Source organism: Aotus nancymaae, unplaced genomic scaffold (genome assembly GCF_030222135.1).
Source record: "Aotus nancymaae isolate 86718 unplaced genomic scaffold, 86718_ANA_hifiasm-v0.15.2.pri h1tg000057l, whole genome shotgun sequence".
NCBI classification, from domain to species: Eukaryota; Metazoa; Chordata; class Mammalia; order Primates; family Aotidae; genus Aotus; species Aotus nancymaae.
Window position 1 is genome coordinate 27,746,793 of NW_026988471.1, and position 222,490 is coordinate 27,969,282.

General features: G+C 40.3%; 5 protein-coding genes, 3 non-coding genes and 1 pseudogene across 8 annotated transcripts; 7 read left to right on the forward strand and 2 right to left on the reverse strand.

Moving 5' to 3' along the window:
• The first annotated feature begins 255 nt into the window (after positions 1–255).
• Positions 256–49,039, forward strand: PPP1CB (protein phosphatase 1 catalytic subunit beta). Its single transcript, XM_012475436.2, has 9 exons — positions 256–479; positions 694–832; positions 24,981–25,112; positions 26,612–26,842; positions 28,997–29,101; positions 30,898–30,969; positions 34,779–34,930; positions 38,444–38,578; positions 47,194–49,039. The coding sequence occupies exons 2-9, from the start codon at positions 781–783 to the stop codon at positions 47,296–47,298; spliced, it is 984 nt and encodes a 327-aa protein (XP_012330859.1). The 5' UTR covers positions 256–479; positions 694–780; the 3' UTR covers positions 47,299–49,039.
• A 14,671-nt stretch (positions 49,040–63,710) lies between these two features.
• SPDYA (speedy/RINGO cell cycle regulator family member A) lies at positions 63,711–98,097 on the forward strand. The gene is made up of 6 exons (XM_012475440.3): positions 63,711–64,349; positions 66,854–66,912; positions 69,812–69,897; positions 76,966–77,137; positions 88,248–88,545; positions 97,413–98,097. Exons 1-6 carry the CDS (start codon positions 64,115–64,117, stop codon positions 97,502–97,504), a joined length of 942 nt encoding a protein of 313 aa, XP_012330863.1. The 5' UTR covers positions 63,711–64,114; the 3' UTR covers positions 97,505–98,097.
• On the reverse strand, positions 96,352–111,215 carry TRMT61B (tRNA methyltransferase 61B). Its single transcript, XM_012475438.2, is given in 8 exon segments — positions 96,352–97,863; positions 97,949–98,026; positions 99,029–99,255; positions 100,364–100,455; positions 103,654–103,844; positions 105,728–105,830; positions 110,512–110,631; positions 110,633–111,215. Coding segments are annotated over 8 exon segments (1,434 nt in total). The 5' UTR covers positions 111,212–111,215; the 3' UTR covers positions 96,352–97,819.
• Positions 111,216–119,287: 8,072 nt separating this feature from the next.
• On the reverse strand, positions 119,288–119,590 carry LOC110569039 (small ribosomal subunit protein eS27-like). The gene has a single exon (XM_021674439.2). It carries the CDS (start codon positions 119,588–119,590, stop codon positions 119,336–119,338), a length of 255 nt encoding a protein of 84 aa, XP_021530114.2. The 3' UTR covers positions 119,288–119,335.
• Positions 119,591–122,949: 3,359 nt separating this feature from the next.
• Positions 122,950–123,694, forward strand: LOC105733200 (small ribosomal subunit protein eS6-like; annotated as a pseudogene).
• A 7,536-nt stretch (positions 123,695–131,230) lies between these two features.
• Positions 131,231–190,228, forward strand: WDR43 (WD repeat domain 43). The gene is made up of 18 exons (XM_021674438.2): positions 131,231–131,487; positions 137,389–137,526; positions 141,970–142,091; positions 147,166–147,286; positions 148,365–148,504; positions 152,114–152,216; positions 157,193–157,257; positions 159,570–159,741; positions 161,048–161,134; positions 162,315–162,446; positions 164,320–164,451; positions 172,148–172,234; positions 173,513–173,544; positions 174,487–174,550; positions 177,507–177,620; positions 178,360–178,429; positions 188,458–188,507; positions 188,611–190,228. Exons 1-18 carry the CDS (start codon positions 131,263–131,265, stop codon positions 188,791–188,793), a joined length of 2,037 nt encoding a protein of 678 aa, XP_021530113.1. The 5' UTR covers positions 131,231–131,262; the 3' UTR covers positions 188,794–190,228.
• On the forward strand, positions 147,964–148,048 carry LOC135269817 (small nucleolar RNA SNORD53/SNORD92). The gene has a single exon (XR_010338068.1). It is a non-coding gene; the product is annotated as a small nucleolar RNA SNORD53/SNORD92 (small nucleolar RNA).
• Positions 161,648–161,725, forward strand: LOC135269815 (small nucleolar RNA SNORD53/SNORD92). Its single transcript, XR_010338066.1, has one exon. It is a non-coding gene; the product is annotated as a small nucleolar RNA SNORD53/SNORD92 (small nucleolar RNA).
• Positions 162,736–162,813, forward strand: LOC135269816 (small nucleolar RNA SNORD53/SNORD92). The gene has a single exon (XR_010338067.1). It is a non-coding gene; the product is annotated as a small nucleolar RNA SNORD53/SNORD92 (small nucleolar RNA).
• Positions 190,229–222,490: the final 32,262 nt, after the last annotated feature.

A 222,490-nucleotide genomic window follows, 5' to 3' on the forward strand; every position in this document is an offset into this window, starting at 1 on the left:
CCGGGTTCTAAACCCTGCAGTTCGCGTTTCTCGGCTAACGAAAGAAACACGAGGAACTGCTTGCAGGTCCAGGGGATGAAGCCAAGAAAAGAAAAGCGAGGCCGAAAGGGCACAACCACCAAGTCTGCGGAGAAGCCAGGGCCGGTGGACCAGAGAAATGGGAAGGTCAGCCCTGCCCCAGCGTGCCCTGCGTAACCCGGGTTTCCTCAGCGATGCAAAGCCGGGGAACCTCCCTGGCGCCTGCGCCGCCGCGGCGAGACTCGGCGCCGTGGACATGGAGAAAGAGAAGGCGACGCACCTGCGCGAAGACCGCGACAACAGGCGAAGCCGCTCCAGTGCGGCTGCGCGGCGGCCCTGGCGTCGAGGGAAACCTCGGCGAGGAGCGCGCCGCGCGCCTGCGCGGAGAACTGCGTGGCGCGGCGGCGGGCAAGGGCCGTGCGGAGTGAGTGGCGCTGCGGGTGGGGCCGTCGGCGGCGCTGGTGAGCTTTGCGGAGTTGGGCGGTGCCGAGGAGGAGGTGGCGGCCTGGGTCTGACGCGGCCCTGTTCGTGGGGGCCCCTCTTGTTTATTTATTTATTTTCCGTGGGTGCCTCCGAGTGTGCGCGCGCTCTTGCTACCCGGCGGGGAGGGGGTGGGGGGAGGGCCCGGGAAAAGAGGGAGTTGGAGCCGGGGTCGAAACGCCGCGTGACTTGTAGGTGAGAGAACGCCGAGCCGTCGCCGAAGCCTCCGCCGCCGAGAAGCCCTTGTTCCCGCTGCCAGGAAGGAGAGTCTGTGCCGACAAGATGGCGGACGGGGAGTTGAACGTGGACAGCCTCATCACCCGGCTGCTGGAGGGTGAGTGCGCGCCGGGCCGCGACACGGAGGGAGGCTGGGCGTCGCCGCCGACCCCTAGTGTCCCACTCCGCCGCCGAAACGCGAGGGGACCCCTTTCCCTCCCCGAGACGAGTCTTTGAGAGCGCGGCGCGGCTGGCGGGGCGAGAAGGCTGCTGGACGCGGGGGAGCGGCCTCCGGGAGTGCGGTCAGGAGAGATCGGTGGAGAGGGGGCCGTCCCTGCGTACCCTTGGGGGCCAGGTGCACCGGCTGGAGGCTGTGCGGAGCGGGTCTGCGGGAGAGCCTTTCGGAAAGGCCGCCCGGCTCCGCGCGCCGTTGTTCTCGCCTCCGGTGACCCCTCCGAGGTGGGAGAGAGGATGCCTGCCGCCGGGCTTTGTGTCGGTGGAATCTGTTTCTTCTGTGTTCTCTTTGTGCGTTGCCCTTGGCTGCCTCCGTTTGTCGTTTCGGGAGTGAATTTTATATATATATATATGCCTGTCATTAATAGGACTGCTTCGTCTGCTCTGCGTTTTTACACGATACTGCAGAATGGATTCTTCTTAAAGAGAGGATAAAATTAGCGGGAATTTTTTCCGCCATTTGTTACTTGGCCTAAAAAAAATTTGTAAGGCAAAATATGTGATCAGGTTGAAGAGGCACGTAAGACATGAGAAGTATGGAGATGCGTTTGCTGAAGGCTTTTGCGTTTGATTTTAGCAGAGCTTAATTTCTGCACAAACTTAGTGAAGACCTATTTTTAAAACCTGCTTTATGTTCAAAAGGTATTTGCAAGTCTACGCAGCATTTGAACTTTCCGGGCCCTAGTGTTTTGATTGAATAGTTTTATGCTGGTGGGAAGGTAAGGGGGGAAAACGAAGAGGTGGACTAGCCAGGAGTTAAATGTTATTGATTCATTGCAGGATATTATTCAAAGTTAAATGCAGTCTTCTGCCAAACAGTTCCTCTACCCTAAAATTTGCGTCATCACTAATTGTTTTGTGAGTGTGTAGAAAAGCCTTTAAACATTTTTCAGCAATTTGGAGGCCTCTGTTAGCTGCCGTCCAAGGATTGTATATGTACTGTTTGCTTTCAGATTAACTGAAGATAATTGTTTGCTACCGTGAAGCAAAATATACTTATAATTGGAAAATCATCAAAGAAGATTGTGATGGGGAAGGGGTATTTCCTTTTTTTCAACGAATGTGTTGTTATCCAAAACACAAGTTTTTTGAGTACTGGTTGTGTAACTAGGGTATATTTGCTCCAGATGTGAAGGCCATCCAGCAGTCTTAAGACTGAAGCAAAAGTTTTACCAGGAACTCTTACTTTCCTTTTCCTTTACTATCAAGTTATTCCTGGGAGGCCCCCTGGTGCCTGCAGTCAGTGTTGACTACCTAAGACTTTGTGAACAGATGTGAACATCTTGCTGGTTCTTCGAGAAATTTGCTTTGAAAAAATTTGTATTTTGTAACTGTTCTATGAGGGAAATACAGTTAATTTAAAAATGTGTATGTCTTATTTACATTTGGGGAAGAATAGGCCTACTTTTTTTTTTTTTTTTTGAGACAGAGTCTCCCTCTGTGGCCCACGCTGGAGTGCTCTGTCGCCTAGGCTGGAGTGCAGTGGCACGATGTCGGCTCACTGCAACCTCTGCCTCCTGGGTTCGAGCGCTTCTTCCACCTCAGCCTCGTAGCTGGGATTACAGGTACCCCGCCATCATGCCCGGATAAATTTTTTTGTAATTTTGTAGAGACAGGGTTTCACCATTTTGGCCAGGCTGGTCTTGAACTCCTGACCTCGTGAGCCACCGTACCCTTCCCGTTTTTGTATGTTTTAAAACTTTGTTCGTAAATATAAATATTTTAAAAATGTATCTCAACTTCTTTATATTTTATTTAATTTTCCGTATATTTTATAGGCATAAAACAGATTTTTGTTTTAAAATGTTTGTATCCTCTTAAGTTAGATGCACCTTTTATGATTATAGGTATTTCAGAAACTTCATGAGTGGGTTGTGCAAGGTAACTGGAAAAAAAGACACTGGGAAAAATAGCCTAAGGGATTCCATTTGTTTTTGTGAATTCAAATTGAATAATTGATTTTGTACAATCTTTTTTCCATTTTGGGGGGTAAGAATTGTAGTCCAGACACATTTCTCTCTTAATTTAGCAAGCGTTAACATGTTGACCTCCTCCTTACCAGGCACCAGGAATCCAAAGATAAGACACAATCTCTTCACTCGAGGAGCTCCCAGTCTAAACAAGTGACTTTCAGGTTTTTTCAGCCTCCTCTCTGTCCTTTGCTCATCATAGGACAGAGAGTAGTATTCTATCAGTAGATTTTCATTATTTCTACATCCTACGGAAGCATATTTAGTTTGACAGTGCCCCCCCAGGGATTCTTAAATATTCTAGGTTTTTCACCTCCTTCCCAAATCTAGACCTGTTGAAAGACTTGTCCAAAGCAGACTTGAATTTTCTAGTAAATAATTATTTTTATTGATTTGCAGTAGCTTTGAAGGTAAAATAATAATTTTTAATCTTTAAAAAAAAATTGTCTCCCTGGATTTTCAATAATGTTACATTCGAGTTAATGGTATTTGGTAAAGCTGCCTAGCAAGAATAACTATGGTTAGTGTTTTGTTTTTTAGTGTCAAATGAAAGTATAAGTAAAAATTTGGCAGGAATTTCTTCTGCATTAGGGGAAAACATTCAGCAGGGCCTGATCTCATTAATGCTGATTGTAGCCCCACAACATATTCCTGATTGTTTTTTCTTTTTTACTATATTAAATCACCAATCAGCTATACACACTTTTGGTGACTACATTTTATGAGTTGCTTTTTGTTTTTCTTTTTTAGGTGGGCATATTATTGATAGAACTATTTTTTTTTTTTGAGATGGAATTTCACTCTTGTCACCCAGGCTGGAGTGCAGTGGGGTGATCTTGGCTTACTGCAGCCTCTGCCTGCCAGGTCCAAGCAATTCTCCTGCCTCAGCCTCCCAAGTAGCTGGGACTACAGTTGCACACCACCACACCTGGCTAGTTTTCTATTTTTAGTAGAGATGGGGTTTCACCATGCTGGCCAGTCTGGTCTTGAACTCCTGACCTCAAGTGATCCACCCACCTCGGCCTCCAAAATTACTGGAATTACAGGCATGAGCCACCTCGCCCAACCTTGATATTTTCAAAGAGCCTTTAGGACATATTAATACATGTCTGACACTTAATGTAAAACAGAAATATTGATTGTATTATTTGGATGCTGCATATTGTTTTGATATATTTTCTTGGATTAAGTTTTGCTTAGAACTAAAAACCAAAGACTTCTGCTTTATCCCCTGTAGTGACCCTGTTGGCCACATTCTTGTGCTTATCATAGTGTTTTGATCATTTAAATCGAAACTAGTTGTATGAGTATCCTGGAAAATCCAGTAAAAGCTTCTAGATGAGTGGTTCTCAAAGGAGTTAAGGGGGTGGAATGGGAATATAGCAGAATCACCTGGGGAACTTCAAACTGTAAGTGCTTAAGTTTATTTTGGAGGAAGTGAAGTGGAATGAGTAGAATCTAATGGGTTGGGGAGGTTAGTATGGAAAACTGCTGCAGGGTGAATAAGATAGTGCCAGCTCTGTTCCCAGCCACAGTCTTGATCCAGGTATTTAAAAACTGGGATGTACCAGTTGATTCATATCTATTGTTATGTATCATATATGTGGTAATATGAAACTATGTTTAGAATTTGCTTTCTGATTATGAAAGGACAGCATTCTTATTGTAGGAAACTTGTAAAATAGAGTTTAAAAGAAAAAAAAAGTCCCTTGTAATTCCACAATCCAGAGATAACCCTTGTTGAAATTTTGCTATATTTTTGTTTAAAGTATACTTAACATACTTTAGTGTAAAATTCACATAGTTTACATCATTAGAATATTATTTACATAGCTTTATGAGTTAGTTTTTTCATGTAGTATTACATCATGAACATTTTCCCTTGTCATTGAAATGTCTGCAAAAATACCCAAAAGCGATTTGCTGTGTGATAGAAAAGTTTTTCTTGAAGTATTTTTTAACATATTACCACAAAGCTGAACTAGACTATTACAGTATGAGTTGTGGAATATTAGCACTGTGTAAAGTTCCATAGCAAAATGTGATTGTGTTAAATTTTTGGCCCACTTACAGTTTTATGAAAATCTTGAGATGTGTTTGTACCTGTTTTTTTTTTTAAATTCATTTTTCACTTAACTTTGACCTGTCAGATGTCTGAATTTGTGACACTGCTGTGATCTTTTAGTGTCGATATTTCCCTTTTCTTTCTTGTGAAACATGTATAGTACTCATAAGATTTAGTTAGGCTGATAGACTGCACTTTTTTAAGTTTTCCTTTTCAAGGTAGGCTGAAACGCAGTGGCTTGATCATGGCTCACTGCAGTCTTGACCTCCTGGTCTCAAGCGATACTCCTGCCTCAGCCTCCCCAGTAGTTGGGACAACAGGCATGTGCCACCTCGCCTGGATAATTTTTTTTTATTTTGGTAGAGGTGGGGTTTCCCTATGTTGGTTGCCTAGGCTTGTCTTGAACTTCTGTGCTCAAGCAGTCCTTCAGCCTTGGCCTCCCAAAGTGTTGAGATTACAGGTGCAAGCTGCCGCGCCCAACTTTTAGTGTCCTTTTGAAGGTTGAAAAATAAATGAATGGATTTGAGAAGTGAAATAGGTTAATGAAAGCACATTAAAGCCCTCCGTTTTAAAATGACAGCTTTATCCAGATGTGATTCACATACCATACAGTTTGCCTGTTTATATGATTTTTAGTATATCACAGAGTTGTGCAGCCATCACGAAAGTGAACTTTATAACGTTTTCACACACACACACACCCCCCAAAAAACCCTCTTCCCAGTAACAGACACTTCTCATTTCTCTCCACTCTTTCCTGGCCCCCACCTATCTACTTTTTTTTTTTGGTCTCTTAGATTTACCTATTCTGTACATTTCATACAAATGAAATCATACAATATATTGTCTTTTGTGACTGGTTTCTTTTAATGTTTGTAATATTCATCTTTGTTGTAGTATATATCAGTACTTTATTCCTTTTATGGCTGAATAATATTCTATTGTATGTATATGCCACATTTTTAATCCATTCATCAGTTGATGGACATTTGAATTGTTTTCTTCTTTTGCTATTGTAAATACCTGTAGTGCTGCTGTCAACATTTGTGTACAAGTTTTTTTTGTGGGTATATGCTTTCAGTTTCCCTTGGGTATATAGCTGGGAGTGAAATTTCTAGGTTATGTAGTAACTCTATGTTTAACTTTTTGAGGAACTACCAGATTGTTTAAGGCCTCTTTACTATTGTTTAATTCTGACCGAGCAGTCTAAAGGCTAGGCAGTTTGAAGGAAGTGCCAGTTGTTCCTGACAACCTTGAGTTGTAGAGGAAGTGTTTTGTGTGGCTGCACAGCTAGACTTGATAGAAAAAAAAGCATGTTGGGGAATGGGGGAGATCACTCAAGGAATATTTTATCTCTCCTCTTGATTCTTCTGGATGACGTAGTAGAAGAGACATAAAGGTTGTGACATATTTTTGAACTGATTCAGAGATTAGGAATTTGTTTTCTCTGAATTAGTTCAGCAAGTAAGGGAGACTGACATTTTGAAGTAGTCCAGAGGTGTTTTTATTTTGCTATCTAAATGCAGACCTGGAGGTTTTCTGGTAAATATCTAAATCCAAGATAAAGACTCATTGGGATTTATACATTATTTAAATTGTGTCTAGAGATAAAGTTATGTTAAGATTCAGGATTAGTGGGGAAGATAGTTGCATCTAGTGGGTCTTTTTCTTTCTTATTCTCCACATTTCTTATTTTTAAAAGAGTATACATTCCAATGGCATGCATTTTTAACCTGTTTTTTAATTTTGGAGTCAGGGTCTGGCTCTGTCACCAGGTTGTAGTGCAGTGTCATGAACACGGCTCACTTGCAGCCTCAACCTTCTGGGCTCAAGTGATCCTCCTACCTCATCCTCCCAAGTAGCTGGGACCACAGGCATGTACCACTAACTAAAAAAAAAAAAAAAAAAATTGATAGACACAGAATCTCATTTTGTTGCCCAGGCTGATCTCAAACTCCTGGACTCAAGCAGTCCTTCCACCTTGGCTCCCACAGTTCTGGAATTACAGGTGCCTAGCTCCATTTTCAAACATTTCTAACAGAGGTAAAATAATACAGATATGAAGGAATGTTAAGATATTTAGAATTATTTACTAAAATTGTTACTTATTTCTAAAAGGTTATTCTGAAATCTTGGTAGCATATAGGGAGGCAAGGGCAAGAAATGGTTTGCAAATGTCAATAGATGTAGCAGTGGTGTGGTAGATGGGGATTCCCAGGCGAGTCTTCTAGGATTTGTGATTGGATGCAAATTTATGCCCTTAGGTAGCAGCCACTGCTTCTAGCAGCTTTAAATAGCCATATCAAGGCTTATTCAAGTATGAACAACCAGTAGCCAGTTTTTTCCTGATTTAATACAGGAAATCAGTCCTTGGTATTTGTCATACAGTAGGAAAAAGGGAAGGGATGGTTGTCCTTTATTCTGCCTCTGCACTCTTCACATATAGAGCACAGTGATTTATGAGAGTATATATAACCTTCAGGAAAATCACTGGCCTCAGAACCCTCCCTTCCCAAATTTACCTGCATCTGTGCAAAGACAAGTGGAGATACTGATGCTATATGCACATCTTTGGTTTTTTATGCATGCCCACACTTGCATAATTAGAAGGTTTTAACGTAGCATATTTCACCATAAAGGAATTTTATTCCAAGAATGTTAATCAGAATATCCCTGAGCAACAGAAGTTCCTGTCTAGTCACTTACAAGGTGACCAAAACACTTTCTTGCTTTGAGTATAGTCATATGCTGCATCAAATGATGTTTGGGTCAACAGTGGACTTCATGTAAGATAGTGGTCCTGTAAAATTGGAATGGAGCTGAAAAATTCCTGTCACTTAGTGACATCATAGTCATAATGTCACAGTGCAACACATTACTCACGTGTTGGTAATGCTGGTGTAAACCTACTGCACTGCCAGTTGGGTAAAAGTATAACACAGGCCAGGCACAGGGGCTCATGCCTGTAATCCCAGCATTTTGGGAAGCCAAGCCAGGCGGATCACTTGAGGTCAGCAGTTCGAGACCAGCCTGGCCAACATGGTAAAACCCTGTTCTCTACTAAAAATACAAAAATTAGCTGGCCTTGATGGCATGTGTCTGTAATCCCAGCTACTTAGGAGGCTGAGGCAGAAGAATCACTTGAACCTGGGAGGTTGCAGTGAGCTGAGATTGCACCACTGCTCTCTAGTCTGGGTGACAGAGCAAGACTCCATCTCAAAAAAAAAAAAAGTGTAACACACAATTATATAGAGTACATAATACTTGATACTGGTAATAAACAGCTATGTTGTGTATTTACTATGTATTTTTTAAATCATTGGAATGTATTCTTGTTTTTAAAAACTGGTTAACTTAAAACTGCTTCAGGCAGGTCCTTCAGGTGGCATTCCAAAAAAAAAAGTGTTGGTATACTGGGAGATGATGGATCCATGCATGTTACTGCCCCTGAAGACCTTCCAGTGAAGATGTGGAGGTAAAAGATAGTCATATTGATGATTCTGACTGTGTAGGCCTAGGCTAATGTGTATGTATATGTCTTTTTTTTTTTCTAACAGAAAAAAGTTTAAAAGTAAAAAATATTTTTAAAAATAGGAAAAGGCTTATTGGGTAAGGACAGAAAGAAACTTTTTTTTTGTACGGCTTTATGTCTTTGTTTTTTAAGCTAATTGTTACTATAAAAGTCAAAACATTTGGCCGGGCGCGGTGGCTCACGCCTGTAATCCCAGCACTTTGGGAGGCCGAGGCGGGTGGATCACAAGGTCAAGAGATCGAGACCATTCTGGTCAACATGGTGAAACCCCGTCTCTACTAATACAAAAAATTAGCTGGGCATGGTGGCGCGTGCCTGTAATCCCAGCTACTCAGGAGGCTGAGGCGGGAGAATTGCCTGAACCCAGGAGGCGGAGGTTGCAGTGAGCCGAGATCGCGCCATTGCACTCCAGCCTGGGGAACAAGAGCGAAACTCCGTCTCAAAAAAAAAAAAAAGTCAAAACATTTAAAAAAATTTTAAGTTTATAAAGTAAAAGTTAGCAGTAAGCAAAGGTTGATTTACTATTGAAGAAAGAAAAATTTTATCTTCATTACTGTATGTATACTGTACCTTTTCTATGTTTAGACATACAAGCACCCATTGTGTTACAGTAGCCTACAGTATTCAGTACAGTAACATACCGTGCAGCATGCTTTTAGCCTAAGAGCAATAGACCATACCATCTGAGTTTGTATAAGTCCAGTCTATGATGTTTGCACAATAGCAAAATCACCTAACCCTGCATCTCTCAGGAAGTATCCCTTTGGTGCGTGACTGTACTTGGTCTGACACCATTTTAACCTTCCCCCTAATCCTACCTCTCATTCCCCAGATTTGGAGAAATCAAAAGCTAACTTAGGTTAGGGATATCGGATATTACATAGCTTTCACTAATGTCATATCTAACAGTTGTAATAGCTTATTTTAAAACTTTTCACAGTAAATCAAGAAGGAATCTTTATAGGTACTTGTATGTTTCATCTATATGGTTTGAATTGAGCCTTTTATTTGAATTAAAGACCAGACTTTTTTTTTGGAGACAGAGTCTCGCAGTGACACAATCTTGGCTCACTCAGCCTCTGCCCCTCAAGTTCCAGCAATTCTCCTGCCTCAGCCTTGAGTAGCTGGGATTACAGGTGCACACCACCATGCCTGGCTAATTTTTGTATTTTTAGTAAAGACAGGGTTTCACCATGTTGGCCAGGCTGGTCTCAAACTCCTGACCTCAGGTCATCCATCTGTAGAGACGGGGTTTCACCATGTTGGCGAGAATGGTCCACACTGTTGACCTCTGCCTCAGCCTCCCAGAGTGCTGGGATTATATGTGTGAGCCACCACCCCCGGCCAAGACTGGACTTCTGAGGGAGAAACCTGCAAACCTGTCAGTGAGAAAAAGTGAGGTCTAATTTTAGATAATATCAGAAAGGGATAGCTTTGTGAATTTCAGACCCCCAACTACTAGAATTATGTGAATCCTGAATGATAATCAGATGTTTACTCAGTTAAGTGTTTACTCAAGAAATACTAGTAAGTATTGCTACATTGGGATGCCATCTTATATAATGATTAAGGACACAGATTCTGGGTATATTTCAGCTTTGCCCCAGTTTCTTCTTCATATGTGATAGTAAGTGCCTTCAAACAATTCTTGGCACATTAAAGGTCAGAAAATGTTAGCCGTCATTGTTGCTTAGTACAAACCTGAGCTAGGAAATATGTAACAGAGAGCTCTTTGTGCCACTTAGCCCTGGAACTTCCCCATACTAATTTTGAGAAGGCTTGTGAGTATATAAGTATGTATAACAGTCTCTTTATTCCCATTATCCAGAGTTTATAATCTGGTTTGACATACCAGTGCTGAGAGGGAAAGGTACTTCTAGGTAGGATAAAATGGTGAAAAGTGATTTTAGTGCTGTTGTATCTTACTTTTGGCTAGGAACTATAGGGCAGTGTATCTTACACTTTTGAGTCTTGAAACCCGCTTCCACTCAGATTCTCTCTATATATAAAGAATTGAAAATGAGCTTTTATTTATGTGAGGTATTTAACAATATTGCATTAGAAGTTAAAACTGAGCATTTTAAAATTTCTGTTTTCAGCTGGGCGTGGTGGCTCACAGCTGTAATCCCAGCACTTTAGCAGGCTGAGGCAGGTGGATTACTTGAGGCCAGGAGTTCGAGACCAGCCTGGGCAACATGGTGAAACCCCATCTCTACTAAAAATATAAAAACAGTTATCTGGGCATGGTGTTACATGCCTCTATTCCCAGCTGCTCTGGAGGCCGAGGCACAAGAATTGCTTGAACCCAGGAGGCAGAGGTTGCATTGAGCAGCGAGTGCACCACTACACTCCAGGCAACAGAGTGAGACTCCGTCTCAAAATAAATAAATAAATAATAAAATTTCTGTTCTTTATTTAAAGTAGCAACCTACTACATTTTAGCATAAATGTTTTTTTGTGAAAATAACTTTTCTGAAGCAAAAATATGAGAAGAGTGCCACCATTTTACATAAATCTGATGTCTTTTTAACAGAGGACAAGTGAATTCGCATCTCTGTTTTGTTTCAGTCTGTTTTGATACATTGCTTTGGTTGAATATGAAGAAAACCTGTATTTATACAGATATGTATTTAGAAAAGAGGAGTATTTTAATAGTTCTTTTAGATAATTGTGTGTTTTCTCTGATGTTTACACTAAAAATCAGCAAGTGGTGGTTTTTTAAAGGTTAATTTTAAAAGAGATGTGGAATCTGAAATTATATCCATGAATTTTTTTTTGGTCTCACATTAAAATCCATTGATCTTTCTTGTACTTTAAATGGCTCTTACATGTGACTTTATAATATATGTTGTTCATTTGGATACTACTGATTCAGCTGAATTACACAGCTGTCCAGATGTTGAAACAGCTTATTATGTAATACAGTATCCAGAAATGACATTTGTTAATGTTACAAGATCTCATCAGAAGAGTCCTTAATTATGGAGAAGCTGTCAGATTCATGGTGCTGATTACAAGGTTTCTAGAATTTTAGTTTGTAGCTTGAAAGCTTGAATTCTGTCATTGGTAACAAGTACTGTCAGTTGTTTTCCTTGAAATGACAGGCACACTTTGTTCATTTTCAGGAGTATCTGTTAAATACCTAAGTCTGAATAATCATAGTTTGCCAGTTGTACTTCCCAGTAGAAGTGTTTAATGAAAAAAAGTGTCTAGGTCAGCTTGGAACTAAAACAGTCACGGGAGTGCTTTCCTTTGCGACAACCATTGTACTTTGGGATACAGCAGGAGTGCTTTATGGGCATTTTCCATTTTATCATATAGATTATTAAAGAGATGTATTCAAAGATTGAAGTTTCATAAAATTGATCATTTTTACTGCTTTGCCAAAGGGCATAAATGAAGCTGCCTTTTTTGTGTTTCACTGCATGTATGTTTCAGTGAACAACACGGTGACCACCAGTGGGGTTTGGTACCACTGACTTGATATGTACGACACTAAGTTTCACCCATCCTTGCTTTTGTACTATCAAAGTAGATGTCAGTGCAGTGAAAAAAAGTCCTTTATTCCTGAAATGTCTAGCTCTCACCTATTTATGTTGCTTTTCTTCTTCACTCTTTTTTCATTACACTTGCTATTTGTTTACCAGTGTACCTGAAATGAATTTTTACTTATGCTTTGTGAATTCATTAAAGCCATGGACCTTCTAAGAAAAATATTTTTATATATACACAATATTACAGACAATTTCTGGTATTATACAGAGCCGCTAAAGGCCATTTTGGGCTCTTGAGTCCACATTAATTATTATTATTTTTTTTTTTTGAGATGGAGTCTCACTCTGTCACCCAGGCTGGAGTGCAGTGGCATGATCTCAGCTCACTGCAACCTTCACCTCCTGGGTTTAAGCGATTCTCCTGCCTCAGCGTCCTGAGTAGCTGGGATTACAAGTGTGCACCACCACACATGGCTAATTTTTGTATTTTTAGTAGAGATGGGGTCTCACCATGTTGGTCAGGCTGGACTTGAACTCCCGACCTCGAGATCCGCTGACTTCAGCCTCCCAAAGTGCTGGGATTATAGGCATGAACCACCATGTCCAGCTCACATTAATTACTCTTAACAGTCAGGCCTAAGATGAGAGGCAAGTATTGGCAGCTGCCTAATTCACTTAAAACCAAAACTCCATATTTTAGCCAATTGTAGAATTTTAATATTTCTGCCTTTTTGTTGCTTAAAAGCAGGCTTTTGTGCTCAATGTGGAGAAAATGCAAGGGAAAAATTAGGATGTCGAGATTTAACTGCCATTAATTAGTATGTAATCTTGTGGGTGGGGGTTGAGTGAGAGTTAGAATACCAGTGGTCAGTGAAGATTACTAAGATTTTATGAGGCCGAGGCAGATGGATCCCTTGAGCTTAGGAGTTTGAGACCAGCCTGGGCAGCATGGCAAAACCGTGTCTCTAATAAAAATACAAAAAAAATAGCTGGGCATGGTGGTGCACACCTGTAATCCCACCTACCTAATAGGTTGAGGCAGGAGACTCACTTGAAGCCAGAAGGTGGAGGTTTCCGTGAGCCAAGATTGTGCCATTGCATTTCAGCCTGGCCGACAGAGTGAGACCCTGTCTCAAAAAAAAAAAAAAAAATTCATGAGACACCATGCATAGGTGTTGGAATTAGTGCATTTTTCTTGCCATCCTGTTTTAGAGAAGGCAGTTATAAGTAAGAACTTTCCGGAGAAAGTAGCAGAAGTTTAGTGAAAAATAAAATTTAGTATACACGCAACACACGGATAGACACGTGTATCACATCCCTTGGTTATGTGCATAGAAAAGACAAACCTGCATTGGAAAAATTTTTACACTGATGCAAAATGTGAAATATAATGGTTGAGTAAAGAACAGAATTCTTTTGGGAGAGGATTCACATTTTACTTAATTGAAATTCAAAGTTAGTGTTCTTTGTCATCAAAATTGATTGCAAGTGTTCATCTCTTGATGCTGATCTGTAGTGAGATTCTATGTATTTCATCTTAGAAGATGTCTTTTTAAAAACACAGATAGGGATATACTGTATATTCATTGCTTGGAAAGCATTTATAGAATTCTCCTGATATTTGCCTTTTAGCATGTCATTACACTGCAGATTAATCACTTCCAATAGAGGGTTAGATGGAAGCTCCTCAGCTGCACAGTTAAATGGATTTTGATACATGGAAATTTTTTTTGCACTTGAGTCAAGGTTTGAAGAATGCTAGTTTGAGTTTGAAAAATATGTCTGCTTCAAAATTGTGTGGGAAAGAAGATCTCACTTGTTTTAACTTGACAGCACGAGTTATGTATAAAGCAGCTTGCTGAGGTACAGTGGCTCGTGCCTTTAATCCCAGCACTTTGGGAGGCCGAGGCTCCCAAAGGAGGAGCATCACTTGAGCTCAGGAGTTTCAGACCTGCCTGGGCAACATAGTGAGACCTTGTCTTTACAAACAAATTAAATTAGCCAGGCATGGTAGCACATTCCTATAGTCCCAGCTACTTGGGAGGCTGACATGGGAGGATGTCTTGAGCCAGTAGGCTGCAGTGAGTCTGATTACACCACTGCACTCCAGCCTGGGCAGTAGAGCAAGACCTCATCTCAAAAAGTAAAAAATAAAGCAGTTTGCTTTAATTCAAACAGTATTAGTTGTCAGAATAACTTACCATAATGTGTTTCTCATATATATATATTTTTTGCCTTATAATTTTAGGTTGAATTTGTTAGAAAACATTCAGGGAGCTTTCATTCTGTTTTATAGAATGGAGGCTACCTCGAATTAAAAGGGAAAAAAATTACTTAGATTTGCAGCAAAATCTTAATTTCTAAAACACTTCTGTGTTTAGTGATAGTGATTGAGGGTGGTGGTTCTTGTTTAGAAAAAATTCAGTTATCAGCCCTGAACACAAATAAATTACAATAAAGTTGTCACTGCTAAGCCATCAACATCCTGTGTGGTTGGCCAAATTAGGATATTCAGCTTTTATTACTAACAAATATTCATGAAACTTATAGTGGTTAAGTTCATGAGAGCAAATGAAGTTGAGCGTTGATGCTTCTGGTTCTGTAATACCTGATTAAGATATTTTTCCACACAGAACTGCACCAGACTTCAAACACCATACATTTTCACAGATTTTGTAAAATAGTCCAGCTAAGTATTTTTCTACTTTACCATAATCAGTTGTGACATATCTTAGCAGATTCCACTTTAGGTTTTACTAAAATTCTCAGCTGCTTTGGAAATAAATTCTTGTCTGTAGTTGTTCCACATAGATTTTTTACAGAGGGTAACTTTTAAGTCACTTCAAATCAGGATTGGCTCCCCAAATAACAAGTATTGGTAACACCTGTCTTCAAGAGCCAAGGAAAAACCACTCAAAACCATTTGTGTGTGTGTGTGTGTCTGTGTGTGTGTGTGTGTGTATACACACAAATATATATATATTTGTCCCTGAGTGCAGTGACACAGTCTCAGCTCACTGCAGCCTCCGCCTCCGGGGTTCAAGCAATTCTTCTGCCTCAGTCTCCCAAATAGCTGGGACTACAGGTGTACACCACCACACCCAGCTGATTTTTGTATTTTTAGTAGAGATGGGGTTTCACCATGTTAGCCAGGATGGTCTCAATCTCTTGACTTTGTGATCAACCCACTTCTGCCTCCCAAAGTGCTGAGATTACAGGCGTCAGCCACCACACCTAGCCTGTCTTGTTTTTTAATTGCTTACTAATTTTGCTCCCAATGTCCTCAACTCTTCAAGCACTGTTTTTACAGTAAGGCTAATTGCCTTTAAAAGCTTATTGTCTCAAGACATGGTTCTTCAGCTTTTCCAGTCAGATACAATTTAATTAACCCACCATTGATAAATGGCTTAACTTGGTTAACTAATGGGCCACTTGGAAACTTCAATTGCAGACTCATTTTTATTTTTGTAAAGAAATTCTGCTGTGATGAGATTTTATTTTAATTTTTTAAAAACTTTCCTCACCATTGCTTTACTATGAATTGGGATTGCTGTGATGAGTGCTTAATCTGGTGACATCAGTATATATTGTGGGTTTTTTTTAGCACAGCTACATAATGACCACAGTGCCTTAGCACGCAATTAAATAAAAATAATCCACACTTTATTGTGTCTTAAAAACATAACATTCAAAGTCCACTTTTCTTGCTTTTGACATGATGAGAATGCACTGGTAATAAAAGTAAATAAAATGTTGCAGTACAGCAGTAATCATGATGCTGCCAGGTTGTAACTGCATCTCTGTAATTTGTGACGCACCAAAAAGCAGTGTGAAGTGATGAGAGTACCGTATGTGGTCTATCACAACTGCTCAGCTCTGCCATTGTAGCATGAGTGTCCAGTGATAAATAAGTGACTATGCTCCAGTAAAACTTTATGGCCACTAAAATTTGAGTTTCATGTTATTTTTATATGTCACAAAGGATTCTTTTGTTTTGCTTTTTTTCAATCATTTAAAAAAATGTAAAAAATTATTCTTAGTGGCATTGGACTAGATTTGACCCTTTGGCCTTACTCTGCTGAATACTGATGTAATTTTTCTGCCTTTCTTAATGTAAACATGATTGTAGAAAGATTACCTTACTGGTAGTCAGGAAACCTTGGTGCTCCCACCAAATTTGGTTCTGTGACTGATTAAGTCACGTGAAATAAATTGGGGTTAGGAGCCATGGTGTCTAGTCCTTGACAAATCATTCCTCAAATTTTTTAATGCGATCTGAATTTCTAGTGTATGCACAGTCACATTTTGTGTGCCTCTCAGCAGCCATTGATTGCATTGTCAAAGAGGCAACCAACACAGAAAATTGTTGAGGAGGTTTCACCTTTGACAGAAGGGAAGCATATAGTTTGAGTCACCCTGGCTTTTTCCTTGAAGGCATTACCTAGTTGTGTCATAAGGGAAGTAGATCCCAAACAAAAAGTCATTGACAGACTTCAGAGGTACACATATGCAAAAGAAGAAACAGCAGAAAACAGTAGCTAAGAAGCTAAAGATCTGAGCAGACATTTCAGTATCTATCTAGTACCAGAGAGGCAAAAATGGAAGTTCAAATCCTTCCTGCCAAGTTAGAGGAGCCTTATTCCACCCTGAGTTTTCCATTGTGACGCCATCATGACCACTCCTAAGACTGAAGACAGAACTAAAACAGACCAGATCTCAGGAAAATGTGTTAACTGTTGTGCTGCTGCTAAAAGGAAAGAACCTTCTTTGGAGGAAGGTGTTATCTAAAACTTTAGAGTTTTTTGTCCATAATTCAGGATTTCATTCGCCAAAATAGGATATGCTGTTTTGGACAAGTTAATGAAACTGAATTGACCAAAAACCAAATAGAAATGAGTTCAGTAGAAGTTATCTAGTGCTGACAGAAAAAAAAAAGGAAAATACAGAAGATAGCATGAGAGACTAACGTATTGCTGATTGACAGTGGAAAGTTCTATCATGTATAAGAATCTCAGAAAGAGAGGAGATAGATAATACAATGGGATAGAAATATTGACTAATAATTATCCAAAACAGAGAAAGATACCAAAGCACAGATTGAAGAAGCTGTGTGATTCCAAGCAGAATAAATACAAAGAAAACCATATTGAATATAATTGCTAAAAATCCAAGAGAAAGAGAAAATCTTAAATTCTGCCAGAAGAAGAAAGTCATTAGCTTCAGGGAACAATAATAAGAATGATGGCTGATCTATCACCTGAAACTTTGGAAGACAGAAGAAAATAGAATGGCATTCTCTTCAAAGCACTGAAAGAAAAAAAATGACAACCTAGAATCCCTCCCTCCCTTCCGTTCTTTCGTCCTCCCGTCCCTCCATCTTTCTGTCCTTCCTTTCACGGAGTTTTACTCTTGTTGTCCACTCTGGAGTATAATGGCGCAATCTCAGCTCACTCCAACCTCCACCTCCCAGATTCAAGCGATTCTCCTGCCTCAGCCTCCCGAGTAGCTGGGATTACAGGCATGCACCACCATGCCCCACAAATTTTTTGTATTTTTAGTAGAGACGGGGTTTCTCCATGTTGGTCAGGCTGGTGTAGAGTTCTAAATCTGGTGAGCATATCGTTCAATAGTAAAGTAAAATAAAGACAAACTAAAGCTGAGAAAATATATTGCTGATAAGCTGGCACTAGAAAATATTAAAACAAGATCTTCATGTTGAAAGAAAAGAACAGATAAAAGCAAAGAACTGCAGAAAAAAATGAACAATAGCAAAGCTAAATGTTAATAAATACAAATTAACTGTTTAGTAATTGTGGCTTGTGGGATTTAAAATATGTGAAAACAAAAATATGACAACTGTAGAATAAAAGGCTGGAGGATAATAATCAGTCAAAAGTGTGTTTGTAATCTCTAGAGCAACCTCGAAATGAAAAAAGAATATATAACTAAAAGCTAATAGAGGAGAAAATAGAATAGTAAAAAAATAATTGATTACTCCAAAGAAATTCAGGGAAAGAGAAAGGAATGAAGAACAAATGGGACAAACAGAACAAATGGCAGAATGGTAGACTTAAACCCAACTTAATCAATGATTATATTAAATGTGAAAGGAGCAAACATTGAAATTAATGCAAAGCTCAGAAGACCTAACTATTATAGATACTGTTTACAAGGGATGTATTTTAAATCTAAGGACACAAATGAGGAAATTTTAAAAAGGGGGTTAGGGGGAGAAATTATCATTGACACATTCAGCAAATGAAGTCCAACGTGGCTGTATTTACGTTGGAAAAAGCTCTACAACCAGAAATAACACTAGAGGTAAAGAAGGGCATTGTATAAGGCTAAAAGGATAGATTTAACGGGAAAATATCTTATATTTGTATATATCTAATAATCTAGGTCTAAAACAAAAAGGAAGGGTTGACAGGTATTATAAAAAGTTTAAAAATAGACAAAACCACAACCATAGTAGATCAATGTCCCTCTCTCAGTAACTAGCGGAACAAACAGGGAAAAAAAATCAGCAAGAATAAAGATTTGAACCATACAGCCACCCTGGCAGACATAGAACACTTCACTCAATAATTGCAAGATATATATGCTTTTCAAATACGTATGAAACATTTACTGAAATATATCATGTACTATACCATAAAGCAGAGCTCAGTAAATTTGAAAGAAATGAAATCACAGATGTCAACCAAAATCAACTTAGTGAAAAATGTGAAAGACTGCCATACTAAAGATTGTAGGACATTGCTGAGAGAAATAAAAGGAGAGATACCATATTCATGGATTGGAAGACTTGAAATTGTTAATATGTCAATTCTCTCTAGACTTACCTACTTATTCTCCACCTCCTCCCCCTGCTTTTTTTCCCCTCTCTTCCTTGAGATGGAGTTTCACTCCTGTTGCCCAGGCTGCAGTGCAATGGCATGATCTCGGCTCACTGCAACCTCTGCCTCCTGGGTTCACGTGATTCTCCTGCCTCAGCCTCCCAAGTAGGTGGGATTACAGGTGCCCGCCATCACACCCAGCTAATTTTTGTATTTTTAGCAGAGATGGGTTTTCACCATGTTTCCAGGCTGGTCTCAAAACTCCTGACCTCTGGTGATCGATCCACCTGCCTCAGCCTCTCAAAGTGCTGGAATTACAGGTGTGAGCTACCATACTTGGTCTTATTCCCAATTTAAAACCTCACAAGTTTGGGGACGGAGGGGATAGATACAAGCCAATTTTAAAACATTCTTGAAAAAGGAAAATCTAAAGAACAAAATTGGGATATTTATATTACCAGATACTGAGACTTTATAAAAATCTACAATAATTAAGATACTGTGGTATTGATGCCAAAATAGACAAATGGGTAATTGGCTGTATAGTGGCTAGAAACAGACCTGTTCCTGTATGGTCACCTGATTTTTCTACAAAGCTGCCATTGCAGTTCAGTGGGGAAGAGGATAATCTTTATGAAAAATGATGCTAAATCAATTGGATGTCTGCTTGGATAAAAACCTTGACCTTTACATCAAACCATACACAAAATTAATTTGAGATGGGTTATAGAATCAAGTGAGCTAAAACAGTAAAACATCTGGAAGGAAATATAAAAAAATAGCTTTAGAGAAGACAAAGATTGCTTAAATAAGATGCGAAAAGCCCTAAACCAAAAAATTGACTAAGTTAAGGTTTTTTTTCGGATTTAAATTCATTAAAGCACTTCTGTTTATCAAAAAGTTGCATTAGGAGATGGAAAAAGACAGTCCAGTTTTAAAGAATGAACAAAAGACTTAAAATGAACTTTACGAAAAAAATTAAAAAGATACATAAATGGTCTCTTAAGCACATGAAAAAGATACTCAATGACCAGGCGCAGTGGCTCACTCCTGTAATCCCAGCACTTTGGGAGGCCAAGGCGGGTGGATTACTTGAGGTTAGGAGTTTGAGATCAGCCTGAGCAACATGGTGAAACCTGTCTCTACAAAAATACAAAAATTAGCTGGGTGTGGCGGTGTGTGCCTGTAATCCTGGCTACTCAAGAGGCAGAAGAATTGCTTGAACCTGGGAGGTGGAGGTAGCAGTGAGCCATGATCGTGCCACTGTACTCTACCCTGGGCAACACAGCGAGACTGCATCACAAAAAAAAAAAGCTACTCAACAACCTTAGTCCTCACGGAAATCAAATTAAACCCAGTGAATACCACTATACACCCAACAAAATGACTAAAAGTAAGAATACTGATAATTTGCAGTTTTAGTAAAGAGGTAGAGCAACAGTGTTAGGAGGATTATGAATTGGTATAGACATTTTGGGTAACTGATGGTATCTACTTCTTAATAAAATAAGCCTTCTCTGTGACCCAAGCAGTTCTGCTTTGTTATATACCTAAGATAAATATGTGCATGGATATACATAGCATTTGTAATAACCCCAAACTGAAATAATCCAAATAGAGTAGTAAAGATATTGTCATATATTCATACAGTGGAATACAGGTTGAATATTTCTTATGCAAAATGCTTGGGACCCCAAGTGTTTGGATTTGGGATTATTTATTTATTTATTTTTTAAGTGCTACTGCAGCTCAGATGGATTTGGGATTTTTTCAGATCTTTGAATGTGCGTTATACTTACCAGTTAAGCATCGCTAATCCTATAATCCGAAATGTTCCAATGAGTATTTTCTTTGAGCATCATATTAGCACTAAAAAAGTTTTGGATTTTGGAGCATTTTGGATTTCAGATTAGGGATATTCAACCTGTATTTCAAATGACTGTTAAACACTATAAATGGACTTATCTCACAGATGCAATAATGAGCAAAAGAGCATTACTCTGTTTCTTTTTATCTAAAAGTCAAATTAAAAAACACATCAATATATACTGATAGCAGTAAGAATAGTAACCTCAGGCATTACTGTCATTGGTTAGGACACAGGGAATCTTCAGGATTGCAGGAAGCATTCTGTATCTTGATCTGGATGATGGTTACTCAGGTATATATAGATAGTTAAAAATGCATTGAGTTACACCCATAAAGTTAGTATACTATATGTATGTAATGTGTTAAAATATTTTCTAAACAGTAATAAGTATGGTAGATATTTGCTATAATGGGATTTTATCTGGTCTGAAATTACTACATGCAGAAAATTTCTAGGAAATTTTTGATCAAGAAATTTTACATGGTGAAAAGGAAAAAGTACTGGCCTTTGAGTTAGAAGACTGGTTCTGAATCCATCTCTGCTGCTTCTCACTCCCTCCAGTCTTATCAAACCTGGGCACTGTGATCTTGTGTGAGTTATTTAATCTCTGTCATTGTACAGTGGAGATAATAACTTCCCTTTTCAGTTCCTGAAGTGTGAAAAGAATTAAATGAAATGATTGATGTGAAGGTGCTTTGCACCTAATGAAGTATGCTGATTTATAGTATCTTTATAATCCAGCAAGGTTCATATATCCAAACACTGGAAACCCTCCTGGATGTTGGGATAGCAGTCTAGTCGCCCTGTGTAACAGGTTGCCTGGATGATTTCTTCCTTTTTTCAGATGATTGAGAAATTTGAAGTGCTCTTAGAAATCTTAAGAGTACATAAAGGAGCAGGACTTTTTTGGTTTTTTTCGAGACAGAGTCTCACTCTCTTGCCAGGCACCAGGCTGGAGTGCAGTGGCACAATCTTGGCTCACTGCAACCTCTGCCTCCCAGGTTCAAGCAATTCTCCTGCCTCAGCCTCCCGAGTAGCTGGGACTACAGGCGCACACCACCACGCCCAGCTAATTTTTGTATTTTTAGTAGAGACGGAGTTTCACCATGTTGGCCAGGATAGTCTCGATCTCTTGAATTCGTGATCCGCCCTCCTTGGCTTCCCAAAGTGCTGGGATTACAGGTTTGAGCCACCGCGCCTGGCCAGGAGCAGGACTTTTGAATTGGAAGACACCGGCAGTTGGCCTGAGACATCTGCCTTATTCTGTCAAACCTTTGGCTAATTTATTTCTAATTTCTAAAACCCTTGTCAGAGTTGTAACCATTGGGCGAGCCTTTAGCTTCTGTAACTGCATTCATCAACTCTTAAGATGTGACTGATGATTAAATGCACTTTTTTTTTTAATTTTATTATTATTTTTTTTGAGACTCTTGTTAACCAGGCTGGAGTGCAATGGCGCGATCTCGGCTCACCGCAACCTCCGCCTCCTGGGTTCAGGCAATTCTCCTGCCTCAGCCTCCCAAGTAGCTGGGATTACAGGCACGCGCCACCATGCCCAGCTAATTTTTTGTATTTTTAGTAGAGACAGGGTTTCACCATGTTGACCAGGATGGTCTCGATCTCTTGACCTCGTGATCCACTCGCCTCGGCCTCCCAAAGTGCTGGGATTACAGGCGTGAGCCACCGCGCCCGGCCTAAATGCACTTTTATGTGCCACTAAGTTGGGGGACTGCCAATTATAATTGTAAGAAGCTTTTAATTGCAAGAGTCTCACAACTTCAGAGATATTAATTAAGGGAGAAATGTGCATCCTACAGTCAGTGAAATATAAAGTTTCTGTGCAGTGTGTTTTTGTTTTGGTAAATTTTTAGTTTCTGTGGATTTGCATGACTTACAAGTTGAAACATTTTATAGCTCTGTAAAAATGTTCGAGTTACACAGTTACTCACTTGGGAAGTCAAAATTATACAGAGGAAGCAAAATAAATACTAGGCAAAATATTCATCACTTTCATTTGGCTATTTTAAATGGACACGCTGAAGTGACTCACATTAGTCTTTTGACTTGGTAATGATTGCCATCAAATTACAACTAAGTTTTGTTAATTCACTGTTTTTCTTGTCCATTGCTATTATTCCTAAACAAATAATACACAGTAACCTCACAAGCATTTGTTGAATGATTTAATACCGTTTGTAAGTAATTACTTTTAGCTGTGTGTTTGTTGTCCGAAGCCAGTATGAGACCTTTAATTCTTCCAAGGTGAATACTTTTTTTGTTTTTTTGAGGCAGTTTTGCTCTTGTCTCCCAGGCTGGAGTGCAGTGGCACGATCTCGGCTCACTGCAACCTCCACTCCTGGGTTCAAGCAATCCTCCTGACTTAGCCTCCCAAGTAGCTGGGATTACAGGCACCCACCACCATGCCCGGGTAGATATGTTGGCTAGGCTGGCCTCGAACTCCAGACCTCAGGTGATCTGCCCACCTCGGCCTTCCAAAGTGTTGGGATTACGGGTGTGAGCCCCAAGACCAGCCACATTTTTTTTTCCTTAACTAAAAAAAATATTTAAAACTAAAGCTGAGATGTCTTTTTGGTGTTACAAAAAGCCAAATGTACCTCAGAAGTAGGTAATTGATGTTTGAGAGCTAACACTAACGAAGCTATATTCCCATAATAAAAGCAGTTCTGCTGATCATTGTTTTGATTTTCAGGGGTAGTCTTATAAACTAGCATATTTGCTGAAGTACATTTGAATATTATCTGTGTTTCCTCTTTATTGCCTCCTTTTTACTTTTATATTAATGGAATATATAGCTTTTGCATGTGGAGGCCTTTTTTTTTTTTTTAAAGCCTCTTATTGACCTGACAAAGGAGTCAGCAATTTTTAGCAAGAAATATTTGGACTTTTATTTTATGGTTGAGATGAGGTCTCAGTCTCACGCAGGCTGGAGTGCAGTGGCATGATCTCAACTCACTGCAGCCTCTGCCTCCTGGGGTCAAGTGAACCTTCCACCTCAGCCTCTGAGTAGCTGGGACCACAAGCATGCACTGCCATGCCCAGCTAATTTTTTGTATTTTTAGTAGAGATAGGGTTTCATCATGTTGCCCAGGGTGACCTAGAATTCCTGAGCTCAAGCAATCAGCCTCCCAAAGTGCTGGGACTGTAGGTGTGAGCCTCCATGCCCAGCCTTTATTTTTATTTTTTTAGAGACGGGGTCTTGCTCTGTCACCAAGGCTGGAATGCCCTAGTGCCACCACAGCTCACTGAAGCGTCAACCTCCTGGCCTCAAGCAGTCCTGCTACTATGCTAGGCTAATTTTGTTTTTTGTTTTTTTTTAATCTTTTGTAGACACAGGGTCTTGCTTTGTTGCCCACGCTGGTCCCGAACTCCTAGCTTCAAGCAGTCCTCCCACTTTGGCCTCTCAAAGTGCTGGGATTACAGGTGCAAGCCACTGCTCCCAGCCTATTTTCTTAAATGCCATTTCAAGATCAAATGAGAGCTCAGCAGTAAATTTAAGGTTAAAGGGAGACAGGGGAGATGTTGGTGAATGGAGATGATTACAAGTTGAGTCCAGTAGAGCAAATAAGAAACTGTTCTCTCTATGCACCATTCTACTTCACCTCATCCCACAAGTTACTGGAAACCATATTATCTTATTGTTCAGTAATGTAAAAATATCTCATTCCATCTGAACAGCCTTTAGAGGTTTTAATATGATACTCTATTGGGACTATAACAATATGTTAAAATTTAATACATAGTTGATATCTTTTTTGTATTTGTTTTGATCAGAAAGTGGAGATAATGGTTGCTAAAGTTTAGGGGACTCGTAATAACATTCCAAGAAAGTGTGTGAAGCTAAATCACCTACTGACAATTACTATTTAATCTCCCTTTCTTCATAGCACGTTGTGCTAAGTGATGCTATTCTGGCATCCTACTACATGCAAGATGAGAAGGCAGGCCAAACCTTAAAGGATGCTGGCTCTGAAGTCTTTTAGGTCTCTTCAGCTACTAGGCCCCAAGCTGGCCATTTCATCAGCAGCAGACTTGAGGCACATCATGAGGAACCATTAACAATGGAAATAGAAGTCAAAGATCATAGAATTTCTAACATTATTTTAAACCATGGAATCAAATAGGGTAGTTTGCTGTCTGTGTGACTTTTCTGATTTTTAAAATATGGGCATGACTCTTTTTAAAAGATTGTTATTATATGAGTAAATTTTAGAAAACTGACTGTTGTATTTATTGTTTGTCAGTACGAGGATGTCGACCAGGAAAGATTGTGCAGATGACTGAAGCAGAAGTTCGGGGTTTATGTATCAAGTCTCGGGAGATCTTTCTCAGCCAGCCTATTCTTTTGGAATTGGAAGCACCACTGAAAATTTGTGGTATGTAAATGGGTAAAGTTGCAAAAAACTCTTTTGAATCCTGTTTTTCCTCCCATGTTTTCATTAAAGATGATCTAGAGAAAACATTTTCTGAAAATTTTGTATAAAACAGAACAGTAGGCTTTACTAAATAAAAGTGTATAAAAATTGAAATCTTTATACTAATGACAAGTTACAGACAAGAAGAAAATACTTGGTATATTTACAACAGATAAAAGGAGTTCTGTTTGTAATGTATAAAGAGTTCTTAGAAATAAATAAGAGAAAGACATTCCAATATAAAAATAGCAAAGGAAGAGGAAGATCTTAGAAGAAATTCAAATGGCCAATAAACAACGCAGGTTCCTCAGCCTCTCTAGTAATCAGTGATGTGCAATTTAAAACAAGTCTCCAAATCTAGTCAGATTACAAAAAAATACCAAAGATTAATGTTTAATGTTGTCAAGGATGTCAAGAAAAGGGCATTTTAGTACACTGGTTAGGAAAAAATAGGTATATAATGTAGGGGGTCTATCTGGCAATATCTGTGGTCTTCTAACTTTGATGTTAAATTTATTTTGAAGATTATACTACTTTATAACTTGTATTCTTTTAAGTTTTACAAGTAGCTTTTTAACAGTCCATTGTACAGTGCCCAGCACATAAGAGATACTAGCTAAGTAAATGTTTGTTGAATGGATCAATTAGTGTAGAATTTCACACCTTCAAAGTAAGAGGTAGTAGTTCAGGGGGAATAATCAGTCCCCCGTTTAAACTTAAATGAAGCAAATGTAATTACTTAGAGGTGATCTCAAAATGATTAGAATTATTTTTTGAAGGTGTTCTTTAAAATATAGAAATAACTTTGAAGGTAATAGAAGTTATTTGTACTACATATTTCTAAAATTTTACTATTTGTCTCCATATTTGGCATTAAAAAGTGACCTAAGTTAAACTGCCAGATAATGATTGTTTTAGTTATCTATTGTTGTATATTAAATCATTCCAAAACTTTGCGGCTTACAGCAACATTAATTTACCATCTCGTAATTTCTGTGGGTCAGGAATTCAGGATCAGCTTAGTGGGTCCTCTGGCTCTGGGTCTCTCACAAGGCTCCAATTAAGGTGTGATCGTGGGCTGCAGTCATCTGAAGGTTGAACTGTGAAAGGATTCAGTTCCTTATAGGCTGATGGACTAAGAGCCTCAGTTTCAAATGAGCTGTTGGCCAGAGGCCTCCCTCAGTTCTTTGCTACGTGGGATGCTTCATTAGACAGCTGGTTTCATCAGCAAGCGTGGAAGAAGGTGAGAGTGCAAGCAAGATGAAAGTCACAGTCTTTTGTAACTTAATCTGGGAAGTGACAGCCCATCTCACTTTTGCTTGTTAGAAGTAAGTTACTAAATATAGCCCATACTCAAGGGCAGGGGAGGATTACACAGGATGTGAACATTGGGAATCATTTCATAGAAACTGCTTATAACAGTAACCAATTTTTGTAAAACTGACTTTTTCTCTTTTTAGGAGATATTCATGGACAGTATACAGATTTACTGAGATTATTTGAATATGGAGGTTTCCCACCAGAAGCCAACTACCTTTTCTTAGGAGATTATGTGGACAGAGGAAAGCAGTCTTTGGAAACCATTTGTTTGCTATTGGCTTATAAAATAAAATATCCAGAGAACTTCTTTCTCTTAAGAGGAAACCATGAGTGTGCTAGCATCAATCGCATTTATGGATTCTATGATGAATGTAAGTGAAAATAAAGACATAGAAAAGTAATTCATGGAAAGATTGCCAAATAATTTTCTGGTTCAGAAGAGTTCCTTTGATTCAGAGTTTTTTCAAAATAAGATTTATCAGGCATAGGCCAGGAAGAGGAACCTGAAACTGGGAAACATTACTAATTAAATTGGTTCCTTCAGATCTCCTTGGTCATGTTTCAGATTGACTGCAGCTTACTTGGCTGAAGAGGCTCTTTTAAAATTAGTTTATCTAGTAAACCATCCAGGTGAAACAGAAGTCTGTGGCTTCTGGTTTTCTAGTGTCCATTAAGGTTTTAACTCTCAGCATTCTTGTGGTATGACAGAAGCTCTTATTAGTCCTGTGTCACAAGAATTATTGAGAACTTCTATGAAACTATTTAAAAGTCAAAGTTTAATATTACTAGAATTTAAATCTGTGTCTATAAATCTTGAAAGACAAAGATACTGAATACTTTGGGATATCCTTATTTTTATTCTCTTTTTCATTAGTAGGAAATCACTGATTTGGTTTTGTGTAGTAGTGTTTCCAAGTATTATTAAAATACCCTACTAGATTCAAATGTGGTCTTTTGGTTTTATTAGATAAGAGTACAAAAGTATATGTTTGGTTAATTACAACTTAGAATCAATTATAATGATTTTCAAATTGAATTCTTTTTATTGCTGTTTTCCCTATTAGAATCAACTTTTGCTTTTTTTTTTCATCCTTAATTATGTTAGAGACCTATTCAAACTCCTGTCTTCTCAATTTATATAATGATTTAACAAAGTTTGAGGGTATATGTGCCAGGCACTATTGTGAACACTGTGCATGAAGCAGTACACAATACAGATGATATCTGTTCTCATGGAGCTTACATTCTAATAGGAATGATTCTGTATTTGATTTTATATTGTATTTTTATTTCTGAGATGTGATGTGTGGTTTGAATTCTTAAATCAGACTAGAAGAGAGAAAGTGGGTTTGAGTACATCAAACTACAACATTCTTCCTAAAGCTACATCAGAGATGGAGGCAAGAATGTCATTGGGGATAGAAATGACATCAAATAAAATAATGTATGGGAGAGCAACTTGTAAACAGTACTTTGAGTTATATACTTAATAAAGGAGCAGGCTGTGGCATAAAAGCACAGGAAGTTAGTACTTATGTCTTTCATCTCTTCCCTAGGTTAGTAGTTGTACCTTATTACCAAATTCAGGAAAATCTAATGACTCTAAAAAGGTGAACATACGCTTGAGGTTGTCTTTGTTGTAGCTTTTTATGCTAGGCTACAGGAAAATTATAGCCTTTGTGCCTCTATTTATACTTGCTATGGTGCCAAGTTGTAATTCACACAAAAGAGAATACCAGTTAAACACTTGGAAATTTTCCTTCCTTGGCAGTAAGTTTATACTGTGTTTCTCAATGCACTGTTAAATGGACAGTTTCCAGAGGCACCTTTTCACTTTTGCCTGCTCGTTTGGCTAGTTCGCACATAGGAGAGGAAAAAATGAACTAACAGCCTATTAGACTGTTTAAAAATTGCTATATTATAATGATCTTAAAAGACAGGTTGTTTGATGCATTTCATAAAACCCTTAGCACAATCTTTGGGTTTTTTAAAGTGTTAGATTTGATTAGGTTTATTTAAGTTGTCAGAAATTGTATTTGTGATGTACTACATGATGTTTTGAACATCATGAGAGGATCTTATCTTCCTACCTATAACCATTGCAGAATGGTTTTAAATCTAGCTGATTTAACATATGCACTCAAAATGTTAACACTTACAATTTAGCATTTTGCAAAGATACAATATAGTGTTTTGACTATAGTCACTATGTCATACAATAGATCTTCTGTATTTATTCCTCCTACCCAACTGATACTTTGTATTCTTTGACCAACATCTTCCCATCCCACCCTTACCCCCAGCACAATCTTTGAAGTCTCGGTAACTTTACTGAAGGTATTGAATGTTTATTATATTTGTTGCCTTTTAAAAAGTATGGTAAATAACATTTATGCATTATAGAAAAAGTTCTCTATAGATAAACATGAAGAAAAAAATGAAATCATTCATAATGCTGTGACTTTGAGATAACTGATGAGAACAGTTTTAGATTTTTTAATTTATTCTAACTATTCTTTTTGTAGGCAAACGAAGATTTAATATTAAATTGTGGAAGACCTTCACTGATTGTTTTAACTGTCTGCCTATAGCCGCCATTGTGGATGAGAAGATCTTCTGTTGTCATGGAGGTAGACTAGCAAATTTGCCTTACAGATTTTTCTTATTCTTTTATTATTCAGAAAATACTTACAGTAATTAGACTGTGGGAAAACAAAGCAGTGCTTGTGTGAAAACTCAAGTGATTTAAAACTGTTTTAAACATGGCTAAAACTTTTTTTAATAATTAGAAATTTATTTATAAATGAAAATGTAATGCTTTAAATATAGTTTCACATATAAAGAGGATAACTAGAGTTGCTAGAGAAAGTCTCCTTTGCCTCGAGTTTTGACAGAAAGACACCTCTGCTATTTATTAGTAAAAATGAGAGGATTATTATCTTCCTACCTGTATTGAAATCTTTCAACAGAATGCAAATAAAATTGAGTTTAATATTCACATATATCAGGAATTCTAGGCTTCATATAATATGTCTGCTTTAGCCTTAATAATAAAATAATTTTTGGTAGATTGGAAGTTACTTTGGCTTATGAAATAAGCTTGAAGTTCATTTTGAAAGTTTATTTGAAAAATGAATGTATATGTCTAACACCTGGTTAGTTGCCATGAAAATATGTAGATAGTTTATGATCTGACGATCTTGAAGAGTTAACCTATTGCTAAGATATATTTATGAAACAGATAATAGAGTAATAAAAGGTATTTAATATGTCAGTACTTTTTAAGACGGTAATTATGAGAAGTCAGGAAGAGGAAAGATAGACTGGACACATGTGTGAGGCATGAGAAGTAAAAAGGACTTGAGACACTCTTTGTTGTCTAGTGATAGGGTATGTGTAAGAACTGACCTGACTAGAATGTCAAGAATATGCTGGAAAATGATGGGATCAGATTATGGAGATTTGAATATTGAACAAAGGAGTTCGTTGAATAATTTAATAACCGTGTTGGGTTTTTGCACAGGGAAGTAATTTAATCGAAATAGTGTAAGAAAATTAGTTTTTCATCAATATACGGGAAGAATTAAAGTGGAAAAAACGCTGAAAAGATAGATGCACTTGCCTAGGCCTGAGGTAATCAATGGTTTATTCTCTGGCAGAACATAACTCACTATATTACTTGAAATATGTTTTCCAGTAGGTATTAAACATGTAATGAATTTTAATTCTTGTACATTAGTTTAGCTAAGGTTAGAAATGTAGCAGTATGGATATGAATGTTTACCTTTATTCCTTGTGATCATACTTGGATTGCCTACCAGAGAGAAATAATAGCTTATATTTATGTACAACTTTAAAGATTGCAAATTATTTTTATGAGCTTTTCCTGTTAATCCTTCTGATCAGTAATTTATGACTTCATGAAAATAATGAACATGTTGGAGTGGGATTCGAAAAGAAGGTCTTAGGGAACCAAGTGAGACATTTGAACTTGGAAGTGAAAATGTTTAAGATCAGTATAAGAAGTAGCAAAAGTGGTAGGAAGGGTTGCAGTTGATTATGTTCCTGTGAAGGCAGGGAATAGTTGGAAAAAAGAATGGTGGGCTTTTTTTCCTTGCGAAGTCTTTTGAAATAAAAAGGAATTTCATTTCCCTGGTAGGGAAAAATGGAAAAAACAACGTAACTATAATGCTCTATTGTATCAACGTGGGATTCATAATAACTCTGTGTTGACCTTTAAGACACTAAAAGGAATACTTTAAGTATTTTTAAGAATCTGAACAGCAGCTCTTGAATTCCAGGGTTGGGGGGAGTATTTTTAATTTCACAAAGCGAATCTATTTTGAACAAATGCTTTTTATTCAGTGACTATTAAAATATTAAAATGTTTAGCTATCAGGACTATGTCTCATCTTTTTCTTTATAGGATTGTCACCAGACCTGCAATCTATGGAGCAGATTCGGAGAATTATGAGACCTACTGATGTCCCTGATACAGGTTAAGTATAGAGAGAAGTTTAATTAATTGTTTTGTGTGAAGTGTTGGCATATTTGAACCTGATTATATTCAATGGAAGTAGGATTGGTTTATGTAATAAATAACAGAGCTCTTTTTATAGTCAATAAGCTAACTACAGATTATTTACAGTACACAAAATTTTTTACTTTGCACTAATCCTCAAAATGCAGAACCTTTTATTTATAGTCATACAGTTCTGTCACATTTAGTTGATTACAAAAAAGATCTTGGTATTGATTCCTCCTATCTTCCTATTTTTCTGAATTTTCTTATTCATATTGGCATTGGTTATGTTTTTCAAAAACTTGTTAAATTAGCCAAAAAATTTTTCAATTAAAATAATCTGTTCTTTGCTTCTTAGACAAAGATACAACTACCTTCTTTTCAATTGTCGAGTAGCTTTTTATTCTTTTTTATATCCTCTATTTCAGATTTTTAGAGCCTTTTTCAACGGGGTGTGGGAAGGATTTTACTCTGTTGCCCAGTCTGGCCTCGAATTCCTAGGCTCAAGCAATCCTGCCTCATCTTCCTGAGTAGCTGGGACTCCAGGCATATGCTAAGCCTGGCTTAAATTTTTAGAGCTCTTAGGCTCTAGAACCTGTGAACAATTCTGTAAAAATTAGATTTGAAAATCTGTGGGAGGGCGGGGAGCAGTGGCTCACACCTGTAATCCCAGCACTTTGGGAGGCTGAGGCGGGTGGATAACCTGAGGTCAGGAGTTTGAGACCAGCCTGGCCAACATGACAAAAACCTGTCTCTACTAAAAATACAAACATTAGCTGGGCATGATGGTGCATGCCTGTAATCCTAGCTACTCGAGCGGCTGAGGCACGAGAATCGTTTGAACCCGGGAGGCAAAGATTGCAGTGAGCTGAGATCCGCACCACTGCACTCCAGCCTGGGCTACAGAGTGAAACTGTCTCAAAAATAAAAGAAAGAAAGAAAAAATAACAGCAAAAAATGCTAGTTGGGACTACGCATCAACCATTATAAATGGTATAGATCCTCTGATGTCAGTAGCCATGTAATACACTGTATGTTATAATAAATTGTATTATGAGCTTTTTTATATAACACAACTTGTGTTATTTTTTAAAGTATACATTTTATCGTAATTACAGAATACGTTTGACTAAACCTAATAGAAACTAGTATTTAAACAGCATCTTACTTAAAATGCTGTTTTTAGCCTGGTGCACTAGCTCATGCTTGTAATTCCAGCACTTTGGGAGGCCGAGGCAGAAAGATCACATAAGACCAGGAGTCAAGACCAGCCTGGGCAACATAACACCCATCTCTACCAAACAAAAAAAAAATTTTTTTTTTTTTAATTAGCTAGGTATGGTGACGCCCCAACTACTCAGGAGGCTGAGGGAGGAGGATCACTTGAGCCCGGGAAGTTGAGGATGCAGTGAGCTGTGATTGTGCCCCTGCACTCTAGCCTGGGTGACAGAGCGAGACCCTGTCTTAAAAAAACACCTAAAATGTTATTTTTAAAATAAGGTATATAAATATGTATTACTAGTCATTCTTCAGAATTTCTGTTTATAGTTCAGATATAAATTTCGAGTGTTACATGCTAAGCTTCTATTTTTAGCTATTTTATTTATTTTAGCATAGTTTAATGAGAAGTTGTTGAGATGCTGAAAATGGTTACTTTAATCTTTGATAGTGTCTGCAACCTTTAGAAATTTAATTTATAAATTAATATATTATTTGAAACAGTAGCCTAGTTGATTGTGATGCTAGTTCATTAAACAATGAATCTTGACTCTGAAATTCTTATCTTGATTCTGTTAAATTTAAAGAATTTCAGATTATTGTTGCTACCATTGATTTTTTTAATGCATCCAGACTATTGTGTTTCCTAAACCTAATTTTATACAGTTTTATTGTCACACTGAAATTATAGTTTTTTTGTTGTTGTTGTTTTTGAGATGGAGCCTCCCTCTGTTGCCCAGGCTGGAGGGCAGTGGCACAGTCTCGACTCACTGCAACCTCCGCCTCCTGGGTTCAAGTGATTTTCATGCCTCAGCCTCCTGAGTAGCTGGGACTACAGGTGCACACCACCATGCCTGGCTAGTTTTTTTGTATTTTTAGTAGAGATGGGGTTTCACTATATTAGCCAGGCTGGTCTCAAACTCCTGACCTCGTGATCTGCCCGCATCAGCCTCCCGAAGTACTAGGATTACAGGCATGAGCCACTGCGCTTGGCCAATTATAGATTCTTAATACCTTAGCTTTCTACTCACTGCTTCATCTCTGGAAACAGGCTGGAAAGTGTGAGAGCATTATTAAGCACTGGGTGGGTGTGTATTTTTGAAGAGTCAGCATCAATCAGAAGGGGCGTACAAATTGAGATTGACTATTCCAGTGGATTTTGTGTGCTAGTGAATTTCTTAGAACATCGTAGAGGGAGCTTGGGGCATATCAGCAATAGAAATTAAGAGTACGTTGCCACTAATTCTGCAAATGGTTTTATAATTCCTCTATCAAGATATGATGTAACTGAAAATGAAGATGCCCTTTCCTCCTAAACCATACTATGATTTTTATGGATTCTTTAAAATTCTTAAAACTGACGTACTCTTTAAAAAATATCTTCTCTTAGCCACTGTAATTCTTAGAAAATCACTTACTATCACCATCTCAATATTCACCCTTCTTTTAATATCACTGCAATTGGACTTTTACCTACTCTCTTACCTTCAATCACCAAGAAACTGTTTTCATTAAAGTCTAATGATCTAATTATAAGTGGCACATTTTTGGTCTTTTTCCTATCTACTTGTTCATGGCACATTTTCAACTTTTAGGCAGTTCTGTCCCCTTTAAGGATAACCTTTACTATACTAATCCCTTTGGCTAGATCATTCCTTCCCAATATTTATGCTCATTCTCCCTCATCTGCCTACCTATTAAATGTTTGAATTCCTCAGAATTAATTTACCGGTATTCTCACTTTGTATTCCCAAGGTGGTCTGGGTCCTTCCTTAAGATACCTGCTACCATTAATATGATGACAATACCCAGATAAATATTTTTAACCCTGACCTCTTTTCCAAGGCCCCAAAAATTACTAAAGTCAAGGATCTGAGCTGATTTTGTTCCTCCACACTAAAAAAAAAAAATCCTCAGGACCTCAGTAGAAAATTTTTTTTTTTCCCTTAAGTGATCTGTACGTCGAATACAATTCCATTGAAATCACAATTGAGTTTTTTATGGAATTAAGCAAATTGTTTTTAGCGTTTATGTGGAAGAACAAAGGATCAAAAAGTAATGAAGACAATCCTGAAGAAGAAAAAAAAAGGATACTACCCCTACCAAATATAAAGACTTGTTAAAAGCTCTAGTCTGTTATTGGCTCAGGGATAAATAAAATAGACTAACGGAATAGACTGTGGTGCTCAGAAACAGTGGAACTATAAAGAAAGGATAAACTATTGAGGAAATACCACTGGGTTCATTCGTTATTTATATGGAGAAACTGTACACAAAGATGAACAGCCTTTTCCATATATTGTTGTTATAAGTGTGTGCCATACACATACTTCCTATACATGGAAAGGGTTGGAAAGTTCTACCTTTAGAGGCTGTGGAAGATTATATTTGTATGGTTGCTTTACCAAAAATGTTAAGTTACATAGGCTGGAATATTTGGGCAAGTGATTGTCATTGTTTAGTAAAAGGTAAGAGGGCAGGAGAGGAACTGAAATGTGATGTAGATGTGCTGTGTTCTATGAATCTATAAATTTTTTTCTTAATTGCTGTATTTCTGTCCTTTAAAGGTTTGCTCTGTGATTTGCTGTGGTCTGATCCAGATAAGGATGTGCAAGGCTGGGGAGAAAATGATCGTGGTGTTTCCTTTACTTTTGGAGCTGATGTAGTCAGTAAATTTCTGAATCGTCATGATTTAGATTTGATTTGTCGAGCTCATCAGGTATGAAATATAATACTCTTAATTTCTTTCTTCTTTTTTCTTTTTTTTTTTTAGAGACAGAGTCTTGTTCTGTTGCTCAGGCTGGAGTACAGTGGCGTAATCTCTGCTCACTGCAACCTCTACCTCCCAGATTCAAACAATTCTTGTGCCTCAGCTTCCCAAGTAGCTGGGGCTATAGGCGTGTGACACCATACCTGGACTCTTAAACACTTATTATTTGTTAACTTCACATAAGCCCTCTTATTTTGTTTTTGAGGAAATGTATCCAAGAAAGCTAAATGACTTGTACAAGGAAAGCAGTAGGAGAGGCAGCAAAGCCACTTTCTGGATCTCACACTTAACAATCTAATGATTTGTTAACCTTTTATCACCCTAAAAGAGGAAACATTTCAAAACATTTTGGGGCTGGGCATGGTGGCTCACATCTATAATCCCAACACTTTGGCAGGCTGAGGTGGGTGGATTACTTAAGCACAGGAATTTGAGACCAGCCTGGGCAACAAAATGAGATCCCATCTCTACAAAAAGTCAAAAATTTAGCTGGGTGTGGTGGTGCGTACCTGTGGTCCCAGATACATGTGGGGCTGAGGTGGGAGGATTGCTTGAGCCTAGGAGGTGAAGGCTGCAGTGAGCCATGTTTATGCCACTGCACTGCAGCCTGGGTAAAAGAGCAAGACCCAGTCTCAAAAAAAAAAAAAAAAGAATGTATTTTTGTAGTACACAGCAACCCTAACAAAAATTTCAGTGCTGCTTAGAAGCTTTGTAGACATGATTTAAATTTTTTTTTTTTTTTTGAGGCAGAGTCTCACTCTGTCACCCAGGCAGGATGCTCACTGCAACCTCTGCCTCTCAGGCTCAAGTGGTTCTCCTGCCTCAGCCTCTGGAGCAGCTGGGATTACAAGCACGCACCACCATGCCCGGCTAATTTTTGTATTTTTAGTAGAGACAGGGTTTCACCATATTGGCCAGGCTGTTCTCAAAACTCCTGAGCTCAAGTGATCTGCCCTCGTTGGCCTCCCAGAGTGCTGGAATTACTGGCATGAGCATGAACCACCGTGCCCAGCCTGATTTTTTTATGGTCTTTGTATATAATGGTGATTTTGATGAGAACAAACCACACTGTAAAAAGGCATATTTGAGACCCTTGAAGAATTTGATTCTGACCAAGTGTGGTGGCTCACGCCTATAATTCCAGCACTTTGTGAGGCTAAGGTAGGTGTCGTTTGAGCCCCAGGAGTTGGAGACCAGCCTAAGCAACATGGCAAAACCCCGTCTCTACGTAAGATACAAAAATTAGCTGGGTGTCGTGGCATGCACCTGTAGTCCCAGCTTACTTGGGAGGCTGAGGCAGGAGAATTGCTTGAGCTCAGGAGCCGGAGGTTGCAGTGAGTGGAGATCGCACCATTTCACTCTAGCCCGGGCAATGGGAGTGAAAGCCAGTCTCAAAGAAAATTTGATTATAGACTCAGTAATAGGGATCAATTATTTTATTTAATTTTTAAAATTCTTTATTTTTTGTTTGAGACTGAGTCTCACTGTGTCGCCCAGGCTGGAGTACAGTGTTACAATCTCGGCTCACTACAATCTCCACCTCCCAGGTTCAAGTGACTCTCTTGCCTCAGTCTCCCAAGTAGCTGAGATTTCCAGCGTGAGCCACTGCACCCAGCTGATATCAATTATTTTAGCTGTGTCATAAACATTATTGTTATGTAAGAAGAATGTCTGTATTTTTCCAGGAATGCATTCTCAAGTGTGTAGAGGTAAAATGACATGCCTGGGATTTGCTTTAAAATCATATCAGCAGAAAGAAAAGAGGAGGAGGAAGATAAATGAAACAAGTGTACCAAAATCCTGATACGTATTGAATCAGGGTGATGAGTTAATGGGAGTTAATTGAAATCTTCTTGATCTACTTTTGTGTATATTTAAATTTTTCATTATAAAAACATTTATACAGTTTAGGGTTTTTGGTTGTCTTTTATGTCCTCCACTACTAGATTGCATACTGTCTAAGGAAGGGATTACGACTTGTTTTTGAATTTCGATTGCTTTGTACAGTGGCTGACATTGCAGCATATTGTATCATGCATACATAGTGTTGAATAAATTAACTAATAAAAGCATAGTAAGTATATGCTATCCCACAGTACTTCCCTTTTTTTCTGGGGCTTTACTCCCTGTGACACTTTACTACTGCCTTTTTTTATCCTAAGTGATGAGTGGATTTTCAATCTTTGCATATTATATATTACATGCCACTTTTATTTAGCAGGATTTCTCGGTGGTTCTGTTGAAATGAGGTCATGTTCCCACATCCGTTGCTTTTCGCAAAGTAGTTTTTTAAATCAGTAAAATTGTGTTTATGATTTTGATAAATATGCCTTCTGTTAGATAACAGGGCAGAATTGCTAAGTTTCCCAACTAAAATGACCCCTGATAATCGTTTTTTTTCAGCCATAGGTCTTTAGTCAGTGGGCTTTTCAGAAATAAATGACAACTTTTAAAAATCAGGTTACTGAACTATACTGGTTTCCTTGGTCTTTTCTTTTCCAGAAACTGCCAAAATCCTTTTGTGTTATTTTCAAATATTATCTCCAAAATTCTACAAATACCCCTTTTTAATGAAAGATGAACAAGTAAAGTAAGCAAACTAAAAAACCAAAAACTAAAAACATGGAGTTCATAACCAGCCTGAGCAACATGGCAAAACCTGAAACCCCATCTCTACAAAAAAGTACAAAAAACCTAGCCGGGCTTGGTGGCACACACCTGTGGTCTCAGCTACTCGGGAGGCTGAGGTGGGAAGATCACTTGAGCCCCAAGAAGTCATGACTGCAGTGTGCCAAGATCATGCCACTGCACTCTAGCCTGGGTGACAGAGCAAGATTCCATCTCAGAAAATAAAAATACAGTGTTGGCAGTTAATTTAAGGATTATGATCTGTGTAAATTAAACTCAGCTTAGTAATGTTTTCAATGCATAGCCATATAACACTGATAGATATTTTTAAAGCAAAGCAAGAAGTAAGCTCTTTGCAAAGTCTTCCATTGTCTAGTTGTTGCTCGTTTAATTAAGATTTCTGTAGTTGTATTATAATGCCCTCATCAAATTTGTACTTGGTATTCCTCCCAAAAAATGTAGATTAATTAAAATAAATTTAAAACTTAAAAAAAAAATAAAAGTACTTAGTGTCCCAGCTCCCTGTTATACCTATTATACCTATTAGCATATTTTATTTTTGATTCTTGGGGAGCCTTGGAAATGGCATGATTTTTAAGCTTTGAGGAGTGATGAATTTATTATTCCAATTAAGATTAATTGTTGCCATTATAAAAAAGGCACACCAATTTTAATGTTCATGTTTAAGAATAAAAATTGCAACTTCCAAAACAAAACAGGGTCGTTTTTTGGGGAGTAGGGCACAAGTCTTAAGCCACATTAATCTTAATTAGTATAGATGATTCAGAGTTACCTACCACTAAATGTTTTTTCTTCTGATATTTCCTTTGACAGGTGGTGGAAGATGGATATGAATTTTTTGCTAAACGACAATTGGTCACCCTATTTTCAGCCCCAAATTATTGTGGCGAGTTTGATAATGCTGGTGGAATGATGAGTGTGGATGAAACTTTGATGTGTTCCTTTCAGGTAAGATGTAAATATAAATTTATAAGAACTAGAAATCTAAAAAAAACTATTATCAGAATTCCTTTTAGATTTGTGAACTTTCCTTGAGCAAGTTTTGAAAGTCATTTTAATTCAGAAGTGATTACCACTCACTCATTAGATATTTCTATTTTCAGTCACAAAGTTTACAGCATTTTTGGTATATATCAAATATGACCATTTTAGGGAACCTAAGTTATGTCAATCATTCTTGATTCAGATATTTAAATGGTTAAATTCCTCTATGACCTGTTGAATAGTGGCTTACTAAAAGAATGTGAACACTGTGAATAGTTTAGGCTTTTGTTTTTTGCAAAGTAAATGTGTGGAACAGACACTCAGAAAAGAGAATTACAAACTCAGATGAAAATAAAGTAGAATAGTTTCCTAAGAAAAAAAACTTTCAGAATAATATTAAAGTACCCATTGTCATAGGGACATTTGGTTTTTTTTTTGATAATGCTCAGATTCTTTTTTTTTTTTCTTTTTTTTAATACATGACATGGTATCCATCAAATCCAGAGTCAGCCACAGTCACATCAACTTTTTCCAACATTCCTGTCTAAATTAGAGAGTGTTATAATTTTATTATTATAATTTATATGTGTTACTAGATGCAAGGGGTATGTGTGCAGGTTTGTTTCATGTGTGACTTACATATTGCTGAGGTTTGGTGTGTGAATGATCTTATCTCCCAGGTAGTGAGCATAGAGTTTTTCATTCCACAACCCCCCTCACCCTTTCCACTCTAGTAGTCCCCAGTGGTTGCCACATTTATGTCCATGTTTACCCAGTGTTTAGTTCCTGCTTATAAGTGAGAACATGTGGTATTTGATTTTCTCTTCCTGCATTAATTCACTTAGGATAAAGGCCTCCAGCTGCATCCATGTTGCTGCAAAGGACCTGGTTTCCTTTCTTTTTGTAGTTGCGTAGTATTCCATGGTGTGTGTGTACCACATTTTCTTTATCCAGGTCACCGTTGATGGACATCTAGGTTGATTACATGTCTTTGCTTTTGTGAATAGTGCTGCGATTGTTTTTGTCTTTTTTGGAAAACAATTTCTCTTCTCTCTTCTCTCTTTTCTCTATTTCTTCTCTCTTCTCTCTTCCCTCCCCTCCCCTCCCTTCCTTTCCCCTCCCCTCCCCTCCTCTCCTCTTCTGCAATATATACCCAAAATAGTGGGATTGCTGGGTCGAATGGTGGTTGTTTAAGTTCTTTGGAAAATCTGCACACTGCTTACCACCATGGCTGAACTAATTTACACTCCCACCAGCAATGTGTGAATATTCTGTTTTCTCCACAACCTTGCTGACATCTATTATCTTTTAACTTTTTATTAAAAGCCATTCTAACTGGTGTGAGACAGTATTTTGTGGCTTTAATTTACAGTTATCTAATGATTAGTGGTGAGCATTTTTTCATACATTTGTTGGCTGCATGTTTGTCTTTTTATCTTTTGAGAAGTGTCTGTTCATGTCCTTTGCCCATTTTTAATGGGGTTGTTTTTTGCTTGTTGAACTAAGTTCCTTATAGAGTGTGGATATTAGACCTTTGTTGGATGCATAGTTTGTATATTTTCTCCCATTCTGTAAGTTGTCTGTTTATTCTGTTGGTAGTTTTATTTTGCTGTGCAGAAGCTCTTTTATTTAGGTCCCACTAGTCAATCATTGTTTCAGTTGCAATTGCTTTTGGGGACTTTGTCGTAAATTATTTCCTAAGGCCAGTGTGCAGAATGGTATTTCCTAGGTTTTCTTTGAGAGTTTTTAGAGTTTGAGGTCTTATATTTAAGTCTTTACTCCATCTTGAGTTAATTTTTGTATATGGTGAAAGAGGTCCAGTTTCAGACTTCTGCATATGGCTAGCCAGTTATCCTAGCACCATTTATCAAACAGGCATCTCTTCCCCATTGCTTGTTATTGTTGACTTTGTTAAAGATCAGATGTACAGCTTTATTTCTGGCTTCTCCATCACATTGCATTGGTTTATATGTCTGTTTGGTACCAGGACCATGCTGTTTTGGTTACTGTAGCCTTGTAGTGTACCTTGAAGTTGGGTATTGTGATGCTTCTGGCTTTGTTCTTTTTGCTTAGGATTGCTTTGGCTATTCAGGCTCTTTTTCAATTTCATATGAATTTTAGAGAAGTTTTTTCTAATGCTGTGAAAAATGACATTGGTAGTTTGATAGAAAGAGCATTGAATCTGTGAACTAATTCGGGCACTATGGCCATTTTAACAATATTGATTCTTCTGTCCATGAGCATGGAGGGTTTTTCCATTCGTTTGCATCTTTTCTGATTTCTTTCAGCATTGCTTTATAGTTTTAGAGATCTTTCACCTCCTTGGTTGGCTGTATTCCTAGGTATTCTTTTTGTGGTTATTGTCAGTACACTTGTGTTCTTAGTTTGGCTCTCAGCTTCGATGTTTTTGGTGTACAGAAATGCTACTGGTTTTTATACATTGATTTTGTATCCTGAAACTTCATCAAAGTTGTTAATCAGTTCTAGGCACATTTTGACAGAGTCTTTGAGGTTTTCTATGTATAGAATTATTATCATCAGTAAAGATAGTTTATCTCCCTCTCTATTTAGAGATGCCTTTTATTTCTTTTTTTTTCTAAGTCTTCTTTTTTTTATTTTAATTCTTTTATTTTACTTTTAAGTACTGGGGTACATGGGCAGATCTTGCAGGATTGTTACATAGCTGTACACATGCCATGGTGGTTTGCTGCCTCCATCCGCCCGTCACCTACATTAGGTATTTCTCCTAATGTTATCCCTCCTCAATCTCCCCACCCCCGGCTATCCCTCCCCTAGCTCCCCGACCCACCAACAGAACCCAGTGTGTGATGTTCCCCTTCCTGTGTCCATGTGTTCTCATTGTTAAAAACCCACTTGTGAGTGAGAAAATAGGGTGTTTGTTTTTCTGTTCTTGTGTCAGTTTGCTGAGAATGATGGTTTCCAGATTCATCCATGTCCCTGCAAAGGACATGAACTCATCCTTTTTTATGGCCGCATAGTATTCCATGGTGTACATGTGCCATATTTTCTTTATCCAGTCTATCATTGATGGGCATTTGGGTTGGTTCCAAGTCTTTACTATTGTAAACAGTGTCACAATGAACATACGTGTGCGTGTGTCTTTATAATAGATCAATTTATAATCCTTTGTCTATATACCCAGTAATGGGATTGCTAGGTCAAATGGTATTTCTATTTCTAGATTCTTGAGGAATCACCACACTGTCTTCCACAATGGTTGAACTAATTTACACTCCCACCAACAGTGTAAAAGTGTTCCTGTTTCTCCACATCCTCTCCAGCATCTGTTGTCTCCAGATTTCTTAATGATCAACATTCTAACTGGCATGAGATGGTATCTCAGTGTGGTTTTGATTTGCATTTCTCTAATAACTAGTGATGATGAGCATTTTTTCATATGTTTGTTGGCCACATAAATGTCTTCTTTTGAAAAGTGTCTGTTCATATCTTTTGCCTACTTTTTGATGGGGTTGTTTTTTTCTTGTTTATTTGTTTTAGTTCTTTGTAGATTCTGGATATTAGCCCTTTGTCACATGGGTAGCTTGCAAAGTTTTTTTTCCCATTCTGTTTGTTGCCGGTTCACTCTAATGATTCTTTGTTTTGCTGTGCAGAAGCTCTTAAGTTTAATTAGATCCCATTTGTCTATTTTGACTTTTGTTGCCATTGCTTTTGGTGGTTTTTTTTTTTTTTTGAAACGGAGTTTCGCTCGTTACCCAGGCTGGAGTGCAATGGCGTGATCTTGGCTCACCGCAACCTCCGCCTCCTGGGTTCAGGTAATTCTCCTGCCTCAGCCTCCTGAGTAGCTGGGATTACAGGCACGTGCCACCGTGCCCAGCTAATTTTTCGTATTTTTAGTAGAGACGGGGTTTCACCATGTTGACCAGGATGGTCTCGATCTCTTGACCTCATGATCCACCCGCCTCAGCCTCCCAAAGTGCTGGGATTACAGGCTTGAGCCACCGCGCCCGGCCTGCTTTTGGTGTTTTAATCATGAAGTCCTTGCCTATGCCTGTGTCCTGAATGGTATTGCCTAGGTTTTCCTCTGGGGTTTTTATGGTGTTAGGTCTTATGTTTAAATCTTTAATCCATCTGGAATTAATCTTTGTATAAGGTGTAAGGAAGGAGTCCAGTTTCATCTTTCTACACATGGCTAGCCAGTTTTCCCAACACCATTTATTAAACAGGGAATCCTTTCCCCATTGCTTGTTTTTGTCAGGTTTGTCAAAGATCAGATGCTTGTAAATGTGTGGCGTTATTTCCAAGGCCTCTGTTCTGTTCTGTTGGTCTATATCTCTGTTTTAGTACCAGTCCCATGCTGTTTTGATTACCGTAGCCTTGTGGTATAGTTTGAAGTCAGGTAGTGGGATGCCTCCAGCTTTCTTCCTTTTGCTTAGGATTGTCTTGGCTATGCAGGCTCCTTTTTGGTTCCATATGAAGTTTAAGATGGGTTTTTCCAGTTCTCTGAAGAAGGTCAATGGGAGTTTGATGGGGATAGCATTGAATGTATAAATTACTTGGGGCAGTATGGCCATTTTTATGATACTGATTCCTCCTAACCATGAGCATGGAATGTTTTTCCATCTGTTTGTGTCCTCTCTTATTTCCTTAAGCAGTGATTTGTACTTCTCCTTGAAGAGGTCCTCATGTCTTTTGTTAGTTGTATTCCTAGGTATTTTATTCTCTTTGTAGCAGTTGTGAATGGCAGTTCGTTCTTGATTTGGCTCTCTTTAAGTCTGTTATTGGTGTATAGGAATGCTTGTGATTTTTGCACACTGATTTTGTATCCTGAGACTGCTGGAGTTGCTTATCAGTTTCAGGAGATTTTTGGCTGAGACAGTGGGGTCTTCTAAATATACAGTCATGTCGTCTGCAAATAGAGACAGTTTGACTTCCTCCTTTCCTAATTGAATACCTTTATTTCTTTTTCTTGCCTGATTGATCTGGCTAGAACTTCCAATACTATATTGAATAGGAGTGGTGAGAGAGGGCATCCTCATCTAGTGCCAGATTTCAAAGGGAATGCTTCCAGTATTTGCCCATTCAGTATGATATTGGCTGTTGGTTTGTCGTAAATAGCTTTTATTATTTTGAGATGCGTTCCATCAATACCTAGTTTATTGAGGGTTTTTAGCATAAAGGACTGTTGAATTTTGTCAAAGGCCTTCTCTGCATCAGTTGAGATAATCATTTGGTTTTTGTCTTTGGTTCTGTTTATGTGGTGAATTACGTTTATAGACTTGCGTATGTTGAACCAGCCTTGCATCCTCGGGATGAAGCCTACTTGATTGTGATGGATAAGCTTTTTGATGTGCTGTTGCATTCGGTTTGCCAGTATTTTATTGAAGATTTTTGCATCAATATTCATCATGGATATTGACCTAAAATTTTCTTTAGTTGTATCTCTGCTAGGTTTTGGTATCAGGATGATATTGGTCTCATAAAATGAGTTAAGGAGGATTCCCTCTTTTTGTATTGTTTGGAATAATTTCAGAAGGAATGGTACCAGTTCCTCTCTGTACATCTGGTAGAATTGGGCTGTGAACCTGTCTGGACCTAGACTTTTTTTGGTTGGTAGACTATTAATTGCTATCTCTACTTCAGACCTTATTATTGGCCTATTCAGAGATTCAACTTCTTCTTGGTTTAGTCTTGGGAGGGTGTAAGTGTCCAGGAATTTATCCATTTCTTCTAGATTTACTGGTTTATGTGCATAGAGTTGTTTGTAGTAAAGAGATGCCTTTTATTTTTTTATTTTGCCTGATTACTGTGGCAGGGACTTTCAGCAGTCTGTTGAATAGGAGTGGTGAGAATGATCATCCTTGACTCTTGTTTCAGTTCTCAAGGGGAATGCCTCTAGCTTTTCTCTTTTCAGTATGATGTTGACTGTTTGTCATAGATGGTTCTTACTATTTTGAGGTATATTCCTTCGATGCCTAATTTGTTGAGGGTTTTTCACCTGAAAGGATGTTGAATATATTGAAAGCCTTTCTGCATCTACTGAGATGATCATATGGTGTTTGTTTTTAATTTTGTTTATATGGTGAATCACTTTTATTGATTTGCATATGTTGAAACCTTGCACCCAGGAATAAAACCTTCTTGATTCTGGTAAGTTAATCAAATGTTGCTTGATGTGTTGCTGGATTCGTTTTCTTGGTATTTTGTTGACTATTTTGCATCTGTGTTCATGAGGGATATTGGCCTGAGGTTTTCTTTTTCATTGTGCTTCTGCTGGATTTTGGTATTAGAGTGATGCTGGCTTCGTAGAATGAGTTAGGGAGGACTTCTTCCTGGATTGTTTGAAATAGTTTCAGTAGGATTGGTACTAGCTCTTTGTACATCTAATAGAATTCATCTGTGAATCTTTCTGGTCCAAGGCTTTTTTTGGTTTATAGGGTTTTTATTACTGATTCAGTTTTGGAACTTGTTATTTTTCTGTTCAGGTCATGTGTGTTTCTATGAATCTGTTCATTTCTTGGGAGGTCACGTGTGTGGTCTTTGAATTTATTCGTTTCTTCTAGGTTTTCTAGTTTGTGTGCACAGAGGTGTTTATAATCTCAAGATATTTTGTATGTCTATGGGGTTGGTTGTAATGTGTCACCTTTGTAATTTCAGATTATGCTTATTTGGATCTTCTCGTCATTAATCTAAATAGCAGTCTATCTTGTTTATTCTTTTGAAGAACCAACTTTTGGTTTCAACATTTACATCTTAAAAAGAGGCCAGTTTTAGCTTTAGTGTGCTACTGCAAATCATTCTTGTTTACTGAGTATAATAGCTTCAGTACTTGGCTTTTGCAAAGGCTATTCTATATCCTTGATGTACACACACTATATTTCTCTTAAAATGCACTGGGGCTTTCCTATTCCTCTTTCTCATTGTCATATAATACTGTTTCCATCAATTAGTACAACTGAATAGTAAATGGCTGATTGCTCATTTACAAATTAAATATAGTAACCATACCTTATCCTTCCAGTAGTTGTCATAGTGGTGTTGGATTAATATATTCTTTTCACTGGGGCACTATTATGTTCTAAATAGTTAAAAAAAAATACTTCGTAAATCTTTCTATACTGTTTTATTTTTGGAAAATCATGACTTTTTTATATATAATGTAGGTTAAAGCTCTATTTATATCCACCAGAATGAGTGTGATTTTAAAAAGGGCATACAGTAACAAGTTTTTGCAAGGATTTGGAGGCATAGAATTTTCATACATTCATGGTGGAAATAGTGTTCTCATATGATGCAGCAGTTTTACCTCTAGGTATATGCCCAAGATATATGAAAACATGTTGATACAAAAGCTGTTACATAAATGTGCATAACAGCATTATTCCTTATAACCGAAAAATTGACACAATTCAAATGTCCATCAGCTACTGAATGGATAAATAAAATGTGGTACATCCATACAATGGATTGTACAATGTACAACTCAGCAATATAAAGGAATGAAGTACTGATACTTCAAAACTGGTTTTGAAACCCTAAGCAAAAGAAGCTAATCACAAAAGACCACATATTATATGATACCAGTTATATGAATGTCCAGAATAGGTAATTCTGTAGAGACAAAGTATAGATTAGTGGTTGCTTAGAGTTGGAGGGTTTGGGGAGGTGTGGAGAGCAGGAATGGGGAGTGACTACTGATGGCAGCAAGCTTTCTTTTTAGGGTGACAGAAATGTTCTAAAATTAGATTTATATCAATAAAGCCATTTTAAAATAAAAAGATCGATTTATTTATAAAGCTAAGGTCTGAAGAGTGTGGTGTGGAGAACAAGAATGGGGAGTGACTGCTGATGGGAATAAGCTTTCTTTTTAGGGTGACAGAAATGTTCTAAAATTAGATTTATATCAATAAAGCTATTTTAAAATAAAAAGATCGATTTATTTATAAGGCTAAGGTCTGAAGAGTTTGTGACTTGTAGGTTAATTACTCTCCTAAATTTTAATATATCAGAATTAAAATGACAACATAGATCTTCTGACTCTTAAACCAGTGTTCTTTCCTCACAACAGAGATAACACTAATTTGAAAAAGTTTTTTACTTAAATCTAAGGATTAGACTGTTGGTGGAGGCCAGGCGCGGTGGGCTGAGGCGGGCAAATCACAAGGTCAGGAGTTAGAGACCAGTCTGACCAACATAGGGAAACCCATGTCTACTAAAAATATAAAAATTAGCGGGGTGTGGTGGTGGGTACCTGTAATCTAAGCTACTCAGGAGGCTGAGGCAGGCGAATTGTTTGAACCCAGGAGGCGGAGGTTGCAGTGAGCCGAGATTCTGCCACTGCACTCCACCCTAGGTGACAGAGTGAGACTCCGTCACAAAAAAAAATAATAATAAAAATTTAAAAAATATGAGTGGAGTGACAACAGAGTTCAGACATTTGGACACTCTTTAAACATAAGAAATGTTTATGGAACTTTGCTATTCTACATTTTTATTGCACTTTTGCAATTTATGCCGTTTATTGAAAAAACAATTGTAACGATTTTCTTAAACATATGTACTTGAAAGAATAACGTTGTTTTTTAATAATTTACTTTAAGATATTGAAACCATCTGAAAAGAAAGCTAAGTACCAGTATGGTGGACTGAATTCAGGACGTCCTGTCACTCCACCTCGAACAGCTAATCCACCGAAGAAAAGGTGAAGAAAGGAATTCTGTAAAGAAACCATCAGATTTGTTAAGGACATACTTCATAATATATAAGTGTGCACTGTAAAACCATCCAGCCATTTGACACCCTTTATGATGTCACACCTTTAACTTAAGGAGACGGGTAAAGGATCTTAAATTTTTTTCTAATAGAAAGATGTGCTACACTGTATTGTAATAAGTATACTCTGTTATAGTCAACAAAGTTAAATCCAAATTCAAAATTATCCATTAAAGTTACATCTTCACGTATCACAATTTTTAAAGTTGAAAAGCATCCCAGTTAAACTAGATGTGATAGTTAAACCAGATGAAAGCATGATGATCCATCTGTGTAATGTGGTTTTAGTGTTGCTTGGTTGTTTATTTTGAGCTTGTTTTGTTTTTGTTTGTTTGTTTGTTTGTTTGTTTTTTCGCTAGAATAATGGCAAATACTTCTAATTTTTTTCCGTAAACATTTTTAAAAGTGAAATATGGGAAGAGCTTTAAAGACATTCACCAACTATTACTTTCCCTTGCTTATCTACTTAGATACCTGTTTAATCTTACTAAGAAAACTTATGCCTCATTACATTAAAAAGGAATTTTAGAGATTGATTGTTTTTAAAAAAATACGCACACTGTCCAATCCAGTGATTTTAATCATACAGTTTGACTGGGCAGACTTTACAGCTGATAGTGAATATTTTGCTTTATACCGAAATTGCCACTGATTTGGATTTGTGCACTCTAATTTTTAACTTATTGATGCTCTATTGTGCAGTAGCATTTCATTTAACTTTAAGATAAGGCTCATATAGTATTACCCAACTAGTTGGTAATGTGATTATGTGGTACCTTGGCTTTAGGTTTTAATTCGCACGGAACACCTTTTGGCATGCTTAACTTCCTGGTAACACCTTCACCTACATTGGTTTTGTTTTTTTGAGTTTTTGTTACTGTTGTTGTTGTTTGTTTTTAGATCCACAGTACATGAGAATCCTTTTTTGACAAGCCTTGGAAAGCTGACACTATCTCTTTTTTCTCCCTCTATACGAAGGATGTTTTTAAATAAGAATGCTGGTCAGTGGGACATTTTGTCAACTATGGGTATTGGGTGCTTAACTGTCTAATATTGCCATGTGAATGTTGTATACGATTGTAAGGCTTTTGTCACTAAAGATTTTTATTCTGACTTTTCATAATCAAAGGTCATATGATATTGTATAGACATGCTTTGTAGTGAACTATAGTAGCAATAATTTCTGTACCTGATCAAGAGTTTATTGCAGCCTTTCTTTTCCTATTCTCTCTTTTTTTAAGGGTTAGTATTAACAAATGGCAACGAGTAGAAAAGTTAATATAAAGATCTTGGAAGGAGAGAACTTACAGGACACAGATTTGTGATTCTTTGGCTGTGACACTATTGGATCTGTTTCTAAAAGCTTTTATTGAGCATTGTCAAATTTGTAAACTGCATAGGGATGGACATCATATCTATAATGCCCTTCTATATGTGCTACCATAGATGTGACATTTTTGACCTTAATATCGTCTTTGAAAATGTTAAATTGAGAAACCTGTTAACTTACATTTTATGAATTGGCGCATTGTATTACTTACTGCAAGAGATATTTCATTTTCAGCACAGTGCAAAAGTTCTTTAAAATGCATATGTCTTTTTTTTCTAATTCCATTTTGTTTTAAAACACATTTTAAATGTAGTTTTCTCATTTAGTAAAAGTTGTCTAATTGATATGAAGCCTGACTGATTTTTTTTTCTTACAGTGAGACATTTAAACACACATTTCATTCACAGTTACTATGTCCTTGACATATATTAAAAAGATTCTTTTCTGAAAGTGTTCATGATCTGCATATGATATGTTAGGTTAGGTCACACAGGCTTTTATCTGAGGTGATTTAATTAACTTCCTGATTGGAGTGTATAAGTTGAGCAATTTTCAATAAAATTTTAGTTGTGTTCTTTTAGTAGTCATAGTGAAGCAGGTCTAGAAAATAAGCCTTTGGCAGGGAAAAAGGGCAGTGTTGATTAATCTCAGTGTTAGTTAAACCACATTAATCTGCATCCCATTGTCTGGCTTTTATAAATTCATCCAGGTCAAGATTAAGTATGTTAGTTAATAGGAATCTTTTTTTTTTTTTTAAAGACTGTGAAAAAGTAATCACTACTTAAGCTAATTAATATTGGTCATTAAATTAAAGGGTGGAAATTTATCATGTTTAAAAATTATTCAAGCACTCTTAAAACCACTTAAACAGGCTCCAGTCATAAAAATGTGTTCTTTACAAATACTTGCTTGGTAATGCTACTTGAAATAAATAAAACTTTGTTTCTTAGGAGAAAATTATTCTGTAATTCTAGTGTCACTAATTTATATTGTTCTTCCCTCTGATTTTCTAAGGTTAGTGATTTTTTTTGTATACAATTTAACCCAGATGTTATGACATTCAGAAATCATGAAACACGGTAGATATCTTTTATAATATGGTGTATCACATGGATTATAAAGCAAGGTTATGGTCAGTTTCTCTTCTTGAAAGAATCAACTACAGTGAATCCTTTGCATTTGGACTTTTAACATTCTTTGCTTTAATTTTGCCCAGGGACAAATTGTAATCATCACCAAGACTGGTTTGTGCAAAGCATTGAGTCATCAGGTATTTAGAGCCTAGCCAAATACTCAGTATCCATGCTGCCATATCCCTTTATTGTAAAAAATACCTAAACATTCGTGAAGTTTCTTTTTAACTCAAAAATGCTGGCAAGAAGAATTTTAAAGCTTAAAATAGGTGGTAAATTTGAAGTATGAGTGTATTCAGGAGAAGCATATGATTTTCAAAAAATTTTTTATTCAAGGCAAAGCAAGGAACATCTTGAGATATGTCTCTTAACAATATAAATATGTATTATTTTAAGCCAAGGAGCTGAAATATGTCTCAGTTTATAAATTCAGGTATATTCTTTTTGTCTCCATGGCAACCATAACTTTTGAACCAAAAAGAATTTTTTTTACATCTTTATGCTGAAAACGTGTTTAGAGTAGGAAAATGGTCAGGCTGAATTTGCTGTTGCTCCCTAATGAAATCCACTTCCTGTTTTCCTTGTGAGTCCATGCCTAAATCAAAGCTGCACCTGAGAAGAGACTTAATACAAGCCTGACTGTACTAGTGGTATTGCTTAGAAATAGGCTGTCCCTCTTCCTAGTAGATCTTAATGTTTTATAATTTCTTAAAACATCTAAAAATTGGGACAACATACTTTACACAATGATCAACAGTTAAATAGGAAATAAACTAGTTCCATGTAAGTAGACACCTAGAGTTTTAATTGCCTTTATAATGTTTCTTCAACAAAAGTGAAACTTAGATACAATTGTGATTGGATACTTAGATACTAAGTGAAACTTAGTGTAAACAATTTTGATCTGTTAAATTGAAGTTTACCTGTACATTTGAATGCCAGAATTTATAAATAAATTCCCCTGGTTAGGAAATTTTAAAAGTCAAAGCTTGTTTTCTTCAACCACTACCTTCTACATTGGTTGACTTAGACTATAGCTTTTTACGTTTTTCATTGTAATTTGCCTTCTCATGCAGATTGCCGATGTTTTATTAAACCTTATTTTTACAAAAATGACCATAAATCTTTGCTTCTTTCCTCTTAAGGATCTTTGCTAGCTTATGTGATTATGAAATCTTATAACACCAAATTGGGGTATATAGGGTAGAAAGCAAGTGAACAGGGGTTGCGGGTAGGGAGGGTGTGTGTGTGTTTAAGGGAGAGTGAATAAACTGACAGCCTGAGGTTAATAGGTTCAGCATTCCTTTCAGTTGTTACATGCAAAAAGGCGGGAACCTAAGGTCTGTTCCTGGAGGCTTTTCAGTCAAGCCTGCCCTAGGATCCGCTGGTTAAAATGTGTATTAATTTTTACAGCTGCCTATTTGGAATGATTCAACAGATTTGCAGGCCAAATTTTTTCTCCAAAAGCAGTGACATCATAGCTAAACATCTAGAATTTTCATAGATTATTGTGCAGATTTATTTAAAGGCACACTAATTTGTGGTCTATCATGTAAACATGGATCCTCAACAAAGCCATAAAGGCAAGTAATACAGTGCAACCGAAATATGTTTGAGATGGAGACTTGCTCTTGTCCCCCAGACTGGAGTGCAGTGAATGGCACGATCTCGGCTCACCGCAACCTCCGCCTCCCAGGTTCGAGCAATTCTTCTGCCTCAGCCTCCTGAGTACCTGGGGTTATAGGTGCCCTGTACCACGCCTGGCTAATTTTGGTAATTTTAGTAGAGACGGGGTTTTGCCATGGTGGCCAGGCTGATCTCGAACTCCTGACCTCATGATTCACCCACCTCAGCCTCCCTAAGTGCTGAGATTACAGGTGTGAGCCACTGCGCCTGGCCAGGAATGTCTTCCTTAATGTAACAAGTTTAATTTCAAGTAAGTTTTAAATCTCCGAGTAAGTTTTTTTGGGGAAAAAAAAGGCAAGGAAACAAAACTAGAGTATGAAATGCTACCTCCAATACATAACTCAAAGTGATAATTGGCATAGTTTCTGACAGTGTTGATGCTTACCAGCAGGTTATTGACAGACTAACACCTATTCCATTCTTGAATAAATATAAACTTTTGTCTCTCTAGCTCTTAGTTTAATAAAAATTCCTGAGAAAGGAGGATGTGCAGGGTGGAGTTACTGGAGAAAACATCTTGTAGAACTCATAACTACTCAATTTACCAACTTAAAAATTAATAAGCTACATATTAGGAAATGTAGCTTATCACATTTAATAAGGAATTATTAGAATTATCAGGAAGTCTTTTGTGCAGCGCAGGATCTAACATGTAACTGGGCCCAGCACATTATAACTTACCTGACTTGGATAAGAAATTTTAGAAATACAAGTCTCTGCCTCCCAGTCTAATTGCCTCAGATTTCGTAGCACATCTCTAACTGGAGCTTGATAATTCCACTGAATTTATTTGTCATATTAAAGAACTAGGTTAAAAATTCTTTTATTACTGTACTCAAAAGCTCATTTTGAGTGGGAGACCCTAATCTTTAGTGAATTCCCCAAACTCTTTGGGTGTGCTCACTGACAGATTAACAAAAGTTGTAATCCTTTTTTTTTTTTTTAGACAGGGTCTTACTCTCTCAACCAAACTGGAGTGCAGTACCCTGATCCCAGCTCACTGAAGCCTCAGCCTTCCAGGCTTAAGTGATCCTGCCCCATTGGCCTCCCAAAGTGCTGGGAGAATTACAGGCATGAGCCACCATGCCCAGCCTGTTTTAATCTTAATAAATCATCAATTATTCCTTATATAGATCCATTAGGATGTTGAATGTTCATTTAAAACTTTGTTATATTTGTCTCTAAAAGCCATTAAGGCCTAGATCAGTCTTGTATGTGACTAGAATGTAGCTCTTATGTGCAGAGTTTTCTTTTTTTTTTCTTCTCTTTTGAGACAGGTTTTTGCAGTAGTGCCCAGGCTGGAGTACAGTGGCACTGTCTCAGCTCTCTTCAACCTCCTGGGTTCAAGCCATCCTTGCACCTTAGCCTGCCTAGTAGCTGAGACTACAGGCGTGTGCTACCACACCTGCTAATTTTTGTAGCGACACGGGTTTTACCATGTTGCCTAGGCTAGCTCAAACTCCTCAGCTCAAGTGATCCCCACCTCAGCATCTCAAAAGTGTTGGGGTTATAGGCGTGAGCCATTGCACCCAGGCAAGTCTTTATTTTCCTCTTTTGTTCACTGATTGGTATCTCCTCATCCTAGAGTGGCACCTGCCACATAGGAGGCATGCAGATATTTGCTTAATGAGTGGCAGGTGAGTCTCAAAAATGTCTACTTGTCTTACTATTTTGACACCTTGACCTGAAGAAATTAACCACAAATAATACAATTCCAGGTTTTCTTTATCCTCATGTAACTGCTTTTGTCTCTTAGGACAAGAATGCTGAAGTCTCAAAGAGAAAGCTGTTTCAAATCTGTACTGCCAAAATAAATGGTTTGTCAAAACTCTGGCCCCTATTTTGTAAAATATTGGTAAGTGTAAGAAGTTGGCTGGGCACAGTGGCTCACACCTGTAATCTTAGCACTTTGGGAAGTCAGGAGTTCCAGACCAGTCTGGCCATCGTGGTAAACCTCCATCTCTACTAAAAATACAAAAATTAGCCTGGCATGGTGGCATACACCTGTAATCCCAGCTACTCGGGAGGCAGAGGCAGGAGAGTTGGCTTGAACCTGGGAGGTGGTGGTTGCAGTGAGCTGAGATCATGTTACTGCACTGCAGCCTGGGTGACGACAAGACTGTCTCAAAGAAAAAACGAAGCCAAAAGTGTTCAGTTACTTGAAGGAGCATTTTGCAGCTAGCACCTGACAGCCACAGAGGGGAAGTTGCCTGTTACTGAGAACACACATTGCAAGATCCTTAGGATTACTTTCTTGCCTCCCCTTTTCTGTAGTCTCGATTCTATTTTATTGATCTTAATGTCACCTTTGTAGTGAGCTACCTCACATATTTTTTGGAAAGTTGTATAGTTTGTGTAATATTTTGTCTTCCAGAATTCACCCAATAAGTATGTGTGCTTAAAACTAGGAATCAAACTTGGAGAGGCTGTTGCCTCATCTAGCACAAGTATTATGTCATAGGCTAGGCAGAAGCAGTATAGAGAAAGATCAACAATATCTTTTCTGTAAGGAGCAAGAAAGTGATACAGTGGAGAAAACTTCTAGACAGAAATTTAATACAGTTCTTTTATCTTGTTAGAATGATTGTTGCATTTTTTTGTTGTTTTTGAGATGAGGTCTCTCTCTGTGGCCCAGGCTGGAATGCAGTGGCGCCATCCCAGCTCACTGCAGCCTCTGCCTCCCAGGTCCAAGCAATTCTCCCTTCTGAGCCTCCCAAGTAGCTGGAATTACAGGGGTGCACCACCACACGCAGCTAATTTTTGCATTTTTAGCAGAGACGGGGTTTCACCATGTTGGCCAGGCTGGTCTCGAACTCCTGACCTCAGGTGATCCACCCACCTTGACCTTTCAAAGTGCTGGGATTATAGGCATGAGCCATTGCGCCCAGCTTCTTATGATTTCTTGAACAGAAAGCAACAGTAAAATGATTCATAGTGTTATACATTAGCATGGCTAACTCTATGAGGAATACTAAGGTTGAATAGTTCACATATAGGCTGGGCACAGTGACATGCTTGTAGTCCCAGCACTTTGGGAGGCCGAGGCGGGTGCAACACCTGAGGTCAAGAGTTACAGACCAGCCTGTCCAACATGGAGAAACCCCATTTCTACTAAAAATACAAAATTAGCCAGGTGTGGTGGCATGCACCTGTAATCCCAGCTACTAGGGAGGCTGAAGCAGGAGAAACACTTGAACCCGGAAGGCGGAGGTTGCAGTAAGCCGAGATTGCACCACTGCACTCCAGCCTCAGCAACAAGAGCAAAACTCGCTCAAAAAAAAAAAAAGTTCACAAATAAAACGTGTTTTAGGATATGCAAAGAAAAGCAAGGGAATGGGAAACAGTCACCTGGAGATCATGATGGGAGAAGGAGGAGCATACAGAATCTCAACAGTATTGTTGGTGTCCTGTCTCTTGGATGTTAGGTTCATGTGTTTTGGTAGGTGGTGGCTTCACATTTTTAGTATGTATCAGCTTCCACATATGCTACATGTATTATTTTGTACATTATTAAAGTATGTATATGATCTGATTTATATGTAATTGTATCTGTATACACATTTCTATTTAAAAACATAGCTGGTTAATAAGATTACATAAATGAGAATTTCAAAAAGTGCTACAGGAATTCAAGAGTTGCACAGAGCCTGCATTTCCTAAGCACTCAAATGATGATAGGCTGATTAATTTAAGCAGGGTCTTAAAGGATGGATACCAGACAGAAAATTTAAATGAGAATGATGAAGAGAGCACACTCCAGTATATATGCAAGGTCAAAAAAGTGGAAAAGTTCAAAATATTCAGGGAAACACAAGTATGAGTAACTCAGGAGTAAACAATTCTTACTGGATAATAGAGGGGAGATACATTTAGGAAAGGAGAGATAGGAAAATAAAATGGGGACAAACTGGAGGCGCTGCAGTTCACAGTGCAGATGATCAAGTTATGGACAATCAGTGCTTTCCTCATGGGGGGAAAGCCATGCTTGAGCTCTCATCCAATCCCAGGTCAAATGAAAGAGGCAAGAAGGAAACTAACACCACCTACTATGGACCAGTGCACTGCTAGTTTGTTCACAGTATGAAATTTGCCCCAGACGCTTTTACAGAGTAGGTGGTATCACCCTACTTTGACATTTAGTAAGATGTGCTGGGGTTAAATGATTTGATCAGATTCATACAGCTAGTAAAATGGTAGTACCTGAATTCAAACCAAGTGTATTATTCTAAAATATATTCACTTTTCTCCATACACCAATAGTTTAAAACAACAACAACAAAAACCTCAGGAATGAGAACACTCAAGAAGGCCTAGTTGGTAGTAACACTTTATTTGAAGTCAAAACTTAAGCAGTTAAGCTGCTGCTTCCTTAATAGCTTAATGAACATTTATGTGTATTTGCTTTTATATGCCAATTTTACATTTCCTTTCTGAAGATTTTGGGATCCTAAGGAACCTTCTTGTAACTATACTTTCTGCATTATACAGGCATTTTCCTCATGGCACAACTCAGCATGCCTTGTATTTTAGTTGTTTGTGTCCGTATCAGTCTAGCTTGGAAGTTCTAGAAGGGTAAGGCCGTGTTGTCTGCGTCATTGTGGTACTTTGCAGGCCTTCCACTTTGTGTTTTCCGTGTAGTGGACATTCATTGTTCAGTCAATATTTTATACTCGAGGCTGGATATTAATCATCACAAGAAACACCGATACCTTGCAAAAACGGGGGAGGAGCAGGGAGAAGTCAGGAAGGATCCTTAGGAAAAGCCAGAGGCATGAAGCTTGAAGCAGCCATTTTCCTCAAGATTTTCACAACCAGTTGATGCTTCTTGGCCCATTCTCCCATTTGCAGGCCAGGGAGAAAGAGTCAAAGGCATATGTAAGGAAAAATAGGTTCCCAGTTGGCCCCCTTCTCATACTTGTAGGTGAATTTGCCCTTATCGTAATGTGTGGAAGTACAGGAAAGAAGGAATTAATCCGTTCTTCAGAACTGCTGATTGAGGGTCTATTTGCTGGAAGTACCACAAGTAGCAGAGCCAGGTGGCCTTTTAAGAGTAATCATAGGCCGGGTGCGGTGGCTCACTCCTGTAATCCCAGCACTTTGGGAGGCCGAGGTGGGCAGATCACCTGAGGTCAGGACCAGTCTGGCCAACATAGTGAAACCCTGTCTCTATTTTTAAAAAGAAAAAATTGTTTATAAAAAAGTAATCGTTTTTTATAATTATAATTAGCCAAAAAATCTGGAAGCAGTCCAAATATCGAAATGACAAATGGTCCATCCACTCTGGAATATTAGGCAGTCATTGAAAATGTTTAGAAAGACTAGCAGCATGAAAAAAGCTGTGATACGGATACCAAAAAAAAAAAAAAAGCAAAGGTTACACTGGGTGTGGTGGCTTAGGATTGTAATCCCAGTGGGAGAATTGCCTGAGTCCAGTTCAAGACCAGCCTGGGCCACATAGTAGGACTCCGCTCTACAAGGAATGTTTAAAAATTAGCAGGGCGTGGCGGCATCTGTGGTCTCAGCTACTTGGGAGGCAAAGGTTGTAGTGAGCCGAGATCGCGCCATTTCTCCAGCCTGGGTGACAGAGCGAGACTGTCTCAAAAAGAAAAAAAAGCCGGGTATACATTAGAAGGGACATAAGGAAAGGATGGGGGGATCAAAAAGCTGTGAAGAATTCTTTTTCAACATGCATGTATTAAGCACCTACTTAGCCAAAGGCTAGGACGAAGCCAAAAAGATTCCTGCTGCAGATCCAGTTACAATAGAATGGCCCGTTCTCACAAGAAGCCACACGCTGTGCTTTTCTCAGTTCAATCGGCCTCTTCCTTCTGAGTAACCCCAGTAACCGCGCTGTGCCCGCGCGTGCCGGGCAGGGAGGGAAAGCCGCAGCCCCAGCCCCGCGGGGCCTGGCCGTCTAGTCGGAGGGAAGTAAACGGCCCCAACGCAAGCCTGACTGCGAGACGTGCCCAAGGGGTGGAGGTCGAATGACCAGGGTGGTGTGAGTTTTGCGCGGGCGGGTGGACGGGATAACGGCTGAGGGCTGCCCGCGGCCGAGGCTCGGGCGGGTGGCGGGTAGGGCAGCGGTTCGCCGAAGAGCGCTCCCGGGCAGGCCCCGCCCCCTCGTCCGGCTCCGCACGCTGATTGGCCCCTGCCGGCCTCGTGCTCCCTAGCTCCGGATTGGCGGGAGGTCTTCGAGCGGGTCCCGCGGCCGGCCAGCGACCGTCGAGCAACCAACCGTCTGAGGCCCGGAGCGCTCCGGCAGAGGCTGACCGCCGCGGCCCGGCCCTCTCCCGCGCAGCCCCGGGCTTACTCAGGTACCAGTGCTCGCCCCGGGACGGGCCTCGCAGGCGAATCTCCATTTCCGAGTGTGCCAAGTCCCTGAGTTCGCTCTCGCCGCCGACCCCACCGCCCGCCTTGGGTGAGAAGGCGGCCCCCGGCCTCGTCCTCACGCCGCCTCCCGTGGGCGCCCTTATCTGCCTTCGCGGTTATCACACACGCGCTCCCCGCGGCGGGCTCTGGGCTGCGGGGCCTGGCGAGGGCGGCAGTGGCCGCGCAGGCTGGGGCGTTGACTGCCCTCCGCCTGGCGGCATAGCGGGTGGAGGTTCCAGCGGGAGGACGGGCAGGGCCGAAACACGAGGCTGCTCCCGAAGCTTGGCTGCCTGCCCTGAGGGAGGGCCCTGGGCAGGCGCTCCCGTCTCCACGTGTGCCGGCCACCTTTACTGTGGGGGGAATGGAGGTTTGGGGGTGTTTTTAATAAATCCTGCCTCCTTGTGTCCCATCAAACACCTGCCCAGAATCTTGAGATCTGAGCTGCTGTGTCTCAGTGTCAGGCCCTTAGCCCATGTCTCAGAATTAACGATTGTCCTACATGACATCCAGTTGAGCAGGAGGCCGCCTATCCGCAACCTTCTAAAAAGCCTTAGGCCGAGGCGGGCGGATGGCTTGAGGCCAGGACTCAAGAGCAGCCTGGGCAACACAAAGAAAACCCCGTCTCTACAAGAAATAATGTTTTAAAAAGTCAGCCCGGGGGTGGTGGCGCGCGCCTGTACTCCCAGCAACTCCGGAGGCTGAGGCAGGAGAATCGCTTGAACCCGGGAGGCGGAGGTTGCCGTGAGCCAAGATCGTGCCACTGGACTCCTGAGCGACAGAGTGAAACTCCATCTCAAAAATAATAATAAAATTAGCTGGGCACGGTGGCACGCACCTGTGGTCCCAGCGACTCGGGAGGCTGAGGCGGGAGGATCACCTGAGCCCAGGAGGCGGAGGTTGCAGTGAGCTATGTTGTCACCACTGCACCTCAGCCTGGGCGACAGAGTCAGTCTTTGAAAGACTGATAAGCCCATGCTCTGCAGACATTGAGATCATATCTATTTACAAATTCTATTATGTTTTAAATACAGCATCTCTGTTATCAATAAAATTTTAACATTTAAATTACATTTGCAGCCGGCTTGGCTCATCGCTCTAATCCCAGCACTTTGGGAGGCCAAGGTGGGAGGATCATGAGGTCCGGAGTTCGAGACCAGCCTGACCAACATGGTGAACCCTCATCTCTATTAAAAATACAAAAATTAGCCAGGTGTGGTCAAGTCTGGATATTAATCATCACAGGAAGCTCAGGATGTAATCCCAGCTACTCGTGAGGCTGAGGCAGGAGAATCTCTTGAGCCCAGGAGGCGGAGGTTGCACCACTGCACTCCAGCCTGGGCAACAGAGGGAGACTTCTCAAAAAAAAAAATTGAAAAAAAATTAGCCCGATATAGTGGTAATTGCCTGTAATCCCAGCTAGTCGAGAGGCTGAGGCAGGAGAATCGCTTGAACCCGGGAGGGTGAGGTTGCAGTGAGCCGATATCGCATCACTGCACTCCAGCCTGAGTGACAGAACAACACTCCATCTCAAAAAAAAACCCAAAAACGTATATATATGTATATATATATATGAGTAGCCTTATAGCTAGGGTTAGCTGGTTTTGTTTCCTTGGCAAAATAACAAGACAATAAGTAAAATTTGATTGCTTACTATGTGTCAAGTGTTTTACATGTGATTTTATTTAATATTTAAAAGTTATTTAGTGGTTAAAGAATATGGGACTTTGATATCAGTTCTGCATTCAAATTCTAGCTTTATCACTTACTAATTATGGGCTTTTGAGCAAATTTCTTAACTTCCCTAAGCCTCAAATTTCTCATCTAGAAAATAAGGATAAAATAATACCTACCACATAGAGATGTTTTGAGAATTAAATGAGATAATGCATGTAACATATTCAAGAGTGTCTGGTACATACTCTCAGTGTGCGACTGCACTCATAAGGAAGTTAAAGCTTACCTGCCTGTCCTGACTGAGTTGCCAATGGATATTGCTAGTAGGTTTTTCATACAGGCAAATGAATCCCCAAACAAATTCTGCTTGTTTCATTTTATGGCTGTGAACCACCACCCTTTATATTAACCCCAAGAGAAGAGATTATTTCAGATGTCTCTAGAATTTTTGTGATTTACTTACCAAAAAAAAAAGAGAAGGAAAAAATCCAGACATCTTATTCAAGTATGAATTCTGGCATGATTTTTTTTAATGTTCATGGAATCCATATAAAAATTCATTAAAGGAGGCCAAGCGCAGTGGCTCACGCCTGTAATCCCAGCGCTTTGGGAGGTCTAGCACAGTTTTTTTGTTACTTTAGATGAATATGCTTACATACAAATCTCAATTCTGATTCTAATTTTCAATGGTAAAAATGAAATCCAGTCCTATATAAAAAAATAGAAACGAAACCCCGTCTCTACTAAAAACATAAAAATTAGCCAGGCGTGATGGCAGGTGCCTGTAGTCCCAGCTATTCGGGAGACTAAGGCTGGAGAATCGCTTGAACCCAGGAGGCGGAGGTTGCAGTGAGATTGTGCCATTGCACTCCAGCCTGGGCAACAAGAGCGAAAGTCCGTCTCAAAAAAAAAAAAAGAAAGAAAAAAAGAATTTACTGGTGAGCATAGTTTCTCCTACTTCTTCTTTCCCCATCTCTTGCCCTTTCTAAAATGGCTCGTATTTTGATTTTCATTCTTTTCCTCTTGCTATCAGAACTCTCATTCTCTTAGTGTATCTAAATGAAGAGCAAAATTAAAAGATATCCCTAGCAGCTTGTAGAACTGTGAGCTAATTAAATCTCTTATCTTATAAATTAAAAAAAAAAAAAAAGAAAGGAAAGATACCCCTAGGTAGAACTTGACCAAGACTGTAGCATTGATAGCTTCTCTCCTTCAGCTTGTTCTACAGAACAAGCTGCCAGTATTTGCCTATTAACATCAATGAATTTCTACTTGGAGAATTTCAGACATTTTCTTCTCATTCAGTTTTCTGAAATTTTTATATCCCAACACATACACAAGGGTTTAGTGGAATAAAGACGCCTACTGTGGACATATTTTACCTTTTTGATTGATAGAAAATTTGCATTATAATTTATGATATATCCATGGTAGTTTTAATATAAAAGCACTATTTTAGGTTACTTACCATTGAATAAAACCTCCTGGAAAATGTGCCACAGTTATTTGTGTTCTGGTACATTCCACCCAAGTCTAGCCCCAACACTCAAATTTGAAATAGAATTCTTAGCCACGTTACCACTGATAACTCCATCCTAGAATTTGAGAAGCCTGACTACTATTTAGTTTTTTCTATCTAGACTTAAGGCTGCTCTTACTTTGAAAAAAATGTGCAGATGAGGCCTCCAGCTGTTTTCCAGATGAGATGGGCAGAAAAGAGCTGAAAATTCTTAAGTCTCAAGGCTCAATTTACCACCTATTCCTCTTTCTGTGGAGTTTATATCCCACACCCCAAGTACATAATTGCCTTCAATTTGGCAGGACCTTAGGATCTAGAAAGAAAGATGGGATGAGAGGAGCAATTAGATAAGTATAATTTTCTCTGCCTAGTTCTTCAAAATGTAGCCCTGTACTATTTACAAAAAACAATTTTTAAATAATTTTTTTAAAAACATGGTAGCCACTTGTGGCTATTAAACACTTGAAACTGAATAATTTAATTTTTACTTTAAATCTGAAAACTGAAGGAATATATTTTTTTCTTACAAATTATTTTTTGAATAGGACTGGATTTCACTTTTACTGTTGAAAAATTAGTGTCAGAATTGAGATTTGTATATAAGCATATTCATCTAACAAAAAAAAGAAAAAAGAATTGATATATGCTGTAAGTGGAAAATACACAGCAGATTTCAAAGACTTAGGATGTGAACTATCTCGTTGATTTTTTTTTTTTTTTTTTTTTGAGATGGAGTCTTGCTCTGTTGCCCAGACTGGAGTGCAGTGGTGCGATCTTGGCTCACTGCAACCTCAAGCAATTCTCCCACCTCAGCCTCCCGAGTAGTTGAGACTTCAGGCACCTGAACTCACCACCAAAACTGGCTAATTTTTGTATTTTTAGTAGAGACGGGATTTTGCCATGTTGGCCAGGCTGGTCTCGAACTCCTGACCTCATGATCCGCCCACCTTGGCCTCCCCAAGTGCTGGGATTACAGGCGTGAGCCACTACGCCTGGCCTCTCATTGATTTTTATATTGATTACTTGTTAAAATGGTATTTTGGACATATTGGGTTACATAAACTATATTATTAAAAGTAATTTTATCTGTTTTGTAAGGTGGCTCTAAAAATACAAAATTACATATGTGGCTTGCATTGTATTGGATAGTGCTGCTCTAGCCTCAATATATCCAATCTTATTTTCCAGTCCTTCCTTCAACAGGGAAATTTCTGAGAGTTAGGAAGGGAAATCTGTACCTCACTCCTTGAACACCAAGGGAAGTATGGCTGTCTGAGCCACTGTGAGATTGCATTCAGAGGTTCTCAGTAGGGTCCTAGAGTAGTTTCCTGTGTTGCTTATTCATACCTCCATTTCCCATTATGCTAGAAATATTTGACCACAAAAATAATACTAACTGTAGTAATTATGTGAACTAATCACCACCAAAGAAGGTGATGATTATATATATTGTTAAATATTGATAGATTAACTTTGTCTCAAAAAAAAAATTTTTTTGAGATAGAGTTTCCCTCTGTCGCCAGGCTGGAGTGCAGTGGCACCAGGTTCGGCTCACTGACACCTCTGACTCCCTGGTTCAAACGATTCTCCTGTCTCAGCCTCCAAAGTAGCTGGGATTACAGGTGTATGCCACCACACCCAGCTAAGTTTTGTGTTTTTTTTTAGGAGGGACGGGATTTAACCATGTTGGCCAGACTGATCTCTATCTTCTGACCCTGTGATCCACCCATCTCAGCGTCCCAAAGTGCTGGGATTACAGGCGTGATCAACCACGCACAGCCATGTCTCAAATTTTATTAGATTATAACAACATTCATTCATATACACTTATAATCAGTCACTCAAATAGCTTTGTCATACTCTTACTTTAGACCAGGGTAGGCATGGTGGCTCAAGCCTGTAATTCCTGCATTTTGGGAGGCTGAGGCAAAAGGATTACTTGAGCCCAGCAGTTTGAGACCAGCCTGGGCAACATAGTGAGACCTCATCTCTACAAAAACATTAAAAAATTAGCCAGGTGTGGTGGCACACACCTGTGGTCCCAGCTACAAAGAAGCCTAAGGTGGGAGGATCACTTGAGCCCAGGAGGTTGAGGCTGCAGTGAGCTGTAATCATGCGAGCATACTCCAGTCTGGGTGACAGAGCAGGACCCTGTCTCAAATACACACACACACATACACACACACACATAAGAAAAAAAGGAAAAGAAGAAAACAAGTCAATAAGTAAAATAAAAATTAGACCAATTTATGAAAAGCCTTCAAAGCACTTCTATATTTTTTGCTAGAATTGATTTCAACTTTTCAATAAATACCAAAAAATGCTTATTGAATAGGTGCATTTTATAATATATCAAGGAGTTTACCAATAAGGAGATATGGGGTTTTTGTGTGTAGCGGGGTGCTTTGTAATATAATACTTGATAATAAGTTCTGGAAATAGTTTTCCTTGTTTTATATATATATATATATATATATATATATTTTTTTTTTTTTAATAGAGATGGGGTTTCACCATGTTGGCCAGGATGGTCTCGATCTCTTGACCTCGTGATCCGCCCGCCTCGACCTCCCAAAGTGCTGGGATTACAGGCGTGAGCCACCGTGCCCGGCCTAGTTTTCCATGTTTATAAAAAATTTGAGGTAGCATATAACAACCTTATAATTAGTCAATTCAAACAGAATAGAAAATATTAGCAGGAAAAAAGACCACAAATAAATTATAAAGTCAGCATCATTTCTATAATTAACTTTCAATTTGGTCTTGAGTTCCGTAGCCAAAGCAAAATGTCATACAGTATCTTATTATTTAGGAAGAGGATGTATATTTGTTACTCAAAGGAAACATAGCTTTTTCTAGCACTGAATTTCAAAAGCAATTTTTATGGGGGTCACTGTCACAAATAACATTTTAATGGCAAGTTTAGTAACATTTTATATGACTTCATATGGTAGTATCATCCAGTTGTTTTATATAAAATGTATGCATGTGATGAATAATTGTATGTTTTATTTTTACAGGAATATCGGAAAACCAAAATGAGGCACAATCAGATGTGTTGTGAGACACCACTTACCGTCACTGTTTATGTAAAATCAGGGTCAAATAGATCACATCCACCTAAAAAAGCCACTATTCTGAAGCGTCCTGTTTTTAAAGATAATTGGCAAGCATCTGACAAAAATACACATAATAACAACAAATCTAAACGCCCCAAAGGACCTTGTCTGGTTATACAGCGTCAGGAAATGACTGCTTTCTTTAAATTATTTGGTAGGTTTAAAATATTGTAATAGCGGTAATTATAAAGAACTAAAAACCTAGAATGTAAACATCTAATTGTTTTCATACTGATCAAAGAGGATATCATTATTTTTGTATTAAATTTCCCATCTCCAACCAAATTTGTTTTTGTTTTACTTAGCCTTTTTTTGTTTTTAATATTGGGTTTTTGTTTGTTTTGCTTCCTTATGAATTAAAAATTCATATTCATCTAGCTTCTAGACTACTTAAATCCATATGCCAAATGTAAATTCTGGACAATTCAACTTCATAGCCTGGTATGAGGTTTGTTTGACCTAAAGTAAAATACTATATAAAGACAGGTGAGCTAACTGACCCAGTTTGACTGAGCCTAAGGGGTTTCTCAGGACTTTCTCTGCTAAACCCAAGAAAACTAGGGAGCTTGGTCACACTAGAGAAGTTTCAGGATAACAGTTTGGGAACATTGTCAAAAATTATGCTTTATCATGTCCACATAATGAAATTAAGTTTGAATTTGTTTCGGTTATGAGACAGTGCTATTTTACTGTTACATTTTGTAGCATTGGGAAAAAGAAACTTCTTTATAGTACTGTACTCCTAACAAAGAAAGAGAGGAATTTTTTTTGAGGTAGGGTAATAAGGTAAACAGATTAGAAAAAGGGGTAGAATAGATGAGTTCTGAAAAATAGTTGGAGTCATGAATCAAGTCAAGTAGATGCTACAGTCTGGTAGATCTAGGTAACAAACTTCCTTGTTTCTAGAGGAAGGTCAGGTGCATTAAAACAAGCTAGTTACGATTTAAAGAAAAGCAAAATGTAAAAATGAGATTGGACAAAAAAAGATGAAAAAGGAAAAATATAAGGAATATAAGTAGAAAAAGATATAAAGATGCTTCCCTATCAGGATTTAGAATGTTAATAAAAGTTCTCCTTTTCATTAAGAGCAGAACAAAATTACTACCTGCAAACTTTTTTAGTACCCAAAACTCATCATGAGATACAAGGGAAAATACCTGACTGTACCATTTTAGATAACTTAAGAAATATAAACAGAATTACTAGGCCAGGCGAGGTGGCTCATGCCTGTAATCCCAGCACTTTGGGAGGCCGAGGGGGGAGGATCATTTGAGGCCAAGAGTTCGAGACTAGCCAGGCCCACATGGTGAAACCCCATCAGCCATGGTGGCACATGCCTGTAATCCCAGCTATCTGGGAGGGAGGCAAGATAATCACCTGAACCCAGGAGGTGGAGGCTACAGAGGCAAGATAATCACCTGAACCCAGGAGGTGGAGGCTACAGTTGAGCCGAGATCATGCCACTGCACTCCAGCCTGGGCAACAGAGCAAGATTCTTTCTCAAAAAAGAAAATGCCAGGTGTGGTGGCTGATGCCTGTGGCTCTTTGGGAGGCCGAGGCAGGTGGATTGCTTGAGCTTAAGAGTTCGAGATCAGCCTGGGGCAAAGTGGTGAAACCCCTTCTTTACAATACAAAAAAAGTTACCTGGGCATGGTGGCGTGCACCTGTAATCCCAGCTATTTGGGGGGATGAGGTGGGAGGATCTCTTGAACTCAGAAGGTTGAGGCTACAGGTGAGTCAACATCATGCCACTGCACTCCAGCCTGGTTGACAAAGTGAGACCCTGTTTAAAACAGGAAAAAAAATTAACAAGGCAGAAATTATTATTCTCTGGAAATCAGTAGTTATTCTTGGAACTTTCCATGTATTTGACAACATTGATGATAGTTTAGTATACACAAATGAATAGAAGTTATGCCTTTTTTCTTAAAATGAGGGAGAGGAGCCTGGCATGGCAGCATGTTCCTGTAGTTCCAGCTACTCAGGAGTCTGAAGCCAGAGGATCACTTGAACCCAGGAGTTCAAGGCCAGCCTGGACAACATAGTGAGACCCTTTGTCTAAAAAAAAAAGGGGGGGTGAGACTGGAAAAAAAGCAGATTTTTCTAGATTACATTCTGACAACTATTAATATATTTTGAGATTATATAGTTTAGCCCTTTAAAATTGAAATAAATATTTTACCTACGTTCTAGATGTTATTACTTTAAACAATGTGTTTGTTGGTTATTTTATCCTAATAGTTTTTTCAAAATGTTAATTATAAATAACTAATGAATTATGAATCATTTTTATATAGACATTTTCATATGTATTTGAGTAACAGAAAGTGGAATAGAGATAAATAGTAGAGAAGAATGCAAAACTAAAAATACTATTGGATATTCAGTAAACCAAACACTTCTACCATTTCCCTTCCAATCTGAGCCATATATTAAGGCAAATCAGATGGGATGATGAAGGATAAGGCAGTAGTTTTTTGTACAATCCTTGCAATGGTAAATACACCCAAGAACTGAAAACTACACCTTAGGCAACCCGGTTCATTCATTTTTGTTTTATTTCTAAGTACTGTGTATAATCTCTTGACACAGAAGTTAATTCTTCAAAAGGAAACATTCTGTTTTTAAAAGACAAGTTATAGCTGTCTTTTGTTGTAGATGATGATTTAATTCAAGATTTCTTGTGGATGGATTGCTGCTGTAAAATTGCAGACAAGGTAAATTTTTTAACAGTATAACCATTAACCAGCATTATAATGTAACTGAACCATTAGAGCTTCTTTATTTTTTTCCTGTGGTTTGTAACCATTAGAGCTTTAATGAGACCTTATAGGAATTTTCTCTTATTAGTTATGGTTAAGAAAAGAGCCAGCAGCCAGGTGCAGCAGCTCACACCTGTAATCCCAACACTTTGGGAGGCTGAGGTGGGCAGATCACTTGAAGCCAGGAGTTGGAGACCAGCCTGGGCAACATAGTGAGACCCCTATCTCTACAAAAAAAATTAAAAATTAACCGGGCGTGGTAGCATGCACCTGTAGTCCCAGCCACCCTGCTGAGGTAGGAGGATCACTTGAACCCAGGAGTTGGAGGATACAGTGAGCTCTGATCGATTGTGCCACTGCATTCCAGCCTAGACAACTGGAATGCAAGACTCTGTCTCTTAATTAATTAAGTTAAAATTTAAAAAAGAGCTAGCCTGCACTATTCCTTCAAAGCAGAATCCTTACACATTAATTTCTGGAATTAGCATATAGCATAGATTCAGCCTATACTTGAGGAATTGTAGAATATTATTGATTATATTTAAATGACCTTAAATCTATATCTGATTGAAAAACAAAACAGGTGTGTCAGCTTACACCTGGATTTTCAACACTTTGGAAGGCCATGACAAGAGGATCACTTAAGCCCAGGAGTTCCTAGGCTTGGCAACATAGGGAGACTTGGGCTCTATTAAAAAAAAAAAAAATTAGCTGGACATGGTAACTCACACCTGTAGTCCCAGCTACTTAGGAGGCTGAGGCAGGAGGATTGCTTGAACCAGGGAGGTCAAGGCTGTAGTGAGCTGTGATACCACCACTGCACTCCAACCTGGGTGACAGTGCAAGACCCTGTCTCAGAAACAAACAAATAAAAACCAAAAAACACACAAACAAAAAATCACTACAGACTAAATACATTTTGATCAGTTATTACCTTTTATCAGGCTGTGGAGAAAAAAAATTCTTGAGATTTGCTTTACTAAGGCAGTCTGCATTTTAATATTTTATAAGTAACTCAGAGAAAAATCTAATTTTGTAGGGTAAAATTAGTTTAACATGTTCTTTAGGAATCAGTGTTTTATAAAAGAATGTCTAACTTACACACTGGGAGCAGCAATGTTTCTATGTTCTTTAGATTTTGTTGAATGGTTAAAATTTCAGCTTTGTGGCTCACACCTGTGATCCCAGTGCTTTGGGAGACTGAAGCGGGTGGATAACCTGAGGTCAGGAGTTCAGTACCAGCCTGGCCAACATGGAGAAACCCCGTGTCTACTCAAAAATACAAAAATTAGCTGGACTATGGTGGCCTGCACCCATAGTCCCAGCTACTTGGGAGGCTGAGACAAGAGAATTGCTTGATCTCAGGAGGCAGAGGTTGCAGTGAGCCAAGACTGTGCCACTGGACTCCAGCCAAGGTGACAGAGCAAGACTCTGTCTCAAAAATAAATAAATAAATAATGAAATAAAATTTCAGCTTTGTATTTTTCAATTCTTTTCTTTTAGAAAAAACTTCCTCATGCTATCTAGTCTAAGAATTTTCAGCTTTGTAAATGCCTTTTTATACCAGGCAGTCATATTTGATAATTAAGCGTGACTTTACATCACTGCTAGCCAACAGTAAAGGGAATGACTGGAAGGTTAGCTTATGATTATACTCACAAAGTTAGTACTGTGGTGAACATTTTTATTTAAGCTTAAGATGACAGGGATACACTAGAAGAAGGTTTATAAAGTTTTCTAAATTTCATTTTGGGAAATTTGAAACATACACAATTTAAAGTAAATAGAATAGAGCAAAGAGCCTCCATGTGCCTCTCATGTAGCTACAACAGATCATCAACTGTGACCATTCTTGTTTTTTCTAATGCCTCTCACCAAAAACTGGATTATTTTGAGGATGATCCCAGACTTTCTGACATTTTATCCATAAACATTTCATAATGTATCACTAAAAGTTAAGGGATATTTTAAAACAATTACAATGTCATGACAATTTTAAAATTAACATTAATGCTGTAATATCAAATATCCAATTCATGTGGAGTCATGGTTTTAAACTTTGTGGTTTTAAGGTGCATTAAAGTTGCTGCACAGAAGGGGGCAGTGTTTGAAAAGTAACTAACCAGGGGTACTGTATCTTAACACTATTCCAAGAATCCTTTATTGAAGTTACTTTGAAAACTTGGTATCACCTTTGTGGCAAATCCTGTTACAATAGAATGAATAAATGTCTTATGAGAGAGAATCTGATACGTTATTATAACTTGTTTTGAATTTGGACAGAACCTGGCATATATCCTAGTATCAGGCTAGAGATGTATCTCTCTTAATGATACATTTAAAACACAGTCTGCTCATGAAAATAGAGCCTTGTTATTCTAATTTCTGAAGTCATTTGGAAGTCATTTTTAAAAGTTATTTTAAAAAATGCGTATGGATGTCCGCAACTAACTCAAAGGGCTTAGAAAAAATTATATATACACATACATATACACAAATAGAGGTATAAAACATGGCAAATTTGGTGGATCTAAGTGAGGATGCATGGCTATTCATTTTGCTGTTCAATTTCTCTATAGGTTTGAAATTTAAATTAGATAAAAGTGGGATTTTAGCTCAAAAAACTATTGGCTATAATAAAACTTAGGAGTCCATTCTAGTTAATAATGATATAAAAAATAGTCAAGAACTACTTTTCACTGTTCACATGGTGGATTACAGGAAGTCAAAATGTAAGTACATAATTATAAGTAACACTTTATTGTTTTAGCATATTCATCAGAAAATTTTAACTATTTTAAAGCAGTTTTATTTATGAAAGCAAAATATTAATTTTTAACTTTTTTCCTTATAGTATCTTTTGGCAATGACCTTTGTTTATTTCAAGAGGGCTAAATTTACTATAAGTGAGCATACCAGGATAAATTTCTTTATTGCTCTGTAAGTATACTTTATACTAAGTGATTTTTGTGTTATCTATTATATATATGATACCTTATTTAAAACAGAGGCTGTTTAAAACCTTATGTATATCTTTGAATAGTCCTGTATAAATGCTATACATTCTTTACTTTATTAGGATATTATTATGCTTTTTTCACTTACCTTATCATGCTATATGCCTAAGATTTCTTGTTCAGTATTCCACTTCAGTCTGTATTGGATGTTTTACATTTTCCAGAATGCTTCCATATAAATTATCCCAAAGTCTCCTCTTTGTGACTTAGATATTTTTTAAAACCAGAATATTCTCTGAAATTTTCAATTAATATGTAGTAAAAATCACTATCATCATTCCCCTTTTACATTGAACAACTTGTGGAAAATGCTCTAAACATAGTCTTTGTGGATCTATATCTACAACATAGGCATTATCCATATTTGATACCTTTAATATTCACTGGCTTCTTTACTAAACACACTAAGCTGTGACAAAGGAATACAGTTTATTTTCCATTTCTTCCGTTGACTTTATATTAGTTTATATTATCATTGTAATCTGAAATGGTTTTCCAATTTATAAATCAGAATTCATTTAGAATCAGTATAATTTAAGAATATATTTCCGGCCAGGTGTGGTGGGTCACACCTGTAATCCCAGCATTTTGGGAGTCTAAGGCGGGTGGATCATCTGAGGTCGGGAGTTCGATACCAGCCTGGCCAACATGGTGAAAGCTCGTCTCTACTAGAAATATAAAAATTAGCCGGGCATGGTGGTGGGCACCTATAATCCCAACTACTAGGGAGGCTGAAGCAGGAGAATTGTTTGAACCTAGGAGGTGGAGTTTGCAGTGAGCCAAAATCACACCACTGCTCTCCAGCCTGGGAGGTGGAGTGAGACTCCATTTCAGAAAAAAAATGTGTGTGTGTATATATATGTATACACACATGTACATATATATATTTGGATATAATGCTGCAGTTGGGAATGTGTGAAAATATATATATATATATATATATATATTGAGATGGAGTCTCAATCTGTCACCCAGGCTGGAGTGCAATGGTGCAATCTTGGCTTACTGCAACCTCCGCCTGCTGGGTTCAAGTGATTCTCCTGCCTCAGCCTCCCAAGTAGCTGGGATTACAGGAGCCTGCTACCACACCAAACTAATTTTTTGAATTTTTAGTAGAGACTGGGTTTCACCATGTTGGCCAGGCTGATCTTGGACTCCTGACCTCAAGTGATCCACTCACTTGAGCCTCAGCCTCCCAAAATGCTAGGATTACAGGCGTAAGCCACCACACCCAGCCACATGAATATAATTTTAAGTGTTTAACCAGAGAACACATATAAAACATATTTAAGTTGAATACCACAATAGCTATCAGCACTGAAGAATAAGTTTTTACTCAAAGTGTATTTAATTCAGAATCAAAGACTTATTAAAGAAATAGGACTAACCTGGGTACAGTGTCTCATGCCTGTAATCCCAGGACTTTGGGAGACTGGGGCAGGAGGACTACTTCAGGCCAGAAGTCCAAGAACAGCCTGGACAACATAGCAAGCCTCTACAAAATAAAATAGCCAGGCATGGTGGCATGTGCCTGTAGTGCCAGCTACTTGGGAGGCTGAGATAAACAGGATCACTTGAGCCCAGGAGTTCAAGGCTGCAGTGAGCTTTGATCACTACTGTATTCAAGCCTGGACAACAGAACAAAAACACTGTCAGAAAAAAAAAAGAAAGAAAAATATAGGACTAGAAGAAACTGATTTCTACATGTATTCAGGAGATACATTTTCCAGTACATAGGGAAAAATGAACTCAAAATTGGGGACAATTGCTAAATCGGAAAAATAGAATAGTATTAGCTAATACTGAGTATTATGTGCAAAGCACCACAAAAAATTTTAATATAATATTAACTCATTTAATCTTCCCTATGAAATTTTGTATTATACCTGTTTTACAGATGAGGAAACTGAGACTTAGGAAGAATAAGTACTTTGTTTTGTTTAGTTTTGTTTTGAGATAGAGTCTTGCTCTGTCAGTCAGGCTGGAGTGCAATGGCTTGGTCTCAGCTCACTGCAACCTCCGCCTCCCGAGTTCAAGTGATTTTCCTGCCTCAGCCTCCCAAGTAACTGGGATTACAGGTGCCTGCCACCATGCCTGGCTAATTTTTGTATTTTCAGTAGAGATGGGGTTTCACCATGTTGGCCAGGCTGATCTCAAACTCCTGACCTTGCGATCTGCCCACCTAGGCCTCCCAAAGTGCTGGGATTACAGGCATGAGCCACCGTGCGCGGCCGAAGATTAAGTACTTTCTAAGAGCAAACAAGTTAGTAAGCAGCAAAGCAGGGGCACAAACTCAGGAGTGGTTTATCAATGACCAAATTCAGCCATCGACCACTAAGTTAAATTGTTGTTTATATATCTCAGTATTGTATCTGTATGTTGATGCAATATTTATTTTGTAGTTTTTTTTTTACCTGAGAATTAAAAACAAACCAAAAGAAGCTTCAGTTTAAATCTAGTTACTAGATGCCTGAAAATGAATTTGTTTTGTTTTGTAAACAAATTCATTTTATTATCAGTAGAGCACTAGTCAGTTTATGCAATACAATTATCTGTCAGATTTTATTGCATGTTGTATTATATAAGTTCCATATTAAAAATAACATGTATTATAATTTCCATTTTAAGTCTAATCATACTTTTTGTATGGACTCAATAGTTCTCATTAAATATTTCAGCCATAGTTCTAAAACTCAAGTTCTTTTCCTTTCTACATAGTTTCTTATAATGTTTCCTTTCTGTATATTATTATTTTTTTTTTTTCAAAACAGTCTTGCTCTGTCGCCCAGGCTGAAGTGCAGTGGCGCAATCTCGGCTCACCACAACGTCCATGCAGTTGAACTCAACTGCACATTCAAGTGATTCTCCTGCCTCAGCCTCCCAAGTAGCTGAGATTACAGGCAAATGCCACCACGCCCAGCTAATTTTTTTTTTTAATTTTTATTAGAGATGGGGTTTCACCATGTTAGCCAGGATAGTTTTGATCTCCTGACCTCATGATCCGCCTGCCTTGGCCTCCCAAAGTGCTGGTATGACAGGTGTGAGCCACCACGCCCGTCCTCCTTTAGACTCTGAACTATTATTATTCTTCCACATTCCCTTTCAGAATTATTTGTTTCATATTTCTTGCCTTCTCTACTTAATTGTAGGCTCCTTATGGGCAAGGAACATAAAACTCGTTATTTCATCCTCTGATTACCAACATATGGGAGGTTCTTAATTTTTATTTATTTTTTTTATTTTAGACAAGGTCTCACTCCGCCATCCAAGTTGGAGTGCAATGGCATGATCTTGGCTCACTACAGCCTCTGCCTCTACAGTTCAAGTGATCTTCCTGCCTTAGCCTCCTGAGTAGCTGGGACAACAGGCTCACACTACCACAGCTGGCTAATGTTTTTTTTTTTCTTGTAGAGGTGAAGTTTTCCCATGTTGCTCAGGCTGGTCTGAAATTCCTGACTTCAAGCCATCCACCCACCTCGACTTCCCAAAGTGCTGGAATTACAGGCATGAGCCATACACTTGGCCTTCTGGCTGTTTTTAAGACCTCTTTTTCTTTGGTGTTTGGCACTGGTTTCTTTTTAATAACCTGCTTGGGATTTGGTAAGCTTTCTGGATTTGAAGATTAATTATGAATTTTTTTGTTTTTGTTTTATTACTTTTTTCTCTCTCTCTTTTTTCTCCCCCAGGACTCAGCTGAGGGCAGGGGGCGTTGCTGCCAACCGCCCCAGGGCCCAGCCTGAGCCCTTTTGTTTTTTGAGACAGTCTTGCTCTGTCACCCAGGCTGGAATGCAGTGGTGCCATCTCGGCTTACTGCAGCCTCCGCCTCTGGTTCAATTCTCCTGAGTAGCTGGGATTACAGGTACTAAAAATACAAAACTTAGCCACCATGCCCAGCTAATTTTTGTATTTTTAGTAGAGATGGGGTTTCACCATATTGGCCAGGCTGGCCTTGAACTCCCGACCTCAGGTGATCCACCCACCTCAGCCTCCCAAAGTGCTGGGATTACAAGCGTGAGCCACCATGCCTGACCTGAAGATTGATGCCTTTCAACAGACAACTCAAAAAATTCTATCCACTGTCTTCAAATATTCCCCTTCCTCTGCTATCTCGTTTTGAAAACAGTTAAACTTGTTATGCCTCACTCAGTCTTCCACATCACTTGCCTTTGATCTTTTCTTTTCTTTCTCTTTCTTTTTCTTTCTTTCTCTTCTCTCCCTCCCTCCCTTCCTTCCTCACCTCACTTCTTCTTTCTTTCTCTTTCTTTCTTCTTTCTCTTTCTCTTTCTCTTCTCTCTCTCCCTCCCTCACTTCTTTCTTCTTTCTCTTTCTTTCTTTCATTCTTTCTCTCTCTCTCTTTCTTTGAGTTTCACTCTAGGTTGGAGTGCTTCTTTCTTTTTCCCACCCTCCCTCCTCCCCTTCCCCTTCCCCTTCCCCTTCTTCCTTCCTTCCTTCCTTTCTTTCCATCTTTCCTTCCTTCCTCAGAGTCTCACTCTAGGCTGTAGTGCAGTGGTGTGATCTCAACTCACTGCAATCTCCACCTCCCGGGATCAAGCAATCCTCCCACCTCAACCTCTCAAATAGCTGGGGACACAGGCATGCACCACCACACCCAGCTAATTTTGTATTTTTTTGTAGAGACGGAATTTCTCCATGTTGCCCAGGCTGGGTCTCAAACTCCTGAACTCAACCAATCCACCTGCCTTGACATCCTAAAGTGCTGGGATTACAGGCATGAGCTACCACCGCACCCATCCCCATCTTTGCTATTTTCTATCTATGTTTCTTTGGGCTGTATTTTGGATCATTTATTTAGATTTATCTTTCAGTTCACTAATCTTATCTGCGTCTTATGTCTAATGTGCTAGTTAATTTCATTATAAAATTTTCCATTTATAAAAGTTCTATTTTCTTATATTTCAAATATACTTATCCATTTATCATATTATCAAGATACTTTTAATTTTTTTACATATACTGGAGATAATTATTCTTATATTTTTGCGTCTATTCCAGTATCTGTTTCTGCTCTTGGTATCTTGTTCCCTTATGTGTTTTGTAATATTTTTATTGTAAGTTGACCATTTTTCTTGGAATGTCATCTGTGGGATTTGTATTATTTCCAATGAGAACTCTAACCCATCCTTATTTTTTCTCTTACTACTTTTAAGATTTACTCTTTATCACCGGTTTTGAGCAATTTGATTATGCTGTTTATTGGTTTAATTTTCTTCATGTTTCATGTGCTCTGAAGTTCATTAAACTTCATTGTAGGTTTATAGTTTTTATTAAATTTCAAAAACTTTCAGCTGTTATTCCTTCAAATGTCTTCTGTCCACCTGATTTTCTGTCTGACCTTTTCAGATTACAGGGCTCTGAAAGAGTCCTGCATTGTCATTGATACTGGCCATCAGAGTCTCCAGTTCCACCTATTTATTGAAGTCCCACATCAAACTGATGCTGTTTATTTTTTCTTAATTTAATTTCTTTTTCTTTTCTTTTCTTTTTCTTTTTCTTTTTCTTTTTTTTTTTTTTTTTTTTTTTTTGAGATGGAGTCTCCCGCTGTCACCCAGGCTGGAGTGCAGTGGCACAATCTCAGTGGTTCACCTTAACCTCTGCCTCCGAGTTCAAGCGATTCTCCTGCCTCAGCCTCCCAAGTAGCTAGGATTACAGGCACGGCCCATCATGCCCAGCTAATTTTTGTATTTTTAGTAGACATGGGGTTTCACCTTGTTGGCCAGGCAAGTCTTGAACTCCTGGCCTCAAGCAATCCGCCCACCTTGGCCTCCCAGAATTCTGAGATTATAGGTGTGAGCCACAGCACCTGGCACTGATGCTCTGTTTATGATTTTTGTTTCTCTTTATTCTGTGTATTTCATCTTGAATAGTTTCTATTATATCTTCAATTCACAGATGTTTTCTTTGTGGCATTTAATCTGCCATTAATCCCAATCAGTGTATTTTTCATTGTACACATTGTAGTTTTCATCTCTAGAAGTATATTTTCAATATGTCTGCTTAACTTTTTGAACATACAGAATAGTTATAACAGTTTCAATGTCCTTTTATGTCAACCATGGGTATCAGTTTGGGGTTGATTTTTATTTCTTTTTTCTTTTCTTTTTTTTTTTTGAGACAGAGTCTTGCTCTGTTGCCCAGGCTGGAGTGCAATGGCACAGGTCTCGGCTCAATGCAACCTCCACCTCTTGGGTTCAAGCGATTCTCCCACCTCAGCCTCCCAAGTAGCTGGGACTACAGGTGTGTGCTACCATACCTGGCTATTTTTTGTGTGCTTTTAGTTGAGATGGGGTTTTACTATCTTGGCCAGGCTGATCTTGAACTCCTGGCCTCGTGATCCACCCACCTCGCCTCCCAAAGAGCTGGGATTGCAGGCAAGAACCACTGTGCCCGGCCGATTTCGATTTCTTATTCTCCTTATGATGAGTCATGTTTTCCTGCTTCTGTGTATGGCTGGTCCCCCTCAAGTATTTAGCAGAATACCGAGTTTCATATGTGTATAAGAAAATTACCTGAATCTGGGGAAAGATGTTAAGAAAAGATTAGGAGGAAAGGCGCCTAGCATTCACATAGGGCTGCAAATAGTGACTGTTCCCACCAGCCAGGCTGAAAAGATTTATAATTCATGGAGTATTGAAAAGATCTTGCCTTAGTAGTGAGGAATAACTAGCCCCAGACTGAACATTGCTCCAGATCCACCAAAAAAATCATAAAAGCAACATCTGAAAGGATCAGATTATTTCAAAGTAACTTTAACTGCATCCCAGAACAAAGCTCAAGATTTATAGGAATAAGAAATACCTAGAACCCAACAAGATAAAATTAACTGTATCTCTATTTTTGAACTGCATTGCCTTAAGTGAGGTTGAACACCTTTCATGTGTTTATAAGTCACTTTTCTGTCTTTTTGTTAGTATAAATGACCTATTTCTGTCCTTTACCCGTTTCTTTTTTGGGTTGTGATCTTCTGTGTTAGGTATCTGGCTAATACAGTTGAAGAAGATGAAGAAGAAACCAAGTATGAAATTTTTCCATGGGCTTTAGGGAAAAACTGGAGAAAATTGTTCCCTAATTTCTTAAAGTTAAGGGACCAGCTCTGGGATAGAATTGACTATAGGGCTATTGTAAGCAGACGATGCTGTGAGGAGGTAAGAATTTTAAAATGCTTTATATGTGTAATCTTTGTTTTTTGTTTATCTAATTATCCTTGTTTTTTAATGTGCTTCTAATGTTTTGGTATTCTGGGTTTTTTTTGTTTTTGTATGTGTACAGTAGACCATTGATCATTACCATGAATACAACTTGTGTATTACAATGTTGCTGTCTTATTATCACTGTAATTAAAAACTGTTGGCTGGGCTCAATGGCTCATTTCTGTAATTCCAGCACTTTGGGAAGCTGAGGCACGTGGATCTCCTGAGGTCAGGCAGGAGTTCAAAATCAGCCTGGTCAACATGGTAAAACCTCATCTCTACTAAAAACACAAAAATTAGCCAAGCGTGATGGCAGGTGCATGTAATCCCAGCTACCTGGGAGGCTGAGGCAGGAGAATCACTTGAACCCAGGAGGCAGAGGTTGCAGTGAGCTGAGATGGTGCCACTGCACTCTAGCCTGGGTGACAGAGTGAGACTTCATCTCAAAAACAAACAAAAAATTGTCATTTCTATTTTTCGGAGAAGCCTATTTCTATAGTAAGTACTTTTAATGTATTTCTTCTGTCCATATCATCAATACATCAAAAAGGGTGATATGAACAGACCAAAATATCTTATTTAGGATTACAGTAACACTGGAGTTGAATAATAATTTCTGTTCAATAAAGTTAGTGAAATTTCAGGTTCCCAAAATTGAAACACATATATTAACTGTTATACAATTTAAATATTCTTTAAAATCATAACTCTTTTCACATAGAATATATTGTTTTCTTGATGCCAAATCTTAGGACAAGGCCAGGAGCAGTGGCTCACGCCTGCAATCCCAGCACTTTGGGAGGCCAAGGCAGGTGAATCACGAGGTCAGGAGTTTGAGACCAACCTGGCTAATGTGGCGAAACCCTTGTCTCAAAAAAAAAAAAAAAGAAATCTTATTAGGACAAATCAGCAGGACACTAAAAATTTAACAGTTATTTTATCAAATGTTCTGGTTTTTAATAAAGTCAGTATTTCAAACTACAGAAAAATTCTAGAGTAGAAAATTAAATGGAAAGCAGTGGCCACTGTAAGCTCTAGTATTCAGAAAAGTTTGATAAATGTGGGCTACTTGATGTACTTTGCAAATCTTAAGTTTTGATAGAATTAACTTACTCATTTATATATTGATTTAGTGAGTACTTAGTAAATATCTACTAGAAACTATATTATTTCTTTTAATTTAAAAAGGGCAGCTGGGCATAGTAGCTCACACATGTAATCCCAGCACTTTTGGAGGCTAAGGTGTCTGGATCGCTTGAGTCCAGGAGTTCAAGACCAGCCTGGGTAACATGGTGAAACCGTCTCTACAAAAAATACAAAAAATTAGGTAGGGGTGGTGGTGCACACCTGTAGTTCCAGCTACTTGGGAGGCTGTGGTGGGAGACTCACCTGAGTCCAGGAAGTTCAGGCTACAGTGAGCTGTGATCATGCCACTGCACTCCAGCCTCAGCAATGGAGCAAGACCCTGTCCCAAAAAATAAAAATTAAAAAAGGCTTGAAGCAAAAATAGAAATATTACATCTATTAATTCCAGGCAGTAGGAATATAGATGTTTGTTATATTATTCCTAATGCTTTTTCATAATTTTAAAATTTATCAACATTTTTTTCACACTGCCACCGCCCAAAGTTATCAACATTTTTAAAAAGATTAATGGAACTTATTTTTCCTCTTCAAAAAGTTCACCTTATTTAAATGAACTTAGTCCCTTTATCCTTATCATAATACTTTGTTTCCTTCTATATCACTGAACAAAGTTTGTAATTATTTATTTGCCTGTCTATTGTCTAAACAATAAACTGCAAATGTAATGAAGTGAAACATCTAGTACACTTCTAATATCTCCCATCTCTGTCTTCACACTTAAATTACAACAATCATGCATTATTCTCTTTTACTGAGAAAACAGAAGCAGTAGAACAGACTGTCAGTATGCTCACATTTTATCGTTTATCCTACCTACATGCGTACCCATATATTCTGCCTTCCTTGTGTTATTGTGAAAGAATGATCTTTGTTCCTGTCCAAGTCTACTTGTGCACTAGATCTCATCTTTTCTTACCTTCTCAAGGACATCACATTCCAGTAATTGTCCCCTTTCCAGCATTTCACATTTTTTATTTTATTGGGTCACTGCCATCAGAATACAGAATTGCTCTAAGATGTCCATCAATAAAAACAACAAAAACTTTATTCCCCAGCTACCACTACATTTCTCTGCTTTGCTTCCCTTGTAACTAAACTCTTGGAAGAATTGCTTGTATTCTATCTCTACTTCTGTTCTTTCTATTCTTTTTGAACCTGTTATATAAAGTCTTTTTCCCATCATTCTGTAGAAACTTGTCAGGGCACCAAATGTCTCTATATGGCCAAATCCAAAGGTTAATTATTAGTCCTCAATCTACTCAACTTAGCAGCATTTGACATTATCCCTCATTTCTTCCTGAAACACTGTCTCCACTTGGTTTTGAGGATACCAGGGTTTTTTTTTAAGTCACTTTTGCCAGTTCCTTTTCACTTCACCAACTTCATTAGAGTACCCTTAGGCTCAGACTTAGTATCTCTTCTCCTTTCTATTGGTATTAGCTTATTAGGTGACCTCATTCACTCTCAAGGCTTTAACACTAACAACTAATACTTTCTCCCAATTCCAGATCTGCATACTAAATGGCCTGATATTTTTTGTCTAATTGATATCTCAAACTTAACATGCCTAAAATTAAACTCCTGACTCGTTGATACAGACCTCCACATCTGCTCCTTCTGCAGTCTTCCACATATTCATAAATAGCAACTCTATCCTTTTAGTTGCTCAGGCCAAAAAAGATACTGTTTCCATTGACTTCTTTTTATTATATTCGTACCTTGAAAAATTATCCAGCATTCTACCATTTCTTACCACCTTCACCACTAAAGACTACTGTACTTATGTCACCTCTTGCCTTCATTATTGTCATAAATTTCCAAACAGTCTCTCCTACCTCCCACCTTTTTTTTTTTATTTTAATGCAGGGTCTGGCTGGGCACGATGGCTCACACCTGTAATCCCAGCACTTTGGGAGGCCAAAGTAGGTGGATCATGAGGTCAGGAGTTCGAGTCTAGCCTAACCAACATGGTGAAACCCCACCTCTACTAAAAATATAAAAATTAGCTAGATGTGGTGGTGTGCACCTGTAATCCCAGCTACTCAGGAGGCTGAGACAGGAGAATTGCTTAAACTCGGGAGGCAGAGGTTGCAGTGAGTTGAGATGGCGCCACTGCACTCCAGCCTAGGCAACAGAGCAAGACTCTAAAAAAAAAAAAAGACAGGGTCTTACTTTATTACCCAGGCTGGAGTGCAGTGGTGTGCTCATGGCACACTGCAGCCTCAACCTCCTAGGATTGCAGCCGCAATCCTCCTGTCTTAGGCTCTCAAGTAGCTGGGACTACAGGCATGTGCCACCATGCCTGGCTAATTTAATTTTGTAGAGATGAGGTCTCACTATGTTGCTCAGGCTGGTCTTGAACTCCTGTGCTCAAGCAATCCTCCCAACTTGGCCTCCCAAAGTGCTGGGATTGCAGGTGTGAGCCACCATATGCAGCTATAATCTATTTTTCATACAGCAGCCAGATTAATTTTTTTTTAGGTAAGTCAAATCATGACTCCTCTACTCAAAAGCCTCCAGTGGCTTCCAGCCTTACATAGGGTAAAAGACAAAGTCCTAGTCGTGGTCCTACATGGCCTACCAGCCCTCCTCCCTTATCTCTTTGATCTCATCTCATATCTTTGCTCTTCCACTCAAGCCACACCGGCCTCCTTACCTCAAAGATACCAGTTACACTCCTATCTCATGATCTCGGCACTTACTATTTCCATAACCTGGAATGTTGTTCCCCAGATATCAGTATGCTTCACTTCCTAATTACATTCAGGATTCTGCTTAAATGTCACCTCAGAGAAACCTTTCCTTATCACCTTATATAGAGTAGTATCTTTCTCCATGGAATAGATGTGTCCAGAAATAAACCCTCAATTATGTCCAATTGAATTTTGACAAGGGTACCAAGAAAATTAAATGGGGAAAGTATAGTCTTTTCAGCAAATAGTGTTGGGAAAATTGGATTATCTACATGCAAAAGAATGAAGCTGAACCTCTGGTTTATACCATATATAAAAATTAACTCAAAATGGATCAAAGACCTAAATGTAAAACTTAAAACCATAAAACTCTTAGAAGAGGCCAGGCGCAGTGGCTCATGCCTGTAATCCCAGCACTTTGGGAGACCGAGGCAGGTGGATCACAAGGTCAAGAGATCAAGACCATCCTGGCCAACATGGTGAAACCCTGTCTCTACTAAAAATACAAAAATTAGCTGGGTGTGGTGGTATGTGCCTGTAGTCCCAGTTACTCGGGAGGCTGAGGCAGGTTCAATTGCTTGAACCCGGGAGGCAGAGGTTGCAGTGAGCCGAGATCCTGCCACTGCACTCCAGCCTGGCGCCTGGCAACAGAACGAGACTGTCTCAAAAAAAAAAAAAAAAAGAAAAAGAAAAAAAACTCTTAGAAGAAAACATAGGAGTAAGTCTTCGTGACCTTGAATTAGGTTTCTTAGACATGATACCAAAAGTAACAAGTAACAAAAGAAAATATAAAGTGGACATCATCAAAATTAAAACCTTTTGTCCTTCAAAGGATACCAAGTGAAGAAATGACCCACAAAATGAAAAAAAATTTTTTGCAAGTCATCTACTTGATAAGAGTCTTGTATCTAGAAATATAAAGAGCTTTACTACTTAATAATAAAAAGGCAATCAATAAATGGGCAAAGAATCTGAATAGACATTTGTCCAAAGAAGGTATACAAATTACTAACACACACACATACACACACACACACACACACACAAAGATGTTCAACATCATTAGCCGTTTCAGGGATTACAAATCAAAAGCATGATGAGATATTACTTCACACCCACTATGATGCCTATAAACAAAATAAAAGCATTGGAGAGGATGTGGAGATATTGCAACCCTCATACACCTCTCATGGAAATGTAAAATGGTGAAGTTTCTTTGCATAACAGTCTAGAGTTCCTCATAAGGCTAAATAGAGAGTTACTCTATCACCTAGCAAGTCTACTCCTAGCTATATGCCAAAAGAAAAAAACAAAACCATGTCCACACAAAAACTTTAACATGAATGTTCATAGCATTATTCATAATAGACAAAGTAGAAACAACCTAAATGTCCATCGACTGATAGAATGGATAAACAAAATAAGGTATATCCCTATAATGAAATATTACTTGACAGTTAAAAGGAATGAAGTACCTGGTACAAGCTACAACACACACAACCTTGACAACGTTATGCTACATAAAATAAGCCTGTCACAAAGGATGACATATTGTATGATTCTATTTATATGAAATGTCCAGAATAGACAAATTCAGAGACAGAAATAGATTAGTAGTTACTATGGGTTGAGGGAAGGGAGAAAGTGGAGTGTGATTGCTTTATTTATACAGTGATGAAAATGTTTCAAAATTAACTGTGGTAATGGTTGCTCAACTCTGAATATACTGAATATCATTGAATTGTACATTTCAGTTGGATGAATTGTAAGGTATTTTAAATTTCAAAGCTGTTAAAATTTAAAGTAGTTCCTCCCACTATTACTCTGTATTCTCTCTTTCTCACTTCCAATTTTCCTCAAAGCACTCAACCATCATATAACAGACTCCTTTTTATTTATTTATCTGGCTAATAAATTTCCTCCCACTAAAATACAGATTCCAAGAGAGCAGGGTCTTTGTTTTCCTTTTTTTTTTTTTTTTTTTTTCCTGAGACAGGGTCTCATTCTGTTACCCAGGCTGCAATGTGTAATCATAGCTCACTGCAACCTTGAACTCCTGGGCTCGAACAGTCCTCCCACCTTGGCCTTGCAAAGATTATAGACGTGATGAGCCAGAGTGCCTGACCCTTTTTTTTTATTTTTTTTGAGATGGAGTTTCATTCTGTCACTTAGGCTGGAGTGCAGTGGCGCCATCTTGGCTCACTGCCACCTCCACCTCCCAGGTTCAAGTGATTCTCCTGCCTCACCCTCCTGAGTAGCTGGGATTATAGCTGGGATTACAGGCATGTGCCACCACACCTGGCTATTTTGTAGAGACAGGGTTTTCACCATGGTGGTCGGGCTGGTCTCAAACTCCTGATTTCAAGTGATCTGCCCGCCTTGCCCTCCCAAAGTACTGGGATTACAGGCATGAGCCACTGCCCCCAGCCTTATTTTGTTCTTATTCTATCTCCAGTGCCTAGAACAGTACCTGGCACGTAGTAGGTAGTCAATAAATATTTGTTGACTGATAAAATGAATGGAACTTCCAATTCTTTTCATACCTTCTTATCCATGAAATAGGGAAACAATAAACTATAAAATAATTCTTCACTGAGCTCACTTTGCACTGCCCATTACTCCAGTGGCAGATAGAGAAGCTGTACTTTTGGCTGTTCCAGCCACCTACATTTGAATCATGTTGGCATATAGAAAAGGTATTTGCCTAGTAGATTTCATACTGTTAAGTGTTCACTGGACAACTACTTTATAAATAACACACCAGGTTCAGTGCCCTGGGAGCGTATTGTAAAGAAGTATTATATCACCCCATTCCCATTCCTGAAGTAGTAAGGCAGACTTCTGAAAATTTAAGCATTTAAATTTGTTACTGAAAGCCTGGCATACTGCCAAACAAAACATTTCTTTAGTCCCATATCCTAAAATAAGTTAGGATAGTAGCTACAAACTAGCTTACACTAATAATACTTTACATTTGCATAGTGCTATATAAATTATGAATATTTTCCTAGAAATTATCACACAAATAGCTGTGAGGGTGGTGGCATTCTCATTTTACAGCTGATGAAACTGAGTACCAAGGAGGTTGGGATTTACTCAAAATCATAGAAATGGCAGAGCCAGAACATCTAATGACTTGCTAGTGTTCTTTTTTCTGTGACATCTAGCCTCTCTTATTGATTAGTTTAGAAAAATGCATTTATATCTTGTCTTGGGTATTAAAAAAAGCCTCAGTATTCTCTTCATTTCACAGATGCAAAAACTGTGGCTTAGTAAGACTGTGATTTGTCCATGGCCATGAAGTTAGTAAGTAGCAGACCCAACATACTTAAACTCAGTACTCATTGCATTATATGGTACTGACATAAGAAAGAACATGTGCTCTCTTTTCAAATAATGAGTTTTGAACATGTGCTCTCTTTTCAAATAATGAGTTTTGTAATTTGTCTCTTTTCTTTTTTTAATCTTGGCTGCAAAGAAGCTAAGAGCCAGATACTATCCTTAACCACATTGACTTTGTTACATTTTATTACTGGTATGTCTGCTTTCCCCTTTTAGTTGAAATTTCCCTTTTGGGTCCCAGTTCAATGAAGCTTTTCCCCCTGTCAGCTGCCTCATTCTTTTTTTGAAAGAGATGGGATGTCATTAAATTGGAAAATATATGTAGGGCTTCTCAAAAAAAAAAGTGGACTATTTCTCTGTTTATTCTGATTTTATCTTCTTACCTGATGATCTTATCATCAGTTCCTTTGAGGTGGGATTTATTTCCATTTGTGATGGCTTAATTTCTAGACTGGTTCACACATTAGGGAGGATGTCTATCTAATGAGAGGGTTAGACTACACTTACAGCCCCTTTCATACACCATGGAGGGTAGCAATTTAATCAAGAAGTTTTTCTCTGTTCCAGTTAATACTCTGGCCAAAATGCCACAATATCATAGCTGAGTTCTTCACTATCTATTACTTGATTCCAGATTAGGAATTTAGAAAGCAATGATATAATAGTGTGTTTGGACAGAATAATCCAATGTATTATTGGATTATTCATCCAGTATGCAGAAGAGACCCAATATAGGGAATGTACTGGAAATTGCTAAACTTGCTATAGCTAGAAACAAGGGTGTGAAGAAAATTGATAGCAGCGCTGAAGAAAATGAAAGAGATGTTAGCAATGTTACAAAATTATAATTATCATTACCTGGTGACCAATTGGATATAGGGTACATGGGAGAGGGAACTGTCAGTTTCAAATCTGTATAACAGGAAGAGTAATCGATTACATAATGGAAATAGGGAAGGCTACAGAAGCAAACTAGGTTCTCTGGGGAGATAAGGAATTTGGTATATAGACATGAATTTAAGGCAATAACTGGATATAATTAAATGAATGGTCGACAAGCATGATAAAAGTCATTAAGTATAAATGATGCTTAAAGCTTAGAGTATTTAAGAGCTTCAAGGTAAAAGTAATATTAATACTTTTTAAGAACTTGCCAGGCACTGTTCTAAGTACTGCCCATGTATTAACTCTTAAAATTCTTAGATCTAGCTAAGTAATCCCAGATAAGAAACTAAGGAACAGAGAGGTTAAATGACTTCTCCAAGGACACACAATAAGCGAAGCAGCACTCCAGGATTCAAACCTAGGCAATCTGACTCCAGAGTCAGTGCTTTTTAAAAAATCTTTTCATGCCTATCCCTATCTCCTCCCCATTCCTCTCCCTGCTAAGGAGAGGAGAAGCTAACTGGGTTGGTTTTGACAGAGTCAGTGCTTTTAACACCTATACTATACTACCTCTTGAAATCACAGAGGTAAGAGTATATACACAGAAAAATAGAGGGCCAAGTATCAAATTTTAGGAACACTGACCCAAGACACCCCCCATCACTAAAAATGATGAAAGAGGGCCAGGTGTTGTGACTCACGCCTGTAATCTCAGCACTTTGGGAGGCCGAGGCGGGCAGATCATGAGGTCAGGAGTTCAAGACCAGCCTGGCCAACATAATGAAACCCGGTCTTTTAAAAAATAATAATAATAATAAGTTAATTAAAATGATGAAAGAATAAGATAAAAAGGGGGATATTTCTAGTAGATCAACTGCTACTAGTGTTTCAGAGAAGTCCCTTTCATAGAATCACAGCATTGGGGGATTGTAAGTGATCTGTTTTCTCATATAAAAGACACCCGATGGCCTAGAAAGTTGTGTAATTTGCCCAAGAAGTAATGAATTTTTTTTCTTTTTGAGACCGAGTTTCGCTGTTGTCACCCAGGCTGGAGTGTAATACATGATGTCAGCTCACTGCAACCTCTGCCTCCCAGGTTCAAATGATTCTCTTGCCTCAGCCTCCCAAGTAGGTGGGATTACAGACAATGCACCACTATGCCCAGCTAATTTTGTATTTTTAGTACAGATGGGGTTTTACCATGTTGGCCAGGCTGGTCTCAAAACTCCTGACTCAAGTGATCTGCCCGCCTCAGCCTCCCAAAGTGCTGAGATTACAGGTGTGAGCCACTGTGCCCGCCAGAATAACAGAATTAAGATGAAAATCTAGCTCTCTTGACCCTCGTACAGTTTTATTTTTAATTCACTTATCACGGTAAATTCTAATTATATGATTATGTGTATATAAAATATATGTAGACATGTTAAAAAGTAAATAAGTGTGGTTGTGTATTTTTCTAGCTGGGTTAGTTTGTGGAGAGACTGATGCACTTGTTACAAAAATAACAGTTTTTGGCCAGGTGCAGTGGCTCACACCTGTAATCCCACCACTTTGGGAGGCTGAGGTGGGTGGATCACTTGAGGTCAGCAGGAGTTGGAGACCAGCCTGGTCAACATGGCAAAACTCCATCTCTACTAAAAATACAAAAATTAGCTGGATGTGATGGCAATTCAGGAGTGGGTCATTACACCCAGACTCTCTAAACATGAAAATCACTGCTCTAGGCAATTAATAAGGCTCTGCCTAGCTCTCAGATGTTACAGTTCTCATTTACTTTGGGTCATTGATTACTGTAACTAAAGATTTTTGCTTAGAATGGTTAGCAATGAGGTTGGCACATACATACAGTTCCCTAGCTTGACTTCTTAAATGGCTGTCATTTGCCAGATGCTTACTATGTGATGATTTTACAAATCATCTAGTCCTCAGAATAATCCTGTGAAGTAGATGGTATGCCCATTTTAGAGATGAAGAAATTGAGCCCCAGGAAGGTTAAATAACTTGTGCAGTTTCATACAGCTAGCACGTGGCAGTGCCCGGGTAAGAAACTAAGTGTACCCTGACTCTAAAGCCCATGTTTTATTTAACAAACTTTATAGAACAATGACTGGCAGATAGTGAGGCTTTATAAATAATGCCTCATCTGATCCTCCCCAACAACCCTCTAAAATAGATACTTATTATTTCCATACTACAGATGACAAAGCTGAGGAACAGAAAGATTAAATAACTTACCTATGTTCTTATTTACCATATCGCTCTCTTTTTTTTTTTTTTTTTTTTTTTTGAGACAGAGTCTTGCTCTGTCACCAGGCTGGAGTGCAGTGGCGCAATCTCGTCTCACTGCAACCTCCGCCTCCTGGATTCAAACAATTCTTCTGCCTCAGCCTCCTGAGTAGTGGGGACCACAGGCGCATGCCACCATGCCCGGCTCATTTTTTTGTATTTTTAGTAGAGACAAGGTTTCACCGTGTTGGCCAGGATGGTCTCGATCTCTTGACCTTGCGATCCACCCACCTTGGCCTCCCAAAGTGCTGGGATTACAGGCATGAGCCACCGCACCCGGCCTTACCATATCTCTTTCCATAATTGCATACATTTTAAGATTAGCATAACACACATAGCTGGGAACCTCATTTAATTTTTTTTTAACCCAATACATTCCGAAGTTAAGAATTACATATTGTTTTAGAGTAACTGTATTATGTTTCCCAAACTTAGAATATTCAGAATTTAAAAATAACCCTGACAACCTGGAAGATTGCCTCAGTCCTATTTCCTGTTTAAAATAATTTACTTTGTCAATTATTGTGTTAAAGATCCAAGCAGTGAGTCACTTTTTAGTAATATTGCCTTATCTGAAAATGTTCTGTTTTTAAAACAGCAATTTGGATTTTTATCTTCACTTTAGAGACATTTTTTGAGTTATAAGTTTTGAACTCAATTTTAGTAAATTTTGAAATCTTACTAAAATTCTAAAAGTAAGCTTTCCATTATAGGTTATGGCCATTGCACCAACCCATTATATCTGGCAAAGAGAACGCTCTATTCATCACAGTGGAGCTGTCAGAAACTACAACAGAGATGAAGTTCAGCTGCCCCGGGGACCTAGTGCCACACCAGTAGATTGTTCACTCTGTGGTAAAAAAGGAAGAGATGTTAGACTGGGATTGTCTGCATCATCATCTTTATCCAGTCATACAGCAAAGGTGATGGAAAAACATTCTCAGGAATCATACAACTCACTGTCAATGGACATAACAGGTCATCCTTCTCAAGTTTATACCTATTCACAAGGTATGATTTCGTAATATGCCAGAATTAGATATATGCATGTCATTTACTGAGCTCTAGTCAGTCCTTGCTGTCATGGATACATAATAACTTATATACTACAACAATATAAGTTAAATTATTCTTGAAACTTTCTCCCTTTTCAGTTACTTTTTGTTTTGTGTCCCTATCTGTTTTGTGATGACCCACCTAAACAGATTTTGTTAATGTGACCTATGTTAAGTTGAAACCTAATGCACCATGAGCTTCAAGTATTTTAAGAGCCTGAATCATTTTGTTGAAATGTTTATTTTATTCAAAAGGGTTTCAAGAAGAAAATAAATTTACTTGTAACCTCACCTTCCAACTATTGGTTTCCTTCTGTATACTTTTCTAACAAAATTAGAACCATGCTATATCTAGGCCTGCTTTTTTCTTTTTCTTTTTCTTTTTTTTTTTTTTTCTGTTTTTTGAGAGTCTTGCTTTGTTGCTCAGGCTGGAGTGCAGTGGTGCCATCTCAGCTCACTGCAACCTCCACCTCCCAGGTTCAAGCAATTCTCCTGCCTCAGCCTCCAAGTAGCTTGGGACTACAGGTGCGCACCACGACACCCAGATAATTTTTGTATTTTTAGTAAAGATGAGGTTTCACCATATTGGCCAGGCTGGTCTCGAACTCCTGACCTTGTGATCCTCCCACATCGGCCTCCCAAAGTGCTGGGATTACAGGCATGAGCCACCGTGCCTGGCCTAGGCCTGCTTTTTTCATTTATTAGAAAGGATTTTCCCATGTCATTACTGAGTCCTCCAAAACCATTTTTTTTTAAACAGAGTCTCACTTTGTTGCCAAGGCTGGGGTGCAGTGGCATGATCTTGGCTCACTGCAGCGTCTGCCTCCTGGGTTCAGGTGATTCTCGTGCCTCAGCCTCCTAAGTAGCTGGGATTACAGATATGTGCCACCATGCTTGGCTAGTTTTTGTGTTTTTGGTAGAGAGGGTTTTCACCATGTTGGTCAGGCTGGTCTCAAACTCCTGGCCCCAAGTGATCTGCCTGCTGGGATTACAGGTATGAGCCATTGCACCCAGTCCAAAACCTGATTTTTAATCCTGACATGGTATAAGTACCATAATTTCTTCGTATATTTCATTTTTGTTGGAATTTAAGTGGATTTCAACAATAGTGTATTAGAAAAGAATCATATTAGCTGGAAAAAATTCAACTGCACCGTAATTTCATTCAAATTATTTTTATATATAGTATTCTCTGGCATTTCTTTTCTAGAAATGTCTAGAAACAGTACTAGAATAATATTCTATCAGTGATCCTTTTTACTTATAAAGCCTTCCAGATTTTCACCCATCTCAAGACAGGGTAGACAGATTTTTTTTATGGTCCTTTCTAATTCTATCATGAGAAATTAACACACCTGAATTTTACCTATTTGTTTTTGCCACAAAGGGATTAATAGTGGCTACTTAAGCTTTACTAAGGGAGAAACTAGACTCTCAGATTCCTGAAGGTAGGGGTTATGCCTCAGTCATTGTCTCATTTCTTGGCCATAGTAAGCACTCAACAAATTTGCATGACAGTATAGTCTCTTCCCTTTCAACACCTTCAGGCATATTTTTTATTATGTTGAGGCAAAGGATCAGTTGAGGCCAGGAGTTTGAGACCAGCCTGGGCAACATAGCAAGACCCCATCTCTTAAAAAAATAGTCTTTTAGCATCCCTCCTCTGCCAGCTTCCTTTAGTCTTTGATCCTTATAATAGGTAAGCTTTACTGAATGTTTACAATGTCCAATGCAATATATAATACATTTTATATTCATAATATCATTTAATATTCACAGCCCAATGTAGGGTAAATACTATATCTCCACTTAGCAGATAAGAAAACTGAAGCTTAGAGAACTTAAATAATTTTCCCAAGGAGCTGGAGTGACATATTAACCTAGGTCTCTGACTCTAAGCTAGAGCCTGAATTCCTAAATATTATGTTTTATTGCCCTTTTGATGAAATCCTGCCATTGGCAGTGAAAATAAGCTGCCACAGAAGCCTTCTAGCAGACTACTAAGGAAGTGGCAAAAGCATTAAGAACAACCAAGTCCCTTATGAAAGGCTACATGAAGTGAGCTGGGAGAGAATTCCAAGAATTTGAACAGGTATTTACAGAAAGCCAAATAGAAGCAGTCATATATATATATATATATATATATATATATATATAAAACTATATATATATATGTATATTTTATTCAGACCACCTTCTGTAGAGATCAACGGTAATACCACTCCATAGTATAGACCTTGACATCTCGACAGGAAATGTGAGTGCACCCAGAGAAGAAGGGGCTCTGTCAGTCAGTATACTTTGGAGAAAAAATAAAGGTCCTTGAGGGATTGTGGATGAAAGGTGGGGTATTAACTTAGGGAGTTGTAGAAGGAACTGTGTGCTTTCATCCTGTCACTGGATGAAAGCCATGATTTAGGATTTATAGGTCCTATACAGGAAGGAACAAATATTTACCTATAGCCATTTTATTCTGAGTATTAACCCATGGTTAACTGTAAAACTCTTTGTTTCAGGATATCAGAAGGTAAGCAATATAAAGGAAAATTACTGATTGTACACATATTTGACCATTAAAAATATACATTCATTTTCCTCCAATAGTTTTAATGGAGAGTGAGCTACTTGGGAGTAGAGGGGAGACTGCAGGATAATAGGGACACACGATGTTACAGGAGTAGGATGAATCTCTCACTGCCTAAACAGCTACTGATTTAGTCACCTCTACTAGCAAAATTTTCTTCCTCCAGTCCACATAAGGTTGGAATCATCTGATAATATGTGGTTGCAAAAAACTGAATTCAGAATTCTCCAGGAAATACACAAAAAGTTTATGTTCTTCTTTAGACTTCTATACTAAACTTAGCATAGATGGTAATCAGTGCTTCCACCTTTCTTTCAAACAAAAGCCAGCAACTCCTCAATTTTCAGGTAAAAACATGTTTTCCCACCTTGAAAATTTTTTGCTTAAAAACACATTTAAATAAAAGTTTTAGATAAATATGTTTATGACATTTATTAAGAACAAAATGTTTTTCAATTTGACAAGGTGGGGTAAAACCACTGTCAAAAATTTGACTTCTGAGGCCAGGCACAGTGGCTCATGCCAGCACTTTGGGAGGCCAGGGAGTACAGATCACCTGAGGTCAGGAGTTCGAGATTAGCCTGGCCAACATGGTAAAACCCTGTCTCTACTAAAATACAAAAGTTAGCTGGGCACGGTGGTGCATGCCTGTAATCCCAGCTACTTGGGAGACTGAAGCAGGAGAATCACTTGAACCTGGGAGGTGGAGGTTGCAGTGAGCCGAGTGCACTCCAGCCTGTGCAACAAGAGTGAAACTCTTTTTTTTTTTTTCTTTTAATTTTTAGAGACAGGGTTTCGCTGTTTTAGCCAGGATGGTCTCCGTCTTCTGATCTCTTGTGATCCCCTCGCCTCAGCCTCTCAAAGTGCTGGGATTATAGGCATGAGCCACCACGCCCAGCCTGAAACTCTGTCTAAAAAAAGAAACAAAAAAAATTACTTTTGGGAGGGATAGATGAAGCATTCTTTACATATTTATATACATCACAATCACCAATCACATGCTAGATACTTAATCTCATTTAACACCCAAGCTCCTAAGAAATCTTGAAGTGGCATTATTATATTCATTTTACTGATGAAAAAACAAACTCAGAAAAGTCACACCATTACCAGGTAAAACAATAATAAAAACAAAATGGGAACTCAGTTCTATCTGAATACATAGCACATTTTTATAATAACTAAACTACTGTTGTTTCTCCTTACCATATGCTGTTGTAAGCTTTATGATACCTGGGCTGGTCCATGTGAAACATAGGTATATATTGCGTATTACCTGAGGATCCATGAAATTAAATTAGAGTGAAGGCAAGGGGAAAAAATACACCAAGCCTTAACCCTGTGCCATATAGGCAGGCATGTAACATTCCAACTGTTAAATAATCTTTAAATAATCTAAAACCAAGTAACTTTTCCTTAGAAATAGATCCTTCTTTGAATTTTCTTATTTGTTATCATTACCACTGTTCTAGCCATCCAGGTTTTAAATCTTTACACTTAATGAAGGTATAATCAGGGCATATAAGTTAATAAGGGCTATGCTAAGTATATGATCAACATTGAGGAACACAAAAGATTTCAGAATTAATTCTGTGGGTGAGAGGTTTGGTGGCTTTTTTATTTTTTATTTATTTTTTTGCGATGGAGTTTCACTCTTTGTTGCCCAGGCTGGAGTGCAATGGCATGATTTCGGCTCACCGCAACTTCTACCTCCTGCAGTGAACCACTGCACCTGGCCTGTCTGCTCATTTTCTACTAATCACCTTATATATGTTATATGAAATCTCTGATTTACGTTTTTTCCTTCAGTTAAATTCTCATAGACTAACCACTAACAGATTAACTTACTTAAAATATCTTTTACATGACCATGGAAACTTAAGAAGTTCCCACTGCCTCTGAAAATACAAAGTTCAAACTGAAGCCCTCCCACAATCCCAGAACTATATACTATGTATACCTAAATTTCCCTCTAGAACAACCAAGTCAACAGACAAAGCAATACATGATCCTTGGCTGAGTGTTGTGGCTCACACCTGTAATCCCAGCATTTTGAGAGGCTGAGGCAGGCAGATCACTTGAGGTCAGGAGCTTGAGACCAGCCTGGCCAACATGGTGAAACCCCATCTCTACCAAAAATATAAAAATTAGATGGATGTGATGATGGTGCATGCCTGTAATCCCAACTACTTGGGAGGCTGAGGCAGGAGAATCACTTGAACCTGGGAGGTGGAGGTTGCAGTGAGCCGAGACTGTACCACTGCACTCCAGCCTGGTTGACAGAGCAAGATGCCATCTCAAAAAACAAAAACATGATCCAGTGTAAATGTAAAGATATCAGCAAACTTTTAGTGACTGTATTTACTGGGTATAAAAGTTAGGGCCTCTGGAAGGCATTGGGAAGATGGTCTTCAGTCTCAAATCTCTAGTTTTACAGGACAGCCAGACATGGACATAGAAAGCTAACATTAGAAGGTATCTGTCCCATAAACCAGAGTGTAAACATACTTATTGTTTGGAGGAGTGCTGAAGAAAGGGCTTAAGCTAGGCCTTGATTGACTAGAATGGACAACTACCAAAGAAAAAGAAGAGAAATAGAAGAAAACTACCAAAAAAAAAAAAGGAAGTGGGGGCGGAAATGGATACTGTTAAAAAGGTCTTGTTCAATTCAACATCTACTGAGCACCATGTGCCAAACAGAAACTAAGTATTCTCCATGAAACAGGAGTGAAGGGAAGAACTTTTCTTGGCTCTTAAGCCAGCCCCTTCTTCAAGTAGACATTTGGGGATTGACACATAATAGGCATTCAAAACATTAAATGAATGACAGAATTTCACTACTAGCTAAATAGAAGGGCAGAAGAAAAGAGAATATTCCATTATGGAATTAAAAAATGAACTTCAGGCCAGGCGCAGTGGCTCATGCCTGTGATCTCAGCACTTTGGGAGGCTGAGGCAGGTGGATCATCTGAGGTCAGGAGTTTGAGACCAGCCTGGCCAACATGGTGAAACCCTGTCTCTACTAAAAATATAAAAATTAGCCAGGCATGGTAGTGTGTGTCTGTAATTCCAGCTACTGGGGAGGCTGAGGCAGAATTGCTTGGACCCAGGAGGCGGAGGTTGCAGTGAACTGAAATTGTGCCATTGCATTCCAGCCTAGGTGACAGAGCAAGACTCTGTGTCAAAAAGAAAAAAAAAAAGCACTTTGGAGCTTCTATATAGTCATGTGCCACATAATGACATTTCACTCAAGGTGGGACTGCATACAAGATGGTGTTCCCATAAGATTATAATTGCTGGGCGTGGTGGTTCACACCTGTAATCTTAGCACTTTGGGAGGCCGAGGCAGGTGGATGGATCACTTAAGGTCAGGAGTTTGAGACCAGCATGGTTAACATGGTGAAACCCTGTCTCTACTAAAAAAATACAAAAATTAGCCGAGCATGGTGGCATGTGCCTGTAGTCCCAGATACTCAAGAGGCTGAGACAGAATTGCTTGAACCCAGGAGTCAGAGGTTGCAGTGAGGGAAGGAAGGAAAGGAGGGAGGAAGGAAGGAAGGAAGGATAATGGAGCTGAAAAATTCCTATCATCTAGTGACATCATAGTCCTGTAGTGCAACACATTACCTTTTCTATGTTTAGATACACACATACTTACCATTGTCTTACAAATGCCTATGGTAGTTAGTATAGTAACATACTATCCAGGTTTGCAGTCTAGGAGCAGTAGGCTATACCGTATAGCCTAGGTGTGTCGTAGGCTACACCATCTAGGTTTGTATAAGTACATTCTGTAATATTCACACAATGATGAAACTGCCTAACTATGCATATTTCAGAATGTATTGCTACTGGTAAGCAATGTATAACTATATCTGGCAATGTTATGAAAGTTACAAGGCATCGTTATTTATAAGTTCAGCTAGTTGACAGAAATATAACACCAGAATACCCTGCTCCTGATTCAATCACTTGTCTAAATACAGCCAGAGTGATTCTTTTTGTTTTTTTTTTTGAGACAAAGTCTCACTCTGTCACCCAGGCCGGAGTGCAATAGCACGTTCTCAGCTCACTGCAACCTCCACCTCCCGGGTTCAAGCAATTCTCCTGCCTCAGCCTCCAAAGTAGCTGGGATTACAGGTGTGCACCCCCATACTCGGCTAATTTTTGTATTTTTAAGTAGAGACCAGGTTTCACCATGTTGGACAGGCTGGTCTCGAACCCCTGACCATGTGATCCACCTGCCTCAGCCTCCCAAAGTGCTGGGATTACAGGCATGAGCCACCATGCCCGGCTCAGAGTGATTTTCAAAACACAGATCTAAACACGTCACCCCTTACTTAAATTCTTCAATGACATCCCATTTTTCTTAGGATAGACAAATTCCTTCACAGGCATATAAGAACTTGCATGGCCTGATTCCTATCTATCTATCCAGTCTTTTCCACTAGACCCCAGCATCACTTTTTGTTCTCATTTTCCCTGCTGTAGTTCAGTCCTACTTACCATTCAGGTCTCAGCTCAATTGTCACTTGCTAGAGCAAAGTCCCCCATTATGGTTACTCATAGTAACTGGCACTTCTTTGGGGCATTTATAACAGTTTTAGTTTTACGTCTGTGTGATTATTTAATGTCAAGCTCTATCACAGACCATAAAGTCTAAAAAGACAGAGATTTTACCTTAAAATGTTCTATGTTCCGTAATGTTATTTAATAAAAAATTTACACACATGTATAATTTTAAATAGCCTTCTAGCCTAAGAGATAAATCCAGGAATAGTAGCATTTACCATCCAAGGCATTAATATTTCTTTTTTTTTTGAGATGGAGTTTTGCTTTTGTTACCCAGGCTGGAGTGCAATGGCACGATCTTGGCTCACCGCAACCTCCGCCTCTTGGGTTCAAGCAATTCTCCTGCCTCAGCCTCCTGAGTAGCTGGGACTACAGGCGTGCACCACCATGCCCAGCTAATTTTTTTGTATTTTTAATAGAAACGGGGTTTCACCATGTTGACTAGGATGGTCTCGATCTCTTGACCTCGTGATCCACCCGCCTCAGCCTCCCAAAGTGCTGGGATTACAGGCGTGAGCCACCGTGCCCAGCCGTCATTACTGTTTTAAGGCCCATAAAACAGGCCGGGCATGGTGGCTCATGCCTATAATCCCAGCACTTTGGGAGGTCAAGGCAGGAGGACTGCTTGAACCTAGCAGTTTAGACCAGCATGGAAAACATGATAAAACCCCATCTCTACAAAAAAAACCCACAAAAATTAGCATTGTGGCATGTGCCTGTAGTCCCAACTACTTGGGAGGCTGAGGTGGGAGGATTGCTTGAGCCTGGGAGACTGAGGCTGCAATGAGCCATGATCATGCCACCTAACTCCAGCCTGGGTGACAGAATGAGAATCTATCTCAAAAAAAAAAAAACCTTTATTACGCATCAATAGCAGAAAAAAATAACCAAAAACCTATAACACATCCATATTTAAACAGCAACCTAATCATTCTGTCACTGTTTATCTGTAAAATATGAATAACTTGAAAGATAAGTGAAAAACATACAAAGTTTTCAAAACAATGTATGGTATGTGTTAAATGCTAAATAACTGGTACCTATGAATAATAATAAGTCCTATTCGTAATTAATTCATGTTTCTAAAATGCATTCCCCAAACTTTTTTTTTTTTGAGACGGAGTTTCGCTCTGTCACCCAGGCTGGAGTGCAGCGGCACGATCTTAGCTCACTGCAACCTTCGCCTCCCAGGTTCAAGCAATTATCCTGCTTCAGCTTCCCAAATAGCTGGGATTACAGGCGCCCCCACCACACCCAGCTAATTTTTGTATTTTTTAGTAGAGACAGGGTTTTGCCATGTTGGCCAGGCTAGTCTTGACCTCCTGACCTCAGGTGATCTGCCTGCCTTGTCCTCCCAAAGTGCTGGGATTACAGGCGTAAGCCACTGCCTGACCCCCAAACACTGATTTATGTAGTAACACTGAACAATTATTATGTTCTTTCAAGCTGGTTAAAAAAATTCTGAAGGGAATAAAATAGATTCAAGAGCTGTTACATCTTTTGTTACAATTTTTAAGGTGATTATATCATTCTTAAGTTTCCTCCCATTATTTACTATAACCCAGATTTCCTTATTATTTTGTAAGACATATATAAGCCATTATAACATGTATTTAAAATGGACAGATACATAAAATTTATCTTTAAATGCATATTTTATATTTCAGTAGTCAATGACCATCAATCAAACAAAGGAAAAAAAACTAATTTCTTGAAGAAAGACAAATCTATGGAGTGGTTTACAGGAAGTGAAGAATGAGATGGCTCAACTAAATCAGTCTGGAATCATTTACTACAAAATGTCAAACTAACTGCAAGACAAGTGTCAAATGGGATGTTTAAGCAGTTTTGCCATGTTGTACATCTTTATTTTGTTATTTTCAAAATTATATGTAAAACAAAAAAACAACAAAAGAAAGAAAAAACAAAGAAAAAAAAAACAAAATTATATGTAAAAGTTATATAAGTCATAGTAATAGCTAAAAATACCAATCTATGAAAATAGTAATTTTCAACGTAAAGTTCTATTTTGATATTTTTCCATCTTCAAGTCAGTTGCTGTCATCTGGAGTACTCAGTTAAGTTGTAGTTTGACCTTCCTCAACTTGACAAGGAAAGCTAATTTAAGAGAAGAAAAACGTAAAGTCATTATATTAATTAGAAGAAAAAACACTATTTAATATGGTCTGAAAACATTACTCACCTGTATGACCAGCTTGCCAGTGTACTGGTCTAGCAATATAGGGAAATGATCCATATGGAAAATCAGAATGTGATTCTTCTGCTATAAAAAATATATGTACTATAAGCTACATAAAATATTTTGTAATTTTTTCATAAAAACTGTTAAAATATGAATTACTCTCTTAAAGTTTTTTCTCTCATTTTTTTCCTTGGATTTATTTTAGAGCTACTTTTCCAGTTATTATACAAAAACAATTTGTCAATGATTATATAATAAATATAGATGATTTTATAACCAAATGGATAAGCCCATATTATAAATCAATGGATACTTGAAAACATGTTCATGGCCTAAATAATGTGTATATACAAGAAAGACCTAAACATAGTTCTTTCAGAATTCCAGCAGCATCTTAGAAGTTGGTTTTTGGAATATTAGCTATTTGCCTATCAGGTCTCATTAAATTCATTCCCTTCAGTAATAATCACTTATCTAACTTTAAAACATCCTTAGCATATTTAAATTATTTCACAAGTCAAGCTTCTTGTGACAAGTAAAATATGAATACTATAAAAAGCTCAATCCTAGGCCTGATGCAGTGGCTCACACCTGTAATCCCAGCACTTTAGGAAGGCGAAGCAGGCGGATCACCTGAGGTCAGGAGTTCAAGACCAGCCTGGCCAACAAGGCAAAACCCTGTCTCTACTAAAAATACAAAAATGAGCTGGGTGTGGTGCGCGCCTGTAGTCCCAGCTACTCAGGAGGCTGAGGCAGGAGAATTGCTTGAACCCAGGAAGTGGACGTTTCAGTGAGCTGAGATCGTGACACTGACTCCATCCTGGTGACAGAGTGAGACTCTGTCTCAAAAAAAACAAAAAAAAACACAAAACAAAACTCAGTTCTTCAAAGGTATGAGTTTTATGTAAAAGGCAGGAAAAGTCATTTTTCTGTCCCTTATATATTTTACCAGAATAAAAATATCACACTTCAATTTCTATAGAAAATCACTGAGGAATATTTTCATAATCTATTTGTCAGGATACTCAGGAGCACATTCTCCATTTATTACTTCATGCATAAAGTAAAACTGAAGCTCACCATCGTCATCCTCTTCAAACAGCCCACCTTCAACTCCAATTTTCTCTTGAGAATGTAGTTGTACATTTGTGTTGATTTCAGGTTCTACTCTTTGAGCTAAAATTCCATTTTTCTGTTTTGCAAGGCAAACCAACCAATCTCTGACAATGACCTCACTTATCTTTTCACACGAAAGAGAAAGTTCACAGATGCGAATTCCGTCTAAAAGTTCAATAACCTGTGTGATGCTTTCAGAAAAGTGAAAAATGTACTTTACATTTCTACTAAAATAATAACATTACATTTATTTAAGTTGCCTATACCCTGTGTCCAAATTTAAATGCTATAGTTAAATTAAGGCAGGAGAGGGTTTAAATATGCAAGTTAGAAGGCAAAATAAGTACTTTCACAGATTTCTAAGTAAACAAATACAGAGACTATAACATTACTGATCAATCACATTATACTTTTAAAACTTTTCTCTCAGATTATCAGAAGAAAATATGCATCTTATATTACTATTTATGTAAAGAATGATTTAAACAGTAACATAGGGCCGGGTGTGGTGGCTCAGACACGTAATCTCAGAACTTTGGGAGGCTGAGGCGGGTGGATCACTTGAGGTCAGGAGTTTGAGACCAGCCTGGCCAAAAGGGCGAAACCCCGTCTCTACTAAAAATACAAAAATTAGCCGGGCATGGTGGCACGTGTCTGTAATTTCAGCTACTCAGGAGGCTGAGGCAAGAGAATCATCTGAACCTGGGAGGCAGAGGTTGCAGCAAGCTGAGATCACAACATTACACTCCAGCCTGGGTGACAAAGCAAGACTCCGTATCAGAAAAAATAAAATAAAATAAATAAATTAATTAATTAAAAAAATAAAAACTAAATAAGCAGTAATATAAACGAACTTGGGACTTGTCATTTTATAACCATTTTAAAAGATGCCACATACACTTTATCCAGTTACAAATGAATATTTTGGCTAGGCACAGTGGCTCATGCCTGTAATCCCAGCACTTTGGGAGGCGGATGGGCAGATCACCTGAGGTCAGGTGTTTGAGACCAGCCTGGCCAACATGGTGAAATCCCATCTCTACTAAAAATACAAAAATTTAGGTGGGTGTGGTGGTGGGCGCCCATAATCCCAGCTACTTGGGAGGCTGAGGCAGGATAACTGCTTGAACCCAAGAGGCAGAGGTTGCAGTGAGCCGAGATCAAAGCATTGCATACTATAGCCTGGGTGACAGAGTAAGACTCCATCTCCAAAAAAAAAAAAAGAATATCTTAGTTTGGTACTTAAGCAAAAGTGCATTTAAAAGTCACATTGCAAAGAAAAACAGTTCTGTTACTCACTTTGCTAGATATACAGCACATACACCACCATGCTTAAGATGTGGGTAAAAAACAGGCAAAGCAACATGAGGATTTAACATATCCAAAGCTACCTGTGTAGGGGAAAAAGAGAACTGGATCAGTCTGATTCTGTTTAAATAAAGCATAAGTTTTCTTACTGTGGTAAAATGACACACTTTTGGAAAGCAATTACTCAAAATTATTTCATTTTTTAGAATGTTGTATTATTAACTATCATTTTACTGTTCCCAAAAGGATATGTTAGTTATTATACAGCTTGGCCAGGTGGCTCATGCCTGTAATCCCAATACTTTGGGAGGCTGAGGCAAGAGGATCCATTTGAGGCCAAGTTTGAGACCAGCCCAGGCAAAATAGTGAGACCCTGACTCTACCAAAAAAAAAAAAAAAATTAGCTGGGTGCTGTGGCGCAAGCTACCCAGCTACTCAGGAAGCTGAGGTGGGAGGGTCACTGGAGCCCAGGAGTTCGAGGCTGTAGTGACTTATGACTGTGCCATCACACTCCACCCTGGGCAAGAGTGAGATCCTGTCTCAGGGAAGAAAAAATAATTTGTCACAGTACTTGATGATACTGAAAAATCAAAATGATATGTCTTGTACTTGGCAATATTAATATGGAAATATTCATTTGGCTATGTATGTATGTATGAATATAACCAAAGAAAGATTCCTTTCAATATTGCCAAGTGTAAAACATGCCATTATAATACAAAAATTAAAACATTTAAGACAATGTGAATTTATATATTTGTGAATATATATTTGGTTTTTCTTTTTTCTTTTTTTGAGATGGAGTCTTGCTTTGCTGCCCAGGCTGAAGTGCAGTAGCATGATCTTGCCTTACTGGAACCTCCACCTCCCAGGTTCAAGCGTTTCTCCCGACTCAGCCTCCCGAGTGGCTGGGATTGCAGGCACCCACCACCATACCTGGCTAATCTTTGTATTTTTAGTAGAGACGGGGTTTCGCCATGTTGGCCAGGCTGGTCTCGAACTCCTGACCTCAGGTGATCCACTCGCCTTGGCCTCCCAGAGTACTGGAATTACAGGCATGAGCCACCACACCCAGCCCAGAAGTATATTTTAGGAAGATTAATCTAGAGATGAGGGAAATGGAGTAGAAGAGGAAAGGCCCAGGAGGTGAGATGGCAGCTAGGAGAAGAATTAAGTAGACAAAGGGAGCAATTAAAAAAAAATGGTGGGAATGTGAAAAGAAATTTATGTTTAACATATGCCTTTTGATCTTTGATCAAACACCTACCCACAAGCAGTACTCTTACCAATGTACAATTTTTAGAAACGTTCTTAAGAAAAGGAAATTATTCATGATCTAGCTTCTATTTAACAGTTCTGTATTATATTTATGAACACCAACTATAATTCTTTGGCCCTAACAGTATATAACTCTCCCCCAGCAGCTGACACCACTCCTCCTTCTCTATTCCCTCATATTGAGTAATCATCTGGCACTATTATTCAAGAGAGATTAACTGAATAAATCTAAAAAGGCGTATTCTTTTTAGATCAGGAATGGTTCAGCAGGCTTCTACAAAGTTCCAATGATATCATTAAAATCCTTTGTTGTGTTTCATGCTCATCAAGCAAAATTCTGATGACCAATTTAATCTCCCAGGTATTTCTGACATTCCTATGGATGACCTAACAGAGCCTTTTCCCCCTTATCGAGCTGTAACATGCAACCCAAAGATGAGAAAAAAGAACTGAGGTCTTTGTGTCCAGTAAGCTGTGCCACTAAAACTATAGGCTTTAGTTATATCAGAGCTAGAAGTCAGTGTGGATAAAAGTCATTTTCATGGCTAGGCACGATGGTTCACACCTGTAATCCCAGCACTTTGGGAGACTGAGGCAGGCAGATTACCTGAGGTTAGGAGTTCAAGACCAGCCTGGCCAACATGGTGAAACCCCATCTCTACTAAAAATACAAAAATTAGCTGGCCATGGTGGCATGCACCTGTAATACCAGCTACTTGGGAGGCTGAGGCAGGAGAATTGCTTGAACCTGGGAGGTGGAGGTTGCAGTGAGCTGAGACTGTGCCACTGTATCCAGCCTGAGCAAGAGTGAGACTCTGTCTCCCAAAAAAAAAAAAAAAGATTTTCTCTCCTCTTTGAACTTTGCTTCATTTCTCACCAAAATAGTCCACCCTTCCAGCAGCCAATTAAGGAAAGCAAGGAAGACTCCTGACCAAGGCCTCAGTCCATAGTGTGAAGCTAAGAACTGTGAAGTGGCATCACTAAAGATAGGGCAACTTACACTGGAATTCTGAAACTCTGAAGCCAGCAAATACTTCCATGTGTCAGATCTCCACCATGTTTGATCACAGCTTGTCATTTATCTTTTTTTTCCTTTTTGAGATGAAGTTTCACTCTTGTGGCTTAGGCTGGAAAGCAATGGCACAGTCGGCTCACTGCAACCTCCGCTCCCGGGTTCAAGCGATTCTCCTGCCTCAGCTTCCCGAGTAGCTGGGATTACAGGCATGCGCCACTACGCCCAGCTAACTTTGTATTTTTAGTAGAGAATGTTGGTCAGGCTGGTCTTGAACTTCCGACATCAGGTGATCCACCTGCCTCGGCCTCCCAAAGTGTGGGATTACAGGTGTGAGCCACCACACCTGGCCTCTTGTCATCTATCTTTCTAACTTCATCTACTCTGCTTCTTTTCCCTAAGTCAACCTCCTACTATTTCTCTTCCTCACAATCTCTCTGCTTCACTTTCTGGAGCTTTGTTCATGACAAACACCTCTGTCCTCAACATCTTCAATGAACACACTCTCCTTACATCCTGACTTTAACTGTCTAAAGCCTCCTGCCTATTTCCTGTCAAATGGAAGCTACTTATTCCCCCAAAATCTCACAATCCAGGTTAGGTGCTGGGTTCAATATGCTTCCAATGCTGCTTCCAAAGTACGATTTCTTTTCTTTTTTTTTTCTGAAACTGATATCATAGGAGCCATGAAGTACGATTTCTTTATCCTGGGAATGCTGAGGTTCGTGGTGCTCAACTACCCTTTGGTCGTAGTTTTTGGTCATTATTCCACATTTATTGATAATTTTATCACCCAACTTGCTAACTCAGTATGTCCCTCTGCCCCAAATTCTACCATGAGATTAAAAGGCATGAAACAAAAATATTCTTTCCATCCCTAGAGACAGACATGAAGCAAATGAAGGAAGACCCTTGCCTATATAAAAGAAGCCTGACCCCTATTTTCTTTGCAGTCAAAGTAATAACACAGGACCCATGTTAGAAAACTTACTGCATCAAATATTAAAGATTTTATGTCTTCAGCCGCTCTTGAGAAATCCTTATGAATAAAATCCACATTGTCTGGCCACTCTTCTACATGACTTAATTTCCATGAATCACGCCAGTGTTTGTAATTCTTCTTAGCCAGATTATGGTGGTCTTTTCGTACCTCAAAACTTATGACTCGTCCTTGTGATCCAACTTAAGTAAAAAAAATTTGATATTTCATAGTATTAATCATTTTATTAAAAAGTGTCAAAAATTTATTTTGCAAAGGTACTATATGTATGTAAAAAAAAAATTCAAATAGTTCAATATTACGAGTCTTGCTCCCATCCCTGACCCTTCCCATGATAGTCACTGCCCGTACAAGCATGCAAGTATCTCTCTGTTTTTAATACGCATTGTGGTGTATTATATACACTGTCTTGTACCTTCCTTCTTACTTACTAATGTCATTTCAGTGATTCTAGATGTACTGCATTCTTTTTAACAGCGATCATATTCCGCGGTATGGCTATGATGAACATTTAGCTTATCTCTAGTCATATGCTAACACAAACAATACTACAGTGAAAATTCTTGTACCTAAGTCTTTGTATCAAGCCAGTATATCTCTACAGGATGAAGTCCTAAAAATGGAATTGCCGGCTCAAGGGGTATGTGAAATTATCCATATAATATTAAACTGTCCTCCACATAAGTGGTATCAACTTATATGCCAACCAGCAATGTATTAGAATACCTATATCTTTATACTCTCCCTGACAAAGAGTTATTGAACTTTTTATCTGTGTCAATCTAAAAAGTGAATAAAGTTTACATTTTTAATGTAGATTTTTGAGTTTCGTTTCGTTTTTTCTTGAGACAAGGTCTCACTCAGTCACCCAGGTTAAAGTGTGGTAGTGCAATCGCAGCTCACTGCAACCCCTGCCTTCCAAACTCAAGCAATCCTCCCACATCAGCCTCCTGGGTAGCTGGGACAACGGGTGTGCCCCACCACACTCAGTTAATTTTTTTAAATTTTTGGTAGAGACAGGTCTTAGTCATGTTGCCTGGGCTGGTCTCAAACTCATAAGCTTAAGCAATCTGCCTGCCTCGGCCTCCCAAAGTGCTGGGATTACAGACGTGAGCCACCACGGTCAGCCTTTTAATGTAGTTTTTAACTTGCATTTCTTTTATTATGGGAGGGGACATGAGGAGGCGTCTGTGGGGCAGGGACACTCCCTACCTTGATCTGGGTAATAAGTACATGAGTGGCCACTATACAAAGATTCATTGAGGTATACACTTATGATCTGCACACTTTTCTGTAGCTATGTTATATTCCAATAAAAAGTATACTTAAGAAAAAAGCAGCAGCATTAGAGAGCATGGAGGAAACAAGACAGAGCAAAGAAAATGGAGGGAGGATTAGAAAGAGACTGACTGGAAGGGCCAGGCACGGTGGCTCACGCTGTAATCCCAGCACTTTGGGAGGCCAAGGCGGGCAGATCACAAGGTCAGGAGTTTGAGACCAGCCTGACCAACATGGTGAAACCCGCCTCTATTAAAAATACAAAAACTTAGCCAGGTGTGGTGGTATACACCTGTAATCCCAGCTATTCAGGAGGCTGAGGGAGGAGGAGAATCACTTGAACCCGGGAGGTGGAGGTTGCCGTGAGCCGAGATTGTGCCACTGCACTCCAGCCTGGATAACAGAGCGAGACTTCATCTCAAAAAAAAAAAAAAAAAGAAAAGAAAAGAAAGGAAGAGACCGACTGGAATAAATGTACAAAATGGAAAGAAAGACAGTCGTGGCCGGGCGTGGTGGCTCACGCCTGTAATCCAAGCACTTTGGAGGCCAAGGCGAGCAGATCACCTGAGGTCAGGAGTTCAAGACCAGCCTGACCAACATGGTGAAACCCTGTCTTAATAAAAAAAAAAAAAAAAAAAGAAAGACAGTTGCTTACATTCAGTTTCTAGGAGAATGCTATCTCAGTATTAGGTATTTTTCCAAATATCCTTATAACTTTCTGTTATTATGAATGAACAAATTGAATATTTTCTTTGTTATCGAGATCCAGCTCAATCCAATCTCTTACCTGCTTTGGATAAAAATAAGCTCATTCCACCAGAGCCTGAGCCAGCTTCCAAAACAGTATCACCTGGGTTGATATCCATCATCGAGAGAATCATATTAATATCCTATGATTGAAAACAGTATGGGTGACTCAGAGACCAAGAAGTATGTACTAAGCACCTAGTCTTATCTTACACTGGGGGATATGGAGAAGAAGGGAGTGAAAAACAAGTTAGACTCTGGACCTGCCTACAGAGTTTATATTTTGCTTAATGAAATGAGAGATCCAAGAATCAATTAACAAATAATGCAACACTTCAGAATAATACCAAAATTACAGACAATAAGTTCAGGAGGAGCTCAGGAAAAGGAGAAAGCAGCAGGATGGCCGAATTTAAAGACAGAGTAGAAATTTATGGGAACAACTACAAGGTAAAAACAGCTTTAAACAAAGCAGAGGTAGAATGAGCCCAGTTTGTCCATCTCAGGAGAGATAGTATGAGGCATTAGAACTCGGCCCGGTAAGCAACTGGGATATGTCACTGAGGTGATATAAATGGCATTTTATGAGAATTAATCTGGCAGAAGAAATATAGGATCTACTGGAGAAAAATCAAGAGGCAGGAAGACCAGTTAAGAATTTACTATATAATCTCTGCATAAAATGATGTACTTCCATTTATTTGTATATTTATTTATGAGACCGAGTCTTGCTCTGTCGCCCAGGCTGCAGTACAGTGGAGCGATCTCAGCTCACTGCAACCTCCACTTCCCGGGTTCAAGCGATTCTCCTGCCTCAGCCTCCTGAGTAGCTGGGATTACAGGCATCCGCCACCATGCCTGGCTAATTTTTGTATTTTGACTAGAGATGGGGTTTCACCATGATGGCCAGGCTGGTCTCGAACTCCTGACTTCAGGTGATCTGCCCGCCTCACACTCCCAAAGTGCTGGGATTACAGGCATGAGCCACCGTGCCTGGCCAAATGATGAACTTCTAATTTAGAATTAAGACACTATATAGCAGTGGTCCCCACTTTTTTGGCACTAGGGACTCGTTTCGTGGAAGACAATTTTTCCACAGATGAAGACTGTTCCATCTCAGATCATCAGGCATTAGTTTCTCATAAGAAGTGTGCAACCTGGATCCCTCTCGTGTGCAGTTCACAACAGAGTTTGCACTCCTATGAGAATGTAATTCCATGCTGATCTGACAAGAGATGGAGCTTAGGCGGTAATGCTCACTACCCACTGCTAACCTGCTGTGTGGCCTAGTTCCCTGTTACAGGCCACGCACTGGTACCAATCCTCCGCCTGGGGGTAAGGAAGCCCTGCTATATAAGAAAAAAGAGACTATGCTAGAAACAGATCAGAGGACCCATTTGCCAAACATATAATTGGAAGAACTGTTTTTGTTAACACAACAGGAATATCGTGGATGACAGTAATATCGGTTGTTTTTTAAATTAAAAAAAAATTTTTTTTTGAGTCTAACTCTGTTGCCCAGGCTACAGTGCAGTGGTGCGGTCTTGGCTCACTGCAACCTCAGCCTCCTGGGTTTAGGCAATTCTCCTGCCTCAGCCACCTGAGTAGCTGGGACTACAGGCACGTGTCACCATGCCCGGCTAATTTTTTGCACTTTTAGATAGAGACGGGGTTTCACCATGTTAGCCAGGCTGGTCTCCTGACCTCGTGATCCGCCCACCTCAGCCTCCCAAAATGCTGGGATTACAGGCGTGAGCCACTGTGCCCAGCCTAAAATTTATTTTTAAAATTATTTTGACGACAGGGTCTCACTCTGTTGCCCAGACTGGAGTGTAGCGGTGCAATAGTAGCTTGCTGCATCCTCGAACTTCTGGGCTCAAGCAATTCTCCCACCTCAGCCTCCCAAGTAGTTGAGACCACAGGCATGTACTACCATGCCAGGCTACTTTTTTAATTTTTACTTTTTATAGAGATGGGGATCTGCTATATTGGCCAGGTTAGTCTTGAACTCACAGCCTCCAGCAATCCTCCTGCCTTGGCCTCACAAAACACTGATATTATAGGTGTGAGTGACTACACCTACCCCCCAACATTTTTTTTGAGACGGGGCTTACACTGTTGCCCAGGCTGGAGTGCAGTGGCAAGATCATGGCTCACTGCAGCCTCAAATTCCTGGGCTCAAGCAATCTTCCTGTATCAGCCTCCTGAGTAGCTAGGACAACAGGTGTGTGCCATCACACTGGCTAATTTTTTATTTTTTCTAAAGACAAGGTCTTCCTATGTTGCCCCGGCTGCTCTCAAACTTCCAGGTTCAAATTATCATCCTGCCTCAGCCTCCCAAAATGCTGAGATTACAAGCGTGAGCCATTGCACTCAGCCTCTGATCATATTTTTAATACTAAGATGGGATTACAGGGAGATCAGTTTTTTTTTGTTTTTTTTTTTTGAGATGGAGTTTCGCTCTTGTTACCCAGGCTAGAGTGCAATGGCACGATCTCGGCTCACCGCAACCTCCGCCTCCTGTGTTCAGGCAATTCTCCTGCCTCAGCCTCCTGAGTAGCTGGGATTACAGGCACGTGCCACCATGCCCAGCTAATTTTTTGTATTTTTAGTAGAGATGGGGTTTCACCATGTTGACCAGGATGGTCTCGATCTCTTGACCTCGTGATCCACCCGCCTTGGCCTCCCAAAGTGCTGGGATTACAGGCGTGAGGAGATCAGTTTTTAAAAATCAGTGGAGGTAATCTCTTAAACATTTCAAAGTTGTAAAAGTTGAAGTTAAACTATCTGCAGCCTACTTGGAGGCCATAAAGAGAAGTTAGCACCTAGCAAATCCAGTACTTAAATTCCTTCTTAGAGTGGAATTTGATCTGTGACAAATGGAAAGGCAGAAAGTACATTAAAGATGCATATTTATGACTTCATGAAATACAACTAATCTCTCTTGATTTTGTCTAATGGGGAGAAAGCAGACATGGGGAAGCAAGATAAAATTACAGAAGCCTTTTAGTTTTCTTCAAGAGCTATGATACCATGGCCGGGAGCAGTCGTTCTCACCTGTAATCCCAGCACTCTCAAGGGAGGATCCTTTGAGCCTAGAGAAGTTTGAGACCAGTCTGAGCAAATTAGGGTGACCCTAACTCTACAAAAAAAATATTTTTTGATTAGCTAGGCATAGTGACATGCACTTGTGCTCCCAGCTACTCAGGAGGCTGAGGTGGGAAGACTGCTTGAGGCCAGAAGGTCAAGGCTACAGTAAGAGGTGATTGAGCCACTGCACTCTAGCCTGGGTGACACAGCGAGACCCTGTCTTTAAAGACAAAAAAGCTTATGATACCTCAGCAGCCTAAGTTTTCTTAGTCCCTGGGTACACCTTTTAAAATACAGACTGGATTCCTACTCAGAACCTTCTAATGGTCCTTCATCACAAATGGAATAAAATACTCCAACCACACCTCATACTGGGTCCCTCACCTGACCCACTGAGGCACAACAGGAATGCTGCAGTATTCCTCCCTTTGCAAGAACAGTTCTGTTCCTAGATCTTTACAAAGCAAGCTCTTCCTTATTTAGGTTTCCTATCAAGTGTACCTCCTTAGTGACCATCTCTACTCACCTGACATAATGATGTTCCTACCCCAGGTCACCCAAAACGATGTCATTGTTAATGTGTTTGTCTTCGTGACACTCCATACTACTGAAAATGACCTTATTCTTTCATTTACTTGTTTGTTCTTTGTCACCCCTTCCAGAATGTAAGGTCTATGTTGAGAGTAAGGACTGCAGTTCAACACCATACCTCCCTAAATAGTGCCTTGAATATGGAAGGCAGTCAATTATTTGCTGAATAAATAATGAATGAATCCTGATCTGGAGAAAGGAGGGAGAGTTGTGTTACACAGGAACATTCTACTCAAGGACTGCGACTGTGACTAACGATTGAAACAAACTGCTAGCAATAGATGATTATCATAAACTTCAAACTAGGTCTGGGCACGGTGGCTCACGCCTGTAATCCTAGCACTTTGGAAGGCTGAGGTGGGCAGATCACTTGAAGCCAGGAGTTGGAGACCAGCCTGGGCAAGATAGAGAAACCCTGTCTCTACAAAAATTAGCCCGGTGTGGTGGCACACGCCTGTAGTTCTAAGTACTCAGGAGGCTGTGGTGGGAGAATTGCTTGAACCTGGGAGGCAAAGATTTCAGTGAGCCAAGATCGCGACACTGCACTCCAATCTGGATGACAGTGAGAACTTGTCTCAAAAAAGACTGAAAGTAGGCTCTAGGCAGTTAACTTTTTAATAAAGAATAGTCATTTTATGTTTAGTGTTGACTGTTAGCTATTTTAATACAAAACTCTATTTCTTCCCTAACAAGAAAAGCACCATAACATATCTATTGTTGATAAAATATACTCTTGTAACATGCCTTATTGAATATGATTAAAATATCACCATAATAGTGTTACAAAATTGTTCCCTAAGAGTTCAGCATTCTCTTGAGTCCTGAGTAACGGGGAACAAAATTAGTGATTATGTACCTAGTGAGTTCACATCACACTAACAGAAAGTTGAGATATTACCCACATTTTACAAATAAGGGAATCGAGACTCCCAGTTAAAATTAAAATCTAGGTGTTTGCTAATGCTAATTTTCATCGTGATATGTAAAAGTTATATCCATTGGTTTATTTTAGAAGGCTAAGCATAATAAAAAAAAAAATCCAAACGTTCTGAGATGTCCTTTGAATACACTGATCAGGACTGAGTACTGCATCTGTCTTTGCTCCTCCTGGAACCAATACACACCTCATCTCCATCGCATTACCTTTGGGTATGTTATGGCAGCCCCTCTTTTCATCAATAACACATAGTCTTCTAATGCTGGCCTCCTCAGCATGAACTGCTTACCGGAGGAACTCCTCAGTATCTGGCCAGGGAACTTCCCCCACGATCTTGCTGAACGGGACTGCCCCCCAGTTACTATTTAAGAGTCCGACGTTGCTCAACTTAAATAATTTCTTAAATTGTGTGTCTCTCTTCCCAGTCTCAGCTAAAATCAGTTCCCCAGCCTGAAAGGGTCTCTCTCTGGAAGTTGAACAAGAAGGGGAAACATGAGACTCTTCGACCTCGGTAGCGCACTGGGCCTGCGAGAGCATGGAGGGATCCTCGGATCCCTGGTGTGCGGGACCGCACCGGCCTTGGTCTCCGCTCGAGGCCTCGCGCTCTCGAGGGGATGACTCTTCCCGCGGAGTCGGAAGTCTGAGGCTTTCCACTGACGAAAGACATCCAGTCCCAGTGTCAGAGATGCTCAGAGGGAGCGATGGGCAAGACTCTGCTCCTGGGGCTTTTCTCTGTGCCGCCTCGTGCTCTCTCTCTCTATCTCTCAGATCTCTAGGCAAGGACCTGCAACACAGTGACCGAGCTCCCTCGAAGGGCTCCTGCCCCAGGCCACGCAGGAATGAATTGGTTCCGAGCCCCTGCCGCAGGGACAGCAAGGCGGGACCGCAGCGCCCCGCCATCACCATGGTGTTTCGCGCAGGCGCCGTCGCAAACGAGTGACGCAGGCTCCGCGCGACCACTCCTTTCCCAGTCGCGCGCAAGGCGCAGCAGCCTGAGGCTTTTACAGTTGTGCAGGGCTCTGCAGCTCCGTGACTGCGCCTGCGTCGCGGAAGTGGCGGTCCGCCTAGTTGAGCAGGGGCGCGGGAGTCCCGGGAGTCGCGGGAGTCGCGGGTTAGTGACCATTCAGGGAATATGTCCACGTGCGCAGGCGCCCATGTTCCCTTTCGGAATGTGGGCAGAGGGAAGAATTTACCGTTAACAGACGTCCTCCAGGTTTGCTCGGGGACCGGAAGATTGAGAGACAAAACTTGCCAAAGCTTTGTGCAGACTGTGAAGTCCCAGGCTTAGCTCGCTGTGTTCCTGAACACGGAAGTTACCTAGTCACCCCCAAGATGTATGAGTAGAGCTCACCCCGACATGCATTTGACAGACGGCGTGGGACGCGCCACTCGCTGACCGACTCTCCTTTCCCAGTTGACCGGGACATCCCCAGCCCCAGGTCCCTTTAGACGGGGCTGTGAACACCTGCCGGTCCCCTCACCCACGCCTCACGCTCGAGAGTCCGGGAAGGTCGATTCGAGTATTCACTATGTGCTTATATAATAGATGTTTTTATTATTAAAATATAACTAGTTTACCTCCCAAAACTAAATAGAAGCGTCTTAAAATGGAAACAGATACCTTTGGAGTCCAAAGTTATTTAACATTAAATATCACTAGCTTCTCAGCATTTTGGGAGGCCTAGGCAGGCGGATCACTTGAGGTCAGGAGTTCGAGTCCAGCCTGGCCAACATGGTGAAACACCGTCTCTACTAAAAATACAAAAATTAGCTGAGCGTGGTGGCTTGCGCCTGTAATCCCAGCTACTCGGGAGGCGGAGGCAGGAGAATCGCTTGAACCCAGGAGGCAGAGGTTGCAGTGAGCCGAGATCGCGCCATTGCACTCCAGCCTGGGCGACAGAGCTAGACTCCTTCCCGCGGAGGAAAGAATTCATCGGGAACGATGGTGCATGCCTGTAATACCAGCTACGAGGGAGGCTGAGGGATGAGAATAGCTTGAACCCTGGAGGCAGAGGTTGCAGTTAGCCAAGATGGAACCACCTTTGCACTTCAGCATGCGTGGCACAGCAAAACTCTGTCTCAAAAAAAAAAAAAATTCACTAGCCTCTTTGCTGGACATTGGTTCACTGGGCAAAAGTTTATAGAGAGTCTGTTACAATTCTGTAACAAAGCCACTTTATGAGTAAAAGAACTGGCCCAGGGAGATTAAATAATTTGGGCAAACAGGTATGTTGGCTCACACCTGTAACCCCAACACTTTGGGAGGCCCAGGCTGAAGGATTGCTTGAGCCCAGGAGTTCAAGGCCCACCTGTGCAATATAGGGAGATTGCCATCTACAAAAAAAAAAAAAAAAGATTAATAATAATAAAGTTGGTCAAGATCCATAGCTGACTAGTGGCATGGCAGAGTTTCCTATTTGGTTAGTCTGGTTCAGCAGCCCATGCTCTTTGTACCGTAACACCGTTTGGAAAGACTGGTCAACAGTACAGTTGAACTTAAATTCCAAATATATATATATACATATTTTCATTACATTGCACTCCAGCCTGAGCGACTATATATATATATAGTTGTGTTTTTTTGTTTTTGTTTTGAGATAGAATCTCGCTCTGTCACTCAGGCTGGAGTGCAGTGGTGCCATCTGGGCTCATGGCAACTTCTGCCTCCCGGTTCAAGCGATTCTCCTGCCTCAGCCTCCCGAGTAGCTGGGATTACAGGCACCCACAACCATACCTGGCTAATTTTTGTATTTTTAGTAGAGACGAGGTTTTGCCATGTTGGCCAGGTTGGTCTCAAACTCCTAACTTTGTGATCTTGTGATCTGCCCTCCTCGGCCTCCCAAAGTGCCCATGGCGCCCAGTCATCATTACTTTCTAAGACAAATGCTTTCTAATTGGTACTGTCTAGAACATCAGCCACCATAAACTCCATCAACAGGATTTCTCTCTTCTTTTTTTTTCTTTTCTTTCTTTCTTTTTTTGAGACAGAGTCTCACTCTGTTGCCCAGAATGGAGTGCAGTGGCATGATCTTGGCTCACTGCAACCTTTGCCTCCCGGCTTTAAGCAATTCTCCTGTCTCAGTCTCCTGAGTAGCTGGAATAACAGGCATGCACCACCATGCCCAGCTAACTTTTGTATTTTTAGTAGAGATGGGGTTTCACCATGTTGGCCAGGCTGGTCTCAAACTCTTGACCTCAGGTGATCCACCCACCTCAGCCTCCCAAAGTGCTCCAATTACAAGTGTGCACCACCGCACTGGGCCAGATTTCTCCCTTCTAGTTCTAAAATGAATAAAGAAACTGCTCTGTTCACACCCCAACTGCATGTCTCACTTTAGGAAAAGTTCTCATGACCAATATTTTCTAGAGTCGTTGGCTTTTCTCAACACTTTTTCTTGTGATAGGCTTTCTATAACTAAAAAGTCATTTTTGGTTACAAAATTCTTGAAATTAAGGAGATTATCATTTCCAAACATGGATCTGAGCCAGAGCCTCCTGAACTCTGAGCCCTATGGTGGTTTTAAAATTTATCATACCTACTTTCTTATTTCTTTTTTTTTATAAGCCTGTGGCACCGGGTCCTACTTTATTATTTCTTAAGTATTATCAGATGATACTTAGCTGTTATTTCAGAAGGAGCAGGAATTGGAAGATACACTAACAAAATATGGGAAGTAAATTTACATATCTTTGATTTTTAAAACAAACTATAAATGGAAAATGGCATCACTTTCCATTGTTTGAATAACTGCCACAATGTTATAAGTATTTTGTTTTATACACATCTAATGAAATGCATTAGTATATTTTGGAAAATAATATTATTTATTCATAATTTCAATGCTCTGAAAGCATTTAAATCAAAAAAGAAGTCACTATGTATGCCTTACTATTTCTGGCTGTTCTTTCCTTGTGTTTTCCCTGTGAAATTGTCAACCTGCACTCTGAAACTATTATCTTCATGATGAATTTGTGATAAATCATCAATTTATTATGTTTATGTATTTATTTTTGAGACTGCGTTTTGCTCTTGTTGCCCAGTCTGGAGAGCAATGGCACAATCTCAACTCACTGCAACCTCTGCCTCCATGGTTCAGGCGATTCTCCTGCCTCAGCCTCCCAAGTAGCTGGGATTACGGATGTGGGCCACCACATCTGGCTAATTTTTTATTTTTAGTAGAGATGGGGTTTCATCATGTTGGCCAGACTGGTCTTGAACTTGATCTCAGGTGATTTGCCCGCCTTGGCCTCCCAGAGTGCTGGGGTTACAGGCGTGAGTTACCGCACCTGGCCCAAGTTTATATTATAAGGCTAAGAAAGATACTGCTGCAGCCAGGCAGGGTGGCCCTGACCCTGTGGATGCAGTTCCAAGAGTTCTTTTTTAAGTTCCTAAAGTTTCAGAATAATTTGAGCTTGCTATGGACACACTTCATAGTACCCCTATGTTACTATATATGCCAGTGTTAAAACAGGAGATTTAAAGTAAGCAATAATAACACATCAATTATAAAGAAGCAGCAGAATTTGAGGTACCTTCATTCTGTCATACTGTGACTGTTTGGTGTTTTTATTTGCAGTTAAAATATTTTAACCATAGAGACATCTGTAAGTTACCTAGCTACTCAAAGAAACAAAGGCATAGACAGTATTACAATTACTAAAATTTATTGAGAAACAGGATTTGTATGAATCTGACAAATTTATCTTTAAAACTTTTCTTAACTATTTGTATATATGTTGTTTAATGTAAAATAAATTGTTGAATGGGCGCGTGGCTCACATCTGTAAACCCAGCACTTTGGGAGGCTGAGGCAGGTGGATCACCTGAGGTCAGGAGTTCGAGACCAGCCTGGCCAATATGGTGAAACCCTGTCTCTACTAAAAAACAAAAACAAAAATTAGCCAGGCATGGTGGTGAGCACTTGTAATCCCAGGTACTCAGGAGGCCGAGGCACAAGAATCGCTTGAACCTGGGAGGCGGAGGTTGCAGTGAGCCGAGATGATCCACCCGCCTGCATCTCCCAAAGTGCTGGGATTACATGTGTAAGCCACTGCACCTGGCCCTGGCTAACTTTTATTTATTTATTTTTCTTGTAGAGAAGAGGTCTCACTATATTGTAAAAATGTTTCAATGTAATTAAAAAATATTAACCCACTTTTTGGTGCTATGATATCTATTATTAATTTATGTTTTTTAACTGGCAGGGCTTCATATGTGAAATTTAATAAAAGAACATTACCAATGTCTTTCTTTCATGATCTTTATTATTATTTGTTTCATGTTGTGATTATTACTAAAAATATTTTTGTTTTATAGAGAAAGAGGTTGATTTAAAAAAAGATGACCCACTCAGGTATTGAGTGTGCTAGCTACCACTGGAATGATTGGCTCTGGAACAGGCTCTTTTAATGCAGTGTGGGGAATGAAATGATTGCAGTCTACATAGTGCTGACTCAGACAACTATTCCCTTAAGCAGGTGGGCCGTGAGGTTGGGGGGGCATCAAAAAAGACTTTCTTGTAATTTTTATGTTGATATAATCTCAAAAGCTGCATAAAGGTCTCCCATACCTGCTTTCCACATTGACCAACTGTTTACATTTTCATCCCTTTGCTTTTTCATTCTTTCTCTCTCGCTTTCCTTCTCCCTCTCCCTCTCCCACTCCGTCTTCCTCTCCTTCTCCCTGTCTTTCTCTATTCATACAAAACACACATGAACATTTTTTTCTGAACCATTTGAAATTAGATTAGAGATATGGCATCCCTTTACCCCTAAATACTTCAGTGGGTATATCCTAAGAACAAGAACATGTTCCCACCTAACACAGTACAGATTAATGCATTAAGGATATTTATCATTGTTATCATGCTATTATTTAATCTACAGGCCACATTCAAATTTTGTCATTTTGCCTAATAATATCTTCCATAGTTTTTTCCAGCCTAGGATCCAATCCAGGTTCACACATTTCATTTAGTTCTCATGCCTCTTTAGCCTTCTTTAATCCAGAAAAAACAGCTCCTCAGCCTTGCTTTATTTTCTTGACCTTGACAGTTTTGAAGAGTACAGGTCAGTTATTCCATAGAATTCTCCTCACTTTGGGTCGACTAATGTTTCTTCCTGATTAGATTTGGATTATACATTTTTGGTAGAAATATCACTGAAGCCTGGGCACGGTGGCTCATGCCTGCAGTCCCAGCACTTTGGGAGGCTAAGGTGGGTGGATCACTTGAGCTCAGGAGTTTGAGACCAGCCTGAGCAACATGGTGAAACCCTGTCTCTACTAGAAATACAAAAATTAGCCAGTTTTGGTGGCACATGCCTGTAGTTCCAGCTACTTGGGAAGCTGAGGTGGGAGGATCACTTGAGCCCAAGAGGTTGAGGTTACACTCCAGCCTGGGTGACAGAGTGAGACTCTGTCTAATAATAAATAATAATAATAATAGGGTGGGTGCAGTGGCTCATGCCTGTAATCCCAGCACTTCGGGAAGCTGAGGTGGGCAGATCACCTGAGGTGGAGAGTTTGAGACCATCCTGACTAACATGGAGAAAACCAGTCTCTACTAAAAGTACAAAATTAGCTAGGGGTGGCGGCGCATGCCTATGATCCCAGCTACTTGGGAGGCTGAGGCAGAAGATTCGCTTGAAACCGGGAGGTGGAGGTTGCAGTGAGCTGAGATTGTGCCACTGCACTCCAGTGTGGACAAGAAGAGGGAAACTGTGAAAGAAAGAAAAGAAGGGAAGAGAAGGGAGGGGAGGGGAGGAGAGGGGAGGGGAGGGGAGGGAAGGGGAGGAGAGGAAGGAAGGATGTGAAGGAAGGAAGGAGGGAAGGAAGGAGAAAGACTGGCTACTGAACTTTTTCTTTCTAAGATGTCATATCAGGAGTCATATGTTACCAGTTTGTACCTATATTGGTGATGTTAACTTTGATTGCTTAGGTAAGTCAGACTAATTCTAGTATCTGCACTGTAAACTTACTATTTTAACTTTGTAAATTAATAAGTTATTTATGGGAAGATACATTGAGACTAGTTTTACACTCACTGATGATTCTGTATAATTAGCACTCTACCATAAAAAAATGATCTTAGGAAAGATTTTCCTTTTTTTCTTAAGCTTCATTGAGGTTAATTTATATACAATAAAAATCAACAATTGTAAAATTTTAATAACATTTAGACATTTAGTAAGTGAAAAATCCAGTGATTTTTAGTAATTTAATAAAATTGTGCAATCATTACCACAAACCAATTTTATTTTATTATTTTTAATTTTTTTTTAGACAAAGTCTCCCTCTGTCCCTCAGGCTACAGTGCATGGCATGATCATAACTCACTGCAGCCTTGAACTCCTGGGCTCAAAGGATCCTTCTGCCTTAGCCTCTTGAGCAATTCGGACTACAGGAGTGTGCCACCACACATGGCTAATTTTTTATTTTTGATAGAGTCTCACTACATTGCCCAGACTGGTCTCAAACTCCTGGCCTCAAGTGATCCTCCTGCCTTGGCCTCTTAAACTATCGGGATTACAGGCCTGAGCCACCCCAACTGGCCACAGTCCAGTTTTTGAACATTTCTATGATCCTAAAAAGCTTTCTCATGCCTGTTTGCACTTTATCTTCATTCCCACCCAGCCCCAGGCAATTACTAACCTGTTTTCTACCTCTAGAAATGTGCCCTTTCTGAACATTTCATATAAATAGAATTGTAGGGCTGGGCGCGGTGGCTCACACCTGTAATCCCAGCACTTTGGGAGGCCAAAGCAGGCGGATCATGAGGTCAAGAGATTGAGACCATCCTGGTCAACATGATGAAACCCCGTCTCTACTAAAAAACCCAAAAAATTAGCTGGGCACGGTGGTGCGTGCCTGTAATTCCAGCTACGCAGGAGGCTGAGGCAGGAGAATTGCCTGAACCCGAGAGGTGGAGGTTGCGGTGAGCCGAGATCGCGCCATTGCACTCCAGCCTGGGTAATAAGAGTGAAACTCCGTCTCAAAAATAAATGAATAAATAAATAAATATATAAATAGAATTGTATGATATGTAGTTGTTTTGCTTCTAATTTCTTTTACTTAGCATAAGATTCTTGAGCTATATCCATGTTGTAGCATATATCGATATTTCATTCATTTTTACTGCTGAATAATTATATTTTTGAGACAGAGTCTTGCTCTGTTGCCCAGGCTGGAGTGCAGTGGCACCATCTCAGCTCACTGCAGCCTCCACCTCCTGGGTTGAAGCTATTCTCATGCCTCAGCCTCCCCAGCAGCTAGGATTACAGGTGTGCACCACCACACTCAGCTAAGTTTTGTATTTTTAGTAGAAACGGTTTTCACCATGTTGGCCAGGGTGGTCTCGATCTCCTGATCTCAGGTGATCCACCTGCCTGGGCCTCCCAAAGGGCTGGGATTATAGGCGTGAGCCACCTCGCCCAGCTTATTGCTGAATAATATTTTATTGTTTGGATATATCATATTTTGTTTAACCATTCACTAATTGATAGACATATGGATTGTTGACCGTTTTTTGCTATAGAAATAATATTCCTGTGGGGATTCATGTATAGGTTTTTGTGTTGACATATGTTTTCATTTCTCTTGGGTAGATACGTAGAAGCAGAATTGCTGGGTTGCATGGGAAGTTTATGTTTAATTTTTAAAAAGAAACTATACCAAAGTATTCTCCAAAGAGGCTGTACCTTTTCACGTTTCCCCAAGCAATGACTAAGGGTTCCAGTTTCTTCACATCCTCACCAACACTTGTTGTCATCTGTCTTTTATTACAGCCATATTAGTGGGCATGAAATTGTATCTCATTAATGTTTTCATTTGCATTTCCTCAATGGCTAATTATGTTGAGCATTTTTTCATGTGCTTACTAACTATTCATTTATATTTGGTGAAATGTCTATTCAAGTCTTTTGCTGATTTTTAAACTGGCTGTTGACTTTCTTTTCTTTCTTTCTTTTTTTTTTTTAATCCAAAATGTGTTTATTGAGATGGTTTCCCACTCATCTTGATTCAGAGTGCTTTTAGTGCTGCTTCCTCCTGAAAGAACATCCTTCTGTAAGCCTTGCTTTTCCTCCCGTAGGCTGGCAGAGGACAGTGGCGCAGCCAACACACAAAACTACCATTTGTGCATGGCCGAAGACCGTGGTGATTTTATAGCATCCTGGGCATTTCACATCCATGAAGTAGGAATTGGGGCTCTGCACCAGGCATTCCTTCTTGTGTTTTCTCTTCTCCTCTTCTGGAGAGGGATGAAGGGGATCCTTTGCGAGAGGCATGTTCTTGTGGGTAGGTCATCACTGCCGGAAAGGACTTTCTTATTTATTTATATATTCTTTGCATGTGGTTATCAATTGGCCCAGTGCCATTTATCAAAAAGACTATTCTTGGCTGGGCACCGTGGCTCATGCTTGTAATCCCAACAGTTTGGGAGGCTGAGGCGGGCGAGTCACTTGAAGTCAGGAGTTCGAGACCAGCCTGGCCAACATGACAAAACCCTGTCTCTACTAAAAATACAAAAATTAGCTGGGTGTGGTGGTGCATGCCTGTAATCCCAGCTGCTGAGGCAGGAGAATCGCTTGAACCCAGGAGGCAGAAGTTGCAGAGAGCTGACATTACACCATTGCACTCCAGCCTGGGCAACAGAGTGAGAGTCTGTTTAAAAAAAAAAAAGGTGGGCGGATCACAAGGTCAGGAGATCGACACCAGCCTGGCCAACATGGTGAAACCCCCATCTCTACTAAAAACACAAAAATTAGCTGGGTGTGGTGGTGGGTGCCTGTAGTCCCAGCCACTCAGGAGGTTGAGGCAGGAGAATCACTTAAACTCGGGAGATGGAGGTTGCAGAGAGCTGAGATTGTGCCACTGCCCTCCAGCCTGAGCAACAGAGCAAGACTCCATCTCAAAAAAAAAAAAAAAAAAAGCAGCAGCAAGTCAGGTCAGGGTCTGGAATGTGATGCTTGAGGTAATCCATAGTGAGTGATGCTGGGAAGGTTGGCAGGGACCAGATTACAGATAGTTTTATAATCCATACGTACTAAGTGGTATAGATAGATTTTTCCTGTACATGCCAGCAAGGTTGGGAAGGAAGGGCCTAAAGTAGAGAGAGATGACATGGTTACATTCAGAATTTGCAAAGATCATACCTAATTAAAAGCAGTAGTGGCACCTTAGGTGAGAGATGTAAAGGCTGAAATAAGAACAGAGGTGATAGAATTGGATGGACGTGAGGAAATGGAATGGGGAATTATTTTATTTAGTTATTTATTTTTTGCACGGGAGTTTCACTCTTATTGCCTAGGCTGGAGTGCAATGGCAGGATCTCAACTCACTGCAACCTCCACCTTGAATGCAGAATTATTTTATTTATTTATTTATTTATTTTTGAGACAGAGTTTTGCTCTTGTCGCCCAGGCTGGAGTGCAGTGGTGTGCGATCTCAGCTCACTGCAACCTCTGCCTCTAGGTTCAGGCGATTTTCCTGCCTCAGCCTCCTGAGTAGCTGGGACTACAGGCACGCGCCACCACGTCCAGCTAATTTTTTGTATTTTTAGTAGAGACGGGATTTCACCATGTTGACCGGGATGGTCTCCATCTCTTGACCTCGTGATCCACCCGCCTTGGCCTCCCAAAGTGCTGGGATTACAGGCGTGAGCCACTGTGCCCGGCCAGGAATTATTTAAAAGATAAAATAGAACCTGATGGTTTATCCGATGTGTGTATGTGTTTGGGTAGGTGTGAGATGTGGGGCTGGGGAATAGACAGGACTGATTCCTGGCTTTCTAGAGTGCTAACTGGACAGCTGGTGGTAGCACCAACTGACTCAAAGAATGCAAAAGAATGAGCAGAATTAGGTTCAGCTGCACAACCTAATATATAGTACTTGGAGAAGGAAGTTCATTTTCTCTTATCTAAAAGAAGTGCAGGCACGGTGACTCACACCTGTAATTCTAGCATTTTGGGAGGCTGAAGCAGAGGATTGCTTGAGCCCAGGAGTTCGAGACCAGCCTAGGCACAATAGTAAGACTCCCCCCAACCCCCACAACATTCCTACAAAAAATAAAAAATTAGCCAAGAGTGGTGGTGTACACCTGTAGTTCCAGCTACTCAGGAGGCTGAGGTGGGCGGATTGCTTGAGTTTATGAGGTTGAGAGTGCAGTGAGCCATAATCACACCACTACACTACGACCTGGGAAACAGAGTGAGACCCGATCTCAAAAACAAAAACCAAAAAAGTTCAAAGGAGTTGGTCCAGGGCACATGTAATGCTTCTGGGTTTCTAGGACCTTCTGTCTTATGGCTCTGCCATTCTCAGCGCGTTATTTTCTCCTCAAAGACCAATATGAATGTTTCAGTTCTGACTATCATATTTGAGTTCCAAGGATTAAAAATGAAAAAGCAGTGAAGAAAAGCATACAGTTTCATTTTAAGAATATTGTTCTAAAGGCCCATCTCACATAAGCTCACCTTATCTCAAAAAAGCCTGGACAGGGTGGGCGTGGTGGCTCACACCTGTAATCCCAGCACATTGGGAGGCTGAGGAGGGTGGATGACTTGAGGGCAGGAGTTCGAGACCAGCTTGGCCAACATGGTGGAACCCTATCTCTACAAAAAATACAAACATGAACTGGGTGTGATGGTGGGCACCTGTAATTCCAGCTACTTGGAAGGCTGAGGCAGGAAAATTGCTTGAACCAGGGAGGAGGAGGTTGCAGTGAGCTGAGACTGCACCACTGCACTATAGCCTGGGTGACAAAAGCAAAACTCTGCCAAAAAAAAAAAAAAAAAAAGGCTGGACAATGTAGTCTTTGTTATGGAAAGCTTTATGCCCAAGTAAAAATGGAAAGTCCCTTAACGTAGTAGAAAAATTTAGGAATAAATGGAATTTAGGGTACAATTAGTAGCCTGTGCAACAAGATGTTTTAGAGGGAATTATGGGGACTTCCATTAGGACTTGTTGAGCTTAAGCTGCTTGTGGTAAATTGTTCCTGTGTAAAATGCCTTGCGGACAGTTGGATATGTGGCTCCCTTTTCTAAAGTGCAATTCTCATAAATTCCCTTGTCTGCCCCAAACTTTCAATGACTTTTTACTTCTTATGCTGGTGTTGAGCACCAGGCTACACTTCCTTTGAAGGTATTCGCTGACAGAACCACCCCCTATTCTTTGAATGTGCCCCATACTTTTCTGTTTGCCTGCTTTTGCTCTTCTAGTTCCTTCTGCCTGGAATGCCCTTTCGAGAACTCTTATTCATACCTTATAAATCTACCTCATCGAATCCTCAAAAACTGAATTAGGTCAGGTGCGGTGGGTCACACCTGTAATTCCAGCACTTTGGGAGGTCAAGGCGGGTGGATCAGGAGGTCATAAGTTCGAGACCAGCCTGGCCAATATGGTGAAACACTGTCTCTACTAAAAAAATGAAAATTAGCTGGGCGTGGTGGTGCACACCTCTAATCCCAGCTACTTGGGAGGCTGAGGCAAGAGAATCACTTGAACCCGGAGGTGGAGGTTCCAGTTAGCAGAGATGGCATCCTTGCACTCCAGCCTGGGTGAAAGAGTGAGACTCCATCTCAAAAAAGGAAAAAAAAAAAAAAAAAAAAAAGCTCTTTTCTGTGGCACCTGGAAGGCGTATAGCTGCTTCAAGATGAAGTTGAACATCTCCTTCCCGGCCACTGGGTGCCAGAAACTCATTGAAGTGGATGATGAACGCAAACTTCGTACTTTTTATGAGAAGTGTATGGCGACAGAAGTTGCTGCTGATGCTCTGGGTGAAGAATGGAAGGGTTATGTGGTCCGAATCAGTGGTGGGAACGACAAACAAGGTTTCCCCATGAAGCAGGGTGTCTTGACCCATGGTTGTGTCCACCTGCTACTAAGGGGCATTCCTGTTACAGACCAAGGAGAACTGGAGAAAGAGAAAATCAGTTCGTGGTTGCATTGCGGATGCTAATCTGAGCGTTCTCAACTTGGTTATTGTAGAAAAAGGAGAGAAGGATATTCCTGGACTAACTGATACCACCATGCCTCATCGCCTGGGGCCCAAAAGAGCTAGCAGAATCCGCAAACTTTTCAATCTCTCTAAAGAAGATGATGTCCACCAGTATGTTGTAAGAAAGCCCTTAAACAAAGAAGGTAAGAAACCTAGGACCAAAGCACCCAAGATTCAGCGTCTTGTTACTCCACGTGTCCTGCAGCACAAATGGCGGCGTATTCTCTGAAGAAGCAGCGTACTAAGAAAAACAAGGAAGAGGCTGCAGAATATGCTAAACTTTTGGCCAAGAGAATGAAGGAGGCTAAAGAGAAGCACCAGGAACAAATTGCGGAGACGCAGACTTTCGTCTCTGTGAGCTTCTACTTCTAAGTCTGAATCCAGTCAGAAATAAGATTTTTTGAGTAACAAATAAATAAGATCAGACTCACAAAAAAAAAAAAAAAAAGAAAAGAAAAAAAATACAAAAATTAGCTAGACGTGGTGGCGTGCACCTGTAGTCCCAGCTACTCAGCAGGGTGAGGCAGGAGAATTGATTGAACCTGGGATGTGGAGGTTGTAGTGAGCTGAGATGGAGCCACTGCACTCCAGCCTGGGTGACAGAGCAAGACTCAGTCTCAAAAACAAACAAACAAAATAAAAACAAAAACAAAACTCAATTAGATGCTACCATCTTCTAAATTCCTCTAACAATTTGCATACACTTCTGTGCTTAACATCACCTTTGTACATAAAAAGCACTCAGAGGGCCCAGTGCAGTGGCTCATGCCTGTAATCCCAGCATTTTGGGAGGCCAAGGCAGGTGGATCACCTAAAGTCAGGAATTCAAGACCAGCCTGGCCAACATGGTGAAACCCTGTCTATACTACAAATACAAAAATTAGCCAGGCGTGGTGGTGCACATCTGTAGTCCCAGTTACTCGGGAGGCTGAGGCAGGAGAATTGCTTGAGCCAGGAGGCAGCGGTTGCAGTGAGCTGAGATCACGCCACTGCACTCCAGTCTGGGCGATCCGGTGAGACTCTGTGTCAAAAAAAAAAAAAAAGTACTCAATAAACATTGGTGAATTGCACTGCCTTTGGCTTTGTGATTTGTCCCTCAAAGTGGCTGAAAGATCTATATGAGATGTTCTATGTGAGGAAACAATGTACTTTGTACAAGGGTGGAATACTGCCTTTCTAAATGTCTTTGATGTGTTTCCTTAGAGAGTGCGTCCCTGACCCCATCCATCCATGCCAGCCTACTTTCTCTTATACCCTGTACTCTGTTAGCATTTACCACAATTACTCTTTTTTTTTTTTTTTTTTTTTTTGAGATGGAATCTTGCTCTGTTGCCCAGGCTGGAGTGCAGTGGCATCATCTCGGCTCACTGCAACCTCCGCCTCCCGGGTTGAAGCAATTCTCCTGCCTCAGCTTCCCAAGCAGCTGAGATTGCAGGTGTCTGCCAACACACCCAGCTAATGTTTGTATTTTTAGTAGATACACGGGTTTCACCATGTTGGCCAAGCTGGTCTCGAACTCCTGACCTCAGGTGATCTTCCCGCCTTGGCCTCTCAAAGTGCTGGGATTACAGGCTTGAGCCACCATGCCTGGCCTGAATTTCATTTTAATTGAAACATTGGGACAGTAACTGGAGGGGTTAGTGGAGTTAAAGGAATTTTTTTTTTAAAGAAAGGATAAATAATAGCATGTTGATACCTTGATGAGAAGCATGAAGTTGAGAGGTAAAAATTGATGTTTGCAGAGAGGAAGGCTTTTTGGGGTCACATTTTTGACTAGGCGAGAGGGGATGGGACCTAGAACTGAAATAGGGGGCAGCCTTTACCAGGAGCACAGACTGTTCACCCAGAGTAGCAGGAGAGATGGGGCACAGGTGGGTGGAGCCTGTGGGACTGGGAGCTTGTGGAAGTTCTTGTGATTGCCTTTTTTTCCTCAGGAAATAAGCAAAGTCATTTGCTAGGAGTGAGGATGGAGGAGTAGGTTTGAGGTGACACATGATATGACTTAGTGGAAATGAATGAACTAAAGTGAACAATTGTTTGATAACTTGGCAGTATTGACTTCCCATATGAATTTCAAGTGCGTAAGAGTCAGAATCCCAGCACTTTGGGAGGCCAAGGTGGGTGGATTGCTTGAGTTCAGGAGTTTGAGACCATCTCAGGCCAATGTGGCAAAACCCTGTCTCTAAAAAAAAAAATGCAAAAAAATTTAGCCAGGTGTGATGGTGCATGCCTGTGGTCCCAGCTACTTGGGAGGCCAAGGCAGGAGAATAGCTCGAGCCTGGGAGGTGGAGGTTGCAGTGAGCCAAGATCACACCATTTGCACTCCAATGTGGGTGACAGAGCTAGACCCTGTATCAAAACAGAAACAAAAGAAAACCAAGCGTCAAAACAGAGTAGCTGTGGCTTCTCTTTACTAACCTTTCAGGCTTTAACTAACTTTCTGAGGCTTGTCGCTTTACCTAGGAAGGAACATGATAAGAGAAAGAGGCAGGGAACTGAGGGTTATAATTATATGATTTAAGTTACACAGAGGGAGAAGAAATGAAAGATGGTGAAAAGATTGTGGGATCAATGGTAGAAAGATGGGCCGGAGGCTGAGAACTAGAGGGAGCTAGCTAGAAAGATAGAAATTGGTGATAAGAGGCGGGTGTGGAAATTGAGATTATGGAGGTGGTGCCGTTATTATAATGACAAGATATGGGACATGACCATGGGAGTGAGTGGCTCATGTAGGGTAGATGCTGAGATTATTGAAGAGGAGCAAGTCAAAGAATTGCTATGCATGGGTATAGGAGGGTCGTATATGTGAATCCTACATGTATTCATTGGGTAAAGTTATCAGAACCCAAAGATGACTTGGGTTAGAAATCTAGCTCCTCTCTTACTTCCTAGCTCTACACCTTAGTTTTCTTATGTGAAAAATGAAGATATTAACAGTTTCTACATTGCAGGGCTGTTGTGAAGACTAAATGAATTAATACACATAAAACACTTAGAGAGTGACATATAATAAGTACACAATAAGCTTTTACTTTTATTTGCATATTTATGATTAACACATCTTATAATTTTAGTTCAGAACTTTCTTCATGCAAACTCGTATCTGCTCTTTTATAACCAAAATCCTTGAAAGTTGTCTATACTTGTCTTCACTTTTCCACCGACCTTTTTCTCCTCTACCCTTTACAATAAAAATTTCTCCCACCTCTCTACTAAGAGTATTTTGTTGTTGTTTTGAGACAAGGCCTCACTCGGTTGCCCAGGCTGGAGTGCAGTAGCAAGATCACTGCTCACTGCAGCCTTTACCTCCCTGGCTCAGGCGATCCTCTCACCTTAGCCTCCCAAGTAGCTGGGACCACAGGCACACTCCACCACACCTGGCTAATTTTAAATTTTTTGTAGAGTTGGGATTTTGCCATGTTGCCTGGGCTGGTCTCGAACTCCTAGGTTTAAGTGATCCTCTTGCCTTGGCCTCCCAGAGTGCTAGGATTATGGGAGTGAGCTGCTGTGCCTGGCCTAAAAATGCTTTTGAAGGCACCAATGACTCTGATCTTAACAAGTCTACCAGTTAATTCTTAGTTTTCATCCTGCTGCATTTGACACGGCTTTATCATGTCTTGCTTCTGAAATTCTTCTTTTTTTCTTATTTTTTTTTTCAAAAACTTTTGAGTTTTCCAAGTAAGCTTCTGAAATTCTTACAAAAATTTGGTTTCTGGGTCACCTCCTTCTCCTGGGTTTTCATCCTGCTTTGCTGTTATCTCTTCTCAATTGCCTCTGCAGGATTTTCATCCTCTCCTTGACCTCTAAAGATTGGCACAGTTTGGGGCTAAATTCTTTTCTATCTATTCTCACACTCAATATGATCTTTTCAGTCACATGGTTTCAAATAGCATCTGTATGCTAATGCATCCCAAATTTGTATCTCTAACCGTGATGTTTTCTCCAAGTCCCAACTCATATATGTAACTTCTTACTGAACAAGCCTACTTGAATGTATAGTAGGTATCTCAAACTTAACTGTCCAAAACTGATTACATTCTAGTCAGGGAAGTAGATCATAAGTATATTTAAAAATGAATCTAGGCTGGGTGCGGTGGCTCACACCTGTAATTCTAGCACTTGGGGAGGCCAAGGCAGGCAGATCGCCTGAGGTCAGGAGTTCAAGACCAGCCTGGCTAACATGGTGAAACCCCATCTCTACTAAAATACAAAAATTAGCTGGGCATGATAGCAGGTGTCTAATCCCAGCTACTCGGGAAGCTGAGACTGGAGAATCACTTGAACCCGGGAGACGGTGGTTGCAGTGAGCAAATCTTGCGCCATTGCACTCCAACCTGGGTGGCTGAGCCAGACTCCATCTCAAAAAAAAAAAAAAAAAGAATCTCTACTTCAGCTAGTGCAATAGTGCAAACTGCCATAAGGAGAAATAAAGCCAGAAAAGGGAAACGAGAGCTTAAGTATTCAAAGGAATTAGGCAAAGCCTCTCAGGCCCTGCAAGATCAGAAGGAAGAGCAGTCAACGTGCAGAGAACAGCATATGCAAAGACTGATTTTCGTTCACCCAAAACTCTTTTCCCAATTTAGCTAATGGTATCACCATTCACTTATTCGCTCAGGCGGCAGAGTCACTCTTCGCTCATCTGTTTTCCTCATCTTTCACAATCAATTCATTTAGCAATTCCTGTTGGCTCTAACTTCAGATTTTATCTGGAATCTGATCATTTTTCGCTACCTTCATTGCTTTCATCAGAGTCCTACCCATCATTGTCTTTGTCCCAAATCTACTCCACTGCCTTCTACCTTGTCTTTCTGCTTTCATTCTTGCCTACAGACTTCATCTAGCAGTCAGGAGGTCTTTCAACAATATAAATCAGATCATGTTATTTCATTGCTCAAAACTCTGCAGTGGGGCTGGATGCAGTGGCTCACACCTGTAATCCCAGCACTTTGGGAGGCCAAGGCAGGAGGATCCCTTGAGCGCAAGAGTTTGAGACCAGCCTGGGCAACACAGAAATACCCCATCTTAAAAAAAGAAAACTCTCCAATGACTTATTTCTGTCATACTTAGAATAAAATCCAAATACTTTATTTATTTATTTATTTATATTTTTCCAAATACTTTATTCTGGTTTACGAGGTACTAAACAATCTGGCTCCCTCTGAACTCAGCTACTACTTTTGATTTTTCTAGTTGTCACTACCTTAAGTTTCTCCAAAGCTTTTTCTTTCAATTAGTCAAGGTCTTTGTTGCCTCAGGCTTTGCCCTTGCTGTTCTCTGCACATTTCTGATATTCTCTCCTTCTGATCTTGCATGGTCTGAGTAAGGTTGTCTCTAATTCCTTCCAATATTTAAACTGTATTTTCTCTCCTCCAGCTTTATTTCTCTTTATAGCAGCTTGCACTAGCTGAAATAGAGTTTTATTTGTTTATTATGTGCTTCCCTAATTAGAACGTAAGCTTCATGAAAGCAAGATCTTGTCTCTCATGATCACTAGTGGATTCCTGGTACCCTAGAACAGTGCCCAGCACATAGCTGGCATTCAGTTTGTTTGAGTGACTCAATGAATCCAAGTGCCAAATTAGATGTCTCAAATTTAGCATTCCCAGACTAAAGACACTATCATCTTCTTCCACAAAAATCTTCCAGGATTCACTATCCTAAGTGAATTGGGTCACCAACCAGTACCTCCCTGTAAAAGCTCAGTGAGTAATCCTTGGCCCTTTCTCTTTCTCTCCCTTGGCCACTTGAAATCTGGTTCATTGTACATAATAAATATCTCTTGAAACTTTCTTGCATCACCATTTCTCCAAGTCACTCACCATCATCTCCATCTGGGTTTTCAAGCCTCCAACCTAACTTCTTTCTAACACATTAATTACACTGTCTCTATGTAATCTTTCTAAAATGCAAATCTCAGCTGGCATGGTGGTTCATGCCTGTAATTCCAGCACTTTGGGAGGCCGAGGCAGGTGGATTATTTGAGGTCAGGAGTTTGGGACCAGCCTGCCCAACACAGTGAAACCCTGTCTCTACAAAAATACAAAAATCAGCTGAGTGTGGTGGCAAACGCCTGTAATCCCAGCAGCTTGGGAGGTTGAGGCAGGAGAATTGCTTGAACCAGAAGGTAGAGGGTTCAGTGAGCTGAGATGGTGCCACTATACTCCAGCCTGGGCAACAGACTGAGACTCCATCCCAAAAAACAAAAACAAGAAAACAAAACAATGCAATACAATGCAAATCTTATCATGTCACTCTCTAGCTGCAAAAGCTTGAGCCTTCTCATGGCCCTGAAAGTGGTTTTTATCTTTCCTGGCAGGCAATAAGCTCTGTGTGGGCTGAACAGTACCTGGCATTCCTTGAATTAGAATGCATTGATTTGGTGAAATATTTAGGAGAAATACAAAAATCTACCCCCCTTTTTTTGGATATGGGATCTCACTATGTCGCCCAGTACAGTGGAGCAGTCATAGCTCACTGTAACCTCGACCTCGTGGGCTCAAATCATCCTCCTTGCTCTGGACTCTGAGCACCAGTCTAAAAATGTCTATTTGATGTAGCAACACAAGATAAATCTAGAGAAACAGGAGGGAATAGCCCCTCTGATCATTACTTTTACATTATTATTATTATTTTGAGTTGGAGTCTTGCACTGTAGACTGGGCTGGAATGCAATGGTGTGATCTTGGCTCACTGCAACCTCGGTCTCCCAGGTTTAAGCAATTCTCCTGCCTCAGCCTCCCGAGTAGCTGGGATTACAGGCGCATGCCACTATGCCGGCTAATTTTTTGTATTTTTAGTAGAGATGGGGTTTCACTATGTTTGTCAGGCCGGTCTCGAACTCCTGACCTTGTGATCCGCCCACTTCTGCCTCCCAAAGTGCTAGGATTACAGGGCGAACCACCGCGCCCGGCCACTTTTACATTATTATAATTGAATACATTGTTATGTTGTAAACGATTACAGCCTGGAAGTGAATAGGGGAAAAACGAAACAGTTGTTACAATCATGAAGTTGAAAGTGAAGATTTCCCTCCCTCCCTTTTTTCCTTCCTTCCTCTCCTTCCCTCCTTCCTTCTTCTCTGTCGCCCAGGCTGGAGAGCAGTGGCCTGATCTCGGCTCACTGCAACCTCCCACCTCCCAGGTTCAAGTGATTCTCCTGCCTCAGCCTCCCGAGTAGTTGGGATTAGAGGCGCGCGCCACCACGCCAGGCTAATTTTTTTATTTTTAGTAGAGACGAGGTTTCGCCATGTTGGCCAGGCTGGTCTCGAACTCTGACCTCAGGCTATCTGCCCGCCTTGGCCTCCGAAAGTGCTGTAATTACAGGTGTGAGCCGCCGCGCTCCGCTTAAGATTTCCGTTAACCCTTTCCTTCTACCTTATCTTTTTTTTTTTTTTTTTTTTTTTAAGATGGCGTCTCGCTCTCTCGGCTCACTGCAACCTCCCCCTCCTTGGTTCAAGCAATTCTATGCCTGAGCCTCCTAAATAGCTGGGACTAGCCTCCTAAATAGCTGGGATTACAGGCGCCAGCCACCACGCCCGGCTAATTTTTTTTTGTATTTTCAGTAGAGACGGGATTCACCATCTTGGCCAGGCCGGTCTCGAACTCCTGAACTCTGATCCACCCGCCTCGGCCTCCCAAAGTGATGGGATTACAGGCGTTAGTCAACGGCGTCCGGCTCATTTTTTTTTAATTTTTTTTTTTTTTTTTTTTTAAAGGAACGGGGCTTAATCTTGATTGTACAGTTACGTTCCGATATGCCCACTCCCGCCCAAGAACAAGTTAGTGGCAGGCCCTAGAGGGCCACCGTACAGACGGTGGGTCCGCCCGATGCTCGCTTACGACGCTTATAGCGACTCCCTCAGCTCTCGGTGCTCCCTCCCCTGACTTCCTCCTTCAGGCTCCGCCCCGCGTCGGTGCGCCTGCGCACGGACGAACACGTGGCTGCAGCGGGGCCGGAGCAGCAATGGCGGCGGGCGGCGGCGGTAGCGGCGACCCCCTGGTCCCAGCTGGGGTACCTTGCGCCTTCTCCCCACACAGCCAGGCCTACTTTGCTTTGGCGTCTACCGACGGTCACCTACGAGTATGGGAGACGGCCAGCAACCGGCTGCATCAGGAGTACGTGCCTTCCGCGCACCTCAGCGGTACCTGCACCTGTCTGGCCTGGGCGCCAGCGCGGTTGCAGGCCAAGGTAAAGCGAGCGGGACGGCGCGGGGCGGGCGCCTTCCCGGGCTCGGCTTCGGGCCTTGGGGCCGGGAGGCGCGTGGCCCGGCATCGCGCGTGGCTTTCGGCGGCCGGGGGCGAGAAGGTACGGAGCGCGGCGTCGGCGCGCACTGGGCCTAAGCCGCCAGCCCTGCGTGCGGCCTGCCGGGAGGGCAGTGAGGGAGGGCGCGGCTCGACCCGGCCGGCCGCGCACTCAAGCCTTGTCGGCTGGTCCCATGCGGCCTGCGCCCCACTCTTGACGGGCCGCCATATTCGCCGAGGCCCCCGGCCCTCCAGGGGCGGCTTCCCTCTGCGGTGCCTTGCTCTTTAGAGTCCTGATTTTTGACAGAGCCGCCTCTTGGGACTATCTAACTTTCTTCTGTCTCTGATCCAGCTCATCGGTTTTGCTGTGGGCAGTTGATGTGGACTAGTCTGTACTTGTTTCCGGACCTCACCCCTCCTACCCCGCTTCCAACACTTTGGGTGCCGGCTCACCACGTGTTCTCATCCACGTCCAGGTCGTGGGAATCTCAATTCTTAACTTTTGCCTTTTCCAGGCACCTCTGCATTCTCAGCCTTTTGTACTTACTGCTTTTTTCTTTTATCATCTGCTCGCCCCTCCCGCCCCGCTGAAAGCCCGTCACCACCACCCCCCTACCCCAGTCTGAAGTCTGTGTTAGGATATGGAGGTAAAGTGAAGTAGTAGCTTGATTTAGTGAATGTTTTATGAGTCCAGGTGAAGTTTCTTAGATGCAAAGCTGCCGAGTTAGGCAAAACTTTTCACTGTTAGGGACCTGTGTCAGGTAAATGCCATTCACTGTTGAGTCACTCCGCTGCATCTCTCTAACTCAGCACGCACGTGGTTATTGCATTTATAGAGTAGCCAAACCGAATCACTGCAAAGTGATTTGGAAGCATCAGGTATCCTGAGGTGTGTGGTGTGAGCTGTAAGTATGCAGAACTGTAAACTCTCATATTTAGGATAGACCTTACTCTCTCTGACGACTCTGACTACCTGGGGAACTTTTGCTAAATTTTTGGGTTGGGAGAAGGGATACATCTAAGTTGCTATACTTTGGGTATGTTTAGATATTTTTCAAATTTTAAGCTACGTTCTCATAGTTTAACCTGTTGATTTGTAAAAGAAACCTATCAGGGCTCGTAAGTCAAACACACAACTTAAAAAACAAATCAGAGTTTTTACAGCACTCTGCTTGTCTTTTATTTTCAAAGTTGTTTTTTATGTTTGTATTTTAACAGCCCTGTTAAGTGGTAATAATAGTAATGCTGAGAGAAATACGGAGCAGTGGTTAGGTAGGTGCATGGACTCAAGCTCGCTATACTGTCTACATTTGAGTCCAGCCTCTGCTTCATAGTGGTAATTGCGCCTCTGGTTCCTCATTTACAAAATGAGGATAATAATACCTACTTCATAGAGCGGTTGTGGAAATTAATATATTTAATAATGCAGAGAACAGTTAGAATAGTTCTTGACAGTAAGTGCTTTAAGTATCATTAATATCTGATATTTGTATGGTTAGTCCTGCAACGTTGATAAGGAACTTTCTGCCTCATTTGGAGGGAAGAAACAGAAACTCTGGGAAACTTAGCAACTTGAATAAAGTAAACAATGGAACCAGGATTAGAACTCAGGTTCTTAAAGCTCAGTTCTTGGTTATCTGCGACAAATAGTTAATATTAGGTTGGAAAAAAGTCACCCACTTTGCTTTTCTGTTGACTTTCAATTGCATTGTATGCTCAAGAGAAACTTCCTAATCTCATATTAAAAGTCATAGTTTTGGATTATGTACAACACTATGGTAAATTAGAAAAATAACCACATTTGGTTTCATAACTAAGACTCAAAACTTGCTTTGCCATATTGAGCAAGTTCCTTTAATTTTGAGGAGCTCATTGACAAATGAGAGTTGAGCTACATTAAAAAAATTTTTTTTCTAGGTTTCAGCATCGTTTTACCTTCACTCTGTCCTTTTAACCACATGACTATGGAATGCCCTGAAATTACTGAATTTTAAAAAAAACGATTGAAAATCAGAGCTAAGAAATGTAAATGACTTCACCAAAACCTTAATATCCAATAAAGGAGTGTGGCCTCTAGAGTCAAGGTGCCCTGAACTCCTGGTCCAGTGCCCCGATTTTGTTACTCTCAGTCTTGAGTCTCAGAGCTGAGAGAGCTGGAAGGAATGTAGAGAATCTCCCCCCACTTTGAGGATGTGTCCTCTTGGAGCATTAATTTGACTTAAAAACTAAGGAGAGGCAGCTTTCTTATATTAAAACAAACTTGCACATATATTATGGTGTAAAATTAAAAAGTCACATGTGCCGCAGCAAGATATCTTAGGAAAAAAGGTATATGTTAAGGTGCTCTCATCTTAGTAAACTCTTCCTTTTATTTTACATCTTTAAGCCTTAGTGTATGAGGCATGAAAAGGATGTTATCCACTTTACAGCTTTTTATTAAGGTCCTGGCATATGATAACATATAGTACTCTTAAACTTAAAATAGAAGTAACAACACCCACCTTTTAGGATCCTCAGGGTCAAATTAGGCAATGTACGTGACTGGTGTAGCATGGCCTATCATATAATAAGTGCTTAATAAGTGTTATTATTGAATGAGTCTGGACTCATTTTATCGTTTAATATGGCATTCCCCGATGTAAATCAGTTTGTAAGAAAAGTATTCTACCTTTGGTTTAGTAATTGACAGTTTACTACCCAAGGACAAAGTGTGGTGATGATAACTCTTAACCAATGGAGAAAGATTAGTTAGTGCTGGGTGTCTTGAGTGACAGGGGTTAAGTTTGTGGTTCACAAATATTTAGAAAAATTAGATTGTCACCTCTTGTTGTTGGTCACATAATGATTACAATACTTTGCAGTCACCCTACAATAGTTTTTAGAGAGTTTGTATATGTTATGTAGCTGAGCATTCCATTCCGTCTTTGGAGCCTGGGGGAAGAGGACCTTTAATGAGGACAAGAAGATATTCTAGTAAAGTGCAAAAATACAAATGAATGGACTCTATCTAGATGGATGCTATTTTTGGAGTTACTCAAGTTTGTGTGTGTAAACTGAGGCAGAAATGTTAATTATATTCTCTCTCTTCTTTTTTAAACACTAAGCTTTAGGGTAATTTGTTCTTTAATTATATTCTCTACCAAAGCCACATAGTAAAGTCGCTGAGCCATCTAGGAACTGATACTGCTGTTTGATTGTCTTAAAACTTTTGAAAGTCTTCCAACTTTTCTCCTTTTCATTCTCTAACTGCTTTTGCGCCTTGGAGAAACAGACCTTGTCTACTATTGGCTATCACAGTAAATGTGTTTATACTGCTTTGCTGTCGCTGCAATTAAGATGACCCTATACAGCTTAGTACTTGTTGAATGAAGCACATGGCATTTCAGACATTGGACAGAGCATCTGAGCTGGTATCTGCGTTGCCATCCCTTAGAGATGCAGGGCAGCTTACATGTGCTATGTGCAGTGCTCTGTCTTGATGTCTCACTAATATTTAAACTTCCTAAGAAGTAAAGATTGCAGATTAGATCTGACTGGCAGAAATAGAAGTTTCTGTGTATTAGGACTTAATTGATTTGTTATAAATACTGTGTGTGATTTTATATAATATGTACATATTTTATTCACTGTTATTTGTGAAACTTAAACATACGCAGTGGCAGTGAGATGCACCAAGAAAAGGAATAGGAGATCAATTGCAGAATGACACTTGAAACTTAGCATACTTTTTGGTGTCTAGAGTTAAGCATTTTTTGGAGCAGATTTTGATCTGTTAGTGGATTGCATGATAGATTAGTGGGTTGTGACATTAAAAACAAAATAGAATAGAAAGTATCAGAGTACTGCTACCTGCGTAAGTTTCTCTGTGAAGCTTGTTTCAGTTATCTGTATGTGTGTTTTTATGAGAGTGTAGTGGCTCTGCATGTAAAACTTCTTTCTCTGGGATCTCAGTCTAAAAGTCATTGCTTTAATTACTATACAAATTCAGACTTCTCATCACCTGAATGTGTTTTTTTTTCTGTCTTCATCCCATCTGTACACCTCCTTGCTTTTATAAATCATGCATGTGTGCCATTCAGATTCTCCCTCAGCCTTCCGATTGTTTCAGGAACAAATGCTGATAAGCTTTTCTCATAAGACAGGTTTCGGTATCCATTGTTTAACTCAGTTTGCCATTTGTGGTGGAAAAGACTCCTTAGTCCAAGAAATCACCTCCTTGGAGTATTCACTCCTGGTGCCTTCAGGAATTGAGATTTTCCATTTACAAATATATGAACTAAATTTATTAGCCTACCTTTTTTTAAATTACTTTATGTATTTACACATATAATCTGTGCTGGACACTTAAAACGAAACACAACTGACTGTGGCTAAGGTGTAAAAGAAGAAATACATTTCATACTTGCAGTATCTGTAACGCAGGGTATGACACGTGTCTTAAGGGAAGGAAGTTTCCATGGAGGAGATGGTATTTGAGGTGGACCTTAAAGCACGGATAGGATTTTTAACCAACGAAAATTGAAAGGTCCCCTCCCAAGCGAAGGGAAAAGCAAAAGCAAAGTGGGAAAATGTGTGTATAGGGAGTGTTAACATAAGGGTGGAATTGGAGATAGGACTGGAGAAGGTAGGTTGAAGGCAAATTGTGGATGCTTTTGAATGCCACAGAACTGTTTATATTGATTTATTCTCTGGCGAGTCATTGAAGTTTTTTGATCACAGGAATAACATGTTTAGATAGTAAATGTCAACAAAGGTGTGTCATCTATAATCAGTAAACTCTTGGTTTCAAAAATAAACTCTTGGTTTCAGAAATATTTAGTATGGGTAATACTTGGAATATTAGTTTTCATTAAAATGTACATTGATTATATAAACTTCTGATTTGATTGATGTGTTACCTTTTTAGATGTGCTTATGCTGGTGAATAAAGACCATCCAACCTGAAAAATAAATGAGTCATGAGTTCTTTGAGATTAATAAATTGGAGTATTATTTAGGTTTAGACCAGTGATTCTCAAAGTTGGCCATAAATCCTGTAGGTATTCCTTCTACCTGCCCCTGCTTGCTTCTACCAAAAAATACAGATTTGCAGATGCAGAAATTAAGGCTTTGACTGTTATGTTTGATATAGGCTATGTAAATTTATTTGGACCTGTCTTTGTTTCACATATCAAGAAACTTCCATGTAGATAGTTTTGATTTGGTAAAACCAAGAGTAGAAGAAAGACTTCCTGGAATCTTGTTTTTTTTTTTGAGACGGAGTCTTACTCTGTCTTCCAGGCCTCGGCTCACTGCAACCTCTGCCTCCTGGGTTCAAGCAGTTCTCTGTTTCACTCTCCTGAGTAACTGGGATTACAGGCATCCGCCACCATGCCTGGGTAAAAATTTTGAGTCCCTTTTCTTGACAACCAAGCTAGAATTTGTGGGTAAATTAGAAGGAGAAAAGAAAAGGATTGGCTGCTTAGGATTGATGGATTCTTGGGTATGAATCTCTTTGGCTTCACTTAGGTTGGACATGTCAGGAGGGGTTGTCCATTTCTGAGAAGTGGAAGCAGCATTGAGGCTTCTTGGACCTGTTAGGAGAGTACCAAGAACATACCGGGTTTTCCTATTTGCTGCCTTTTTTTTTTTTCCCTGTAGGGGTAGGAGATGCGACAGAGAATGATGAGTTTCTCTTCCCATTGGAGGGATTTCTTTTTAAAATAGTGAGAAATAAATCACCCAATAGCTTCTCTCTTCCTCCCTTGTAAAATGTCTTTTGTGGGCTGGTAGGCATTTGTATTTGTTCATTAATGATATTTTAGTGTTTGAAATGCTAAATAAAAACATTGTTTTTCTCTTTTTTCAGGAGAGTCCCCAGAGGAAAAAAAGGAAATCAGAAGCTGTAGGAACAAGTAACCAGACTGACTTACTGGCTCTTGGCACAGCAGTTGGTAGCATTTTATTATACAGCACAGTAAAAGGAGAATTACACAGTAAATTAATAGTAAGTGTGTATATATTTTATTTAAAAGTGACAGGGAAGCTGATTATTAGAGATGATTAAAAAGAAAAACAGGGTATGTGATGGGGTCTGTGTTATAGGGACAGTTTTCTGTCTCATCTACGTTTAAATAACTGAGTAGTAATATTGATAAAAGCTGTAATAGTTAACAGCGGCCCTTATTATGGGTCAGAGTATGAAAACTTACTGACTAGGTTTAAAATAAGGAAAGGTTACAGGATCTCTAAGGAATCATAGATAGCAACTGCAGGAAGCAGCCTACCACCTCTTGACCTAGGGGAATAAAGGAGGCAGTTGGAGTTACTGCTGACACAGATCTTTTAGGAGCAGGTGTTGTGCTGCGGCGGTTGTCTCTTGATGAGTGGCCCCATGGGTATGGGATCCAGACCCCAAACTGAGAAGGAGGTTTCAGCTCCCTGGTGCTAGTGTCTCTGACAGACGTGATGAGACTGGTTCTCCTAGGGTTGGAAAAATGGCATATTGTGTTCAGCTGCTGCTATTGGGAATTACCACTGTTGGGGTGATGCAAATAAAGAGACAGGAAGGAACAAGTTCCCTCTTTCTCCATCCTTGTCTCCCTCTAGCAGTTCCTATTGGCAGAGCCTATAGACCCAGCTAGGAAATCAGAAATCAGGTTTGCTGGGTCCCAGCATCACAGCAGAATATAAAGGGTGGGTTTGTCATTGGAAGACAGTAATTGAACTGGTTTAGTGGGTTCAGACAATATCTGTTACAGTGTGTTTTTGTTCACTGGAATCCTGTATATAGGAGTGTTGTAAATTTTTTTAAGTAACACCTATGGAAAATTTGGAACTACGTAAAGTTGAAAAGGAAAAATAATTTACCTAAGTCTGTCACCATGAGCTTTTCTTAATAATTAGTATATTTCTTTGCTTTACACATACATTAATAAAACATAGCTGACCTTCTGTCCATCTAGTTTGTATCCTGATTTTTTTCGTTAGATTACAACATAACCATCTTTTATATTTGTCAATAACTAGTTATAGACATTTTTTTAATGACTGCCTAAAATTCCAATAAGTGGAATAGTCCATTGTGTTACTTAACTTGCTGACCATTTAGGGGTTTTAAAATTTTTAAATTGTTGTAAAACAATGAATTTCTTTTTTCTTATATGGATTCACAGATTACTAACCTATAATTAGTGAGCCAAAGGGTTACTATATATGTAATATAAAAATACTTTCTGGGATAATTTTTACTAATTTATACTTAATAACAGTGGTAGGAGATAAGAACTTTATCTCAGCAGTGTCATTACCACTGCGGAATAGCACATTAAAACAGCAGCAGCAACGACAAAGAAACAGATCATTTGTTAGACGAACATTTTAATCTGATTTTAAGTTTGCATTTGTGAATGTATTACTTGTTTTTATATTAAAGATTACAAAAAATAATACTCAGCTATAAATGAATTTTAAAGTATTCTGAGATCCATATCACAAGAAAGTATTCTTCCCCCTCCTCCAAGTTGAGTGTAGTCCTCAGGTGAGCTCTTATACCTGCTATAGGTAGGAGCCTGTCCTTTAATTTGATAGGTTTTTTTGTGGTCAGCAGGTACCTTGCATCTTGTGCAGTGTGATTGCTGCTCAGCTGCTATGGCTGCTGGAGCCTAGAAGTTTTTTTTTTTTTTTTGAGACAGAGTCTCCTTCTGTCACCCAGCCGAGATTGCAGTGGTGTGATCTCTGCCTCCTGGGTTCAAGTGATTTTCGTGCCTCAGCCTCCTGATTAGCTGGGGTTAACAGACATGCGCCACCATAGCCAGCTAATTTTTGTATTTGTAGTAGAGTTGGGGTTTTGTCATGTTGGCCATGCTGGTCTCGAACTCGTGGCCTCATGTAATCTGCCTGCCTCCGCTTCCCAAAGTTCTGGGGTTACAGGCATGAGCCACCGTGCTCAGCCTAGAACTCCTTTTTAAATCATCTCAGTACCTTATAAGAGATTGTAAATGCATCTTCAACAGGGATGAATTTATCAAAAAGGAGTCAAGAGGGTCAGGGGTGAGGGGTATTAGGATGGTATGGTGAAGTAGAAAGGGTTTGGAGCTAGTCTGTCCTGAGGTTGACTCCTACTAGTTGTGTGATAATAGGTGAATAATTTAATTTCTCACTCCTTAAATGGGTATTAACAACTTACCTTGCTTGATTTTATTAAGACTTAGATGTAATAATATTTTGAAAGTGCTTGGCTTGTAAGTGGTATTTAGTAAATATTTGTTGAGTGAATAAGTGAACAAATGAGTGAACGCATTGCATTGCTAAATGCTTTCCAAAAAGGTGTGCTGGTTTTCACTGCTGCTAGCAATAGTATTATGTAATCTCACCAGCATGGGCATCATAAGGCTAAACAAATTGCTACAGGAACAGACTAAAAATGCTGCTTTGTTTTGGTTTGCATTTCTTTGATTACTAACAAGGTTGAATATTTTAGTATATTTTCTAACTGAATTCTTTCTATGGGATGTATCTGTTCATATCCTTTAGTTATTTGCATGTGTATGATATAAGACTTAGTACTTTGAGTAGACAACTGATAGGAAGGAAAGTAACTGAACTAACTTAACATTTAAAAATTTTTCTTTTGAAGTGGAAACAATGTTATTTGGAAGTAACTTTAGTAATTTTGAGTAATCATGTTTATTGTTAGCTTAGATATGTACATAGTAGTGTTTCATTGTATATGTATTTATTCCTGCAAAATTTTAATACATAAAGCTAAAAATGGTACAGAAATAAAGTAACTGTAGGAGTGATTTCACGAGGTAGCATGTGACTGTCAGATGAGTACAGTAATGTTTGGAAGGCCTGGAGGAGGAGAAGGGATTGGTTGGACCTTCTAGAATAGGTAAGATTTGGATAGAGGAGGGTGGGAGAATCCTTTCAAGAGTGGAGAGAGGAAGTTGGGGAGATGTCAAGAGCAAATGCTGGGAGACAGGAATGTAAAAGATTTATGTGGCACTGAGTAAGTTAATCCAGAGGAGGGGCATACTAGGGGATAATGGATAATGGATAATGGATAAATGTGACTTCAGGTAGAAAGAAGGAGATGCTTGCAGTGTGGGCGATTTAGCACCTCATTCTGCTAAGTAAATTAGTCCTGGAATGTTTGTGAGATGGGAAACATGAATGAGCTCTTCTCAGTTTCTATTCCTGTGTGCCTCTTAGTGAGTGGACATCTTGCTATGCTGTAAATGGATAAGTATTGTTTATATGCTATGGCCCCATAGTACAAGGAAGCATTTAGTGTTTACCTGAAGTAACAGTGATTTCTTTTTTTGAGAAAAGCTTTGGCACTTTTTTTTTACAAGAGATTTTTCAAGGATATTTTTGACTACAATTGATTTTTACCTTAAATGTTGACTTGGGGTGTGGAAGTTGTTTGTTTAATTATTTTTAAACAGAGAAAGGAAAGCTAACATTTTGAAGTTCTAGCTGTTTATCTCATTTTTTTTTTTTTGAGACGGAATTTCGTTCTTGTCGCCCATGCTGGAGCGCAGTGATGCCATCTCGGCTCACTGCAACCTTTGCCTCCCAGGTTCAAGTGATTCTCCTGCCTCAGCCTCTCAAGTAGCTGGGATTATAGGCATGTACCACTGTCCCCAGCCCATTTTATGTATTTTTATTTCTTTTTCTTTTTCTTTTTTTTTTTTGAGACGGAGTTTCGCTCGTTACCCAGCCTGGAGTAAAATGGCGCGATCTCGGCTCACTGCAACCTCCGCCTCCTGGGTTCAGGCAATTCTCCTGCCTCAGCCTCCTGAGTAGCTGGGATTACAGGCACGTGCCACCATGCCCAGCTAATTTTTTTTTTTGTATTAATAGAGACGGGGTTTCACCATTTGACCAGGATGGTCTTGATCTCTTGACCTCGTGATCCACCCGCCTCGGCCTCCCAAAGTGCTGGGATTACAGGCTTGAGCCACCGCACCCGGCCTTCTTTTTTTTTTTTAGATGGAGTCTTTCTCTGTCACCCAGGCTGGAGTGCAGTAGTGCGATGTTGGTTCACTGCGACCTCCACCTCCTGGGTTCAAGTGATTCTCCTGCTTCAGCATTCTGAGTAGCTGGAATTATAGGTGTGCACCACCATGCCCAGCTAATTTTTATATTTTTAGTAGAGACGCTGTATCACCTTGTTGGTCAGGCTGGTCTCAAACTCCTGATCTCATGATTCACCCACCTTGGCCTCCCAAAGTGCTGGGATTACAGGCATGAGCCACTGCGCCCAGCCTGTTTATCTCATTTTTGATGTTGGAAAATGAAAATGGATAGATATAGGTTAAAGCTTTTAGTTAAGGCCTAACATTTTAGTTAATTATTTGGTAATGACTCTAGGGTTCATATTATCATAATATGTAAGGCAAGTTTTATTTTCTTCTTTAATTTTTCTTTTTTTAATCTACAGAGTGGTGGACATGACAACAGAGTCAACTGCATACAGTGGCATCAAGACAGTGGCTGTTTATATAGTTGTTCAGATGATAAACATATTGTGGAATGGAACGTACAGACATGCAAAGTAAAGTGGTGAGTAACGTTCGTGGTATCGGGTGACTCAGCTTGGAAATGCAGTAGACATGGACAAATGCTGGACTTGTGGGGAATGCAGACGTTAATAAGGTTATAGGTTCCATTTTCAAAGAACTTTTAATCAAATTGGCATGCAAGATTTTAATACATAAAATACATAAAAGCTAAAAATGGTACAAAAGTAAAGCAACTGTACGAGAAATGTCACGAGGTAGCATGTGACTATTTGTCAGATGAGTACAGTAGTGTCAGGAAGGCCTGGAGTTGGAGAAGGGATTTCAGCTGGACCTTCTGAGATAGGTAAGATTTGGATAGAGGAGGGTGGGAGAATCCAGGGTGGAGAGAGGAAGTTGGGGAGATGACGAGAGCAAATGCTGGGAGACAGGAATGTAAAAGATGTACATGGCACTGAGTAAACTAATTCAGAGGAGGGACATACTAGGGGATAATGGATGGTAGATGATGTGGGTCAAAGTATCCTAAGAGCCTGGCCTTGTGTTACAGGTAGAGATCATAGACAATTGATTGTAGTTCAACCACCTGATCCTGGGATTGGCTGTGTAGGAGATGCTTAGTAAATGTGGGCTGTTGAATATAGTTCCACCTACTGTGTAGTTGAGGACCCTCATGAGGATGATGATGCCCATGGTCCTGCAGCTGCCAGAGAAGGGATTCTAATCCTGCTATTTTGAGTTCTGGTACAGTGTTTTCCTGTTATGCTTCTTTGTTGGGGTTTTAGATTCTGTCTGGTATGCAAGAGAGAGCCACTGGCCAAGTGTTGTGGTTCATGCCTGTAATCCCGGCACTTTGGGAAGCCAGGGTGGGAGGATTGCTTGAGACCAGCCTGGACAACATAGTGAGAACACCTTCTCTTTGTGTTTTCTATTTTATTTTTCCTTATTTTCCGCCCAATTTCATCTTGAGAGAACACCCTCTCTACCAAAAAAAAAAAAAGAATTACTTGTTGGGTGTGGTGGCATGCATGGCTTATGGCCCCAGATATGATGGAGTCTGAGGTGGGAGGATTGTTTGAGCCTAGGAGGTTGAGGCTGCAGTGAGCCGTGATTGTGCCACTGCACTCCAGCCTGGGTGACAGAGCAAGACCCTGTCTTTAAAAAAAAAAGCCACTGCAGGCCAGTGTCTCTAGGATAGACTATTCAGAGTAATGCTTTAGGAAAAAGTTATCTGTCAGCAATGTGTAGAATTTAGGGAAAGGAGCTAGTTCAGAGGCAGAGAAGGCAGATAGATTGTTAACTGTAATCTGGTTGTAGGATAAGTGTGGGAAGTGAAAATGGGAATGATCGAAACCATTCGATTGCAGTAGAGGAGAGATATTGAGTTTATTGTTTTCAGCTTTGCTAACTAAGCAAGTAACCAATTTAGAGGGAGGACATACTAGGGGGATAATGCATGGTAGAGGATAGAAATTATGGTCGAAAGAGAGAAATGGTTTGGGGGTTTTTAGACAAGTTGACTTTTTTTTTTTTCTCATTTTGTGTTGACAAGTTGACTTTGAAATAACGGTATGTGAAAGATAAGATCCAGCAGACACGGTGGTGATAGAGACTTAGAATTTAAAGTGGGGTTTGGGGTTGGAGGTGCAGGTGAGTAAATCATCTCCATGATGGCTCAGTGAGTGTTTGTGCTCCATTTACTTGTAGCAGGCACAGCAGTTTGTATACTAGTTACCTGTTAGAAATGCCTGCAGAGGTTTTGATACAGTAGGTCTGGGGTGGGGCCTTCGTTACCATTTCTGGATGAGAGGTTACAAAGATAGGTCCTTCACATAGGGACTAGTAATGTTCAAGGAGCCGTTCAACACATTGTACGTCGTAATATATTTAATCATAAGCCTGTGAGGTGGAGTGTAGCCCCACTTTGTTGTTGTAATAAGAGCCTGGCCCCTCATACACTAAACTGTGTTGTCTCATAAGATCATTATGTTTCCGGCTTCATCCTTAGCATTCTTAAGTTGCTGTTACTTGATTTTGTTTTCTGTTTTAGATGCAATACATAGAACCCTCTCTACAAAAAAGAAAACAATTAGCCAGGGGTGGTGGTGTGTACCTGAAGTTCCAGCTACCTAAGAGTCTGGGGCAGGAGGATCACTTGAACCTAGGAGATTAAGGCTGCAGTGAGCTGTTACCTTGGTACTGCGCTGTTCCTGGGCAACAGAATGAGACCCTGTTTGGGGAAAAAATATTGATTGGAAGGCTTAGGTGTGAGTGTGTGACTTTTCAATTGTTAATGCTTCATTTATAGAGTGATTTGGAAGCCTTCAAATATTAGTATGTGTGGATCTGGAACCATTTACATTTCCCAGAAAGGAATTTTTTCATCTAGTGCTTCCTTGTACATACAGATCTGATTTAGTAGGTGTAGCTAGGTTGGAGCTTGAGAGTGCATAATTCTCACAAGTTCCCAGTTGATGCTGATTTATGCTTTGAGTTGCAAAGCTCCTGAGGGATTAGGGTGTGGGAAGGATAGAGAGAAGGTATTATTAGCCTAACTAGCGTTTTCAATGCTGAGTGGGGGGCTGGGTGCAGTGGTTTACGCCTGTAATCCCAGTGCTTTGGGAGGCTGAGGTGAGCGGATCATCTGAGGTTGAGAGTTCGAGACCAGCTTGACCAACATGGAGAAACTTCATCTCTACTAAAAATACAAAATTAGCAGAGCATGGTGGCATATGCCTGTAATCCCAGCTACTTGAGAGGCTGAGGCAGGAGAATTGCTTGAACCTGGGAGATGGAGGTTACGATGATCCCAGATCGTACCATTGCACTCCAGCCTGGACAACAGAGCAAACCTCTGTCTAAAAAAAAAAAGAACCAAAAAAGCGAGGGGGGAAGTAGATTGAGGAAGTTTGTCAGCGTCCTCTAGGTAGTGTGGTGATTGTGTCTTTTTTATACGTATCAACCTAGTGAATATATGTTGAATATTGAATATAAATGAGAATTGAAGTTGTAGTAATCGATGATAAATTGACAAAAATTTTGAAAACCGATAAGGGTAAAGGAAAAATTCTCCTTATAGCTGGATTTCTTTGATTACCAGTGAGGTTGAATGTTTTGTGTTTATCAACAATTTGTATTTTTCCTATGAATTGGCTGTTGATATCCTTTGTCTATTTTTATTTTGAGTTCCTTTTCTTACTGATATGAAGGAGCTATTTGTGTATTGTGAGTATTAATCCTTTGTAATATATTTTTGGTACTTTTTCCTAGCTTTTTACACATATATATGTATTTTTTTTTTTTTTTTGAGACAGGATCTCATTCTGTCATCCAGGTGGAATGCAGTGGTGGCATCTCAGCTGGGGTTCAAGTCATGCTCCCATCTCAGCCTCCCAAGTAGCTGGGATTACAAAGTGTTCGCCACCAGCCTAATTTTTGTATTTTTAGTAGAGACAAGGTTTCACCATGTTGTACAGACTGGTCTTGAACACCTCAAGTGATCTACCGATCCACCCACCGTGGCCTCCCAAAGTTTTGGGATTACAGGAGTGAGCCACTGCCTGGCCACTTTTTACTTATATTTTAATTTTATGACTTATTTTGTGGTACAGAAATTTTATCTAATTAAATCAGGTCTTTTTTTTCCTTTATATTTTCTGGTTTATAATTGCTGTGGAAGGCCTTTCCTAACCCCAGGATTATATTAAACAGTCTCATACTCTGTTTAAATACTTTTAAATTTGATCAATTAATTTTTGCATGTTTGTTTGTAATGTAGGAATCTAATTTTGTTTTTGCAATGACTAATTTGACTTATTCCAGTGTTTACTGGCAGAACCATACATTTTCCTTTTTTTTTTCCTAGACATAGTCTTGCTCTGTCGTCCAGGCTGGAGTGCAATGACGCAATCTCGGCTCACTGCAACCTCTGCCTCCTGGGATTCAAGCGATTTTCTTCCCTCAGCCTTCCAAGTAGCTGAGATTATAATTTTTTTTGTATTTTTAGTAGAGATGGGGTTTCACCATGTTGGCTAGGCTGGTCTTGAACTCCTGACCTTGTGATCTGCCTGCCTTAGCCTCCCAGAGTGCTGGGATAACAGGCGTGAGCCACCGTGCCCGTCCCACATTTTCTTCCACTTAATAACCTCTTGTTATTAAGGTTCTTACTGTTCCCTCTTTTTTTTTTTTTTCCTGTAAGACAGTCTTGCTTTGTCACCCAGGATGGAGTGCAGTGATGTGATCTCGGCTTATTGCAATCTCTGCCTCCTGGGCTCAAGCGATCCTACCATCTCAGCCTCCTTGAGTAGTTAGGACTACTACACCACGCCTGGCTAATTTTTGTAGTTTTTGTAGAGACAGGGTCTCACTATATTGCCCAGGCTGATCTTGAACTCCTGGAATCAGGCTGTCTGCCCACCTCGATATTCCAAAATGCTGGGATTACAGGCATGAGCCACCATGCCCAGCCCCTAAAGCCAAGTTCCTTGTTGTCTGTGACAGCATTAATATGAGTAACAGATAGGAAAGACTCATGCTTCTAATCATATTTGAGGTAATGCAAAGGTAATATGAATTAGCTGTTCCTAATTCATATTACCTGTCAGATTGGGGTGCATTCATGTGGATTTGGTGTGGAAATAACCTTTTTATGTTGCAGCTCTTGAGAAATCATTTGTGTTATTAAGGGAATTAAATAAAGGCCAGCCTTCCAGAGAAAGTGAGAGTTGAGGTAGAGTTAGGAATGGGCTTGGGGAGGTCTAGCCAGTGTGGAACTTTCCTGGACATTCACAAAGTTCATCTCCTGGGTCACACACAGGATGTACAACTACCCATTTTATATTGGTGTAACTCTTACTCACCCATTTTCTGATACTTCTTGAGAATCTTTATCCCATGCCTGCCAAAGGGAGATAGTGCTTTGTTAAGGAACCCTTTCAGTGAGGCTTTATCACAGTGGTATGTCCAGGGTTAGTTACCTGACACTGCTTTTAGGGAATGTAATTGGCATAGGACATGAGGCGGTATTTTTAATGCTCAGTTTGTTTTTTGTTTTTTTCTGCTCTGAGTAAGGTTTTCCCTCATGTATTGAGATGCTTTTGTCTCTCTTCACAATATAGCAAATGGAAAGGCGACAATAGCAGTGTCAGTTCCCTATGTATCAGCCCAGATGGAAAGATGTTGCTTTCAGCTGGTCGAACAATCAAACTATGGGTTTTGGAGACCAAAGAAGTCTACAGAGTGAGTGAATAAAATTATTTATAAGCATAAAAATCAAAGAGTAAACACGGAGAAATGCAGAAGTTTGAGCTATGAGATATTATTTTAAGAATACAAATTCTTCATTGTCAGGTATATCAAATAGTTTAGTGGAGAAAATTTAGCCTACTAATCTGATTTGTTGATGTTAAAAAGACTAGACATGTCTACTTCGTATGTATTGGAAAAATGAATAGAACCAATATTCAAGAAACAAGTTTTTTTTTAAATTTAAGTTTTAATATGTATACCAACTATGTATCCACAAAAAAGAAAAAGTTACCTTATAAAAGACAAAATAGATTTAGAGACAGGGTCTCTCTCTCTCATCCAGGCTGGAGTGCAGTGACACTATCATAGCTCACTGTGACCTCCCAGGCTCTCAAGCGATCGTCCCACCGCAGCCTCCTGAGTAGCTGGGAATATAGGTGCTTGCCACCATGCCTAGCTCAAAAAAGATTTTCTTAATAAAAACGTTTTTACTCTACTATGTGATGATTATGGTAGTTTTGATTTCTAGTCTACATTCAGCATTTAGTCCACTTACTTTATTTGACTGGAGATTTGGATTGTATGTTTTTTTTTTTTAGTATTATATATAAAATAATTGTATTTTTGGAGGAGGAAAAAACTTTCACTCAGGGCTTACTGAACATCTGGTGCTGTGATGATGCCTTAATATTGTGGTTTCGACTCACTGAGAGTAAAATGAAGACCTACAATTCCTTGGCTGTGTCTGAGCACCCAAGTGTACCCCATTTAAAATGGATAGAATTAAGTGAATCTTTAATTCAAGAATGTAAGAAATAAAGATGCGGAGTGGTAGGGTCATGGGAGTTAGAAGGAACATCTAAATTTTCAGTATTTTCAGATGGGTTTTTAAAGGGGAGAATTAGAGTACAAATAACCTTATTTGCTTAGAATTGAATTTAACAGTTACTTTATCATGGAGCTCTTCTTTCAGATATGTATAATGTGGCTTGTTTATGATACATATATACTATTAATTTTTGTCACTGCTTTGAATCTGCTCTCCTAACTGAGATTTAACTTTTGCTAGCATTTCACAGGACATGCGACACCAGTTTCGTCACTTATGTTCACCACTATCAGACCTCCTAATGAGAGCCAGCCCTTTGATGGAATTACAGGTCTTTATTTCTTATCTGGAGCAGTTCATGACCGGTTACTTAATGTCTGGTATGTAGTTCTTTGGGATTTGGGAGATAGCATTGAAAGAATTTGTCAGAGCTTATGTAATTAATGTAAATTATGAGTATGGGACTTTATTTGTTGTACTTACTGTTGGATTTACGTTGACTCATAATAAATAAAGAATTGAGCCTGCCTACAAAACAGATCTTTCTGAGAAAAAATTAAGTGCATTATGTAATAAAGTCTCCTGTTCTTGTTTAGTGCTACAATGGACCGAATATTTTTGTGGTTGGGCAATTTATAAATAACTTTAAAAAAATTTAGAAAGACCTTTGATTTTGAACTATGTGGCACCACTGGGTTAATGCAGTAGTGTATATTTACAGAGGGCATAAAATTCCTTGGCTGTGTCTGAGAATTCCCAGTAACCCCTTTTTGCAGTAGCTGTTATTGACTAACTCTTTGAAACCACTTTTAAAAGTAAAAATCAATTCAGTGATACAAAGCCATCAAAGAGGTTTTTAAGAAATTTCCAGGCCGGGCGTGGTGGCTCACACCTGTAATCCAAGCACTTTGGAGGCCACGGCGGGCGGATCACCTGAGGTCGGGAGTTTAAGACCAGCCTGACCAACACGGTGAAACCCCGTCTTTAAAAAAAAAAAAACAGTGATTTCCTGGATTTTATGGCAGCATCTGATGGTGAAGTTGCCTAGAAAAAACCCACCCTGCTGTTTATGAACAAAATAAGTAGAGATCTTTTTAGATAATCTACTTTTCTCATTTTAGTAATAATTAGTTGAGCATGCTTTTCATCATATAAAGTTACTATGAATTTATACAGGGTTATACTCATTTAGAAGTGGGACTCGTCCAATATGTATTCCTTAAAAAGGTAGTTGTGTAGGAGTCATAAGTCAAAATGTGGGCCTCTGTTTACCTTCAAAACCACCAGCAAAGCTGTAATTCCTAATTATGACTCTTATAATGAAACGGATTTGGTTTTCTGTTTCACGTTTGATTTTTGAGGAGAGCCAGTGGAGATAAATTCCTTTAGTTTTAGAGGGTTTAATCGTTGTGTAAGAAATTAGTAGTGCTAAAAAATTAAAATCTACCAGGGTCCTCTTCCATGACTGACTGAGTTGCTTCAATCTCAAATGTTTTACCACTTAGACTCCCCCGTACCTAGGGTTCTCTAGCTACAAAATTTCATAATATAAAATAAAAGTTGGTTTATGTTAATCTTAACCTGAATAGTATCTACTATATATGGGGGCTTCCTGGTAAAAAGGAAGTAAATGTAAAATTAACCACACATGCAAAAGAAAAATATTAAAACCCATATTGAAAAGTTGCCCAACGAGCTATGCAAATTTGCATGGGGATAGGTAGAGCAGGCCTAAAGGCCCCTGATAATTTCCTTTGAAAGACACATTTCTGTGAGCACATAACATGCAGAGGCTTCTTGCTGCCTTGCATTCAGCTTCTTTCTGAATGAAGATGAACAGATAAATCAAACCCCAGTAGTATCTCTTATTGATTGGTTAAGATACTGTGTATAGTGGTCTGATGGTAGAGATATTGAACATAGTTGAATGGCTTCATGTTAGAATGAATCTTACTAAGAATTTTTGCATGAAAACATTTAGAATTTATCAAATCAACTCTTAATTTTCTTCTGGACTGCAAAAAAGCTGATTTGAATCTTGTTTGTAAATCATGTTTGTTATATATTATTTTTTAAAATTTGTACCTAAATTTTAAAAACGGCTATATTGAAGTATAGTTGACATGTAATAAACTGCACAGACCAGAGTGGTCAAACTGATGAGTTTTAACATACATATACATTGTGAAACTCTCACCACAAACAAGATAATGGATGTCTTTCCTCGTGTCTTCTTGTAATCTCTCTCAGTTTCCAGACTTGTTGACAGGTTTTGGGTCATTACAAATAAAGTTGCTGTGGACATTTTTGGTGTACAAGTCTTTATATGGACATGTGATTTCATTTCTTTTGGGTAAATAGGAGTGCAGTGGTTGGATCATATGATAGGTGTATATTTAGCTTTTTAAGACATTGCCAGGTTTGTTTCAAAATGGTTGTAGCATTTTGCATTTTTACCAGCAGCCTATGAAAATGGGAATTCCTTCACATCCTCATCAACACTTGGTATAGCATTTAATTTTAGCCATTCTGATTGGTGGGTAGTGGTATTTCGTGGTGTTAAATTGACTTTCTCTAATGACTCGTGATGTTAAGATTCATGCTTTTGCATTATGGATATCCAGTGATCCCAGTATCATTTGTTGAGAAGATCTCTGCTGACTTGGTTTTACATATACCCCTCCTCCTGTAACCCCCAACACCTACGCATACCCACACATCCCTGCACCCACATTCTTATCCCTGTATCGGTTCTCATTATTTGTAGTTGTTAAGTCCTATAAAGTCCCTATGAACACTGATTTAGTCAATAACATTATTCCTTGGGGAAATACAAGATTAGGTTCCTATGATCCTTCAGTTACAACATTTTTGTCATCTGTTTTTTTTTTGTTTATATCATTTATATTGTAATGGTAGCCAGTTTGTAACATTTTTGTCATCCATATATAAAACCCTGTTTTATGTTTGTTTCTGTTTGAAGATTTAATGCATGTTTTTGATTCATTAAGTTTGAACTCAGAGCACAGCAACTCACATCTGAGTGAAGCCTATTTAAGACATATTTTCACTGTGAGGCACATCACAGCCTTTTTGTGCATAGGAACACCATAGAGCACTTCAGAAGTATACTTGGGGACATTTTAAACATGAAATCTCCAACAAAGCACAAAACTGCCAAAAACATGGTACTAGGTTGATGGTGGAACTACTTGTTGATAGTATGAGAACAGCAACGAGAAGGCAGAGTTGTAGCCTTGTTCTAATGTAGCTGAAGATGTTGAGTGTGTTAGGCAACTCAGATTTTTCACTAGTCTACATGATTGAAGGAGCATAAAATACAGTGATTTTGAGGTTACAAATAAAATTTTGCAACGAATTTGCAAATAAGAAATACATGAATAAGACAATCAACTGCATATGTGTGTACATATAGGTCTGTTTCTGTGCTATCTACTCAATATCGTTATGATGTTAATTCTCCCCAAATTGACCTATAGGTTTAATGCAGACCAATTCAAAATCTTAGCAGGCTTTTTTTTTTTTTTTTTTAAGAAATTGACAAACTGATTCTAAAATTCAAATGGAAAGACAAATAACAAGAATAGGCAAAATCATTTTGAAAAAGAAAAAATGTTAGAGGACTAAGGTTGATTTCAAGACTTATTATCAAGCTGTACTAATCAAGAGTCTGGTGTTAGTATCAAGATAGACAAACAGATCAACAGAAAAGAACAGAGAATGTTACTCATTGTTTAAGTCTGCCACAAATGCATTATTGCTTTCCCTTTTCTCAAGCAACCATGTTAATATGGTAGTGACATGGATGCTTCCCTTGTATTGATCTTTATTTACTTTATTAGTTTTCAAAAGATGACAAAGCTCTTGGGAATCTCATGCACTGATCTCCCTGTCCCCTTAGGTGTTTGCCTTTTTAGAAAAGAATTTAAATGTGTCTTGCTATCTAATTTGCTGCTTTTGTTACCTAGGCAGGTCCGATCAGAAAACAAAGAAAAGAGTGCAGTGATGTCATTTACAGTTACCGATGAACCTGTCTATATTGACTTAACATTGTCAGAAAACAAAGAAGAGGTAAATGGCTTGATTTTTGAGAATTTGTTTTTGGATTTCACAGATGTTGTTTCTACAGTCAAGGTTTTGATGATTTAATGACTTGAGAAATAGAGGGGACCTGAGGGAGTAACAACAAACTGTAACAAATTTTAGACCGTTCAAAGGAACTTAAATCACTATGATAATCTCTTATGGGGAAGGGAAGATTTTATACAGGAAGGTAGTACAGTGAGGAATTCATTACGTGAATTAAGAAAAGTTGTTGAGATGGATTTTGTTACTAGGAGTATGTATATATGATTCTTTTATCAGATGTAGTTTTTTTGGTGCTAGCTTCTGATGTCCTCTTGTTTGCTGCCTATAAAAAAAGAATTATTCACTGGGCGAGGTGGCTCACGCCTGTAATCCTAGCACTTTGGAAGGCTGAGGCAGGCGGATCATGAGGTCAGGAGTTCGAGACCATCCTGGCCAACATGGTATATAGCCCTGTCTCCACTAAAAATACAGAAAAATTAGCTGGGCGTGGAGGCAGGAGAATCACTTGAACCTGGGAGGCAGAGGTTGCAGTGAGTAAAGACTGCGCCACTGCACTCCAGCCTGGGCGACACAATGAGACTCCGTTTCAGGGGAACAAAAAAATTTTTTTCATGTAAAAATCAGGGATTTGATGATTATAGCATTAAATCTGATGACATCGAATACTTCATGTTTCTCTTTGACTAAAGCTACGTATGATTTTGATCTGCACAGAATCTTACATTTTTAATGCAAGTTAAGGATATTTCACTTTTAACTCAGATTAGTTTTCAAATGCATATTTTGCATTAACCTCTATGATTTAGAGATGATTTAGAAGTTTTTCATCATGTTTTAGTACTTTTAAAAAAGTGTTTTAGTGGAAGAAGCATTGGTTTAAAAATAAAAACATTTTGGTTTAATGTTGCTTCTGGCTGGGCTTGGTGGCTAACGTGAGCCTAGAAGTTCAGGACCACTGTGCCCAGCTAATTTTTTTTAATTTTTTGTAGAGACAGGTGCCCAGCTAATTTTTTAAAAATTTTTTGTAGAGACCCTGTCTCTACAAAAGGGTCTCTACAAAAAATTAAAAAAAAATTAGCTGGGCACGGTGGCATGTACCTGTGGTCCCAGCTACTTGGGAGGCTGAAGTGGAAAGATTACTTGAGCCCCGGAGAGGTTGAAGCTGTAGTGAGCTGTGATACTGCCACTGTACTCCAGCCTGGGTGACAGTAACTAAGTAAATAAATAAATATATATAGCTTCTGTTGCTAATAAACTTGGCCTTCTAATATGAAGTGGGGGCCATTGGTATTAGATCAGTGATTCTCTATAAAGATTTTTGTCTTTAAGAAAACTAGTAGGGTCCTACACTTAATTACAATAATCTATGTTTTAATGTTATAAAGCTGTTGGGCACACTTGGGTACATTGAGTGTGATCTGTTCACTAACTAATCTGATGATTGGAAGTTGTGATCATAGGGAACTGATGAGAAACTTTTTGGTATTTTCCCCTATAAGTTTTTTTTTTTTTTTTTTTTTTGAGATGGAGTCTCAATCTGTCACCCAGCTGGAGTGCAGTGGCTCGATCTTGGCTCACCGCAACCTCTGCCCCCCTGGGTTCAAGCAGTTCTCCTCCCTCAGCCTCCGTAGTAACTGGAATTACAGGTGTGTGCTACCATGCCTGGCTAATTTTTGCATTTTTAATAGAGAGAGTGTTTTGCCATGTTGGCCAGGCTGGTTTTGAACTCCTGGCCTTAAGTGATCTGCCTGCCTTGGCCTCCCAAAGTGCTGGGATTACAGGCATAAGCCACTGTGCCCAGCCCCCTGTAACTATTAAATAAAGAGGTTGAATTAACTTGAAGTGACTTTTTAAAAAGAATCTTTTTTTTTTTTTGGAGACAGAGTCTTGTTCTCTTGCCCAGGCTGGACTGTAGTGGTGCCGTCTTGGCTCACTGCAACCTCTGCTTCTCAGGTTTAAGTGATCTTTCTGCCTCAGTCTCTCAAGTAGCTGGGCCTATAGGTGCGTACCATCATGCCTGGCTAATTTTTGTTTTTTTTTTCTAGTAGAGATACAGTTTCACCATGTTGGCCAGGCTGATTTTGAACTCCTAACCTCAAGTGATCTGCCCACCTTGGCCTCCCAAAGAGCTGGGATTGCAGGTGCGAGCTACTGCACCCAGCCAAAAGTTTTTAACCTTTATTTGTGGGTGTGTGATTTTTTTTTTTTTTTTTTTTTAAGACAGAGACTTGATCTTGTTGACTAGGCTGGAGTGCAATGGCACGATCTTGGCTCACTGCAGCCTCTGCCTCTTGGGTTCAAGCGATTCTCCTTTTTTTTTTTTGAGACGGAGTCTCACTCTTGTTACCCAGGCTGGAGTGCAATGGCGCGATCTTGGCTCACCGCAACCTCCGCCTCCTGGGTTCAGGCAATTCTCCTGCCTCAGCCTCCTGAGTAGCTGGGATTACAGGTGCCCACTACCAAACTCAGCTAGTTTTTTGTATTTTTTCGTAAAGATGGGGTCTCACCATGTTGGCCAGGCTGGTCTTGAACTCCTGACTTCAGGTAGTCCACCCGCCTCGGCTTCCCAAAGTGCTGGGATTACAGACATGAGCCACCGTGCCCTACTGTGTGTGTGATTTTTAGAGGTAGGTTCTTAAATATAAGTAATTTATGGGAGAAAAATTGCTTCCTTGGAGTAGCAAAACTTTCCACTACTCTATGTAGAGAATAGACTGAGTTTGTTTATTTGTTTTGTTTTTGAGATGGAGTCTCGCTCTCTTGGCCAGGCCTGGAGTGTGATAGTGTGATCTCAGCTCACTGCAACCTCCACCTCCCATGTTGGAGCAATTCTTCTGCCTCAGCCTCACAGGGAGCTGGGACTACAGGCACCTGCCTCCATGCCCGGCTAATTTTTATGTTTTTAGTAGAGATGGAGTTTTACCATGTTGGCCAGGCTAGTCTCGAACTCCTGACCTTAGGTGATCCACCTGCCTTGGCGTCCCAAAGTGCTGGGATTATAGACGTGAGCCACCGCGCCCAGCCAAGACTGAGTTTTTACTTTCTCTTTTTCTGACTGAATTCTGTTGCTACTTTTAGATTTAATTTTAGGTTTGATTCACATATTATCTTGTATTATTATTGGCATTACATTTAAAATTATCAATAATAAAGGAGCAGAACTGTTTTTTTGAAATGATATTTTTTCTTTTTTTTTTTTTTTGAGACGGAGTCTTGCTCTCTTGCCAGGCTGGAGTGCAGTGGCGTGATCTTGGCTTACTGCAGCCTCTGCCTCCTGGGTTCAAATGATTCTCTTGTCTCAGCCTCCGGAGTAGCCGGGACTACAGGCACACATCACCACACTGACCTAAGTTTTGTATTTTTAGTAGAGACGGGGTTGCACCGTGTTGGCCAGGATGGTCTCGATCTCTGCTTTGTGATGTACCTGCCTCGACCTCCCAAGGTGCTGGGATTACAGATATGAGCCACCATGCCCGGTCTTTTAAATGATTTTTTAAGACATTAAACTAGGAATGATGGATTAGGAAGCCAGTTCTAATTCTGACACTTCATATAAGATTGTAGTTAACAGCAATACGTTAGAATTAAACAAAACCTTGATTATGGTATTGCAGAGCAATCTGCTTATTTTGTCTTCAAAGGTTACCAAACTCTCTAGATAGTTGGAGGTTAGATTTGGATGCCTGTCAGTTGGAATTGCACAAGGGGGAACTAGCAAATTGGATGGCATGGAAATGGTCTCTCCCCTGATAACTTTTTCTTTTTTGAGATGGAAACGGTTTCACCCTGTTGCCCAGACTGGAGTGCAGTGGTGCCATCAAGGCTCACTGTAGCCTTGACCTCCCCGGGCTTAAGTGATCCCACCCCAGTCTTGTGAGTAGCTGGGACTACAGGCATGTGCCCACCATACTGTGCTAATTTTTTTTTGGTATTTTTTTGTACAAACGGGGTTTCGCTCTATTTCCCAGTTTGGTCTTGAACTCCTGGGCTCTAGCTATCTTTCCGCCCCAGCCTCCCAAAGTGCTGGGATTACAGGCCTGAGCCACTGTGTCTGGCCCTCCCCTGACAACTGTCATATAGCACTAAACCTGAGAAAGAATGAAATTTTCTTTAGTAAAACTCCCCTTTCTGAGATTTCTTGTTTTTAAATATACCAGTAAAGAATTTTAAACATTTTCAAAGTTATTTTCACAAAGAATGTTAATCTGTTTTTTCTAGTTTTTAATTGATATATTACAGTTTTGCAAAGTTAGTCTTAAAACATTATATATTTCATTTTCTTTCAATGTATTGGCTACTCCCTGAATTCTCTCATTACCTTTATAACTAGAGTTATAGCAGTATTTTAGAAGTGCTTTCATTTAAGCGTTCCTTAAGAAAGTTTCAGAACTTTAAAACATGAGCTTTAGAGAGGCTGACAGCAAGAGTATGGTAGGTAGGAGCATGCAGAGAGCCTAAGCCACTCACACTGATAGTGGATGGAGGGAGAGAGGTGGTCAGGGCTTTACAACACCCCTTCCTAGGTGGATGGGAGCATTTCCAGACAGTCTAGGCCACTTAACATTGACAGGGATGGAGGAAGAGAGGCGATGAGGGCTTACAACACCCCTTCCTAGCCATACATGCAAAATGGCTTTTTCTGTATTCCCGGCTTGAGGGGCATGTCAGCTCCATGTTGCCACCTTTGCACTTGGTATTAACTTTGCTCATCTAACTTCGAGGGTTCATTCTCCTTGACTATTATCTTCTTAGCTTAAACATTTATCTAGAATGTTGACAACCCTACTACTAATGGTTATTTTGACAGAGGTAATTATTTTTAAATGGATTCTTGCTGTTTTTTTTTTTTTTCTTCTGATTATGTAAAGGAGTGGGAAGGAGAGCTGAGTTTTCATAAGTTAGATTGGGGACTGGAGTATGTTTTCCTTTATAATACGTTGGTTACGTTTTTGTTTTAGCCTGTCAAGTTGGCTGTTGTTTGCAGAGATGGTCAAGTCCATCTTTTTGAACACATATTAAATGGGTAAGTAAGAAATTTTCCAAGTATGAAATTTCTTTCCCTGGCTAGTTACTTGGTCATTTTCCCAGCTGGTTATTCTTTGCATCATATTACTGTTCAGTTAGACGGTTTTGATAGCATTTTTCTTTATCCACATGACTACATACATTCCCAGTTAAAGCTGGTTATCAGATTTATTTATATATTTGTGATTAGGAGAGCGGCTTTTTATGATGTATCCTTAGTAAATGTTGGTATTTTTTTTTTTTTTTTTTTTTTGAGATGGAGTCTTCACTTTGTCATCCAGGCTGGAATGCAGTGGTGTGATCTCAGCTCACTGCAATGTCCTCCTCCCAGGTTCAAGCGATTCTTCTGTCTCAGCCTCCCAAGTACCTGGGACTACAGGCATGCGCCATCATGCCCAGCTGATTTTTTTTTTTTTTGTATTATTAGTAGAGATGGGGTGTCACTATATTGGCCAGCCTGGTCTCGAACTCCTGACCTCGTGATCTGCCCACCTCAGCTTCCCAAAGTGCTGGGATTACAGGTGTGAGCCACCAGGCCTGGCAGTGTTGGTAGTTGTAATGATAAATTTCAGAAGAAAGTGGCTCAGTTAGAGAGATTCACTTGTGAACTTGGATGATGTTTTATTTGTCTTTGAGAGTACTTTACTTCCCCTTGCCAGTGCTGCTGTTTTCTTAGACAGAGGGGAGTGTTGTTAGGTTGTGTAGCGGTTGTAGATCAGGAGTCGGTAAACTGGCCTGCAGGCTGCATTCAGTGGAGACCATATGTGGTCTGAAAAACCTGAAGTATTTATTATTTTGCCCTCTTCAGAAAATTTGCCAAACCTTGTCATATACTGAAAACATGGTTTGAGATTCATTATGCACACAATTTTGTTAAGCTTTAAAATGGTTTTAACCATTTGTTGTCAGTTGGTATCCGTCTTTTAAAATACCATTATAGGAATTTATTTAAATAAAATCAGATTATATAAAAAGTCTTCCCATTTTAAAACATCCAGGATGCCCAGACACTTGATTTAAAAACCTGAGTCTCCCTCCATTGAGTTGTGCTCCTGTGGATAACTGTTTACATTTTAGTGTGTAACTCTTGAAGCTTTTATTTATAGAATGATGTACGTACCTGGAGTGTACAATTGAGACTCAGAAGAAGTGGGGCCCAAAGGTAGTGGGCCACAGTGAGGACTCGGGCATCTCTCCCTGGGCAGTGGCAAGCCATTGAAGGATTTCAAGCAGAGGATTTGATGAGCTTTGACCTAAGTTTTAAGACAGTCATTCCATTGAGAATAGACTGTATAGAGGGGGAAAGCCTAAAGCAGAAACTCTAAAACTTGGGTCCAGAGTTAATTGTGGAGTCTGGGTGATAGGAGGAGTAAGATGGAAAGATAGGGATTATGAGATGCTTACACCTGGGATATTATGCAGGATGTGTATTTTGGAGAAGAAGGGTTAATAAGATGTGTAGGATGTGAGGAGTTTGTGGCTGAAATACAGTGAGGGAAATGTTTGTTTGAGAAAGATGACAGATGAGGGTGTCAGAAGTGTCCTTCGATACATCAACCTGGGCGCTGGGTGTGGAAACCACTGAGAAAGGAATTCATCTGGAGTAATGTTGGAAGGAGTAACCGCAAGCCACTGAAATCTTAAAGAAATGTGGGGAAATGACCCAGAGATCACTGGATGGCGGCAGGGGAGGGGTAGCTGGGATCTGGTGTCAACAATTTCAAAGAGTTTAGGGACAAAAGAGGGAGAGATTTTTGTCTTGAATTGTCAGTGAAGAGCAAGGACCTCATTTAAATCATGTCCAAGGCCCCTGACACAAAGAGTATGGGAGAGAAAAGAGGTACAAGTTGGGAGTGCTGCAGGGCCAAACCAGGGTAGAGGAAGAGTGTGAAGAAAGCCCCTAGAGAAGCCATTGAGGACGTAGTTTTGCTGCTGGAACTACAGTCCAGAGGTTTGCAGCTTCTGGGGGTTGGGAGCAATTGGATACGGGACTGTCTGGAACAGGGCGTGGACAGAACAACATAGGACCTGAAGTACAGCGTGGCGACAGAACGTTTGACAGCTTGGGGCTTCTTCGTGGGGCCTGAAAAAATGGGGCAGAGGGGCAAGTAGGTCTCAAGGCTGATTTTGGTGGTGAGGAAGGTGAGGTCTTCAAAGGGAGTACTTATGCTCCAGAGACCCAGATGACTCCTGATGGCAGTGTAGAGGCTACAGGAGGGTCACATTTCATGACTTGATGTCAGTTCCAGAGAGTTAGTGTGAAACATTTTTTCAAATTCTCTAATCTCATTTTCCTCCCTCCATTTCCAGATACTGCAAAAAGCCTTTGACTTCAAACTGCACAATTCAGATAGCAACACCTGGGAAAGGCAAGAAATCAACACCAAAACCCATCCCTATTCTAGCTGCTGGTTTTTGCTCAGACAAAATGTCATTGTTGCTTGTATATGGCAGTTGGTTTCAGCCTACTATTGAGCGAGTGGTACGTAGCTGCTACTCTGGAGTAAAGCAATATAGCATCCCTGTGTCCACGAAAGAGAGTGATTGGTCTGTAAGATAAATAATGTATTCTTTTTAAATTAAAGCATTTTTCATGGAGTGCTTTAATTTGTGAGAGCTCTATATCCAACGTATTTTAACACCTGGTTAGTATAAAGCATTGTTTGAGTTATTTATCTCAGCCCTCTCCCTTGGTACTGTGTTTTTAAAATCTGGTGTGTATTTCACACTTGCAGCAAATCTCAGTTTGGACTAGTCACGTTACAAGTGCTAGTAGACACATGAGCACTTGAAATGTGCTCTGAGTAAGTTCCTAGTGTCTTACTAGTTGGTCAGTATAGGTATGACTTAAGTTGAATTTTGCTTAGTTACACAAAATGTAAATCTTAATAAAAGGGTCTCAGTATTAGCACTCATTGGATTTTCTAAGTGGAAATGTAATGGGCAGTGCAGTGATTTAACAGTGTTCACTACAGATGTTTCTGTGAAGACTTGGGAGTTATTGCAAGCATGTACAATAAATAGGTTAAGCTTGCTTTAAAATACTTTTACTTAGTATGGTCCTCAGCAAGACTGTGAGTGGAATATTACATGCCTACACAAGCATACATGCATATGGTTTAATAAAAACAAAAAAGAAAAGTGTTAAGCTGTAAACATGGCTTCTTGCCATATGTGAATTCCCCCTCTCTGGTTGCAGCCATTGTTGACTATTTGTTTTGCATATTTCCCAATATTGATTAATTACATGGGCATATAGAATTATATATCACTTTAAACCTTTATTGGTACATATGTAGTTTGCTATATCTGACTCCCCCATCCCATTTAATATCATGTCAGGACATACAGATGTATTTTGTGAATCAGCAGTGCGATCTTTGACTTGCTTACGGAAAGGACAATGGGAGAGTTAAGGGTAGAACCATTTACTGTTTTGAGCACAAACTATTTCTTAAAAGGATGATGAACTGATATGATTTCTTTAAAACCTGTTACATTTAAAAAGTCTGTTGACCTTTAAAAACAATAAATGTGAAAAATTCAAGCAGTTCATAACTGAGGAAAGTAAACCTTGGTACCCAATGTCTTCAGAGTTACCATTTTTCTTAACTGCCATCAGTCTGAGTGGTGCTCATGGCTAACAGTTGAGTGTGGAATGCTTCCTTACTTTTTAATATTTTATAAAAATAAGCAGTCATTTAGTTTTCATTTTCTTCTTATTCCCAGTTGCTTTGTTTGACACTTTTTTTCCTTTCATCTCCTCCTTTAAAAAAATATATTTTCAGGCTTTAAACTCCAGAGAACCTCATATGTGTTTAATAAGAGATATTTCAAACTGCTGGGCCCCCAAAGTGGAAACAGCTATAACAAAGGTGAGCACATTAAAAATTTGAAGTTTTAAGAAAAAGAATATTTCTTTGGGTGAATTTGGGTGAATTGAATTGTTATGTAGTATTATGATTAAACTGACTTTATCTATTCTTTAATATCTTTCTTCTCTTGTCCTATAAATTTTGTGGGATTATGGTTTTAGATGTCAAGATTATACTCCTGGTTTGTTAAGTGAATAGAAGATTAGCAGTTGAAGATCTTGGATTTGGTTCTTCCCTGCCCACCATGCATCATCATCTGGGCCAGGAAGAATGTAGGAATAAATATCAGTATCAGATTTATCAATTGATGGTTTTTATCAGTCTCAATACTTAAAAGAGCATCACTTTGCTGAGAGGAATGCTGCATTTCAGGGTGTGATAAAACCATCATGGGGCTAGAATTTAATACGACAAGCATAGGAGGATCATCATGGTGCTCTGTTTTGCATATCACTTGGTGTCTACATGTAGATACCGTGTTCCGTGGTTCAATGAGACAGGGAAAGCCAAGACGTGCTATGATGACATCCATATGGTTTCGCTGCTGTCTGAGTTTCAGAGATGACACCTTTCTCTTGGCTGTCTGAGCATTTCTGGCAAAGCTTGAATTCTAGAGGTGGTTATAAAATGTGTAACTTTAAAAATTTTAAAAACCATTATGTCCTTATGTAATCTGTAGATTTTGTTTCTTTTTTTTTTTTAAGCCAGTCAAATTTAGTAGTGGGGGCTTCTATTCCAACGTTAGTGACACTAAATAGTAATAAGTTTTGATAAACCTACTGCCATCAGACCAGTTGGGTTTTACTCTTACGTAGTATTGTAAGCTTTATTTTATGTGTTTATTTTTTTAAAGACGAGGTTTTACCATGTTGGTCAGGCTGGTCTTGAACTCCTGACCTCAGGTGATCCGCCCACCTTGGCTTCCAAAGTGCTTGGATTACAGGTGTGAGCCATCACGCCCAGCTATATTGTAAGCTTTAAATTCAGTCTTCCAGTTCGTCACTTAAAAAAATTTTGTCAACATTCAATTAACAATATATCTTTAATTCATATCATATTAAATTAGTTATATTGCATTTTTCCAATAGAAGAGCCCTTTAAAAGCTGTTGTCTCATTGAGGATACATAAGGACTAAGGTATGATTTCCTTTTTCATGCTCTGGCTATACCTGTTGAACAGGTGAGGACACCAGTGATGAATTCTGAAGCAAAAGTTCTGGTGCCTGGGATTCCTGGTCATCATGCAGCTATCAAGCCTGCTCCTCCACAAACCGAGAAAGTAGAGAGCAAGAGGAAATCAGGGGGAAATGAGGTAATGCAACCACTCTGACTGTGTATTTGAATTTGTGATTTAAAACTACTGGGAGATTCTATCAGGTGTCTTGGATAGAGCCAAAGTTAAAGCTTTAGAAATTTACTGAGATTTCTGCTCTTATGCTCTCTTTTATCTTCATCATCATAGGCTTCAAAATTCTAGATTGTCCCCTTTGGGCTCTGTTTAACGGAGAAGACGGAACCTTTAGTAACTAAAGAGAGTGCTGTTTTGGCCATTAGTTAGTAGTTAGCTGGGCAACATAAAATTGAATAAGTCCAGCCAGGACTTGCTGTGATGACTATCATTGGGTTTCGCATGTTGCTGAGTTCCAGTGATGCCTCTTTTCTCTTGGCTGTCTGAGCAATCCTGGCTAGCTTAGTGCCAGTTGGTATCTAAAAGTGATAGTCATTATTACTGCATAAGTGTTTATGATCTTCATTATTTTCTCAAACCCCATATCCTTTGTGGTTACTGTATATATCTATGCAGTTTTTTTTTTTGGTCTGTTCACATTCTTCCCTCTTATATAAGGAATCTGGAATTTTAACTGTTTTATTCTTACAGAAATACTATGGTTCTTTAGCTGATTTTACTTTAATTTTTTTATTCTTTGTCCACTTTTGAAGGATAATTTAGCTGATTTTAGAGGTGTTTATTGGGTGGTGGGGTGGGGATAACATAGCTTCATAAAGCATGGTCATAACATGTTCGTAAAAATTACTCCTCAGCTGACTTTAAATCAAGTACCAACTTTCTTTGGCTTGGCCTAGATTCAACTTTATAATTTCTCCATGTCCTTTTTAATATGTTTTGTGTTAGGATAAACCAGGCACATCTGTTTGCTTTGTTAGTCATAAAACAAATTTCTTTTTGAATTAGTTACCAAGGGGCTGACAGAACATGTTAGAGTTGCTTTAATCAGGGATTAGTTCTATACTAATTGAGGGTGGTTTTTTGTTGTTGTTGTTGTTGTTATTGTTGTTGTTTTTATTTCATTTTGGAGACAGGGTCTCATTCTGTCACCCAGACTGGGGTGCAGTGGTTTGCTCTCGGCTCACTACAACCTCCGCCTCTTGGGCTCAAGTGATCCTCCCACCTCAGCCTCTCGAGTAGCTGGGACCGCAGACGCATGCCACTATGCCTGGCTTATTTTTTTGTAGAGACAGGGTTTTACCATGTTGTCCAGGCTGTTTATCGAACATCGGGACTCAAGTGATTCGCCTGCCCCAGCCTTGCATAGTGCTGAGATTACAAGCGAGAGCCACCACACACAGACCATAATTGAGTTTTTGTATAGCATATTGCATCATGTTTATTTACACGTAAATTTGAAGTATTTATCAAGGACACTTAGTTGTACTATAGCATATTCTAGCTAATACATCATCATTTGGAGCTAATTAATAAAAATAGAAAGACATTTTACAAATTGTTTTGGGACCATAACAGTCTTTATACCCTTTAATAATAATATCATGTTTCCTCCTGCAGATCTGAGGGTGATGTCAAGGGATAGTTATAGTGGGGCAAGCTTCTCTGAGAATAGATCTTTTCTTGTGTTTTAGAATCAGACACCAGGTCTTTGCCTTTTCTGAATCTTCATATACAAGGCTTTTTATGCATTAACATTTTCAAACCATGTACTTCTTGAGCAGTTGTTTTTTTCACTAGAATCTGGAAGCTTGGATTGCACATGTCTCACCTGTCTCCAACATTGGCATTATGGTAATGAGGTTCTCTTGGAATGAGAATGAGTGTATTAGTATTTTCCAGAGTTGAGGTGTAAATCCTGTTGTTTTTTTTTTTTTGGTCTCCAAACTGCTTTAAGTCTTGTCTGGTAACACATTAACAAATTCTTTCTGTTACGTAGGTTAGCATTGAAGAACGCCTGGGAGCAATGGATATAGACACACACAAAAAAGGAAAGGATGACCTCCAGACGAATAGCTTTCCAGTTCTTCTTACCCAGGGCTTAGAAAGTAACGATTTTGAAATGCTAAATGTAAGTATTATAGCAATTTTTAACTAAATTAATATGGTTAATATTTCTTAGAAAATGATTGACATAGCACGTTCACAGCTGTAGAGCCATCATGCTACAGAGCCATTTGGAATTTAATGTGAGTTTAGTAAAACGTGTATCACTTGGTGGCATTATACAGGCAGTCACCAATCTACAAAGGGATTGCACTGAATTATTTTGAACCTGGAATGCATTTTCTCATAGAAATATTGTTCTGAATTATTAGGTTCTTAGGCTTTAGTTCACAAAAGCCTTTATAAATACAGTGTAGCTGAATGATAATACTCAGCATTCTAGATCACAATTTATATTTTTTTCTGTAGGAAAATGCGTTCCTGAGTTTTTACTCTGGATTCCAGAAACTTATTTCCCCCTGGCCGTGAGAGGGGGCAGTGAGGTGGAACCTTGGCACTGGGTAGGAGGCTTGGGGGAAAATTAAGAGGGTTGGGGGTGATGTTGTAAAATATGTAGAGGTAAAAGTACTAGAAACTTCGTATAAAGGGAAGCATTTATGATTTCTATGTAAGTTGGTGACTGCTTGTATGAAGTTACTCAGTTTGATTCTCTTAAATTCTACAGTTTGACAGCATTCTGTCTAGAAAGTTTAAGTGAAAAACAGTTGGATTCAAACACTGCCTGATCAGATTAAAGCGATTCACATTTGCTAATGCATTTATTCTTAACGACTTACAGCAGTTATGATTTCATTGAGTGTCAATGTGACTTTAATCCATAACCCATGAATAGTGTCTCTGATTTTATTTGATCCATTTTTTTTGGATACATTGATCCTAAAATTACTTTTTTTTTTTTTTTTGAGATGAAGTCTTGCTCTGTCTCCCAGGCTGGAGTGCAGTGGCGCAGTCTTGGCTCACTGTATCCTCCCTAGTTCAAGTGATTCTCCTACCTCAGCCTCTCAAGTAGTTGGGACTACAGGCGCGTGCCGCCATGCCCAGCTAATTTTTTTTTTTTTTTTTTTTTTTTAGGTAGAGACCAGGTTTCACTGTGTTAGCCAGGATGGTCTCAATCTCCTGACCCTGCCTGCCTTGGCCTCCCAAAGTGCTGGGATTACAGGCGTGAGCCACCATGCCTGGCCCTAAAATTACTTGTAAAATAGTTTGTGAATGTATGTATTTTGGGGGTGGATTTTAGTTTACCATGGCATAGTAGCCTGAGTGAAAAAGATTTGGTGAAAAAGAAGCTGTAGGAAACAATTAACAGTGTTTTTGAAATGTAATATAATTTAACTGTACTTATTGCCCACTAGGTACAAATGAATCAGGTACCAATTTTTTCTACTTTTTCTTTCTTTTATTTTTATTTATTTATTTTTTTTGCTATGGAGTCTCGTTCTGTTGCCAGGCTGGAGTGCAATGGCCTGATCTCGGCTCACTGCAAGCTCTGTCTCCTGGGTTCAAGTTATTCTTCTGCCTCAGCCTCCTGAGTAGCTGGGACTACAGGCACACACCACCATGCACAGCTAATTTTTGTATTTTTAGTAGAGACGAGGTTTCACCATGTTGACCAGGATGGTCTCGATCTCTTGACCTCATGATCTGCCTGCCTCAGCCTCCCAAAGTGCTGGGATTACAGGTGTGAGTCACCACACCTGCCCTCTTTTCTTATTAAGACACATTTCAGAACATTTAGAATAGTACAGTGGACCATCAAGAACTCATTACCTAGTTTCAAAAATTCTCAATACTAGCCAGTCAGCTGTTGATTTGTTGATAGTCACACTTGTCTCCCCAAGTTACGGTGAAGCAAATCTCAAATGATCACCCATCATTTTATCCATAAATATGCCCCTATTCAACTTGAAACATCCTTTTAAAAAATAACCATGATCCATTGTTGCACCTAAAAAAAGTAATTTTTAAAAAATTGTCAAATATCATTAGTGTTTGTATTTCTCTGATTGTCTCATACTTTTGTTTTTATTTTTGCTTTTTTTAAAACAAGATTCCAACAGAGTCTACACTATGTTTAGTTGGTATGCCCCTTCTGACTTTTGCAGTTTAGTGTTTTGGAGAAGTTAGGTTATTTGCCCAGTAGAGAGTTCCATGTTCAGGATTTTGTATACTGCATCATTGTGGTATCATTAAACACTTTGCTTTGTCCATCTTGTTCTCTATATAGGTGAGATCTAGAAGCTTGAAGATCTGGCTCTAGATCTGGTTAGATCTATAAGCCAGAAGAGATTCAGTTTAAAATCTTTTGGCAAGAACATTTCAAAGATGTTAATGTGTAATTTTCATTAGGTGTCAGAGGTTGTTGAAAGGAAAAATAAAATGCTGTTTATGAAAACACTTTTTAAATCGTATAGGTTACTTAGGTAGAAATAATAGAGAAGTGGTTGAATGATGAAAGATTGTGTGCTTGAAAAGTTAGTAAAGAGCATATACACACTTGCCCGCCTCCCCCCGCTTTTTTTTTTTAAATGAGACAGGGTCTCACTCTGTCACCCCGGCTGGAAGGGCAGTGGTGCAATTGTAGCTCACTACATGAGCTCCTGGGCTCAAGTGATCTCCCACCTCAGCCTCATGAGTAGCTGTGACTGCAGGCATGCATCACCACAGCCAGCTAATTTTTAAAAATTTTTTGGTAGAGACAGGGTCTGCTGTGTTGTTCAGGTTGGTTTCAAAGTCTTGATCTCAAGTAATCCTCCTGCTTCAACCTCACAAAGCACTGGCATAAAATAACCCTTTAAAAAAGTTTTATTCTATGTATGTATGTATGTAAGTATATATGTATTTGAGATGGAGTTTTGCTCTTGTTACCCAAGCTGGAGTGCAGTGGCACAATCTCAGCTCACTGCAACCTCTGCCTCCCAGGTTCAAGCAATTCTTCTGCCTCAGCCTCCCGAATAGCTGAGATTATGGGTGTGTGCCACCACACCTGACTAATTTTTTTTTTTTTTTTTTTTTTTGAGACAGTCTCGCTCTGTTGCCCAGGCTGGAGTGCAATAGCGTGCTCTCGGCTCACTACAACCTCCGCCTCCTGGGTTCAAGCCATTCTCCTGCCTCAGCCTCCTGAGTAGCTGGGATTACAGGCACGTGCCACCATGCCCAGCTAATTTTGTATTTTTAGTAGAGACGGGGCTTCACCATGTTTGCCAGGATGGTCTAGAACTCCTGATCTCAGGTGATCTGTCTGCCTCAGCCTTCCAGAGTGCTGGCATTACAGGCGTGAGTCCCACCGCTCCCAGCCAAGTGAACCCTTTTTAAAAAAGAAAAGAATGGATGTTCCCATAGTATATTACCTAGGAGATTATGCATTTACACATTCTGTACTCTAAAAAGAAAGAGGAAGTAACATTTTCCTTTTAAAAAAGTTTTCCCTTTTCCCCAAAGCTGCCTTTGAGGATACATAGTTAGCAGGATATTAAAAATAGGAACAAAAAAAGAAGGGGAACAATGACAGGGATACAACAGAGGACCTTCTAAGAGGTTAATACTGTCTGTTATAGAATACCCGATATTAAAATGAATGGCATTTGGAAGGTGGAAATATAACTCAATGAACTAGCCTGTAGCTTATGCCAAAAGAGAAGCGTAGTTATTTACGTAATTGATGGCACCCATAGGAGATATTTTTAAATATTTTTAAATATTTAGAAAAGTATTTAAGTTAAATATTTTTTAAAAGTTGCATTTATAGTAGTACCAAAAAATACCTAGTAGTACCAAAAATAACTATATCTAAAACAGGTAACTGTCTCTACACTGCAAATTATAACAGAGAAGTTAACAAACACCGAAGTAAATAAAGATCTAGGCCCTGTTCATGGGTTAGAATATTCAGTATTTTAAGAGTTGGGAATTCTCCCCAAATTAATCTACGTATTTAATCAATTCTCAATTAAAATTTCAGCACTCTCTGTCAGTCACCTTCATAGAAATTGACAAACTGATCCTAAAAGTTATGTGGAAATGCAAATGACATGAAATAACCAAAGAAATTGTAAAATAAAGAGCAAGTTGGAGGAATCACCCAGTTGATTTCAAAATAAAGCTACAGTAGTCAAGATAGTTTGTCATTGGTGAAAAAATAAATATAGATTTAGGGGCCAAAACAGAGTCCAGAAGTAGACCACATACAATTGGAAAAAAACGGATCTCAGTTTTATCTCACATTACACAAAAATCAGTGTAAAACATTGATTTTGTAGACTTGACTGTAAAACCTAAAACTACAAGACTTCTAGGAAAAAAGAGGAGAAAATCTTTGTGAACAAAACACGAGTGGGGAAAGATTTCTTAGATATATCACAAAATGCATGAAATGTTAAAGAAAAAAATTGGTTATTTGAACCTCGTCAAAATTATTAGAATGTTCTTAGAAAAACAGTGTTAGGAGTATAAAAAAACAAGCTGTGAACTGGTAACAAAATATTAGCAACTCATGATAGACCGAGGATTTGTATCTGGTCTCAGAAGCAATTGGTAAATGTTTGAACACACTTCACAGGAGAATTCAAATGGCCAGTAAGGGCCGGGCGCGGTGGCTCATGCCTGTAATCCCAGCACTTTGGGAGGCCGAGGCGGGTGGATCACGAGGTCAAGAGATCGAGACCATCCTGGTCAACAGAGTGAAACCCTGTCTCTACTAAAAATACAAAAAATTAGCTGTGCATGGTGGCGCGTGCCTGTAATCCCAGCTACTCAGGAGGCTGAGGCAGGAGAATTGCCTGAACCCAGGAGGTGGAGGTTGCGGTGAGCCGAGATCGCGCCATTGCGCTCCAGCCTGGGTAACAAGAGCGAAACTCCGTCTCAAAAAAGAAAAAAAAAAAAAATGGCCAGTAAGCACCTGTAAAGGTATTATGCATTATTAATTATCACAGAAAGGCAAATTAGAACCACAGTGAGATGAAGCTTACATACCCCTTGTAGGTTGATAAAAATAAAAAAGACAATGATACCATCTTTTGGTGAGGATGTAGAGCAGCTGAAATTCTGTGTTGCTGGTTGGAATGTAAAAGATATAACTACTTTGGAAAACAATTAGTTTATTAAAAATTGAGGATAAATCTACCATATGATGCAGCCATTCTACTGCTAGATATTTGCCAAGAGAATACCACATATATGTTCATACAAAGACTTGTTCATGAATATTCTTTGTATTGGTCCTCAACTGGAAAGAACAATGTCCCTTAACACGTAAATGGAGAAACAAATTGTTTATCTAGCAATATGAGGAATGTATTACTAATAGACCAGTGGTATGCATGAATCTCAAACTACGGCTGTGAGAAAGAAGCCAGGCAAAAAATAATATAAATTCCTATTTATATAAAAATTTTAGAAAAGCAGTCCAATATATAGTTTGGTAGCTGCCTGGGAATGGGAGTGGAAGAAGGGTTATATTATAAAGGGACCCAGGGAGACCCGAGGGTGAGACAGTGTTTATTTTGATCATAGTGTTTGTTTCATGGGTAAAGAGTATGTCACACTGATCAAGCAGTGCACTTTAAATATGTGCTGTTTATTATGCTTCATTTGTACTGCAGTAAAATTGTAAAAGAAAAATCTTGTTTTCAACACCACCTTCTTTGTAGTTGTAACTATGGCTTATAGGGTTGTTTCTTTACATACATCCTTACAGAAGTTAATGACCCTGACTCCTCTGTTTATTATCATTTAACTTAGTTTGGAATAATATGTTTTTATTTGCTTATTTTAAATTAGAAAATTATTGCTCTAGAGCCTTTGTCTTTGGTGGGCATGGAAGTATCCAATAGCTTGTTAAAAATTCTTCTGTCCTACAGTTTGGAATAACTTCTGAATAGCTAGGCCATACTTTTTTGTCTGCAACAGTTCTGGTTTATACCTCTTATCTTGGTGTAATTAATAGTGACTCCTTCCATTCACAGAACAACAAATTATATGATCATTATCTATTTAGAGCACTAGTGGATTTCACAAACTGTCTATCTTTTAGTCTTCTATTATGTTTCAGTCCTTTAGTTTCTTAAATAAGTTTTTGGTATATGTAATGGAGAACAAGTTCAGGGTTGTTCAGGGTTGTATTCATTGGCCACTCTATTTGGCCATTTAAGACAGTGAAGCCTGGTGGTTTGGGTGAACATCTTGTGAAAATTGGAGACTGTAAGTACAAAAGCATGTTGTATAACAAAAGATAATTTGTAGACTAGTTCATGCAGAATGTTTCCTATGGCCTCTAGATCATTGGAACTTTGTGCTGTTATTTATAATGAAGAGATGAGTTGAGTAGTATTTAGTATCATCAAGCACCTCCTGGATTATTGTTAAAGTTAATAGCAGCATAGTTTGTTTTGAATCTTGTATTCTGGCTGTTTGAAAATCAAAGTTTAGGTTAAGATTATTGAATCAGTATTGTCTGTCCCTCAGTTCTTCAGTAATGATATATAAAATGTTTTATTTCTTTTGCATAAGAAACAAAAATTATTTAATTATGTCAGTAATAGTTTTTAAATAGAACTTGATGGATTTAGAAGGGCATAGTGTAAAGGTAGCTTCACAAGCAAATTCAATCCATAGGGAATTCTGAAAAAATATTTTAGGAACTGTTAAAATAGGTTGGAAACCAGGCATGGTGTGGCTCATGCCTGTATTCCTTATATTTTGGGAGACTGAGGAGGAACCTTTGCTTGAGCCTTGGAGTTTGTGATCACCCTGGGCAACATAGTGAAACCCCATCTCTACAACATAAAAATTAAAAAACTAGCCAGGCATAGTGGTGTGCCCAGCTACTCAGGATGCCCAGGCAAGAGGATCACCTGAGCCCAGGAAGTTGAAGCTGCAGTGAGCTGTGATCATGTCACTGCACTCCAGCCCGGGCAGTACTATGAGGCTCCGTTTCAAATAAATAATGAGGCCCGTGTTTCAAATAAATAAGTTAGTAGATTGGAAATTGACTTTCCCTATTTTTCCCTTTTGGTGCCACTGCTGTTTCTATTCTGAGCATGATATTTATAGCAACAACCATCATCAAAAAATATATACACCATTAGAAAGACTCTCTGGGACTAAACCCTTTTGAAAGGACCCTAATTTTCACCTTCTACTTCTGTAAAGCATGTGGGGCCTGAAGAAGTTGAACGAACTGCCCCAGATGTGCTTCTAAGGGAGTGAACCAGAACGGGTCTGCTCTGTGTCCTTTGCTGTAACCCAGTGTGGAGACTGAACCTCTAGCATAGATGTATCCTTAATGGGTTTTGATTCAAGCTCTCATTATGTTGTCTTTTGACTGGCGTAACATTTTACCCAAAAGTTACACCTAATTTAAAAGGATTTCTTTTTTTCTAAGTAATCTTACTATGTTTTGCTCACTCTGGGTTGGATACAGCTCAGATTTCATAAAATAGAGGTTTGGGAACATCTCTAAAGTGGCTTATGTCTGTATTCAAATGTCTAGAGATATTTTAATAAAACACAAAGAAGTAAAATTACTTCAGTAATGAAGTAAATTTAATGATCCCCAAAGACTGCTTGTCTAGTTTCCACAAGATGTAATATAACATACTCCATTCAGTCCCGCCAACCTTTACTTTTGCTAGATTTAGTTTGTAGTTTATTGCCTCCGTCTTAAATGATGTAAAGAATTCATTTTTACAGACTTTTTTTATTTTCTGTAGTGTCTTTGGCTTGTGAGTATGCTTATCTTAATAAATTTTTTTATTTTCTCACAGAAAGTACTTCAAACTAGGAATTTAAACCTTATAAAGAAGACTGTATTAAGGATGCCCCTGCATACTGTTATTCCATTGTTGCAAGAGGTAACTGACCGTTTCATTTTAGTGTCCTAATCCATGAGTTAAATGGAAAATTCAGTAGTTAGAGAAATGGATTTGTGATACCTGAGGACACGTGGTGTTTAGAGTGAATAATGGATGGAGGAAAGTACTTTGGACAGAAAAAGTGAAATTGATTAATTCCTGGGCAATGAAAGGAAATGTCATTGGCATTTTTACCTTTTTTCCACTAATGGCTATGGTGTGTGTTTACCCCGAGGCATTTGGAACTTAAAAGTGAACCACAGAATGCTGGTACAGCATGCCATCTACATGGGAATGATTGTTGTAAACACCCCAACACAAACCTCCCAAATTTTCATTTTTGTTTTTCCCATTATGTCCTGTGAGGTACCTTAACCTAACATTGAAACCATTTTTTATGTGTTGTTTTTTTATGGGTTGTTAATCTCTGTGACTGGCAATATGGAATTGGTGGTGGGAGGACTGCTTGAGCCCAGGAGTTCAAGATTGTAATGTGCTGTGGTTACACCTCTAAATAGCCACTACACTCTAGCCTGGGCAACATAGAAAAGCCCATTTTTTTTTTTTAAGTATATATAATTTCACTGAAACTTGGCCTACAAGAGTGGGTATAAATTGTAAAAAATAAGGCCTAAAAATAAAGTGTATTCTTTGTAATTAGAAATTATACTTGGATTACTTTGCCTAACATGCTGATGATGTATTTTGCAAGAATAGTTTTAATATTAACAGTGTGGGCTGGTATACCATTATTGGTGGGGGAAACCTCTGTACTTAACAAACTGTCATGTATAGAAAAAGCTGGTCGTATGTTTTTGTAGTACTACCTACTTTAAAAGTTTGCCTAGCCTTGATTTCTTTTCTTTGTATTAAAAAAAAAAGATATAATTTACATAGCACAAAATTTAACTCTTAAAGTGTACATTTTAGTGGTTTTTAGTATGTTAACAAGTTGTACAATTGTCACCTCAAAAAGAAATCCTGTATCTCTTAGTAGTCACTCTCATTCTCCCTTCTCGCCAGTTCCTGGCAGTCACTAAGCTGTTTTTTGTCTATGGATTTACCTGTTCTGGACATTCATTGATATAAGTCTTACTCTAGATTTTATCAGCTAATTACTCTGATTATGGAAATCTATTCATAGACTATATTATGTTGGTTTAAAATAGACTGTTTATTAGAATAATAATTTCTCCGTATTGTCATTGTATCATAGGAATTGGCAGACATTGGCTGCCTCTGAAGTGCTGCTGTTAATAGTGTTTTTCTCTCCCTTAGCTTACAAAGAGGCTACAAGGACATCCTAATAGGTAAGATGTTTAGGTGACTTATAAATAATGTCGTCTGACAGCATGAAATTAAATATTAGGTCGTTCTGATTTCCACTAATAAAACTCTTATATCAGCCCCCCTCACCTCCCTTATTTCAAGTTGAATTATTCTTATTCTTAGTATTTAATAGTTTTCTTTTGGAAGACTACTAAATAGATATTTTAGCTTTATTAGCAGGTCATTAAAATTATTAGTCTTATTTTATTTAATAACTTAGTGTTCATATTGTAAAGTTGCTTCTTATAATACCTGCTGAACCTCTGATATTTGCTTAAGACTCTGTAAAAATATATTTTAGCTAAAAGACTAAATTCTGTATCTTTTTTCTTGATAATCTGATCAAACATTTAAATAAGATGACATCTTAAAGATCCTAAGCTTATAGTCTATTATTATTAGTATCTAGATAAATATGTAGTTTTTCTTTAAAAATTTTTTTTTTCTCATAGGCTCCATTAGCCTTCTGAGCTCACAAAAGAGAAAAACTAAAGAACTCATTATGACTGTGTTTTGCACATTTTTGGTCTATATTTGCCTTTTAATGTTAATAGAGGACTTTGCTATTCTTGACAGAATAGATTTTTATATTTATTGTTAAAATAAAATGCAAAATCATTCGAACTCAATTTGGATGAAGACTACTGCCCAAACTTGGATTTTATCCTTGAACTGTTTTAGAGGAAGGGGTTTTGTCCTGTTCTCTGATGTGGTCCCCAATCCCTGACCAAGATCCATGACACGGATCTCAGATAATCTGAAAGAAAAAAATGGACTGTGCTATACAGTGACTTATTTATTACAGTCATCTTCACAGAGCAACATTTGTAGATCTTCACTTGTATGTCTGTGTTTTCCTAATAGCTCTGTTGTATTTACTTTTGAATTTGTGAACATTGGCTTACTTGGATTTTTTTTTTCAGTGCTGTGCTAATGGTTCAGTGGCTAAAATGTGTGTTAACAGTTCATGCATCATACCTGTCCACGGTGAGTCTTTTTCAGCTACAGTTGCTGAGTATGAATAGTTTGGCTTTGATAAGGATTGTAAACTTTGGCTGAATAAAACCATCCTTTCCTCATCTATCCTTCAGCTGTTAGATGCTTCCTTTAGAGATTTTGTTTTACCCCTGGTGCAATGACATGAGCCCTTTCATCATGTTGCTGTTGTGGCCTTTTATAAATTGATCTCTGCTCCCCGGTCCCTCCCTATTTAAAATGTAACAAACATTGTATAGAGATATTTACAAATACAGAAAGGAGAAAAGTTATATAATGACATACTAGCATTTAGATTGGTTTTTTTCCTCTCTCTATATATAAAAACATGCTTAGCAAAACTTGTCTTTTGTATTTTATATATTCTTACTCTCCCTTTTAAAACACTTGGCAAGTTTTAATTGTTTTTGTATATGCTTAACATGTCTGTCCTGCCTTGCCCCAGGAGGATCAAATGTAGTTAATGGTAACAGTAACATAAATAAATATTTACTTCCTGACAGTTTGCTGATGCTGCTGTCAGCTGTTGATTACCTATGCAAATAGAAGAGGGAAAGCAACACCAGGAAAAAAAAATTTATTCATAATATGAGTTGGGTTCTTTGCCACATCATTACATCAGTTATATTTTAAGCTGGAAATAAAAGTATTCAATTTTTTTTTTTTTATCTAGTGCTTTACGTTAAGTTTTCAGTTTTTAGTGGATGGTTGAAAAAAATCCTTAATTGTGCTTTAAACTGTAGCTCTTCTGAACACAGTCTCACCCAACTCCTGCCTTGTCACAGTCCCTTGTACTCTGTCTCTGGCTCCTTTGCCTGCAGTGGCTTGAATTAGGGAAACTTGATTAATCTGCTTTGAGGTCAGCAGTTTGTTCTTTGTGTGTCTGGGGAGAACTCGCTAAGATGCTGGAATGGGGACAAGACAAACAGTAAGGATGGATCGTGGGTCTTCCAGCCTCCAGGAGTCTTGGGAGATGAAGTGGGAGCACTGGTGAGAGGGGTGGCTGAGGGGCATTGCAATTGCATGGAATGATCCCAGCAGACATAGGGGCTTAGGAGTCTGGCTGGCAAATGAGGCAACACTAATGTGGCCTGAGTTACTTACTTAGAAGCGAGGAGAGAGACCCAGGAGGCCTTGTAGTGAAATCTTTTCTGGAATCACCTCTGAGGTGTAACTGTCTGAGTAGTTGTGGTGTAATATTCAAGGTCATGGCAGAACAACCAAAGAATGGTATAGGGAGGGCCCCACAGCCCATAACAGTTATCGAGGAAACCATGTTTTTCCTCACTCTTTTCCTTCATTTCTTCTTTCCTTTGCAGATATTTTTAAGTGCTTTCTCTAAGCCAAGGGCTGTGCTAGGCACAGGGATTCAGCAATGTACAAAACACTCTGGTCCCCATCTTCTTGGAGCTTATAGTCTGAACAGGGACACATAAAAGGGAGGGGATAAATTGGAATGCAGTCACCTTAAACCTTGTTTTACTGATTTTTGTGTCTGCTGTTTAAAGTTGACATTTGAATGAAATACTTATTTACTAAAGTATCAGAAATAGGAGTGCAGGTAAAGGCTAATCAGAGGTAAAGAGTGGGTCCCTTTTTCTGTAGTGCTACAGGGACAGGTAAAAGAATGTCCCGGGAGCGGGAGTGAGGTGGGGAAGCCAGCATTGTTCTTAGAGCCCAGAGACCATACGAAAATCAACCAGAGGCTGTGGGACAGAAGGGCTCTGTTTTGGACTTCAAAGTGGCTTCCTTTAAAAAGAGGCATTTACATTTTTCCAGGTGGCTTTTTTTTTTTTTTTTTTTTTTTTTGAGACAGAGTCTCACTCCGTCACCAGGCGCTAGGCTGGAGTGCAGTGGCACGACCTCGGCTCACTGCAACCTCCGCCTCCCGGGTTCAAGCAATTCTCCTGCCTCAGCCTCCGAGTAGCTGGGATTACAGGCGCTCACCACCACACCCAGCTAATTTTTTTGTATTTTTAGTAGAGATGGGGTTTCACCATGTTGGCCAGGATGGTCTTGATCTCTTGACCTCGTGATCCGCCCACCTTAGCCTCCCAAAGTGCTGGGATTACAGACTTGAGCCACTGCGCCTGGCCTTCGGTTGGCTTTTTATAGTTGATTTAGGATAGAAAAATTATGGCCATCATGGTGTTCTTTCATAATGTTAAAAATGATCATCTCTGTGAAAGCAAAGAGAGCAAGGGGACATTAAGGTTTTATGAGAAAGGCAAATTACCATTGTTTTATTCCTCAGTGAACCTGGAGGAGCCAGACCTTTAGCAGTTGTGCTGTGTTCTAAATATAACAGCTGTATTCTCGATGCAAAAGACTCCAATGAGAGCAGCATGAGAGCAAAAAAGAGAATGTCCTACTTTCACTTTTTAAGCATGCTTCAGAGGATTCATTATCAGGAAGTATATTTAAAATGCAAAAGGTCAACTTTGCACTCTGTTCTACTGGTCTCTGGGAGCTGGGAAAAGGTTTCTCTACCTCTTTGGTGCCTTCCAGTTAGAGTAGATAATGTGCTAGCATCAGAGGATAAGATTGACAGGAAAGCCCTTTAGCCTGGAGATCTGTGGTAGAGGCATTTTTAATTTCCTGTCTACTTTATACTGGGTATTGGCCTTATCTGAAATAATATGATCAATACAGAGAAGTCCCACCCTGCAATTTGTCTGGCCTTGCAGTTTCACTCTCTTGCCCTTTTATCATTGTTACTGTTTTTTTAATAAGACTATTATTATTTTTTTCTCTTAGGACATTGAGGGCCTTCTGTGAAAATTTGTGATGTTGTTAGGCTGTATTGCAAGTAGCCACTGTCACTGGAAGTACTTGTAAGCAGATGTGTGTAGTGCAGTGGCTAAATACTGAGGCATAGCTGAGCATGATTTGTGTGTTTGTCATCTCTAATATGTTAATAGTGCCGTATGATCATTTTTTTCTTTAGTTGCCTGACCTGGTACCCCAGCTGGGGACACTCTACCAGTTAATGGAAAGCAGAGTCAAAACTTTTCAGAAACTTTCACACCTTCATGGAAAGCTTATTCTTCTAATTACACAAGTGAGTAAATTGTATTGTTCTGGGCTAAATCTTTTGGATGTGGTAGGAATGGAGAGAGGAATAAGGATCATTTTGAGAAGGGTCTCGCTCTGTCGCTCAGGCTACACTACAGTAGCATGATCATAGCTCACTACAGCGTCACTCAAGTGATTCTAGCCTTCCAGGTAGCTGGGAGTACAGGAATGCACCACCATGCCTGGCGAATTTTTAAATTTTTCATAGAGATAGCATTGCCCAGGCTGGTTTTGAACTTCTAGGTTCAAGGGATCCTCCCACCTTGACCTTCCAAAGTGCTGGAATTATAGGCATGACCCACCACACCTGGCTTAGAGCTTCCTATTTCAGTGAGAAATTGGTAAATTGAGATCTAGTCTTTAACTTGGAAAGCCTATCGATTTGACAGTAATAAAGCTTAGTTGTGCCTGTTTCAACTTTTACTCTAATTTTTTTCTCACCATGTATTGCAATTGTTAATACAGTTAGTAAGTTATAGGATATTTATGCAGTTAAAATTTTGGCACAGAAAGATATTCTGATCACCTCAGAGCTTTTCAGCTTTATAGAGTAATTCTCTCCCTCTTGTATTTGAAGGATTTTTGTACTCTTTATTATATGAAGGTTCTCCGTTATGGTGGTGGAGGATGAGTTGGATGCAGTGGGGAAGCTGGGTATGCTGGCGGTCTTGATACTTGGGATATGCTTACATTCTACTTCAGAACAGTACTTTATCTTCTTCCAGGTAACAGCATCAGAGAAAACAAAGGAAACAACTTCCCCTGGACAGAAGGCAAAGTTGGTATATGAAGAAGGTAAAGATTGGGGGCATGGCATGCACTCTAGAATTACATTTAGTTTTCAGTGACTGAGTTTCTGTTATCTTTGTGAAACGTCAGTGTAAGATATTGCTTTGGCAAGCCTCCTGTAATTAAAATAGGGAAGTCCGTGGTAGAAATCTGCAATTGATCAGATAAGAAAAGGCACAAGTATAACACAATGACAAAAAAGGGCATTAGGTATGGAAGAGATTTTTTTTTTATTGTATTTTAGGTTTTGGGGTACATGTGAAGAACATGCAAGATTGTTGCATAGGTACACACATGGCAGTGTGATTTGCTGCCTTCCTCCCCATCACCTATATCTGACATTTCTCCCCATGCTATTTCTCCACAATTCCCCACCCCCTGCTGTCCCTCCCCTATTTCCCCCCAACAGACCCCAGTGTGTGATGCTCCCCTCCCTGTGTCCATGTGTTCTTTCTCATAGTTCAACACCCACCTATGAGTGAGAACATGCGGTGTTTGATTTTCTGTTCTTGTGTCAGTTTGCTGAGAATGGTTTCCAGGTTCATCCATGTCCCTACAAAGGACACGAACTAATCATTTTATGGCTGCATAGTATTCCATGGTGTATATGTGCCACATTTTCCATGTCCAGTCTATCATTGATGGGCATTTGGGTTGATTCCAGGTTTTTGCTATTGTAAACAGTGCCACAGTGAACATTCGTGTGCATGTGTCCTTATAGTAGAATGATTTATAATCCTTTGGATAGATACCCAGTAATGGTATTGCTGGGTCAAATGGAATTTCTATTTCTAGGTCCTTGAGGAATTGCCACACTGTCTTCCAAAATGGTTGAACTAATTTATACTCCCACCAACAGTGTAAAAGTGTTCCTATTTCTCCATATCCTCTCCAGCATCTGTTGTCTCCAGATTTTTTAATGATCGCCATTCTAACTGGCATGAGATGGTATCTCAATGTAGTTTTGATTTGCATTTCTCTAATGACCAATGATGATGACCATTTTTTCATTTCTTTGTTGGCCTCATGTATGTCTTCTTTTGTACAGTGTCTGTTCATATCCTTTGCCCACTTTTGAATGGGCTTGTTTTTTTCTTGTAAATCTGTTTTAATTCTTTGTAGATTCTAGATATCAGCCCTTTGTCAGATGGGTAGATTGCAACAATTTTTTCCCATTCTGTTGGTTGCCGATTCATTCTAATGACTGTTTCTTTTGCTGTGTGGAAGCTATGGAGTTTGATTAGGTCCCATTTATTTATTTTGGCTTTTGTTGCAAATGCTTGTGGTGTTTTGGTCATGAAATCCTTGCCTATGCCTATGTCCTGAATGGTTTTGCCTAGATTTTCTTCTAGGGTTTTTATGGTGTTAGGTCTTATGTTTAAGTCTTTAATCCATCTGGAGTTAATTTTAGTGTAAGGTGTCAGGAAGGGTTCCAGTTTCTGCTTTCTGCACATGACTAGCCAGTTTTCCCAGCACCATTTATTAAACAGGGAATCCTTTCCCCATTGCTTGTTTTTGTCAGGTTTGTGAAAGATCAGATGGTTGTAGATGTGTGGCATTGCCTCCGAGGCCTCTGTTCTGTTCCATTTGTCTATATCTCTGGTACCAGTACCATGCTGTTTTGATTACTATAGCCTTGTAGTATAGTTTGAAGTCCGGAAGTGTGATGCTTCCAGCTTTGTTCTTTTTGCTTAGAATTGGCTATGCGTGCTCTCTTTTGGTTCCATATGAAGTTTAAGTTGGTTTTTTCCAGTTCTGTGGAGAGGGTCATAGGTGGCTTGATGGGGATAGCTTTGAATCTGTAAATTACTTTGGGCAGTATGGCCGTTTTCACGATATTGATTCTTCCTAACTATGAGCACGGAATGTTTCTCTATCTGTTTGTGTCCTCTCTTACTTTGTTGAGTAGTGGTTTGTAGTTCTCCTTGAAGAGGACCTTTACATGCCTTGTTAGTTGTATTCCTAGATATTTTATTCTCTTTGTAGCAATTGTGAATGGCAGTTCATTCCTGATTTGGCTCTCTTTAAGTCCGTTATTGGTGTATAGGAATGCTTGTGATTTTTGCACATTGATTTTGTATCCTGAGACTTTGCTGAAGTTGCTTATCAGTTTCAGGAGATTTTGGGCTGAGACGATGGGGTCTTCTAAATATACAATTATGTTGTCTACAAATAGAGACAATTTGACTTCCTCCTTTCCTAATTGAATACCCTTTATTTCTTTTTCTTGCCTGATTGCTCTGGCTAGAACTTCCAATACTATATTGTGAATAGAAGTGGTGAGAGAGGGCATCCTTGTCTAGTGCCAGATTTCAAAGGGAATGCTTCCAGTTTTTGCCCATTCAGTATGATATTGGCTGTTGGTTTGTCGTAAATAGCTTTTATTATTTTGAGATGCGTTCCATTAATACCTAGTTTATTGAGGGTTTTTAGCATAAAGGGCTGTTGAATTTTGTCCAAGGCCTTCTCTGCATCAATTGAGATAATCATGTGGTTTTTGTCTTTGGTTTTGTTTATGTGGTGAGTTACGCTTATAGACTTGCATATGTTGAACCAGCCTTGCATCCCCAGGATGAAGCCTACTTGATCATTGTTGATAAGCTTTTTGATGTGCTGGCGCAGTTGGTTTGCCAGTATTTTATTGAAGATTTTTGCATCTATGTTCATCATGGATATTGGCCTGAAGTTTTCTTTTCTTGGCTGGGTCTCTGCCGGTCTTTGGTATCAGGATGGTATTGGTCTCATAAAATGATTTGGGAAGGATTCCCTCTTTTTGGATTGTTTGGAATAGTTTCAGAAGGAATGGTACCAGCTCCTCTTTGTATGTCTGGTAGAATTCGGCTGTGAACCCATCTGGACCTGGGCTTTTTTTGGGTGGTAGGCTATTAATTGCTGCCTCAACTTCAGACCTTGTTATTGGTCTATTCACGGTTTTGACTTCTTCCTGGTTTAGGCTTGGGAGGATGCAAGTGTCCAGGAATTTATCCATTTCTTCCAGGTTTACTAGTTTTTGTGCATAGAGTTGTTTGTAATAATCTCTGATGATGGTTTGTATTTCTGTGGAATCTGTGGGGATATCCCCTTTATCGTTTTTTATTGCATCTATTTGATTATTCTCTCTTTTCTTTTTTATTAATCTGGCTAGTGGTCTGTCTATTTTGTTGATCTTTTTGAAAAACCAGCTCCTGGATTTATTGATTTTTTTGAAGGATTTTTTGTGTCTGTCTCCTTCAATTCTGCTCTGATCTTAGTTATTTCTTGTCTTTTGCCTAGGTTTTGAGTTTTTTTGATCTTGCTCCTCTAGCTCTTTCAATTTTGATGATAGGGTGTCAATTTTAGATCTCTCCTTGCTTCTCATGTGGGCACTTATTGCTGTATGTTTTCCTCTAGACACTGCTTTAAATGTGTCCCAGAGATTCTGGTATGTTCTGTCTTTGTTCTCGTTGGTTTTGAAGAACATCTTCATTTCTGCCTTCATTTCATTGTTTATCCAGTCACCATTCAAGAGCCAGTTGTTCAGTTTCCATGGAGCTGTGCGGTTCTGAGTTAGTTTCTGAATTCTGAGTTCTAACTTGATTGCACTGTGGTCTGAGAGACTGTTTGTTATGATTTCCATTCTTTTGTATTTGCTGAGGAGTGATTTACTTCCAATTATGTGGTCAATTTTAGAGTAGGTGTGATGTGGTGCTGAGAAGAATGTATATTCTGTGGATTTGGGGTGGATAGTTCTGTAAATGACTATTAGGTTTGCTAGGTCCAGGTCTAAGTTCAAGTCCTGGATATCCTTGTTAATTTTCTGTCTCGTTGATCTGTCTAATATTGACAATGGGGTGTTAGGGAAAGTCTCCCACTATTATTGTGTGGGAGTCTAAGTCTCTTTGTAAGTCATTAAGAACTTGCTTTATGTGTCTGGGTGCTCCTGTATTGGGTGCATATATATTTAGGATAGTTAGCTCTTCTTGTTGCATTGATACTTTTACCATTATTTAATGTCCTTCTTTGTCTCTTTTGATCTTTATTGGTTTCAAGTCTGTTTTATCAGAGATGAGAATTGCAACTTCTGCTTTTTTTTTGCTCTCCATTTGCTTGGTAAATCTTCCTCCATCCCTTTATTTTGAGCCTTTTTGTATCCTTGCATGTGAGATGGGTTTCCTGGATACAGCACACTGATGGGTTTTGACTTTTTCTCCAATTTGCCAGTCTTTGTCTTTTGATTGGGGCGTTTAGCCCATTTACATTTAGGTGGTTATGTGTGAATTTGATCCTGCCATTTTGATGCTAGCTGGCTGTTTTGCCCGTTAGTTGATGCAGTTTCTTCGTTGTGTTGATGCTCTTTACCATTTGGTATGTTTTTGGAGTGGCTGGTACTGGTTGTTCTTTTGTATGTGTAGTGCCTCTTTCAGGCGCTCTTGTAAAGCAGGCCTGGTGGTGATGAAATCTCTGAGTACTTGCTTGTTCATAAAGGATTTTATTTTTCCTTCACTTATGAAGCTTAGTTTGGCTGGATATGAAATTCTGGGTTGAAAGTTCTTTTCTTTAAGGATGTCGAATATTGGCCCCCACTCTCTTTTAGCTTGTAGGGTTTCTGCAGAGAGGTCTGCTGTGAGTCTGATGGGCTTCCCTTTGTGGGTAACCCGACCTTTCTCTTTGGCTGCCCTTAGTATTTTCTCCTTCATTTCAACCCTGGTGAATCTGACGATTATGTGCCTTGGGGTTGCTCTTCTTGAGGAATATCTTTGTGGTATTCTCTGTATTTCCTGGACTTGAATATTGGCCTGCCTTGCTAGGTTGGGGATGTTTTCCTGGATAATATGCTGAAGAGTATTTTCCACCTTGGATTCATTCTCTCCATCACATTCAGGTACACCTATCAAATGTAGATTAGGTCTTTTCACGTAGTCCCATATTTCTTGGAGGGTTTGTTCATTCCTGTTTACCCTTTTTTCTCTAATCTTTCCTTCTCGTTTTATTTCATTGAGTTGATCTTCGACTTCTGATATCCTTTCTTCTGCTTGGTCAATACGGCTATTGAAACTCGTGTATGCTTCACGAAGTTCTCGTGTTGTGTTTTTCAGCTCCATCAATTCACTTATATTCTTCTCTAAGTTGTTTATTCTTGTTAGCATTACGTCAAATCTTTTTTCAAGGTTCTTAGTTTCTTTGCATTGGGTTAGAACATGTTCTTTTAGCTCAGCGGTTTCTTATTACCTACCTTCTGAAGCCTGTTTTTGTCAATTCACCAGACTCATTCTCCATCCAGCCTTATTCCCTTGCTGGTGAGGAGTTGTGATCCCTTGTAGGAGGAGAGGCCTTCTGGTTTCGGGTGTTTTCATCCTTTTTGCGCTGGTTTCTTCCCATCTTTGTGGATTTATCCACCTGTTGTTTTCGTAGTTGCTGACTTTCAGATTGGGTCTCTGAGTGGATGTCCAATTTGTTGATGATGAAGTTATTTCTTTCTGTTTCTTAGTTTTCCTTCTAACATTCAGGCCCCTCTGCTGTAGGACTGCTGAGGTCCACTCCAGGCCCTGCTTGCCTGGGGATCACCTGCAGTGGCCTCCGTGCTTTTGCTGGGAGCTGCAATCCTGAGCTGCTCCTAATCGGCCATCTTCAGAAGAGATTTTTTTTTAAAGACAGGGTCTGAGTCTTTCCCAGGTTATAGTGCAGTGGCGTGATCCCAGCTCACTGCAGCCTCCACCTCCTGGGCTTAATGCAATCTTCCCACCTTAGCCTCCTGAGTAACTGGGACTGTAGTCGTGCACCACCATGCCTGGCTAACTAACTTTGGTACTTTTTGTAAAGAAAGAGTTTCACCATGTTGCCCAGGATGGTCTCAAACTCCTGGGCTCAGATGATCCTAAAGTGCTTGGATTACAGATGTGAGCCACCATGCCCAGCTAGGTATGGAAAAGATTTAAGTAGAAGAACAACATATGAACAATTAGTGCAAATATATTTAAAAATCTAGATGGTATAGCTAATTTTTAAGGAAGCATTTATGACCAAAATTGACCTTAAAAGAAATAAAAAATTTGAAAAAGCCAGTAGCTCTAAAACTGACTTTGTAAAACCTCTCATAAGGTATCATGCCCAGAAATTTTGAAGGTTATTTTATCGAGCCTTCAAAGAACAGGTTTGTTCTTTTTTTTTTTTTTTTGGGTCAGGATTTCTCTTTCTGTTGCTCACACTGGAATGCAGTGGTTCAAGCTCAATCATAGCTCACTGCAGCCTCAGACTCCTACACTCAAGCGATCCTCCTACTTCAGCCTCTAGAGTAGCTGGGACTGCAGGCTTGAGCCACCATGCCTGGCTTTTTTTTTTTTTTTTTTTTTTTTTTTTTTTTTTTAAAGTAGAGACGAGGTCTCTTTGTTGCCCAAGCTGGTCTAGTACATGTGGCCTGAAAAACAGTCTTCTCACGTCAGTTTCCCAAAGTGCTGGGAGTAGAAGCATGACCCACAACACTGGGCTGTCCTTTTTGTCATGTACTAACAATTTAGTCATTTTAGGAGCCAAGTGTAATCTTGATAACAAAACCTGAAACTGTCAAAAAGAGAACATTTTAGATCGTCCTCAACTATCTTGAATAGCAAATTGATTATAGAAGTGTAGAGTTACAAAGTTAATATGCAGTAATAGACAGCTAGACCAATAGATTGGCATAGTTAACCCTGGAAAACCGGTAGCTCTGTAGACTGTTGGTGTGCTAATTGATGGTGTATATTGTATCATTGTGGAGAAGATAGTCTGCCCAGTAAATAGTTTTGGGAATTTACTGAGTAAATGGGAACTCATGCTGTGGTTGCGTATCCTTCCATTCATCAGGGGCACTCACAGAGTGCTTGGATCCCAAAGTGCTAGTGTGTACCCCAATGACTAAAACTTCTCCAAGTATGAACAGAGGACCTGTGGGGATGCCCAGAACTCTTTCAGAGGCTCATGATGTCCTCCATTTTTCAACCAGTCATCTGTGGGAGGATAGATTTTCTTCATATAGTTCAAATAAAACAACATATCCAAAAAATAGAATGCAGAAGCAAATATGAGAAGTTTATAACAGTGTCATTGTACTCAGTAGAATTTGTTGTTGTTTTGGAAATACTGTTTTTCATTAAAATATTTATGTTAATATGTAATGGTTGGGCATTTGTAAACAGATTATTCTTAAAAAATCGAATTTGAGGCTGAGCACGGTGGCTCATGCCTGTAATCCCAGTACTTTGGGAGGCCGAGGCGGGCGGACCATGAGATCATCCTGGCCAACATGGTGAAACCCCTTCTCTACTAAAAAATACAAAAATTAGCTGGACGTGGTGGTGCGCACCCGTAGTCCCAGCTACTCGGGAGGCTGAGGCAGGAAAATTGCTTGAACCCAGGAGGCGTGGATTGCAGTGACCCGAGATTGCGCCACTGCTCTCCAGCCTGGCGCCTGGTGACAGAGCAAGACTCTGTCTCAAAAAAAAAAAAAAAAAAAAGAATTTGAATGTGATAAATATAGGTATACTTTCCCCACATAAACAAAAACTTTTCGGATCCCTCAGTTTTTTAAGAATGTGAAAGCATTTTAAGGCTAAAAGGCTTGACAACGTAGCTTTAAAACATGTAAGTAAAGAGATTATATAAGTATGTTCACTGTGACCTTTATAATTAAGAAAAAGACTTGTAAACAGCATAATTCTTCATTAGTGAGAATGTGTTTAAGATGGGTTATTCCTTTAGCATAACACGACATTAGTGAGTGCCTGGAGTAGAGGTCTGAGTTAACATGCGTAAGTCTGATTATAAAATCAAGTCACAAAATGATATCTTCTGTATAGCATTGTATAATTGTGTGTAGATGTGTAAGTTTGATAACTCACAAAACAATAGTAAGAGTATTGCCTCCTTATCCTCAGGGATACATTCCCAGGCCCCCAGTGGATGCCCGAAACCTTGGATGGTACAGACCTCATATGTACTGTTTTTTCCCTATACATACATACCAGCAGGCACAGTAAGAAATTAAAACTGTAATTATTAGTAAAGTGTTAGTAAGCAAAATCAGGGTGGCTTGAACATAAGCTCTGCGATACTGCAACATTTGATTTGGTAACTGAGGTGGCTACCAAATGACTAACGAAGCTGGACAAAGGGATGATTTACCCCTCTGTCCAGGAGGAGCCTGTTAGCGGGACACTTCATCATGCTACACATCATGGCGCTCAATTTCAAACTTAGGAATCCTTGATTTGTTACATTTTCCATTTAATATTTTTGGACTGCAGTTGCCGTGGGAAGCTGAAACTCCGGAAAGGAAAGCATATTAGGGCGAACTGCTGCATATGTTTTTCGTAAATATGTGCATGTGTAATTCTTGGGTAATGTATCCATTGTAACAGCATAGTGGGGAATGATAAGCTCACAATAGTGGTTTCTTTTGGGGAATGGGCTTAGGGAGATGGCCACATAAGGAAACTTCATCTGTGGATAATGATTTATTTTCTTAAGAAAAAGTAGCTATAAGAAGAATGTTAGAATATCTCAAAAAAAATAGGAACCTCATTAACATTAGCACACCTAATGAAATCAAATCCTTAGTTTTATCTAATGCTTAGTTCATCTTCATCTTTTTCCAGTTATCCATAAAATATCCTTTAAAGCTGATTTTTCCATACTAGACTCGAGTTTTGCGTCATGAGGGTATTGAATCTGGCTACTGTGTTTCTGAAGTCTCGTTTTAGTCTTTAAGAACTCAGCTTTTCATGACATGGACTTGCTGAAGAGACTGGGAAGTGTATTCGCAGAATGCCCCACCTTGCGGTTGTGGCTTTGCTTCCTTTTGGTTTCTTTTAATTTGCTCCTCTATGCTACAATTCCTTTAAACTGGATGTGACGGCTAAAGGTTTGATTAGATTTTGTTCTTGGAGGGGTTTCCTCAATGCTGATTGTTCATACTGCATCACACCAAGAACCACATTGTGCATGTTCTTTCACTAATGATACTAAGATTACTGGCAGTTTTTTTCCTCTCCATTGTGAGATATGTCTTCCTTGGTGCTTCGAAAAGAGTCTAGCTGTGTTTGTTTTTTAACGTTTGAACGTTCCCCCAACAATCATACATCTAACATAATAGTTGCTAATATTTCATTATCAGTACTTTATGGATTAAAATTCATGCTAATTCTTCCATTTCATTTATAAGCCAGCTTTTCTATGTTGAATTTTTCCTCATCACTGGGGCTATTTGGTAGCCCTGATACAGCTTAGTATTTTAAGATGAGATTTTTGTAAGGGTTTGGCTAATTGATTTGACCCAGTAAGATCTTGAAGGAATAATATAATGATATGCTTTTATACATATAAGAATAAATTAGCCAGGTGTGGTGGCTCACGCCTATAATCCCAACACTTCCGGGGGGTGGAGGTGAGCCGATCCTTTGAGTCCAGGAGTTTGAGATCAGCCTGGGCAACATGGCGAAACCCCCTCTTCTACCAAAAATTATCTGGGTGTGGCGGCTACTCAGGAGGCTGAGGCAGGAACCTGAGGCTTGAACCTGGGAGGCAGATGTTGCAGTGAGCCAAGATCTCTCCACTGCACTCCAGCCTGCAACAACAACAATAAAAAAAGCTATGGCTTAGTTGGATGATTGCTAAATATAAATAATATTTCTGGCCAGGCACAGTGGCTCATGCCTGTAATCCTAGCACTTTGGGAGGCTGACGAAGTCAAGAGTTCGAGACCATCCTGACCAACATGGTGAAAACCCGTCTCTCCTAAAAATACAAAAAAATTAGCCGGATATGGTGGTGCACGCTTGTAGTCCCAGCTACTCAGGAAACTGAGGCAGGAGAATTGACTTGAAACTAGAAAATCGAGGTTGCATTGAGCCGGATTGTGCCACTGCCCTCCAGCCTAGTGATAGAGGGAGACTCTCTCTCAAATAATAATAATAATATTTCTTTCTTTCTAAAGTACATTCAGGAATCTGGTTTTGTGTAATTTCTGGACTATACCCTCTGTTCTGTGTTAAAATTAGGTTGGGTTTTTTCTCGCCTTACAGAATCTTCTGAAGAGGAGTCTGACGATGAAATAGCAGATAAGGATTCTGATGTGAGTGATTCATTCCCTGCTATATACATTGGCCTTTATATCCTCATACTCTCTGTAAGAATGAGGCCTTCATGAATGCTTTCCTTGTTGATATTTCTACTAGGATAATTGGGATGAAGATGAGGAGGAGAGTGAAAGTGAAAAAGATGAGGATGATGCTGAAGAGGAAGATCAGGATGCCGAAGGAAAAGATGAAGAAAATGGTGAGGACAGAGATAGAGCAAGTGAAAAAGAATTAAATGGAGATTCTGATTTAGATCCTGAAAATGAAAGTGAAGAAGAATGAAGACAGCAAAGCAAGCCAGTCAAACTATATAAACTCTGGCTCACCTTGCCCAGTGATGAGGGTTGCCTCTGTGCCAGGATGCCAAGGACCGCTGCACATTTCCAAATTCACAGCAGTGGATTCCACGCCACCTTACTGTCCTGAGCGCCCCAGACTTAACTGTGTAAATAAGAGTGTTTCATTCAAATGTTAATAAACTTTACACAGTATATAGACACATTTTCTGCAATGTACTGACATCAGTGTCCAATATATGGTATATTTTTATAATATAATATCCTAGTAAGATTGGTTATATCAAGAATTGACTTACGTACAGATAAAGACCTTTCCCATAGGAGTTGAAGAACTGGACGGTTGTGAAGGAGTCAGCTCTTATCTCAGGTTGGTATCTTTCATCAAATCCAGATGCAAAGCAGCACTAGTGAAAATTTTTTTAATTTAGTACATTTAATTTGGTACATTTTCATAAAATACAAAGGGATAACTAAAAACCGGAGTAAAAATGATTGTATTTAAAAAAAAATCATCAATATCTCTAGCTTCTCTATTAACTGTGATAATCTGATTTGAGTCAGATTGAATATTTGAAGTGCTTCCCCAAAATAACCACTTATTTTTTAAGCTGTCATGTGAAGTATTTTTTTAAAACAAAAATTATGATAACTGAAAAACTAGAGAAGTAGCCATATTAAGGAGTTTTCTTGACTGCAAATTGCTTGTAAAGAATCATCAGTGTATAGATTAGAAGAGCTCATTACCTGCAACTTTTTAAAAACTTCAGTTATAGCTGCTTTTGAAGAGGTTTTCATTTTTATTTAAATTACTAATGGATCAAAGAACAATTGTTTATTTTTTCTCTTTGGTTTTAGATATTAATGATAACCTTGCTGGAATTTTGTTCCAAAGAAAATATTTTTATAATTAAATAATTTAATGTTCTTCTTCCTTTTCATTACCTACTCTTGGCAGTGTTAGGGTATCTGTTTACCTTTAAAATGGTAATATCACTTAAGATTTTTTTATGTATGTATAAATAAGTATTTTGGTGTGCTACAAAAGCCTTTGCAAATTATCAGTAGTTTTTTTTGTTTTGTTTTGTTTTTTTAAAAGAATGAGCGATACCGGCTTAGTGCTCACTAGGGGACATGCAGATGGAGGCTCACCTCTAAGAAAGGGCTGGGCAGATGGATCTATTCTTTCCCACCTGTGAATATGTAAAACAAAACCATTAATCTTTGAGGGACTTTTTAATATCAGTGGCAGAACAGAAATTTGTGTGCTCACCTTGAGAGCCAGAGCCATATAAACATCTTGGGAAAGCAAGTTTGAACCAGCTACTGGTGTAATGTACAGTTTTGTCTATAAATGGAGCTGTTTATGGCAATTTAATACCGTTTTCTTTGTAAAGTGAATAAATATTCATCTTTACCCAGTGCTTGTCTTGTGGTATATGTAGAGGAATAGAGCCACATGTTTGGGCTTGTGGTGTGAAGGTTTTTAAAAAGCAATTTCACTTCCCTGGTGTTAAATAGGTAAGTGCTTTCAAAGCTTGTGCATAACCTAGAATTTGCAATGAAGTGACAGAACCAAGGCATTTGTGTTAGTCTAGTGTCAGCTGTAGCTGGTTGATTCCTCATGCATTCCCACTTGGCTGGGTTGTGACTTCACAACCCAGGGCTGCAGTGACAGTAAAGAAAGAGGCACATGCTGATCAGTTAAAGAAGTAATTGATGGCAACCATGTGGTAATTTCTAATTATTTTTTTGGTGTAGAAAAATCCAGAGTGAAATTAGACTTGTTACAAAAAGAATCTTGTATTTTTAGAGTATTTCATTGTCTTTTTCCACTCCTAAACCATGCAACAAAGTTTGTGTGTTTTCTTTTTTGAGATTAATTTTTCTTCCCAATCTTTTAGAAAAATTTCAGCCCTTCAACCATGATCAAGTCAATAATCATGTTGTAATTACATGTCATATTGCTGTAATAATTCACAATAGTTATTCTCATTGTGTGTATATTTTAATATTTAAGTGAATTTGCACAAATTAAGCCATGTTGTAGAATGTTCTACATTGTGGATCTGTCCAATTGTTTCCTTGTGACTAGATTGTAGTTTAAATACTTTTTGGCAGGAATCCTAAAAAGGTGGTGGTATTTGACTTGAATTTGTAAAAGTGGATTCTTTGGGTGTAAATGATGTATGCGTATGTTTTAATGTAAGTAGATGTCAGGGCTTCAGGTTTGGGGGTTTTGAAGCCATAGTACAGTGGTTAATGCTTTGAGTGAGGCTCGGAAATTGGATCTTCATAATGAAAACATTGGGTGCATTGCTATATCTGGAGTTGTTATAATTCCATTGGAGGTTAATGCCCAACATGCTACGTTCATTCATTCAGCAAGTACTTATTGATTGCCTACTCTGTGTCAGGGATTATTTAGTAGCTTGATACGTAACCACTGAACAGCAGCAATGAAGGATATCTGCCTTTGAGAAGCTGACATCCCACCAGGGACATGATGACCATAAACAATATATAAGTGAGTACATGCTAACCTTTTTGGTACCAGGGACTGGTTTGGTCTGACAGTTTTACCACAGACCGGGTGGGGACAGGGAATGGTTTCAGGATGATTCAAGCACATTGCATTTATTGTGTACTTCATTATTACATTGTAATATATGATGAAGTAATTATACAGCTCACCATAATGTAGAATCAGTGGCCCTGGGCTTGGTTTCCTGCAACTACACGGTTCTTTCCATCTGGGTGGGATGGGAGACAGTGATAGATCATCAGGCATTAGAGTCTCATAAGGAGCACACAACCTAGATCCCTCTCAGTAGGGCCCTCCTATGAGAATCTAATGCTGCTGCTGATCTGACAGGAGGTGGAGCTCAGGCTGTAATGTGAGTGGGGAGTGCCCTTGCTCACTGAGCCTCCACTCACCTGCTGTGCAGCCCTGTTCCTAACAGGCCATGGACCTATTTAGAAGGTGGAAACTTACAGGTGGAATAGCAGATTAAGAAGGCTGGGAGTTAGGGTTGGGGAGTGCTGGTTGCAGAATTAAATATATGATCAGGGTAGGGCTTATTGAGAGGGAGAGATTTGAGCATAGACTGGGAGGAGAGAAGAGTCAGTGAAGTAGGTATCTGGGGAAGAGAAATGAGCTTGAGTCTAAGGTCGTCATGAGCCTAGGGTGTGAAAGAAACAGAGGCAGTCCATGTGATGCATAGTGAGAAAAGGAGATTAAATCAGAAGGTAGCCAGCAGTCAGGTTGTGTAGGGCCTTGAGGCCATTTTGTAGGGACTGTCTTAATGCTGACTGACAATTTGAGCAGAAAAGTGGCATGGTCTGCCTTCTGCGTTAAGAATTCAGTATCATCCTCGATGCTGCATTGAGAAAGCACTGAAGGACAGTTTCTTGAAAGGCAGAAACCAGTGGCGTGCTTTTAGAGTGATCCAGGGAAGAGGTGATGGTGACTTGGGCCAGGGTGCTATTAATTGGAGTTGGAAAGGATTGGCTGGCTTGTGATATTTGGAAGTTAGAGCTGATGAGATTTCTTGTGAGATATACAAGGAAGTGAGAAGGCAGGTATGATTCATAGGTGCTTTTTGCTAGGACCTGGATGCTGCTGTGGGTCTAGTGGGTTTGTATGGGGAGATCAGGAACTGAGTTCTGGACATGTTGAGTTCTAGATGTCTATTAGGCATGCAGGTACACACCCACGTAACTTGGGGGAGAGGTTGGGATGGAGGTAGTAATTTGGTGTTGGCATGGGTGACATTAAAACTGTCAAAGACTCAAGGGTGTGGTCTGAATAGAGCCCCCAGGCCTAGCCCTGGGCAGGATCGGGGACCCCAAAGATCCCAAGAGAGTGACAGTGAGGTAGGAGGAACTGATAATTTGTTCTATTATCTTCAAATTTGAATTATCTCTTTTTTTTTTTTTTTTTTTTTTGTGGAGACAGGGTCTCATTCTCACCCAGGCTGGAGTGCAGTGGCGTGACCATGCAATTCTTCCACCTCTCATCTTGAGTAGCTGGAACTAGAGGTGCACACTGCCATGCCCGGCTAATTTTGATATTTATTTTGTAGAGATTGGGTTTTGCCATGTTGCTGGTCTTAAACTCTTAGGCTCAAGTGATCCTCCTGCCTTGGCCTCCCAAAGTACTGGCTTGGTGTGGTGGCTTAGGAGCAAGTCACCACGCCTGGCCAGATCTGAATTCTTGCTGTCCCTTAGTTGTAGTTTCTTTCAGCTGTAATTGATACGATTACTAGTGAACCCACCCAGGCAGCAGTGGCTTTTACGATGCTCCTCCTGTGACCATTTGTGATCATGTCTTTGAAGATAACTCAGGCATAAAATTAGATTTTCTTTTAATCTAGTGTAGTAGTCTTTGACTTGTGGCACCTCAGCACTGTCCTTATGCTGACAGAATTGTGCGGTGGATCACAAAGCAGTGGCAGAATGAGAAGCGGCAGCAGTGTAACTGGATTAGCAGGCATCATTCAAACTGAGGAAGCCCGGTGTGGAAAAGCATGGGATGGGTAGTGCTGCTTCACATGGCGCTGGCTGACTCGATGTGAGGGAACTGGGTTGGCTGTACTCATCTGTACTATAACTTGTGTTCATATATGTGTGGGTAATTTTTTTTTGAGACAGAATCTTGCTCTGACGCCAGATGAGTACAGTGGCGCTATCTCAGCTCACTGCAACCTCCACATCCCGTGTTCAAGTGATTCTCCTACCTCAACCTCCTAAGTAGCTGGGACTATAGCCGTGTGCTACCATGCCCAGCTAATTTTTGTATTTTTAGTAGAGATGAGCTTTCATCATGTTGGCCAGGATGGTTTCGAATTCCTGACCTCGTGATTCACCCACCTCAGCCTCCCAAAGTGCTGCAATTACAGGTGTGAGCCACTGTGCCTAGCCATGTGTAGGTAATTTTTAATATAAAAATATTTCTGAGAAAAATAAATAGCTAGGCGTGATGGCACATGCCTGTGGTCTCAGAACAATTATAAGTCATTGTGTAGAAAGTAGTGCAAAATGAAGTTTGCTTGGATGTTGTATGAAAATCCAAAGGTTGAAAATTACCACATTAAAAATGGCCTGGCATATCCTGGGTAATGATGGCCCACAGGGAGAGGAAATACGCCATTGGGGTGCTAAAGTTAGGAAGGGCTTTTAGAGGGAAATAAAAACTAGATAATAAAAACATTTTGCCCTGGGCTTGCCCATGGCCCTGTTGTAGTTTAATTTATTAGTGATTCTGCCTCGACCTAGAGCTGTCCAGAAAGTTCAACAGAGAGACTGGAAGCAGCACTGAAGTGGGAGAGAGGACTGGGCAGCTCCCTTAGTGGGTCCTGTGTGGTCATGATGGTCCAAAGCTGAGCCAAAGCTTTGCAAGTTCAGAAACTTAAAACTTTCTTCTTGTCTCTGGAGCTGTTGCAATTTCACAGTCGAACCAGTAACCAGGCTTCCAAGAGAAACTGTTTGCATGTTGTATTTATTTGTGACAAGTAACATTCTTCGCAGTGGAGCAGGATGTTCCCTTCTTTGTACTCAGGAGAGTCACATAATAAACCGGTTTCATAATTGGGAGATTGTGTTTGGATCAGAGTGTGGATGGAATTGTAGTAAGAGAAATGAGCTGGGTGTCCTTCATAGCTGGTGGTGTGGACGAAGCCCGACCTGTCTATACTGACGGGGTTGGAGTTCTTGGCTTTGTTGTGTGTTGTGCTTAGATTCTCTTCCTTCATGCTGACCACCCTCGTTTGGTTACCAGGAATTGTTAACAAACAGCTGACTGGCTGGAATTGGGATGTTTTGAGTCTCCTCAGGCACCCACTGAGGATTGCTGGTTAGGGTGCTTTCTCATAATTCAGGGATCGCTTGCTGGTGAACATGGGTTCCACAGCAATGTGGTTACACCTAAAAAACAAACTGGATAGATTCAGCCAGACTTCGACCTTGTTAATTAATGACTCAACCTCGACAAAAAGCCTCTCCCTTTTTTTTTGTGGCAAAATATACCTAACATTTACCATGTTAATCAGTTTTATGTGTACAGTTCTGTGTCATGAAGTATAGTCACATTGCTGTGCAACTGGCAGAGTCTCTCAGTGACTTTTGTGGTTTGATGAGACACAAGAAATAAAAGGAGGGCTGGGTGGGTACAGTGGCTTGCACCTGTCATCCCAGCACTTTGAGAGGCTGAGGTGGGCGGATCACGAGGTCAGGAGTTCAAGACCAGCCTGACCAACATGGTGAAGCCTCCATCTCTACTAAAAATACAAAAATTAGCCGAGTGTGGTGGCACGCTCCTGTAATCTCAGCTACTCAGGAGGTTGAGGCAGGAGAATCACTTGAACCTGGGAGGCAGAAGTTGCAGTGAGCTGAGATTGCACCACTGAACTCCAGCCTGAGCAACAAAATTAGACTCTGTCTCAAATAAAAAAGGGCAGACAGGAATGCAAGTCAGTCAGTTGTGAGAAGATTACATTGAGGTCCAGAAGCTGAGTGCTAGTTTTGGGTCCACACCTCGACATGGCAGTGAGAACTCTTCTTTTTTCTGGAGCGTGACAGGAGAGGAACAGCAGTGCCACCTGTCTTGTGGATGCTGCAAGAACCACACGGAGCAGCCCTGAGGGTACACGTTGGGCATCAGAGTTCAGCGCCTGGCTAAGGGATTGCTTCTAGAGCAGTTAATTGTTAGATGTTTTCCCAGTATGGAAGGGAAGATGGGGTGGGGGAGTAAGTTCTAACCGTAATTTCTTTTTGTCTTTAGCGTTATCAAGAAATGCAGACACAGCCTTATGGGTGAACATAGTTCCCCTTTCCCAAGTTGAAAACAGGAACTTCATAAAATTTTTTTTTAAAATAAGATTTAAAAAATGTATTGTTTTGAAAGCCATCGACACATTCATAGAGGAAATTTTGGAAAATACTAAAAGATATAAAGCAGGAAAATAAAATCATATAACAGATAACTGTAATGTTTTGGTGTGTGCATGAATACACATTTTTCTTAGGAAATTGGAATCAATATATATTTTATCTTTTACACAATATCCATTGTCCATTATCCTTTGAAATAATGTTTGCGGTTCTCACTGTTCCAACCATGTTATACTTTAACTGTTCTCATGTTTTAATTTGTTCTAAGTAATACTAGAGGGAACATTCTTAGACACATTTTGTGTTTTTCTTAAAATGTATCCTTATGAGATATTTCTAGGAGTAGCGTTACTGAGAAAAATAACATACATACTCCCTTAAGACTTAAGAAATATACCAAAATCCCTTTCCAGAAAGGTTCTATCAATTTTGGGCTCCATAATCAATGTTTTTATTTCCATTTCATCTTGACTCTTAGTTTAACTACTTTTTTAAATGTTCATTGCCATTTGTATTTCTTTATTATATTGTGGGATTAGATCCTTGTCCATACTTAAAAAGGCATTGTCCTATTTACCTATAAAGTATTTTTATAAAAGAGAATCATTCCTTTCCAAACATGTGCCGCAAATATTTTTCGTGATTTGCCTTTTCATTTTTTTGATTCTTTCTCTCTCTGTTTCTCTCTCCCTCTCTCTCTCTCTTCCTCTCCTCTCTTCCTTCTTTTCCTTCCTTCCCTTCCTTTCCTTTCTTTCTAATTTCCTTTTTTGAGACAGAATCTCACTCTGTCACCTAGGCAGAGTGCAGTGGGGCAATTGCGGCTCATTGCAGCCTCTGCCTCCCAGGTTTGAGCAATTCTGCCTCAGTTTCCTGAGTAGCTGGGATTATAGGCGCATGCCACCATGCCTGGCTAACTTTTGTATTTTTAGTAGAGATGGGGTTTCACTATATTGGTCAGGCTGGTCTTGATCTGACCTCAAGTGATCCTCCTGCCTCGGCCTCCCAAAGTGCTGGGATTACAGGTGTGAGTCACTGCACCCAGCTGATACTAGTTTTCTTTAACCTTTATTTTTAAGCTTAAAAAAACTTTCGTTTTCGGAAAGTAGGCAAGTATTTCTTGCATTTTGTTCTAGTCTCTCTCGTTATCTCTCTCTGTATATGTATTTATATTGTTTACAGTTCAGTAAATTGTGACTTTTCAGTGCAGTGTGAAATCATTAAATTGGGTTGCAGCCACCACTTTTTAAAGAAGAAAATGTAATTAAGATAGAACATACCAGTGCATTGCATATACTTAAGAGTAACTTGTTTTAGGGGCATGCAGTGTAAAATGTGTTCTTGTGCTAAGGCAGTTGGAAGCTGCCTCTGATCTATGTGGAGTTCTTTTCAGTGTGGCTGTGAGATGAGGCTCTAACTCGGGATTCCCCCACACACAGCCCGTTGTCTGCACACTGTGGAATACTCTTCCCATCCTAGACACGTGTGCTTGCTTTATCATGGTAGGTCCTAGTCTGTTTCAGCACTGTCTATTCCTTTCCATTGCTCTCTCTTTTGATAGTACATTATTTTTAACTTTGGGGCTTTAGAATTTATTTTTATTGTTGGTGTCTTTATACCTCTTTGAAATATTTTCCTAAATATCTTATGCCTTTTCATTCTCCCACTTTGCTAAGTAAAGATTATTTAGTTGTAAGAAACAAAAATTAGGGCAGTTTAAGCAAAACAAGTGTAATTACAATTTCAAAGAATTGTCAGGGTACACAGAGACAGCTTGGCTGCAGGGAGGGATTACAGGAGGCAGGTGGTCTTTTTTTTTTTTTTTTTTTTTTTTTTTTTTTTGAGATGGCATCTCAAACTGTTGCCTGGGCTGGAGTGTAATGGTGCAATCTCTGCTCACTGCAGCCTCCACCTCCTGGGTTCAAGCGATTCTCCTACCTTAGCCTCCTGAGTAGTTGTGATTACAGGTGCCTACCACCACGCCCGGCTAATTTTTTGCATTTTTAGTAGAGATGGGGTTTCGCTATGTTGGCCAGGCTGGTCTCGAACTTCTGACCTCATGATCTGCCCACCTCGGCTTCCAAAGTGCTGTGTGGTCTCTTAACTGCTGCCTTAGAGTTCATGCTGTCATTTGGTTGCCTGACTGCTCCTGAGGTTATGATGTTATCATCCAGCCACTTTCCAGTTCTTAGGAGAGCTGGGCATTCTCTGCTCCTTTAGATCCACCCCTTTCCCCCCAACCTTTCTCCATCTGCTCTGTGCCCTTGAGGCTGAGTTCCACTGATGGCATCAGCTCAGCTCCCTTGCTGAGATTGGAGGGTTGGAGGCCACGCGGTCAGAGTCCACATTCCCTCGCTGAGCTCTGCCAGGCTGTGGTTTGGTGGGGGCTGCCCTGGTCCTCTGCCTGTGTCCTCCACTCGGGCTGGAAGTCCAGTGACAGTTTCCTTCTGTTGGTCCCTTTCTGCATGTCCCAGAATGCCTCACCCTTCCCCCACCCCGCCCTGCAGGCTTCCTTAACTCCATTCACACCCTTTTAAGTACTGTAGTCCCTTTATAAAAATCTCTTAGCCCTGCTTAGAAGTGTTTGTTTCCTGCTGGAACCTGAGCCAGTCCACATTCCCAGTTCCTGGGGGAGACATCTGATTGGCTGCATTTTGTTCAGGTGTCCATCCTAGTCCAATCACCCCTGCCTGGGCTGGGTTCACACCACACTGGTGACTTCCAGGAGCCTTGTGAGGAGGGCAGTCTTCATGCCAGAAGTCTGGTGCATTGGGAACTGAGCTGGCATCTGCCTCACAGATAGCTGTTTAACATTTACAAAACACACTTAAAGTTGTAAAATATAAAATCTACCATTTTAACCCTTTAAAAAAGTACACAGTTCAGTGGCAGTGCGTACATTTACGTTGTGTATTGCCACAATCATCTCCAGAACTTTCTCATCCTCCCACACTGAAACTCCTTATCCATTAAATGGTAACTCTCCCTCCAGCCCTGGCAACCACCATTCTACTTTCCTGCTCAGTAACTGACTATTCTAGGAAGCTCATTAAAAAATACATATTAATTAGACAAGTAATATAGAAATACATTTTTTTTTTTTTTTGAGACATTGTTTCACTCTCTCACCCAGGCTGGAGTGCAATGGCATGGTCTTGGCTCACTGCAACCTCCACCTCCCGGGTGCAAGCAATTCTGCCTCAGCCTCCTGAGTAGCTGGGATTACAGGCATGCACCACCACGTCCGGCTAATTTTGTATTTTTAGTAGAGACGGGGTTTCTCCATGTTGGTCAGGCTGGTCTCGAACTCCCAACCTCAGGTGATCTGCCCGCCTCGACCTCTCAAAGTGCTGGGATTACAGGTGTGAGCCACCACGCCTGGCCAGAAATACATTCTTGTTAAAAAACATGCAAACACAACACCTAAGGCTGGAGTAACTTTGCCTGTCACCTGGGCTCTCCTTCCGGCTTAGTGATTATATGCAGAGGCTACTGCTGTTATTTTAGAGTTTTGGACTCCAAATCTTTTCTGTGAATCTGTATATATACAGATGCACTCGCAGAAAATAAGTGATTTCTTTTCCCCCCATAAATGGTATACTGTATGTAGCGTTCTGGAACTTGAGCTTGCTTTTATTTTTTAAACCCAATATATTTTGGAGGACTTCCCAAATTAATGACATGGGAAAACGTCCCACAGCAGGATCAGCAGGCGAGCTGGTTAAAACACAGACTGCTTTGCCCTACCCTGGAGTTTCTCATTCAACAGGAAGGGGGCTGAAGAATGCGTCCCAGGTGCTGCTGATGCTGCTGTCTTACGGCTGTGCTTCTGAGAACCACTGCAGGAGTGTGGACTGTTGAACCATTCCCTGATCAACAGATGCTTGGGGTGCTTCCACTTTCTCAGGAAAGTGAAGTTACGGCGACGTTGTTCCTGCTTTCTGGGCACCTGTGTCGGCATCTTTCTAGGGTGGGTAGGGACAGTTGGAATTCTGGTCATGGGCTACATGTACCTTAAATTTCAATAGGTTCTGTCAAATTGCCTCTCAGTGTGGCTGTAAGAATTTATAGATGAGCTTTTGCACATTTTACCCAAGTTAAAAATAAATCCTATGGGAATTTTGATTGCCATTAGGTTATAGTGATAAGCCAATAGGTTAATTTACAATTGATTTCTTTTTTCTTTCTTTTTTTTTTGAGATGGAGTTTTGCTCTTGTCACCCAGGCTGGAGTGCAGTGGTGCGATCTCAGCTCACTGCAACTTCCGCCTCCCAGGTTCAAGCGATTCTTCTGGCTCAGCCTCCCGAGTAGCTGGGATTACAGGCACGTACCACTATGCCTGGCTAATTTTGTATTTTTAGTAGAGACGGGGTTTCACCATGTTGACCAGGCTGGTCTTGAATTCCTGACCTCAGGTGATCCACCTGCCTCAGCCTCCTAAAGTGCTGGGATTACAGGCATGAGCCACTGCACCTGGCCAACAATTTGTTTTATCATGGAATATTATAACATTAAAATTTACGTTTCTTATATGATAGTAATACAATGACGATTTTTTTAAATTGGGAAACTGGCACTTCTGCCTCTGGCTGGAGTCATGACATTGGAAGAAATGATCTCATTGCTCCTTTACGAGTGTATATATCTGAACATCCCAGTTTAGGCAACATTGGTAAGGTTTGTACACATGGTACTTACCACAGTTACCTCATGAATGAATGATGTTTGTGTGTTTATTTTGAGCTTCAGTTTCATAAGATAGGGAAGAAGCAGGGTGTCTACAAGGATGGGGAGGGTATCTTCAATAGGAGAGGTTTTTTTTTTTTTTTTGTGCCACTATTCTCTCACAGCTGGGTGCTCAGGCCCTGCATTTGACACGGTATTGAATGTCCCTAGGAGTGAGACTATGGCATAGGGATGAGCAGGGAGACATAGTTGAGCAACTAATTAGGATGTGAGGGTAGAGTGCGGTGACTCACACATGTAATCCCAGCACTTTGGGAGGCTGAGGCGGGCAGATCGCCTGAGATCAGGAGATCGAGACCAGCCTGACTAACGTGGTAAAACCCTGTCTCTACTAAAATGACAAAAATTAGCTGGATGTAGTGGTGGGTGCCTGTAATCCCAGCTACCTGGGAGGCTGAGGCAGAAGAATCACTTGAACTGGAGAGGGGGAGGTTGCAGTGAGCTGAGATTGCACCATTGCACTCTATCCTGGGTGACAGAGTGAAGAAGAAAAAAAAAATTGATCTATTAAGAGCAGGGATCTAAACGATTTTAGGATTTGAGGGAGGGCCTTTTAGAAAGCAAGAGTGATGAAAGTGCAAGACAAACAGGTCTGTTCTAGAAACTTGCAGCTCAAGCACTTTAGAACTGAGTGCCTTGATTTGGTTGGAAATCAGGTGTAAGACATTATCTAGTGTAAAGAAACCAAAATGAGTTTTCATGAGTGGAAAGCCTGTGGCAGATTCTTTTCAAATGTCTCCCAATGTTCGTTTCTCCCTCACTAGACGGTTTTTTTTTTTTTTTTTTTTTTTTTGCCTTTTCTTTTGAGACAGGGTCTCGTTCTGTTCTCCAGGCTGGAATGCAGTGGCATGATCATGGCTCACTGCAGCCTCAGACTCCTGGGCTCAAGCAATCCTCCTGCTTCAGCCTCCCTAGTAGCTGGGACTATAGGCATGCATCCCGTGCCTGGCTAGTTTTTAAATTCTTTGTAGAGTTGGGTCTCGCTATGTTGCCCAGATTTTGAACTCCTGGGCTCAAGCAATCTTCCCTCCTTGGCCTCCCAAACTGCTGGATTACAGGTGTGCGCCACTACACCGATGTTCTGTTTTTGCATTTTAGAGTGTACTCGTGTGTATTGGCTTTTTGCTGTTGCTTGGATTTGGTGAATTTAGTGGAAGCAGGACCAGGGTGCTACAATTGTATCTTTTCTTATCCTTTCCAGGCCTGTCGGGATAGTGCTGATTACTTTCTCCTGTTAGAAGTATAATACAAATGTCAATATATAAAGCAACCACTAGGTGCCAGCCTTGCTTTGTGCAAATTTCTTTTTATCCAAGACCAGGAGCCTTCTGGGAAAGCAGTTTGTTCCAGCCTGCTCCTGTCTAACAGGGAGGGTCAGGGTGTGAGCCCTTTGCACGCCAGTCCTCTGGGATTGGCTGAGAGAATCTCCAAAGTGCTTCCAGCTCTTTTCCAGTGTCCAGATCCTGAAGCGGAGCCTGAATGACTGTAGCCCAGCATCAGGCATCATGAGAGGGACCTAGAGGGAATCCTGGTGGGAGGAGATCGAGTCTCCAGGTGGTGGCTGCACCACCATTTTCCCTGGCCTGGCCGTACCCTCCCTGGACCTGACCACACTCCCCCCGCCGCAGCCCCCGCTACAGATGCTAACCCGATAAAGTGCCCAGCTGGCAAGAGAAGCTGCAGCAGCTCTTTAAGTCTGACACAGTTGCTGAGCATAGGAAGCTTGAATTGACATTTCCCTGTCTTATGTCCTTAAAAAGTGAAGTAATAATAAGACAAAAATACGAAAGATTAACCACATCATACAGCAACTGCATCAATTTCCCCCTAGACTTTGTCTATGAAAACCAGGAGTTTACATATGTCAATGATAGCGGGGGAGAGAGAGAATATGGTTTTTCACTTTTCTCAACTTAGGAAAATTTCAAATATACAGAAAAGTTAAAAGAATAGTATAATGATCTATATACACACCACTTAAAGCAAAACGCGGTTGATAAAGTCATGCAACCCTAACCACGGGGATATGTTCTGAAAGATGTCATTGGGTGAAATGGTGTCATTGTGAGAACATCATTGAGTGTACTGACATCAACCTAGACGGCACAGCCTACTACACAGGTGGGCTGTATTGCTTTTAGGCTACAAACCTGGACACCATGTTCCTGTACTGAGTGCTGTAGGCAGTTGGAACACAGAGAGATGTTTGAATCTAAACACAGAAAAAGCACAGCAATATGGTATTATAATCTTGTGGGACCACTGTTTTAGATGTGGTCCAACATTGACCCACACATCATTATGTAGTCCGTGACTGTATTTTGCTTCATCTATATTTGTGTGCATGAATTTATTTTTGTTGATCTACTAGAAGGTAAACTGGAAGCATCATAACACTTTGCCCTTTTTTTTTTTTTTGAGATGGAGTCTCACTCTGTTACCCAGGCTGGAGTGCAGTGGTGCGATCTCGGCTCACTGCAAACTCCGCCTTCTGGATTCAAGAGATTCTTCTGCCTCAGCCTCCCAAGTAGCTGGGACTACAGGTGCGCACCCCTCTCTCCGCTGCCACCCTCCCTGCTAATTTTTGTATTTTTAGTAGAGAAGGGGTTTTACCATGTTGGCCCAGCTGGTCTTGAACTCCTGACCTCAAGTGATCTGCCCGCCTCAGCCTCCCAAAGTGCTGGGATTACAGGCATGAGCCACTGCACCTGGCCAACACTTCAGTCTTACTACTGCAGGGTGATGTGCCTAAAAGTTCTGACTCCTGCATAACTACAGTACCATTATTATATCCCCGAAACCCCAAACAGTAATTCTCTAACATCATCCAATGGCCAGTTCATATTCAGCTTCTTTTCAAATCAGGATCCAGCCAACACTTACTGGATTTGATTATCAAGAACCCTTTAGTTACTGTTCCTCCTGCCCCCTCGGTTTTTTCTGGAACGTTGACACCCTGAGGAGATCAGGCCAGTTTTCTTGAGGAGTGAGCCACATGCTGGATTAGATCATTCCCTAAGTGAGTTTAACTCATTTCTGTACCCTCTGTATTTTCTATAATCTGAAATTTGTACCTTGGCACTACCCAGCACAAGTTTCTGTGATGACAGAAGTGTTCTCTGTGCTGTCCAAAATGGGTCATTAACCACAGGTGGCCAGTGAGCAACTAAAATGTAGCCAGTGTGGCTGAGTGACAGAATTTTTAATTTTATGTCATTTTCATGAATTTACATTTAAATAGTCTCCCCTCCCCTCCCCTCTGCTCCCCTTCCCTCCCCTTCCCTTCCTGTCTCCAGTGTCTCACTCCATTGCCCAGGCAGCTGTCCATAGCCCTGACCTTCTGGACTCAAGTGATCCTCCCACCTCAGCCTCCTGAGTAGCTGGGACTACAGGTACAAACCACCACACCTGACTAATTTGTAATTTTTATTTTTTGTAAAGATGGGGTCTCCCTGTGTTGCCCAGGCTGGTCTTGAACTCCTGGGCTCAAGTGATCGTCTCACCTTGGCCTCTGAAAATGCTGGGGTTACAGGCATGAGCCACCTCGCCCAGCCTGCGGTGTTTTCATTTTAAGAATTCAGTTCTTGATATTGTCTAATTTTTCTTTCTCTTGTTTTTCTCCTTTGACTCGTGGATTATTTAGAAATGTCATTTTAAATTTCCAAATATATGAGCATTTTCCGAAGATCTTTTTGACATTTCTGATTAATTTTGCTGTGGTAAGAGAACATATTTTGTAGGATTTAATCCTTTATTGAGGTTTGTTTTATGACTGAGGGTATGATCTATCTTGGCAAATGTTTCTTTTTTTTTCTTTTGTTTTAGAGACAAGGTCTCACTCTGTCGCCCAGGCTAGAGTGCAGTGGTACCGTCATAGCTCACTGCAACCTCCAACTCCTGGCCTCAAGTGATCCTCCTGCCTCAGCTCCCCAAGTAGCTAGGACTATAGGCATATGCCACCACACCTTGCTAACTTTTAATGTGTTTTTGTAGAGATGAGGTCTTGCTATGTTGCCCAGGCTGGTCTTGAACTCCTGACCTCAAGTGATCCTCCTGTTCTCCTGCATTGGCTTCCCAAACCGCTGAAATTACAGGCAGGGCATGCAGTGCACCTAGCTGGTGAATGTTTCTTATGCACTTTAAAAGAATGTGTATCTGGTCGAATGTGGTGGCTCTTGCCTGTAATCCCAGCACTTCGGGAGGCCAAGGTGGGCAGATCACCTGAGGTGAAGGGTTTGAGACCAGCCTGGCCAAGATGGTGAAATCTTGTCTCTACTAAAAATACAAAAATTAGTCAGGCATGGTGGCAGATTTTATATACATATGCTTGGAGGCTGAGGCAGGAGAATTGCTTGAACCCAGGAGGCAGAGGTTGCAGTGAGCCGAGATCAAACCATTGCACTTCATCCTGGCAGCAGAGCAAAAACTCCGTCTAAAAAGAAAAGAATGTGTATCTGCTATTGTTGAGTGGAATGACCTGTAAATATCAATTGAATCAAATTGCTTGATAGTGTCATGTGGGTTTTCTCCTTTTTGTGTCTACTCATCCCATCAATTATTGAAATAGGTCTATTGAAGTATTCAAATATCAATGGGCATCATCTGCTTTTCCCTCAGTTCTGCCAGTTCTTGCTGCGTGTATATTATGCTTTGTTATTGGGTATATTCCCATTTAAGATCGTCACATCTTCTTGATGAATTGAACTTTCTGATGTTATGAAATGTCCATCTTTATACCAGGTGACATTTCTTGTTCTAATGTCTACTTTGTCTAATGTAGCCACTCTGGGTTTTCCAAGTGGATTATTATTTGTATGATGTATCTCTTTTTTGTCCCTATTTATCTGTGTTTTAAATTTCAAAGTGTTTTTCTTGTAAACAGCACCTAATTGGGTCTTGTTTTTTTTTTTTATTTTAATTTTTAAAATTAAAACAAAAAAAATTTTGTACCCTGCAGGGTACATCTGCAGGATGTGCATGTTTGTTACATACGTAAATGCATGCAATGGTGGTTTGCTGTACCTATCAACCCATCACCTGGGTATTAAGCCCAGAATACATTAGCTATTTTTCCTAATGCTCTCCCTCCCCCTACTCTACCCCCCAAACAGGCCCCTTCCCTGTGTCCATGTGTTCTCATTGTTCAGCTCCCACTTGTCAGTGAGAACATGAGGTATTTGGTTTTCTGTTCCTGTTTTGGTTTGCTGAAGATAGTGGCTTCCAGCTTCATCCATGTCCCTGCAAAGGACACGATCTCGTTCCTTTTTATGGCTGCATAGTATTCCATGGTGTATATGTACCACATTTTCTTTATCCAGTTTATCATGGATGGGCATTTGGGTTGATTCCATGTCTTTGCTATTGTGAATAGTGCTGCAATGAACATACACATGTATATATCTTTATAATAGAATGATTTATATTCCTTTTGGTAATACCCAGTAATGAGATTGCTGGGTCAAATAGTATTTCTGGTTCTAGGTCTTTGAGGAATCACCACATCGTCATCCACAATGGTTGAACTAATTTACACTCCCACCAACAGTGTAAAAGCATTCCTATTTCTCCACAACCTCGCCAGCATCTGTTGTTTCTTGACTTTTTAATAATTGCTGTTCTTACTGGCAGGGTTTTGCCTTTTTATCCAGTTGAACTCTTCCTTTTAGTTGGAATGTTTGGACTACTTACATGTATTTGGTTACCGGTGTGACCAGGAATACGTGTGCCACGTTGCGGGTTCTTTTCTGTTCGTCTCATCTGTTTGTGTGGCCCCTTTCCTCCTCCTTCTCATGACTTTTGGATTGAATCATTTTCAAATTTCACTGCACTCCACTATTGGCTTGTTAACCTTGCTGCTTCGTTTTGCCATTTTAGTGACGGCTCTGGGGTTTATCATGCGCTTCGCAATATGCATGGCCTTTCCTGCTCCCTGGTGAAGGCCCTGAGCTATCAGCAGGGACCCCTCTTTCTGAGCAGTTGGAACTCAGATGCTGTGTAAGCCCTGGGACCCCTTCGGCTCACTGTTTCTCGGCGGCTCTTTGCCTGGAACGGTGCCCTCTTGTGCACATCTTAGTGTGGAGTAAAGACTTAAGCGGACTCCCCACTCACACGCAGACTTTTGGTATTCTTTCGGAGACGGCTTTCTGCCGACCTCGTCTTCTCTAAGAACTCTGCCGTGTGACTTCCAGCTGCTTCGGCTTTCCATCTCTGTCTCCTCAATGCCTCTAGGTTGGGATGCCCCTTCCCTGCTTCATGGTCTAGAATGTGCCTCACACTGAAAGCCTGATTCCTGGAGGCCTCACTTCCTCTGTCCCCTTCTCTCAGGAATCATAGGGCTGCCTGTCGTCCAGTGTCTGAAAATAACTGTTTCACACTCTATCCAGTTTTCTCATTGCTTATTCTTTGAGGGCATTCTGGTCCATGTTATTCCATCATGTCAGAAACAGACGGCTCACTTAACTTTTCTTTTTGAGACAACATCTCCCTCTGTCACCCAGGCTGGAGTGCAGTGGCAACATCTCGGCTCACTGCAACCTCTGCCTTCTGGGTTCAAGCGATTCTCCTGTCCCAGCCTCCTGAGTAGCTAGGATTACAGGTGTGTGACATCACACCCTGCGAATTTTTGTATCTTTAGTAGAGATGGGGTTTCACCATTTTGGCCAGGCAGAACTCAAACTCCTGACCTCAGGTGATCTGACCACCTCAGCCTCCCAAAGTGCTGGGATTACAAGTGTGAGCTCACATAACTAACTTTTGATTACTTGGCTATTAGACTGTCTTGTTTATGTGGCCACATAGTCTTTATTGTAATAATTTTTTTTTTGGAAATGGAGTCTCTCTCTGTCGCCAGGCTGGAGTGCAGTGGTGTGATCTCGGCTCAGTGCAACCTCCACCTCCCAGGTTCAAGTGATTCTCCTGCCTCAGCCTCCCGAGTAGCTGGGACTCTAGGTGTGTACCACCACGTCCAGCTAATTTTTGTATTTTTTAGTAGAGACGGGGTTTCACCATGTTGGCCAGGATTGTCTCGATCTCCTGACCTTGTGATCTGCTCACCTTGGCCTCCCAAAGTGCTGGGATTATAGGCATAAGCCATTGCACCCAGCCAAATTATTGTAATAATTTAAGAATGTATATAAATAATCCATGTTTACAGTAGAAAGCCTTGAAATAACAATTGCAGCAAGAATTACCCACAACCCCTGCATCCTGAAGTAGCCAAAATTAATGTTTTAGCATATATCCTTCCAGACTTTTTAATGTGCATATGTATCTATAAATATAAAAATAAGACCATATCATCCCCACCACATGAAGGTTTATAATGGCTGCCTACTCCCCAAGAGCACAGGAGAAATGGCACCCATTTTTCATGTGTATTATGACAGCTCATGGGTTTCACATGGAACCCTACGGCATTTCAGAGATGTTTGTAAGACTCTAGACTTGAGAAATTTCTTATGTAAAAGAAAGCCGTATTTGTTTTATTTTTAAAAGTCTTCAAGTCTGCAAATATAAAAGGTTTCAAGAGGAAGAGTTTTATTTCATTTAAAAAAAAGGAAAGTAGCAGCTTTTATGTTATATTTGTAGGCTCCCAAGGTGCTCTATGCATGCATTGTTCAAGTGAATGGGCAAAAACAGATAATGTTTCCAAAACAGATGATCAGATTTCAAGACATTTGCCAAAGTCTAGACTGTTTATGAATTTGGATCTTTTAACGATTAAAAAAACCCTGCACTTTGGGAGGCCAAAGCGTGCCGAGACCAGCTCGGTCATAGAGACCCCCAACCCAGATGGTACTGACGGAATTAAGAAACAGAAATAAAGATAGAGTACAAAAATGGGATCAGAGTGGGACCGGCGGGGTCTGCCAGCATTTCCCCGCTCCCAGCCCAGAGCAGACTCTGACCCACGTATTTATTCTTTGTGAACAAGTGACTATTTTTAATAAGCAGGTGCTCAGTGTTTCTCCATAGAATGAAGACAGACTAAACAGGCAGACAGTGCCTGTTCACTACTAAGACAGAAATAAGCTGAAAAACACTCTGCGAGTCGGCGATGGGGACAAGCTCAAATATCCTGTGTTTTGGGAGCTGGTTTAATTAGTGCATGGTTGGTACATACCGCTTACTTATTCTAGCAGTTTCCTGCCTGGTGGTGGCTCAGTGTTCCTTGCCATCACCTCTCAGCAAACAACATATACTCCATCACACACACGTCAAGACCTCCTCCCGACAAAAGCGGGGGGATTTCTGGAGCCCAGGAGTTCGAGACCAGCCTGGGTAAGAGTGAAACTTTGTCTCTACAAATAATAATAAAATGAGCCAGGCATGGTGGAGTGCACCTGTGGTCCCAGCTGCTCAGGAAGATGAGGTGGGAGGAGCCCTTGAGCCCAGGGACTTGAGGCCGTAGTGAGCTGTGATCGCACCACTGCACTCCTGCCTGGGCGACAGAGCAGGATCCTGTCTCAGAAAACAAAACAGCAACAACAAAATCAAACAGGCCGCTCTGCTAAAAAATGTAGAAATTAAAGCTCTGGAGCTCTTATTGTGAAATGTCCTCCACTGGCCCTCGCTGAGGTGGCCATGGGCTGACCTAGTGTGCCTTTTCCTATAAAGAAATTCAGTATTGAAAAAGCACTGGTGAGAGCGGTGAGGAGCCAGCCTCCAGCGCTTACTCTGTGACCTTTGGCAAGCTGCTTACCTCCCACGAGTGTCAATTTCCTCAAATCTACAAAGCAAAGATAAGAGCAATGAAGATGAAATAAGATGGTCCTTTTTTTTTGAGACGGAGTCTTGTTGTGTTGCCCAGGCTGGAGTGGTGCAATGGCATGATCTTGGCTCACTGCCACTGCAACCTCCTCCTCCTGGGTTCAAGCGATTGTCCTATCTCAGCCTCCCGAGTAGCTGGGGTTACAGGAGCATGCCACCACATCCGGCTAATTTTTGTGTTTTCAGTAGAGATGGGGTTTTGCCATGTTGGCCAGGCTGGTCTCAAACTCCTGAGTTCAGGTGATCTGCCCACCTCCGCCTCTCAAAGTGTTGGGATTACCACTCCGGGCAGTAAGATGATCTTTAATGTGTCTGGGGACAAGCACCCGCAGGTGTTCAGTAAAAAATATCAGCAATGTTACAAAAGTAGCTTAAACAGAGTCAATAGAGCAATAGATACAAAACCACACCTTCTTCCATTTATTCCCATTATCTTCATCTCTTTTCCAGCGAGGTCCTCTCTTTTTAATTGTTAAATTATTATTGTTATTTTTATAACACAGCAAATTCTACATTTGGCCACCTTGGTTTCTAGACTCATGGGTATGTTCTGCTCTCATATTCTCTCTCCCTCACTCCCTGCCCTTCCTCCCTCCCCCCAGCAGAGGTTGCCCATTTCCTCAGTGTGTCCGTTGGTTGCAATGAGGCCATCTTGGTCCTTTATACCTTTGTCCTTTTCCTCCCACCCATATGCACCCTAGGAAAATTGTGCATGACTTTGGGAGGCTGAGGTGGGCGGATTGTGTGAGTCCTGGAGATTGAGACCAGCCTGGGCAACACAGCAAAACCTCGTCTCTACTGAAAATACAAAAAATAATAGCTGAGCATGGTGGCGCATGCCTGTGGTCCCAGCTGCTCAGGAGGCTGAGGTGGGAGGACCACTGAGCCCAGGAGGTGGAGGTTGCAGTGATTGGAGATCACGTCACTGCACTCCAGCCAGGGCAACAGAGTGAGACTCTGTCTTAAAAGAAAAAGAAAAATGTGCATGTTGAACTGAACATGGTTTGGTTGAAGTACTCCCCCTGTGTTACCTTTAAAAGGTCCTTAAAGAGCCATTGCCTCTGCTGTGATCGTGGTCAATATTTTGGAAGCTGGCTCTCTCTGCATCTAGGATGAAAGAGGCCATTGGTGCAGGCAGTCAGTGGGTGCCGGGAAGATCAGCATGAGTGGAAGGCAGGGTATTTGCTCTTCGGTCTCACCGGAAGAATATGCCATCCATTATTCACAGAGAGAAGGACAAAGGGCCACATGTGTTTTAGGATGGAGCGCTGTGATCGGCTGTGCAGAGAGGTTTCAGGAGGATGCTAGCTGGGCTTCAGGAGCGTTCCAAGGTTTGCACTGCTGGTTATCTCTGGGGGATTGAAATTTGCCATGGAGATTTTCAGCTCTGGTTTTAGCCTCATTGAAATGTGAGATTATTGGGGTCTGAGAGGTCAAGGGCATCGCCTGGCAGAAGGTGGCGCAGCAGTCGTGAGTGCTACAGTGGAGTTGGAGGCAGGGGTTTGGTCCCGGGTGGGCATCTTTCCCAAATGCAGAAGTTGGAAGCTACGCTGGCAGGGCAAATGAGGATGCCAGAAGACAAGAGGCCCAGTGGGACTTGGGTCATTCACGCCAGTGGGTCATTAACTTTTGTACCCATGACATCTTGGGGTACAAGAAGAAAAACAAAAACGCCCAAACAAAAGTTTTGGCACCAGACAGACCTCTGCTGGGATCTAGACTCCAGCTTCCTGACGACAAGGTCTCTGACCAGGCCTTTGACCTTAGAATGAGAGAGAAGTTTCAGAAAGCCACTTTGGAATGAGAGATAACTCTTATAAGTAACAATGTAACTGCCCTGGCACACAGTAGATGCCTCATGAATGTTAATTTCTTTTCTTTTTCTCTTCGCTTCCTTAAATTTGGGTTGTCTTCTCTGTAATTCTTACAAAAGTCCCAGGACATAGGCAGGAACAATTTTTTTCCCTCATTTTTGAGATGAGAAAATGAGGTTCAGAGAAATTTAATGATTTGCATAAGGCCCCAGGGACAGAGCTGCGTCTGGATCCCAGCAGTCTTGACAAGAGAGTAGAGCTGCTACAGAATTAGATAAACTGGGTTTTAATCCTTTTGTGACCACTGCTGGTTGACCGGCCTCTGTGAGTCTCAGTTTCGTCATCTGTAAAGTGGGGATAATAATAGTACCTACCCAAAGGGTTGTTTTGAAGACAAATGAGCTAATATGTAAAGTGCTTAGACTGGCAAATAGTAAGTGGTAGGTCTGATGGTTAAATGAACCATTAGGATCCTAGCCCGCTCTCTGGGGCTTGTTTTTAAACATTTTCTTTGGGCATTCTAGGGAATGGCTTTCAGAGCATGGGTGTCCTGCCTATTAATGTGGGGAAAGGGAGTTAATCACTATCCAGCTGTGTCAAGTTGCTTCTCCCTGGTGGCGAGTGCCATGGGGCTGCGTGTGCACCCTATTAGAAGCCCGGGGTTGGGGGAGGTGGGGGGCTCCCAGGAGCCAGGCACCCACCTGCGTCCACTGGCTGACCCTGAGCTTGCTGTCAACCTCCCTCCCCATGCGTGGCTCTGTCTGGCTGTGGCTCTGAGAAAGTGGACTCTTTCTATTCAATTTGCTACTGACAGACACCAAAAATTGATTTATAGCCATGGTAACTGTCACCCGGGGGAACCGTGAGAAACAAGAATCTTTTCTTCCATTCACATCAAACAGAGCCAGTGCCCAGAGACCTTCGGGCCTGGCTCTCACTCTGGCAAGCCCTGGCTCATCTCCTTGAGGAGGAAGTGTATGTCCTCTCCCGCCCACCTCTCCCCACTGGGGAGCCCTGGCTGACAGCTTGAGCCAGCAGGCCTGGAGGCTGCAGAGCTGGGACTGGACTTCTTGCTTTTGAAAGCTCCCCTGAAGCCTGACTCCTCAGGTATGGAGTGGGAATCTCTGGAAAGTTTTTGTCAATTATATTCCAGAGGGGGGTTGAAATTGCTCAAAAAGGCCTGTGTTTGGTGGGAGTTTATAGTTTATTTTCTTTTTTATATGACAGTATCTCACTCTGTTGCCTAGCTGGAATGCAGTGGTGTGATCAGAGCTCACTGCAGCCTCGACCTCCCAGGCTCAAGCAATCCTCCCACCTCAGCTTCCCGAGTAGCTGGGTCTACAGGTCTGCGTCACTATGCCTGACTAATTTTTTTTTAATTTATTTTTTTAATTTTTGTTTAATAGAGATGGGGTTTCACCATATTGGCCAGGCTGGTCTTGAACTACTGACCTCGTGATTCACCCACCTTGGGCTCTCAAAGTGCTGGGATTACAGGCATGAGCCAGCTCCATAATTTTAAAATTTTTTGTAGAGATGGGGTCTCCCTATGTTGCCCAGACTGTTCTGGGACTCCCAGGCTCAAGAGATCCTCCTGCCTCGGCCTCCCAAAGTGCTGGCATTACAGGTATGGGTCACCATACGCAGCTGGTAGTATATAGTTTCTAGAGAAAGGACTGATGGGGGTGTGGGGGCATCTTCAATCAGGTTTCTTGGGTGGGAAGACACGTTCTCTCACTTCTGACCCATGAGGCTGGTTTTGTGTCTTCTCTGAGGTATTATTTCCCGACTGATTTTTCTTCCTTTTTTGCTTCTGATGACTTTTCTGAAGGGCAGTAATGAGGATGATCCTGTGCCAGCTGCAGGGAGAGAGCCACCTTGCCTAGCTTGGACACCTTTCTTGAGATCTGACTTTTCTTGATGGTTCTGAGAAGTAAAATATTATTTAAATTGAATGATAAATGTGTTTTCTGACTATGCTCAAGTTCTGGGCTAGTTGCTTTGGAAACTTTGAAACGGATTAGAGCAGAGTTTTGCAGAGTTTTGTAATGTGTGTTCTTGAAAACTCTGATCTTAAGAGAGATTTTATGAACAAACAGGTTTATATGGTCATATAGATTTGGAAATTGCTTCATATTCTACCTTTTATTGGAACATCGTAATACACAGTGTATATTAAGGGCCCTGAGACGAGGGAGAGGTAAGAAATGAGTTCAGTATTATTTATTTATTTATATTTTATTTTTTGAGACAAAGTCTCACTCCATTGCCCAAGCTGGAGTGCAGTGGCATGATCTCAGCTCACTGCAACATCCGCCTCCCAGGCTCAAGTGATTCTCCTGCCTCAGCCTCCCGAGTAACTGGGATTACAGGCACATGCCACCACGCCCAGCTAATTTTTTTGTATTTTGGTAGAGATGAGGTTTCACCATGTTGCCTAGAGTGATTTTGCTCTTCTGTCACCAGACTCCTGAGCTCAGGCCATCCGCCTGCCTCGGCCTCCCCAAGTGTTGGGATTACAGGCGTGAGCCACTGCACCCGGCCAGTATTATTTATTTAGACTAGTCAAATGCAGTGGTGAGAAGAGGGGAAAGAGTGGAACAAGGAGTTTATGTGTCACTGACTGTTATAACTGAGAGAACTCGCCACCTTCAGACCCAGCCTCAGCATTACTGAAGCCCGAACTTCCCCTACCATAGAACCTATCCATATTTCTTTCCATAGTCTTCATTTGTTCCACAAAACACACTTGGAGAATGGCTGGGCTGGAGATTCCTACTGGCCCTGAGGGAGGTCTGGCCAAAGGCATGATTCCAGACTATAGTTGGAATAGAACATAGGCGCCACCTGGCAGGCAGGGGACTGTGTCTTACATGTCCTCCATATTCCGGGGTCCCTGAGCTAGAAAGGTTCTTGGTGGGGCTGGGAGATTGGGGTGGAAAGAGCCTGCTCTCTATGAAACGTCCTGGAAGGTTGCTGCTGTCTGACTTTTTGAACACCTCTATGAATGGAAAGCCTTTTGTTAGAGCCACTTGTTATGAAGTCTGTCCTCCTACACTCCTGTTAATTAGTATACAAGCCACAGGGCCAAGTTCAATCCCGTGTGGCTGGTTGTCCGACCACTGGTGGAATGGAGCCCTCGTGTTTGCCTCTGAGTCCTCTTTATGTCTTCACTGTTGCTCACGTGATGTGGTCTAGAGTCCTGCCCCGTCGCGGCCTCTTTCCTCTGTATGGGCTGTGATTGTCTGACATCCCTCCCACAGGGTGATGAGGAGAACAGATTTCAACACAGGTTTGGCATTTTCCTTCTGTGCTTGGAGCAACAGCTCCCCCAGGCTCTGATCCAGATGCCTGTCCTCGCCTGCTTGCCTTCTTCCTTGGATAGCCACTCCATGGTTCCCTTCTTTTATCACCGCCTTTCTGTTTGAAGTACTTGGTGTCTGTCTCTCCTCTCTCTCTCTCTCTCGTTCTCTTTCTCTCTCTCTTCTTTCTTTCTTTGTCATAGTCTCACTTTGTTACCTAGGCTGTTACCACTGTACTCCTAGGCTGGAGTACAGTGGTGTGATCATGGCTCATTGCAGCCTCAAACTCCTGGGCTCAAGCAATCCTCCTACCTCAGCCTCCCACGTAGTTGGGACCAACAGTGTGCATCACCACATCCAGCTAATTAAAAAAAATTTTTCTTTTTTTTTTTTTTTTTTAGAGACCAGAGTCTTGCTATGTTGCCCAGGCTGGTCTCAAACTCCTGGCCTCAAGTTATCATCCTGCCTCAGCCTCCCAAAGTGCTAGGATTACAGGAATGAGCCACTACAACTAGCCTGCCCTTAGCCATTCCTTTTGGGTGGATCTGATGGTGATAAATTCTCTTAGTTTTCTTTACCTAACAATGTCTTGATTTCATCTTTAGTTTTGAAAAATATAGAATCCTGGGTTAATAGATTTTTTTTCTTTTAACATTGGAAAATCTGCCATTCTCTTGGTTGTCCATGCCTTCTGATGAGAAATCCATTCTCACTTGTATTATGTTTCTCTATAGACAATGAGATGTTTATCTCTAGCTGCTTTCAAGACTTTCTCTTTGCCTATAGTTTTCTGAACTTTGATTGTGAGAGATATATATATATATATATATATATATATATATATATTTTTTTTTTTTTTTTTCCTTAGAGTCTTTCTCTGTCACCCAGGCTGGAGTGCAGTGGCACAATCTCAGCTCACTGCAACCTCTGCCTCCTGGGTTGAAGTGATTCTCCTGCCTTAGCCTCCAGAGTAGCTGGGATTACAGGTGTGTGCCACCACACCCAGCTAATTTTTGTATTTTCAGTAGAGACAGGGTTTCACCATGTTGGCCAGGCTGGTCTTGAACTCCTGACCTCAAGTGATCTACCTGCCTTGGCCTCTTAATGATGAGTCTTGATGTAGATTTCTCTGGGTTCATCCTATTTGGGGTTTGTTCAGCTTCTTGAATCTGTAAATTAGTATCTTTTTTTCAAATTTGGAGAGTTTTCAGCCATTATTTCTTTGAATTCTTTTTCAGACCCACATCCTTTTTCCTCTCCTTGAACTCCAATCATACAAATGTTAGATATTTTGTTGTGGACCCACAGGTCCCTGGGGCTCTGTTCATTTATTATTTATTTTTTTATATTTTGGAATAAGATCTTGCTTTGTCACCCAGGCTGGAGTGCAGAGGTGCGATCTCAGCTCACTGCAGCCTCTGCCTCCTTGGTTCAAGTGATTCTCCTGCCTCAGCCTCTTGAGTAGCTGGGATTATGGACATGCACCACTTATGCCCGGCTAATTTTTTTTTTTTTTTTTTTTTTTTTTTTTTTTAAGTAAAGACAGGCTTTTACTATGTTGGCCAGTCTGGTCTTGAATTTCTGACCTCAAGTGAGCCACCCACCTTGGCCTCCCAAAGTGTTGGGATTACAGGTGTGAGCCACTGTGGCCTGCCATGTTCATTTCTTTTCAGTGTATTTTTTCTGTTGTTGCTATTGAGTAATCTCTACGGTTTTATGTTAAAATTCACTGATTTTTTCCCCTCTATCATAGTGATATTCATGTTGAGTTATTTTTGCTGTATTTTTCTTTCTTAAAATTTTTTTCTTCTTCCCCTCTACTCCTGTGACAGATTACATATATATTTTTTATTATACTTTAAGTTCTGGGGTACATGTGCAGAATATGCAGATTACATATTTTTTTTTTTTTTTTTGAGACAGAGTCTCACTCTACTGCCAGGCTGGAGTGCAGTGGTGCAATCCCAGCTCACTGCAACTTCCGTTTTCCTGTTTCAAGCAATTCTCCTGCCTCAGCCTCCCGAGTAGCTGGGACTACAGGTGCGCACCACCACGCCCAGTTAATTTTTTTGTATTTTAGTAGAGACAGGGTTTCACCATGTTGGTCAGGATGGTCTTGATCTCTTGACCTCGTGATCCACCTGCCTCAGCCTCCCAAAGGACTGGGATTATAGGCGTGAGCCACCACACCCGACCTGTATTTTTTAGTTCTAAAACTTCCAGTTGTTTTCCTTTGTGTCTTGTGTATCTTTGCTGAGACTTTTTATTTTTTTCAATGTGTTTTAAGCATGTTCATAATTGCAAATTGAAGCATTTTTGTGACTGTTTAAAAATCCAATCAGATAATCCTCCAGTCTGTGGCATCGTGGCACTGCATTGTTCATTGCCTCTTCTCATTCATTTTACCTGTTCTTGGTAGGATGAGTGGTTTTCAGTTGTCTCCTGGACATTTTGGGTATCGTGTTGGGAGATTCTAGATCCCCTTCTGTCTTCTTTTTTTGCAGGGTGTTTCCCCTGTTTAGGTGTAGCACACAGATCTAGGTGGGATTAGGTGTTGAGTTCACCATCGGGCCTTGCTGATGCCGTCTCATCAAAAGCAGGACGTTGCCTCAGATCCCTATGCCTGTCCTCATTGCTGATGGAGGGGAGAGAATTTCAGCTCCCCACTGGGCTCCGCTGGTGGAGGCTTTTTAGAAAAATGACAATATACATATAGGAATAAGTATGTGAGACATACGCTTGATTAATTTTTATAAACTGGAAGTGTGGGAGCATTTTACACATTTTCTTTTCTTTTTTTGAGACAGAATTTCACTCTTGTTGCCCAGGCTAGAGTGCAATGGCATGATCTCGGCTCACCGCACCTCTGCCTCCTGGGTTCGAGTGATTCTTCTGCCTCAGCCTCTGGAGTAGCTGGGATTACAGGCACCTGGCACCACCCCCAGCTAACTTTTTGTATTTTTAGTAGAAATGGTTTCACCCTGTTAGCCAAGCTGGTCTGGAACTCCTGACCTCACGTGCTCCACCTGCCTCGGCCTCCCAAAGTGAGCAACCATGCCTGGCACATTTTCATATTTCTTATTTCTTTGCATGTTCTTATAAAAATATATCAAATTCTTTTTTGCTGTTAGCTTCCAGAGTTATTTATTCACCTGTTAACTCCTCCCCTCCCCTGGCCCTCCATCTCTCCAGCTTTCCTGTGGCTGTGGGGCAGTGAGCTGCTCTTCTCTGATATGACCTTTTCTGGAAAGGAGAGAAAGGAGGGAGAGGCACACCCCATGTGAGGCGAGGGGTTGGCTTCTCTTGGGATAAGCCCTGAAGGGCAGCCAGGGCCACAAGCAGCATAACCAGAAGACCTTTTCACCACCTGTCACACCACTGAATTCCCATGTGACTCCATCATCTGTGAGAAGAGAAGCATGACCGGGTCCTGTCTCTGATCCTGTGCTTAGGTTGCATATATTATTCTAGAGTTTCCCAGGAACTTCCCAGGGAACACACCAGCCCAGCGGCAGGTGCTGGTCGGGAGGGGCCTGTTCTGTGTCCTTGGCAGGGTCTGAGCACCCCCACCCAGACTGTGGTACCAACAGGGCTTTCCAGGCTCTCTGGGCTGGGGCTGGCCTTGGAAGGGGTGGGGCAGCGGTATTTTGGGAGATGAGTCAGCGCAGAGCCAGTCTGGAGACAGTGTCAGCTTGCCTCCATTGTTTGCTTCTCTGCCAGGGGGCGCGTGGCCTGTGAAGGGAGGGGGGCTTCCATCCCTTCTCCTCAGCCCGGGCCAGGGCCCAGGACACAGGGCATCAGGGCTCCAAGGGACCAGGAGGTCACCCAGTGTCTGATCACAAATGACAGTTTGGAAGCCCAAGGAGGGCAGGGACTTGAGGGCACACAGTAATGGTGACAAAGTCAGGACTGGAACCAACTCTCTCTCCCCTTGCCTGGGCCTTGGCCATGCCATATGCCAACCATCCTTAGCCTGGGGACGCCTTATCCTGAGGGGTGGGCCCCAGAGGCAGAGATGGAGTGGTGCCTGAGCATTCCACCTCCTAGGATCCCTACCAGGGGCCCTCGAGCCACATGTTCCCTGGGATCTGACCTCCAGCTGGGCCTGGGATGGTCCTGGATTATAACGGGGCAACACCAGCCCAGGGGGTCAGAACTCCCCCTACCTGTTCCCCGCCATACAATGCATGGGGCTCAGACTCTGGTCTGCAGCTTGGACCTCAGGTCTGGTCCTAGGAAAAGTGGTGAATGTTGCAGGGGAGGGTTTCTTATGCCGCCCGCCGTCTCCTCTCCCACGTGCAGGCAGGTTGGTGATGTTCTTCAACACCTGTGTTGAATGTCTGTTATGGGCCCTGGCTGGTGCTAGAGACATAAGGCATGAGTCCTGCCCCCAGGGAGCTCACAGTCCAGGTCTGTGTGTCTGGCTGGTGGGCTGGGAAAGGGCGAGCAGTTACAGTCAGCAGATGAGCGGTGTTGTGATGGGGAAGTGCTGGCCCTAGAAAGGCAGAGGAGAGGCACCTTTTAGTCCTAGAGAGTCAGCAAGGGCTCCCCTAAAGGGGGTGGGAGTTGGCTAAGGGAGATAGGTATAAGGATTTTGTCTTTGGTTGTTTTTGTTTTGAGATGAAGTCTCAGGCCGGGCGTGGTGGTTCACACCTGTAATGCCAGCACTTTGGGAGGCTGAGGTGGGCAGATCACGAGGTCAGGAGCTTGAGACCATCCTGGCTAACAGTGAAACCCCGTCTCTACTAAAAACACAAAAAATTAGCCAGGCTTAGTGACATGTGCCTGTAGTCCCAGCTACTTGGGAGGCTGAGGCAGGAGAATTGCTTGAACCTGGGAGGTGGAGGTTGTAGTGAGCCAAGATTGTGCCACTGCACTCCAGCCTGGGTGACAGAGCAAGACTCTGACTCAAAATAAAAAAAAGAAAAAAGAGATGAATTCTCTCTGTCACCTAGGCTGGAGTGCAGTGGCACAATCTCAACTCATTGCAACCTCTGCTTTCTGGGCTCAAGCGATTCTCCTGCCTCAGCCTCATGAGTAGCTGAGATTCCAGCCATGCACCATCATGCCCAGCTAATTTTTGTATTTTTGGTAGAGACGGGGTTTCACTATGTTGGCCAGGCTGATCTTGAACTCATGACCTCAGGTAATCCGCCCACCTTGGCCTCCCAAAGTGCTGGGATTACAGGAGTGAGCCACCATGTCCAGCCAGAGATAGGTGTACGTAAGGGGTCGGAAGGGATATGGGAAAGGCTTTTGGGGTGGAGGGAAGACCATGAACAAAGGCCAGGAGAGAGGAGGAGCATGACAGCTGCATCCCAGAGCAGGGGGAGGAGAAGACCCCTCAGTGAAGTCCCTGCCAATAGCCCAGCTCTGTGATCAGGAGACTCTCCGGACACAGGCTGTCCAGGTCATTTGCAAAGGGAGATGTGATTAGGATACCTGGTCCTTCATGGTGCTAGACATAGAAATAGGCTTGTTCACTTACAAATCAACAAGGGCCAAGAGGACTCTTGGTGACATTTTTTACTGAGGGAACAGGACCAGAATTTAGTAGTCTTCCACTAACCAACTTCGTCAGCACGGAAAGTTATAGAATGTTGATCTCTGAAATCTGGAGGGCTTTCTGGGGTTGGTGGGGGCGATCCCCTGTGGATTTGGAGGGGGCTACTTACTTGATTCTTTCAAGAGCCCTCCTCCCAGCGTGTGAGTCTGTATCATGAGTCGGTTTAATTCATCCACATCAAGTGTTTGTTCATCGGTTCTGGGGCGGGCCAGGCCAGTGTGAGCACACTCAGGAGAGTCGGGAGACGACTGGGAGCACTGGGCACTGGAGGAGACAGGCGACACCTGGCTTCCTTCGTAGCTGTTGACACTCTTCCAAGGGTCTGGCCGCCCTTCCTCCAGGGGTCGATCCAGGCTTTGCGAGGTTGAGGCTTAAACAATTTGGGGACTTCTTTAAGAAAGAAAACAAAATTAAGTATGAATATATTAATTTTGTTTTCATTCTTAAAATATATATATTAAATATGTATGTTTAATATATACTATATAATATATTATATAGTATATATTAACATATTCTATATTATATAAGAAATACATACTTAATATATAAAAATATATATTTATATAATATACATATTATAGACATAATATATATTTTTATATATTAAATATATATTTCTTATATATATTAAGGGGATTTTTATATATTAAATATGTATTTCTTATAAATTTAAATATACATAATATAATATATATAAGAAAGAAAACAAAATTAAGTGTGAATATATAGATGGAGATATATATATATATGTATATATGTGTGTATTTTTTTTTGAGATGGAGTCTTGCTCTGTTGCCCAGGCTGGAGTGCAGTGGTGCGATCTCAGCTCACTGCATCCTCTGCCTCCTGGGTTCCAGTGATTCTCCTGCCTCAGCCTCCTGGGTACCTGGGATTATAGGTGCATGCCACCATACCTGGCTAACGTTTGTATTTTTAGTAGAGATGGGATTTCACCATGTTGGCCAGGTTGGTCTCGAACTCCTGACCTCAAGTGATCCGCCTGCCTCGGCCTCCCAAAGTGTTGGGATTATAGGTGTGAGCCATTGCGCCCAGCTGAAAATATTTTTTTAGAATGAGAAAAGAAGTCACAACAAATGACTGAGTCCTGGGATTCATGTCCCTTTCTGAGATCCCTTCAGTGGAGTTCCAGAGAGCTTCTAGGTGGCAGCCTGGCTCCCCTCCCCACCTGGACGCCCCCCATCCTTCCGGGCAGCTCCTGGCTCCCCCTGAGGCCCGGGACTCAGGTTGTGTTTGCCTCAGTGGTTTCCACACATGTTCCTCACCTGGCCTGCTCCTTACCTCGGAGGTTTCATGTGGATGCCCCACCTCACTGCCCCTGGGGTTCACTCTCTGTCCATGGTCACAGTGAGGGTGAGTGTGTGCTCTATGCCTGGGGGACACACTGAGGGTCACTGGAGCCACCCCAAGGAGGGAGAACCAAGACAAAGAATTTGTATCTTGCCTAAGATGTCATTGCTGGGATCAGAAACCAGTCTGGAATCCAGGGACTTCAGAGCTCTGGTTCTTTTTTTTTTTTTTTTTTTTGAGATATAGTCTTGATCTGTTGCCCAGCCTGGAGTGCAGTGGCACGATCTTAGGTCACTGCAATCTCTGTCTCACGGGTTCAAGCGATTCTCTTGTCTCAGCCTCCTGAGTAGCTGGGACTATAGGCGTGTGCCACCATACCCAGCTAATTTTTGTATTTTTAGTAGAGAGAGGGTTTCACCATGTTGGCCAGGCTGGTCTCAATCTCTTGACCTCGTGATCTGCCTGCCTTGGCCTCCCAAAGTGCTGGGATTACAGGCATCAGCCACCGTGCCCGGCCAGAGCCCTGGTTCTTAAGGGCTGTGCTATCAATACAGCTCTTACTGCTATCGATGCAGCCTGCCTGTGCTCCCTTATTGCAGGCAACACAGAAATGAGCAGGGCGTTACCTAATGGGGCCCCTCTCCATCACTCAGCTCCCAAGGGCAGGCTGTGCTGCCTCCTGTGTCCCTAGCACTTGGCACAGAGCATGGCCGCCCCACCTCGGGTACGCGCATTGCTTGGCCGTGCAGTGGAGGCAGAGTGTGAAGAGCCTGGGAGCCAAACGAGGATGCAGTGGGGCCTGATTGGAGGGGCTTGGCGGCCATGGTGCTGAGTCTGGTCCTTACTCCAAGGACAGCAGGAGCCTCCAGGGGTGTCCAGCAGGGCACAGACATTGGATCTGTGTTCTAGAAGCTCTGACTCAAGCTGCAATGTGAGGATGGCTTTTCGGGGAGCTGCGCGCACTGTTTCCCACGCAGAGCTGAGGGATATCAAAACCTGCCTTGTCACGTCCCCACCCTGGGTTCCCATAGTGACTCGCTGTCACTCACAAGCTGTGTGGCTTGGGGCCAGGGCTTGCCTTGCCAGGCCTCTCTTTCCCCACCTGTAACCTCTTGGGCATCTTCATCCCTGTCTCCCGGGGGAATCCATGCAGACACCGTTCCTGGTTTGGAAGAAGTGCGTCTCTGCTGCAGGGGGTTCAGGAGTTCCATTGATCTCTGGCTCGGGGCCAGCACCCGCCCCTGGAGGATCTTGTTCTCGGTCATAGTTGGCTGCCCTCCTTGCTTC

Bases quoted from the DNA above. Each gene is read 5' to 3' on its own strand.
- PPP1CB (XM_012475436.2), top strand. From the start codon at position 781: ATGGCGGACGGGGAGTTGAACGTGGACAGCCTCATCACCCGGCTGCTG. The intron at 25,113-26,611 runs GTATGTAAATGG...TTCTCTTTTTAG, and splicing joins AGCACCACTGAAAATTTGTG to GAGATATTCATGGACAGTAT. The intron at 38,579-47,193 runs GTAAGATGTAAA...ATTTACTTTAAG, and splicing joins CTTTGATGTGTTCCTTTCAG to ATATTGAAACCATCTGAAAA.
- SPDYA (XM_012475440.3), top strand. From the start codon at position 64,115: ATGAGGCACAATCAGATGTGTTGTGAGACACCACTTACCGTCACTGTT. The intron at 66,913-69,811 runs GTAAATTTTTTA...TTTTCCTTATAG, and splicing joins GCTGTAAAATTGCAGACAAG to TATCTTTTGGCAATGACCTT. The intron at 69,898-76,965 runs GTAAGTATACTT...CTTCTGTGTTAG, and splicing joins ATAAATTTCTTTATTGCTCT to GTATCTGGCTAATACAGTTG.
- LOC110569039 (XM_021674439.2), bottom strand. From the start codon at position 119,590: ATGCCTCTCGCAAAGGATCCCCTTCATCCCTCTCCAGAAGAGGAGAAG.
- WDR43 (XM_021674438.2), top strand. From the start codon at position 131,263: ATGGCGGCGGGCGGCGGCGGTAGCGGCGACCCCCTGGTCCCAGCTGGG. The intron at 159,742-161,047 runs GTACGTAGCTGC...ATATATTTTCAG, and splicing joins AGCCTACTATTGAGCGAGTG to GCTTTAAACTCCAGAGAACC. The intron at 177,621-178,359 runs GTGAGTAAATTG...ATCTTCTTCCAG, and splicing joins TTATTCTTCTAATTACACAA to GTAACAGCATCAGAGAAAAC.